The sequence below is a fragment of the Rhinopithecus roxellana genome, chromosome 5 (genome assembly GCF_007565055.1).
Source record: "Rhinopithecus roxellana isolate Shanxi Qingling chromosome 5, ASM756505v1, whole genome shotgun sequence".
NCBI classification, from domain to species: Eukaryota; Metazoa; Chordata; class Mammalia; order Primates; family Cercopithecidae; genus Rhinopithecus; species Rhinopithecus roxellana.
In genome coordinates this window covers 162,285,345-162,570,629 of record NC_044553.1, presented here as the reverse complement: position 1 = coordinate 162,570,629, position 285,285 = coordinate 162,285,345, and the positions used below count along the sequence as shown (strand labels likewise).

General features: G+C 48.5%; 4 protein-coding genes, 1 non-coding gene and 1 pseudogene across 20 annotated transcripts; 3 read left to right on the top strand and 3 right to left on the bottom strand.

Moving 5' to 3' along the window:
* Positions 1-44,494: 44,494 nt before the first annotated feature.
* Positions 44,495-169,498, top strand: PPP1R13B (protein phosphatase 1 regulatory subunit 13B). The gene is made up of 17 exons (XM_030929865.1): positions 44,495-44,809; positions 103,708-103,855; positions 115,810-115,929; positions 121,537-121,613; positions 144,294-144,395; positions 148,684-148,858; positions 149,734-149,930; positions 152,945-153,085; positions 156,694-156,874; positions 160,425-160,594; positions 160,958-161,459; positions 162,644-163,413; positions 164,211-164,348; positions 164,422-164,555; positions 165,372-165,538; positions 167,037-167,236; positions 168,050-169,498. Exons 1-17 carry the CDS (start codon positions 44,801-44,803, stop codon positions 168,089-168,091), a joined length of 3,273 nt encoding a protein of 1,090 aa, XP_030785725.1. The 5' UTR covers positions 44,495-44,800; the 3' UTR covers positions 168,092-169,498.
* LOC115898001 lies at positions 103,875-103,953 on the top strand. The gene has a single exon (XR_004057768.1). It is a non-coding gene; the product is annotated as a small nucleolar RNA SNORD51 (small nucleolar RNA).
* An 82-nt stretch (positions 169,499-169,580) lies between the features above and the next one.
* ZFYVE21 (zinc finger FYVE-type containing 21) lies at positions 169,581-189,001 on the bottom strand. 2 transcript variants are annotated; one of them, XM_030929866.1, is made up of 8 exons: positions 188,752-189,001; positions 176,347-176,397; positions 175,296-175,464; positions 174,251-174,326; positions 174,052-174,143; positions 173,390-173,443; positions 170,481-170,623; positions 169,581-170,261 (listed from the first exon to the last, which is right to left on the bottom strand). In XM_030929866.1, the coding sequence occupies exons 1-8, from the start codon at positions 188,887-188,889 to the stop codon at positions 170,226-170,228; spliced, it is 759 nt and encodes a 252-aa protein (XP_030785726.1). In that variant the 5' UTR covers positions 188,890-189,001; the 3' UTR covers positions 169,581-170,225. The 2 variants fall into 2 exon arrangements, with proteins under 2 accessions (XP_030785726.1, XP_030785727.1); XM_030929867.1 differs by lacking the exon at positions 173,390-173,443.
* A 1,449-nt stretch (positions 189,002-190,450) lies between these two features.
* LOC104654419 lies at positions 190,451-192,078 on the bottom strand (annotated as a pseudogene). Its single transcript, XR_746830.2, has one exon. The product of XR_746830.2 is annotated as an uncharacterized LOC104654419 (transcript).
* XRCC3 (X-ray repair cross complementing 3) lies at positions 191,764-205,124 on the top strand. The gene is made up of 8 exons (XM_010353594.2): positions 191,764-191,868; positions 192,089-192,308; positions 194,934-195,071; positions 196,396-196,608; positions 199,489-199,643; positions 203,219-203,431; positions 203,615-203,661; positions 203,780-205,124. Exons 2-8 carry the CDS (start codon positions 192,254-192,256, stop codon positions 203,997-203,999), a joined length of 1,041 nt encoding a protein of 346 aa, XP_010351896.1. The 5' UTR covers positions 191,764-191,868; positions 192,089-192,253; the 3' UTR covers positions 204,000-205,124.
* Positions 201,253-274,339, bottom strand: KLC1 (kinesin light chain 1). Of its 14 annotated transcripts, none has more exons than XM_010353585.1 (17): positions 274,018-274,339; positions 248,171-248,432; positions 245,203-245,433; positions 240,494-240,572; positions 239,744-239,969; positions 233,229-233,316; positions 232,543-232,644; positions 229,273-229,446; positions 229,038-229,137; positions 226,845-226,894; positions 226,690-226,757; positions 224,939-225,047; positions 222,897-223,058; positions 214,848-214,978; positions 209,999-210,065; positions 202,081-202,153; positions 201,260-201,609 (listed from the first exon to the last, which is right to left on the bottom strand). In XM_010353585.1, exons 2-16 carry the CDS (start codon positions 248,429-248,431, stop codon positions 202,082-202,084), a joined length of 1,920 nt encoding a protein of 639 aa, XP_010351887.1. In that variant the 5' UTR covers position 248,432; positions 274,018-274,339; the 3' UTR covers positions 201,260-201,609; position 202,081. The 14 variants fall into 14 exon arrangements, with proteins under 14 accessions (XP_010351891.1, XP_010351893.1, XP_010351887.1 ...); XM_010353587.1 differs by having other exon boundaries at positions 222,924-223,058; XM_010353589.1 differs by lacking the exon at positions 209,999-210,065 and having other exon boundaries at positions 201,253-201,609.
* Between the last annotated feature and the right edge of the window lie 10,946 nt (positions 274,340-285,285).

Here is a 285,285-nt window from a genome sequence, read left to right as displayed (position 1 = left end):
CCTCATCCCCACCCTGTGTGCCCTGTGTGCCTGGGGCACACCCAGGGCACCTTCTCGAGTGCTGACTATTCCCCAGCACCTGGGCTGCGCCACCTCACCCTCACAGCCACCCTTGAGGCAGGTGCCCTTATTCTTACCCCTGTCCACAGCTGAGAGAAGCCAGGCTCAGGGAACTGGGTCGCAGAGCAGCGGCAGGGGCTGTGTCAGGTCTGTCTGTGTCGCCTCGACAAGCGCAACGTCCCATCAGGGCAGCTTCTGAAGCATGCCTGCCCTGCCTGCTGGTCTCTGGAGACAAGCTCCCTGGGACCAGGCTGGAGCTAGTTGGTCTTGGTGGTGTCCAGGGACTATTTTGCATGTGTAAGGCAAGGTTAACCAGGTCCCTGCCAGGACTGCGGCTCACATGTGGCATCCCCACCCAGCCCACTGCCCTGCAGCAGTGGCTCCACTTGGCACTGAACTGGAGTAGGCTGTACAGTTCTGTCCCAGGCCAGGAGGGGAGTGCCTGAGGCCAGGCGCAGTTCCCCAGGGCTGGTCCTCACAGGTCCTCCCATGGTGTTAGCAGGGCCCCCACCCAGGCCCGAGGCCTCCTTGCTGTTCCATCCGGCCCCAGGGTGCAAGCGCTGCCATTTGGCACATACATAAAGCATTCAGCAGGCGATCAGCCTGGGCAGGGCGAGGGAGTGGGAGGCAGCTCCCTAACATCTGGAGAACATAACGTCCCTGTCCCACATGCTGGAGATAATACAACTTGTTTGTCTGGGGAGATGCACCTTCCTGGCTGTGCCCAGAGCCAGCGGGGCTTTTATGCAATCGAGTGTTTGCAGTGATGACCCTGGAGAGTCACCACACTTTGGGGGTGAACGCCCCGCCTTGGGAGGGCCCACACTCGAATATTTTCTATATTGGAAGTTATTTAATCCCTCTGGAGTGGATCTCTCTGAATGATGTGAACTAAACCAGCTTTCTCTCTTGACAGTTGTCCAAACCCTGTATACGGAATAGTCTACCCATTCCCCCACTGGTCTGCAGAGCCAGCTCTCTCTGGGTCAAGTTCTTTAAGATTTTAGGTTTGATCCTAAAAGCAGCAGAGACCAGTAAACCACTCTGATCCAGGGGACTGTGGCCTGAGGAGGGAACCACGGCAAGGCAAGCTGGGCGGTGGCTGCTCTCGGCCGGGGTGGGCTGAGGGGGACGAGGAGGCTGCAGGGAGGCAAAGGAAGGGCAGGCTTGGAAAGAACCTGGGGGGTCTGTTCCCAGTGAGAGCCTGGCTGTCTCCCCTGGGAGCACTTCTGCAGGCAGGGTCTGCTGTTGGGCAGCTGGGTCTGGCTTCCCTGGCAGGGCCAGGAACGGGGCCTGGAGCCCTGCAGCGAGGTAGATCTGACGGGGTGTCCTGCCTGAGAGTGCCTCATTTCCTGGATTCCAGGAAGGCTCCCAGAGGGGCAGTGGGCAAGCCCTCAGTAGGGGTGTGCACATCCTGCAGCTCCAGCCAGCCCTTCCGGTGGCCAACAAGAGGCCGGGTGGAGTTTCTGGGAGTGTGTCTGGCCATCCGGAGTCAGGGGCTGCCAGGCAGGGAGGCCCCAAGTTCACTAGGCCCCAAGCCTCCCAGAACAGCAGGGAGCCGAGGTCCAAGAACCAGCCTGCAGTCACAGAGCAGAGCCACCCAAGGAGAGCCCGGGGCTGCTGGGGGAAAACAGGTGGTGGTGGCCAGTGCCTGGGTGCTGGCTCTGGCCGTCTGTGTGGCCTGGGCCCTTCGGCCCTTCCCTGTCTGAAAGCTGCTGGCTGACCGGCTCCACGTTCCATGCACAACCACGTGCTGACCGTGAGGTTGTCCCTGAGCCCGAGTGTGCCGACCAGTTGCCCTGGGCACTGCCACAGCAGTGGAGGGCAACACAGATACAGGCTGCAGGCAACAGGCCTGCCCAAAGGGGAGTTGGCAGCGCACCAGAGGCGAAAGCAGATTCTGAGTGTGCAGCCTCATGTTCCTGGGGCTGGGGGCAGAGCTAGGGAGGCAGAAATGTGGGAGGGCAGGAAGATGGGGAGAAGCCAGAGGGTTCTGGATGCCTCCATAGGAAAGGCTGATGGGGTCCCCTTGTAACACTGGCCCTTGGGCGGTCAGCATTCAGGTGGGGCCATGGAGACAGGCTGCACCAAGACGGAGGCGACTGGCTGTAGGGTGGACTTGGGGATGAGCTAATAAGGCACAGAGAGGGAGGGCTGTGCCCAGGGAAGAACAACTGGGGACCCTAAGAATGAAGCCCAGTGAGGAGGGGGGTCCCGTGCGGGAGACGTGGAGTCCCATCACCATCCTCACCGTCTGTGCGGGAGACGTGGAGTCCCACCACCATCCTCGCCGTCCGTGCGGGAGACGTGGAGTCCCATCACCATCCTCACCAGTGGCCTCTCTAAATCACCCCTACCCTTCCTGCCAGCTGCCCCCGAAATGCTGGAGCAGCAGAAATAGCGCAGCTGCTGGCTCTTGCTGGGAGGCCCTGCTGCCGACAGAGCTGTCCTCGGGAGAGGTCAGGGGAATGAGGCTGGAGGGAGCATCCCGCCAGCTGTCTCAGAGGTTGGGGAAAGGAGAGAGAGGAGGCTTGGGCTGTGGGTACCCACTGGTGACTTCCAGCAAACAGCTCAGGATGAAAAGGGCTGACTGGAGCGCTAGCTCCTCCCATGATGAAGGGAGGTGGGCGTTGCTGCTGGGCGACCCCTGGCCCGGGCTAGGAGGATGAGGAGCCATTCATCCCAACAGCTTCTCATTCGGTGACCCTGAAACAAGGAGCAAAGCAGGCGTCAGCATTTCCCCAGCATTTTCTCTGGTGGATCTGCAGCACGTGGGCACGCTTCCAGGGCACTCTGCCAGTCCCCAAAACCACACGCAGGGTTGCCGCACAGAGGGGACTAAAACCATCCTGAGCGGCTTCAGTGCTGGACCACAATTGTAAGCACATTTTCTAGCAGCGATTTCACAGTCCTCAAAAGGCGAGTCCCTTGGGTCCCTCCCAAGGAGCCCCGGAGGCCGAGAGGCCAGTGCTGGTTAATGGACCCCACTTTATTCCAGCTTTATTAGCTAATGGCAGCGAAAAGTTACTTTACACAAAATAATGTGTCAGAGATCATTGTTCCTGGACACAGGTCCTAAATTCCAGCCCACAACCGAAGGCCAAACGTGCCCGTTAATGATTAAACCTCTGGAATCAGTTCTCAGGGACACAGGCAGGGAGCAGCCCAGCGAGGTACCGGGTGGGGGTGGGGCAGCAGCCAGGCCCCACCCAACGAGAACCAGTTCCTGCCCAAAGCGGGAGGGGTTAGGCTTTTCCACCAAGGGAAAACTAAATATTGTCTAATTCCAGCACCCAGGACGGCGCACAGGCTTCCCATTGTCTGCCGCACAGCAGGTCTCGGTCACGGCCCAGGTTGTACCCATGTGAGGTCAGGGAGGGTGGAGCATCCTAGGGAGGGGGCCTGTCCCCGCTGTATTCCTCTGCACCAAGGCACATTCCTGGGAAAGGTCTTACGTTGCCAAAAAGGTTTAACCACATGACATAAATGAGTGTAGGTGGGCACCAGTGAGGAAAACCCATCCTTGGCACCAGAAAGCCAGTGGAGGGTGATGCTTCAGACCACAAGAACCATATTCTCCAAGGTGGCCGAGAGCTTTTCAACTTGGTGAGCCTGGGCACCAATCCCAACTCTGCTACCTTTTCGTTGTCATATGATGTCTCAGTTTCCTCCTCTGTAAAATGAGAACGTGGTACCTGACCTCAGGGTCGCCATGAGGTCTACTGAGTGGCCCCTGTGAAACAGAGCCGGAGCCCTGGAACCTGTAAGCTCTCAATACCCGGCAATTATGTCTATTACAATTATGATCACAAGATTCTGTTCCTTTGCGAGATCCTTTCCAACCTCACTCTTATGTTGGTGTTTGTTTGCAGGTTGATGTTGGACCGTATTTACACTCAGTGTTAGGGGCTGACCGGGAAGAAATCTGAAAGTGGAAGAGAAGGGGAGGGCACCAGTAACCTCGTCTTCCCAAGAGGAGGTCAGAGGTGAGTGTGAAAGTAAACATATTCTTTTTTTTTTTGACACGGAGTCTCACTCTGTTGCCCAGGCTGGAGTGCAATGTCAACATCTCAGCTCACTGCAACCTCTGCCTCCTGGGTTCAAGCAAATCTCCTGCTTCAGCCTCCTGAGTAGCTGGGGACTGCAGGCACTTGCCACTACGCCCGGCTAATTCTTTTTTTTGAGACGGAATCTTGCTCTGTCACCCAGGCTGGAGTGCAGTGGCGCGATCTCGGCTCACTGCAAGTTCCGCCTCCCAGGTTCACACCATTCTCCTGCCTCAGCCTCCTGAGTAGCTGGGACTCCAGGAGCCCGCCACCACACCCGGCTAACTTTTTGTATTTTTACTAGAGATGGGGTTTCACATGTTAGCCAGGATGGTCTCGATCTCCTGACCTCGTGATCTGCCCGTCTCGGCCTCCCAGAGTGCTGGGATTACAGGCTTGAGCCACCGCGCCCGGCCTACGCCCAGCTAATTTTTTGTATGTTAGTAGAGGGAGTTTCATCGTGTTGCTCAGGATGGTCTCAAACTCCTGAGCTCAGGCAATCTGCCCACCTCAGCCTCCCAAAGTGCTAGGATTACAGGCGTGAGCCACTGCTCCAGGCCAACGTATTCTTTTTTTTTTTTTTTTTTTTTTTTTGAGATGGAGTCTTGCTCTGTCACCCAGGCTGGAGTGCAGTGGCATGATCTCAGCTCACTGCAACTTCCGCTCCCAGATTCAAGTGATTCTCCTGCCTCAGCCTCCCGAGTAACTGGGATTACAGGTGCACACCACCAGGCCCAGCTAGTTTTTGTATTTTTAGTAGAGACGGGGTTTTACCATGTTGGCCAGGCTGGTCTCAAACTTCTGACCTCATGATCCGCCCGCCTCGGCCTCCCAAGGTGCTGGGATTACAGGCATGAGCCACTGCGCCTGGCCCAACATATTCTTATATATAGCAACTTTAGTGATATCATTTACATATCGTAAAATGTACCCTCTTAATTTATTTATTTATTTATTTATTTATTTGTTTATTTATTTATTTATTTTGAGACAGAATTTTGCTCTTGTTGCCCAGGCTGGAGTGCAATGGTGCGATCTTGGCTCACTGCAACCTCCGCCTCCCAAGTGATTCTCCTGCCTCAGCCTCCCAAGTACCTGGGATTACAGGCTCGTGCCACCATGCCCAGCTAATTTTTTGTATTTTTAGTAGAGATGGGGTTTCACCATGTTGGCCAGGCTGGTCTTGAACTCCTGACACTCAGGTGATCTGCCCGCCTCAGCCTCCCAAAGTGCTGGGATTACAGGTGTGAGCCACCGTGCGGCCCAGTTTGTTTTGTTTTGTTTTGTTTTGTTTTGTTTTTTGTTTTTTGAGACGGAGCCTCACTCTGTCGCCCAGGCTGGAGTGCAGTGGCGTGATCTTGGCTCACAGCAAGCTCTGCCTCCTGAGTTCATGCCATTCTCCTGCCTCAGCCTCCCGAGTAGCTGGGACTACAGGCGCCCGCCACCTCGCCCGGCTAATTTTTTGTATTTTTAAAAGAGACGGGGTTTCACCGTGTTCGCCAGGATGGTCTCGATCTCCTGACCTCATAATCTGCCCTCCTCGGCCTCCCAAAGTGCTAGGATTACAGGCGTGAGCCACCGCGCCCGGCCCTTTTTTTTTTTTTCTCTATTATTTATTTATTTATTTATTTATTTTTTGAGACGGAGCCTCACTCTGTCGCCCAGGCTGGAGTGCAGTGGCCGGATCTCAGCTCACTGCAAGCTCCACCTCCCAGGTTTATGCCATTCTCCTGCCTCAGCCTCCTGAGTAGCTGGGACCACAGGTGCCCGCCACCGCGCCCAGCTAATTTTTTGTATTTTTAGTAGAGACAGGGTTTCACCGTGTTAGCCAGGATGGTCTCGATCTCCTGACCTTGTGATCCGCCTGCCTTGGCCTCCCAAAGTGCTGGGATTACAGGCGTGAGCCACTGTGCCCGCCCTTTTTTAAATTTTTATTTATGTATTTATTTATTTTGTAGAAACAGGGTCTTGAACTCCTGTCCTCAAGCGATCCTCCACCTCTGCCTCCCAAAGGGCTAGGATTACAGGCGTGAGCCACCTCGCCCAACTAAAACATACCCTTTTAAAATGCACAATTTGGCCAGGCATGGTGGCTCATGTCTGTAATCCCAGCACTTTCGGGGCTGAGGCAGGAGAATTGCTCGAGTCCAGGAGTTCAAGATCAGCCTGGGCCACATAGGGAGACCCTGTATCTACAAAAATAAATAAATAAATTAGCTGAGCGTGAAGTGGGAGGATCGCTTGAGCCTAGGAGGTAAAGGCTGCAGTGAGCCATGATCACGCCACTGCACTCTAGCCTGGCTGACAGAGCAAGACACTGTATCAAAAACAACAGTAACAACAAAAACCAGCTTGGACGACATGGTGAAACCCCATTTCTACCAAAAAAAAAAAAAATTATCTGAATGTGGTGCTGCGTACTTCTAGTCCCGGCTACTCAAGAGGCTGAGGTGGGAGAATCACCTGAGCCAGGGAGTTCAAGGCTGCAGTGAGCCATCATCATGCCACTGCACTCCAGCCTAGATGACAAAGTGAGATCCTATCTCAAAAAACGAAAAGTCCTGTAAAATAACTTTTACTGTGCCTAATCTATAAATTAAACCTTATCGTAGATATGTGTGTATGTATGTATAAGAAAAAGCACAGTCTGGCCGGGCGCGGTGGCCCAAGCCTGTAATCCCAGCACTTTGGAAGGACGAGACAGGCATATCACCAGGACAGGAGATCAAGACCGTCCTGGCTAACACAGTGAAACCTCGTCCCTACTAAAAATACAAAAAAAAAAATTAGCCGGGCGAGGTGGTGGGCGCCTGTAGTCCCAGCTACACGGGAGGCTGAGGCAGGAGAATGGCGTGAACCTGGGAGGTGGAGCTTGCAATGAGCCGTGATCACGCCACTGCACTCCAGCCTGGGCCACAGAGCGAGACTCCGTCTCCAAAAAAAAAAAAAAGAAAAAGCACAGTCTGTATAGGCTTTGGCACTATCTCTAGTGTCAGACATCTGCTGGGGTTCTTGGGATGTGTCCTCATGGATAGGGGGAGAAGTACTGAATACAAAATGTTTTTTTGTTTCTGACTTTTTTTTTTTTTTTTTTTTTTGAGACGGAGTCTCTCTCTGTCACCCAGGCTGGAGTGCAGTGGCCGGATCTCAGCTCACTGCAAGCTCCACCTCCCGGGTTCACGCCATTCTCCTGCCTCAGCCTCCCGAGTAGCTGGGACTACAGGTGCCCGCCACCTCGCCCGGCTAGTTTTTTGTATTTTTAGTACAGACGGGGTTTCACTGTGTTAGCCAGGATGGTCTCGATCTCCTGACCTCATGATCTGCCCGTCTCGGCCTCCCGAAGTGCTGGGATTACAGGCTTGAGCCACCGCGCCCGGCCTTTTTTTTTTTTTTTTTTGAGATGAAATCTCACTCTGTTGCCCAGGCTAGAGTACAGTGGCCTGATCTCAGCGCACTGTAACCTCTGCCTGCCGGGTTAAAGTGATTCTCCTGTCTCAGCCTCCTGAGTAGCTGGGATTACAGGCCCCTGCCACCACACCCGGCTAATTTTTGTATTTTTAGTAGAGATGGGGTTTCACCACGTTAGCGAAGCTGGTCTTGAACTCCTGACCTCTGGTGATCCACCTGCCTTGGCCTCCCACAGTGCTGGGATTACAGGTGTGAGCCAACGTGCTCGGCCTAAAAGCTCATTTATTGAAAGCCACTCAGTTACAGAGTGGGACAACCTCAGAAAGCAGAGGAAATGCACCAGCTTTAAGTTTCTCTTATACGGGGGTCTTATCTGTATAAAGACTAAACTAAGCTGTGCCTACGTGCGGGTGGGCTGACAGTATGACAATTTATCATTTGGTTGATTTAAATAAAACTATCCTTGACATTTTAGTATGCAAGTTCATAAAGCATAAGTATAATTATCTTGAAAGCATATATTATTGTGTCTTTCCATACATCTGGACTTTCCATAGTTGTAGGAGTGTGTCCTTGCAGGTATCTTTAAACTGTTTTCTCCTTTGTAAATATCTCAGTACGATGTGACTGGCAAGGAATGTCCCTTGCTAGTTTTAAGATGAAGTTGGTTTTAAGATGGTGTGATCCTGGCTCTCCTAGGCTCCTGTTTCCCTAATAGCAGAAAGAATATTACTTGAAGTTACTGAGGGCCGGGAGCAGTGGTTCATGCCTGTAATCCCAGCAATCTGGGAGGCTGAGGCAGCCAAATCACTTAAGCTCAGGAGTTCGAGACCAGCCTGAGCAACATGGTGAAACCCCATCTCTACAAAAATACAAAAAGTAGCTGACAGCGTGGTGTATGCCTGTAGTCCCGGTTACACAGGAGGCCTACGTGGGAGGAATGATTGGGCCCCAGAGTTTGAGGCTGCAGTGAGCTGTGTCCATACCACTGCACTCCATCTGGGGTGACAGAGCAAGACTCTGTCTTTAAAAATTAATTTAAAAAATACGCCAGGCGCAGTGGCTCAAGCCTGTAATCCCAGCACTTTGGGAGGCTGAGGTGGGTGATCACCTGAGGTCAGGAGTTCCAGACCAGCCTGGCCAACATGGTGAAACCCCATCTTTACTAAAAATACAAAAATTAGCTGGGTGTAGTGGTACGTGCCTGTAATCCTAGCTACTTGGGAGGCTGAGGCAGGAGAATCACTTGAACCTGGGAGGCAGAGATCGCACCAAGATCTCTTAACCAAGATCGCACCACTGCACTCCAGCATGGGCAACAGAGCGAAATTGTGTCTCAAAAACAAAAAAGTCTGGGCATGGCGGCTCACATCTGTAATCCCAGCACTTTGGGAGGCTGAGGTGGGTGGATCATCTGAGGTCAGGAGTTCAAGACCAGCCCGGCCAACATAGTGAAACCCCGTCTCTACTAAAAATACAAAAATTAGCTGGGCATAGTGGTGGCCACCTGTAATCCCAGCTACTTGGGAGGCTGAGGCAGGAGAATCGCTTGAACCTGGAAGGCAGAGGTTGCAGTGAGCCGAGATTGCGCCATTGGATTCCAGCCTGGGCAGTAAGAGTGAAACTCCATCTCAAAAAAAAAAAAAAAAAAAAGAATAAATAAATAAATAAAGTTACCAAAAAAGCAGTAGAAGAAATAAAAATAACTACATTAACAATGAAGTTTGTAGGGTAATGTGATGTAGTTAAATTCCCATCTTTCACATGGAGGAGTCAGTAGTGTCTAAAATGTGGTAAGTCAGAGAAAAGACATGCTGTGCATGGCGCAGAGCTGTCCAGGTCACTGTCAGCAGAACTACACACAGCAGGAGTCACAGGAAGCAGCTCTTGGGGAGACCCTGGGAAGATAAACTGGGGTGGGGAGGTTGGGGGCACAGTGTTACTTCCCATCGTAAACATCTCTGTGTCATTTGGGACTGTGAGTGTTTTGCTTTCATTCAAAAGACACTTTTGTTGGCCAGCTATGGTGGCTTGTGCCTGTAACTCCAGCATTTTGGGAGGCCAAGGCAGGAGGATTGCTTGGGCCCAGGAGTTTGAGACCAGCCTGGGCAACACAGTGAGACCCTATCTCCATCACAATAATGTAATTTTTAATTATGTTTAAGTATAAAATTGTTTTTTTAAAAAAAAGAGGCCGGGCGCGGTGGCTCAAGCCTGTAATCCCAGCACTTTGGCAGGCCGAGGCGGGCGGATCACGAGGTCAGGAGATCAAGACCATCCCGGCTAACATGGTGAAACCCCGTCTCTACTAAAAAAATACAAAAAACTAGCCAGGCGAGGTGGCGGGCGCCTGTAGTCCCAGCTACTCGGGAGGCTGAGGCAGGAGAATGGCGTAAACCCGGGAGACGGAGCTTGCAGTGAGCTGAGATCGCGCCACTGCACTCCAGCCTGGGCGACAGAGCGAGACTCCGTCTCAAAAAAAAAATAAATAAAAAAAAATAAAAAAAAAAGATACTTTGTTGATTTGTTTGTTCATTTACAGTCAGGGTTTCTTTCTGTTACCCAGGCTGGAATGTAGTGGCGAGATCACAGCTCACTGCAGCCTCAAACTCCGTGCCTCAAGCAATCCTCCTACCTCAGCCTCCGGAGTAGCTGAGACCATAGACGTGCACCACCACTTCTAGCTAATTTTTTAAACAACTTTTTGTAGAGCCAGAATCTCACCATGTTGCCCAAGCTGGTGTGGAACTCCTGGCCTCAAGTGATCCTCCCACCCTGACCTCCCAAAGCACTGGGATTTCAGGCCTAAGCCATCATACCCCAGCCAAGACACTTTGTTAATTATAAAAATGTTTGGAGTCATCACCAATTTCAGAACTAAAAATGTAAGTTTGCAAAAAAATCGGGTTCCATTTACCATTTGGCAGAAGTCCCAGAAGAGAAGGTATCTGAAACCAGCAGGCAGCTTGAGCCTCAAGAAACCATCTGCCTTCCTACTACTTCTGCCACTGGTTCTTGGTCCACCTGTGGAGCCATGAGGCTCAGGAGGGGTGTCCTTGCCTACTCCCAAGGGACAGCCCTCTAAATATTCAAAGGCAGCTCTCCTGCTCCCCTGAGCCTTGTCTTCTACAGGGTAAACTTTACCCACCTCTCCAGCTGTTTTATGGACAGCCTATATGATTCTTTCTGGCCAGAAACCCCAGCAACTCAGCATATACAGGGAGACAGGAGTGGTCCTCTGGCTGTTGCTGAGAACACACCATTCACCCACCCATTCACCTATCCATCCACCCACCCACCCACCTCCCCATCCACCCATCCACCCACTCATCCACCCATCCACCCATCCACCCATCCACCCACCCATCCATCCGCCCACCCATTCACCCATCCACCCACCCATCCATCCGCCCACCCATCCACCCATCCACCCACCCATCCACCCACCCACCTCCCCATCCACCCATCCCCCCACTCATCCACCCATCCACCTACCCACCCATCCACCCATCCACCCACCCATCCAGCCAACCACCAATCCACTCACTCATCCATCCACCCACCCATCCACCCATCCACCCACCCATCCATCCGCCCACCCATTCACCCATCCACCCACCCATCCATCCGCCCACCCATCCACCCATCCACCCACCCATCCGCCCACCCACCTCCCCATCCACCCATCCGCCCACTCATCCACCCATCCACCTACCCACCCATCCACCCATCCACCCACCCATCCAGCCAACCACCAATCCACTCACTCATCCATCCACCCACCCATCCACCCACCCATCCACGCACCCACCCATCCACGCACCCACCCACCCACCCATCCACCCACCCACCTCCCCATCCACCCATCCGCCCACTCATCCACCCATCCACCCACCCACCCATCCACCCATCCACCCACCCATCCAGCCAACCACCAATCCACTCACTCATCCATCCACCCACCCATCCACCCACCCATCCATGCACCCACCCACCCACCTCCCCATCTACCCATCCATCCATTCATCCACCCATCCACCCACCCACCCATCCATCCACCCACCCACCCATCCATCCACCCACCCACCTTTCTATCCACCCATCCACCCACCCACCCATCCACCCATCTATCTATCCATCCACCCACCCACCTTTCCAAATATTTATCCATCCATCCACCCATCTATTCATCTAGCTGTCCATCCATCCATCCACCCACATATCCATACACACACACATTTGCCCACTCATCCACCTGCTCATCCATTCATCTACCCATCCACCTACCCACCCTTCCATCTATCACTTCCTGATACCTTCTCAGAGCCAGCACCATGAGCTCTGCCCTTAGAGAACATCAAGTGCAAGGGCCAGATTGACCTGTAAGCCAGCAGTGACCACATGGGATGAGAAGTGTTAGGTGAGCCCCAGATGCAAGAGCATCAAAAAAGACTTCCTGTTTGGGGGAGACAGTGAGGAAGACACTTGAATAACCAGTCTCAGGTTAGGGCAGCAGAGAGCAGGAGAAGCAGGGAGTTCTCCACATGGCCAAGTCTGACCAACTCAGGGGTCAGGGCAGAGTAGAACAACAATGTCACCGGTAGTAGTGATTCTACAGCTGTCTCTAGCCTCCTTCTGCAGACACCCTCTCTGACTTCAGGAAAGGCTCTGCAGCAACAAACTCAGCTTTGGAGCCCCTCCTGCTTATGTCCTGGCCTGCTTCTCCCAGTGGGTGTTCAACTTTGAGCTCTGAATTCCCCTCCGGAGCCTCCAATCGCTACCTATATAAATGAGAAACAAGGCTGAGTATGGTGGCTCATGCCTGTAATCCCAGCACTTTGAGAGGCTGAGGTGGGTGGACTGCCTGAGCTCAGGAGTTTGAGACCATCCTGGGCAACATAGCAAAAACCTGTCTCTACTAAAAATACAAAAAATTAGCCAGGCATGGTGGTACGTGCCTGTGGTCCCAGCTACTCAGGAGGCTGAGGTGGGAGGATTGCTGGAGCTAGGGAGGCAGAGGTTGCAGTGAACCAAGATTGCGCCACTGCACTTGAAAAAAAAGGAAAAAAGAAAAGCACTGTGAAATGTTCTTGGGGGTTTGTGTGACAAGGGTTTACTGAGTACCTGGTATATGTCAGACACAGTTCTAGGTCCTGGGATAGCTGTGGGCCGAAGTCTTGCCCTCAAGGTCCTGTGAATTAGAGTGAGCACCAAAAGCATGCAGCACAGTAGGGCTCAAAACCAGCAACCTCAAGAAGTGTCGCGTTCTTTTTCTTTCTTTCTTTTTTGTTTTTTTGAGATAGGGTCTCACTGTCACACAGGCTGGAGTGCAGTGGCAGGAACATGGTTCACTGCAGCCTCTACCTCTCCAGGCTCAAGTGATCCTCCCACTTCATCTTCTTGAGTACTTGGGACTACAGGTGTGTGCCAAGCCCGGCTAATTTTTGTATTTTTTGTAGAAATGAGGGCTGGGCATGGTGGCTTACACCTGTAATTCCAGCACTTTGGGAGGCCAAGGTGGGCTGATCACTTGAGGTCAGGAGTCCAAGACCAACCTGGCCAACACGGTGAAACCCCATCTCTACTAAAAATACAAAAATTAGACAGGTGTGGTGTTGCACACCTGTAATCCCAGTTACTCGGGAGGCTGAGTGAGGAGAATCACTTGAGCCTGGGAAGCGGAGGTTGCGGTGAGCTGAGATCGTGCCACTGCACTCCAGTCTGGGTGACAGTGAAATCCTGTCTCAAAAAAAAGAAATGAGGTTTCACCAGGTTGCCTAGGCTGGTCTGGAACTCCTGGGCCCAAGCAATCTGGCAGTTTCAGCCTCCCAAAGTGTTGGGATTACAGGCATGAGCCACTTCGTGTGGCCAAATGTCATTTTCTTAGCAACAATACAGATGCAGGACTCCCCACTGCACACAGGGCACTGGGCCTGGCTCTGGAGGGGATGCCAGGAGCCCCTCTAGCCCCTTCTTCAGCTGTTGAGGAATGTGCGCCCACAGATTCTGTTGGTGGAGCCTTTCTGCTGAGCCGGCTGTGGTTCTGGAAACGTCCTTTCCCCCTTAAAAAACCTTCAAGGCCGGGAGGCTGAGGCAGGAGAATGGCGCAAACCCGGGAGGCGGAGCTTGCAGTGAGCTGAGATCCCGCCACTGCACTCCAGCCCGGGCGACAGAGCCAGACTCCGTCTCAAAAAAAAAAAAAAAAAAACCTTCAAGGCCTCCTAGGTATGGCCTGTGGAGGGGGGTAATAAACATGAAGATGTGGCCTTTCCTTCCCACAGGCCTCAACCTGCTCGTTCTGCTCAGCCTCCTCCAGCTCAGGGAGCAGGGCCCGCGGGCCACAGGTCGCATGGCTGCGGGAACAGTCCATCCTGCAATTGATAGGAAAAGATCCTGCGGCCGAACTTGGCCAAGCTGCTGATGGTCACTACGGAAGTGACCTCCGGAGACGGCACATCTGACTGGCCCCGGATGCCCACTCACAGCGATGGCACTGCCCAGACACGAGGCCTTCTTCCATAAGACCCGGAGGCCTGGCCTGGAGGGCCTGGATAAGCACGCGCGGCAGGCTGGGCGGGTGAGGCTGGGCGTGTGGTGGGGACCCACCCAGGGAGGGGCGGGGGAAGCTGGATGCTGCCGCAGGAAAGGCCCAGGCTCGCCTTCTTGTCAAGTTGTCATTGTCACCAAGTCCAGGACACAGCATCAGAGAAGAAGGTGGCTGCGGCAGGCAAGGCCAGGGCTGGGTGGGGGAGGGGCGCTGGGGGAAAAGAGCACCGACCGGGTCTGGGAGAACAGAAGCGCCCCAGCAGGAAGGAAACGTGGCCTGCAGGAGGTGCCCTCTGGGCTCAGGAAAGGGAAGAAGCGGCGCCGGCCACGCCCAGGCCACGCCCCCGATGCCACGCCCCCCCCCTCCTCCCCGCCATCAGTGGTGCGCCTCCAGAGACCCGGGCGCACCCTCAGCCAAAACCCTTGTCAAGCGTCCTGAAGCCGGCTGGCCGCCCGCCTGTTCCTGCCGCGTCCCCCGCCACTGGGAGGGCAGGAAGGCGCGCCCGGCTGCCTTTGCTTGGCTTCTCAACGTCCCCCAGCCGGTGCGCGCTCACCCCTACACCCGAGCCTTGGCAGGTTCAGGGCCGTGGGGGCGGCCGCCCTGGGACAGTCACAGGCCCCCGGGAAGGGTCTGCCGGGTTGGACAGTATCTGAGCCTGGGCCAGGGTCAGTAGAAGGTGTTCTACTACCTGGACAATAGAAGGTATTCGGGAATGGAGAGAGCCAGGGCCTGCCCACTTGCTCGCCCCAGGGAGCACCTTCTCCCCAGAAAGAGGCTCTGCCTGAGGGGCTGCTCAGGGCCTCTCATCTGAACCCTCCTGGGAACAGGAAGCCTGAACCCTAGACCTAGGGATGATCACAAACATAGGACAAGAACACCAGCCACAAGCCACCACAGTGGCTGCCACCATCGACCTGCACCCACCTGGGGACTGTCACTTTTTTTTTTTTTTTTTTTAACAGGAACTGATCTCTGCTTACTGCAGCCTCCACCTCCCTGGCTCAAGAGACCCTCCCACCTCAGCCTCCCCAGTATCTGGGACTACAGGCGCAGGCCACCATGCCTGGCTAGTTTTTTAATTTTTTGTAGAGATGGGGTCTCAATATGTTGTCCAGGATGGTTTTGAACTCCTGAGGTCAAGCGATCCTCCTTCCTGGGGCTCCAAAGTGTGGGAGTATAGGCTCCAGACACAGCGCCCAGCCCATTAGGGAAGCAGGAGTCCAGGAGAGCCAGAGCAATGCCTTTGTAAGTTCAGCTCCATCCTGAGACTAACAAGGCACATTCCTTGCCAGCCACGACTTGTGGTCACAAGATGCTCACAATTAAGGGAACAGCCTAAAGATACGTGCAAGGACACACTCCTACGAGAGAAAGTCCAGATGTCCCCATAGTCGTAACAACTTATGCTTTCAAAATAATTACAGCTATCCTTTGATGTACTGACACTAAAGTGTCAAGGATAGTTTTCTTTTTGTTTTGGATTTTGGGTTTTTGGGGGGTTTTTAGGTTTTTTTAGACAGGATATCTCTCTGTTGCCCAGGCTGCAGTGCAGTGGCACTATCATAGCTCAGTGCAGCCTCAGCCTCCTGGCTTCACGATCCTCCCACCTTGGCCTCCCAAAGTATTGGGATTAGCCACCTCACCTCGCCCGGCTTGTTACTCCATTAACAAGTGATTCCACCTGACCAGCCAGCATCCAGGGGGACTGCGCCCAAGAAGAATGGTACCAGGGCCCCTTACAGTAGTCAGAGCCAGGAATGGGCCTGGGATGGCCATACTCCAAGGTCCAGCTGACAGCCCCAGGCAGCAGGGAGGGCAGGCCTCAGGGCAGAAGGTGACCAGTGGCTGGGACCCAGACCAAGGCTGCAGCCCTGAGGTGCCAGACAGAGTCAGGCAGACAGGTACCAACAAGAATGCTGCGGCCGGGTGCGGTGGCTCAAGCCTGTAATCCCAGCACTTTGGGAGGCCGAGACGGGCGGATCACAAGGTCAGGAGATCGAGACCATCCTGGCTAACACGGTGAAACCCCGTCTCTACTAAAAAGTACAAAAACCTAGCCGGGCGAGGTGGCTGGCGCCTGTAGTCCCAGCTACTCGGGAGGCTGAGGCAGGAGAATGGTGTGAACCCGGGAGGCGGAGCTTGCAGTGAGCTGAGATCCCGCCACTGCACTCCAGCCTGGGCGACAGAGCGAGACTCTGTCTCAAAAAAAAAAAAGAATGCTGCAAAACAGAAGGGACCCATCCAGTTGGATGGGCTGTAAGAGGGTTCTGTGCAGAGCCACCTAGCAGGAACCAACCTGGTCAAACCTTCTGGCCTCAAATCTGGCTTGGCTCCTGGGGCTGAGCTGGAGCCCAGCAGGGGGATGGGGAGAGTAGGGCCAGTCATGTGGCTCTAGGGATCCTGTGGCAGAGAGTCAGGCCAGGCCTGAGACTCCCTCTGCAGGGGTCAGAGGCCCAGTTCTGGGCCCCACGTACCAGCCTGTGGCCAAGCTCTAGGCTCTTCTGACCAAGGCCAGACTTTTCCTGCAAGGTCGCCTGAGACCAACCCTGGGGGGAGTTGGACGGTGGAGCCTCAAGAGCCCACATCTTGACAGGGCCCCGCACTACCACCGCCTGTCTATGGAACACCCCATCCTTCCTCTTTTCAGGGCAGTTCAGACGTTGGAGGAAGAGACAAAGAGCCTTGAATATCACAAAAAGGAGGTTGGACTTTATCCTGCAGGCAATCAGAAGCCAGAAAGGTTTCAGGATGGATGAGGTGATCACATTTGAGTTTCAACAGGCCACTGTGTGAGCATGCGGAAACAGTGTGGCTGGGGACAGGAACCCCAGTGAATGGCACTGCTGTCCATGAAGAGGGGCAGCAGGGGCCTGGGCTGTGCAGGGACCAGAGGGTACAGCAAAGGGGCTGGTGTCCAGAGAAAGCCCAGGGATGCCCCGGGACAGTCGTACGACCATGGGTCTTTGGGCGCTGTCCCTCTCCTTGAAGATCCAGCAGAATGGGTGCTGCTTGATTTCCCAGAAGCCCTTTGGGGAGAGTAACTCACCCCATCCCCCACCCCGCCACACAGACTGCTACAGACACCCAGACACCTGAGCTCCAGCCGGGGCAGGCTGCAGGATGCCCAGCCGTGTCCCCAGGATGCCTCACACGCTGTCCTGAAAACTGACCTGTAACTGCAGCTCTTGGAGCTTTCCGGAACCCAGATCCCCACCTGAGATCAAACCAAAGACCTGGTTTAAGGTCCTTGGTTTGGCTTGTTGCCTCCCATTGCTGCCCTAGTTCGCTGTCTTTTTTTTTTTTTTCTTCTTTTTTTTTTTTTGAGATGGAGTCTTGCTCTGTCGCCTAGGCTGGAGCGCAGTGGCACAATCTCGGCTCACTGCAAGCTCCGCCTCCTGGTTCGTGCCATTCTCCTGCCTCAGCCTTCCGAGTAGCTGGGACTACAGGCGCCGCCACCACACCTGGCTAATTTTTTCGTATTTTTAGTAGAGACAGGGCTTCACCGTGTTAGCCAGGATGGTCTCGAACTTGACCTTGTGATCCGCCCGCCTCGGCCTCCCAGAGTGCTGGGATTACAGGTGTGAACCACCGCGCCCGGTTAACTTCGTTATGTCTTTAGGCCAGCCCTGACTGCCCTGAGCCTCAGCTTGCCCAGGCCCTTGCAGAGTGATGGGGTCACAGAGAGGTATAGACACACAGTAGAACAACAGACATGTACATGGGGGGTGGCACATGTGACCATGGGAACAGAGAAGAGGGAGAGGGAGGAGGTCAGGGTGGGGACATCAGAGTTGGTGCTTGAAGGTGGGATGAGGCAGAGCCAGGGGTTGCCGTCACCTCCCTCTCCCCCAGGCACCAGCACCCAGCACTGGCTCTTGCCCATGGCCAGGAATGATGAACAGATGTCATTAGCAGCAGCTCCCAGTAACTACCAATAGGTGTGAAGCCCGGTAAAGTTACAGAGGCCTGACATGCTGCAACCTGCACTTTGGCAGCACATACCTGGGCTTTGAAGTAAGTCTCATTATCTCCAATTCACAAATGAAGAGACTGAGGGCCAGGATGGTGTAAGTCACTATCAGTGAGTAGCCATCCTTGTGGGGTGGGAGTGTAGGCCCTGGGGGCCCAGAGTGGGCAGGGTGCTGAAGTCCCTTGCCTGTATCCCTGAGCAGCTAGGTGTGCCCTGCCAGAGCCTTACAGAATCTCCAGTCTTGGGACAGGAGATCCCTTAAAGTGAAGCCGAGGGTGAGCCCCCAGGAGAGGGGATCCGAGGGCCCAGCCCATCTCCTTCCCTCCATCCTGCCCTGAGTTTCTGAGTTGGGTGACGGGGGCCCAGGAGAGCAGGAATTGTGGGCGAGGCTGGCCTCCCTGAGCCTAGGTGGATCAGGGACAGTTTCTTGGAGGAGGATGTGCCTGAGCTGAACCTTGAAGGCCGTGTCCAATTTTCACTAGAGAGGATGGAAGCAGGGATGTGCTGGGATCAACCAACATCATGAGCAAGGATGGGGCCAGAGGGCAGGCAAGGGAGTGATGAGCGGCAGGTGAAGCCAGAGGAGCTGGAATGGAGGGCCGAGGGCAGCAGGAGCCAGGGCGGACCTCCTTCAGCATTTGGGGCCCCACAGATACCAGCAGGTCACTTCTGTGTAAAGCTCTGTAGCAGCACCAGGGAGGCCTGGGGAAGCACCTCCCAGAAACACACCCTACACTGTTTGCCTGCAAGATCAGCCCTCCTGGGGCAGCACCACTGCCCAGTTACAGTCGGGTCTGGTCAGTGCCAGAGACCAGGAGGGCACAGGGGCACGGAAGTCAGGGGATTGGAGACCAGCCGCCCTGCTCCAAGAGAGGCCTCAGAGGAGCCAGCTCCACTGAGCCCTCCCCATGGCCAGCCAGTGGCACGCGCCCCTCTGAGGAGGTAAGAAATCTGAGCCTGACAACAAGCCAGATGGATTGTTTCTCCTGGGATGGCAGGCCCCGAGCCAGTGCCTGCAGGCCCAGGCGTGACTGCCAGCCCCCAGCCCCGCCTCCCTCCTGGCACTGCCTGGCACTCCACTCAGCTGGGCCATGGGCAAGGCTGTTTTGATGGTGGAAATGCACAGTCACAGCTGCCCATAGGTTTGGGAGCACCTGGAGCTGAGCCTGAGGTTGCAGGGGCTCCAGGCCCCATCCTGCCTGTGTGATCTAATGGCTGGTTAATTCGCCTCTCTGGGCCTTGGTTTCCTCGTCTGTCAAATAGGAGTGACTTACTTCCTGGAGGCTGTTTGAGGATGAAAGGATAACGTGTGTGAAAAGCCCCGGGGAGCTACAGCTAGGGCGCAGGGGAGGAAGGATTAGGCAGCACCCACAAAGCAAAGTCAGAGCTACCTGACAAGTCCACACACCTGCAAGGAGGTCAGGAGGTGGCAGAATGTGCCCGGGAAGGCTTCCAGCAGGAAGGTTCTGGAACATCCGCCAATGCTTGAATCCCTTTCAGCATCCTTCCAGCAATGGAGCGCCTCGCTGCTCCTCCAGGCATAGCTGCAGGTCCTCCCCTCTTCTACGGAACATCCTGTGAGCCCCCTGCCCCTCCTCCCCACCAAACCCTGCAGTGTATCCCTGGGCTTTCAAGACTGGAATGGCCACCATGTGCGATGGCTCATGCCTGTAATCCCAGCATTTTGGGAGGCTGAGGCGGGCGGATCACCAGGTCAGGAGTTCGAGACCAACCTGACCAACATGGTGTAACCCCATCTCTACTTAAAATACAAAAATTGGCCGGGCATGGTGGTGGGTGTCTGTAGTCCCAGCTACTCAGGAGGCTGAGGCAGGAGAACTGCTTGAACCCAGGAGACAGAGGTTGCAATGAGCTGAGATTGTGCCATTGTACTCCAGCCTGGGTGACAGAGAGAGATTCTCTGTCTCAAAAGAAAGAAAAGGAAAAAAAACAAAGAAGAGGCCAGCTCCCTTGGCCGGGCGCGGTGGCTCAAGCCTGTAATCCCAGCGCTTTGGGAGGCCGAGACGGGCGGATCACGAGGTCAGAAGATAGAGACCATCCTGGCTAACATGGTGAAACCCCGTCTCTACTAAAAAATACAAAAAAAAAAAAAAAAAACTACCGGGTGAGGTGGCGGGCGCCTGTAGTCCCAGCTACTCGGGAGGCTGAGGCAGGAGAATGGCGTAAACCCGGGAGGCGGAGCTTGCAGTGAGCTGAGATCCGGCCACTGCACTCCAGCCCGGGTGACAGAGCGAGACTCCGTCTCAAAAAAAAAAAAAAAAAAAAAAAAAGAAGAGGCCAGCTCCCAGCACATTGGGAGGCCGAGGCTGGCGGATCACGAGGTCAGGAGATCGAGACCATCCTGGCTAACACAGTGAAACCCCGTCTCTACTAAAAATACAAAAAATTAGCTGGGCGTGGTGGCGGGCGCCTGTAGTCCCAGCTACTCGGGAGACTGAGGCAGGAGAATGGCGGGAACCCGGGAGGCGGAGCTTGCAGTGAGCTGAGATAGCGCCACTGCACTCCAGCCTGGGCGACAGAACAAGACTCGGTCTCAAAAAAAGAAAAAAAAAATGGAGTGGAATGACGAGACACAGGTCATTGTCCATCATCGTCAGGGGAGAAGGTGACCTGCACCATCGCTGTCCAGGGGCCCGGGCAACTTCCGGGATGCCCAGGGAGTCCCTCCGCAGTCCCCGCCCAGCTGGGAGTGCCGTGCTAAAGCTGTTCTTTCCTGGGACGAGGGAGGCAGGCATTGGCTCTGGAAGGCTCTAGTAAAGAGGAGCAAGTTCCAAGTTCCCATCAGCAGCCCCAAAACTACTTGGCAGGTAGCGGAGTCCCACCCCAGAGGCCTAATTCCACACATGGTGTGACATGGGCTCCCAGCACACGGGTCTTCAGTCAGTGGCCCAAGGTCACGTCTCTGCCTCACCACCTAGCCCCTGTGTGGCCTTGAGCAAGTTGCTCAACTCCTCTGACTGTTCACTCACCTAAAAAGTTGTGGGTGACAATTGTATGACCTTCCTCTAGGGAGAGCTGCGAACACTTATCAAGTTAAGTACCAAAAAGAAGTCAGAGGTAAAAAACTTTTTGTTTTGTTTTGCAGATGAAGTCTCCCTCTGTCACCCAGGTTGGAGTGCAGTGACACGGTCTCAGCTCAGGTTTTAAGCCCCGCATGCATTAGGTATTTGTCCTAATGCTCTCCCTCTCCTTGCCTCCCCAACCCCTGACAGGCCCCACTGTGTGATGTCCCTGGGTCCATGTGTTCTCATTGTTCAACTCCCACATATGAGTGAGAATATGCGGTGTTTGGTTTTCTGTTCCTGTGTTAGTTTGCTGAGAATGATGGTTTCCAGCTTTATCATCCATGTCCCTGCAAAGGACATGAACTCATTATTTTTTACGGCTGCATTAAAAAAAAAAATTTTGTAGAGAGGAGGTTTCACCATATTGCCCAGGCTGGGTCTTTGTATGAACATATGTTATCGTTTCTCGAGGGTAAATGACTAGAAGTGGGACTCTATATATACACACACGTTAAATTTTATAAGAAGGCCGGGTGCAGCAGCTCACACCTGTAATCCTAGCACTTTGGGAGGCCGAGGTGGGAGGATCACCTGAGGTCAGGAGTTCGAGACCAGCCTGGCCAACATGGTAAAACCCTGTCTCTACTAAAAATGCAAAAATTTGGCCGGGCACAGTGGCTCAAGTCTGTAATCCCAGCACTTTGGGAGGCTGAGGCGGGTGAATCACAAGGTCAGGAGTTCAAGACCGGCCTGGCCAATATGGTGAAACCCTGTTCTACTAAAAATACAAAAATTAGCCGTGAGTGGTGGTGGATGCCTGTAGTCCCAGCTACTCAGGAAGGTGAGGCAAGAGAATCGCTTTAACCTGGGAGGCGGAGGTTGTAGTGAGCTGAGATCGGGCCACTGTACTCCAGTCTAGGAGACAGAGCGAGACTCCGTCTCAAAAAAAAAAAAAAAAAAAAAATTTGCTGGACATGGTGGCATGCACTTGTAATCCCAGCACTTTGGGAGGCTGAGGCAGGAGAATCGCTGGAACCCAGGAGGGGGAGGTTGCAGTGAGCTGAGATCGCACCACTGCAATCCAGCCTAGGCAACCAAGCGAGACTCCGTCTCAAAAAAAAAAAAAAAAATTTGTATAAGAAAATTAAGAAAATGCCAAGCTGTTTTTCAAAGGGGCTGAGCCATTTGCAATCGCACCAGCAACATAAGAGAATTCCAGGTGCCCCACATCCTCAGCAAAACGATACCAGCAGGCATCTTCATTTTAGCCTCGACAGCAGGTCTGATGATGACTAATGATGATCCTTTCATGTGCTGATATGTCATGCATATCTCTGCTGAAGTGTCTGTTCAAATATTTTGCCCATTTTTTATTAGGTTGTTTGCCTTACTGAGTTATAAGAGTGTTTGTTTTGTTTTGTTTTGTTTTGTTTTTTTGAGAGACAGAGTCTTGCTCTGTTGCCCAGACTGGAGTGCAGTGGTGCGATCTTGGCTCACGGCAAGCTCTCCCTTCCGGGTTCACGCCATTCTCCTGCCTCAGCCTCCCAAGTAGCTTGGACTACAGGTGCCCGCCACTACGCCTGGCTAATTTTTTGTATTTTTAGTACAGACAGGATTTCACCAGGATGGTCTTGATCGCCTGACCTCGTGATTTCCCCGTCTCGGCCTCCCAAAGTTCTGGGATTACAGGTGTGAGCTACTGCGCCCAACCAAGAGTGTTTTTATATATTCTGGATACAGGTCCTTTATTAGGTTTGTGTTTTGCATCTTGCAGCTTTGGAACCAGAGCTCTAATAAAAACAAGGACACTAATACCAGTGCAGTCACTGCTCCTCTGGCGTCAGCACTTGAAGTCACAATGAGGCCTCCTGTGCAGCTGTAGCCCCGAGCCTTGTGCTTCCTCCATGGAAATGTAGATCCTTGAAGACATTTACCTCTAAAAGAGAGGTTTCATCCAAATTAAAAATACAATTTAGAGGTAGCTTTTCTTTCTTTCTTTCTTTCTTTCTTTCTTTCTTTCTTTCTTTCTTTCTTTCTTTCTTTCTTTCTTTCTTTCTTTCTTTCTTTCTTTCTTTCTTTCTTCTTTCTTTCTTTCTTTTTTTTTTCTGGGGCAGGGTTTCACTCCCGTCGCCCAGGCTAGAGTGCAGTGGTGTGATGATAACTCACTATAGCCTCAACTCTCTGGGAACAGATGATCCTCTCACCACAACCTCTTAAGAAGCTGGGTGGGATACAAGCGTGTGCCACCATGCCTGGCTAAGTTTTTGTATTTTTAGTAAAGATCGGGTTGCACCGTGGTGCCCAGGCTGGTCTGGAACTCCTGACCTCAGGTGATCTGTCCACCTAAACCTCCCAAAGTGCTGGGATTACAGGCATGAGCCACTGTGCCTGACCAAGGCAGTCTTCTTTATCTTTTTTTTTTTTTTTGAGACGGAGTCTCGCTCTGTCGCCCAGGCTGGAGCACAGTGGCCAGATCTCAGCTCACTGCAAGCTCCGCCTCCCGGGTTTACGCCATTCTCCTGCCTCAGCCTCCTGAGTAGCTGGGACTACAGGCGCCCGCCACCTCGCCCAGCTAGTTTTTTGTATTTTTTTTTTTTTTAGTAGAGACGGGGTTTCACTGTGTTAGCCAGGATGGTCTCGATCTCCTGACCTCGTGATCCACCCGTCTCGGCCTCCCAAAGTGCTGGGATTACAGGCTTGAGCCACCGCGCCCGGCCGGCAGTCTTCTTTATCAATGCAAAACCAAAATGATTGAGCCCAGGGGAACCTCTTTGCATCTTCTTCATCTGCACACTCAGCTTCCCCAGGTAGACTGAAGAGGAGAGGAGCCAAGTGGTTCTACACTACTCTGCCACTAATAGAAGGCTTTTCTGTAGGATTTTTTTAGCTTGCCTTTTATTTGTTTGTTTGTTTGAGACAGAGTCTCGCTCTGTCTCCCAGGTCGAAGTGCAGTGGCACAATCTTGGCTCACTGCAACCTCCGCCTCCCGGGTTCATGCAATTCTGTGCCTCAGCCTCCCCAGTAGCTGGGACTACAGGTGCCTGCCACCACACCTGGTTAATTTTTGTATTTTTAGTAGAGACGGGGTTTCACCATCTTGGCCAGGCTGGTCTTGAACTCCTGACCTCGTGATCCACCCGCCTCAGCTTCCTAAAGTGCTGGGATTACAGGCGTGAGCCACCATGACAGGCCTTATTTGTTTTGTTTTTTTAATACCCTGACTTGATCAGCTTACCTTTTCTTTGTTTGTTTGTTTTGTTTTGTTGTTTTTTTTTGTTTGTTTGTTTTGAGACAGAGTCTTGCTCTGTCGCCCAGGCTGGAGTGCAGTGGCCAGATCTCAGCTCACTGCAAGTTCTGCCTCCCGGGTTTACGCCATTCTCCTGCCTCAGCCTCCCGAGTAGCTGGGACTACAGGTGCCCGCCACCTCGCCTGGCTAGTTTTTTGTATTTTTTTAGTAGAGACGGGGTTTCACCGTGTTAGCCAGGATGGTCTCGATCTCCTGACCTCGTGATCCGCCCGTCTTGGCCTCCCAAAGTGCTGGGATTACAGGCTTGAGCCACCGCACCCGGCCTTTTTTTTTTTTGTAGAGACAGGGTCTCCCTCTATCACCCAGGCTGGAGTGCAGAGGTTGATGTGATTGAGGCTCACTGCAGCCTCAAACTCCTGGACTCAAGCAATCCTCTTGCCTCAGCCTCCCAAGTAGCTGGCACTACAGGTGCACTCCACCACAGCTAGCTAATTTTTTCATTTTTTCATTTTTTATTTTTTTATTTTTTTATTATTTTTGAGATGGAGTCTCGCTCTGTCACCCAAGCTGGAGTGCACTGGCCAGATCTCAGCTCACTGCAAGCTCCGCCTCCCGGGTTCATGCCATTCTCCTGCCTCAGCCTCCCGAGTAGCTGGGACTACAGGTGCCCGCCACCTCGCCCGGCTAGTTTTTTGTATTTTTTAGTAGAGACGGGGTTTCACCGTGTTAGCCAGGATGGTCTCGATCTCCTGACCTTGTGATCCGCCCGCCTCGGCCTCCCAAAGTGCTGGGATTACAGGCTTGAGCCACCGCACCCTGCCTAATTTTTTTTATTTTGTAGAAATAGGGTCTCACTGTGTTGTACAGATTGGTCTCGAATTCTTGGCCTCTGATGATCCTCTTGCCTCAGCCTCCCAAAGCTCTGGGATTACAGCTGTGAGCCACTGCACTTGGCCAGTGTGACTTTTTCATTTTCTGTGTGTGTTTTCTTTCTTTCTTTCTTTTTTTTTTTTTTTTTGAGACAGAGTCTCACTCTGTCACCCAGGCCGGAATGCAGTGGTACGATCTCGGCTCACTGCAAGCTTTGCCTTCCGGGTTCACGCCATTCTCCTGCCTCAGCCTCCTGAGTAGCTGGGACTACAGGTGCCCGCCACCATGCCCAGCTAATTTTTTTGTATTTTTTAGTAGAGACGGAGTTTTACCGTGTTAGCCAGGATGGTCTTGATCTCCTGACCTTGTGATCCGCTTGCCTCGGCCTCCCAAAGTACTGGGATTACAGGTGTGAGCCACCGCGCCCTGCGCTAAGGCCTTTTTAACTGTTGAGATGTTTGCCCCTGATGGCTCCATCATTTAATACGCTAGGGAAAATTCTGTAGGAACAGCTCAACTTCTGGGTCGTATGACATCATTCTGCTGTTTACAAATCACCTGTGAGCTAATTTGTACTAATAAAACACATAGCAAAATGATCTGTACACAATTTGGATCAGCCATGAACAATATTTACATGGGCACAATAATGGAATCCTTAATATTATTTTAACTAAAAATATGACATAACTGTGTTGTTAAAAAAAAGAAAATATGTGTTGGGAGAAGGCGAGGTTGCTAAATTCTCACTTGCCATAGAAAAGGAACCAGCCGGGCGAAGTGGCTCACGCCTGTAATCCCAGCACTTTGGGAGGCTGAGGCAGGCAGATCACCTGAGGTCAGGAGTTCGAGACCAGCCTGGCCAACATGGCGAAACCCCGTCTCTACTAAAAATATAAAAGTTAGCTGGGCATGGTGGTGCATACCTGTAATCCCAGCTACTGGGGAGGCTGAGGCAGGACAATCGCTTGAACCCAGGAGACAGAGGTTGCAGTGAGCCGAGATGGTGCCACTGCCCTCCAGCTTGGGCAACAAAGCAAGACTCCATCTCAAAAAAAAAAAAAAAAAAAAAGGAGGAGGGCCAGGTGTGGTGGCTTACACCTATAATCCCAGCACTTTGGGGGGCCGAGGCAGGTGGATCATGAGGTCAAGAGATCAAGACCATCCTGACTAACACAGTGAAACCCCGTGCCTACTAAAAACATACAAAAAATTAGTTGGGTGTGGTGGCGCATGCCTGTAGTCCCAGTTACTTGAGAGGCTGAGGCAGGAGAATGGTGTGAACCCGGGAGGCAGAACTTGCAGTGAGCCAAGCTCGTGCCACTGCACTCCAGCCTGGGCGACAGAGTGAGACTCTGTCTCAAAAAAAAAAAAAAAAAAAAAAAGAAATCTGTACACAGATGGCCATGGCAGCTTTGTTCATAATTGCCAAACTTGCAAGCAACCAAGATGTCCTTCAGTAGGTCAATGGATAAATAAACTGCGGTACATCCAGAGAATGAAATATTTTTCAGCACTAAAAATAAATGAGCTATCAAGCATAAAAAGACATGGCTGGGCACAGTGGCTCATGGCCTGCAATCCCAGTAATTTGGAAAGCTGAGGCAGAAGGATCACTTGAACCCAGGAGTTTGAGACCAGCCTGCGCAACATAGTAAGACCCCTATCTCTACAAAAAATAAACAAAATTAGCCAGTGTGATGGTGTGCACCTTGTAGTCCCAGTTGCTTGAGAGGCTGAGATGGGAGGATGGCCTGAGCCCGGGAGGTTGAGGCTATAGTGAGTTAAGATTGCACCACTGCCCTGCAGCCCAGGCGACACAGTGAGACCCTATTTGAAAAAACAAACAAACAAGACAAGACAAAAAATCGCCAAAAAACAAAACAAAACAAAAAACCCAAAATACAAAAAAATGAAAAGGCTACATACTGTTTGATTTCAGTACCGGACATTCTGTAACAAGGAAAACTAGGGAGACAGCATAAGGTCAGTGGTTGCCCTAAGTTGGGGAGGGAGGGATGAATAGTGGAGCACAGGGGATTTTTAGGACAGAGAAACTACTCTGTATGACACTAGAGTGGCTTATACCTATGGTTACGCATTTGTCCAAACCTATAGAATGTATAAGAGCAAGCGTGAGCCCTAATGTAAACTAGGGACTCTGGAGATCATTGATTGCAACAAATGTGCCACTGTGGGGGGAGATGTTGGCAGTGGAGGAGGCTGCATGGGGTGGAGGAATAGGGGTCAATGGGAGAGCTCTGTGTCTTCCACTCCATTTTGCTGTGAACCTAAAACTTCCCTAAAAAATAAAGCCTATTATAATATTTTTTAAAAATCAAGCCAAGAGAATATGGTTTGGAGGCAGGGAACCTAAGGCCATTTCACACCAACTTCCTAGAACTAAATTGAAAGGAAAACCCTAACTTTCCAAGCCTAAGTAACAAAAGGACCAGAGGCTACTCCTTTTGCAAACCTCCACTTTTCTTTTCTTTCTTTTTTTTTTTTTTTGGAGACAGGGTATCACTCTGTCACCCAGGCTGGAGTGTGGAGTGCAGTGGCATGATCTTGGTTCACTGCAACCTCTGCCTCCCAAGTCAAAGTGATTCTCCTGCCTCAGCCTCCCGAGTAGCTGGGACCAGAGGCACATGCCACCACCACGCCCAACTAATTTTTTTGTATTTTTGGTAGAGATGGGGTTTTGCCATTGTGGCCAGGCTGGTCCTGAACTTCTGACCTCAAGTGATCTGCTCTCCTCAGTTTCCCAATGTGCTGGGATTACAGGCGTGAGTCACTGCACCTGGCCCAAACCCACACCTTTTCTTTTTTTTTTTTTTTTTTTTTTTTTTTTTTTGAGACGGAGTCTCGCTCTGTCCCCAGGCTGGAGTGCAGTGGCCGGATCTCAGCTCACTGCAAGCTCCGCCTCCCGGGTTTACGCCATTCTCCTGCCTCAGCCTCCCGAGTAGCTGGGACTACAGGCGCCCGCCACCTCGCCCGGCTAGTTTTTTGTATTTTTTTAGTAGAGACGGGGTTTCACCATGTTAGCCAGGATGGTCTCGATCTCCTGACCTTGTGATCCACCCGTCTCGGCCTCCCAAAGTGCTGGGATTACAGGCGTGAGTCACTGCACCTGGCCCAAACCCACACCTTTTCTTCATGGCAGATGGGAAATTGGCTGTCGCAACCAATCAGACTGATTGCTGGCTGAGTCTTCATTTGCATAGGAGTATAACTTTATAACTTTAGCCTCTGATTGGTCACTTTCTACAGCCAATCAGATGTTTGCACAGGAGTGTGACCTTTGTAACTTCACTTCAGCCTCTGATTGACTGCTTTCCGCAACCACCTGTGGGCCACGACTTCATTTACATGAGGCGACTACCAAGTGGCCAATGGGAAACCTGTAGTGGGTATTTGAACCTGCAAAGATTCTGTATCCAGGCTCTGGAGCCCCCTGCTCCAGCTGCTTCCACACCGTGGAACGTACTTCCGTTTTCAGTAAATCTCTGCTTTTGTTCTTTCGTTGCTTTATTCTTTCTTTGCTTTGCTGGACATTTTGTCCAATTCTTTGTTCAAAACGCCAAGAACCTGGACAATTTGCAGTAAAGACCCTCTACTGGTGACAGAAGTGCATGGATGATGATGATGATTATTTGGAGACAGAGTCTCGTTCTGTTGCCCAGGCTGGAGTGCAGTGGCATGATCTAGGCTCACTTCAACCTCTACCTCCCGGGTTCAAGCAATTCTTGTGCCCCAGCCTCCCAAGTAGCTGGGATTACAGGTGTGTGCCACCACACCTGGCTAATTTTTCTATTTTTAGTAGGGATGGGGTTTCACCATGTTGGCCAGGCTGATCTCAAACTCCTGGCCTCAAGACATCCGCCGGTGTGTGTGTGTATGTGGGTGCGTGTGTGTGTAAATTCCCCCCTGGCCCCAGCCGGACCCATCTTTCAAGACCACCATCCTCCAGCAAAGTCCCCTCCTGGCCTCGCCTGTGCTCTTCAGACCTTGCTCAGCGGAGCGGCGCCCTGGCTCCAGGCAGGCTAAGGGGCGGGTAACTTCCTTTCAGCATCTCTGGGAGGTATGTACCATGTCCTTCTACTTCACTTCGGAGGTGTTTCCTGAACTTTTCAGAACCATCTCAGGCACCCCAGCACCAATTGCAGCAGTCAGCCGCCTTATCTCCAAATACTGCTGCCAGCTGCCTTCTCTAGTGTTGGCAAAAAGGACAGATCACCCTGTTCCCCTTTGTACTCATGTCTGTGTGGGGGAGGCTGGTGTGGGTGAGCCAGTGAGAGAAGATGCTGCTGTTTAGCTGGTGGGGGCATTTCAAGGTCAGGTCGGCAGCCTTCGCACTCAAGGCAGATGAGCAGATGAGCTCAATGGCCATGACATGGGGGCCCTCCCTAGCAGGCAGCACTGTCTCACTCAATTCAGGGAAACAGCAAATGCCTATGTGGTGTTCAGTAATGTGACGCACACATTGTTTCATGAAACTGACAAAAATCCTTGAGGGAGGCTGGGCGCTGTGGCTCATGCCTATAATCCCAGCACTTTGGGAGGCCAAGGCGGACAGATCACCTAAGGTCAGGTGTTCGAGACCAGCCTGGCCAACATGGTGAAACCTCGTCTCTACTAAAAATACAAAAATTAGCCGGGCATGGTGGTGCACGCTTGTAGTCCCAGCTACTCGGGAGGCTGAGGCAGGAGAATCACTTGAACCCAAGAGGTGGAGGTTGCAGTGAGCCGAGATCTCACCACTGTACTCCAGCCTAGGTGACAGAGCAAGACCCTGTCTCAATAATCCTCCTCCTCCTCCTCCTCGAGGGAGGCACTGTTACTATCCCCGTCTAAGGGTGAACAAACTAAGGCACAGAAACATTATGTAACTGGCCCAAAATTACACAGCTGAAACTAAGTGGCAGATGTTCTCTAGCTCCATAGTCCAAGCTCATAGGTACTCGTGTGAAAGAAAGCACATTTTGCTAACTTCTTGCTACAAAATATCCAAGTAGTTACTGCCAAATGGATCCTGAGCTCATAAAACAATGCAAAGTGTATACATTGTATAGCATGTAGGATTTAGAGTCAGAAGAGCTGGATTTGAATCTTGGTTCTCCCACTCAGTAGCTGAAAGACCCGAAAAACCTCCATATCCTCATCTGTAATGAAGGGGAAATGGTATTTTCTTCACAGGATTACAGTGACCAGCAAGTGAGATAAAATTCTTTGAAACACTTGGGAATGATGCAATGACAATTTTTTAAAATCAAGATTAAATTTCAACATACAAATAAATTAAGGAGCACTCAGAAGTGGCCTTGATTTGGCCCTCTAGAAAGACCACAGCAGGTGTAGGCCGGGCGCGATGGCTCACACCTGTAATCCCAGCACTTTGGGAGGCTGAGACGGGTGGATCACGAAGTCAGGAGATGGAGACCATCCTGACTAACACGGTGAAACCCCGTCTCTACTAAAAATACAAAAATGAGCCGGGCGCGGTGACGGGCACCTGTAGTCCCAGTTACATGGGAGGTTGAGGCAGGAGAATGGCGTGAACCCGGGAGGCGGAGCTTGCAGAGAGTGGAGATCGCGCCACTGCACTCCAATCTGGGCAACAGAGTGAGACTCCGTCTCACACAAAAAAAGAAAGACCACAGCAGGTGGACTAGGGGAGAAACCCCAGGCCAGGAAAGGCAGGGGCATCTGAGAAGCTTCAGGAAGGGGTTTTTGCACAAGACAGATGATGGAATCAGCGCTCCTGCTGGGAACAGTGAAGAGACATTGTCCTCAGGAGTGGGACCCAAGGTTGACCTGGAGGCAGCTGGCCGGCAGGAAGGACAGAACAGGGCTGGAGACCAGCGTGCCAGCTAAGTCCCTCCTCCCCAGGCTCAATTTCTTCACACCAGAGGCCCCTGTGACAGACAGCACAGACGGTCAGAGAGCTCCAGTTGGGCCAGGGAACAGGGAATTCAGACCGAGAGTTGGATGGAGGCAGGCCATTGGGTGCCCACCCAAGGGACTGCAGGGAGGTTGGTGCCGAGGGAGCACAGAGCCTAGAAACTGGCAAGGGAGCGAGCAGGGATGGCCTGACCTGGGAATGGTTTGCCAGCAGATTCACTGGGCAGAGCTGGCAACACTCTCCACCCCTTAGTTACCTGTGAGGGAGCCAAGGAGTCGTCCTCCAAGGAGGGGGTCAGCCAATTTCAGAGTCACCTCTTCTTCTCGGGCCTCCTTCCCTTTACCTCCCCACCCTCAACCTTCACTAAACACCTGCAGAGGTTATGGAGACCAGGTGCTGGGAAGGCCCCACATCTGTCCCCACCTGGCCAGTTCATGTGGTCCTTCCTTTCCTCCCCTCCCATCCCCTCCCTCCCTCCCTCATTTCCTTCCTTCCTTCCCCTTCCCTTCCTTCCCTCTCTCCCTTCCTCCCTTCCTTAGTGGTTACTTACTGAGTGTCAGGCACTGTTCTAAGTGCTTGGGGCACATATACAGATCCCTGCCTTCCTGGAACTTACACTTTACTAGGAGCAAGACAATAAACAACAAATATAATAAATATGTGAATAAAACGCTTTATTAGAAGGCAATATATGTTAAGGGAAAGAGAAAAAGTAGAACAGAGCGTCCTGGGCAGGGTGTACAGAGGGTAAGCCCAGAAACTGGGATTCCAGGGCCAGCTTTGGGTCTGGAAAGTGATCCTAGGAAACGAGATGAGGAGGGAAGGAGAGAGTACAGGGTGCATACCTGAACAGGGTACCCCTGTGCCCGCCTGGGCTCAGTGGCCTCTGGGCAGCTGTGTGGAATGTGCATCCAAGCCGAACTGACCTGTCACGGGAGGGAGCCAGGGACCCCACCAGTTCCACAGTCTTTGTGAGGACTGCTCCTGTGCAACAGCCAGGATGCTGGAGTGGCCTCCCACAGCCTCAGGGGCTACCAGATGGGTGGGGTGGTAACAGCCTGGGGCAGTGGTTCTCAAAGTGTGGTCCCTGGACCAGCAGCATCAGCATCACAGGGGAATTTGTTAGAAATGCGAATTCTTGGGTCCATCCCAGACCTACTGGATCAGACACCCTGGGGAGACCCAGCCTTCCCGGAGATTCTCACGTGCTAAAGGTGGAGAAGCATGGGTTTTAGGGATGTGGCTAGGCATGGCTAAGGTCTGCACAGGGTTTGGGGAATTGGGAGTGACTGGGGTAGTGTAGGGGTGGTGTCTTAGTTCCGGCTGCTATAACAAAGTATCAACAACAAAAATGTATTTCTCACTGTTCTGGAGACTGGAAAGTCTGAGGTCAGGGCAGCAGCAGGTGCAGGGTCTAAGGAGGGCCTGCTTTCTGCTTCATAGACAGTACCTTCTCTTCCTTTTTTTTTTTTTTTTTTGAGATTGAGTCTTGCTCTGTCGCTGGGCTGGAGTGCAGTGGCATGATCTTGGCTCACTGCAACCTTCACTTCCGGGTTCAAGTGATTCTCCTGCCTCAGCCTCCTGAGTAGCTGGTGCTCACCACGTCCGGCTAATTTTTGTGTTTGTAGTAGAGATGGGGTTTGTCACGTTAGTTAGGCTGGTCTTGAACTCCTGACCTCAGGTGATCCGCCCGCCTCAGCCTCCCAAAGTGCTGGGATTACAGGCATTAGCCATCACGCCCGGTCGACAGCACCTTTTGACAGTGTCCATACAGACCAGAAGGGGTGAGGGGTCTCTCTAAAGCCTCTTTTATAAGGGCGGTAATCCCATTCATGAGGCTCCACTTGTTATGGACTGAATGTGCTCTCTCCAAATTCATATGTTGAAATCCTAACCCTCAAGGTTGTGGTATTTGGAAATACATTTGCACTATCGGAGCAGGCCTTGAGGGATAGACCAAGGGTCAGCAGATCCACCTAGAATGGAAGAGAGGGACCTTGGAGAGCCACAGCCCAGACCACAGGGGCTGTGGAGAACATGGCAGTCTGGCTTGCTGGGAGCAGAGTTGGGGCACTGTAGGCAAGGCCACCAGGTGTGGCTGTTACATGACAGCCATTGATGGTGTTATGAAAGGACCTTCAGTGGGGTAGTGACATATGTATTTTGGGGTCCTGTTAAAATGCAGTTGTTCTTACAAACCAGGAAGGCTCGGCTGGGCACCGTGGCTCATGCCTGTAATTCCAGCAGTTTGGGAGGCCAAGGCGGGTGGATCACGGGGTCAGGAGATCGAGACCACCCTGGCTAACATGGTGAAACCCCGTCTCTACCAAAAATACAAAAAATTAGCTGGGCGTGGTGTCGGGCGCCTGTAGTCCCAGCTGCTGGGGGCGGTGCTGAGGCAGGAGAATGGCATGAACCCGGAAGGTGGAGCTTGCAGTGAGCCGAGATCACACCACTGCACTCCAGCCTGGGCGACAGAGCGAGACTCTGTCTCCGAAATAAAAAGACAAACCAGGAAGGCTCTGGCTCAGGAATTCACTTGATGTCTCATACTACAGAAACCCCCTACAAAGAAGAAAGGTGTTTGCATAGAAGTTTTCTGCACACCTGTACTGGGTGTCCGGCTTTCGTCCTCCCAGATCGATGTTCCATCCTTCACCCTGCTTTCACTTTTTGGGGGCCACCTCCATGGGCTGCAGCCACAGGTGGAGGTGCCCCTGTGGGAGGTCAGAGGCAGGAGAGGGAGCAATGTGGGAATGGATCCCTTCCCTCTTTGGGCCTGCCTCTGACCAATGCCACTGTCCTCCAGGCTGGCCTCCTCTGGACTTTCTTCTTTGCTGGAGACCTCCCCCTTTCTCTTCCTTCCAACCCTGAGGGTGGAAAGAGTCCCCCTGATGCTGGTCCCAGAGTCCTGCCCTCCCCCAGTAGTACCCCCCCGCTTCTGTAAGCATCCCGCTTTGTAAATCGCCCTCCTGGAATTTCCCTAATTTGCGGAAGCCATCTGTTTCCCCATAGGACCCTGACTGACGTGACAGTGTTGTGAGTAATGGCGGGAACTGAAGCAGCCAAGAGGCAGAAAGCTGGGGACAAGCAGAGGGTTAAGTGGAAGAATGTCAGGGAAAACCCGAGATAAAGGCAGGAGTGAGTGGGCGCTTAGGGTAGGTTGCTTGTTGAAGAAGAAAAGACATAGGATGCTTGGTGAAGAAAAAAAGAAGGAAGACTAAAGTGTGTGGCCTGACACGACCTCCAGAGGGAAAGCCCACTGTGTGCAGGGACCAAGACTCCTACCCTCCTTCGGGCCTAACACGGAGGACGCCAGAAAGGTCAGGAATGAATGAATGAATGAATGAATGAAGTGTCTTGGCCCAGCGCCCTTTTCTTCCTCACAGGGGCCCCAGACAGATTCCAGCAGGAGGGGAGAAAGAGGGGTTTAGACCCTAAAAGACCAGTACTGTTTGTGTAGGACATCCAGCAACCCTGCCAAGGCAGAGGGCGGGACTTGTGGAGCTGGGAGTTTTTGGAGGCAGCGGCCACCAGGCGGAGGCCATAGACTTGGCTCCGGGTTCCAGCCACAGGCTGGGTAGCTCTGTGGCCCTGGGCAAGTGGCAAAGCCTCCCTGGGCTTCAGAGAACATCTGCCCCTCTCTGAGTCCTTGCAGGAAGACGAGGCTGCAGTCGGCTGAACACTTGCTGAGTTCTGGGCATGGCAACCCCTACCCCCGGACAGTGACCCCGTGACAGAGGCCTGTCGCATGAATGAAAACAGGTGGGTTGGCTCCGGAGACCCCCTCCCCGAGTTCCAAGACTCCTGGGTGGGAACTCCTGGCAGGGACACTCTTTTCTGTGGCCTGGGTAGATGTCGCTGAGTTTCCAGCTGTATTTTTTTGCTGGAGGCAGCAGTGGAGTCTGCCCTCCATGCACATTTATGAGGCGTCTACTGTGTACTGGGCACTGGGGATCCAGTGCGGGACACAAGTGCAGCCTCACAGGCCACAGGGGCCACTCGCGGCCAAACAAAAGACGAAAAACAAGCAGATCGCTGGGTGTTTTCCCACCAACTTATTTTCTAACCTGGATAACAAAAAATATTACTTAATGCCCCAGAGGAGCGAATGGAACCACGACTGGTTCACAGCCAACACGTGCGAAAACAGGTTTCCCCAGGCAGCTGTGAGGGCGGGACAGGAGCTGCACGTCCCATTGTCCCAGAGTCCCCACCCCCACACTGGGGAGGCGCTGCCAGCGGGGCCTAGGGTGGGGTGGGAGTTGGCCTAGGGCGGGGGATGGTGAGGGCAGGAGGCTGGAGAGCCACAGACCCAAGCTCTCTGGGGTTTAACTACCCTTGACCATCAGGGCAGAGGGGAGGCCCGAGGGGTCCCAGTGGGGAGTGGTTGGGTTGGATCTCCCAGTGGGAGGGAGGCTAACTTGGAGTAGAGGTGAGGGCAGCTCAGGTTGGGGTGGGGCAGGAGAAGAAACAAGGTGTATGTGTTGTGGAAGGACCGACGGGGTGGGGGGCACGGGTCACACCTGGCATTTGGCTACAGTGCCAGATGGATCCTAGGGTGGGCGGTAGGCCCAGACTGGACAGAAAGGGGAGTCATGAAATGCGGCCTTCTTGGGGACAGTGTGGCCAAGCTGACGTCAGCACAGAGCCTACGGTGCCCTCTCGTAGGCCTGGATGAGGCATTGTGGGCACCAGGTCACAGGCCCCCGCACAGCAGCCCCAAAGCCTGGGGCCATCCTGAGTCTTTCCTTTCCTCCTCCCAACTTCCACCCTTCAAATCTTATCCCAGATAAAAGCCCTTCCCCACATCCACTTCCTCTACCTTCCTAATCCTAAGGGACCACCCTCCTCCACTTTTGCAGAAGGCCAGCCAGCTTCCACCGGAAGCTTAAGACTGTAAATCAACTGTCAGAAAGAGTTTCCCCTGGAAACACCAGAGGGAAGGCCCTCTGCCCTCAGGGCCAACAAAATCCAGACTCGCCACAGCCGGCAAACTGAAGCCTGACCCTACCTCCTTCCGCAACCTCCAGCACTTTCCCATACCTGCTCCTCCTCCTCCCTGCTCCCTGCAGCCCACAACTCAAATTCACCTTTTCCTAGCAGAGGCAGCTGTCTCTGTCACATTATCTAGCTTTATTATTATTGTTATTATTATTTTGAGACAGGGTCTCCCTCTTTTGCCCAGGCTGGAGTGTAGTGGTGCGATCTCAGCTCACTGCAGCCTCAGACTCCTGGGCTCAAGTGATCCTCCCACCTCAGCCTCCCAAGTAGCTGGGACCACAGGAGCACCACCACATCTGACTATGTTTTGTATTTTTGCTGTAGAGACAGGCTCTCCTTATGTTTCCCAGGCTGATCTTTAACTCCTGGCCTCAAGTGATTCTCCCGCTCCAGCTTCCCAAAGAGATGGGATTACAGACATGAGCCGCCGCGCCCGGCCTGGCCTTATTGTTAAAAATACACTTACCAGTGTTTGTGTTCTTGTCCATCATCTTCTCCCCTGGCTGGAATACAAACTCTGAGGACAGGGACCTCACTGTTTTGCTCAAGGCTGTATCACCAGGGCCTGGACCCAGGTGGGTACACGGAAGAAACCAGAGGACACCAGTTAGCGGAGCCTGCTGGCCCCTGGGGCGACAGGTACATAGACAGCTCTGAGGTGGCAGATTGTGACGGGTGACCCAGGTCTGGGCAGTCTGGAGGAATGTGGTGAGATGAGTCATCCCTGGGAGATCTGGGGAAACCCTGCAGAAGGCTTTGATTTTCAATAGGAACAGGCAGCACTTCTTTCCGAGGGACACGCAGAGTGCTTTCTTGTACACAGGGAGGTGGGTGGACAAAGGCCTGGAGGTAGGGTCTTCAGAGAGGTAATTAGGTGAAATGAAGTCCTATGGCTGGGCCCTAATGCAATGTGACTATGACCTACGAAAAGAGAGACACCAGGCAGGTGGACACACAGCAAAAGACCATATCAGGAGCCCACAAGAGGGTGGTCATCTGCCAGCCAAGGCAAAAGGTCTTGGAAGAGCCCAGCCCTGCAGCACCTACAGCTTGGACTTCCAGAAAAGTACCACGAAACTGTGAGAAAATAAATTTTTGTTTTTCTAAAGCCACCCAGTCTGTGGTATTTTGTTATGTCGGGCCTAGCAAACCAATACAGGTCTTAGCGGTGTTTTTTGTTGTTGTGGCTGCTGTTGTTTTATTTTGTTTTTGAGACAAGGTCTCACTCTGTAACCCAGGTGGGAATACAGTGGAGTTATCTGTATTCCCTGCAGCCTTGATCCCCCCGGGCTCAAGCAGATCCTCTCACCTCAGCCTCCTGAGAAGCTGGGACCACGGGTGACTACCACTATGCCCAGCTAACTTTTAAAAGTTTTGTAGAGGCCAGGCGATGGTGGCTCATGCCTGTAATCCCAGCACTTTGGAAGGCTGAGGTAGGTGGATCACCTGAGGTCCGGAGCTTCAGACCAGCCTGGCCAACATGGTGAAACCCATCTCTACTAAAAATACAAAAATTAGCTGGGTGTGGTGGCTCATGCCTATAATCTCAGCTACTCAGGAGTTTAAGGCAGCAGAATCACTTGAGCCCAAGAGGTGGAGGTTGCAGTGAGCCAAGATCGCGCCATGGCATTCCAGCCTGGGTGACAAGAGTGAAACTCTGTCTCAAAACAAAACAAAACAAACAAACAAACAAACACAATTTTTTTTTTTTTTTTTTTGAGACGGAGTCTCACTCTGTCGCCCAGGCTGGAGTGCAGTGGCCAGATCTCAGCTCACTGCAAGCTCCGCCTCCCGGGTTTACGCCATTCTCCTGCCTCAGCCTCCCGAGTAGCTGGGACTACAGGCGCCCGCCACCTCGCCCGGCTAGTTTTTTGTATTTTTTAGTAGAGACGGGGTTTCACCGGATTAGCCAGGATGGTCTCGATCTCCTGACCTTGTGATCCGCCCGTCTCGGGCCTCCCAAAGTGCTGGGATTACAGGCTTGAGCCACCGCGCCCGGCCAAAATTTTTTGTAGAGATGGGGTCTCACCAAGTTGCTGAAGTTGGTCTCAAACTTTCGGGCTCAAGTGGTCCTCCCACCTCAACCTCCCAAGTAGCTGGGACCACAGGCACACGCCACCACACCTGGCTGATTTTTGTATTTTTTGTAGAGATGGGATTTTGCCGTGTTGCCCAGACTGGTCTCCAACTCCTGAGCACGAGCAAGGCACCTGCCCTAGCCTCTGAAAGTACTTGGATTATAGGCATGAGGCACCACACCCAGTCAAGTTTTAAAAAATGTTACTGTAATTTAGTAATATTGTCACCTGATTCAAAAATCAAACATGAAATGCAACAGCAGCCGAGAGATGAAGGTCAGCGTCAATGGCACTGTCATGCTGATCATATGTGTCCTTGATACAATCGATGAAAATGGTCCCGTACCTCTGCAGTCTTCCTCCCCCAAACTCACAACCTCAGTGTAGTCGTGAGAAAAATATCACATACATTTCAACTGAAGGACAGTCTACAAAATAACTGACAAGCACTCAAAACTATCAAAGCTATAAAAAACAAGGAAAGCGGTGGCTCATGCCTATAATCCCAGCACTTTGGGAGGCCGAGGCAGGTGGATCACGAGGTCAGGAGTTTAAGACCAGCCTGGCTAAGATGGTGAAACCCTGTCTCTACTAAAAATACAAAAAAATTAGCTGGGCGTGGTGGCACGCGCCTATAATCCCAGCTACTCTGGAGGCTGAGGCAGAGAACTGCTTAAAAACCTGGAGGGGCGGAGGTTGCAGTGAGCAGAGATCGCGCCACTGCACTCCAACCTGGGTGACAGACCGAGACTCCGTCTCAAAAAAAAAAACAAAAAAACAAAAAAACAAGGAAAGCTGGCAGGGCGCAGTGGCTCACGCCTGTAATCCCAGCACTTTGGGAGGCCGAGGTGGGCGGATCACGTGAGGTTGGAAATTCGAGACCAGCTTGACCAACATGGAGAAACCCCGTCTCTACTAAAAATGTAAAAGTTAGCCAGGCATGGTGGTGCATGCCTGTAATCCCAGCTACTGGGGAGGCTGAGGCAGGAGAATCACTTGAACCCAGGAGTTCAAGGAGGCAGAGGTTGAGGTGAGCCGAGATCGCGCCATTGCACTCCAGTCTGGGCAGTGAGAGCAGGGCGGGGAAAAAATGAAGAAAAAACCAAGGAAAGCCGAGAAACCGTCACAGCCAAGAGAATTCTAAGGAGACACAATGACTACATGCCACGTGATGTCCTGAAACAAAGGACACCGGCTAAAAACTAAGGAAATCTGGGAAAAGTGTGGACCTGAGTTGATATTAATATATACATATTGGTTCATTTGTTGTAACAGATGTACTGTACTGATGTAAGATGTTAAAAAATGTGGAAAACTGGAAAGGGGTATCTGGGAACTCTGTATTTCAAACTCTTTGCAATTTTTCTATAAAACTGTTCTGTTTATTTTTCAAAAACTAATAGTGAAAAGCCTCCCTCTGATTTCTGCCCCTTATCTACCGAGTTTCCATTCCCATGTGCAGTCATCACTTTATTAGTGTTCCCTGGATTCTTCCAGAATTTATTTATGCCAATATGAATATATACTAATCTCCTCCCTAAAGGGACTTTTTATGTGTTTTAAGAGTATTTAATCATTTTTAAATTTTTTTTTTTTTTGAGATGGAATCTCGCTCTGTCGCCCTGGCTGGAGTGCAACTGCCGGATCTCCGCTCACTGCAAGCTCCGCCTCCCAGGTTTACACCATTCTCCTGCCCAGCCTCCCGAGTAGCTGGGACTACAGGCGCCCGCCACCTTGCCCGGCTAGGTTTTTTTGTATTTTTTAGTAGAGACGGGGTTTTACCGTGTTAGCCAGGATGGTCACGATCTCCTGACCTCGTGATCCGCCCGTCTCAGCCTCCCAAAGTGCTGGGATAGGCTTGAGCCACTGCACCCGGCCCATTTTTAAATTTTTAAAAAAATTGAAATGGAGACGGGGGTCTTGCTATGTTGTCCAGGTTGATCTCAAACTCCTGGGCTCAAGCAATCCTCCTATCTTGGCCTCCCAAAATGTTGGGATTACAGGCGTTAGCCACCATGCCCAGCCTTTATTTATTTTTTTTGAGATGGAATCTCACTCTGTCGCCCAGGCTGGCGTGCAGTGGTGTAATCTGGGCTCACTGCAAGCTCCGCCTCCCAGGTTCACGCCATTCTCCTGCCTCAGTCTCCCGAGTAGCTGGGACTACAGGCGCCTGCCACCTCGCCCGGCTAGTTTTTTGTATTTTTTTTAGTAGAGACGGGGTTTCACCGTGTTAGCCAGGATGGTCTCGATCTCCTGACCTCGTGATCTGCCCATCTCGGCTTCCCAAAGTGCTGGGATTACAGGCTTGAGCCACCGCGCCCAGCTATTTTTTTATTTTGAGACAGAGTCTTGCTGCCACCAAGGCTGGGATGCAGTGGGGCAAACTCAACTCACTGCAACCTCTGCCTCCAGGTTCAAGAGATTCTCCTGCCTCAGCTTCCCCAGAAGCTGGAATTACAGGCGCCTACCACCATGCTCAGCTAATTTTTTTTTCTTTTTTTTTTTTGAGACAGGTTCTCACTCCATTGCCCAGACTGGAGTGCAGTGGCACGATCTCAGCTCACTGAAACTTCTGCCTCCTGGGTTCAAGAAATTCTCCTGCCTCAGCCTCCCGAGTAGCTGGGATTATAGGCATATGCCACCATGCCTGGCTAATTTTGTATTTTAGTAGAGACTGGTTGGCCAGGTTGGTCTTGAACTCCTGACCTCAAGCAATCTGCCTGCCTCAGCTTCGGTGATTAGTGCTGGGATTACAGGTGTGAGCCACCACGCGTGGCCTAATTTTTATATTTTTAGTAGAGACAGGGTTTCAGCACATTGGCTAGGCTGATCTCAAACTCCTGACCTCAGGTGATCTGCCTGCCTTGGCCTCCCAAAGTGCTGGGATCACAGGCTTGAGCCACCGACAGGCTTGAGCCACTGTGTCCAGCCATGCCCAGCCTTTAATCTACAGCCTTTAATCTTTTTTTTTTTTCCTGAGGCAGGGTCTCTCTGTGTTGCCCAGGCTGGAGTGCAGTGGCGTGATCTTGGCTCACTGCAGCTTCCATCTCCCCAGCTCAAGTGAACCTGTTGCCTTAGCTTCCTGAGGAGCTGGGACTACAAGTGAGCACCACCATGCCTTGCTTATATTTATTTATTTATTTATTTATTTATTTATTGAGATGGAGTCTTGCTCTGTCTCTCAGGCTAGAGTGCAATGCCGCAATCTCGGCTCACTGCAACCTCCACCTCCCGGGTTAAGCGATTCTCCAGTCTCAGCCTCCCGAGTAGCTGGGATTACAGGCGCATGCCACCATGCCCAGTTAATTTTGTCTTTTAGTAGAGACGGGGTTTCACCGTGTTGGCCAGGTTGGTCTCGAACTCTTGACCTCAAGTGATCCACCTGCCTTGGCCTCCCAAAGTGCTGGGATTACAAGCATGAGCCACCATGCCCAGCCTCTTTAATCATTTTGTTTGTTTTTTGAGATGGAGTCTCGCTGTGTCGTTGGGCTGGAGTGCAGTGGCACAATCTCGGCTCACTGCAACCTCTGCCTGCAGGGTTCAAGTGATTCTCCTGCCTCAACCTCCCAAGTAGCTAGGACTACAGGCGCTTGCCACCAGGCCCGGCTAATTTTTGCACGTTTAGTAGAGACAGGGTTTCACCATGTTGGCCAGGATGGTCTTGATCTCTTGACCTCGTGATCCACTCGCCTCAGCCTCCCAAAGTGCTGGGATTACAGGTGTGAGCCACCGCACCCGGCCCCTTTAATCATTTTTAACATAAAATATTTCAAACATAGAGTATAAAATACAATGCAGCCCAACATACTCACCATCCGGGTTCAAACGTTATAAATAATTTGCCACGTATGTTTCAGCTGTTCCTAACTGCTTAGCTCTCTTTCCCCCGGCTGAGTTGTTTTTAAACGAACTGCAGACCCCTTACATATGCTAGGATGCATCTCTAAAAAATATGGACATCTTCTTCCATAACCCTAATGCCTATATCCCATCATTAGTGGTGATTCCTTTTTTTTTTTTTTAGAGATGGGGGAGCTCACTGTGTTGACCAGGCTGGTCTCGAACTCCTGGCCTCAAGCAATCCTCCCATCTTGGCCTCCCAAAGTGGTAGAATTATAGGCGTGAGCCACTGCACCCCACCATTAATGGCGATTCCTGATGGGCCTCTCATGAACTTTGTTCTGGGTAATGGGGAGACACAGAAAGGCTTTACAGGGTTGGGCCCTGTGTGCTCCAGGAAGATGGAGGGCAGGGACTTGTGGGGAATGGTGGGGGCGTGGAGACTAGAGCAGTGGGCTTATAACGAATGAGCTTGGTTCAAGTGGGAGGTGACGGGCCGATGCCTGGAGGTGGCAGGCTGGGTGGGGAGGAGGACAGGGACCAGCGGGATGGACTTGACGGGGAGCTGACCAGGCTGCCTCAAATGGACCCCTGCCTGGAGGATACAGGAGGCTTTGGTGTGAGGCAGGGTAGCTGCCACTGTTTGTGCCCACAGGTCCTGCAGGCAAGAGGGGGGGCCTTGTGCCAATGCTCCCCTTTCTGGGAGAGCAGGCTCATTTGGCTCACCTTACGCCGGGGGGCACCTCTCTGAAGTGCCTTGGCAAAACCTGTCCTTTGTTAGGTTTCGTGGGCCAGATGTACCCCTTCGTGACTCAGGGACATCAGCTGTCAAAGCTGGGGGAACCAACGCCCAGAGAAGGGGTGCAAGTTGCCTAAGGCTCCACAGGAGGTCAGAAGTAGAGCAGCTAGAATTAGAACTTAGATATGTCTGTGACTTTCAGCCTAGGATCACTCATTATCTAGAGCTTCCTCTTCTCTCCAAACCCTGTTCCCAGAAGAGGGGTGTCATTAGCCATTCATGCCCAGGTGTGGGTAAGTTTAAAAATCCCAGGGACGTCTGTACACTAAGCCTCCTTGCTAATCACGGCCCAACTACAGAACGCTATTTATGGAACAGCTACCACGTGCCACAAATTGTGCTGGGAGCTTTCCATCCCTCGCATCCAAAAAGCCCCCCCCCCCCCACACACGAGGCAGGCACTATTATCCCTACACTCTCTCATCACAGAGACAAGCACACTACGATGCAGAGAAGATGCGGTTTGTTTAGGATCCCAGGCGAGGGTGTGGTGGAGGCGGTGCTGAACCAAGTCTGTCTAACTGGAAAGTCCACACTCTCAAATACGAGCCCCCGTGGCCTCTGAGGGACGGGGTGGCTCCCCAGGAATGGACTGGTGGGAGCTCTCTGGCATCCTCCCTTGCTCTGCCCCGACTGTGAAGCAACTAGAAGCCTCTCCGAGCACCAGACAGGCTCCAGACTGACCCTGACCTCGCGGCGGCCTTCTCCACCGGGCAGGCGCTTCCCAGGGCGGCTTACGCCTTCTGTGTCTGGGGCCATCCGCAGACCTTGCCTTCTGATGCCCGTGGGAGTTCGGCGCTGCCGCGGGGAGCACCTCAGTTCCCCTGTCGGCTCTCCGCCGCGGTCCGGGCGAATGGCACCATGTGGGGGGCCCCGAGCGGGTGCCTGCCCCCCTGGCAGCCTTTGCTGAGGGTCTGCTCAGGGCCCTGCCCAGGGCTCTGTCACTACGGCGCTCAAGACCGAGGGGGCGGCGCCTCTGGATACGGGGCTGCAGGGAGAGACCTGGACCCTGGAGATGGGGACCGGACCCTGCCCGGGGACGCTGGAGCTGGACCTCGAGGGATGCTGGCGCAGGTGGGCACAGGTGGCACAGGCTTCTAGGCGGCGGCTCGCTCGGGCAAAGGCCAAGGCTCGGGAGCCAGTGCGGGGGGCGCGGCCGCGGAAGACGCTGGTGGGGGCGGGAAGCAGGTGCCGGCCAAGGGCGCCCGACCGGGGCTGGTTCCGAGCGCACGGCGTCGGGTCACGTGCCCGCTCCGGGCCCACCCCCCCGCGCCCCTCCCACCGGCCTCTGGGCCGCAGCCCAACGGGGCGCCGGGAGCCGGGGGTCAGGCCACGGTCAGAGTGCGGGCGCGCGCCGTCGCCGCAGGGACGCTCCCGCCCACAGTCGGCCGCGGGAGCCCGGGTTCGAGTCCCGGCCCTGCCGTGATCCGCTGCGGGACCCGGGCCGGCCATTCCCTGTCGGGCCTCCGTTCTCCCACCGTCCGCGGCCTCCCCTAGTTGGGGCTCACGCAGGCGCCGGGGCGGCCACCGGTGCCCACTGCGCGCCCGCCCCTCCCCCGCCGCCGGGAGCGCGGACGCGCACGCACCTGGCTGCCGCTGAGAGCGAGGGTGGCGGGCGGAGTCGGGAAGCCCCGCCCCTCTCTCCGCCCCCGCTTCCGCCGGACCAATCAGAGGGGGCGACGGGACCCGTGCGGGGCGCCGCGCTGGGGGCGGGGCCTGCGGGGGCTGAAGAGCGAGCCGGGCGGGCGGGAGGCGGTCGGGCTGGGGCTGAGGCTGAGGCGGCGGTGGCGGCCGGGTGCCCCGGACAGCGACGCAGCGCGCCGGCGGCCGCCACAGGGCCGGCGAGAGCCCCGCAGCCTGCCGCAGCCGCCGCCTCGCCGCGGCCGGGCCGGAGAGCACAGCGACGGGCGCGCGGCCTTAGAAGGCGGCCGGAGCGGCGGGCGCAGCTCAGCGCGGAGCGTCCTGTCAGGCGGCGGCCGAGGGTGCCGCGGACTCTCCCCGCGATGATGCCGGTGGGTGCTGGCGGGCGGGCGGGCGGGCGGCGGCGGCAGCGGCTTCCTTCGCGGGCCGCTGGCCAAGCCTCCTTCCTCCCGCGGCTCCCAGCCCCCGCGGGCCGGTGCGAGGCCGGGCGGGCGGGGAAGGAAGTGGCTGGGCGGGCGCGCCCGGCCACGGCGCCCCCCGGGCAGGCAGGTGGGGGCGGCGCCGGGCTGTCAGCGCGGGGCCGGGGCCGCCTGCGGGCCCTTCCTGCTCGGCCTCCCCGGCCGCGGGGCCGCGGGGACTGCCGTGGGGAGAAGCAGATGCATCTGGGGCTGGTCATCCCTTCGGTCCTCTCCGGCGCGCGGTCGGAAGCTGGGGCACAGGTCTCGTGGGTGGCGCAGCTGTGACCCGCCTGAAACGAACGTCCTGGGGTCGCACTGGGAGTCGACGGGGTGGGCACCCACGCCCGGAGTTCCCACACTCGGCACCCGCATTCCCGTAGCCTTCGCGGTTGTACTGAGGAAGGTGTCGAGTGCACGGATTTTGAGAGCCATCTTAGGAATTCCCTTTTCCCGTATCTGCAATATTGGTTCGTTTTGCTTTAACTGGTTTGTTCTCCGTGTTCTGAAGGCTGAACGAGGTTCGTTTGTAGTGGTGGGTGCCTTTGTCCTGCCCTTAAGGATGCTTTCGCCTGGAAAGACATTGGCCATTAGATTTGCCATCGTCCTACCGACCCTTCCCTTTACCTGTAATCTAAATAGGAGGGATGCTGAATTCTGATTTTTAAAAATTGGCTTTTTGGGAGGTAAGCATCATGACTTATGAAAAAATGTGGGACTGGTCGTTCCCAGTTGGAGAGGTATTGGTTTTCTGAGCGCCCATATAGTGAGTAAAATTCTCAAACACATTTATAGTAAAATAACACAGTCATTTTTTTAACCTACAATACTACATTGAAAATCACGTTTCACAGGAAAGTGCAGTTTCTCTGCATTCTCTACTGGAATTGAATATTGCCATTCTGCTGTGCTGCACCCAAGGACATTGAGATTAGATCCCCCCTCTCCCTCTTTGATTTCCTTTCTCTTGATAATCTCTTCTCCCCGTTTTAAAGGATTCCAGCATGTTTTGTAGCCGGCTTTCAGTGTTTTCCAAGTCTTAAGGTTTGATCTACTTGATCCTTAGGTCTTTCTTTAGCATCAGGCTTGTTGGTTTTCTAACCATTTGGTTTTAAATGAATAATTGTCTTGTAATGGAAAGAATTGGATGAGCATCAGACGATCTGGGGTGAAACACTGGTTCTTCCACTTTTTAGCTATGTGACCTTGAATAAGTCAAGGTCTTTGAGCCTGGAATTACCTCTAAAGTAGGGACAAAAATATACCAATATCTGAGCGCTGTCCTGAGGATCAAATAGGATGATGTTTCCAAAAGTGATTGTTGAACAGAATGTCATACAAATATTTGTTATTCTTAATATGGGTTTGAATTTTCAATTTCTAATTTTAATCTTGATAAGATAAGGCATTTGGAAAGTTCCCTCCCTAATTCTCACTGGCTAGATTTTGATGAAAGACATTATGGTGTTTCAGAATTTTGAAAGCAGTTTTAGTTAAATTCTGTAAGAGTTGATTGATGCGTTCATACTATGGTGGCATTGAAGGATATCTAGAAATATTTTGGCTGGCTTCATTATTATATAATGTTAAATTATAAATATCCTGCTAAGAAACTTGGCTTACATTTTCCATATGATTCATTCAGGCATTTTACCTCTATTCCATGTGATTAGAGTTTTCAGTTCCTACCTTAACAGGTTTCCTTTTTAAGACGTTTGTTTAGCTGCGAATTGGGACATTTCTTCAAATTTCTCAAAACAATAAAATACTGTTTTTTTAAGTAACGGTTCTATTATCTGTTTAAAACACTGCTTTTGTTTAAAAATGCCTTTTAGAAACAGATGATATTGCTCTTAGACTCTCTTTTATGGCTTTTACTTTTGTATTTCCTTCTTGATCCCTAAAAATACTACTTGTGGGACTGAGTCCTTCCTCTATTAACACAGTTGGAGTTGGTTGTAAATTTAGTAGGAGTTTTCAGAAATGCCATTCTTACTTGATAATATGTAAACTATGTATCCAAAAATGTAAATAAGATTTTTCTCGATTTATTGTATATTTGGTATTCATCATGATGATGATGAATCAAAGGAACGTTGGATCATATTTTGCAGTTTGTGTAGAGCAGCACTGTTCAATAAAAATGTAAAGCAAGCCACAAATGCAATTTTAAATTTTGTGGTAACTACATGAAACAAGTTGAAAAAGTATTAATTTTAACAGTATCCTTTTATTAACTCAGTATATCCAAAATGTTATTATTTTAACATGTAATCAATAGAAAAAATCACTAATGAGATATTTTACATTTTTTCTGCTACTGTTTGAAATCTGGTGTGAATCTGGTGACAGTTTGCATTTTACAGCACACCTTAGTTCAGACTAGCACATTTCCAGCGCTCAATTGCTACGTGTGGTTAGTGGCTACCATATTGGACAACATAGGCTTAGAGTATATTTTACTTTATTTGAAAATTGGCAATTAGTATATAATGTCTGTGGTAACTTTTTTTTTTCTTTTTTTGAGATGGAGTCTCACTCTGTCGCCCAGGCTGGAGTGCCGTGGCACAGTCTTGACTCACTGCAACCTCCACCTCCCAGGTTCAAGCAATTCTCCTGCCCCAGCGTCCTGAGTAGCTGGGACTACAGGTGGGCGCCACCACACCTGGCTAATTTTTGTAGGTACGGGGTTTTTACCATGTTGGCCACGCTGGTCTTGAACTCCTGACCTCAAGTGATCTGTCCACTTTGGCCTCCCAAAGTGCTGGGATTACAGGTGTGAGCCACTGAGCCTGGCCTGTGGTAACTTTTTTTTCTGAGAGAGAGTCTTGCTCTGTTGCCCAGGCTGGAGTGCAGTGGCCCAATCTTGGCTCACCGCAACCTCTGCCTCCCGGGTTCAAGCGATTCTCCTGCCTCAGCCTCCCGAGTAGCTGGGATTACAGGCACTCTCCATCCTGCCCAACTAATTTTTGTATTTTTGTAGAGATAGGGTTTCACCATGTTGGGCAGGCTGGCCTTGAACTCCTGACCTCAGGTGATCTGCCCGCCTCAGCCTCCCGAAGTGCTGGGATTACAGGTGTGAGCCCCCGTGCCTGGCCATGTGGTAACTTTCAATTAATCACATGGTATAGTACAGTGCCCAGTCTCTCAGCTGTTGGGAATAATTGAGAGTGTCTGGCCAAATTCTCATCTGACACAATCAGATGTCATTAGAAGTCTTCTATTTGCTGTTGTACAAGGTGCCGTGACTTTCCACCTTTTTTTTTTTTTTCCCCTCGATACAGGGTTTCACTCCTGTTACCCAGGCTGGAGTGCAATGGTGTGATCTCAGCTTACTGCAACCTCCGCCTCCTAGGCTCAAGTAATTCTCATGCCACAGCCTCCCGAGTAGCTGGGACCACAGACATGCCACAGCAAATGGCTAATTTTTTGTATTTTTAGTAGAGATGGGGTTTCACCATGTTGCCCAAGCGGGTCTCGAATTTCTGAGCTCGAGTGATCTGCCTGCCTCAGCCTCCCAAAGTGCTGGGATTACAGGTGTGACCCACCCCTCTGCCCCTGCACCTGCACCTGGACTTTCCACCTTTTTTTTTTTTTTTTTTTTTTGAGACGGAGTCTCACTCTGTCGCCACGCTGGAGCGCAGTGGCACGATCTTGGCTCACTGCAACCTCCGCCTCCTGTGTTCAAGTGATTCTTCTGCCTCAGCCTACCAAGTAGCTCGGACTACAGGTGCGCACCACCACGCTCAGCTAATTTTTGTATTTTTAGTAGAGATAGCGTTTCACCATGTTGGCCAGGATTGTCTTGATCTCTTGACCTTCTCATCCACACACCTTGGCCTCCCAAAGTGCTGGGATTACAGGTATGAGCCACTGCGCCCAGCTGGCCTTTCCCCTTTTTTTTTTTTGAGATGGAGTCTCACTCTGTCGCCCAGGCTGGAGTGCAGTGGCGGGATATCAGCTCTGTCCCCCCGGGTTCAAGTGATTCTTGTGCCCCAGCCTCCAGAGTAGCTGGGACTACATATACACACCACCATGCCTGGCTAATTTTTTGTAATTTTTGGTAGAGACAGGGTTTTGCCATGTTGGCCAGGCTGGTCTCGAACTCCTGGCCTCAAGTGATCTGCCCACCTCAGCTTCCCAAAATGCTGGGATTACAGGCGTGAGCCACCACACCCGGCTCAACATCATTCTTTTTGAAAGAGTGTGGACGTTTTGTAGCTAGTAAAACTTTTCATGCATAAGTGAGGTATATCTGGAGAATGTTGCTAAGGATACTTTTTTTTGTTTTCAGACGGGATCTCGCTGTGTTGCCCAGACTGGAGTGCAGTGACAAGATCTTGGCTCGCTGCAACCTCCGCCTCCCAGGTTGAAGCAGTTCTTCCACCACAGCCTCCCAAGGAGCTGGGATTACAGGGGTGTGCCACCACGCCTGGCTCATTTTAGCATGGTTAGTGAGATGGGATTTCCCCATGTTGGCCAGGCTGTCTTGAACTCCTGACCTCAGCTGATCTACCTGCCTCAGCCTCCCAGAGTGCTGGGATTACAGGTGTGAGCCCCCATGCCCGGCCAGGTTACTTTTTCTTTTCCAAGAGAGTATCGATGAGTCAAGAAGTGTTCTGTAGCTCTGAAGTGTTTTTTCTTCATAAAGAAGGCACTCTGGGCTGGGTGTGGTGGCTCACGCCTGTAATCCCAGCACTTTGGGAAGCTGAGGCGAGCACATCACCTGAGGTCAGGAGTTCAAGACCAGCCTGGTCAACACGGTGAAAGCCCATTTCTACGAAAAATACAAAAATTAGCTGGGCATGATGGCGGGCACCTGTAGTCCCAGCTACTCAAGAGGCTGAGGTGGAAGAGTCGCTTGAACCTGGGAGGTGGAGGTTGCAGTGAGCCGAGATAGTGCCACTGCACTCCAACCTGGGCGACGGTGCGAGACTCCATCTCAAAAAAAAAAAAAAAAAAAGAAGGCACTCTGGTGGTGGTGTTTGGTGATATTAGCAGTGGAGCCCCTAACTTCTATTAGACACTGTGAAGTGTGGCTTTGATTCTACTTGTTCTTGTCCTGGGAGCCCTTTCAGCATGTTTACTGCGGGTATGGATAATGTTAGTTTGTTTTTAATATTTAGCTTTCATTAAATATGTACTTATTCGAGGTATTCATTTTCTTCCCAACTACGTAGAAACATTTTGAGATACTAGAATAAGTTTTTCACTTTAAAGTAAACAACTGACATGTAATTGACAACAAAACCCTGAACTGGAAATAGGATTCTTGTTCCTACTGTTAGTGAAGACCTTTGGACTTAATCTCTTCGAGCCTGTTTCTCATCTGTAAAATGAGTTGGATGTGGTAATTTTCAGGCATTTATGGTTGATCCAGTAGCTGATTTATAGCAGATACTTGCAGGAAGTCCTCTAATATTCATATTGGCTTCAACAAAGGTTGAGGCAACTTGACACTTGTTTTGGCAGGCTTCTAGTAAACTCTTTCATTTCCAAAGCTTCTTTTATGACAGAGCAGATAGTAAGAGCTCAGTAAATGTTTGCTATTCATTTTTAATTAATAATTAAGTGACTTGATAAGCTTGATTTTACAGCTGATTTCAGTAAACAAACACCAAAGACAGGACAACATTTAAAAAAAAAAAAATTTCTCTTTTTTTCTTTTTGAGATGGAGTCTTGATCTGTAACCCAGGCTGGAGTGCAGTGGTGTGATCCTGGCTCACTGCAATCTCTGCCTACAGGGCTCAAGCGATTCTCCCACCTCAGCCTCCTGAGTAGCTGGGATTACAGGGACCTGTCACCACGCCTGGCTGGAGTTTCGCTCTTGTTGTCCAGGCTAGAGTGCAATGGCGCCATCTCGGCCCACTGCAGCCTCTATCTCCTGGGTTAAAGTGATTCTCCTGCCTCAGCCTCCTGAGTAGCTGGGATTACAGGCATGTACCACCACATCTGGCTAATTTTGTATTTTTAGTAGAGACAGGGTTTCTCCATGTTGGTCAGGTGGGTCTCGAACTCCCAACCTCAGGTGATATGCCCGCCTCAGCCTCCCAAAGTGTTGGGATTACAGGCGTGAGCCACTGTTCCTGGCAAAAAAAATTTTTTAATTGATATATTTGTATATGTTTCTGAGGTATATGTGATATTTTGTTACGTGCATAGCACGTGTAATGATCAAGTCAGGGTATTTGGAATATCCATTGCTTCTAGCACTTACCATTTCTACGTGTTGGGAAGATTTCAGTGGCTCTCTAGCTGTTTCAAAATATACAATACATTATGTTCTTTTTTTTTTTTTTTTTGAGAGGAAGTCTCCTTCTGTTGCCCAGCATGGGGTGCAGTGGTGCCCTCTCGGCTTACTGCAACCTCCACCTCCTGGGTTCAAGCAATTCTCCTGCCTCTGCCTCCCAAGCAGCTGGGTTTACAGGCGTGTGCTTCCACGCCCAGCTAATATTTTTGTATTTTTAGGAGAGACAGGGTTTCATCATGTTGGCCAAGCTGGTCTCAAACTCCTGACCTCAAATGATCTGCCCGCCTTGGCCTCCCAAAGTGCTGGAATTACAGGCGTGAGCCATCGCGCCCTGCCAAAAAGGGGTAGTTTTTTTCACCTGGAGTTTGGGGACAACTCAGTTTTAAATGTAAATGTGTTAAATGTATTTTCTTCATTCCTTTCTCAGCATCCTACTTTGAGCGGTTTTAGGATTAACAGTTTCTTAGGATTTTTAGCAAAATAGGAACTTAAAATATCACTGGGTTATTGTATTGAAGTTATATAACTGGTTGTCAACATGCATTTGTATGTGTTTGCACAGATGGAGAATACTTTCTCAGCAAAAGTATGGTGGGATTTTGGTGCCTTGAAATGCTGTTGTCATAGTTATTTCACAAACTGTGGTTCTAGGGCTAAACAGGAATGGTGGTAATCAGATTCGATTGTGACACTTTTTTGGCTTGATGGCTTTGCTTTATTTCACTGCAAAGATAGCTATATGACTGTTGTTCAGACTAATTGGTAAGCAAAAGCTGCTGTTACTGGATTTTGTAAAATGAAAATCTTTGGTGATATCATATAGAACAATATAAAACTGGAAAAATTAGGTAGTTTTTATTAAAATTAATGGCATTTGAAATATTAGTGTACAGTTCAGTACAAGATGTTGTTAGTGGCATTATTGATGTGTTTAGAGAAAATGTTAACTGAGGTTTTAGCAGAATCATGATTTATGCCACATGTTGTGATTGTAATTATCACAGCTCAGGAAAATGCAAAGGCCGTGTGGTAGGAGCATGCCCAGCATGCTGAAGAAACAAAGGTAGGCCTGTGTGGCTGGAGCAGAGTGAGTAAGAGGAAAGTGGAGGAGGTGAAGTCAGGTGATGGAGAGAGTAGTGTAGGATTGATCTTGTAGGGCCTTAGAGGCTATTGTAATGAAAGGAGATGGAAAGTTTTTTTTTTTTTTTTCTTTTTTGGCGGAGTTTTGCTCTTCTTACCCAGGTTGGAGTATAATGGCATGATCTCAGCTCATTACAACCTCCGCCTTCCAGGTTCAACGGGTTCTTCTGCCTCAGCCTCCCGGGTAGTTGGGATTATAGGCATGCGCCATCACGCCCGGCTAATTTTGTATTTTTAGTAGAGATGGGGTTTCTCCATGTTGGTCAGATTGGTCTCTAACTCCCAACCTCAGGTGATCTGCCCACCTCCACCTCCCAAAGTGCTGGGATTATAGACATGAGACACTGTGCTCGGCGAGACATTTATTTTATCAGAAATGAAACACAATGGGCCGGGTGCTGTGGCTCACGCCTGTAATCCCAGCACTTTGGGAGGCTGAGGTGGGTAGATCACAAGGTCAGGAGATCAAGACCATCCTGGCTAATATGGTGAAATCCCGTCTGTACTAAAAATACAAAAAATTAGCTGGGCGCGGTGGCACGCGCGTGTAATCATAGCTACTTGGGAGGCTGAGGCAGGAGAATCGCTTGAACCTGGGAGGCAGAGGTTGTGGTGAGCCGAGATTGCGCCATTGTACTCCAGCCTGGGTGACAAAGCGAGACTCCGTCTCAAAGAAAAAAAAAAAAAAACACAGTGGTCTGTTTATTGCATCATAAGTAGTTCTGAGTAATAGACATTGCCTGGGTGACTTTACATGTAGCAGGTAAGAGTGCAGACACTCACTTCATTCTGCTTAAATATGGATGCTGGCATTGCCATTTATGGGCTGTCTGACCTTAAAGTTCCTTGACCCCTCACTGACCTCTGAGTTGGTTAATAATAGTAACCTCACATTGTTGGTAGGAGGATCAGATGCATGAGTACAGTGAAAGTGGCCTGGCATATAGTAAATTCTTAGTAAATATGTTATTTGTAAACTCTGTTCTCTGGAAAGCTTTTACCATCTCTGCCTTGGCCAACCCTACCATCAGAGGTGCTCACCCTGCCGTGTCTTTTTCTGGGATGGGGGATATGGTATAATTCATGTGCTATAAAATTCATCTTTTGATGTGTACAGTTAATTGGTTTTCAGTGTATGCACAAGACAACTATTGCCACTGTCTAATTTCAGATTATTTTACTTGGAGTGTCTTTGCAGTACTTGTCTTAGTTATAATCTTAAACATTTGTTTGTGTGACTGGTTGATTTCTGTTTCTTGTCCTAGACTGTGAGCTTCATGAGAGCAGGAGCTCTATCTTTTTGCTTCTCATTATACCACTGCCACTTAGCCCAATGATTTACACATAGTTGGTGCTCAGTAAATATTTGTTGAATAAAGAAAGATACGATGTGGAAGGTCCTGTTGGACCCATTGTGAAGAGGTGTGTGTGTATGTGTGTGTGCGCGCCATAACGGACTTGATCCTGTAGAGATGGTCAGAAACCACCAAATGTTTTTATTGTTGTTACTTATTTTATTTTATTTTATTTTTTTGAGACAAAGTCTCACTCTGTCGCCCAGGCTGGAGTGCAGTGGTGCAATCTCTGCTCACTGCAACCTTAGCCTCCTAGGTTCAAGCGATTCTTCTGCCTCAGCCTCCTGAGTAGCTGGGACTACAGGCGTGAGCCACCACGCCCAGCTAATTTTTGTATTTTTAGTAGAGATGGGGTTTCACCATGTTGACCAGGCTGGTCTTGAATTCCTGACCTCAGGTGATCTATCTGCCTTGGCCTCCCAAAATGCTGGGATTATAGGTGTGAGCCACCGTGCCCGGCCAGAAACCACCAAATGTTTTTAAAAAGTGGAGTGATAGAGTCAGGTTTGTATGATAGAAAGATAATTCAACAGGAAGAGTAGTTAGGAAACAAATTGTTGTAGGCCTGACTTGAGGACCTGAAGAAGAGAAAGATCCAGTTGAAAGACAGTAAATAGATCGGATGGAGAGTGTGTGTATGTGTGCGTGTGAGTGTGTGCACGTGAGGGAGTGAGTGCTTGCGTGCATGCACACCTAAGTGTGTGTGTGTGTGAGAGAGGAAGGAAGGAGGGAGGGAGGGAGATGGCTGGAATTGAGGATAACAGGTTTATTGCTTCAGCAGCCAGGCTTGCCTTTCCTTTAAGATAAAAGATACTTCTTGAGAAGGAGTAAGTTTAAAGGGTTGCGAGAATAATAAGTTTCATTTTGGCTGTGTGGAGCTTGAGATAGATCCCTGCCGTGTCCAGAAAGATGTTACCCTTAAATCTTAAGGTAAAATAAATATATTAAATCAAAATTTTTTGCCTATGTTCAGTGGCTTTAATGTTGTGGGTTCTGGATTGCTACCTGGGCATCTGCAGCACCCACACACGTCCTCCCTGTGTTGCCAGTTTGCCTGATGAGCGTCACCCTGAGCCCACTGGACCAAGGTTCTCAGGGCAGGGACTGGACTCGCTTCGTCCATCTTTGTGCTCCAGGCACCTGGCAGAGTTTGTATGTACACTTTTTGTAGAGGTGTAATTTCTGTCTGTGTTGATTTCTTGTATTACACTTTTTACTCAGTTGCATGTTTGTATTTCTATCTAATGACATTCTTGAAAATAGTATCAGTAAATAATAGTCAACATCACAAATTACCAAAGTATAAACAGATTTTTGTAGAGCTGGTATTTGTGATGGGAAACACAGATGTGAAAGTGTAGAGCATAGTGGTTATCAGCAAGTCCAGACCCGAGACTGTATATTCTGGCTTTGCCTCTTACTAACTCTGTGACTTTGGACAATTTTTTTTTTTTTGAGACAGACTCTTGTTCTGTTGCCCAGGCTGGAGTGCAGTGGCGCTATCTTGGCTCACCGCAACCTCCGCCTCCCGGGTTCAAGTGATTCTCCTGCCTCAGCCTCCCGAGTAGCTGAGATTACAGGCGCGTGCCACCACGCCCAGCTAATTTTTTTATCTTTAGTAGAGACGAGGTTTCACCATGTTGGCTAGGCTGGTCTCAAACTCCTGACGTCATGATCCATCTGCCTCTCCCTCCCAAAGTGCTGGGATTACAAGCATGAGCCACAGTACCCAGCCGACTTTGGATAAATTATTTAACCTCTTTGTGCCTTATTTTCCTATTTGTAAAAACGGGTTTAATAACACTATATTTCACAATGCTTTTAGGATTGTCAGGTGCTTAGATTATTGTCTGTTACTATATGTAACAAGTAGTCAGGGTCTGGGCGTGGTGGTTTATGCCTGTAATCTCAGCACTTTGGGAGGCCAAGGCAGGCAGATCACTTGAGGTCAGGAGTTCGAGACCAGCCTCGCCAACATAGTGAAACCCCATTTCTACTAAAAATATAAAAATTAGCTGGGCGTGTTGGAGGGCGCCTGTAATCCCAGCTATTTGGGAGGATGAGGCAGGAGAATTGCTTGAGCCTGGGAGGCAGAAGTTGCCGTGAGCTGAGATTGCGCCGCTGCACTCCAGCCTGGGCAACAAAGTGAGACTGTCTTAAAAAAAAAAACAAGTCAGTAGGCCAGGTGCCATGGCCTACGTCTGCAATCCCAGCACTTCAGGAGGCCGGGGTGGAAGGATTGCTTGAGGCTAGGAGTTTGAGACTAGACAGGGCAACATAGTGAGACCCTGTCTATATTTAAAAAAAGTAAAAATTAGCAGGACATAGTGGCATGCCTTTGTAGACCCAGCAACTCAGGAGGCTAAGGCACCGGGATCGCGTGAACCCAGGAAGTTGAGACTGCAGTGAGCTATGATCACCTGCTGTACTTCAGCCTGGGCAACAGAGAGAGGCCTGGTCTCTTAAAAAAAAAAAAAAAAAAAATGCTGGGCACAGTGGCTCATGCCTGTAATCCCAGCATTTTGGGAGGCTGAGGTGGGAGGATTGCTTGAGCCCAGGAATTTAACACCAGCCTGGCCATCATGCCAAAACTCTATCTCTACCTAAATAATACAAAAATTAGCTGGGCGTGGTGGCTGACACCTGTGGTTCCAGCTACTCAGAAGGCCGGGGTAGGAGGATCCCTTGAGCCTGGGAGGTGGAGGTTGCAGTGAGCTGTTTTCATGCCATTGTACTTCTGCCTGGGTGACAGATCCTGTCTTTAAAAAAAAAGGGCAAATGTTTGCTGAGTACTTTAAAGTTTTCTCTAGCAACCATGAGGCTTCTTAGCAGACAAGATTCAGTCAGAAAAGGATCACAATTACCCTATTACTCTGAGGCAGAATGCTTGTGCCCTTCATGCTGAGAATAGCTAGGTGGTAATTGCAAAATCTATTAAGTTAATATGGACAGAGAGAGAATAGTTTGCTTTTCTTAGAAATTAAAGTTTAGCTGGTGCGGTGGCTCACGCCTATAATCCCAGCACTTTGGGAGACTGAGGCAGGTGGATCACCTGAGGTCAGGAGTTCGAGATCAGCCTGACCAACATGACGAAACCTCGTCTCCACTAAAAATACAAAGAAATTAGCCAGGCATGGTGGTACCTGTAATCTCTGCTACTCAGGAGGCTGAGGCAGGAGAATCACTTTAACCCGGAAGGCAGAGGTTGCAGTGAGTCGAGATTGTGCCATTGCACTCCTGCCTGGGCAACAAGAGCGAAACTTGGTTTCAAAAAAAAAAAAAAAAAGACATTAAAGTTGACCTTCCCTGTAGCAGTACTTTCTGTTTTCCAGACTTGACTCAGAACCAGAATAAGGTCCACTTCACGCAGTGTTCTGTCAGTCAGCTGAAAAGCCCTTCTTGTGGTCTCTACCTGGATGACACCTTCCATCTTGTATGAAATGCCCCTCCCCTTCCTGTGCTTTATTCCTCTTTGTAGTACTTACTGGTTTTTGAGACAGAGTCTCACTCTGTCACCCAGGCTGGAGTGCACTGGCGTGATCTTGGCTCACTGCAGCCTCCGCCTCCTGGGTTCAAGCGATTCTCGTGCCTCAGCCTCCCAAGCAGCTGGGACCACAGGCGTGTGCCACCATGCCCAGCTAGTTTTTTGTATTTTTAGTAGAGACGGGGTTTCGCCATGTTGGTCAGGCTGGTCTTGAATGTCTGGCCTCAAGTGATCCACCCTCCTTGGCCTCCCAAAGTACTGGGATTGCAGGTGTGAGCTACTGCGCCCGGCCAGTTCCTCTTTGTAGTACTTATATCGGCCTGGTGTTTATTTGTGGAAGCACCATGAAAGCAGTTTTGTTTTCTTTTCCCACCGCAGTATCCTTGGCACTTAGGACATTGTGGGTCTCTGGTAGGCATTTAATATGTACTTGCTTACTGAATGAACTCAGCACGCCTTTAGGATGCATCATTTATGTGCTGGGTCAGCCATTGCTTCTGGTGAGCTCACATTGTCGAGAACAATCATGTAACTAAAAAATGCCATTCCAAAAGATAAAAGTCAGGATACAAGGTGCAGCAGAGTACAGTGACAGAGAGATCTTCTCAACCTCAGGATGTTGGGAAGTTTCATAGAGGAGGCGACATTTGAGTGGGGTTTGGAAGATTGAGGAAGAGGGAGTGATGGTGATGGGGAAGGACTTTTAGGTAGAAGGATTTTATTTTATTTTATTGAGATGGAGTCTCGCTCTGTCACCCAGGCTGGAGTGCAGTAGTGCGAGCTTGTCTCACTATAACCTCCGCCTCCCGGATTCAATCGAGTCTCATGCCTCAGCCTCCCCAGGAGCTGGGATTATAGGTGTGCACAACCACACGCGGCTAATTTTTGTATTTTGGTAGAAACAGGGTTTCACCATTGTTGGCCAGGCTGGTCTCGAACTCCTGACCTCAGGTGGTCCACTCACCTCGGCCTCCCAAAGTGCTGGGATTACAGGCATGAGCCACTGTGCCTGGCCAAGTAGAAGGATTGACATTCAGAATGTTGAGGTCTGAATCAGCATGGCGTGTTAAGGGAAGTTGCCTAGGATATGAGGCCAAAGGAGGTAAGAGGAAGGGGACAAGGCTGGAAAAGTGGTAGAAGCCAGGTGTGAGGGAAGTGTATTAACCTGCATAAGAATTTGAACCTGGTCCTGAGAAAGACCAGGATTAGAGGATTAGTTTTGAGTTAAAATATGAGTTACCATTTTAGCAATTTTTAAGTTGACAGTTCTGTGGCATTAAGTACATATTGTTTAGCAACCATTATCAACATCTATCTCCAGAACGTTTTCATCTACATCTTCTCAAGCTGAAACTACTGTTGATAGATCTGTTTTTCCTTTTTCTTTTTGGAGACGTAATCTCACTCTGTCACCCAGGCTGGAGCGCAGTGGCATGGTCTCGGCTCACTGCAGCCGCCACCTCCCAGGTTCAAGCGATTCTCGTGCCTCATCCGCCCAAGTAGCTGGGACTACAGGTGCCCATCACCGTGCCCAGCTGATTTTTGTATTTTTAGTAGAGAGAGTTTCGCCGTGTTGGCCAGGCTGGTCTCGAACTCCTGACCTCAGGTGATCCACCCCCCCCCCCCAACCCACCTTGGCCTCCCAAAGTGCTGGGATGCTGGGATGCTGGGATTATAGGCATGGGCCACCATGCCCAGCTGATGGATCTTAAGCTGAGATGTAAAGTGCTCCAATTTAAGTTAAAATTGATACTTTTAAGTGTTTGGAGTTGAAGAGAGTAGTCCCTTACAATAATCAAGGCAGAAAAGGGTCTCTGAGGGATCAAAATAGTTGTCAAGGAACTTGGCGTTGAAACTGAATTCAGTTTGTAGACTTCCTCTATCCTTCACATAACCTTTATTCTTACATGTTACACAGTTCTAATTTACCAGGCTTCTAAGCCATTAGAAGCTGCATCTGAGGTTGCTAGAGGGGTAGTCGTTGGCAGACAGACTGGAGAGTGCGGTCTCAGGCTGGAAATCATACAGAGGTATAGCTTCAGGCACAGCCTGAGGTTGAGGTCTGAGGGTGGGCAGCCTGACCGTAGTCAACCCAACGATAGTCACAATTACAGATGAGAAATTACACACAGGGTAGTAGTTAAAGTTCCTCATGATGACTGAGTCATCAAGAAAAGAGTAAATAATATCAGTGATGTAGACAGAAACTAGATACATTTTAGATGAGCTGTGTGCAATAGAAACACAACTTGTTTTTTTTTTTTTTTAAGAAATAGAGTCTTGCTTTGCTGCCCAGGCTGGAATGCAGTGACAAACTTACTATAACTTTAAACTCCTGGGCTCAAAAAATCCTCCTGCCTTAACCTCCTGAGTAGCTGGGACTACAGGTGCACACCACCATCCCTGGCTAATTTTTGTTGTTGTTTTTTTGAGATGGATTCTTGCTCTGTCACCCAGGCTGGAGTACAGTGGCATGGTCTCGACTCACTGCAACCTCTGCCTCCCAGGTTCAAGCGATTCTCCTGCCTCAGCCTCCCAAGTAGCTGGGACTATAGCCATGTGTCACCACGCATGGCTAATTTTTGTACTTTTAGTAGAGATGGAGTTTCACCATGTTGGCCAGGTTGGTCTTGAACTCCTGTCCTCAAGTGATCCACCCGCCTCGGTCTCCCAAAGTGCTGGGATTACAGGCATGAGCCACCGTGCCCGGCCACAATTTAAAATTTTCTAGGAGCCACTTTAAAAAGGCAAAAGAGGCTGAGCGTGGTGGCTCATGCCTATAATCCCAGCACTTTGGGAGACCGAGGCGGGTGGATCACTTGAGGTCAGGAGTTAGAGACTAGCCTGGCCAACATGGGGAAACCCTGTCTGTACTAATAATACAAAAATTAGCCAAGTGTGGTGACAGATGCCTGTAATGCCAGCTACTGGGGAGGCTGAAGCATGAGAATTACTTGAACCTGGGAGGCAGAGAGTGCTGGGAGCTGAGATCGTACCATTGCACTCCAGCCTGGGTGACAGAGTGAGACTCTGCCTCAAAAAAAAAAAAAAAGAAAGAATGATGTTGAAATTATATTTAACTCCTGTAAAAAATATGACTTGAGGCTGGGCATAGTGTCTCATGCCTGTAATCCCAGCACTTTGGGAGGCTGAGGTGGGCAGATCATGAGGTCAGAGGATCGAGACCATCCTGGCTAACACAGTGAAACACCGTCTCTACTAAAAATACAAAACATGAGTCAGGCGTGGTGGCGGGCGCCTGTACTCCCAGCTACTTGGCAGGCTGAGGCAGGAGAATCACTTGAACTTGGGAGGCAGGGGTTGCAGTGAGCCAAGATCATGCCATTGCATTCCAGCCTGGGTGACAGATTGAGACTTCATCTCAATAAAAAAAGAAAAAAAAATTACTTGAGTATGTAGTTAATATTAAAACATCATTAGTGGGGTAGTTTACATTCTTTTTTTTTTTTTACTAAGTCTCTCAAATTTTAGAACATATTTTACATATATGTCACAACTCATTTCGGCTTAACCACACCCCAGGTTCTCAATAGCCTTGTATGCCAGTGGCCATCATATGCACAACACAATTTCAGATTTTGCCTGAGATGGAAGGGTTAACCCAACCATTCAGAGAATGCTGCCATTCATAAGAATTAATTCCTTAAGGATTATAGATGGCTGGGGTTTTATTATAGTAGTTTTCAGTTATGAATACTTGGTGTGTATGTTTGGAAAACTATTGGGAGGCAGTAAAGAGTATAGATTTTGGAACAGACTATCTGGGTTTGAATCTCAACACTGTCTTTTCCTAGCCATGTAATCTTGGGTGAGTTACTTAATTTCTCTGTGTCTCAGTTTCCTCATCTATAAAATGGAGGTCATAGTAGTACCTACCTCCTTAGGTTTTACGAGTTTTAAATGAGTTGTTACATAAAAAGAACCTATAAGAGGCTGAGCATGGTGGTTCATGCCTGTAATCCCAGAACTTTGGGAGGCTGAGGTTGGGACGTCACCTGAGGTCAAGAGTTCAAGGCCAGCCTGGCCAACTTGGTGAAACCCCATCTCTACTAAAAATATAAAAATTGGCTGGTCTGGTGGTGTGTGCCTGTAATCCCAGCTACTTGGGAGATTGAGGCAGGAGAATCACTTGAACTTGGGAGGCAGAGGTTGCAGTGAGCTGAGATTGCACCACAGCACTCCAGCCTGGGCGACAGAGTGAGACTTCATTTCAAAAAAATAAATAAATAAAATAAAAATAAAAATACGGGCCAGGGTGGTGGCTCACGCCTGTAATCCCAGCACTTTGGGAGGCCAAGGCGGGTGGATCACGAGGTCAGGAGATCAAGACCATCCTGGCTAACATGGTGAAACCCTGTCTCTACTAAAAATACAAAAAAATTAGCTGGCTGTGGTGGCAGGCACCTGTAGTCCCAGCTACTCGGAAGGCTGAGGCAGGAGAATGGCGTGAACCTGGGAGATGGAGCTTGCAGTGAGCCGAGATCGCGCCATTGCGCTCCAGCCTGGGCAACAGAGCGAGACTCCGTCTCAAAAAAAAAAAAAAAAAAAAAAAACCCAAAATTAGCCAGGTGTGGTGGCACACGTCCTGTAGTCCCAGCTACTCAGGAGGCTGAGGCAAGAGAATCACTTGAACCAGGGAGGCGGCAGTTGCAGTGAACTGAGATTGTACTATTGTACTCCAGCCTGGGCATAGAGAGTGAAACTCCCATCTCAAAAAAAAAAAACCAATAACAGGGCTAGGCACAGTGGCTCACGCCTGTAATCCTAGTACTCTGGAAGGCCAAGACAGGAGGATCACTTGAGGCTAGGAATTCCAGATCAGTCTAGGTAACATATTGAAACCCTATCTCTACGAAATATTTTTTAAAAAGGCCAGGTGCAGTGGTTCACACCTATAATCCCAGGACTTTGGGAGGCCGAGGCAGGCGGATCACCTGAGATCAGGAGTTTGAGCCAGCCTGACCAACATGGTGAAACTCCATCTCTACTAAAAATACAAAAAAATTAGCTGGGTGTGGTAGCGGGCATCTGTAGTCTGAGCTACTCGGGAGGCTGATGCAGGAGAATCACTTGAACCTGGAGGTGGAAGTTGCAGTGAGCCAAGATCGTGCCACTACACTCCAGCCTGGTGACAGAGGGAGACTCCGTTTAAAAAAAATAAAAATAAAATATTTAGCCAGGTGTGGCGGTGCTCACCTGTAGTCCCCAGCTACTTTAGAGGCTGAGGTGGGAGGAATGCCTGAGCCCAGGAGTTTGAGGCTGCATTGAGCTGTGATGGTATCACTGAACTGCAGCCTAGGTGGCTATGTGTGTTTTTATCCTCAAAATATTTATTATCTGTAAAAGTGTTAGGCTGGATATGGGTGGCTCACTCTTGTAATCCCATCATTTTGGGAGGCCAAGACAGGAGGGTTGCTTGAGGCCAGAAGTCTGCGACCAGCGTGGGCAACAACATAGACCTTGTCTGTATTAAAAAAATTTTTTTGGCTGGGCGTGGTGGCTCACGCCTGTAATCCCAGCACTTTGGGAGGCTGAGGCGGGCGGATCACGAGGTCAGGACATCAAGACCAGCCTGGCTAACACAGTGAGACCCCGTCTCTACTAAAAATATAAAAAATGAGCTGGGCGCGGTGGTGGGCACCTGTAGTCCAGGAGAATGGTGTGAACCCAGGAGGTGGAGCTTGCAGTGAGCCGAGATCGCGCCACTGCACTCCAACCTGGGGGACGGAGCGAGACTTCGTCTCAAAAAAAAAAAAAATTTTTTTATGTGATTAAATTATTTTGATTCAGTACAGTTCAAAGACAGTCTTGCTTTAGATATTGCTTCATTTCACATAGGCATTTAGCAAGTTTACACAAGTGAAGAAAAAAATGTTGAAGTGTCATTTTTGAGGATGCTTTCTAATTGATGTCTTTAGGTAACTAGTTTCCTTGTTTGCTGCAACATGAGTCTGCTTAACAACCACAGCAGTAGTGTAATTAATGATTAAGGGATTTAGATTTATAATTAAAATTAGAAAAAGTTTGAAAGGATGATTTTTATCAGCATTTAATTAATAATACTGTTACAGTTAAGCCACTCTTTCTTTCTGAAACACTAGAGTTCTATGTCTGAGGAGACTTCATAGATTTATCTTTTTTTTTGCAGTCAGTATATTTAACACACTGGATTATTTTGAGTTTCCACTTCTTTGTAAATAGAGTAGAAAAGAGTATCAAAAGTAAAATAAAAATATAAAAAGATTACTATTTAGTATCTGGAAATAGAGTAGAAAAGAGTATCAAAAGTAAAATAAAAATATAAAAAGATTACTATTTAGTATCTGGAAGACGGGTAAGAGGAGGACCTTTATCACCTTATAGAATGAAGACGCATGACTGTGAACAACCAAATCTTCATGTGGTCATTTGAATGTCAAGTTTTTGGCACAGAAGAAAGCAGCTCCTGATGGGGGATTCTTCAGTCCTGCTTTCGTCTGCTGTTGATCAGCAATCCAGCCCTGCTGTTTCCAGTCTATCCTGTCTTCTTGGGACATAATCTGCCTACCCTCTCATTCCATCTGCGGCTTACTCCTTTCTGTCTTAGCCTTCCTGTGGCGTCCTTTGGGAAGTCTTTCCTGTTGGAGCAGGCAGTCCTTCTGTGGGATCTCGTGGCACTCTGCAGTTCTGTACTGTAGTTTTCTGCTGTCTTTTCTCTGTGTCTGCTCCAAGTTTAGTGAGGGCAGAAGTTGGCTGAGAGCCTGGCCCAGTGCCAAGCTGGGCTGAGTAAAATTTTCCTAAATGAATGAATGAGTGATCCTGTAAATGTAACCAATTTATGTTACATAAAAGGTAACACTGCTTTACACTATGGGTTTTGGCTGCTTGAACTTTTTTTTTTTTTTTGGAGACAGAGTTTCACTCTTGTTGCCCAGGCTGGAGTGCAATGGCGTGATCTCCTGATCTTGGCTCAGTGCAACCTCTGCCTCCTGGGTTCAAGTGATTCTCCTGCCTCTGCCTCCCAAGTAGCTGGGATTACAGGCGCCTGCCACCACGTCCAGCTAATTTTTTTGGTATTTTTAATAGAGACGAGGTTTCACCTTGTTGGCCAGACTGGTCTAGAACTCCTGACCTTGGGTGATCCACCCGCCTTGGCCTCCTACAGTGCTGGGATTACAGGCGTGAGCCACTGCACCCGGCCATGCTTTTTATACTGCCATATGTCTTGCCATAAAACAAAAACCTGGCCGGGTGCGGTGGCTCAAGCCTGTAATCCCAGCACTTTGGGAGGCCGAGACGGGTGGATCACAAGGTCAGGAGATCGAGACCATCCTGGCTAACACGGTGAAACCCCGTCTCTACTAAAAAAATACAAAAAACTAGCTGGGCGAGGTGGTGGGCGCCTGTAGTCTCAGCTGCTTGGGAGCTGAGACAGGAGAATGACATAAACCCAGGAGGCGGAGCTTGCAGTGAGCTGAGATCCGGCCACTGCACTCCAACCTGGGTGACACAGCGAGACTCCGTCTCAAAAAAAAGAACCTTAGAACCCAATTTTAATCTCTTTATGTGGTTATTTGCCTCTGGAATTGAACAAATTCTTTAAAAATCACTCTTAATAGTACCTTATGGTCTAATTGGTTTCTTGTCCTTTTTGAGAGTTGCTATTAATTAGATACTAAGGCTTCTGTGGGGTGACTAGGAGAGGAAAATGCTGTTTTTATAATAGCAATACTAGCTGCTTATACTTTTGGTAATAAAGTCACAGTAGCTAAGTTCCATGATTAAATGTAATGGAAAAATGAATCTGTGTTTTGTCAGCTTTTCTTGTTAGGTGACAACCAATCATTATTGAAGTCTCTTAAGCCGAAGCTTTATGGTTAATGATATACTATATGAACCTGTTTCTAGCAGTTTATGATGTATTGGCTAATATTCAGAGAAGTCTGGAGTTAGGAATTACTGAAACCAAAATTTTACACTACATGAGATAAGAAATGGGTTTCTCAATGTTTTTGCAGGCTCTACTGCACATTTAGATTTTTGCAAAATCTCATTACCTTCACATTCCTCTCTCCACCCCAAAAAGTACCTAGTATAATTTTTTTTTTCCTTGAGATGGAGTCTCCCTCTGCCGCTTGGGTTGGAGTACAGTGGCGCGATTTCCGCTCACTGCAGCTCCACCTCCTGGGTTCACACCATTCTCCTGCCTCAGCCTCCTGAGTAGCTGGGACTACAGGCACATGCCACCATGCCTGGCTAATTTTTTGTATTTTTAGTAGAGATGGGGTTTCACCGTGTTAGCCAGGATGGTCTCGATCTCCTGACTTCGTGATCCACCTACCTCGGCCTCCCAAAGTGCTGGGATTACTGGTGTGAGACACTGCGCCCGGCCTTAATCTACCTTTTTTTGGCTTTTTTTTTGTTTGAGACAATTTCATTCTGTCGCCCAGGCTGGAGTGCAGTGGTGCGATCTCAGCTCACTACAAGCTCTGCCTCGCGGGTTCACACCATTCTGCCTTAGCCTCCCTGGTAGCTGGGACTACAGGCACCCGCCACCACGCCTGGCTAATTTTTTTTGTATTTGTAGTAGAGACGGAGTTTCACCTTGTTAGCCAGGATGGTGTTGATCTCCTGACCTCGTGATCTGCCCGCCTTGGCCTCCCAAAGTGCTGGGATTACAGGCGTGAGCCACTGCACTCAGCTTTTTTTTTTTTTTTTTTTTTTTTTTTTTGAGATGGAGTCTCGCTCTGTCACCCGGGCTGGAGTGCAGTGGCCGGATCTCAGCTCACTGCAAGCTCCGCCTCCCGGGTTTACGCCATTCTCCTGCCTCAGCCTCCCGAGTAGCTGGGACTACAGGCATCCGCCACCTTGCCTGGCTAGTTTTTTGTATTTTTTAGTAGAGACAGGGTTTCACCATGTTAGCCAGGATGGTCTCAATCTCCTGACCTCGTGATCTGCCTGTCTCGGCCTCCCAAAGTGCTGGGATTACAGGCTTGAGCCACTGCGCCTGGCCTTTTTTTCTTTAGTAGAGACGGGGTCTAGCCATGTTGCCCAGGCTGATTTCAACCTCCTGGCTTCCCCACTGTGCATGGCCTATACCTACCAAAATCTAAACTTAATTGTTTTATACTTTCGTTTCAAAATTTTCAATGTATTTCTTGTGGTTTGAAGCTTTATTAGTTTGTCATAAAACCATAATTTATGATTTCTCTTACTATAAAGTGAGGAGAAATGCATCTATAACTGCTAAGATCCCTTGTAGTGCTGACTTCTCGTGATAATAGCTGAGTAGACCTCTTTATGTGAAAACCCTCTTAGGGAAGCTCCTGGTGAAGCAGGTGGGTTTCAAGTTTGAATTGTGTGTGCATCCTGAGATCCAGAAAGGCCAAGTGGCCTGGGCTGAGCGGGACGCAGTTCTATCCTGGGTGTTAAATCTACAGAGGCTTACTTTGGAGATATTGCGAGTTTGGTTCCAGACTACTTTAATAAAGCAAATAATCACAATAAAGTGAGTCACACAAATTTTTTGGTTTCTCAGTGCATATAAAAGTTACGTTTGGCTAAGTGTGGCTCACACCTGTAATCCCAACACTTTGGGAGGCCGAGGCAGGTGGATCACCTGAGGTCAGGAGTTTGAGACCAGCCTGACCAACATGGTGAAATCTGTCTCTACTAAAAATACAAAAATAAAAATACAAAAATTAGCCAGGCCTGGTGTTGGGCACCTGTAATTTCAGCTACTCGGGAGGCTGAGGCATGAGAATCACTTGAACCCGAGAGGTGGAGGTCGCAGTGAGCCGAGATCGTGCCACTGAATGCCAGTCTGGTGACAGAGCGAGACTGCATCTCAAAAAAAAAAAAAAAGAAAAAATGAGGTAGAATGTTTTTCAGCTGACGAAATGTTTTGTTAGCTGGAAAACTAACATTCTACTTCATGTAGCCTCATTGTGAAAAAAGAAGAAAAGTGTTTTGTGGTGCAGAAAGGGTTTGAAAGGATATGTATGTACCTGCTATTTAAAGTGTGGGTCATTAGGGGGCTGTTTTTTATTTCCTCTATTGGTTGACTTTTTTCTTTTTTTAAAAGTATATGTATATTAATTTGTAAAAATACAAAAGATACTTTAAAAAACACAGGATTTCTGGCAGGCTTGAAAGTTGTTATACATGAAAAGTGATCAGCACAAAGTCTAGCATATAGTAAATGTCAGTAAGTGGGTACTATTACTGTTATTGTTGGAGGTGGCAGCCAAGGAGGAGGAAGACTGCTAGACTGAATAATTTTGATGGTTGAAATTTGGTTCTGGGGTTTAGAATTTCCAAGGTCAGTTGATTCCCCAGGTATAAGATCTTGGTGACAGGGTGGGGTCCAGAGCCCATGAGTTTTGCCTGGCCTTGTGTGAAGGAGGCAAAATGTAGACCAAAGCTAGGTCCAGTGTGCAAGTCGTGCATGAACACTGTCCTCCCTTGCTTTCCATTCCTCCCCTTCTCCTTCGAGAATAACACTGTTTAACTCACCTTGATGGAGGGAGAGCGGTGGCCTGCCAAATTGTCCCTGTTCTTTTTTTTTTTTTTTTGAGACAGGGTCTTGCTCTGTCACCCAGGCTGGAGTGCAGTGGCGTGATCTCAGCTCACTGCAACCTCCGCCTCCCAGGTTCAAGTGATTCTCTTCCCTCAGCCTCCCCAGTAGCTGGGATTACAGGTATGCGCCACCACGCCTGGCCAATTTTTTGTATTTTTAGTAGAGATGGAGTTTCACCATATTGGCCAGGCTGGTCTTGAACTCCTGACCTAGTGATCTGCCTGCCTCGGCCTCCCAAAGTGCTGGGATTACAGGTATGAGCCATTGGTGAAATAGGTAGTTAGGGTGAATTTTTATGAAGAAAGAAATGTATTCTGTGGGGTTTTGGTGTTTTATTTTTAGACTTGATTTTATAAAAGTTTGTGGCTTTGGCTGAGTGCGGTGGCTCACGCTTCTTCTAATCCCAGCACTTTGGGAGGCCAAGAAGGGCAGATCACCTGAGGTCAGGAGTTGGACACCAGCCTGGGCAACAGGGTGAAACCCCATGTCTACTAAAAATACAAAAATGAGTCGGGCATGGTGGTGGGTGCCTGTAATCCCAGCTACTTGGAAGGCTGAGGTAGGAGAATTGCTTGAATCCGGGAGGTGGAGGTTGCAGTGAGCTGAGACTATACCACTGCACTCCAGCCGAGACTGTGCCACTGCACTCCAGCCTGGGCGACAAGAGCAAAACTCCGTCTCCAAAAAAAAAAAAAAAGTTGTGGCTTTTTGATCCTCATCTCTTGGGATTGCCTTGTGGATGAAACAACGTAGTTTTTCGTAGGTATTATTTGTATTGGGTGACCATATATCCAGATGTACATGGGAAGGTCTTGGTTTTTACCTGTTGTCCTGGCAGTCTGTCCTGTTAGCTTATTTTTTTCACTCAAAAGTGGCATATTTAGTTCTTAATTTTATGATACTTCAATTGTATCCCAACTAAATGCCTTGGACTTACTTATTTTTAACTAATGTTGTCACTTAGCTTACATTTTCCAGGGTCTTGTTGGTATTTATGGAGCCCTCTTATGTTTTTAAATCATATTTTAGATCTATTTTTAAATCATATTTTAGATCTATTTTGTGGTCAGCCCCTCTTTATTTATTTTATTTATTTTTTTTGAGATGGAATTTTGCTCTTGTTGCCAAGGCTGGAGTGCAATGACTCAATCTCGGCTCACCGCAACCTCTGCCTCCCGGGTTCAAGCGATTCTCCTACCTCAGCCTCCCGAGTATCTGGGATTACAGGCAGGTGCCACCACACCCAGCTAATTTTGTATTTTTAGTAGAGATGGGGTTTCTCCATGTTGGTTAGGCTGGTCTTGAACCCCTGATCTCAGGTGATCTGCCCACCTCGGCCTCCCAAAGTGCTGGGATTACAGGCATGAGCCGCCATGCCTGGCGCTCCTTTGTATTTATAATTCACACTTGATATGTTCCTGTGTCAATTTTGGGTCTCTTTTGTGACTTAATTTCAGTTCATTTCTGCAATTTTAAAAGTTGCGGGGAGGCTTCCCAACTTTTTCAGTGCCCATTAATATCAGGTACTGAAATTGAAAAGAGAAAGAGGAAACTAGATATGAGAGAATATGGTGTGTCGTGCTTTGGCCAGACATTTTACAGACCTCTTTAATATTCAGTGAACAAGGTAACTGAATACTGAAAACGATATGGTATGCAAGGATGAGAATCAGCCTGGATTTTAGTCTTCCTTTTGTTGCCAAGATGATTTATTAACCTTGACAAATTATTTCTTTCTCTGGACTTCTGCTTCCTCATCTACAAAATGGGAAAAGAGTGTTGGATAGGTTAGGTTCTAGTCTGGCTCTAAGATTTTACAACTGATCTTTTTGATAGTTTAAATTTGAAATCTCAGCATATCCCTTTTAGCTGAATACTTTCAAAAGGACTAAGAAGCAATCACTTTCTTGCTTACTAACTCAAATTACAAGAAAAACAAAAAGTTATCCCTTTTCCTCCCCAACTTTAGTGACTACTGAAAAAAATTGAGGCAGCTATGTAGTGTCCTTTTAAGTTTGCAGCTTCTAATGTAAGCTTTTCTTCTTACAGGACTAGGGCTGGGTGCAGTGGCTCACACTTGTAATCCCAGCACTTTGGGAAGCTGAGGTGGGAGGATCACTTGGGACTAGGAGTTGGAGATTAGCCTGGGCATCATAGTGAGGCCACCCTGTCTCTACAAAAAAAAAAAAAAAAAAATTCCTGGGCGTGGTGGTATGTGTGTCAGTCCCAGCTACTTGTGAGGCTGAGGTGGGAGGATGGTTTGAGCCCAGGAAGTTGAGGGTGCAGTGAGCCGTAATTGCACCACTGCACTCCAGCTTGGGTAACAGAGTGAGACCCTGTCTATTAAAAAAAAAAAAAAAAAAAAAAGGACTAATGTGAATGTTTATTGAATGTTTATCTTTGTGTCAAAATATAGGTCCTTGTGAGAACATCCTGAATGCTAAGCCAGTAACGACACTATTTTTGAGAAGGAAGAGAAAATGATTTTGCAGCAGTGTAGAAAGATGATAAAACAAAAGGAAAGGTGATCTGCCAATTTGGCCCCATTTTCTTTCCTCTTCTGTAGCCAGAGCTTTCAACTTCGTGGAGCTGGGGCTTTCCCGTGTTTGCTGAACAGAGGAGCTGAGGCTCTTGACCTGGTGGGGTGGTGAGAAAGGAGGGGCGTTGTCCGTAATAGGATGATTCCTGCTTCTCATCAGTCCCTCCCTGGGGAAGTTGCTGGGACTGAAGCCTGATTGTTGCTGGCCTTTTTTCCCCTGCCCCCTCCCCCTTGTTTTTGTTTTAAGCTCTCTGTACCTGTTGGCAGGTAGAGGACTACTCAAGGCCTTGGAAGCAGTGTGCTTTAATGGAGTAAATGCAGGCTTAGGAGCCAGTCAGACTGGTGTTCATATCTGAACTCTACTACAAGTAGCTGTGGGTCTGGGATAAGTACTGAACCTTTTTTACACCTCAGGTTTCTCTTTGTAAAATGATGATAATTGTAGCAGTTAAGTTCCTTTTGGTCTCAAGTGGCAGAAACCAACTGTTGTTTTCTGACACTCAAAAGGGGGTTTATTGGAAGGACTCTGGAGGGATAGCCTAACAACCAGATCTTCAGATGGGGCAGAAACAGGGAAGCTCTGGGGACCTTGGCAGCAGGTGTAGTCGGCTTTCTGTGTCATGACCTCTTTCTCACAGTCCACATCCACTCCACCAGCAAATCCTGTCAGAGTTACCTTTACAGTATACCCAGGTTCTATTTTGCATTATATCTAGGGTTCTCACTCTCTCCTGGATTTTTATATTAGCCTCCTGAGGCTCCTTCCTATTTCGTTCCTTTTTTTTTTTTTTTTTTAAATATAGACAGATTCTCATTCTCTTGCCCAGGCTGGAGTACAGTAGCAGGATCATAGTTCACTGCAGGCTCAAACTCCCAGGCTCAAGGGATCCTACCACCTCAGCCTCCCAAGTAGCTAGGACTACAGGCCTGCACCACCATGTCTAGGTCTTCCTAATTCTGTGCTTGTTCCCCCTCAGTCTGTTCTCAACAAAGCAGCCACAGTGAACCTGTAAATCTTTATGGTAAAATATGCCACTTCTTACTTAAAACCCTCCAAGGCTTCTACTATCCTGTGAAAAAGCCTAATTAGTAGCTTATCTCTCATTTCCTACTCCTCTCCCCTTGATTTCCCTGCTTCAGTCAAGCTGGACTCCTTACTGATTCTCAGTCTCTTCAGGCATTCATTCTGCCTTAGGGCCTTTGCACTTGTTCCCTTTGCCTGAATGCTCTTCCTTCAAGCTATGTCCTGCCTTGTCCTTTCTCCTCCTCCAGTGAGGCTTTTATTTCCCGTCCAACTTAGAATTATGCTTCAGTAGTAAGGCTTTTTCTAACCACCTGTTGAAAACTAAAATTGCCCCGTTCCCAGTCTCCGTTGTCTGCTTGATTTTTCTCCATACTACGTAGTACCACCTACTGTACTATATGTTTTCCCTATTTAGTCTCTTTCCCCCAACTATATAGTAACAGTTCCACAAGAGCAGAACCCTGTCCATGTTGCCAGTGCTGAATCGCCAGTGCCTGGCACGTAGTAGGTGCTCAATAAATATTTGTGTAATGAAGAACATTTTTCATCAAGTGTTTTTCTCAGTTGAGTCAGCATGGCAAGAGGGATGGGCCATGTAAAGTAGGCACGACCCCTAGGAACTTGCCCAAATGTGAATCCCAGAGAAGAGGAGAAAGAATTGTCATCTGAAGGCCATCCCAGTTGATGTCTCTGAGGTTGCCATGAGGACGAAATCAACTGGTGTATGATTGTCTAGTAGCTGCCAAGAAAATATTTGTTCTTCTCCCTTTGTGAAAACAGGTAACTACCTGATAGTATAAACACTGAGAAATTCAATCATTCTCCGTAATATAGATTGTTGTTTGGAAGAGTAGAAATTACGGTCATAGAAATATGAAAACTCATATGCAGCCTAATGTTTGAATCAGTAGCATCCTCAAAAGGAATGATACTGAAATTCTACAGATGGTAGACAGGTTTTATAAGGGGTCTTCTGGTATCTGAGTAGACCCAAATCTTAGGACCCAAACCACATTCATAAAAGAATGGGAACTCATAGAGTGGGAAGGAAGGCATTGAAGTTTTCATTTTTAATTTCCTTTCTTTAGTAGGAATTGTTTTGCCTGGTGGCAGGCTAGGCTGTGAGTACATTCATCTTTGGATTTTATGATGAATATCTACTAATTCGTCCTTTTATGTCACACTTACAATGCTTTGTTTTTCAAAGGTATATGTATATTATCTGTTTGAAGTGAGTTCTTTCTTTATCAAAAAAAGTTTGATTTACCCATCTGATAATTTTTGGATAAAGATTATGTCCTGCAGTTTCATCAAGATGAAGAACTTGAATAGTTGGGTTTTTTTTTTTTTTTTTAATGTTCATAAACTTTACCACTGTTTTGTTCCTGAACTATCTGAGTAGAAACTTAAGCTTTGGAGTCAGACACACTTGGGTTAGATTGTCATATCTGAAGCGTCTCAGTCACATGGCCTTGGACACTCCAGTCTGTCTGCAGTGACAGGATCATCATCCTAGCACCTAGCATAGGCCTGTTGAGAGTTAAAAAAAAAGAAAAAAAGAGAGAGGGGCTTGTCCTTAAACATAGCAAGCAAAAATGATTAGCTATTTGTATTATTAATAAATGGTAAAAGTCCTTTAATGTTAAGTGTCTTATTATAAATTTCATTCTGATTTTAAGCATCTTAAATGTCAATACTAACAAAATTAAAAAAAATTTAGCTCTATATATACCCTACTTTGAACCGTTTTCAGAAGCATAAAACATGAACAAGGCATTTATTGTGAAAACATATTTTAAAACCTTTAGCTTTCACTTTTTAAAGTTGATAACCAAGCTTAGACAAGTCTCTTTTTTAAAAAAAAAAAACAAGTTTTATATGGAGATTAGTAAATTTGTGTTTAGTCTTCATTTTGATAGTGATTTCTAGATCTTGGTTGCAGTTGTTATTGAACAGTGCTACCACTGAATTTTTTCTTCACTGGAGCTCACCTAATTAGGTGAAACTTTACCCACCATGTCACTGTGCAGTAACAACGGCGGTCTGTCTTGTTTCATTAGGACATCTTATCATGGCTCATGTCATTAGTGCCCAAATTTAGATTCCACAAGGCCTGAGGGACATCTGTTTGAGTATTTTCCCTTTGTAGATGACATAGATCATCTCCAGGGACTTGCAATTTTGTTTTCCACACTTTGCTTTTGCTTAATTTTCTGAAGATGAGAAATATTTTAAGAACAGTAACTGAGCATTATAAGCAAATTCAAAGCAGCATCATGGTTTTCAAGAGCTGGCTCAAATCTGAAACAGAAAATGGATAGAGTCATTTATAAAAAGATAGGGGTGCTATTGGATTTACTTTTCTTTGTAAATTGTATTTATCAGGTGAATAGTATTTACTAAGCTGTATTGATATACATGATTATATAAAAGTGTTCTTCAGGAACATTATTTTTCTAATTATCTTTGTTGTTTTAAGCCCCAGTTGCTACTGGCAAATTGATTAATACTGAATTTTTAGTATTTGCAGACATTAAAAACTAAGATTTGTACAGCTATAAATGTTTATTGCCTGAGAAAAGGAAAAATATTTGCAAGGAAATAATTTGTTTTGTTTTGTTTTGTTTTGTTTTTTTGAGACAGAATTTTGCTCTTGTTGTCCAGGCTGGAGTGCAGTGGTGCAACCTCTGCCTCCCGGGTACAAGCAGTTCTCCTGCCTCAGCCTCCTGAGTACTGACTGGGATTATAGGCATGTGCCACCACCCCCGGCTAATTTTTATATTTTTAATGGAGACAGGGTTTCACGGTGTTGGCCAGGCTGGTTTTGAACTCCTGACCTCAGGTGATCCGCCCACGTTGGCCTCCCAAAGTGCTGGGATTACAGGCGTGAGCCAGAAACCTGGCCTGAGGTCTGGAGTTCAAGACCAGCCTGGTCAACATGGTGAAATGGTCAACATGGTGAAACCCCGTCTCTACTAAAAATACAAAAATTAGCCAGGGTTGGTGGCACGTGCCTGTAATCCCAGCTGCTTGGGAGGCGAAGGCAGGAGAATCACTTGAACCTGGGAGGCAGAGGTTGCAGTGAGCCAAGATCGTACCACTGCACTCCAGCCTGGGCAACAGAGTGAGACTCTGTCTCAAAAAAAAAAAAAAAAAAAAGTTGTTTTCATTGAGAAAAATATTTTACTGATTGTATAGGTTGAATAATTGGCATAGCAAGGTTTTGTTTTTTTTTTTTTTGAGACGGAGTCTCGCTCTGTTGCCCAGGCTAGAGTGCAGTGGCGCAATCTCGGCTCACTGCAAGCTCCACCTCCCGGGTTCACGCCATTCTCCTGCCTCAGCCTCCGAAGTAGCTGGGACTACAGGCGCCCGCCAGCACACCTGGCAAATTTTTCTGTATTTTTAGTAGAGATGGGGTTTCACCATGTTAGCTAGGATGGTCTCAATCACCTGACTCATGATCCCACCGCCTTGGCCTCCCAAAGTGCTGGGATTACTGGCGTGAGCCACTGTACCCGGTGTGTTTTTTTTTACTTTAAAATTATTTTATTTATTTATTTATTTTTTGAGATGGAGTTTCACTCTTGCTGCACACGCTAGAGTACAGTGGCGCGATCTTGGCTCACTGCAACCTCCATCTTGCAGTTTCAAGCGATTCTCCTGCTTCAGTCATCGGAATAGCTGGGGTTACAGGCGCCTGCCACCATGCCAGGCTAATTTTTGTATTTTTAGTAGAGATAGGGTTTCACCATGTTGACCGGGCTGGTCTTGAACTCCTGACCTCATGATCCGCCCGACTCAGCTTCCCAAAGTGCTGGAATTACAGGCGTGAGCCACTGTGCCTAGCCTGTGTTTGTGTTTTTTGAATAACAGCTTTATTGGTACATAATTCACATACAATAACATTCACCTTTTCAAAATGTACCATTCATTGGTTCTTAGTATATTCACAAGTTGTGCAACCATCGCTACTATCTAGTTATATATTTTCATCCCAAAAAGAAATCTTGTACCCATTTTTCAGTGACTCCCGCTCTCTCTTTCCTCCCAGCTCCTACCAACGACTAATCTACTTTATCTCTCTGTGGATTTGCCTGTTTTGGACATTTTATATAAACAGAATCATACAATATGTGATCTTTTGTATCTGGCTTCTTTTACTTGGCATAATGTTTCCAAGATTCATCCATGTTTAGCATTCATTTCATTGCTTTTTATGGTCAAATAATATTCCAGTGTATGGGTATGCCACATTTTGTTGAGGCATTCATCAGTTTGAATTGCTTTTGGGCTGTTATGAATAATACCATAAATATTTGCAAGTTTTTACATAAACGTATGTTTTTCTTTCCTTTTTTTTTTTTTTTTTTTTGAGAGGGAGTCTTCCTTTGTTGCCCAGGCTGGAGTGCAGTGGCGCGATCTCGGCTCACTGCAAGCTCTGCCTCCTGGGTTCACACCTTTCTCCTGCCTCAGCCTCCCAAGTAGCTGGGACTACAGGTGCCTGCCACCACGCCTGGCTAATTTTTTTGCATTTTTAGTAGAGACGGGGTTTCACCTTGTTAGCCAGGATGGTCTCAGTCTCCTGACCTTGTGATCCACCCGCCTCAGCCTCCCAAAGTGCTGGGATTACAGGCTTGAGCCACTGCGCCTGACCCATAAACATGTGTTTTTAATTCTTTTGGACATATAACTAGGATGGTGTATTAGTCCATTCTCACACTGCTATAAAGAACTACTTGAGACTGGGTAATTTATAAAGAAAAGCGGTTTAATCGATTCACAGTTCCATGGGCTGCACAGGAGGTATGGTTAGGGAGGCCTCAGGAAACTTACCATCATGGTGGAAGGGCGAAGGGAAAGCAAGCACATCTTCACATGGTGGCAGGAGAGAGTGAGCAAAACAACCAGATCTTTTAAACAACTAGATCTTGGCTGGGTGCAGTGGCTCACCCCTGTAATCCCAGCACTTTGGGAGGCCAAGGCAGGCGGATCATTTGAGGTTGGGAGTTCAAGACCAGCCTGACCAACATGGAGAAACCCCCATCTCTACTAAAAATACAAAAAAATTTAGCCGGGAGCTTGTAATCCCAGCTACTCAGGAGGCTGAGGCAGGCGAATCAATTGAATCCGGGAGGCGGAGGTTGCAGTAAGCGGAGATCGTGCCATTGCACTCCAGCCTGGCCAATAAGAGTGAAACTCCGTCTCAGAAAAAAAAACACACACACCCAAAAAACCAGATCTTGTGAGAACTCACTATCACGAAAACAGCAAGGGGGAAGGGGGAAATCCACCCCCATGATCCAGTCACCTCCCACCAGGTCTCTCCTCCACCACTGGGGATTACAGTTCAACCTGAGATTTGGGTGGGCACACGGCCAAACCATGTGAGATGGTTTTAAAAAACATGTACAGGAATATATTTTCTTAAATTGTATAAAGCAATATGTAGAAAGAGGAAGTCTTATGATGAGAATTGTTAGTACACCTAATTTAAATTTTTGAAAAGTCAAGAAAATTTGATTAGAACATTTGTATAGTTTGAGTCAAATAATCTTTACAGTGGATTAATTATAAAAAAAAAAAAAGCCATGATTCTCTTTTTCTGGTTCTCCTGTATAATAATTAGAAGAAAAAAATTCTCACTTTGCATTTGATAGTTTTATGAAGCATTTTTGTTTAACATTGGTAAATTGGGAAGTTATTAAATAATGGGGGGTATGTTATAATGGAGGAGATATTTGTTAAAACTTTTTTTTTAGACAGGTTCTCACTGTGTTGCACAGGCTGGATTGCAGTGGCATGATCCTATGTCACTGTAATCTTTAACTCCTGGACTCGGGATCCTCCTGCCTCAGCCTCCCAAGTAGCTTCCTGTGTTGGCCAGGCTGGTCTCAAATTCCTGGCCTGAAGCGGTCCTCCCACCTCAGCCTCCTCAAATGTTGGGATTACAGGCATAAGCCACCTCGCCTGGCCTTTTTTTTAAAAATAGTGATGTGGTCTCGTCAAGTTGCTTAGGCTCATCTCTTAACTCCTAGCCTTAAGTGATCCTTTTGCCTCAGCCTCCTAAAGTCTTGGGATTATAAGTGTGAGCCACTGGGCTCAGCCCATTAAAACTTTTACTGCCTTCTCTTTTTTATTTTGAAGCATTTTAGAGTAGTGGTTTAAAGCTTAAACTTTGGAGTCACACAGGCCAGGGTTAAATCCTGACTGGTATTTATTAGTTCAGCGGACTTGGCACAAATTATTATTATTTATTTATTTTTGAAACAGAGTCTTGCTCCATCACCCAGGCTGGAGTGCAGTGGCACTATCTCAGCTCACTGCAACCTCCACCTCCTAGGTTCAAGTGATTTTCCTGCCTCAGCCTCCCAGGTAACTGGGAATATAGGCGTGTGCCACTTTGCCTAAAATTATTTGTATTTTTAGTAGCGACGAGGTTTCACCATGTTGGCCAGGTTGGTCTCGAACTGCTGACCTCAGGTGATCCATCCGCCTTGGCCTCCCAAAGTGCTGGGATTACAGGTGTGAGCCACCACGCCCAGCTGGGACAAATTATTTAACTTCTCTGATCCTCTTTTTCCTAATCTGTTCCTAATCTGTACAGAGTAGTACCTATATCACAAAGATGGAATGACAATTGAGAATGTGTAAAGTCCATACTATAGTGCCTAATAATAAGCACCAATAAATGATAATGGAAATTTTTTTTTCCCTAGTGCAGTGACTTTTCGTTTAGTTTTATGGAAGTCCTGGTAGGTTTCATGAGGCCTCAGAGTAGTATCTTTCAAACTTTTCTGACCATGAACCCACACTAAGAAACACCTTTTACAAGGTGACTCAACATATATATTCTTACATATATACTCAGACATGTATCTATACATGTCAGAATGTCAGGAGAAAATGCCCTGTGTTGTTATTTTCTTACCCTGCTATAAAGAACTACCGGAGACTGGATAATTTATAAAGGAAAGAGGTTTAATTTACTCACAGTTCTGCGTGCCTGGTTGGCCTCAGGAAACTTACAATCATGGCGGAAGGCACCTCTTCACAGAGCAACAGAAGAGAGGATGAGTGCTAGCAGGGGAAATTCCAGATACTTATAAAACCATCAGATCTCGTGAGACTCATACATTATCACGAGAACAAAATGGGGGAAACCACCCCATGATCCAATTATGTCCACCTGGTCCTCCCCTTGACACATGGGGATTACAATTCAAGATGAGCTTTTGGGTGAGGCACAGCCAAACCATATCTTACCCTTTCCATGGGCAATGTACTGCCTTATTTTTTTTTTTTTTTGAGATGGAGTCTCGCTCTGTCGCCCAGGCTGGAGTGCAGTGGCCGGATCTCAGCTCACTGCAAGCTCTGCCTCCCGGGTTTATGCCATTCTCCTGCCTCAGCCTCCCGAGTAGCTGGGACTACAGGCGCCCGCCACCTCGCCTGGCTAGTTTTTTGTATTTTTTAGTAGAGACGGGGTTTCACCTTGTTAGCCAGGATGGTCTCGATCTCCTGACCTCGTGATCCACCCATCTCGGCCTCCCAAAGTGCTGGGATTACAGGCTTTAGCCACCGTGCCTGGCTGCCTTATTTTTTAGAGAAGTTTTAGATATAAGGAAAGATGGAGCAGAAAGTACAGGGTCCCATATACCTTTTACCACCACTGCCACCTGCCCCCTCCCCCCAGTTTTCCTATTATTAACATCATACATTAGTGTGGTGCTTTGTTATAACTGATGGACCAAGATTGATTGATTCGTTGATTGATTGATTGATTCATTCATTCCCAGGACCAGCTTTGACTTTAACTGATACATTTTGTTGACTAAAGTTTATAGTTTGCATGGGAGTTTACACTTTCTGTTGTACAGTTTTGTAGGTTTGGACAAATGTGTAATGACATGTTTCTTCTTTTTTTTTTTTTTTTTTTTGAGGTGGAGTTTCCCTCTTGTCGCCCAGGCTGGAGTGCAATGGCGCGATCTTGGTTCACTGCAATCTCCGCCTCCTGGGTTCAAGCGATTCTCCTGCCTCAGGCTCCCAAATATCTGGGATTACAGGCGCACACCACCACTCCTGGCTAGTGTTTGTACTTTTAGTAGAGATGGGATTTCACCGTGTTGGCCAGGCCGGTCTCGAACTCCTGACCTCAGGTGATCCATTCGCCTTGGCCTCCCAAAGTGCTGGGATTACAAGCGTGAGCCAATGACATACATCTTCTATCACAGTATCATATAGAATAGTTTCACTGCCCTAAAAATCCCCATGCTCCAATTATTCAAATCTCCCTCTTCCTGCCCTCTGGCAGCCACTGATCCTTTTACTGTCTCTATTGCTTTTCTCGTCCAGAATCTCTGTATACAGTATACATAGCATAGTCTACATACTGCACCTAGCATACAGTAGAGAGCTTTTTTATGCTGGTTTCTTTCACTGAGCAATGTGCATTTAATATGGTTCCCTCATGTCTTTGTGGCTTGATAGCTCATTTCTTTCATTTTTAACTCTTCTGGATTTGTGCATTTTTTTATATTGCTGAATAATATTCCAACAGTATTATGTACCACAGTTTGTTTATCCATTCATCTACTGAAGGACATCTTGGTTGCTTCCAAGTTTTGGCAGTTATGAACAAAGCTGCCATAAACATTCACGTGCAGGTTTTTGTCTGGACATATTTTCAATTCCTTTGGGTAAAGACCAAGCAGTAGGATTGCTGGATCACGTGGTAAAAGTATGCTTAGTTTTTTACGAAGCCACCAAACTGTCTTCCAACGTGGCTGTACCATTTTGTATTCCCAACACTAAGTTCCTTTTGCTCCACATCCTCACCAGTGTTAGGTGTTGTTGATGCTTTGGATTCGGGCCATTCTAGTAGGTGTGTAGTAGTATTTCATTGTTGTTGTATTAATAATTTGCAATTCCCTAATGACCTATGATAGTGAACATGTTTTTCATATATTTATTTTGCCATTTGTATGTCATCTTTGGTGAGGTGTCTGTTCAGATCATTTGCCCATTAAAAAATTAGGTTGTTTTGGCCAGGTGTGGTGGCTCACGCCTGTAATCCTAGCACCTTGGCTGAGGCGTGTGGATCATTTGAGGTCAGGAGTTTGAGACCAGCCTGGCCAACATGGTGAAACCCCATCTCTACTAATGATACATAAATTAGCTGGGCCTGATGGCAGGCACCCCTAATCCCAGCTACTTGGGAGGCTGAGTCATGAGAATCGCTCAAACCCAGGAGGCAGAGGTTGCAGTGAGCTGAGCTTGTGCCATGGCACTACAGACTGGGTGACAGAGTGAAACTGTGTCTCAGAAACACAAAAACAGCCGCATGCGGTGGCTTACACCTGTAATCCTGATACTTTGGGAGGCTGAGGTGGGAAGATCACAAGGTAAGGAGTTCGAGACCAGCCTGGCTGATATGGTGAAACCGCGTCTCTACTAAAAATACAAAAATTAGGTAGATGTGGTGGCGGGCACCTATAGTCCTAGCTACTCAGGAGGCTGAGGCAGGAGAATCGCTTGAACCCAGAAGGCAGAGGTCGCAGTGAGCTGAGATCACGCCACTGCATTCCAGCCTGGGTGGCAGAGTGAGACTCCGTCTAAAAACAAACACACACACACACACACACACACACACACACACACAGAGAGAGAGAAACAAAGCTTGTTTTATGATTATTGAATTTTTTTTTTTTTTTCTTTGAGGGGGAGTCTGGCTCTGTTGCCCAGGGTGGAGTGTAGTGGTGCGATCTCAGCTCACTGCAAGCTCCGCCTCCCAGGTTCACGCCATTCTCCCACCTCAGCCTCCTGAATAGCTGGGAGTACAGGCGCCCGCCACCACGCCCGGCTAATTTTGTTTTTGTATTTTTAGTAGAGACGGGGCTTCACCGTGTTAGCCAGGATGGTCTTGATCTCCTGACCTCATGATCTGCCAGCCTTGGCCTCCCAAAGTGCTGGGGTTACAGGTATGAACCACCACACCCGGCCTGGGTGACAGAGTGAGACTTCATCGCAAAAAAGAAAAAAGAGTTCTTTGTGCATTTAGGATACAAGTCCTTTATGTATTTATTTATTTAGAGACAGGGTCTCACTCTTGCACCCAGGCTGGAGTGCAGTGGCACAGTCATAGCTCACTGCAGCCTCAACCTTCTGGGCTCAAACAAGCCTCTTACCTCAGCCTCCCAAGAAGCTGGGACTACAGGCCTGCATTACCATGCCTGGCTACTTTTTGTATTTTTTGTAGAGATGGGGTTTCACTATGTTGTCCAGGCTGTTCTCAAACTCTTGGGTTCAAGTGATCCACCCACCATAGCCTCCCAAAATGCTGGGATTACAGACATCCAGAAGTGCTGGGATTATAGGTGTCAGAATTGATACTCTTTATTCTAAAATATTTTTTTAATTTTAATTTTTTATTATTATTTTTGAGATGGAGTCTCACTCTGTCACTTGGATCACTGCAGTCTCTGCCTCCTGGGTTCAAGCAATTCTCCTGCCTTAGCCTCCTGAGTAATTGGGATTAGAGGCATGTGCCACCATGTCAAGCTAATTTTTGTATCTTTAGTAGAGATAGGGTTTCACCATGTTGGCCAGGCTGGTTTCAAACTTCTGACCTCGTGATCCACCTGCCTTAGCCTCCCAAAGTGCTGGGATTACAGCCATGAGCGACCATGCCCGGCCTTTTTAAAAATTTGAGACAACCAGGTGCAGTGGCTCACGCTTGTAATCCCAGCACTTTGGGAGGCTGAGGCGGGTGGATCACAAGGTAAAGAGATTGAGACCATCTGGCCAACATGGTGAAACCCCGTCTCTACTAAAAATACAAAAAGTAGCCGGGCATGGTGGCGCATGCCTGTAGTCCCAGATACTAGGGAGGTTGAGGCAGGAGAATTGCTTGAACCTGGCAGAGGTTGCAGTGAGCCGAGATTGTGCCACTGCACTCCAGCCTGGGCAACAGAGCGAGACTCTGTCTCAAAAAAAAAAAAAAAAATTTGAGACAGAGTTTCACTTTGTCACCCAGGCTTGAGTGCAGTGGTTGGATCATAGCTCACTGCAGCCTTGACCTTCTGGGCTCAAGTGATCCTCCCTGCCTCAGCCCCCTATGTATCTGGGACTACTGGCATATGCTACCATGCCCGGCTAACTTTTTGTGGTTTTTGTAGAGATAGGGTTTCGCCATGTTGCCCTGGCTGATCTCGAACTTCTGAGCTCAAGCAGCCTGCCCACCTCCACCTCCCAAAGTGCTGGAATACAGGTGTGATCCACCACACCCAACCTATTCTAGAGTATTCTTTAAGTTTCAGTGGATAGAATAAATGTGGTCAGCTGTGTCACCTCTATATCCTGTAGTCATGACACATCTTGGTATTATGGAAAGCTGTATGAATTTTGCATTTCCACAAGGTTTAGGACAGGTTCCCTCAAAATGCGTTATGCTTTTAAATACTGAGGGGACTATATACTAACTAAATAATGTAAACAGAAGCTGAGGTGTCTATTTTGTATTCCCAAGAATACTGTATAATGTCATTTAAAAGGTGAAGTTATTAAGGGAAGTAAAACAGTGATTAGAATTAAACAGAATTGATAAGGTTATTGAGAATCTATTGCACTGGCTATTTTAACTTTGAGTAGATGCTACTCAGATATTTAAATATGTCTGGGCCAGGCATGGTGGCTCGTGCCTATAATCCCAGCACTTTGGGAGGCCAAGGCGGGAGGATAATTGAGCCCAGGAGTTAGAGACCAGCCTGGGCAACATAGCAAGACCCCATCTCTACAAAAAATAAAAAAATTAGCTGTGGTGCACTTTTACAGTCTCAGCTACTTGAGAGGCTGAGACAGGGGAGGATCACTTGAGCCTAGGAGTTCGAGGCTGCAGTGAGCTAGGATTGGTGCTGCTGTATTCAGCCTGGGCAGCAGAGCAAGATCCTGTCTCTAAAAAAAATAAAAATTTTTTTTAAAAGTGGGTATATATCTGTCTCTGCCTTCGTAAGAGGGTTAAAATATGTCCTTATACAGTCTTATCATTTATTTGGAAAAAATTTTTCATTGCTCTAAGGTCAATTTTATTTCTTTTCCAAAGTAATATAAGCTCTAATTATGGAAATTGGACTTAATATGATCTTACTAAACTGTACCTTTATTTTCCTTGGAGTTAATTCTTCATCCCCAAAATTTGCGTCAGGGGAAGGGGGTGGTGCTGAACTCACCCCCTGTTACCCTGCAGTGCCACCTTGTGGAAAGAAAGGCTTTAGCTCAAGCTTGTCCAACCCATGGCCCCGGGACCCCAGGAGTCCCAGGACAGCTTTGAATACAGCCCAACGCAAATTAGTAAACTTTCTTAAAACATTATGAGAGATACATACTTTTTTAACAATCTTTCTTTCTAGCTCATCGGCTATCATTAGTGTTAGTGTGTTTTATGTGTGTCCCAAGACAATTCTCCAGTGTGGCCCAGGGAAGCCCAAAGATGGGACACCCCTGCTTTAGAGCAAGGGACATCCATTGTATCTCTAGGTTTGAGTGAAATCTGCCAAATACCGCATACTTATGTTCAAGGCTCCTGACTTGCACTCTGATTTTTTTTTTTTTGAGATGGAGTCACTGTTGCCCAGGCTGGCGTGCAGTGGCATGATCTTGGCTCACTGCAACCTCTGCCTCCTGGGTTCAAGGGACTCCACTGTCTCCTCTGAGTAGCTGGGATTACAGGCTTGCGCCACCACGTCCAGCTAATTTGTTTTTGTATTTTTAGTAGAGATAGGGTTTCGCCATGTTGGCCAGGCTGGTCTCGAACTCCTGACCTCAAATGATCCATCCACCTTGGTCTCCCAAAGTGCTGGGATTTACAGGTATGAGCCACTGTGCCTGGCCTCACACTAATACTGTTTTTTTGTTTTTTGTTTTTTTGGTTTTTTTTTGAGATGGAGTCTCACTCTGTCACCCGGGCGCTGGAGTGCAGTGGCCGGATCTGAGCTCACTGCAAGCTCCGCCTCCTGGGTTTACGCCATTCTCCTGCCTCAGCCTCCCGAGTAGCTGGGACTACAGGCGCCCGCCACCTCGCCTGGCTAGCTTTTTGTATTTTTTAGTAGAGACGGGGTTTCACCGTGTTAGCCAGGATGGTCTCGATCTCCTGACCTTGTGATCCGCCTGTCTTGGCCTCCCAAAGTGCTGAGATTACAGGCTTGAGCCACTGAGCCCGGCACTAATATTGTTTTTAAGAATATTTTTATTCCCTTTGATGTGGACTAATTCAGTGATTAGAGAGGTAAAATACTGGCTGTTTTTCTACAGAGACCTTGAAGATGAGAAAACAGGCAAACCACCTACCTGTCATGATTCAAGAAACCTGCTATAAAAAGACATTTCATGGCTGGGTGTGGTGGCTCATGCCTGTAATCCCAGCACTTTGGGAGGCCAAGGCAAGTGAATCATGAGGTCAGGAGATCGAAACCATCCTGGCTAACATGGTGAAACCCTGTCTCTTCTAAAAATACAAAAAGTTAGCCAGGTGTCGTGGCAGGTGCCTGTAGTCCCAGCTACTCGGGAGGCTGAGGCAGGAGAATGGTGCGAACCCAGAAGGCGGAGCTTGCAGTGAGCTGAGATCGTGCCACTGCAGTCCAGCCTGAGCAACAGCACGAGACTCTGTCTGAAAAAAGACATTTCACGTATAATTGGGGGAGTTTATTGAGTGCCTCTTATGTGCCTGACACTGCTTCAGGCACTTCTGATACAGCAGTTAAGTAACTGAAACTCTGCTCTCAAGAAGCTTATGTGTTCTATTGACAGCAGACAGAGGATAAACAACTATATAACATAGATCAGGTGGTGGTTGAGTGCTAAGCAGAAAAACGTAAGCCAGGGTAGGAGGACAGAGTGATGTAGTAGTGCTATTTTAGATAGGTTGGTTAAGGAAAGCTTCCTTTCTAAGGTGCCGTTTGAGCAGAGGCCTGAAAGAAGAGGGTGATACAACGTCAGTAGCTGAGTGAAGTGGTCTAGGCAGAGAATAGCAAGTGCAAAGCCCCTGAGGCAGGAGTTGGCTTGCCCTGTTGGGGGAGGGAGAAGGATGAAGAGTGTGGGAAGCTGTGAGATCAGAGTGGTATGCATGTGTGTGTTGCAGGTCTTGCAGGCCCTCTTAGACAATAGTTAGGACTTTGAAATTTATTCTCAGAGAGGAAACCATGGGAAGGTTTTGAATAAAGTGATGTATCTGAAGGGCGAGAGTGGAAACAGATTAATGAGGTTGCTCTTGCAGACATCCTTTCTGAGAGGTGGTGGTGGCTCGGGCTTGGGTAGTAGCCAGGGAGACGAGTTGTCAGATTCTGGTACGAGGTTGACAGTCTTGCTAATGGATTGTTGGTGGAGTATGAGACAGAAGGAAGTTGAGCCAATCCTTTATTTTATTCTCCTTTCTCTGTGTGGATGGCAGTGACTCCCAGGTGTATGTGTTTCAGTCTTAGACTGATTCAGGAGAGTGGGATGAAGCATTTAAGGTGATGGCTTAGACTTAGTTTTCCTTACAGCTCTAATGTTTCTGAGATTTTAAATTGGTGAACTGAATTGCAGCTAGGGCCAGAAGGGACCTTAGCATCAATTCTCATATTGGGGTGCGTGACCCACTGGAAAGCTAAATGGGTCTTCCTGGTGTTCACCCACCCCCACCCCAACTGATCCTTTCTATGGCTTTTATGAGCTGTTTACTCATAACCTACCAAGTGAGTTATTGCAAGTTACTAACATTTAGTATGGCTTTTATCACCTTATTTCTCTTCAGTTATTTTTTGTTATCCCTGAGCTCCTTTTCCGCTAGAAAGAAGAAGTAGATGGTAAAGGTGAGCTGGGGGGTCTAATACTTTACCTGATTGGGTTGGGCTGGAAAAGCCTGAGAGCATTTTCCTGCAAATTATCTGCTGGTCTCGAACTCCTGACCTCAAATGATCCATCCACCTTGGTCTCCCAAAGTGCTGGGATTTACAGGTATGAGCCACTGTGCCTGGCCTCATACTAATATTGTTTTTAAGAATATTTTTCTTCTCTTTGATGTGGACTAATTCAGTGATTAGAGGGGTAAAATACTGGCTGTTTTTCTACGGAGATATTTTTGCAAATTATCCTGCAAAATATCTGTTTCATATTATCTGCCGAGTTCCTGCCAGGAAACCAAGACCCAGAGATAGACCAAGGAGTGGCTCCTGGCCGGTCGCAGCAGTCAGTGGCATAGCTAAGGACAGAACTTGAGTCGCAGCAGTCAGTGGCATAGCTAAGGACAGAACTTGAGTCGCAGCAGTCAGTGGCATAGCTAAGGACAGAACTTGAGTCGCAGCAGTCAGTGGCATAGCTAAGGACAGAACTTGAGTCGCAGCAGTCAGTGGCATAGCTAAGGACAGAACTTGAGTCGCAGCAGTCAGTGGCATAGCTAAGGACAGAACTTGAGTCGCAGCAGTCAGTGGCATAGCTAAGGACAGAACTTGAGTCGCAGCAGTCAGTGGCATAGCTAAGGACAGAACTTGAGTCGCAGCAGTCAGTGGCATAGCTAAGGACAGAACTTGAGTTTCTTGTTCCAGGGTTCTTTGTACCATGTAAGTCAAATTCCTTAATTCCTTTTCTAGGAGTTTTATATATCCTACTTTTTAAAAACAGCTGCATTGTGGTATAATTTATGTGCCATAAAGTTTACCTATTTTAAGTGAACATTCAGTAATCTTTAGTAAATTTACATATTTGTACAACCATCACCACAATCTAATTTTAGAACATTTCTGTCATCCCAAAACAAAGTTTGTGCCAATTTGCCATCACTCCTTATTCCCATCCCCAGTCCTAGGCAACCACCCATCTTTTTTTCTGTATGGATTTGACTGTTACGGGCATTTCACATAAATGGAATCATATAACGTGGTCTTTTGTGTGGCCTCTTTCACTTAGCTTAGTATTTTCAAAGTTCATCCATGTTGTAGCATGTGTCACTACTTTGTTACTTTTATTGCTGAATAATATTCCATTGTATGATATTCCATATTTATCTATTAATGGAGATTTTGGTTTTGTCTTGTCTTGTCCTTTTCTCTTTCCTTCCTTTTTTTTTTTTTTTTTTTTTTGAGACAGAGTCTCGCTCTGTCGCCCAAACTGGAGTGCAGTGGCCAGATCTCAGCTCACTGCAAGCTCCGCCTTTCGGGTTCCCGCCATTCTCATGCCTCAGCCTCCCGAGTAGCTGGGACTACAGGCGCCTGCCACCTCGCCCGGCTAGTTTTTCGTATTTTTTAGTAGAGGTGGGGTTTCACCAGGTTAGCCAGGATGGTCTCGATCTCCTGACCTTGTGATCCGCCCATCTCGGCCTCCCAAAGTGCTAGGATTACAGGCTTGAGCCACCGCGCCCGGCCTTTTTTTTTTTTTTTTAATTTGAAACAGCATCTTGCTCTGTCACTCAAGCTGGAGTGCAGTGGCATGATCACCGTTCACTGCAGCCTTGACCTCCTGAGCTCAAGCAATCCTCCCACCTAGGCGTCCTGAGTAACTGGGACTATAGGCGTGTGCTACCACGCCCAGCTACTTTTTAAATTTTTTGTAGAGTCGGGGTTTTGTCATGTTGCCCAGGCTGGTCTTGAACTCTTGAGCTCAAGCAATCTGCCACCCTTGGCCTCCCAGAGTGCTGGGATTACAGGCATGAGCCACTGTTCCTGGCCTTCTTCCTTCTTTTTGGCTACTATGAACAGTGCAGCTATGAATATTTGCATACAAGACTTCGCATGGACGTATATTTTTATTTCCCCTGGGTAGGTACCTAGGAGTGGAATTGCTGGGCCATGTGGTAAATCTGTGTTTAAAATTTTTTAAGCCGGGTGCGGTGGCTCAAGCCTGTAATCCCAGCACTTTGGGAGGCCGAGACGGGCGGGTCACGAGGTCAGGAGATCGAGACCATCCTGGCTAACACGGTGAAACCCTGTCTCTACTAAAAAATACAAAAAAAAACTAGCCGGGCGAGGTGGCGGGCACCTGTAGTCCCAGCTACTTGGGAGGCTGAGGCAGGAGAATGGCGTAAACCCGGGAGGCGGAGCTTGCAGTGAGCCGAGATCCGGCCACTGCACTCCAGCCTCGGGGACAGAGCGACACTCCGTCTCAAAAAAAAAAAAAAAAAAAAAAAAATTTTTTTTAGGCTGGGCATGATGGCTCATGCCTGTAATCCCAGCACTTTGGGGTGGGCAGATCACCTGAGTTTAGGAGTTCAAGACCAGCCTGGCCAACATGGTGAAATGCCATCTCTACTAAAAATACAAAAATTAGCCGGGTGTGGTGGCATGTGCCTATAATCCCAGCTACTTGCAGGAGAATCACTTGAACCTGGGAGGTGGAGGTTGCGGTGAGCTGAGATTGAGCCTCTGCACTCCGGCTGAACTGTTATGCAAAATAGCTGTACCATTTTACATTTTCACCACCAATATATAAAGGTTTCAGTTTCCCCACATCCTTGTCAATGCTTGTGATTGTCTGTCTCTGATTATAGGATAATTCCTGTTTAGATTTTTTTATTCCTTAGAGATCGGATCTCACTCTGTCACCCAGGCTGTACTATAGTGGTGTGATCATAGCTCACTGCAGCATTGAACTCCTGGGCTCATGTGATCCTCCACCTTAGTGTCCCGAGTAGGTGGGAATACAGACACATACCACCATGCACAGCTAGTTGTTTATTGATTTATTTAGTTTTTAATAGAGATGGGGTCTCACTATGTTGCCCATGCTGGTCTCAAATTCCTGGGCCTAAGCCATCCTGCTGCCTCAGCCTCCCACAGTGTTGAGATTACAGACTTGAGCCACCATGGCCAGCTAGTTCCTGTTTTTTTAATAGCTTATACATCCTTAATTTGTGTTTTACTTTGGTTTCCTTGGACTGCCAAGAAAATAGTTTAAATACCAAGTTTGTAAAAATGTTAAAATATCTGTGTGGATTACTTAAATTAGTGATTATTTGATTTCAGTTGATTTTCTCAGTTCAGATGTTCCAGAAAGCAAGGGTAAGATGACCTCTTGAGCTACTTAATATGGTTGTCAGTTTTCTGCCTGCCTCATCCTGCATTTCTTGAGCACCGCTGTGTGTCCAGGCACTGAGCTGGAGAACACAAGTATTGGCCTTATGGTCTAGTATGGTCTTTTCAACTTTTTTGAATAAAAAAAAAAATGGAGCAAGTTAAGATACACTTAGATGATTTCAAGAGCAAGTAATGAGTCACAGATACTGTTCCAGTAGAGGATATAGTCAAGAAAACTATTGATAATTTAATGTAAGAAAGTTGTACTGTAAATAGCCACAGTCTGTTACAGCAGGGGAAAAGAGGAGGCTCTATCTGAGGTTGGGTCAAGATGGGCAGACATTGGATCCGATCTTTCTCAGGTCAGGTCAGGATGGGTAGAGAGTATTGTCAGTGAGCAGAAAAGGGCAGGGTTTGTTGTGGGATTCATCAGGGCAGGGAAACAGTTTGAGGAAAGGCATAAGTAGGACATCTTGTCATTACATGCTATATTTGTTACAGCACACAATTAGAAATTTTTGTTTTCCTAACTGTAGCTAACCAGATCTTATAATTTATTTATTTATTTATTTTCTTTTTCTTCTTCTTTTTAATAACTTTTTTTTTTTTTTTTGAGAGGGAGTCTTGCTCTGCTGCCCAGGCTGGAGTGCAGTGGCCGGCTCTCAGCTCACTGCAAGCTCCGCCTCCCGGGTTCACGCCATTCTCCTGTCTCAGCCTCCCATGTAGCTGGGACTACAGGCGCCCGCCTCGTCGCCCGGCTAGTTTTTTGTATTTTTTAGTAGAGACGGGGTTTCACCGTATTAGCCAGGATGGTCTCGATCTCCTGACCTCGTGATCCGCTCGTCTCGGCCTCCCAAAGTGCTGGGATTACAGGCTTGAGCCACCGCGCCCGGCCTATTTATTTATTTTCGAGATGGAGTCTCGCTCTGTTGCCCAGGCTGGAGTGCAGTGGCGCTATCTCAGCTCACTGCAAGCTCCGCCTCCTGGGTTCACGCCTTGCCTCAGCCTCCCGAGTAGCTGGGACTGTAGGCGCCACCACCACGCCCAGCTAATTTTTTGTATTTTTTTTTTTTTTTTTTTTTTTTTTTTTTTTTTTTTTTTTTTTTTGAGGTGGAGTCTCGCTCTGTCGCCCGGGCTGGAGTGCAGTGGCTGGATCTCAGCTCACTGCAAGCTCCGCCTCCCGGGTTTACGCCATTCTCCTGCCTCAGCCTCCCGAGTAGCTGGGACTACAGGCGCCCGCCATCTCGCCCGGCTAGTTTTTTGTATTTTTTAGTAGAGACGGGTTTTCACCATGTTAGCCAGGATGGTCTCAATCTGCTGACCTCGTGATCCGCCCGTCTCGGCCTCCCAAAGTGCTGGGATTACAGGCTTGAGCCACAGCGCCCGGCCAATTTTTTGTATTTTTAGTAGAGACGGGGATTCACCGTGTTAGCCAGGATAGTCTTGATCTCCTCACCTGGTGATCTGCCCACCTCGGCCTCCCAAAGTGCTGGGATTACAGGCGTGAGCCACCACGCCCGACCCCAATCATTTATTTTTAACATATTAATCCTTTAGGAAGGATAAACATATTAACTTGTTTTCTTTTTTCCTTTAGTTTCCTTAATCCTACTGAATTTCATCTGTTTTGTATATACTATTAAAGAAAAAAATATGCTACCCATTAAATTGTGTCCTGCCATCAATTATGAGATGTACTGTGATTTCAAAGATGTTACTAAATATAAACAAGTGCATCTAGAATCAATACAATGTATTTGTGTTGGAGCTTCTTTAGTTATTTTTAAGCTAAAGAAATCTTACTAGAATAACATTAGCAGTCACATGGCTTTTCAGCTTCAATTTTCAGTGATGCTTTAGGGAAATGCGTACCATCCAGGTCAATACCAGCTTAATTTCTCTAGAAAGCTTTAAAATCTGCCATGATTGCAATGAAATTAGCTTTGAATAATAGAGATTAGGGAAAATGAATTTTGCTAAAATTAGGAAAGACAGGGTTACTGCGAGTGATAAAATGGAATGTAAGAAATTGAAATAATGTTTAGTGACTTTTGGATAAGTTATTTGGGTGTTCTTCGCTTTTAAAAATAAATGTTCAGATTTACAACCTGCCATCATGCCTCTCCCCCTCGCTCATGACATTGCACTTACCCATGAGCTGAAGAGTCTTGGTAATTCAGAAAGTACCCCAAAATACTGCCACACCATCCTTCATTCTGACAATGCATTCATAAAGAAGTCTACTTTTTTTAATTTTTTTTTTATTATACTTTAAGTTCTAGGGTACATGTGCATAACGTGCAGGTTTGTTACATATGTATACTTGCGCCATGTTGGTGTGCTGCACCCATCAACTCGTCAGCACCCGTCAATTCATCATTTATATCAGGTATAACTCCCAATGCAATCCCTCCCCCCTCCCCCCTCCCCATGATAGGCCCCGGTGTGTGATGTTCCCCTTCCCGAGTCCAAGTGATCTCATTGTTCAGTTCCCACCTATGAGTGAGAACATGCGGTGTTTGGTTTTCTGTTCTTGTGATAGTTTGCTAAGAATGATGGTTTCCAGCTGCATCCATGTCCCTACGAAGGATGCAAACTCATCCTTTTTTATGGCTGCATAGTATTCCATGGTGTATATGTGCCACATTTTCTTAATCCAGTCTGTCACAGATGGACATTTGGGTTGATTCCAAGTCTTGGCTATTGTGAATAGTGCCACAATAAACATACGTGTGCATGTGTCTTTATAGCAGCGTGATTTATAATCCTTTGGGTATATACCCAGTAGTGGGATGGCTGGGTCATATGGTACATCTAGTTCTAGATCCTTGAGGAATTGCCATACTGTTTTCCATAATGGTTGAACTAGTTTACATTCCCACCAATAGTGTAAAAGTGTTCCTATTTCTCCACATCCTCTCCAACACCTGTTGTTTCCTGACTTTTGAATGATTGCCATTCTAACTGGTGTGAGATGGTATCTCATTGTGGTTTCGATTTGCATTTCTCTGATGGCGAGTGATGATGAGCATTTTTTCATGTGTCTGTTGGCTGTATGAATGTCTTCTTTTGAGAAATGTCTGTTCATATCCTTTGCCCACTTTTTGATGGGGTTTTTTTTTCTTGTATATTTGTTTGAGTTCTTTGTAGATTCTGGATATTAGCCCTTTGTCAGATGAGTAGATTGCAAAAATTTTCTCCCATTCTGTAGGTTGCCTGTTCACTCTGATGGTAGTTTCTTTTGCTGTGCAGAAGCTCTTTAGTTTAATTAGATCCCATTTGTCAATTTTGGCTTTTGCTGCCGTTGCTTTTGGTGTTTTAGACATGAAGTCCTTGCCCATGCCTATGTCCTGAATGGTACTACCTAGGTTTTCTTCTAGGGTTTTTATGGTATTAGGTCTAACATTTAAGTCTCTAATCCATCTTGAATTAATCTTCATATAAGGAGTAAGGAAAGGATCCAGTTTCAGCTTTCTACTTATGGCTAGCCAATTTTCCCAGCACCATTGATTAAATAGGGAATCCTTTCCCCATTTCTTGTTTCTCTCAGGTTTGTCAAAGATCAGATGGCTGTAGATGTGTGGTATTATTTCTGAGGACTCTGTTCTGTTCCTTTGGTCTATATCTCTGTTTTGGTACCAGTACCATGCTGTTTTGGTTACTGTAGCCTTGTAGTATAGTTTGAAGTCAGGTAGCGTGACGCCTCCAGCTTTGTCCTTTTGACTTAGGATTGTCTTGGCAATGCGGGCTCTTTTTTGGTTCCATATGAACTTTAAAGCAGTTTTTTTCCAATTCTGTGAAGAAACTCATTGGTAGCTTGATGGGGATGGCACTGAATCTATAAATAACCTTGGGCAGTATGGCCATTTTCACGATATTGATTCTTCCTATCCATGAGCATGGTATATTCTTCCATTTGTTTGTGTCCTCTTTTATTTCACTGAGCAGTGGTTTGTAGTTCTCCTTGAAGAGGTCCTTTACATTCCTTGTAAGTTGGATTCCTAGGTATTTTATTCTCTTTAAAGCAATTGTGAATGGAAGTTCATTCATGATTTGGCTCTCTGTTTGTCTGTTACTGGTGTATAAGAATGCTTGTGATTTTTGCACATTAATTTTGTATCCTGAGACTTTGCTGAAGTTGCTTATCAGCTTAAGGAGATTTTGGGCTGAGACAATGGGGTTTTCTAAATATACAATCATGTCATCTGCAAACAGGGACAATTTGACTTCTTCTTTTCCTAAGTGAATACCCTTGATTTCTTTCTCTTGCCTGATTGCCCTAGCCAGAACTTCCAAGACTGTGTTGAATAGGAGTGGTGAGAGAGGGCATCCCTGTCTTGTGCCAGTTTTCAAAGGGAATTTTTCCAGGTTTTGCCCATTCAGTATGATATTAGCTGTGGGTTTGTCATAAATAGCTCTTATTATTTTGAGGTACGTTCCATCAATACCGAATTTATTGAGCGTTTTTAACATGAAGGGCTGTTGAATTTTGTCAAAAGCCTTTTCTGCATCTATTGAGATAATCATGTGGTTCTTGTCTTTGGTTTTGTTTATATGCTGGATTATGTTTATTGATTTGCGAATGTTGAACCAGCCTTGCATCCCAGGGATGAAGCCCACTTGATCATGGTGGATAAGCTTTTTGATGTGCTGCTGAATCCGGTTTGCCAGTATTTTATTGAGGATTTTTGCATCGATGTTCATCAGGAATATTGGTCTAAAATTCTCTTTTTTTGTTGTGTCTCTGCCAGGCTTTGGTATCAGGATGATGTTGGCCTCATAAAATGAGTAAGGGAGGATTCCCTCTTTTTCTATTGATTGAAATAGTTTCAGAAGGAATGGTACCAGCTCCTCCTTGTACCTCTGGTAGAATTCAGCTGTGAATCCATCTGGTCCTGGACTTTTTTTGGTTGATAGGCTATTAATTATTGCCTCAATTTCAGAGCCTGCTATTGGTCTATTCAGGGATTCAACTTCTTCCTGATTTAGTCTTGGAAGAGTGTAAGTGTCCAGGAAGTTATCCATTTCTTCTAGATTTTCTAGTTGATTTGCATACAGGTGTTTATAGTATTCTCTGATGGTAGTTTGTATTTCTGTGGGGTCAGTGGTGATATCCCCTTTATCATTTTTTATTGTGTCTATTTGATTCCTCTCTCTTTTCTTCTTTATTAGTCTTGCTAGCGGTCTGTCAATTTTGTCGATCTTTTCAAAAAACCAACTCCTGGATTCATTGATTTTTTTGGAGGGTTTTTTGTGTCTCTATCTCCTTCAGTTCTGCTCTGATCTTAGTTCTATTTCTTGCCTTCTGCTAGCTTTTGAATGTGTTTGCTCTTGCCTCTCTAGTTCTTTTAATTGTGATGTTAGAGTGTCAATTTTAGATCTTTCCTGCTTTCTCTTGTGGGCATTTAGTGCTATAAATTTCCCTCTACACACTGCTTTAAAAAAAAAAGTCCCAGAGATTCTGGTATGTTGTATCTTTGTTCTCATTGGTTTCAAAGAACATCTTTATTTCTGCCTTCATTTCGTTATGTACCCAGTAGTCATTCAGGAGCAGGTTGTTCAGTTTCCATGTAGTTGAGTGGTTTTGATTGAGTTTCTTAGTCCTGAGTTCTAGTTTGATTGCACTGTGGTCTGAGAGACAGTTTGTTATAATTTCTGTTCTTTTACATTTGCTGAGGAGTGCTTTACTTCCAATTATGTGGTCAATTTTGGAATAAGTGTGATGTGGTGCTGAGAAGAATGTATATTCTGTTGATTTGGGGTGGAGAGTTCTATAGATGTCTATTAGGTCCGCTTGGTGCAGAGATGAGTTCAATTCCTGGATATCCTTGTTAACTTTCTGTCTCGTTGATCTGTCTAATGTTGACAGTGGAGTGTTGAAGTCTCCCATTATTATTGTATGGGAGTCTGAGTCTCTTTGTAAGTCTCTAAGGACTTGCTTTATGAATCTGGGTGCTCCTGTATTGGGTGCATATATATTTAGGATAGTTAGCTCTTCCTGTTGAATTGATCCCTTTACCATTATGTAATGGCCTTCTTTGTCTCTTTTGATCTTTGATGGTTGAAAGTCTATTTTATCAGAGACTAGGATTGCAACCCCTGCTTTTTTTTGTTCTCCATTTGCTTGGTAGATCTTCCTCCATCCCTTTATTTTGAGCCTATGTATGTCTCTGCATGTGAGATGGGTCTCCTGAATACAGCAGACTGATGGGTCTTGACTCTTATCCAGTTTGCCAGTCTGTGTCTTTTAATTGGAGCATTTAGTCCATTAACATTTAAGGTTAATATTGTTATGTGTGAACTTGATCCTGCCATTATGATATTAACTGGTTATTTTGCTCGTTAGTTGATGCAGTTTCTTCCTAGCCTCGATGGTCTTTACATTTTGGCATATTTTTGCAATGGCTGGTACCGGTTGTTCCTTTCCATGTTTAGGGCTTCCTTCAGGGTCTCTTGTAAGGCAGGCCTGGTGGTGACAGAATCTCTAAGCATTTGCTTATCTGTAAAGGATTTTATTTCTCCTTCACTTATGAAACTTAGTTTGGCTGGATATGAAATTCTGGGTTTAAAATTCTTTTCTTTAAGAATGTTGAATATCGGTCCCTACTCTCTTCTGGCTTGTAGTTTCTGCCGAGAGATCTGCCGTTAGTCTGATGGGCTTCCCTTTGTGGGTAACGCGACCTTTCTCTCTGGCTGCCCTTAAGATTTTTTCCTTCATTTCAACTTTGGTGAATCTGGCAATTATGTGTCTTGGAGTTGCTCTTCTCGAGGAGTATCTTTGTGGCGTTCTCTATATTTCCTGAATTTGAATGTTTGCCTGCCCTACTAGGTTGGGGAAGTTCTCCTGGATGATATCCTGAAGAATGTTTTCCAACTTGGTTCCATTTTCCCCCTCACTTTCAGGCACCCCAATCAGACCAAAACTCACAGAGTAGATTTGGTCTTTTTACATAATCCCATACTTCTTGCAGGCTTTGTTCATTTCTTTTTCTTCTTTTTTCTTTTGGTTTCTCTTCTTGCTTCATTTCATTCATTTGATCCTCAATCGCTGATACTCTTTCTTCCAGTTGATCGAGTCGGTTACCGAAGCTTGTGCATTTGTCACGTATTTCTCGTGTCATGGTTTTCATCTCTGTCAGTTCGTTTATGACCTTCTCTACATTAATTAGTCTAGCTGTCAATTCTTCCACTCTTTTTTCTAGATTTTTAGTTTCTTTGCGCTGGGTACGTAATTCCTCCTTTAGCTCTGAGAAGTTTGATGGACTGAAGCCTTCTTCTCTCATCTCGTCAAAGTCATTCTCTGACCAGCTTTGATCCGTTGCTGGCGATGGGCTGCGCTCCTTTGCAGGGGGAGATGCGCTCTTATTTTTTGAATTTCCAGCTTTTCTGCCCTGCTTTTTCCCCATCTTTGTGGTTTTATCTGCCTCTGGTCTTTGATGATGGTGACGTACTGATGGGGTATTGGTATATGTGTCCTTCCTGTTTGATAGTTTTCCTTCTAACAGTCAGGACCCTCAGCTATAGGTCTGTTGGAGATTGCTTGAGGTCCACTCCAGACCCTGTTTGCCTGGGTATCAGCAGCAGAGGTTGCAGAAGAATAGAATATTGCTGAACAGCGAGTGTACCTGTCTGATTCTTACTTTGGAAGCTTCCTCTCAGGGGTGTACTCCACCCTGTGAGGTGTGGGGTGTCAGACTGTCCCTAGTGGGGGATGTCTCCCAGTTAGGCTACTCAGGGGTCAGGAACCCACTTGAGCAGGCAGTCTATCCGTTCTCAGATCTCAACCTCCGTGTTGGGAGATCCACTGCTCTCTTCAAAGCTGTCAGAGTCGTTTGCGTCTGCAGAGGTTCCTGCTGCTTTTTTTGTTGTTGTTGTTTAGCTGTACCCTGTCCCCAGAGGTGGAGTCTACAGAGACAGGCAGGTTTCCTTGAGCTGCTGTGAGCTCCACCCAGTTCGAGCTTCCCAGCGGCTTTGTTTACCTACTTAAGCCTCAGCAATGGCGGGCACCCCTCCCCCAGCCTCGCTGCTGCCTTGCGGTTAGATCGCTGCAGACTGCTGTGTTAGCAATGAGGGAGGCTCAGTGGGCATGAGACCCTCCTGGCCAGGTGTGGGATATATTCTCCTGGTGTGCCCGTTTGCTTAAAGCGCAGTATTGGGGTGGGAGTTACCCGATTTTCCAAGTGTTGTGTGTCTCAGTTCCCCTGGCTAGGAAAAGGGATTCCCTTCCCCCTTGCGCTTCCCAGGTGAGGCGATGCCTTGCCCTGCTTCAGCTCTCGCTGGTCGGGCTGCAGCAGCTGACCAGCACCGATTGTCCGGCACTCCAGATGACCCCAGTACCTCAGTTGAAAATGCAGAAATCGCCGGTCTTCTGTGTCGCTCGCGCTGGGAGTTGGAGCCTGGAGCTGTTCCTATTTGGCCATCTTGCTCCGCCCCCCTATAGTCAAGAAGTCTACTTTTCAGAGCAAGTAAGCACAAGCTGTGCCTCTGTGAGTGCCGAAGGCTACTGCTTTACGCATGCCTTACTCATGAGCTTCCGCCTTCTAGAGGCAAGGATTGTGCGAATGGTTTGCTAACTCAGAGCGTTGAGAGCAAACCGTGGGATGCCTTAGTGGGTAGAAGGGTAAGGGACGAGGAAGAAAAACCGATTCCGAAATACTGAGTGAAACAGGGCATTCTGCTTGTTGCTAGTGAACTGTAGGAATAACACTTAAGGGAAGGTAGTAAAAAAATTTTTTTTACTCATTTGAAACTTCAATTTATAAAGCATGATTTGGGAAAATATATTATTAGATCTTTAAGAGCATAGATTATGAAGTCACATTGGAAAATATTTACCATTACAACTGTGTAATAAATGTGTATAAGTAAGAATAAACTATATTCCAGTTGTTTCTGATGAAACTGTTAAAGCATTAGTCTTGGCCTTGTTTGAGCTGGATCCAGTAATTACCTATTTTATTCCAAATTCTATAGATTCCAGGCTACTTATTTCAGTATACAAAAACCCCTAGTTTTTATAAATTCTTACGGGTTAGTGAGCAGAGGTAACTGTTACTTCATTTTTTTTAAATTTATTGTAAAATAGAAATGTGTTCAGGGAAGAGGGATGATGCTTGTTTATTGAACAGACTGGATGTATCTTCGATTGTGTGTGTATATATATTTTCTCAACTTAGGGCATGGTAGGGGTTCTGTATTTTGTGTGTCATTCATGGAGTTGACCAGATTTTAGGGTGCCTCCCAGGCATCAGGTCCTGACTCAGCAATGGGAAATTAAAGACTCAAAAGTGAAGTGCTTGGAAGAGTGCAGAGTCTATGAGGGGAGGGAGTCATTGAGGTGATGCAATATCTGGGTGAAGAGCCACTGGATTGCAAAGGAAGGAGCATGTGGCCTCCCTGGTGAGCGGAGGTGGTAAGGAATGTTTTGCAAAGATGGTAGTTAAGAGCTGAGTTTTGAATTGTGAATAGGAATTTACAGGCAAACAGGAAGGGTACTTGGGCAGAGACATGGCTGCCAGAGAGAACTCCATTGATGCTGACGGAGGGAAGTTTAGTGCTTGGAGAGACTTAGAAGCTAGAAGGCTAGGAGCATGTAGTTTATCTTGTTTTCTCAGAGTATATTTTATAGAAATCCAAGCCTCATGAGATGCCCTGGAGGGAAAAAAGAAATATACATGATCATTACATTAGACTCTTAAGGAGTGCTCAGTTAAGAAACCTGTGTCCTGCTTGTATACCAGAGAAGGTGTTTTGGGAAGGGCTGGTGTTGGGTAGTGGGGAGCTCTTAAATATTTTAAGCAAGGGAATAACTTTATTTGACTTTTAGAAAATGAAATGGTAGGCCAGGCGTGGTGGCTCATGCCTGTAATCCCAGCACTTTGGGAGACTGAGGTGGGCAGATCACCTGAGGTCGGGAGTTCAAGACCAGCCTGATCAATATGGAGAAACACCGTCTCTACTAAAAATACCAAATTAGCTGGGTGTGGTGGCACATGCCTGTAATCCCAGTGCCTATAGTCCCAGCTACTCGGGAGGCTGAGGCAGGAGAATCGCTTGAACCTGGGAGGCAGAGGTTGCGGTGAGACGAGATCGTGCCATTGCATTCCAGCCTGCGCAACAAGAGTGAAACTCCGTCTCAAAAAAAAGAAATAAAATGAAATGGTAGTGGGTGAGGAGTTAGAGTTGGGGGAGATTGGTGGCAAGGAAACCAGTTTAAAACTGTTATCAATTTTGGTTACATAAAATCTGATCATATTTGTAAAGATGCTTAATTTCAGAATGTAGGAATTTAGAGCACCTGTAAGAAAAAAAAAATCTTTTTCTTTTTTTTTTTTTTTTGAGACAGAGTCTTGCTGTGTTGCCCAGGCTGGAGTGCAATGGTGAGATCTTGGCTCATTGCAACCTCTGCCCCCCTGGGGTTCAAGTGATTCTCATGCCTCAGCCTCCTGAGTAGCTGGGACTACAGGCGCGGGCCACCATGCCTGGCTAATTTTTTGTTTTTTGTTTTTTGTTTTTTGTTTTTGAGACAGAGTCTTGCTCTGTCGCCCAGGCTGGAGTGCAGTGGCTGGATCTCAGCTCACTGCAAGCCCTGCCTCCCAGGTTCACGCCATTCTCCTGCCTCAGCCTCTTGAGTAGCTGGGACTACAGCCGCCCGCCACCGCACCCGGCTAGTTTTTTGTTTTTTTTTGTTATTTTTTTTTTTGAGGCGGAGTCTCGCTCTGTCGCCCAGACTGGAGTGCAGTGGCCGGATCTCAGCTCACTGCAAGCTCCGCCTCCCAGGTTTACGCCATTCTCCTGCCTCAGCCTCCCGAGTAGCTGGGACTACAGGCGCCCGCCACCTCGCCCGGCTAGTTTTTGTATTTTTTAGTAGAGACAGGGTTTCACTGTGTTAGCCAGGACGGTCTCGATCTCCTGACCTCGTGATCCACCCGTCTTGGCCTCCCAAAGTGCTGGGATTACAGGCTTGAGCCACCGTGCCCGGCCGTTTTTTGTATTTTTTAGTAGAGACGGGGTTTCACCGTGTTAGCCAGGATGGTCTTGATCTCCTGATCTCGTGATCCACCCGTCTCGGCCTCCCAAAGTGCTGGGATTACAGGCTTGAGCCACCGCGCCCGGCCTTTTTTTGTATTTTTAGTAGAGACAGTGTTTTGCCATGTTGGCCAGGTTGGTCTCAAATTCCTGATCTTGCATGGTCCGCCCACCTTGGCCTCCCAGAGTGCTGGGATTACAGGCGTGAGCCACCGCACCTGGATGAAAAAAAAAATCTTAACTACAAACTGAAATTATATACTTACTCAAATTCAGAGATTTTACGGTCTGGCTCTGTTGCCCAGGCTAGAGTGCAGAGGCGCGATTATAAGCTGCGCTGCACCTTCAAATTCCTGGGATCAAGTGATCCTCCCACCTCAGCCTTCGTCTGAGACCACTGTCGTGAGCCACCGTTCCTGGCCTGTTTCTTTTTTTTTTTTTTTTTTTTTTTTTTTTTTGAGACGGAGTCTTGCTCTGTCGCCCAGGCTGGAGTGCAGTGGCCGGATCTCAGCTCACTGCAAGCTCCGCCTCCCAGGTTTACGCCATTCTCCTGCCTCAGCCTCCCGAGTTGCTGGGACTACAGGCGCCCGCCACCTCGCCCGGCTAGTTTTTTGTATTTTTTAGTAGAGACGGGGTTTCACCGTGTTAGCCAGGATGGTCTCGATCTCCTGACCTCGTGATCCGCCCGTCTCGGCCTCCCAAAGTGCTGGGATTACAGGCTTGAGCCACCGCGCCCGGCCTCCTGGCCTGTTTCTGACCTTTTATCGAAGATCAGACAGAAATGATTTTTAAAAATCTTTGGTTTAAATTTTACTTTATTCATTTATTTTTATTTATTATATTTTTTTGAGACGGAGTTTTGCTCTGTCACCTAGGCTGGAGTGCAGTGGTGCGATTTGGGCTCACTGCAACCCCATGCCTCCCAGGTTTCAGTGATCCTCCTGCCTCAGCCTCCCGAGCAGTTGTTCCGCTGTGCCTGGCTAATTTTTTTTTTTTTTTTTTTTTTTTTGAGATGGAGTCTCGCTCCGTCACCCAGGCTGGAGTATGGTGGCACAATCTTGGCTCACTGCATCCTCTGCCTCCTGGGTTCAAACGCGTCTCCTGCCTCAGCCTCCCGAGTACCTGGGATTATAGGCATGCACCACAATGCCTGGCTAATTTTATTTGTATTTTCTCCACGTTGGTCAGGCTGGTCTCGAACTCGCGACCTCAGGTGATCCATCTGCCTCGGCCTCCCAGAGTGCTGGGATTAGAGTGCTGGCGTGAGCCACCGCACCAGGCCTGCACCTGGCTAATTTTTATATTTCTTTTTTTTGATCAGAGTTGGGATTTCACCATGTTGGCCAGGCTGGTCTTAAACTCCTGATCTCAGGTGATCCACCCACCTTGGCCTCGCAAAGTGCTGGGATTACAGATGAGAGCCACGATGCCCGGCCTAATTTTTACTTTAGGTGTATTGTTTTTTTTTTTTTTGAGACGGAGTCTCGCTCTGTCGCCCAGGCTGGAGTGCAGTGGCGCGAAATAGGCTCACTGCAAGCTCCGCCTCCTGGGTTCATGCCATTCTCCTGCCTCAGCCACCTGAGTAGCTGGGACTACAGGTGCCCGCCACCACGCCCAGCTGATTTTCTTTTTTTTTTTTTTTGTATTTTGTTTAGTAGAGACGGGGTTTCACTGTGTTAGCCAGGATGGTGTTGATCTCCTGACCTCGTGATCCTCCCACCGTGGCCTCCCAAAGTCCTGGGATTACAGGCGTGAGGTACCGGGCCCGGCTAGATGTATTGTTTTTAAAGTATCTCTTTCATTGTTCCACTGAGGAAAGGAAAAAAGAGAAAACATTTTCCTTCCAATATGATGTCTTAAGATGCTAGATCAAAGTGTTAGTATTTTTTTGAAATTAAAAAAAAAAAAAAAAAAAGGCCAGGCACAGTGGCTCACGCCTGTAATCCAGCTCTTTGGGAGGCCAAGGCAGGCGGATTACTTGAGGTCAGGAGTTCGAGATCAGCCTGGTCAATATGGCGAAACCCTGTCTCTACTAAAAATACAAAGTAAAATCAACTGGGCATGGTGGTGTATGCGCCTGTAATCACAGCTACTCACAGAAGGCCGAGGCAGGAAAATTGCTTGAACCAGGGGGCAGAGGTTGCAGTGAGCCGAGATCGTGACATTGCACTCCAGCCTGGGCGACAGAGTGGGACTCTGTCTCAAGAAAAACAAAAAAAACAATAAAAACACCAGGTGTAGTGGCTCACATCTGTAATCCCAGCACTTAGGGAGACCAAGGCAGGAGGACTGCTTGAACTCAGGAGTTTGAGACCAGCGTGGGCAGCATGGCAATACCCTGTCTCTACAGAAAATACAAAAATTAGTTGGACGTGGTGGCACATGCCTGGAGTCTCAGCTTACTTGGGAGGCTGAGGCAGGAGGATCTCTGGAGTCTGGGAGGCAGAAGTTGCAGTGAGCCGAGATCACGCCACTGCACTCCAGCCTGGATGACGGAGTGAGATCCTGTCTCAAAAAAATAAAATGAGGCCAGATGGTTTTTATTTTTTTGAATACACTATAATGTATTTTTATTTTTCTTTTACTGTGATATATTAATACACTTCCCTGGCCAATTTCTTTTAAGGAATTGGATTTTTGGTCTTTTTGTTATCATTTTTTTAGGAGCGCTTTATGTATTGAGGGGGTTAGCTATTTATTTGTTATATGAGTTGCAAATATTTTCCCCTACCTTGTTTTTTTGGTTTATAAGAGATTCTTATATTTAATATACTTGAATATCAATCTTTTAAAAGATAGTGTCTGGTCTTTGAGTCATAGTTAGAAACAACATCTATACTCCAAGGCTATAAAAGGGAATTTACCCAAGTTTTATTCTGGACTTTTTATGATTTTAGGGTTTGTATCTAAATATTTGAACTATTAGGAAATTATGCTGGTGTACGATATATGGTATGAAACCATTTTTTTTCCAGATGGATATGTTTTGCTCAAACATCACTCATTGTATAGTCTTTTTCCCTCCTTGATTTTTGAGATACCTCCCTCATCATTTGCCATTTTTTCCATGGGTAATTGGGTCTGTTTCTGGGATATGACTTTGCCCCACTGATCTATATATGTGCTGGTGCCTTGTTGCTTTGAGGCTTTGTAATGATCCGGTAGTGCTCTATTACTCACCTCATTTGGAATTTTCCTGACTTGTCTTTTTCATCTTGTACATGAACTTTAGAATCAGCTTATCTTTTATTATTTCCAGAAAAGAATCCTGTTGGCATTTTGGGGGCAGGGGGTGGATAGAGGGATCACTTTAAATTTATAGATTAATCTCTTTGTGATAAGGAATCTTAAGTTATAGCGTTAATCTTTTCTCTTACAGATGATATTAACCGTTTTCTTGAGCAACAATGAACAGATTTTAACAGAAGTTCCTGTAACACCAGAAACAACCTGTCGAGATGTCGTAGAATTTTGCAAGGAACCTGGAGAGGGCAGCTGCCATTTAGCTGAAGTATGGAGGGGAAATGGTATGTATTAGGTCCTGTAAAGGTTGTTACATGAATAAAATCAGATCACCATCTTTTAGCTAGCTTGTGATGGATTTGCTTTTTTTCTGATAAACCTGGGGAAAAAAGGTAACTAAGTACATATAATTTAGTATTTATCAAATGGAAAATATTGCTTCTAGTTCTTAGTTATCTGTGGTAATAAAGAATTGAGTAATTAAAATAAATGTAATTATATTGCACGGGACTGAGTTTTACAAAATGCTTTTTTATATACTTTTTTTTTTTGAGACAGGATCTCACTCTTATCTCCCAGGCCAGAGTGATAGATGTTTGGGTTGTCTCTTTTTTTTTTTTTTTTTTTTGGGGGGCTGTTATGAATAACGCTCCTATGAACTTTCATATACAAATTGTTTTGTTTTTTGTTTTCTGACATGGAGTCTTTCTCTAGTCCGCAGGCTGGAGTGCAGTGGCATGCTCTTGGTTCACTGCAACCTCCACCTCCTGGGTTCAAACGATTCTTGTGCCTCAGCCTCCCAAGTAGCTGGGGCTACAGGTGCGCACTACCACGCCTGGCTAACTTTCTGTATTTTTAGTAGAGTTGGGGTTTTGCCATGTTGCCCAGGCTGGTCTTGAACTCCTGAGCTCAGGCAATCCACCCACCCTGGCCTCCCAAAGTGCTTGGATGACAGGCATGAGCCACCATGCCTGGCAATGTACAAGTTTTTGTGTGGACGTATATTTTCATATCTCTTAGGTATAAACCTAGGAATTTCTGGGTCATATGGTAATTCTGTGTTTAACCTTTTCAACAACCACCAGACTGTTTACTAATGCAGTTGTTTCATTTTACATTCCCTGCAGCAGTATATGATGTGGAGAATTTCTCCACATTCTCATCAACACTTGATACTGTCTGCTTGATTTTAGCCATCCTAGTAGTTGTGAAGATATGTCTTATTGTGATTTTGATTTGCGTTTCCCTAATGACTAATGATGGTGAAAATCTTTTCATGTGCATATTGGCCATTTATGTATCTTCTTTGGAGAAATGTCTAATTCAGTTCCTTTGCCCATTTTTTATTTTTTTATTTTTTTAAGACAATGTCTTTCTCTGTTGCCCAGGCTGGAGTACAGTGGCACAGTCCTGGCTCACTGCAACCTCCATCTTCTGGGCTCAAGCAGTGCTCCCACCTCAGCCTCCCATGTAGCTGGGACTACAGGCATGCACCACCATGCCCAACTAATTTTTGTAGAAACAGGGTTTTGCCGTTGTTGCCCAGGATGGTAACTTCTGGGCTCAAGTGATCCACTGCTTTGACCTCCCAAAGTGCTGGAATTACAGGTGTGAACCACCACACTGCACTCCATTGCCCATTTTAAAAATGTGTTGTCTTTGTAGTACTGAACTGTAGAAGTTCTTTATGTATTCTAGATACAAGTCCCTTATAGATATATAAATTACAATTTTTTTTTTTTTTGCAAAGTTTTGTGCTTTTAATGTTATACTTAGAATTCAGAGTAAAGAATTTTAAGGGTACATGGAGAAAAACTTGACTTTGATAAACATTGGACGATTATAAATTAGAAGTAAAAGGACAGGTCCTCAATTATTTGCCTAACGACAGCTACAGGAAGCAGGTAGTTAAGTAATTGTAATTAATGTGTTTTTTTTTTTTTTTGAAACGGAGTCTCACTCTGTCGCCCAGGCTGGAGTGCAGTGGCGCAATCTTGGCTCACTGCAACCTCTACCTCCTAGGTTCACGCCATTCTCCTGCCTTAGCCTTCCGAGTAGCTGGGACTACAGGCGCCCGCCACCACGCTCAGCTAATTATTTGTATTTTTAGTAGAGACGGGGTTTCACCGTGTTAGCAGGATGGTCATGATCTCCTGACCTCGTGATCTGCCTGCCTCGGCCTCCCAAAGTGCTGGGATTACAGGCGTGAGCCACCACACCCGGAATTAACGTTTTTTTTGTTTGTTTGTTTGTTTGTTTTTTGAGATGGAGTCTCACTCTGTCCACCAGGCTGGAGTGCAGTGGCGTGATCTCGGCTCCGCCACCTGGGTTCACACCATTCTCCTGTCTCAGCCTCCCTAGTAGCTGGGACTACAGGCGCCCGCCACCGCGCCTGGCTAATTTTTTGTATTTTTAGTAGAGACGGGGTTTCACTGTGGTCTTGATCTCCTGACCTTGTGATCCGCCCGCCTCGGCCTCCCAAAGTGCTGGGATTACAGGCGTGAGCCACCGCGCCCGGCCCGGAATTAACGTTTTTAAGGGGAGCAGTGTTAGAGCCTGATCATTAATTCCATTGTTTTTCTTCTCTAGCCTCTTAGCACTTTTGTTCTCTGTTACTTGTTATCACTTCTAATTCCTTATCTGCCTTCCCATTGTAAGGGAATAAAATTTTTACATAAGTATTATAGCTCTAAATGGTCTATGGCCTCCTGAGAATGCTTATCTCCCTCCTGAGTCACTCAGTTGGTGCCATCCTTATCTCCCGGCCCATCTCAAATCATAACTCTTAGTTTTACCTCCTCAAAGATGAGGACTAGCACCCTGGAGCACAGAGTCACAGCACAGTACATTTACCGTGGCTTCTGTACATGTCCCTTCATTGTCTAGAACAACCCATAAGAGCTTGGCTAACATCTGTTTATTCTTTGCCTCTCATCCCTTCAATGAATCTCAAAGGGTATTAGTGTCCCTGTGCTCTAATACTGTTGTAGTATTTATCAAAACATGATACAGGCCGGGCACGGTGGCTCATGCCTCTAATCCCAGCACTTTAGGAGGCCAAGGCGGGTGGATTACTTGAGGCCAGGAGTTGGAGACCAGCCTGGCCAGCATGGCAAAACCCCCTCTCTACTAAAAATATAAAAATTAGCCAGGCATGGTGGCACGTGCCTGGTAGTCCCAGCTTCTTAGGAGGCAGGAGAATCCCTTGAACCCTGGAGGTGGAGATTGCAATGAGCTGGGAGTGTGCCACTGCACTCCAGCCTGGCATAGCGAGACTCTGTCTCAAAAAATAAAAATAAAAAACACAATATAGTAGTAGTTTTCATCTCTATCCTGTTGGACTAAAATTCCTGAAGGCAGGAACTTGTCTGTTGTTCACCATTATATCCCCAGTGCCCAGCCTAGTATTCATAGAAGGCACTTAGTAAACACAGATTAGTAAGTAAAATGGCCAACAAAGCTGGGTCTAGGAAGAAGAGAAGGTAACTTCCAGTGGATGCTGTCAAAGGGAGAGGGAAAGCACTGTAACAGCCTTTCTCAATCCTTTTACCTAGAGGAACCCTTACAGAGATTTTTTTTTTTTTAAGGTTTCAGAGAACCCTCACGTAAAACTTAATTGCACCTGGCCGGGTGCTGTGGCTCTCTCCTGTAATCCCAACACTTTGGGAGGCCGAGGCGGTTGGATCACCTGAGGTCAGGAGTTTGAGACCAGCCTGGCCAACATGGTGAAACCCCGTCTCTACTAAAAATACAAAAAAATTAGCTGAGCGTGGTGGTAGGCACCTGTAATCCCTGCTACTCGAGAGGCTGAGGCAGGAGAATCGCTTGAGCCTGGGAGGCGGAGGTTGCAGTGAGCCGAAATCACACCATTGCACTCCAGCCTGGGCAACAAGAGTGAAACTTCGTCTCAAAAAAAAAAAAAAAAATTTCTGCACCTATAACTGCTGACATTAGTATGATCAGTATGTCATAGATAGAATCCTTCAATAGTAATTATCAGTGTTTTCTAGTAGAGCTAGTTCACTGTGGATCTGTGCATTATTTTGCTAAGGTTGCCATAACAAAGTGCCACAGACTGGGTGGCTTAAACAACAATAATTTATTTTCTCACAGTGATGGAGGCTAGAAGTCTGAGATGAAGGTGTCAGCAGGCTTGGTTTATTCTGAAGACTCTCCTTGACTTGTAGATGGTTGTCTTCTCTTGCCTGTGTCTTCCCTCCATGCCTGTCTGTGGACAAGCCTCTTCTTCTTGTAAGGACACTAGTCATATTGGATTAGGGGCCACTTTGATGACTTCATTTTTTAAAAATCCTGTCCCCAAATACAGTTACATTTCGAGGTACTTGAGGTCAGGACTACAAAAGATGAATTTCACGGGGACACAGTTCAGCCTGTAACAGTCTGTTAATTTGGCCAGGTCATGATGTATAGGGTGGTTAATCCATTTTCATACTGCTATAAAGAACTGCCAGAGACAGGGTAATTTATAAAGGAAAAAGGTTTAATTTGCTCACAGTTCTGCATGGCTGGAGAGGCCTCAGGAAACTTACAATCATGGCAGAAGGCAAAGGGGAAGCAGGGCACCTTCTTCACAAGGTGGCAGTAAGGAGAAATGTCAAGTGAGGGGAAGAGTCCCTTCTAAAACTATCAGTTTTCATGGGAACTCACGGTCATGAGGAGCCACCTCCGTGATTACAGTGACCTCCATCTGGTCTCTCCCTTGACATGTGGGGATTATGGGGATTATAATTCAAGATGAGATTTGGATGGGGACATAAAACCTAACCAGATCAGTAGTGTTTTTCCTTTTCTTTCCTTTCCTTCCCTTCCCTTCCCTTCCCCTCCCCTCCCCTCCCCTCCCCTCCCCTCCCCTCCTCTTCCCTTTTCTATGACAGAGTCTCACCCTGTCACCCAGGCTGGAGCGCAGTGGTGCTATCTCGGCTCACTGCAACCTCTGCCTCCCAGGTTCCAGTGATTCTCCTGCCTTAGCAATCATGGCTCACTGCAGCCTCAAGCTCCTGGACTCAAGCAATCCTCCTGCCTCAGCCTTTCTAGTAGCTGGGACTACGGATGTGTGCCACCACACCCTGCTAATTCAAAAAAAAAAAAGGCCAGACTCGGTGGCTCATCCCAGCCCTTTGGGAGGCTGAGGTGGGTGGATCATGAGGTCAGGAGATCGAGGCCATCCTGGCTAACACAGTGAAACCACGTCTCTACTAAAAATAAAATTAGGCGGGCATAGGTGGTGCACGCCTGTAGTCCCAGCTATTTGGAAGGCTGAGGCAGGAGAATGGCGTAAAACCCAGGAGGTGGAGCTTGCAGTGAGCCGAGGTCATGCCACTAACTCCAGCGGGCAACAGAGCGAGACTGTGTCTCAAAAAAAACGTAGCAATTAAGTCTCACTGTGTTTCTATGACAGGGCAAGACTGTCATAGAAAAGGGAAGAGGAGGGGAGGGGAGGGGAGGGGAAGGGAAGGGAAGGAAATAAAAGGAAAAACTCTACTGATCTGGTTAGGTTTTATGTCCCCATCCAAATCTCATCTTGAATTATAATCCCCATAATCCCCACATGTCAAGGGAGAGACCAGATGGAGGTCACTGTAATCACGGAGGTGGCTCCTCATGACCGTGAGTTCCCATGAAAACTGATAGTTTTAGAAGGGACTCTTCCCCTCACTTGACATTCCTCCTTACTGCCACTTTGTGAAGAAGGTGCCCTGCTTCCCCTTTACCTTCTGCCATGAAGGTCTTGAACTCCTAGGCTCAAGTGATACTCCTGCCTTCCCAAAGTGCTGGGATTCAGGTGTGAGCCACCAGGCCCAGTCCCTAGGGTTTTTTTTTTTTTAATATATGCCAACTTTTCAATGCTTCTTGATAGAGCACATGAGCTGATACTAACTTTTTTTTTTTTTTGAGACAGAGTCTCACTCTGTCACCCAGACTGGAGTGTATGGAGTGCAGTAGCACGATCTCAGCTCTTGGCAACCTCCACCTCCCGGGTTCAAGCAGTTCTCCTGCCTCAGCCTCCTGAGTAGCTGGGACCACAGGCATGCGCCACCACACCCGGCTAATTTTTGTATTTTTAGTAGAGATGGGGTTTCACCATGTTGTCCAGGCTGTTCTTGAACTCCTAACCTCAAGTGGTCCATCTGCCTTGGCCTCCCAAAGTGCTGGGATTACAGGCATGAACCACCACGCCCAGCCTGATATAAACATCTTGATTACATAAAAGATTAGTTTTGTAATCCCATCACTTTGGGCAGCCGAGGCAGGTGGATCACTTGAGTTCAGGAATTCAAGACTAGCCTGGCCAACATGGTGAACCCTGTCTCTACAAAAAATTCAAAAAATTAGCTGGTGTAGGCTGGGTGCGGTGGCTCACGCCTGTAATCCCAGCACTTTGAGAGGCCAAGGTGGGTGGATCACCTGAGGTCAGGAGTTCAAGACCAACCTGACCAACATGATGAAACCCCGTCTCGACTAAAAATACAAAAAATTAGCCAGGTGTGTTGGCTCATGCCTGTAATCCCAGCTACTCGGGAGGCTGAGGCAGGAGAATCACTTGAACTCAGGAGGCGGAGGTTGCAGTGAGCCGAGATTGCGCCATTGCACTCCAGCCTGGGCAACAAGAGTGAAAACTCTGTCTCCAAAAAAAAAAAAAAATTAGGTGTGCGTGGTGGTGCATGCCTGTGGTCTCAGCTACTCAGGAGGCTGAGGTGGGAGGATCGCTTGAGCCAGGGAGGTGGAGGTTGCAGTGAGCTGAGATCGTGCCATTGCACTCCAGCCTGGGCAACAGAGTGAGACTGTGTCTCAAAAAAAAAAAAAAAATTAATGGAATAATGTAGCTTGATAACCATTTGAGGGTTCAGGTCTGTGAAATAGAGGGGAATCATGAGAATCTTTTTTTTTTTTTTTTTTTTTTGAGACGGAGTCTGGCTCTGTCGCCCAGGCTGGAGCGCTGTGGCCGGATCTCAGCTCACTGCAAGCTCCGCCTCCCAGGTTTACGCCATTCTCCTGCCTCAGCCTCCCAAGTAGCTGGGACTACAGGCGCCCGCCACCTCACCCGGCTAGTTTTTTGTATTTTTTAGTAGAGACGGGGTTTCACCATATTAGCCAGGATGGTCTTGATCTCCTGACCTCGTGATCCGCCCGTCTCGGCCTCCCAAAGTGCTGGGATTACAGGCTTGAGCCACCGCGCCCGGCCGAGAATCTTTCTTGTTTAAATAACCAAAATAAACCAAAAAATTAGGACAATGGATGTACAAGATTCAAACCAACGTCAATAATTAAGACTGACCGAACGGGTGCATCAGGTTTGTGCTTTGGAGCACTCCTTCTGCTCAAATTCATAAGAAACTAAGTTTCAGAGAAAATATATAAAAACTAAAAAGACATTCTCACATTAAAAAATTAAATAGATGACAATGAAGATTAGCCTTTCTGTGGAGCAAAAGTGCAAGACAGTGAGCAGGACCAAAACTGTGGTTCTGCTGGCCTCCACTGGACATAGGCCACGGGGCTGGGAGTTGGACTCCTGTGGAGCCGCAGGGCTAAAGGTGTGTTCCACCTGAGTTAAGCCACCTGAGTTAACTCCACCTGAGTTAAGCCAAGGCCAGACTTCACCACTTGATGCTGGAGTTACTCCTGGTAAGAATGAATATTAAATAATACAGTGCCTGTAAAGTGCTTACAACTGTGCCTCAAGTGGACCGGAGTGGGAAAAGGGGAACACAGAGAACTCCATCAATCCAAGAGAAATCAGAAAAAGGGAAAGAAAAAGAAAGGACAAGAGACTGAAAACCTGAAATAAACCAGGAGAACTAAATATAAAAATATCCATAACCATGTTAACTGTAACAGATTAAATTTGCCTATTAAGACAGAGGTACAGATAGGGTAAAAAATAAAATCCAGCTGTATGCTGCTTACAAGAGACAGACATACAACCATAATATCATCAGAAATGTTGAAATGAAGAGAAAGGTAAAAAGAAAGCTTTTCTGGCAACATTAATATCAGGCAAAATAAAATTTAAAGTTAAACTATTAAGATAAAGATGGACATAATAAAAGGAGTGATGTATCAAGAAGTTAAACAGTCATGAGTAGATGCACATTTAACAACGTAAACTGAAAAATATAAAGTCAAAATTTATAAAATTAGGAGGAATTTTGCAAATCCACCATCAAAATGGGAGATCTGTAGGCATGTATCTATTAGAAATTAGTAGATCAAACAGTCAAAATAAGATTAGGGAAGAACTGAGCAACACTGTTAACAAGGTTTATTTATTAAGTACAGTTGAACCTTGAACAGCATGGAGACTGGGGACACCAAACCACTGCACAGTTGAAAAACAAGTGTAACTTTTGATTCCTCCAGAACTTAACTACTAGTAGCCTTTTGTTGACCAGAAGCTTTACTGATAACATAAATCGCCAATTAATACATTTTATATGTCATATGTGTTATATACTTTATTATAATAAAATAAGCTAGAGAAAAGAAAATGTTAAGAAAATCACAAGGAAAAGAAAATGTATTTACAGTTCATTCAGTACAAGTGGATCGTCATAAAGGTCTTCATCCTTCACGGTTTTTCGTTTTTTGTTGTTGTTGTTTTTTTGTTTTTTTGGTTTTTTTTTGTTTTTTGTTTTTTGTTTTTTTTTTTTGAGACAGAGTTGTGCTCTGTCACCCAGGCTGGAGTGCAGTGGTGCAATCTCAGTGCACTGTAACATCTGCCTCCCGGGTTCAAGTGATTCTCCTGTCTCAGCCTCCCAAGTAGCTGGGATTACAGGTGTGCACCATCATGCCCAGCTAATTTTTTGTATTTTTTAGTAGAGATGGGGTTTTGCCATGTTGGCCGGGCTGGTCTGGAATTCCTGGCCTCAAGTGATCTGCCCACCTTGGCCTCCCAAAGTGCTGGGATAACAGGCGTGAGCTGCCACACCTGGCCCTTATCTTCATGTGAATTAGGCTGAGGGAGGAGAAAGAGGAAGGGTCAGTCTTGCCATCTCAGGTGGCAGAGGTGGAAGAAAATTCACATGTGAATGGACCTCTGCAGTTCAGACCTGTGTTCAAGGATGAAGTGTGTACAGTATGCCATAGCTGTGTAAGATGTTTGTGTTAGGGGAAAGGGGATGAAGGGTATACAGGAACTCTTTGTACTATCTTGGTAACTTTTCTATAAATCTCAAATTATTCCAAAATAAAACAATTATGTTTAAATGATAATGTGCACATGTAAAACAGAAAATCAAGTTCAGAGGATAAATTAAGATGAGCAAGACTTCCATGGTGAGACGTTTTAAGACATCATTGAAGAACACAAGATGCATGAAAAAAATGGAGGCACACAGTCATATTCATGGCCCGGAAAACTTGGTATCACAAAGATATTAGGTCTCCCCATATTTATTTATACATCAATTAATATGGTTCCAGTCAAAATTCTACCTTTTTAAAAAAGATCTGGACAAAAAGGGATGAGAAATACTAAGACAATTTTGAAGCTAAGCCATGTGAGGGAAATTGATCTACCAGGTAGCAAGACTTGCTACAAAATGATAGTAATTAAGGTTGTGGTATTGTCGCAGTGATAGGTGGATAGCTGATGAAATAGAAGAGACAGCTCAGAAAGATCCCATGTACATACAACATCCTGCTGCATATTAGAGGTGACAATTTACTTGTCTGTGGGGAATGGATAGACTATTCAATAAATGAGGCTGGGACCATTGATTATTCAAGTAGGAAAAAATCAGATCTTTATGCCAAATGCAGAAATAAATTCCATAAAGTCAGTGAAAACCTGTACTTTAAAAATTTGTAGAAAGAACATAAGAGGGCCAGGCGCGGTGGCTCAAGCCTGTAATCCCAGCACTTTGGGAGGCCGAGACGGGCGGATCACGAGGTCAGGAGATCGAGACCATCCTGGCTAACACGGTGAAACCCCGTCTCTACTAAAAAATACAAAAATCTAGCCGGGTGAGGTGGCGGGTGCCTGTTGTCCCAGCTACTCGGGAGGCTGAGGCAGGAGAATGGCGTAAACCCGGGAGGCAGAGCTTGCAGTGAGCTGAGATCCGGCCACTGCACTCCCAGCCAGGGCGACAGAGCGAGACTCCGTCTCAAAAAAAAAAAAAAGAAAGAAAGAACATAAGAGAATATCTTTTTTACCTTGGAGTAGAATAGGATTTATTGTACCAAAAACTCATACTAAAATTGGAAAAGATTGATAACTGCTTACATTTAAATTTTTTAAACTTCTATACAAAAAATGATACCAACAAAATTAATAGGCAAGTTTATTTTCAGTATATGTAACCAACCTGAGAATTAGTATCCAGAGTATAAAGAACCCCTTTAAATCCCTAAGAAAGAACCCAGATCCCCCCATGCCCCAACACCCCCGAGATGGAGTCTTGCTCTGTCGCCCAGGCTGGAGTGCAGTGACTCGATTTGGGCTCACTGCAACCTACACCTCGGGTTCAAGCGATTCTTCTGCCTCAGCCTCCTGAGTAGCTAGGACTACAGGCGCCTGCCACCATGCCTGGCTAATTTTTGTATTTTTAGTAGAGACCGGGTTTCACCAAATTGGCCAGGCTGGTCTTGAACTCCTGGACCCCAGGCAATCTGCCCACCTTGTCCTCCCAAAGTGCTAGAATTATAGACGTGAGCCACCCCGCCCAGCCATAATCCAGATTTTTGTAAAATAGGCATAGTATCTGAGACAGTTCACAGAGAAGGAAAATGGAATGCAGTATAAATATAAAAGTAGTTCTTTTAAATTCAACAACTGGGTTAGTGCTCTTCTCAAGTAATTGGTTAGATATTGGCCAGGCACAGTGGCTCACACCTGTAATCCCAGCACTTTGGGAGGCTGAGGCAGGCAGATCGCTTGAGCCCAGCAATTGGAGACTAGCCCAGGCAACATGGCAAAACCCCATCCCTACAAAAAATATAAAAATTATCTAGGCGTGGTGGCGTGTGCCTATAGTTTCAGCTACTTGGGAGGCTGAGGTGGGAGGATCACATGATCCTGGGAGGTGGAGGTTGCGGTGAACCAAGATCATACCACTGCACTCCAGCCTAGGTGGCAGAGCGAAAACCCTGTCTCAAAAAAAAGAAAGAAGTGAGAGATTGTGAGTAAGCTCTGATTTTTAAAATACATTTAGTTCTTCTATAGGATTTAATTTTTATTTACTTGGTACTGACAAACATTCACAATAATGTTGCCTCAGTCGCCAGGAAGTGCCCTGTCCAGCCTTCGTACCTCTGATTGCCACGCCTGACATTTTAAGGAATAACATGGCCTGGTCAATTTATGTTTCTTTCAAGAATGGGAGGCCGAGCATGGTGGCTCACACCTGTAATCCCAGCACTTTGGGAGGCCAAGGCGGGTGGATCACCTGAGGCCAGGAGGCCAAGACCAGCCTGGCCAACATGGTAAAACCCCGTCTCTCCTAAAAAGACAAAAATTAGCCGGGCGTGGTGGCAGGCGCCAGTAATCCCAGCTACTCAGGAGGCTGAGGCAGGAGAATCTCTCAAACCCTGGAGGCAGAGGTTGTAGTGAGCCGAGATTGCACTTCAGCCTGAGTGATAAGAGCAAAACTGTCTCAAAAAAAAAAATAGGCTGGGTGCGGTGGCTCACGCCTATAATCCCAGCACTTTAGGAGGCCAAGGCAGGTGGATCACCTGGGGTCAGGAGTTTGAGACCAGCCTGACTAACATGGTGAAACCCTCTCTCTACTAAATACAAAAAATTAGCTGGGCGTGGTGGTGCATGCCTGTAATTTCAGCTATGTGGGAGGCTGAGACAGGAGACTCTCTTGAACCCAGAGGCGGAGGTTGCAGTGAGCCAAGATGGTGCCACTGCCCTCCAGCCTTGGCAGCAAGAGCAAAACCCCATCTCAAAACAAACGAACAAAAAAACAAATGGGAGACACAATGCTTTGTGATAAATAAATGTTGTAAAGGGCATGTTTCAGTGTTCCCTATTTAATGTTGCAAAATTGCTTTCATGGATACTTTTTGTGTTCATCTGTTGCCTAAATTATTTCCCATTCATATTCTTGCTTTTACTCATTAATGTTGAAATTCAGTGCTTGTAATATCTTTGAATTCTAACATGTAGACATGCATGCGTGCATATATACATTCATTTAAGTTTTTTAAAAAATTTACTTTTTGTTGGAGTCATTTTAATTCTGGAGTAAAAAAGATGTGGTCTTTTTCGTAGAACGTCCCATACCCTTCGATCATATGATGTACGAACATCTTCAGAAATGGGGTCCACGGAGGGAAGAAGTGAAATTTTTCCTTCGACACGAGGACTCTCCAACTGAGAACAGTGAACAAGGTAGATAAATGCTTTCTTCCTCATTTGTTAATTTTTGCTAGAAAAGTTAATTTAAGAAAAATAGGAATATTATTCACATACACCCACCCCTGCACTTGCAAGTAGCTAGAGGGAAAGTTGGTATCTCATGTTTCTTTGGCTTCTGGACTTTTTTTTTTTTTTTTTTGAGACAGAGTCTCACTCTGTTGCCCAGGCTGGAGTGCAGTGGTGCAATCTTGGCTCACTGCAACCTCCACGTCTGGGGTTTAAGGTATTCTCCTGCCTTAGCCTCCCAAGTAGCTAGGACTACAGTGCATGCCACCACACCCAGCTAAGTTTTGTATTTTTGATAGAGATGGGGTTTCACCATGTTGGCCAGGCTGGGCTCGAACTCTTGACCTCAAGTGATTTGCCACACCTCAGCCTCCCAAAGTGCTGGGATTACAGGTGTCAGCCACTGTACCCAGCCAATTACATCACACTTTTTAGGCATCAATGTTAATTAAACAACATACTCAGATATATAAAGGGACTTGGTGTTTTAAGGGATTGTTTTTGTTTTTTTTTTTTTTTTTTGGAGATGGAGTCTAACTCTGTCACGTAGGCTGGAGTGCAGTGTGCAATCTTGGCTCACTGCAACCTCCGCCTCCTGTGTTAAAGCAGTTCTCTTGCCTCAGCCTCCCGAGTAGTTGGGATTACAGGCACCCACCACCACGCTAAAGGGATTGTTTTTGGTAAATAACAGATTGGTCAAAACTCTAGATTTTTTTTTTTTTTTTTGTTTCAGACGGAGTCTCGCTCTGTCGCCCGGGCTGGAGTGCAGTGGCCGGATCTCAGCTCACTGCAAGCTCCGCCTCCCGGGTTTACGCCATTCTCCTGCCTCAGCCTCCTGAGTAGCTGGGACTACAGGCGCCCGCCAACTCGCCCGGCTAGTTTTTTTTTGTATTTTTTAGTAGAGACGGGGTTTCACCGTGTTAGCCAGGATGGTCTCGATCTCCTGACCTCGTGATCCGCCCGTCTCGGCCTCCCAAAGTGCTGGGATTACAGGCTTGAGCCACCGCGCCCGGCCAAACCTCTAGATTTTAAAAGTATATAAAACCATGAAAAGACTAGAAGAAAGCTCTGGGAGATCTTTTTATTTTTTTATTTTTTTATTTTTTTTTATTTTTTTTTTTGAGACGGAGTCTCGCTCTGTCGCCCAGGCTGGAGTGCTGTGGCCGGATCTCAGCTCACTGCAAGCTCCGCCTCCCGGGTTCACGCCATTCTCCTGCCTCAGCCTCCCAAGTAGCTGGGACTACAGGCACCCGCCACCTCGCCCAGCTAATTTTTTGTATTTTTTAGTAGAGACGGGGTTTCACCGTGTTAGCCAGGATGGTCTCGATCTCCTGACCTCGTGATCCGCCTGTCTCGGCCTCCCAAAGTGCTGGGATTACAGGCTTGAGCCACCGCGCCCGGCCGATCTTTTTATTTTTAAAGTGAACAAGGCCTTTGTAAGTGTAACACTAAACCATAAAAGACAAGACTGATAAATGAATTATTTAAAACAAAGTCTGGGTGCAGTGGCTCAGGTTTGTAATATCAGCACTTTGAAAGGCTGAGGCAGGCAGATCACTTGAGCCAAGTAGTTCGAGACCATCCGGTGAAGCATGGCAAAACCCCATCTCTACAGAAAAATTAAAAAATTAGCTGGTTATGGTGGTGGATGCCTGTAGTCTCAGCTACTTGGGAGGCTGAGGTGGGAGGATTGATTGAGCCCAGAGGTGAAGGCTGCAGTGAGCTGTGATTGTGCCACCGCACTCCAGCCAGCCAGGGCAACAGAGAGAGACCCTGTCTCAAAAAATAAAAATAGGCCAGGTATGGTGACTCACGCCTATAATCCTAGCACTTTGGGAGGCCAAGGCAGGCGGATCACTTGAGGTCAGGAGTTTGTGACCAGCCTGGCCAACATGGTGAAACCCCATCTCTAATAAAAATTAGCCTGGCGTGTTGGTGTGCGCCTATAATTCTAGCTACTCAGGAGGCTGAGGCAGAAGAATCGCTTGAACCCAGGAGGCAGAGGTTGTAGTGAGCCAAGATCATGCCGCTGCACTCCAGCCTGGGTGACAGAGCGAGACTCCCATCTCAGAAAATATATGTAAATAAAACAAAACCAAAAATAACTGCATGGCAATAACATCTAAAAAAAAGTCAAAAGATAAATTATAAACTGGGAAGTAGCATTTATAGCTCATATTGCAAAGGGCTAATTCCCTTTACACGTAAAGAGTTCCTAAAATTTGATAAGAAAAAAGCTTGGCCAGGTGCGGTGATTCACACCTATAATCCCAGCATTTTGGGAGGCAGAGTGGGGCGGATTACCTGATGTCGAGAGTTCGAGACCAGCCTGGCCAACAAGGTGAAACCCATCTCTACTAAAAATACAAAAATTAACCAGGCATGGTGGCATGCACCTGTAGTCCCAGCTACTCGGGAGGCTGAGACAGGAGAATCGCTTGAACCTGGGAGGCAGAGATTGCAGTGAGCCTGAGATCACACCATTGTACTCCAGCCTGGGCAACAAGAGCGAAACTCCATCTCAAAAAAATAAATAAATAAAACTTAGTAGAATAATAGGAAAAATATGTACACACACAGTTCACAGAAAAGGAAGTATACATGGCCCTAGGATATGTGAAAAGATATTCACCTTATTCCTAATAAAAGACATGCAGAGAAAACTATCTTGAAATACTGTATTTTACCTGTCACATTGGCAAAGATTAGAACAGTTAATATCACAGTGTTGACAAGGATGCTGAGAAACAGGCAGTCTTCTGCATTGCTGTGGGAGGCAGTTGGCACCTTCTCTAGAAGGAAATTTGGCAATAGCTGTTAAACTTAAAAAACATAAAACCTTTTACCCAGCAGTTTCATTTCTGAGAATTTATCCTAAAGCTGTGCCCTGGCACATACAAAATGATACATAAACAGGGTTATTCACTGAGCATTGCTGGTAGACACAACCTAAATGTCCACCAGGAGAGATGAGCTAACTAAGTTAGGGTCCATCCACACAGCGGAATGCTCTGCAGCTGTAAATAATGAAGAACCTCTGTGCCCTGACCCAGACCATCTCCTAAACATGTTAAATGAATTAGCAAAAAGAATGTGCACACTTAGCTGCCTTTTGTGGAAAGATGACCAAAGAGTAATGTACATATATATCTGTCTGTATGTGTATATGTATAAAGCAGTTTTGAAAAGATATCTACGCAACTGGGGATGTTGTTGGCCTGGGGGTAAGGGAAAAGTGGCTGTAGATCAGAGGAGGGAGGGTTGTTGATTGTATACCTTTTTGTTCTTTTTGATTTTTGAACCATGGGAATGTACTATATATTTTTGAATTAAAATTTAAAGAAAATAAGGAAATTTTTTCTGAACACATATACACTGTACAGTTAAAAGACCTTTGGCCGGGTGCAGTGGCTCATGCCTGTAATCCCAGCACTTTGGGAGGCCAAGACAGGTGGATCACGAGGTCAGAAGATCAAGACCATCATGGCTAACACGGTGAAATCTCGTCTCTACTGAAAATACGAAAAATTAGCCAGGCGTGGTGACAGGCGCCTGTAGTCCCAGCTACTCGGGAGGCTGAGGCAGGAGAATGGCGTGAACCCGGGAGGCGGAGCTTGCCGTGAGCTGAGATTGCTCCACTGCACTCCAGCCTGGGCGACAGAGCAAGACTCTGTCTCAAAAAAAAAAAAAAAAAAAAAAAAAAAGACCTTTAACTTGTTATTTAACAGTGATTATGGATTACTTCTGATATTTATCAAGCAAATAAAAGGATAATCCTTTATAAAAATATTATTTCTTTTTTGCAAGTTATCCCCCTTTATTTGTATTTTATAGTAAAGGAAAATTTGCCCTTGGATGAGCTACTATCTACTTTAAAATCGTCTTTCTGTAACTGTAAATATTGTTATAAGGCTGTCTTTTAGAATACCATTACTTCCGGAGCGAGGACACCAAGGCTCCGGGCTCAACTCTTCATCTACTTTTACCTTAGACCAGGGTCCCTCCTGTCTTGGGAACATCCACCTGAAGAGGAGGATTAGACTGGCTGACAGTTGAAATGCTGCTTAGTGCTAAGGATTTATTTTAACTCTCTACCTGAGCTCTGCAGATACCTATCCCCTCCCTCAACTAGCTATACTTAAATAAAAAGTCTTACCTTTTACTTATTAATATGTACCTCTTCATGTTCTGAGGAGAGGTTATTTTTTTCTCACCTTGTAAGTTTGGAAATCTGCCAGGCTTGGTGGCTCACGCCTGTAATCCCAGCACTTCGGGAGGCCGAGGCGGGAGGATCACGAAGTCAGGAGATCGAGACTATCCTGCAATCTCCCCCTCCTGGGTTCAAGCGATTCTTCTGCCTCAGCTTCCTAGGTAGCTGGGATTACAGGTGTGCGCCTCTATGCCTGGGTAATTTTTGTAATTTTACTAGAGACAGGGTTTTACCATGTTGGGCAGGCTGGTCTCAAAACTCCTGGCTTCAAGCAGCCTGCCCGCCTCAGTCTTCCAAAGTGCTGGGATTACAGGCATGAGCCACCATGCCTGGCTGTAAATGCCTTTTTGAAAAAATTTTTCTTTTTTCCCCTCTTGGTAATATGAATGCCAAATTTTTAGCTTTATTTTATTTTTGAGACAGGGTCTCACTGTCACCTGGACTGGAGTGCAGTGGTGTGATCATGGTTCACTGCAGTCTTTACCTCCTAGGCTTAAGCTGTTCTCCTCAGCCTCCTGAGTGGCTGGGACTACAGGCACATGTCACCATGCCTGGCTACTTTCTGTATTTTATTTTTGTAGAGACAGATTTTCACCATGTTGCCCAGGCTGGTCTTAAATTCCTGAGCCCAAGTGATCCTCCCACCTTGAGAGAATCCCAGCACCTCCCAAAGTGCTGGGAATACAGACATGATCCACCTTGCCCAGCCCCAAATTTTTATTTTTTAATAGTGATAAAATACCCATAAAATTTACCATCTTCTTCATTTTAAAGTGTTAAAAGCCTTTTGATAACAAGTCAATTTCAAGATTTTGAGATAGAATGTAAAAAGAAAAGATTTCATTTAAACAGCTTTATTTCATTTATTTTTAATTTTTTTTTTTTAAGATAGGGTCTTGCTTTGTTGCCCAGGCTAGAGTGCAACAGAGCAAGATTGTACAGTAGCCCAATCCTGGCTCACTGCAGCCTCGACCTCTCTTGCTCAAGTCCTTCTCCTGCCTTAGCCCCCCAAGTAGCTGAGACTACAGGGTGTACCACCATACCCGGCTAATTTAAAAAAAATTATTGTGGAGACAGATTCTCCCCATGTTGCTGGTCTAGAACTCATGGGCTCAAGCTATCTTCCTGCTTTGGCCTCCCAAAGTGCTGGGATTATGGGTGTGAGCCACTGAGCGCGGCCTAAACAACTTTATATATAAAAGATTAATTGCAAGACCATTTTTTCAACTGTACTAAAGTCTTGAATTTCTCAGCCTGGTATTTTACACTTGTGTTCAATAAATATTTGAATACATGAAGAAATGGGAGAATATTACTTTTTTCTAATATGCCTTTTGGTGAGTTTGGTTCTTTTATTTCTTTAGGTGGCCGTCAGACCCAAGAGCAACGAACTCAGAGAAATGTAACAAATGTACCTGGAGAAAAACGCACTGAAAATGGGGTAAGTGAGTGAATTAAATTGAATTTTAAAAATTGATGGCTAGGTGCAGTGGGTTACACTTGTCATCGCAGCACTTTGGGAGGCCAAGGTGGGAGGATCACATGAGGCCAGGAATTTGAGATCAGCCTGAGCAAGATGGTAAGACCCTTTCTCTATAGAAGGTTTTAAAAAATTAGTCAGATGAGGCCGGGTGCAGTGGCTCACACCTGTAATCCTAGCACTTTGGGAGGCCAAGGCATGTAGATCACGAAGTCAGGAGTCGAGATCAGCTTGGCCAATCTGGTGAAACCCCGTCTCTACAAAAAAATATAAAAATTAGCCGGCTGTGGTGGCGTGCGCCTGTAGTCCCAGCTACTCAGGAGGCTGAGGCAGGAGAATTGCTGGAACCTGGGAGGCAGAGGTTGCAGTGCACCAAGATCGTGCCACTGTACTCCAGCCTGGGCAACAGAGTGAGACTCCATGTCAAAAAAAAAAAAAAAAAAAAAAGTCAGATGTGGCCAGGCATGGTGTCTCATGCCTGTAATCCCAGTACTTTGCAAGGTCAAAGCGGGCGGATCCCCTGAGGTCAGGAGTTCAATACCAGGCTGGCCAACATGGTAAAACCCTGTTTCTACTAAAAATACAAAAAAAATTAGCTGGGCATGGTGGCGGGCACCTGTAATCCCAGTTACTCGGGAGGCTGAGGCAGGAGAATCGCTTGAACCCAGGAGGCAGGTTGGAGTGAGCCAAAATCGCACCGTTGCACTCCAGTCTGGGCAAAAAGAGTGAAATTCCATCTCAAAAAAAAAAAAAAATTAGATGTGGTGGCATCCGCCTGTACTCCCAGCTACTCAGGAGGCTGAGGTGGGATGATGACTTGAGCCCAGGAGTTTGAGGCTGCAGTGAGTCATGATTGTACCACTGCACTTCAGTGGTACAAGCACTTCAGCCTTGTAAGCCTAAGACCAACCGTGTTTTTTTTTTTTTTTTAAATTGCTTTTTACTGGTACTAATGAGTTTGGGTTATAACTTATTTTTAAATAATTATTTTTGGGGTAGATATTGTCATTTTTATTGAATATTTCAAAATATTATATGAAGTTATAAAGCAGCAGTCACTGAGACGTGTTGCCTATTCACATGATGCTCCATGAATCAGATCACGTCTCCTTTGGAGCAGCCTTCCACCTGCCCTTCACATGCTGCTGCCATGTCCTCTCCTGGAACAGGCAGTGGGTGCCCTCTGTGCACGTAACCACAGCATCTCTGTGGCGGCAGATGGGCTATGGGCGTAGCTCGTAGACTGAGTTGAGTAGGCTGACTTGCTTTGCATCTTCAGTGTTGGTTCTGGATCCTCTGTCAGGTTTTGACAGACACAATGGATGGTGGGCTGTAGTGCCTTCCTCCATCATTGTGGTATAGACTTGGAGAATAGATGGAATGCTGATCATAGGTGAGGGGAGCTGTAGAGGAGCTCTTTGTAAGAAATGTTGGTGTTGGCTGGGCATGGTGGCCCACACCTGTAATAATGGCACTTTGGGAGGCCAAGGTGGGTGGATCACCTGAGGTCAGGAGTTTGAGATCAGCCTGAGCAAGATGGTGAGACCCTCTTTCTATCAAAGGTTTTATAAAATTAGTCAGATGGGGCTGGGTGTGGTGGCTCACACCTGTAATCCTAGCACTTTGGGAGGTTGTGGTACACAGATCACAAGGTCAAGAGTTCGAGACCAGCTTGGCCAATCTGGTGAAACCCTGTCTCTACAAAAAAATACAAAAATTAGCCGGGCGTGGTGGTGTGCGCCTGTAGTCCCAGCTGCTCGGGAGGCTAAGACAGGAGAATCGCATGAACCCAGGAGGCAGAGATTGCAGTGAGCCAAGATCGTGCTACTGTATTCCAGCCTAGGCAAGAGAGTGAGACTCCATCTCAAAAAAAAAGAAATGTTAGTATGTGTTGAAAGAATGAACCAGTAGGGACATTTTTAATGTGATCTTTTCTGAAAATTTTAAAGATAACTTTAACAAGTAATTTTAAGATTAGAGATTGGGCCGGGCGCGGTGGCTCAAGCCTGTAATCCCAGCACTTTGGGAGGCCGAGACGGGCGGATCATGAGGTCAGGAGATCGAGACCATCCTGGCTAATACCGTGAAACCCCGTCTCTACTAAAAAATACAAAAAACTAGCCGGGCGACGAGGCGGGCGCCTGTAGTCCCAGCTACTCGGGAGGCTGAGACAGGAGAATGGCGTGAACCCGGGAGGCGGAGCTTGCAGTGAGCTGAGAGCCGGCCACTGCACTCCAGCCTGGGCAGCAGAGCAAGACTCCGTCTCAAAAAAAAAAAAAAAAAAAGATTAGAGATTGAGTTTCTTTTTGTGCTGTAACACAAACTAGGCATCTAAGCTTAGGGAAGTTCCTTCCTCACACAGGGCTGGGCATGATGAGACACTGGTAAAGTGCATGGAGTCTAGAGTATGACTGGCCCATGTTCAGCCCACTGGCCTCGGAGCTTTCTAATGAGCTGAATTTGAGCAAATTACTTCACCTCTCTACTTCCCAACTTCTTACTGAATTGCTAGTTCTTTTATTGGCTATATTTGTGACCCTACATCATGTACTTAAATCTCTGTTTTTTTTCACTATCAACTTTAAACAGTATCACTGGACCTTGCTCTTTATAAAATGAGAATATTAGGCCCCTGCCATCTTCCCTTCCTTCCTTTCAGCTCTTGCAGCTGTACCAGACTTTTATGTTGTAAAGGTTGACAATATTTGTATATCGTTATTTAACTATAAACCTTTTGTGCTTTGTCTGTAGATTGGTTATAAAGTTGAAAACCAATTTAGTAGTTTTATTATTTTAGATTTTGCAGGTATTATCAACTGCAGAGCCATGTGGTATACTAGATTATATTTTCTTCTCTTTGGTTCCAATATCATAATCCTTCTGCCACTCAGGGAGAAATATTCCTGTTGTTAAGATTGTAGATTCTCGCCGGGCGCGGTGGCTCAAGCCTGTAATCCCAGCACTTTGGGAGGCCGAGACGGGCGGATCACGAGGTCAGGAGATCGAGACCATCCTGGCGAACACGGTGAAACCCCGTCTCTACTAAAAAATACAAAAAACTAGCCGGGCGAGATGGCGGGCGCCTGTAGTCCCAGCTACACGGGAGGCTGAGGCAGGAGAATGGCGTAAACCCAGGAGGCGGAGCTTGCAGTGAGCTGAGATCCGGCCACTGCACTCCAGCCTGGGCGACAGAGTGAGACTCCATCTCAAAAAAAAAAAAAAAAAAGATTGTAGATTCTCCCTTCTTATACTCTAATTTATAAAAGTCATTTCACAAATCCTCTTCACATTCCTACCTTCTATCATTAGAGATTTGTCCACTGCAAATCCAGAGCCTCTACAGAGTTCTTCTGGGCAGATCTGCTTCAGGACGTCTTAAGAAATAGACGCACACACGCCACTGGTAGAAATTTTCATTCAGTAAATCTGGAATGGGGCCTAGAAAACTCCCCACATGACTATGTTGCCATGCCAAGCTTGGGAACATCCAGGTTACACTTTAGCAAGCATTTATAGCTTATTTGTCCAACAGAATGTTGAAGATCTTTTTGAGTTCTAAGATTTATCATGGGACGGGCGCAGTGGCTCGCTCCTGTAATCCCAGCACTTTGGGAGGCCAAGGCAGGCGGATCACCTGAGGTCAGGAGTTCTAGACCAACCTGGCCAACATGGTGAAACCCTCTCTCTACTAAAGATACAAAAATTAGCCGGGCATGATGGCAGTTGCCTGTAATCCTAGCTATTCAGGAGGCTGAGGCAGGAGAATTGCTTGAACCCAGGAGACGGAGGTTGCAGTGAGCTGAGATTGCACCACTGCATTCCAGCCTGGGTGACAGAGCAAGACTCTGTCTCCAAAAACAAAAAAATAAATGAATGAAAGGAAGGAAGGAAGGAGGGAGGGAGAGAGGGAGGGAGGGAGGGAGGGAGGAAGGAAGGAATTACCATGACCTGAACTTCAGGGAAGATTAAATAGATATATTGGGTAGGCTGTGTGTTGAAGAAGTGAGGTGTATTATATATGATATAATATGTGGAAGAGACTCAAAAGAAAAGCATTCCGAAGGTATGATAAATTGGATAGACCAGTTTTGATGTGATGAGACCTTTTCCTTGATGAAGTTGTTTCTTGTTAATATGGAGATAATGTGTGTATTTCAAGATCAACAAAATTGAAACCTGAAACCAAACGTGCTTTTATCCTTTATGTGGCTTGTAATTAGAGGAAAGTATTAGAGCTCCTCTAGAGAAATAACTTAGTATTGGAATCATCACATCAAAGATGTTACTATATTTTATGGCTTACACATCTACCTTTTAAGCTTAATAATACGTTACCTTGTGAAACACTTTATTGTCTGCAGAGCACTTTTACGTGCATTTTAAGATATGAAAAACGTCTTCCCCCAAAATGTTTCTGTGTATACCTTGGTTATAGAATAATGACGTGCTAAGTCTTCTAACTTCTGGGTTGAGACATCTAAGGACAGATTAAGGAGAACTCTGAGGAAAAGAGGGAGTGTGGGTTAGAAGAGAAGGGCAGGATGCTGAGCTGGTGTGATTGATGTCCATCAGCAGCTGCTGAACTAAGAAGCCAGGGAAGTTCTGCTCTCTGAAAATTGCAGGACAGCAAGTCAAGTTAGTACATGTGCTTGTTTGTCCTTATGCTATAAAGGCAAATTGATTTGTTCTCATTGTATATGCCTGTGTTGAAGCTTCCAAGATGTCCCCAGGTTCCGTGATTTGCTAGGACGACTCAGGACTAAGCATAGAGTTCTCTTGAGTTGCTACAATGAAAGGATTCAGAGCCAGATCAGCAAAGAGGAAAGACACATTCGACTTAGGTATCCTGGAAGCACTTTTTCCTGTCTTCTCAGCCAAACAGGTTTAAAATCTGAGTCAGTTTTTGCTTCATTCTAGGATATCCAGTAAGTTGCTAAGACTACCCTAAGACTACCTTCCTGTGTTTTCTTCTAAGAGCTTTATAGTTTTAGCTCTTAAACGTTTAGTTCTGTGATCAATTTTTGAGTTAATTTTTGTGTATAGTGCGAGTTACAGGATTCAAATTCATTCTTTTCCATATAAATATCCAGCTCTCCCAGCACCACCTGGTGAAAAGACTATTCTTTCTCCCACTGAATTGCCTGACACTTTTGTCAGATCAGCCGACCATAAATGTGATGTTTATTCCCAGAGGCATTGCTAGTGTAGTTACCCAGGCACCGTTTTCCATGTGGCGCCCAAGACTCAACTGTGCCCATCATCTCCTAGGCCAGATCACATTTCAACTGTCTAGAGAAAAACTCAGACTTCTGCCAGGAGAGAAGAGAGGCAGTCACCTAGGAGCATGGAGTTGGGGAGGAGATAGGGATTTAACTGCCTCTTAAATATCGTTCACTCAGTCTGCCTTATTTTCAGTCCCTACATTTTATTCCCCTTTCCAGCGGTACATGGTGTTGTCAGTTCCTGAAACTTTGAAGATTCTGTGCTGTAACTGGAGTGTTTATCCAGTTTTACTCCTTCTGGCTTGAGATTTGTCTCAGATGTACTAGGTCAGTTATTTCTCATCTCTTCTTTTGCCAACTTCCAAACATCTGTGTTGTGTGCACTCCTTTTAGTCCCGCTTTTGTGGCTTTACATTATTTGATGTCAAAAATCCCTTTACTGTCAATTAGTGGAGTTTTGGGATTTAATGAAATTTGGATTAATCCTCTCGTGAGCAGAGCCAGGTGTTAATTTATTTTAATTTCCCTATTGGGCTTTGTTGAATTTACTGATTCTGAGTATTGGCATCTGTCAGCAATTCTGGAACATTCTCTATTATCTTGACAGGTATTTTATCTTCTGCATTCTGTTTTCTTCTTTTGGAACTCTTATTAGGCATTCATCTTTCATTTTATTCTCCTTGTCTCTTAATTTCTTTTTTATATATTCTCTTTTTTGGCCTCTTCATACTGTATTCTGGATACTCCCCTAAGATACATCTTTCAGTTAGTGAATTCTGTCTTCAGCTGTGTCTATTTAATGCATATAAGGTGCATTTATTTTTTATTTATTTATTTATTTATTTATTTTTTGAGAAGGAGACTCGCTCTGTCGCCCAGGCTGGAGTGCAGTAGCGCGGCTCACTGCAAGCTCCGCCTCCCAGGTTCACGCCATTCTCTTACCTCAGCCTCCCGAGTAGCTGGGACTACAGGCGCCCGCCACCACGCCCAGCTAATTTTTTATACTTTTTTAGTAGAAGCGGGGTTTCACCGTGTTAGCCAGGATGGTCTTGATCTCCTGACCTCGTGATCTGCCCGTCTCGCCTCCCAAAGTGCTGGGATTACAGGCTTGAGCCACAGCGCTCGGCCAAGTGCTTTTAATATTATTATTTTGAAAAGTATGACATAGTCTGGGAAAAATACTAGCAAATCATGTTACCTGATAAAGGATTCAGATGTAGAATATATAAAGAAGTCCCAAAGCTTAATAATAAGAAAACAAACAAATCAATTCAAAAAAGAAATAGGCCGACCTCAGTGGCTCATGCCTGTAATCCCAGCACTTTGGGAGGCTGAGGCGGGCGGATCACTTGAGGTCAGGAGTTCGAGACCAGCCTGGCGAACATGACGAAACGCTGTCTCTACTAAAAATACAAAAATTAGCCCGTTGTGGTTGTGCATGCCTGTAATCCCAACTACTTGGGAGGCAGGAGAATCACTTGAACTCAGGAGGCGGAAGTTGCAGTGAGCTGAGATAGTGCGGCTGCACTCCAGCCTGGGCAACAGAGTGAGACTTTGTTTCAAAAAAAAAAAAAGAAAAAAAGAAACAGGTGAAAGATTGAACAGGTGCTTCCCCAAATAAAATATATGAATGTCAAGTAAGCACATGGAAAGGTATTCACCATCATTAGTCTTTAGGAAAATACAAATTAAAACCACCATGAAGTAGCATTACACACCTTTTAGAATGTCTGATGTTAGAAAGAGTGATCATAACAAGTGTTGGTGAGGAAAGGGAGAAATTGGAACTCTTATGTACTGCTGGTGGGAACGTAAAATGGTATAATCTGGAAAATAATTTGGTAGTTTGAAACTTAAACATAAATCTACTGTATGACCCAGCAACTCTACTCTTAAATATTTACCTCAGAGAAATGAAAGCAAATGTCTGTGCAGGCTTGTACATGGATGTCCATAGCAGTTTGATCTGGCTTGAAGCCAAAATCTGGAAACAACCCAAATGTTCATTAACAGGTAAATGCACAAATAGACTATGGTATATCCTCACAGTGGAATATTCCTGAACAATCAAAAGAAGTGGACTACTAATACATGCTACAACATGGATGAATCTCAAAATCATTGTGCTGAAAGAAGCCAGCCAAAGGAGTACATACTGAATACAGTATGATTTCATTCATATCCAATTCTAGAAAACATAAACTAATCTCTAGTAACAGGGAAGGTCAGTGTTTGCCTGTGGACCATGAGAGCCAGGAGTTGGGGGCAAAGAGATAAAAGGAAGGGATTACAAAAGGGCACGAGGAAATTTGGGGAGAGGATGGATTTATTTTCTTGCTTGTGATTATTTCATAGTTTATACATTTGTCAGAACATCAAATTATATACTTTAGATATGTGCAGTTTATTATATGTGAATTATACCTCAGTAAAGCTCTTGTAAAATTCATTAAAATTTTCAGTTCTAGAAGTTTTAGGCCAGGCGCAGTGGCTCACGCCTGTAATCCCAGTACTTTGGGAGACTGAGGTGGGTGGGTCACCTGAGGTCAGGAGCCCTAGACCATTCTGGCCAACATGGTGAAACCCCATCTCTACTAAAAATACAGAAATTAGCCTGGCATTGGTGGCAGGTGCCTGTAATGCCAACTACTTGAAGGATGAGGCAGGAGAATTGCTTGAACCCAGGAGGCGGAGGTTGCCGTGAGCTGAGATTGCGTCATCGCACTCCAGCCTGGGGGACAAGAGTGAGACTTCCTCTCCAAAAACAAAGGGAGGTTAGATCTTAAATCTTCTTAGTTGCTCTTTGCGTGTATTTTAAACACACTAAACGTATTTTATATTCAGCAACTAATAATTTCTCTATCTGAATGTTACTTCTGCTGACTGTTGAGTCATGGCTTCTTGATTGCTGTGTATTTTGATTTTTGACAATGAGCTGCTCGTTTTCCTTGAAACTTTACCTCTGGGCATTTTTTGAGGCCTGGATAAAGTCAGGATTTTCCTGAAAGGCTTGCATTTGCTTTGTCAGTAACTAGGCACAAGTTAGGCTCAATTTCTACTGTCCTTTGTGGATCATGAAGCTTGCATGAGAGCTGTCTAGTGGTTACAGATTGTTAGGGAGCTGTCTCTCCTTCCACTCAGTGATGGGGAAAGGCAGGTTTCCCTACGGCCCTCTTCTGTGTGGGGGGTTCATTTCATAGTTAGCCTTACATTGAGGTTGTAGGTCTTTGCATCCTGGACGTTTGTGGGCATCTCCTTGGACTCTCTCCACTGGAATGAGCCTAAGTATTTACCTCCTAATGCCAGACTCCACCAGCTGCCAGGAAGCAAGTATGCAGGTGGGCAAATACCTTCAGGACAAAAGCCAGCTGTGGTGTTCTTTTATTATTGCCCAAGGTTTCTGCTTTCTCTTTATTTTTGGTCACTGTAGTTTCCTTACTGTTGTGCCAACTCAGTGATGCTTTTAAAAACATGCTTTGGCCAGGCACGGTGCCTCACACTTGTAATCCCAGCACTTTGAGAGGCCGAGGCAGGCGGATCATGAGCTCAGGAGATCGAGACCATCCTGGCTAACATGTTGAAACCTTGTCTCTACTAAAAACACAAAAAAAGAATTAGCCGGGCGTGGTGGCGGGCACCTGTAGTCCCAGCTACTTGGGAGGCTGAGGCAGGAGAATGGCGTGAACCCGAGAGGTGGGGCTTGCAGTGAGCCGAGATTGCACCACTGCACTCCAGCCTGGGTGACAGAGCCAGACTCAAAAAAAAAAAAAAAAAAAAAAAAAAAAAAAAAAAAACCCACATGCTTTGTGATTTATCTTGCCTTTTAGGTGTTGTTACCAGGAGTGTGATGCAGGGTGTCCTGTCGGCCATGCGGTTGGAAGCAGAGCACTCCCAGGGTGTTCTTTTGTTTTCTTTTGTTGTTATCTGTGTACTTTGATAGCCCATTTTCCTGCCAATCTCTTTGTAGCCCTAATTATTCCTAGCATCTTGTCTTGGGTATAAATGTGTATTGAATTGAATTGATATGGATGATTTTTTTTTTTTTTTTTTTAAGATGGGGTCTCACTCTGTCGCTCAGGCTGGAGTGCAGTGGCACAATCTCGACTCACTGCACCCTCTGCCTCCCAGGTTCAAGCAATTCTCCTGCCTCAGCCTCCCATGTGACTGGGACTACAGGCATGCACCACCACGTGTGGCTAATTTTTGTATTTTTAATGGAGAATGGAGTTTCACCATGTTGGCCGGGCTGGTCTCGAACTCCTGAGCTCGAGTAATCCTCCTGCCTCAGCCTCCCAAAGTTCTGGTATTACAGGCAGGAGCTACCACCTGGGCCTTATGTGTATAAGTCTTATGAGTAAAATTTATTCATATTGGGCCAGGCGTGGTGGCTCACACCTGTAATCCCAGCACTTTGGGAGGCCAAGGTGGGTGGATCACTTGAGGTCAGGAGTTTGAGACCAGTCTGGATAACAGAGTAGACCTCATTTCTATTTTTTAAAAAAGTTTTATTCACATTTACAAACTAAAATAGCATGTTGTATTATTGCAGGGTAGGGAGCTAGTATGCATTGGAGATATCTAATTGGCTCTTATTAATTTGTAAGACTTAGTAATTGTTGGAATATGAGATATTCTGGCTTCAGAATATAATGAGATGTTAGAGAGGCTTGATTTTATTGAACATTTTATGTTTTTGCCACCTTCGTGACTGGGAATACTGAACATGTAATTTATGTGATAAAAATGAGCATCCATGTTTATAAGGTATCTTGATATCATCATCAACTATTTTTTGTTTGCTAAATGGGCAAGTAAAACCTACTCTTCAAACCTGAAGATGTATAACCTTGAATAGATAGGAATAAAGAGGAATGATTTCATATTAATGAATATTGCGGGGAAGTAGGTTTTATTCTGATTATTTTGCTATAGTTTTGCATTAAGGTTGGTTGTCATTTTTGTAATGACACTTTACTTGAGAAACCACTTATACTTTAAAAAAACTAGTTATACAGTGTGTGTTGTGGCTCACGCCTGTGATCCCAGCACTTTGAGAGGCCAAGGCAAGAGAATAACTTGAGACTAGGAGTTTGAGACCAGCCTGGGTAACATAGTGAGACACTGTCTCTACAAAAAAAATTTTTTAAAATACATCAGCGTGGCCGGGCGCGGTGGCTCAAGCCTGTAATCCCAGCACTTTGGGAGGCCGAGACGGGCGGATCACGAGGTCAGGAGATCAAGACCATCCTGGCTAACACTGTGAAACCCCGTCTCTACTAAAAAATACAAAAAACTAGCCGGGCGAGGTGGCGGGCGCCTGTAGTCCCAGCTACTCGGGAGGCTGAGGCAGGAGAATGGCGTAAACCCGGGAGGCGGAGCTTGCAGTGAGCTGAGATCCGGCCACTGCACTCCAGCCTGGGCAGCAGAGCAAGACTCCGTCTCAAAAAAAAAAAAAAAAAAAAAAAAAAAAAAAAAAAAAAACATCAGCGTAGACCAAGCACAATGGCCCACACCTGTAATCCCAGCACTTTGGGAGGCCGAAGTGGGCAGATCACTTGAGGTCAGGAGTTTGAGACCAACCTGGCCAACATGGTAAAGCCCCGTCTCTACTAAAAAAACATACAAATATTAGCCTGGCAAGGTGGCACTCACCTGTAATCCCAGCTACTCGGGAGGCTTAAGCAGAAGAATTGCTTGAACCTGGGAGGCACAGGTTGCGGTGAGCTGAGATCGCACCACTGCACTCCAGCCTGGGCAACAAGAGTGAGACTCCATCTCAAAAGAAGAAAGGAAAAAAAACCAGTGTAATGTGGGAAGTAAAACAAAGAGAAATAAAAAAAATTTTCTTTAAACTGCCAAAAATATTTAGTCTTTTTTAAATCTTGTGATGATTAAATTACAAGATAAGATACTAGACATTTGGTCTAATTTTTTTCTATTCTTTATTATGAAAAATATACACAGAAATATATGTACTTGTATAAAACATGTACAGTTTAAAGAGACACTCAGAGCTGGGTGGGATGGCTCACACCTGTAATCTCAGCACTTTGGGAAGCCAAGGCAGGTGGATCAGTGAGGTCAGGAGCTTGAGACCAGCCTGGCCCACATGGTGAAACCCCATCTCTACTAAAAATACAAAAATTAAGCTCGGTGCAGTAGCTCATGGCTGTAATCCCAGTACTTTGGGAGGCCGAGGCAGGCAGATCACAAGGTCAGGAGATCGAGACCATCCTGGCCAACATGGTGAAGCCCTGTCTCTACTAAAATACAAAATAATTAGCCGGGTGTGGTGGCGTGCGCCTGTAGTTCCAGCTACTCGGGAGGCTGAGGCACGGGAGTTGCTTGAACCCGAGAGGCAGAGGTTGCAGTGAGCCAAGATCACGCCACTTGCACTCCAGTCTGGCGACAGAGCAAGACTCCGTCTCAAAATAAATAAATAAATAAAAATACAAAAATTAGCTGGGCGTGGCAGTGCACGCCTGTAATCCCAGCTATCTGGGAGGCTGAGGCAGGAGAATCGCTTGAACCTCAGGGGGACGGAGGTTGTGGTGAGCCGAGATTGTGCCACTGCACTCCAGCCTGGGTGACAGAGTGAGACTCCATCTCAAAAAAAAAAGAAAAAGACACTCAGGTGACTACCACCCAGGCTGAGAATTTCTCTCTTTATTCTTTTTAAAACAATTATATCCAGCTTATTTTAATTGTAGACAGAATAAAGACACAGAAGCAAAATGGTTAGTGGAGGCCACTTGAAGTCTCCTTTCAGATTTCATAGAGAAAGAAAGGGTGTTTCTGGAGATAGATGTGTGAACAAATCATGCTAGTATGAAAAGTGTAGGAAAAGTGGAATAAGGCACCAAAATAAATGGGTATGATTGTCAAGATTGATATCGGGCAATACTTCCCAAAAGAAAGAGTCAAAGGATTCTACAAAGATACAGAGGAATAGACGTGAAACTCTATGGTGACAGAGTTATAAACGGGACTGTGCAGCATGAAGTGTAGGGACAGGCAAGGGGGAAGGGACACGGAGAGGGAGGAGAGCAAGAGGACCAGCCCGGGGAAGCCAGGTCTTCACCATGCTAAGATCTCAGATTAATCTTGTGGGATTTTAAGCAAGCTGTATTTTAGAAGTATCTCTGTGGTGCTGGCCTGTAAGAATTATATGTCAGCAGTGGGAGATGAGCAGGACGGGAATGAGACTGGAGATAAGAGCCTGGTGAGGTCATTGTTTCTGTGCTTTGCAATGGTGTCACAACTACTGGAATCTCAGAGACTTTCAAAGGAAGTATTTGAAAATACAATTTCAAGAGTATGATGATATAAGCAGAGGAGGCATCCAGTTATCTATAAATTACCATTTAGAAGAAATTTCACTTCTTATTTATTTATTTTAAAGAGACAGGGTTTCGTTCTGTTGCGTAGGCTGGAGTGCAGTGGTGAAATCATAGTTCACTGTAGCTTGGAACCCCGGGCTCAAGCAGTCCTCTCACCACAGCCTCCAAAGCAGCTGGGACTAGAGGTAGGCACCACCATGCCCAGCAATTTTTTAATTTTTTTGTAGAGATGATATCTCACATGTTACCCAGGCTGGCTTTGAACTTTTGGCCTCAAGTGATCCTTCCACTCCAAAGCCCTTCGGTGTCACTGGGCAGGTGACATTAAGTCTATCTGGTCACTTCTCATAATCTTCCAAAACTAAAGAGTTGCCTAGAGTTCTCATTATTGCATTTATCTTATTTTTTTATTTTTTTATTTTGAGACAGAGTCTCACTGTTTCGCCCAGGCTGGAGTGCAGTGGCACGATCTCGGTTCACTGTAAGCTCCGCCTCCTGGGTTCATGCCATTCTCCTGCCTCAGCCTCCCGAGTAGCTGGGACTACAGGCGTCTGCCATCACCCCTGGCTAATTATTTATATTTTTAGTAGAGACGGGGTTTCACCGTGTTAGCCAGGATGTTCTTGATCTTCTGACCTCGTGATCTGCCCGCCTCGGCCTCCCAAAGTGCTGGGATTACAGGCGTGAGCCACCATGCCCGGCCGCATTTATCTTATTTTTAAAATTATTTTATTCTTGAATCAGGTAACTTTTATGTTTTTCAAGAGGGAGAAATTAATCCTTTCCCATTAGTTCGAACTATGTGAAATTGTTGATGTTTGATCATTTTTTGACCTGGAGGATCATGAGGTCAAGAGATCGAGACCATCCTGGCCAACATGGTGAAACCCATCTTTACTAAAAATACAAAAATTAGCTGGGCGTGGTGGCACATGCCTGTAGTGCCAGCTACTCAGAAGGCTGAGGCAGGAGAATTGCTTGAACCCAGGAGGCAGAAGTTGCAGTGAACCGAGATAGCGCCACTGCACTCCAGCTGGTGACAGAGCGAGACTCTGTCTCAAAAGAACAAACAAACAAAAAAGCAACATTTTCATATGATTTAGATTATTAAGATTTCTTCATGATGTCTGGTAGAGTGTTTACACTTTGACGTAATAAATGGCTGTTGATTAGGAGCAACCATGTATGCCAAGCTGCAGCCAGGTAGTGAGGGCAGCACCTCCCATGTGATGGAAAGAGTGCCTGCTTGCTGTCAGGGGATGCAGCTAGGATACTGGCACTGCTACTGTAAGCTTGGGAAAGCCAGTCAAACAGCTGCCCAGGGCCTCAGCTTTCTCACCTGTAAAATAAGCTTAAGAATTTTCCTCTTAGGGGCCAGGCACAGTGGCTCACGCCTGTAATCCCAGCACCTTGGAAAGCCGACGTGGGCAGATCATGAGGTCAGGAGATCGAGATCATCCTGGCTAACACGGTGAAACCCCGTCTCTACTAAAAATACAGAAAATTAGCTGGGCATGGTGGTATGCACCTGTGGTGTCAGCTATTTGGGAGGCTGAGGCAGGAGAATCACTTGAACTGGGAGGTGGAGGTTGCAGTGAGCCGAGGTCTTGCCACTGCGCTCAAGCCTGGGCCACAGAGCGAGACTCCATCTCAAAAACTAATAATAATAAAAAAAAATTAGGCTGGGTGCGGTGGCTCACTCCTGTAATCCCAGCACTTTGGGAGGCCGAGGCGGGTGAGTTACGAGGTCAGGAGATCGAGACCATCCTGGCTAACATGGTGAAACCCCGTCTCTACTAAAATACAAAAAAAATTAGCCGGGCATGGTGGCAGGCCCCTGTAGTCCCAGCTACTTGGGAGGCTGAGGCAGGAGAATGGCCTGAGCCCGGGAGGCGGAGATTGCAGTGAGCCAAGATTGCACACTGCACTCCAGCCTGGGCGACTGAGCAAGACTCCGGCTCAAAAAATATATATAATAATAAATAAAATAAAATAATAAAAATTTCCTCCTAGGGTTTTTGTAAGCATCATCTAAGACAACTATAAACTTGGGTATATATAAATGTCTGCTATGCAGCAGGCATTCATTACATGTTAATTGTTGAATCTCTAGAATGAATTCAAGAATTCATTTTAGGCCGGGTGCGGTGGCTCACGCCTGTAATCCCAGCACTTTGGGAGGCCGAGACAGGCGGATCACGAGGTGAGGAGATTGAGACCATCCTGGCTAAAACGGTGAAACCCCGTCTCTACTAAAAATACAAAAACTAGCCGGGCGCAGTGGCGGATGCCTGTAGTCCCAGCTACATGGGAGGCTGAGGCAGGAGAATGGCATGAACCTGGGAGGCAGAGCTTGCAGTGAGTGGAGATCGCACCACTGCACTCCAGCCTGGGCCACAGAGCGAGACGCCGTCTCAAAAAAAAAGATTTCATTTTAAAAAGTACTGAGTTCTTCCCATCTCTGAAAGTGAATAAACATCCTGAATATCAAAACAATGGTATGAGAGAGTCCTTAGAGAATCAGAAGAACTTCAGGAAGCAGATGGCGTTGCCCCTAGGTGTTAAGTGATAGGCAGAGTTTAGGAAGCAGTAGGGGAAGGGCTCTGTGGGTAGCAGGAAGAGCATGAGTGAGATATGCTCACAGGAAAGTGTTTGTTCTAGAATGGAGTGGCAAGTACCAATGTGGGAGGTCATAAAGAGCACTTTTGAGCAGCAGCTTTTATTTAGGGCAAGGATGGCTCAATCAAAGATGTTGCTGCTGAGGCTTCTGGAAAAAGGCTAGAGCCATTCATAGAAATAGGGAATTTAGGGAGGAAGCCAGGCTTGGAAGGAGAGAGAGGAGTTTGGTGGAGAGAGAGGCCAGAGGTGGATGTTTAGGCAAGGTGTGTTCTCATATAAACTAAATGCAAAAAATAATGAGCATTAAGCTGTTGAACTATTTCATGTCATCTCACTGGAGCTTGAAAGTTTAGGGAATTTTTTATTCCACATAATATATGTTTTTTGATTCTAGGTTACAGTTTATTTCAAATAATCTGAATACAATGACCAGTATATAATTTTAAATGAGGTACACAAGGAAATAAGACATCATGAACAAAATGTGACAAACACCTCAGATACTGGTGTGACCTGGCACAGGCTATAAAACAGCTGTGTTTACTTAAGAAATGACAAGTTTTGATCATATGTTCAAGAGAATAGTAAAATATTTCAAAATGGCACTGCAGACTGAAAAAAGAACTAAACGGACTTTCACAAATGAAAAAAAAAACCCTGAAATTAAAAGCTCAAAAGAAAGGTTTAACACATATAGATAAATCTGAAAATTTACAATGAATAACAGAAATTGAGAAGGAGCATTTTGAAACTTTCATATCAACTTAGGGTAATCTTATGTCTACTCACTACAATAATAATAACATTGTGGATGTATTTTGTACTTCACTTCTATAATAATTTATTTTCATTGTGTTTTCTGATAAAATAAAGGACTCATGTCTGGGTTAACGTACTATTACAATTCAACAACAGGAAGACAACCAACTTAAAAATAGACATCTCATCAAAGAAGAGAGACAAATGGCTAACAGGCATATGAAAAGATGCTTAACATTTCCAGTCACTGGGGAAATGCAAATTGAAACCACAGTGAGACACCATTACACACCCACAAGAATTAAGCTATAAGCAAAAAGGCAATAATAATACTGGCAAGAATGTGGACACATCCTCATACATTGCTGGTGGGAATGTAAAATAGCGCAGCCACTTTGGAAAACAGTTTGGCAGTTTCTTAAAAAGCTAAACATAAACTTGCCATACAAGCCAGGAATTCCACTCCTAGGTATCTACTTAAGAGAAATGAAATATATGCTCACACAGGCCTCTATGCAAATGTTCACAGCAGCAGTTACTCATAGCAGCTAAGAAACAGCCCAAATGTCCATTAACTGGTGAATGGATAAACAAAACGTGGTATATTCATCTGACTGAATATGACGCAGCATCAAAAAGAAACTAACTACTCAACACAGAGGAACCTCAAAAACATGACAGCAGATGTAAAAGACTACCTATGGTATGATTTCGCTTATATGAAGTGTCCGGAAGAAAGTAAGTCTAGAGACAGAAAGCAGATCAGTGGGTGCCTGCATCTGGGGTTGGGCGTGGAAATTAATGGTGAATGGGCACGAGGTAACTTTTGGAGGAAGATGGAAACATTCTAAAATAGAACTGTGGTGATGGTTGCACAACTCTATGTATTTACTAAAATAACTAAATTTTCCAGTTACAATGGGTAAATTTTAGGATATGTAAATTATGCCTCAATTAACTCTAAAAAAGAAAAGCCTATGACTTGAAAAGTTAGGAAAAAAAAATCTAGGGATAGGGCTGAAAGTTCCACTCAGAGTGAATACATGGTTTTAAATTCTTTTATTCTTAAAAAGCAAACTAAAAATAAGTGAACTCTTTACTCAACTTAATAAATGACGAAAAGGTTAAAATAAAAGACACAGGATAATTAAAGATAAAAGTGCAGATGAATAATATTGAACACAAACAGAACAGTCAAAAGAAAAATGAACTTACAAGGAGACATAACCACCACAGATGGGGAAGAGATGAAAAGGGTCGTTAAACAATGACCATGTACTAGTGAACAGACCCTCCTTTCTAAATGAACCCACTATGGAAAGAAGCTACAGATGTTTCATAGAGGAAAGCAACAGGCCCACTGAGTTCCAAGTCAACCTTTCAACCCTATTTCATGGACACATTCCACATTGTATTGTTTCTGAAATCTGGGTCCATCTCATTATCCCTGTCATGAGGTGGCAGTGTGAGGGAGCTGCGGGAAAAGCTTCTGCAGGCCACCCCAGGAACCATCACGAAGTGCTGGTGACAACGCATCTTCTAAGGATGGTAGTTTTTGAAGTTCTCTTTTATTGCTTGTGCTAAACCTTGAAGAATTTTGCCGTTTGTCTTTCTATGGGCTAAGAGACTGGTACTTTAATTTTAACAGATACTGTAGATGGGACAGCAACAAGGCTGTTTTTCCTGATGGAAATTTGCTCTGATTCTACTGTGTCTTGTCCTTCTTTTGAACTTTTTCCACTCTTCCATGCTTTTACTTCCATGAAGTAATTTGGCTGATTATTAAAATCAGCATATCAAGATTAGGGACATCTGAAGTGACCCATTTGCCAGTAGATGTTTAACTGCTGACAAAATCCACTAGTCTTTTCTGTTAACTGATTACCAAGGAATGTGTGTTAGGCATTGAAGGAAAAAGCACCATTCATAGTTAGACCTCCATTGTTTACACTGTAGCTTAGCTCCTTTAAACATATGCATGTTCTCTCTCTTCTCTGGGTTATGATGATGCTGTTTGGGGAGATTGCACTGTGACTGAACTTACAATAAAAATAAAGTTACAGGACAGGAAAGCATTTTTAGGGTAACAAAAGCTAAACAAGAGGGCACTTCAGAGCAGGTAGAGCCAGCACATGTGCTCAACTGCCTCTGAGGCACTTGGCACATGTATGCCAAGCAAAAGCAGAATATTTTGGGTTTATCCAAGTATGACACAAAATTCAAATCTGTACCAGAGTCTGTTCTCTGACTAGGAACAGTTGGGTTGACTAAATTAGTATGTTTATTTGCCTGAAATTGTAATGTCAAAATACCATTCCTTACAGAGCATTACTTAGTGTTTCTTTTTTTTTTTTTTTTTTTTTTTGAGATGGAGTCTCGCTGTGTTGCCCAGGCTGGAGTGCAGTGGTGCAGTCTCAGCTCCCTGCAACCTCCACCTCCCAGGTTCAAGTGATTTTTCTGCCTCAGCCTCCCAAGTAGCTGGGATTACAGGCACCTGCCACCACTCCCAGCTAATTTTTTGTGTTTTTTGTAGAGACAGCATTTCACCATGTTGGCCAGGCTGATCTTGAACTCCTGACCTCATGATCCACCCTCCTCGGCCTCCCAAAGTGCTGGGATTACAGGCGTGAGTTACTGTGCCCGGCCTATTTAGTGTTTCTAGATGAAAGATTAATTATACAAAAAAAAAAAAGGCATAGTTTTTCAAGAACTGCAATAATGAGTCATTAACTGGACAGATATGGATGAGGTATGTAATATGATGAATTCCTCTGTTCATAGGTAAAATTGTAGTCTTTACTACTTTTTGGTACATAGCAATTTTTTTTTTCTTCTTCTTTTTTTTTTTTTTTTTTTTTTGATACAGGGTCTTGCTGTGTCCCCTAGGCTGGAGCGCAGTGGTACAGTCACAGCTCACTGCAGTCTCAACCTCCCTGGCTCAAGCGTTCCTTCCACCTCATCCTCCCGAGTAGCTGGGACTACAGGTGTCTGCCATCATGCCTGGCTAATTTTTGTGTATTTTGTAGAGATGGGGTTTCACCATTTGTCCAGGCTGGTCTGAAACTCATGAACTGGGATTACAGCTGTGAGCCATCATGCCTGGCCGCATATTAGCAAAATATATCAGTAGTACATTAAATAGAATGTAAGACTAGCCTTCTAACTACTACTTGGGGAGGCAAATATTTTGTTTATAAAAATTTTGTAAGCCAGCTAATAAAGTCTCTTATTTCCGCAAGTAGTTTTGTGGAAGTTTGGAGAAAGAAGGCAGTGATATGATCCGATAAGTGATCATAAAAACGTCTCTTTCCCTCTGCTCATGCTGGGGTTGGGGTAGGAGGCTAGCTAGACCTGAGGTGGGGTGGGCCGTGTTTATTGTGGAAAACAAGCGATGTGGTGTGAGGCGGAGAGTGAGCTGGGTTCATCAGGAGCAGAAACAGTGTTCCTGGAATCCAGAGTTCAGGTAGTGAACGTCGGCGTTAGAGGAGATCTGGATCCCTGGGGCCACAGGTGGTAGTCCCTGCCGAAGGGGTCGTTGGAGCAGGTTTAAGGCTGGTGGGGTGTTTCCTTTTTGGGAGTCCTGTATTCGTAGGCACCTGTCTGACTGTTGCTGAGAGAACTTTCCTGCTAATTTAACTTAGTTGTTGGAAGTGGCTTGTGCTCTGTGTGACCTGGAGCGGAACTCACCCGCCAACTCTACCGTAATTAGGGACCTTGAATTGCCTGAGGGGACAGAGTTTGATTTCTTCGTATTAGATGCAGTCAATGAAGAGAAATAGGGAAGAATTAGGTAATAGGTTTGTTTGAATAAATTAAGTTTGTATGAAAAATTTAAAATTGTAAATAGGGATTAGGTTGCATGTAATACAGTGCTAGGCCTATTATTAAAAAATCAAATTTTCATTGAAGGGTTTTCATTTTCTTTAAAATTTTCATTTTCTTTAAAATTGTGGAAAAAGTGCTTCTTTTTTCCCAAGTTTTCACATTTACATTGTAAGTTGTTACATATTTGTTGACTTACAGGTTTATGGTAGCTTATGTTTTTATAACCCATTTAAATGCAGTTAAAGCACACAGGCATGTTCACTTTGAAATAATTCATTCAGCTGTACATTAGGATTTATTACACTTTTCTATATGTAAGATCTTCAGTAAAATTTCATTACAATATAAGTTGATGTATAAGATACAATGACTGAATTACTTATGACAACATGGCATATCTTAATTTTGTACCTAGAAAAACACATGCAACATAAAGAATATAAATGTTTGTGTTGGCAAATAAAATACTTTTTGTTTTAGGTAAGTAAAATATTTTAATAAGCTCTATCTTATTCATAGATACAAACATCAGAACACCAGACAGTTAAATTTCTCTTCTATCCTTTTTCATTGTTTTGTGAAGCCTTTGGTAGGGGAGACCAAAAAGCTAGTTTTTGATTTTTTTTTTTTTCTTCAAGTTGTGAAATTATAAAATTAATGTTAATTGAAAGATTTGTTGAATAGACATAGTTTTCCTCTAGTCAAAAAGTGTTTAAGTCTGGGCACAGTGGCTTACACACCTGTACACCTGTAATCTCAGTGCTTTGGGAAACCCAGGTGGGAGGATCGTTTGAGCCCAGGAGTTTGAGGCCAGCACAGGCAACAGGTTGAGACCCCTGCCTCTACAAAAAAATTTTAAAAATCAGCCAGGCATGACGGTGTGTGCCTGTAGTGCTAGCTAGGCGAGAGGATAGCTTGAGGCTGCAGTGATTGCACCACTCTACCCCAGCTTGGGTGACAGAGCAAGATTCTGTCTCTAAATTAAAAAAAAAGAAAAAAGAAGAAAGCTTGTACCATATTGATTGCTCAGGATTTTTAGATAAACAGAATGGTGGTTCCAGTTAAGACTGTTAAATCCGGCCGGGCGCAGTGGCTCATGCCTGTAATCCCACTGTAATCCCAGCCCTTTGGGAGGCCAAGGCAGGCAGATCACAAGGTCAGGAGTTCGAGACCAAACCTCATCTCTACTAAAAAACACAAAAATTAGCTGGGTGTGGTGGCGGGCACCTGTAGTCCCAGCTACTTGGGAGGTTGAGGCAGGAGAGTTGCTTGAGCCTGGGAGGTGGAGGTTGCAGTAAGCCAAGATTGCGTCACTGCACTCCAGCCTGGGTGACAGAGCAAGACTCCCTCTCAAAAAAAAAAAAAAGACTGTTAAGTCCTGATCCCACATTTCAAGAGTCAAGAATGTGCTCAAACATCCATCAAAGAAGTTTGGGAAGACATGGAGCTGGAGGAACAGAAACTGTAATTGACTATTAAGAATTCTGCCAGGCGCGGTGGCTCAAGCCTGTAATCCCAGCACTGTGGGAGGCGGAGACGGGCGGATCACGAGGTCAGGAGATCGAGACCATCCTGGCTAACACTGTGAAACCCCGTCTCTACTAAAAAATACAAAAAACTAGCCGGGCGAGGTGGCGGGCGCCTGTAGTCCCAGCTACTCGGGAGGCTGAGGCAGGAGAATGGCGTGAACCCGGGAGGCGGAGCTTGCAGTGAGCTGAGATCCGGCCACTGCACTCCAGCCTGGGCGACAGAGCGAGACTCCCTCTCAGAAAAAAAAAAAAAAAAAAAGAATTCTAAGAGGTTTAAGGGTGGAGGAAGGTAAAGGTGTCCTAAGAGTATATATAAACCTAGAAGTAGAACATGGGGGCTTGAGGAGAATTGTGTGGCCTCCTTGCTCAGAACTGAAGGGTTTGGAAATGGGCTTGTGAGAATGGAGCTCTAGGGCTTTTATGAGCTGCATGCCTCGAGGCATGCTCCTTCCCTCACCCCCATGGCTCCTCACCCAAAGTGGGGCTCACATCACCCCTGCAGCCCCATGCAGATTTGTTTTGAAGAGCATATGGCACAATGCTCATAACATGTCTGTCACAGTACACAATGCGCGTGGTGTGGGCTTAGGAAGTAATGAACTGTGAGTAACAGTCAAGAACATAGACTCTGCATCTCTGCTCTGCCTCACAAGCTGACTGGCCTGTGCTTGTGTTCTTCTTATCTGTAAAATGGGGATGTAACAGTACCCGCCTGATTGGTCATTCTGAGGCTGAAATGGGTCCATATATGTAAAGTGTTTAGTTCAGGGCATCATTGACAGAATGGAGAATGGAGAAACAGCCAATTGCATTCTTCTAGATGTTACTTTGCATGTTGATTTCACGTATGTAATTCTCGGATGATGTGTTCATGTAAGTCACGCATATGGTGTTTTTAGTTATTCGTATATTAGAATCGATTACGTATTTTCGTTTCCTGAAGTCAGGTGATAGTGAGATGACATTTGTTCTTAGGTGTTACCTGCATATTTATTTTTTTGGTTTTGTATCCTTAAACATTTGACAGCCTCATTTGCTCAAATATACCTACTAAATTGTCATTCCAGAAGGCGGAATGTCACTTATAATACGTATTTGCAAATGTTTGCTTAAACTTGAGCCCTTACTAAATACAGTATCTGATGTTTATGCATTAGAAAAACAGTTATTTATATTTAATAAAAGCAGTCTACAATTAGGAAAAGTTCTTACAAGAAAATAAACTAGTTGGTACTTTCCTAATTTCTAGGGATCCTCTCTAAAGTCCTGATATGTGTGAGTTTTGACTCTAGAGAAAGACAATTATGCAGATAAATGTATGTTCCAAAATAAGTGCTTTTTGTTTAGGTTGGGAATCCACGTGTTGAACTTACCCTCTCAGAGCTCCAAGATATGGCAGCTAGGCAACAGCAGCAGATTGAAAATCAGCAGCAGATGTTGGTTGCCAAGGTAAGTTATAAAAAGAGGTATTGAAATATCGTTCAAAAAGTACCTTTTTTAACCATCATTTTAGACTGGGGTCAATATGTTCTTGGGTAACGCTTATAAAATAGGAGCATGCCATGGGAGTGCTAAGTGCAGTCTTTCTCTCTTTGTTATCACTTCCATCATAATATATGCATACTGTAGTTTCTGGAAGTTGGGAAGCTATCAGAACAAGAGTATCTCACCTTTGACACACACAATAGACACCCCAAACAGGAAACTGATGACCTTATTAAAATCATAGATAAAATTTGAAAATGGGCCAGGCACAGTGGCTCCTGCCTGTAATCCCAGCAGGCAGGAGGATTGCTTGAGCCCTGGAGTTCAGGACCAGCCTGGGAAATATAGTGAGACCCTGTCTCTACAAAAAAATTAAAAAATTAGCCGGGCATGGTGTCATGTGCCTGTGGTCCCAGCTATATGGGAGGTTGAGTCCAGGAGCTGGTTGCAGTGAGCCAAGATCATGCCACTGCACTCCAGCCTGGGTGACAAGAGTAAGTGAGACCTTATATTAAAATAAAAAAAAAGAGGGGCAGGCGCAGTGGCTCATGCCTGTAATCCCACCACTTTGGGAAGCCGAGGTGGGTAGCTCACAACATCAGGAGTTTGAGACCATCCTGGCTAACACGGTGAAGCCCCGTTTCTACTAAAAATATATATTAAAAAAATTAGCTGGGCGTGGTGGCAGGTGCCTGTAGTCCCAGCTACTCTGGAGGCTGAGGCAGGAGAATGGTGTGAACCCGGGAGGCGGAGCTTGCAGTGAGTGGAGATTGCGCCGCTGCACTGCAGCCTGGGCGACCAATGGAGACTCCATCTCAAACGAACAAACAAAACAAATCGGGAAGAAAGGGTGCTTTCGCCGGGCGCAGTGGCTCAAGCCTGTAATCCCAGCACTTTGGGAGGCCGAGGCGGGCGGATCACGAGGTCAGGAGATCGAGACCATCTTGGCTAACACGGTGAAACCCCGTCTCTACTAAAAAATGCAAGAAACTAGCCGGGCGAGGTGGCAGGCGCCTGTAGTCCCAGCTACTCGGGAGGCTGAGGCAGGAGAATGGCGTGAACCCAGGAGGCGGAGCTTGCAGTGAGCTGAGATCCGGCCACTGCACTCCAGCCTGGGCGACAGAGCGAGACTCCATCTCAAAAAAAAAAAAAAAAAAAAAAGGTGCTTTCATTATCTCCTTTTGCCTCTGGGTATGCTCTTGCCTATGTCATTGGTATTAGTGTTCAAGAAGAAAGCAGCAATCCATGATGAAAACACTGATCAGGGCCATGAAGACAATGACAGGTGGTTAACGGGGCTTCCCATTGTGCTACTCTAAGTTGGACTTGTTTGCTTTATGACAGTGTGGGGCATATATAATGCTCATTACATATACTGAGTTCTACACTGGTTATTGAAACTGGGATTTTTCTAAATAATGGTTTAGTCATATGTAATTGAAACATCAGATCTATCACACATGCCTGCTGGAAATGATTCATGTTGTAAATGATCTTAAAATGTTCCAAAACTGGCTGGGCGTGGTGGCTCACGCCTGTAATCCCAGCACTTTGGGAGGCCGAGGCAGGTGGATCATCTGAGGTCAGGAGTTCGAGATCAGCCTGACCAACATGGCGAAACCCTGTCTGTACTAAAAATACAAAAATTAGCCAGATGTAGTGGCTCACGCCTATAATCCCAGCCACTCAGGCTGAGCAGGAGAATCGCTTGAAGCCGGGAGGTGGAGGTTGCAGTGAGCTGAGATAACGCCATTATACTGCAGACTGGGCGACAGAGCGAGACTCTGTCTCAAAATGGAAAAAAAAAAAAATTCCAAACTGCTTTAAAGATAATGTTTTTAAACATTACCAACTAGGTTCTTAATTGCTTTCTTCTGTAGAAAGATTTTCTTTATGACTAAAATGTTCAATCTGAATTTTTTTTTTTTTTTTTGAGGCGGAGTCTCGCTCTGTCGCCCGGACTGGAGTGCAGTGGCCAGATCTCAGCTCACTGCAAGCTCCGCCTCCCGGGTTTACGCCATTCTCCTGCCTCAGCCTCCCGAGTAGCTGGGACTACAGGTGCCCGCCACCTCGCCCAGCTAGTTTTTGTATTTTTAGTAGAGATGGGGTTTCACCGTGTTAGCCAGGATGGTCTCGATCTCCTGACCTCGTGATTCGCCCGTCTCGGCCTCCCAAAGTGCTGGGATTACAGGCTTGAGCCACCGCGCCCGGCCTCAATCTGAATTTTTAAAAAATGTATTGAGTGACTATACTTCATTGTACTATCCACTTTTATGTAAATAATAATTTGGGTTGGACTTGTTTTAAAAAGTTGTCTCAACGTTTATTGGATTTATGAGAATAAACATGATTAAAAGTTCAATTGGAAAGTGTCCCATTAATAAGAGTTCTAAGATAAAATATACATAGTATTATGTCAGTGTAAAAATTTTCTAATTCTGCTTTTTATTTTTTTCCAAATACTGATCCAAGAGTATTGCTGTTAAAAATAGTTGTAGATATTTTCAGCAATGTAAATCACAAGTTAATGCTGCATCTTAAATATTTAAGCACATATTGCTTTACCTTAGAGTGTAGTATGTACTGCCTTCGTAATCACACCTCAAACTTCTCCTTATTTAGGTATATTTTATGCATAAATATGGGATCATGACTATTTAATGTTGACTCTTTAAGGTATGTTTTCACATTAATAGGGGAAACCCTATTGAAGAGTATTGCATATATTGTTTTTAGATTGTTCTGGTATTGTTTGACTCTAACATGTTTTATTATTGAAGAAATTAATCCTGGAGAAAGCAGACACTTCCTTGATTGTTCAGTATCGTAACAAATTGAAGATTTATCTCCTTACTGATCACCTTATCTCTTTTCAGTGTAAAATCCTCTGCTGGTCAATGTTCATTTCCTTTAGGAAATGAATTAGGCCGGGCGCGGTGGCTCAAGCCTGTAATCCCAGCACTTTGGGAGGCCAAGACGGGCGGATCATGAGGTCAGGAGATCGAGACCATCCTGGCTAATACAGTGAAACCCTGTCTCTACTTAAAAATACAAAAAACTAGCCGGACGACGAGGCGGTCGCCTGTAGTCCCAGCTACTCCGGAGGCTGAGGCAGGAGAATGGCGTAAACCCGGGAGGCGGAGCTTGCAGTGAGCTGAGATCCGGCCACTGCACTCCAGCCTGGGTGGCAGAGCAAGACTCCGTCTCAAAAAAAAAAAAAAAAAGGAAATGAATTAGATTCTTGTAAGCCACTTTGTAGCAGCATGAAATTTATTACTTGCAGCAGGAAAGTAAGGCTCACTGGGACTTCACAGATGTGATAGAGTGAAGAGGAGATTGCATTAGTTAGTGCATGTTCTGCTGCTGGGAGGTTTTCTGCAGAAGCGCTTATTTTAACTGGTATAGATCAGTGTGCATAAGAAAACCCTCTCTCACCGGGCGCGGTGGCTCACACCTGTAATCCCAGCACTTTGGGAAGCCGAGGCGGGCGGATCACAAGGTCAGGAGATCGAGACCATCCTGGCTGACACGGTGAAACCCCATCTCTACTAAAAAAATACAAAAAAATTATCCGGGTGTGGTGGTGGACGCCTGTAGTCCCAGCTACTTAGGAGGCTGAGGCAGGAGAATGGTGTGAACCTGGGAGGTGGAGCTTACAGTGAGCCGAGATTCTGCCACTACACTCCAGCCTGGGCAACAGAGCAAGACTACTTCTCAAAAAAACAGAAAAAACCCTCTCTCTTAAAAATCCCCCAGCTCTTACTATTTCATTCTTAGGTATGCCCAATAATTTTAGTTTTATATGGTCCGATATAAGATTCCTCTAGTGTTTTAGTATTCATTAAGATGAGTGATACTGTAGAATACTGTCACATTTTTCTTTTTGAGTGTATAAAAGTAATCATAAGTTTGTTTTCTTTTTTCTTTTTTTTTGAGACAGAGTTTCGCGCTGGCACCCAGGCTGGAGTGCAGTGGCACGATCTCAGCTGACTGCAACCTCCATCTCCCAGTTTCAAGTGATTCTCCTGCCTCAGCCTCCCAAGTAGCTGGGACTACAGGCGCCCACCACAACGCCCAGTTACTTTTTGCATTTTTAGTAGAGACAGGGTTTCACCATGCTGGCCAGGCTGGTCTCGAGCTCCTGACCTCAGGTGATCCACCCACCTCAGCCTCTCAAAGTGCTGGGATTACAGGTGTGAGCCACTGTGCCCGGCCTTCAATTTTCAAAGTTACATTTTTCTTTCTTTTTTAGGAACAGCGTTTACATTTTCTAAAGCAACAGGAGCGCCGTCAGCAGCAGTCTATTTCTGAAAATGAAAAGCTTCAGAAATTGAAAGAACGAGTTGAAGCCCAGGAGAACAAGCTGAAGAAAATTCGTGCCATGAGAGGACAAGTTGACTACAGCAAAATCATGAACGGCAATCTGTGTACGTGCCTGCAACACCCCCTCGCCACCACTCTCACCAGGCCCAGATCCAGTGAAACACAGTCTAACTGCCTGACAATTCAGTCACAAATTCACAGGACTAAATAGCAAGTGTGCTAAAGTTTTGCTCTGTTATTTGCATCTAAAAGGATGGGTTGGTTAGGTTAAGGGATCTTAGAATTGTGTAGTCCCAGCTACTTGAGAGGCTGAGGTGGGAGGATTGCTTGAACCTGGGAGGTCAAGGCTGCAGTAAGCCATGATCAGGCCAGTGCTCCCCAGCCTGAATGACAGTGAGACCCTGTCTCAAAAAAATAAAAAGGTACCTTGCGACCCTTAGATGCAGTAGAAAGACCCTCTCGTTACATTGGTACCAGTGGCCCTTCGGATTAGGGTGGGGCACTCCGAGACTTACTCATTCAGAGGGTCTGTTTTTCTTGAATAACTTAACTTGTATCCATGCATTAAGATAAGTTATGCTGATGCTCACTTTTTTTCTGCATGAACTCTTATTTTATTCATTGGTTCAATCTATGCCTACTTGTAAGTCACAGTGATGCACGAGACAGGCTTGGATGGCCCTGCCTTCACGAAACCTTTGGTCTCAGAGATTTCTAAGTCACTTGAACAAACTAGCTTATGGACTGATTACCCTAAAGAATAGTCAGGAATTAATGCAAATATAATTATTTGCTTTATGAGTAATCAGATACAGTTGTCCCAAAGGCTTTTTGAAATGTGTTTTGGATTCTGCATATCACAACTTTCTCTAAGGTCTGGCACTAAATGATACTAGAATTAAGTTCAGTGTATAGAAATGAAAAAAAAAAGGGATCAACTAAATGTTTTATTCTTTTTTGTGTGTGTGGGCAATTATAGCTGCTGAAATAGAAAGGTTCAGTGCCATGTTCCAGGAAAAGAAGCAGGAAGTGCAGACTGCAATTTTAAGAGTTGATCAGCTTAGTCAGCAGCTGGAAGATTTAAAGAAAGGAAAACTGAATGGGTTCCAGTCTTATAATGGCAAATTGACTGGACCAGCAGCGGTGGAGCTAAAAAGACTGTACCAAGAACTACAGGTAACTCCTGGGTCTGGCAATGGTTGTATTAAAACATTCTCATCTTTCTATCTTTCGTTAGCATGGGTTGGAAACCTTAGGAAGTGGAAACAAATTAGTAGATTCTAATTTAATAGTAGGCACAAGATATATTCAGTACAAAATAATTTTTAAAATGACTTGGGATAGGCTGGGTGTGGTGGCTCACACCTGTAATCCCAGCACTTTGGGAAGCCGAGGCAGGCAGATCACAAGGTCAGGAGTTCAAGACCAGCCTGGCCAATACGGTGAAACCCCATCTCCACTAAAAATACAAAAATTAGCTGGGTGTGGCGGCGTGTACCTGTAGTCCCAGCCTCCAGGCAGAAGAATCGCTTGAATCCAGAAGGCAGAGGCTGCAATGAGCCAAGATTGCACCACTGCACTCAAGCCTGGGTGACAGAGTGAGACTGTCTTAAAACAAACAAAAAAAAAGGGATATAATTCACACAGCATACAATTCATCCATTTCAAGGATACAATTCGGTGGCTGCAGTACCTTCACAGACTTATCAGTTATGTCCACCACCACAATTAATTTTAGAACATTTTTATCACCCAAAAAGAAGGCCCGTACCTCTTAGCCATCACCCCACAACCTCCATACCCTCCAGAGCCTGGCAGCCACAAATCTACTTTCTGTCTCTGTGGATTTGGCTATTCTGGACATTTCATATGAATAGAATCATGCAATACAGGTTGAGCATCCTTAATCCGATAATCTAAAATGCTTCAAATCTGAAACTTTCTGAGCTCCACTGTGGCATGCAAAGGAAATGCACGCTCATTGGAGCATTTTGGATTTTGGATTTCAGATTTCCAAATTAGGAAGGATGCTAAACAGGTAAATATAACGTAAATATTTAAAAATCTGAATCCAACGTCTGAAATGCTTCTGGGTCCCCAGCATTTTGGTTAAGGGATATTAACCAAAACACACGGTTATGCATCCTTTGTGACCGGCTTCTTTCACTTAGGATGTTTTCAGCACAAAATAATTTAATAATAATCCAGTAAATAATTAAACTTAGGTGATATTTTAAGGCCTTTGTGTAAACTCTTTTGATGAGCTAGGTGCCTATTGTTAAATCCTTGTCTTAGCTCAGACTGCTATAACAAAATATCATAGGCTGGATGGCTTAAACTATAGACATTTATTTTCCACCATTCTGGAGGCTGGAAGTCCAAGATCAAGGTGCCTGCAAATTCAGTTCCTGTTGAGTGTTCACTCCCTGGCTTGCAGAGAGCCTTCTTCTCACTGTGTCCCCACGTAGTGAAGAGAGAGTTTTAGTCTGTCTCCATTAACTTCATTATGGGGGGCCCTACCCTCATGACCTTGCCTAAACCTAATTACCTCCTAAAGAATCTACCTCCAGACACCATTACATTGGGGTTAGAGCTTCAACATAGAGATTTTGGGGGACATATTCAGTCCTTAACAATCCTCAATATTTTCATGTCTCAGAAGTTGTCATTCAGCAGGTGATTTTTCAAGCCAGAAATAGGTCTTGCTGCTTTATTAGCACTTGCTAGGAAAAGCATTATATCATTTTATGCAATGAGGGTACTTAACTATATAGAGTAAAATCACTTGTGGTTGCTGTTCTTTAACATACATGCATAGAAGTACTACAGTATTATAAGGTTTCATGACTTCTTTTACATTTTAAGCAAGGTTTTAAGGATTTTTTGATGAAATGTGATGAGTGTGATACAAGGATGTCATTTATTTCCAGCTTTTTGGACTGCAATCCAGTGTGTTTTTTGTTTGTTTGTTTGTTTGTTTTTGAGATGGAGTCCGAGGCTGGAGTGCAGTGCCACGATCTTGGCTCACTGCAACCTCTGCCTCCTGGGTTCAAGGGATTCTCCTGCCTCAGCCTCCGCAGTAGCTGGGATTACAGGCACCTACCACCACTCCTGGCTAATTTTTGTATTTTTATTAGAGACGGAGTTTCACCATGTTGGCCAGGCTGGTCTCAAACTCTTGAGCTCATGATCTGCCCACCTTGGCCTCCCAAAGTGCTGGGATTACAGGCGTGAGCCACCGCGCCCAGCCTGCAACCCAGTTTTTATTGTTGTGTTGTTTTGTTTTGTTTTAAGACAGAGTCTGGCTCTGTTGCCCAGGCTGTAGTGCAGTGGGGCAATCTCAGCTCACTGCAGCCACCACCTCCTGGTTTCAAGCAGTTCACTTGCCTCAGCCTCCTGAGTAGCTGGGATTATAGGCGCATGCCACCACACCTGGCTAATTTTTGTATTTTTAGGAGAGACGGGGTTTTACCATGTTGGCCAGGCTGATCTTGAACTCTTGACCTCAGGTGATCCACCTGCCTCGGCCTCCCAAAGTGCTGGGATTACAGGTGTGAGCCACCACACCCGGCCTGCAGTCCAGTTTTTAAAAGTACATTTTATGTCCTGTTGAGTATACACATGGAAGTGTGTATGCACTAGTGCTGTGGGCATCTGAAAGTTTAAGACAGCTCTTACTATGGGAAGTACACTCTGATATTTTCTGTTCTATCCTAGTTCATTTCTTAAAAACGCTGGTTGCAAGCCACTAAAATGACGTAAAGGTGCTTCACTTGGTGATTCAGGCCATCCTTTTTGGTCCTTTTTGAATTTCCTGCTGCCTCCACAGTAAGGTGCATCAAGTGGTGGGCTCAGGCCTGAAGCAGCTCCATGGAGTGCGGCAGATTTTCCTTTAGTTTCTGAGAGTCCCAAATACCGCACTCAGTCTCTTGTAATCATCATTGGCACTAGTCATTTCGTGTGCTTTGAAGAAGATGCATTACAGATGTTTGCTCTTTCTTTGTTCCATGAGAACTCTGTCCTGGCTTCGTCTCTGCTATACCTGTGAAATATTTCACACAAGATGGCAGTGCATGCATGTAAATATACATCAGAACTTAATGCTACTTTTTCTTTTTTAATCTCCCTGGCAATGAGAATTTGACTTTTAATTAACGCAAATCATAAAAGTTATATTTTGTGGTTTGTAGATTCGTAACCAGCTTAACCAGGAACAAAATTCAAAACTTCAGCAGCAGAAGGAACTCTTAAATAAGCGCAACATGGAGGTGGCCATGATGGACAAGCGGATCAGTGAACTGCGTGAACGTCTCTATGGGAAAAAAATTCAGGCATGTGAAAAAGTTTGTGTGAGATAAAATACTAAAGATAGTTTATCCAAGCATTGCTCATCTTCTGTAAGTAGCATTATGCTCCCCCTATCCGCTGTAGCTGATCAAACATAAATAGGCCATAAACCATCAAAAATGACAGAACAAAGTTCCTTCTCCCAACAACTCATTTGTTTCCTAGTGTGTGGAGGCAAAACCATCCCCAGCCGGCACCCTTGCTCTCCATGTCCTGGCCTTCCTTCCTCCCCATGTGCTTCTGCTGTCTCCTCTTCACTGGGGGCTGTTGTTGGCTCTGGAGTCACAGCATCTGTCATGGTCTGCACTCTGCCGTTTTAAGCTGTGCCAGTTTGAGCAAATTCCTTGACTTGCATAGCCTCATGTTCTTGCTGTAAAGTGATTTGTCCTACCTGCCCCATGAGTTGTTGTAAAGATTCTTATAAATAAGCCATGTGGAAGGATTTTGTAAACTCTTGACCAAAATGCTACATAAGGGGTTGTACTTCTAAAAAATCCTTATTTGATACTGAATTTCAAAGGTAGTAAATACTCATTGAAAAGGTAATACAATAAAATACCCATTGAATAAATACTCATTGAAAAAATAATACAATAAAATACTCATTGAATAAATGCTCATTGAAAAAATGAGTATTTATTAACCTTTGAAATTCAGTATCAAAGATTGTGGACTTGCCGGCGTCCACAATCACATGAGTCAAATCCTTAAGATAAATCTCTTAAGATAAACACAGAAATATTTAAGGGAAAATGTGAAAGTCCTTTCCACCTGTTCTCTAGAGGTGGTAGTTGCTAATGGTTCCAGTCTTTTCCTTAATAAAGACACAAAGGTGGCCAGGCGCAGTGGCTCAAGCCTGTTAATCCCAGCACTTTGGGAGGCCGAGGCAGGCAGATCACAAGGTCAGGAGATCGAGACCATCCTGGCTAACAGTGAAACCCTGTCTCTACTAAAACAAAATACAAAAAAATTAGCCAGGCGCGATGGCGGGCACCTATAGTCCCAGCTACTCGGGAGGCTGAGGCGGGAGAATGGTGTGAATCCGGGGGGTGGAGCTTGCAGTGAGCCAAGATCGCGCCAATGCACTCCAGCCTGGGCAACAGAGTGAGACTCCATCTCAAAAAAAAAAAAAAGACACAAAGGTACAGAACTTTAACTGAAAATGGGATTGCAGGAATTACACTAGTCTCACTGTCTCACCTAGTCTTTTTTTTAACTGCAACACGGGTGTCTTTCCAGGTCATTACCTCATTCTGGTTGTACCATCTGAAAGCTATAACCAGAGCCTGTAACCCCTTTACCACCTTCTGTAGTCAGGCAGGGAGTCCTGAGTCTTGCTGCCACTCACAGTGCATTGGTGAGCACATGTATCACTGAGCCACCTGCATGGAGGAGGGGCGCCTGCACTCTGTGTCTTTGGCCGGATGTGGCACTTGACTTTTCTCGCACCTGTGGCACTCAGTTATTAAGGGAGCAGTGCCTGAATGCAGAGCTGAGTACACTCTGCCCTCGTGGTAGGAGAATGGCACACTCACTCTCCTGACCCACCAGCAAGGACGTCCTTCCCACATCTCCCTTCTGCGTATAGTTTGGTGACAGAAGAGTGTCCTCTTGTTAGTCTCTGCTTCTCTGAAAGATGCTCTGAGGAGGCAGCATGGGCTTGAGGGACTTTGCCTAGGGGGAGTGGGTTTAGAGGGTAGTAGACAAAGAAGGGAGCTTCCAGTTCTGTGGGTGTCACAGTTTATTTACAAATCTGCCCTTCTTTTAAAAAAACAAAACAGTGAGTTTAAAGGTCAGTAATTTGTACAACTGTATGATTTCAGATGTTGGTTTTCCTTTTTCTCAAGATTAACAAGAAGAGGCCATGTGAGAGAGAGGCTGCAAGCACTTTTTCTCTGTGCTTACGTATGCTCTTCAGTAATGGCATAGTAGTCAGGGCTCCCCAGAGAAACAGAACCAGTAGCGTGTGTGTGTGTGTGTGTGTGTGTGTGTGTGTGTGTGTGTAGAGAAAGGAAGAGAGATTTATCTTAAGGAATTGGCTCATGTGATTGTGGATGTGTGTGTGTGTGATTTAAGGAATTGACTCACATGATTGTGGACATTGGCAAGTCCAAAATCTGTGAGGCTGGCCAGCAGCCTGGAGGCCCAGGAGAGATGTTGCAGCTGGAGTCCGAAGGCCGACTCTAGGCAGGATCGTGCTTTCTCAGGGCATCTCTCTGTTTCTCTTAAGGCATTCCACTGATTGGATGGGGCCCACCCACCTTCTAGAGGGTCATCTGCTTTACTCAAATCTACCAGTTTAAAAGTTAATCTCATCCAGATTGGAGACTATTATTCTAAGTGAAGTAACTCAGGAATGGAAAACCAAACATCGTATGTTCTCACTCATAAGTGGGAGCTAAGCTATGAGGATGCAAAGGCATAAGAATGACACAGTGGACTTTGGGGACTCAGGGGGAAAGGGTGGGAAGGGGGTGAGGGATAAAAGACTACAAATTGTGTGCAGTGTACCAGTGCTTGAGTGCACCAAATCTCACAAATCACCACTAAGTAACTTATGTAACCAAACACCACCTGTTTCCCAATAACCTATGGAAATTAAAAAAAAAAAAAAAAGAATCTCATCTAGAAAATACCTTTTCCATAACATGTAGTCTGGTGTTTGGCCAAATAACTGGTTACTAGCCAAGGTGATGTATCAAGTTAACCATCACAAACAGCTAGATTCATTCCACCTACACTTCAAGGGATCGCCTTGAAGCGGTCAGTATTTTTTATTTTTGCAGAGATGCGTCTCCACCCAGAGGTCCTAGGTACCTTTGAGCAGTTGTGAAAGCCACGACCCCTCACCCAAAGATGACCCATGAAATGATCTATGCTCACGCGTATAGAACCTTACAGACAATCAGATGGGTTATGCATCCCATTTAGAGCCTATATTGACATCTCGAGGAGTCAGTAGTTCTCTAGAATCCCGATTCCAGGCCCCTTTGTTCCTGAGCAGTGTTATGTGGACAGTGTCCTCTGTCTGCGGCTCTGTGTCCTGGCTGAGAAAGGCAGCGCTGCCTTCAGGGAACTGGGCTCATTGCTCGGGGTCAGAGTCTTCTCTGCTCACTGTGCCCCATGTGGCTTGGACAGTACCAACTACAGCCCTTATCCTGACTTTACAGGTGTGAGCACAGAGGCCAAGTCACCTGCCCAAAGCAGCACAGTGAGTAAGTGACAGAAGAGGGAATTTGAAGCCAGGCCCAGGCCCAGGATTTGACCGATGTCTCTGTGCCCACCTAAGGGAGGAAGAGTATCCTAAGAGGGAAGCTACATGTGGATCACGGGGAAGTTGCTCTGCCCTCGTGTCAGCTCCTCATGTGTATGGCGCTGGATAGGTGGGTGTTGTCAGAGAATTGCTCATAGGAAGCTACAGTTCCTTCTCCGCAGTCTCCCCTTCTAGATGCTGATCTTCCCAGATGACACGCTTCCTAAAAACAAACCACTGAGTGAGTGGTTTCTGTCCGAGCTGGCAGTCTCTTGCACTAGGCTTAGGATTTCTTTTAATTTAGGGGACTCTTGACTCTCATTTCTTCCCAATTTGTAGCTGAACCGTGTGAATGGCACGTCATCACCACAGTCACCTCTGAGCACATCCGGCAGGGTCGCTGCTGTGGGGCCTTATATCCAGGTTCCCAGTGCCGGAAGCTTTCCTGTCCTAGGGGACCCCGTAAAGCCCCAATCTCTGAGTATTGCCTCAAATGCTGCTCATGGAAGATCCAAATCCGGTGAGTGGTCCTGGCCCTCTTTGTAGGGGAGAGTTTGTGAGCAGGGAATGGGTCTTGCAGTAGAGGGGTAGGGGGCGTGGCAGACTCCTGAGGCTCTGACCCACACATCATCAGACTCCAGGCTCAGTCTCCCCGAGGCACGTGGGGAGCTGTGTTCCCCCGTGGTAACAACCCTAAAAAGAAAACAAGTTATTTTTACTGAACCAGAGGTCTCTGTTGTGTGGTTTTTCAAAACACAAATGATTAATTAAAACTCTGATCCATGGGCTGGGCACGGTGGCTCACATCTGTAATCCCAGCACTTTGGGAGGCTGAGGCAGGTGGATCACCTGAGGTCAGGAGGTCAAGACCAGTCTGGCCAACATGGTGAAACCCCGTCTCTACTAAAAATACAAAAATAGCCGGGTGTGGTGGCGTGCGCCTGTAATCCCAGCTACTTGGGAGGCTGAGAAAGGAGAATCACTTGAACCCAGGAGGCAGAGCTTTCAGTGAGCCAAGATCGTGCCACTGTGCTCCAGCCTGGGCAACAAGAGTGAAACGTCATCTCAAAAAAAAAAAAGCTGACCCACAAGTGTCCTCTGCTACTGCAGGTTTAGTTACCCTGAGGACACTGAGGGCTGGCATGGATGCCTCACCACAACTCAACTGCAGCCAGCCAGGTAGAGGGGCTGCCCCTACAAACAGAGTTCTGTCCTCATTGATCAAAATCCACACATCGTTGCTTTGGTCTTGACCTCACAATGGTGCTGTGTGATGGACTTGGGCCTCCAGCTGCGTGCTCCAGTGTAGTCCACGGGTGGCGTCCCTCCCAAGCAGAGGGCAAGCTGTTTGTGGAGAGTCTGTTTCTCAACCAATGCATTGAAAGTGTTGGGACTTCCTTGCAATAAGACTTTATGACTGGGGTTGACACATTTCCCTGTAACACACAGGAATCCCTGTCCTGATGTATTGAAACACGCCTTCATTTATGAAAACAGTACTGTTAACTCTCTGGCCATCAGGCCTGCGTTTCGAGCCCCCTTTTCAGCATTGGTGGTGGATTTGTGCTTATCTTTGTTTGCTTCATTTTCTCTTGCCTGGCCCCCAGGAGGGACAGCGACACATCTGTTGCCCCCACTGGGGAGCTTGGGGCTTGTTCTGAACTCCGAAAGAGAAGGCCATCACCAGCCCTTGTGAGCCACAAGCCCCCACTCAGATCCCTTATGGCCGTGTCTCAGCAGCCACATAAAGTATGGGGTTGGCATGAACCCCTAACTACAGCTTGCTCTGCTAAGCTGTTATTTATAGTTTGAACCACCCTGTGGTAGGAGTAGATATTTGTCTGTTTCCAGTGGGAGGTAATTAGCACAGCCAGCTACTTCTCTGCTGACTTCCTTTGAAAAACTCCCCAAGCTGAGAATGTCTGCTGTTCCCCATCCCTGTTGGTGTCTGCTGTGCTGCCTCAAGGGGTTGCAGGAAGGAGATGCCTTCACAAAGCCCTGGTCCTAGTCTCTACTGTGGTTTAAAGTCATGGACACAGGAAACCTGTGCTCGCCTTCAGAGTGGGGACAGAAGCTCAGCACAGAGGTGGAGCTGGGGTGTGAAACCTCCTGGCAGGGACTCTAATCCCTCGCTGTTGGCTGTCCTGGTTCTGTGTCACACAGATGGCCACAGTAAACCCAGAGTGACCAGCTCATGGACTGTGTCAGACCTCGACGTCGGGCCTAACTATGGCTCCTCACGGCCCTCTGCAAGCCCATTTGTAAACCGTATGTTGGCTGACAAGCTTAGTGGGAAGCTATGTCCTCTTTAATATGTACAAAATCAACTGTCACTTGTTTTTCCAAACTGACAAAGGTCTGCTCATCACATCTAGACTTGAAAAAGATGCCACACAAACACAATTTGTCCCTTTCTTCAACAGACAGGTACGGAGTTTGGGTGGGGCCACATGCACCCTCCCATCCTCAGAAAGAGTGTGACACCGAGGGACAGATGCTGGCATAGCATGGGTTTTGTTTTGGAGGGTTTTTTGTTTGTTTTTACAAAATTAAGATAATTTTCTGAGTTTATTATGAGGCTTTTAGTTTTATAATCATACTAAAAGATAATTGTTCCTCTACAATGAAAATAAGTGATTTTCCTTCTATACCTCTTGCCTTGTTTTGAAGAAAGGAGAAAATTGCTTTCTGGTCCCCACTATGACTGATTTCCATAAAACTTCCTGTTGCTGGGTGGTTTCTGAAGCAGCTGGACAGCCACATTCCCTGTGACCCTGAGAGCACAGGCCTGTTTTTGGGGAGCCTGCAGATTTCTGGCCACATGTCCTCCAGGCCACGCGGAGCAAGATGGCAGTTGGTCCAGGGGCCTTGGAATGCCTCGCCAGGACCCACGCGGGTTGACTAGAGCTGTCGCAGAAGCTGCTGCCTGGAGCCAGCAGTGATGTTTAGCAGCGTCATACTTTAGCAGCCCAGCAGTGTATGCAGCTGGGGTTGCAGTGCTGCTGCATCGGGTCGGTTTGGCTTAGGAGCCAGCCGTGAGAGGCTGCGGCTGGTGGGCCCCTGTGTTGCCCAGGCGCTCAGAGTGCAGTTGGGAAGCTTCCTTGTCATGTTCTGTGAGTCGAGAGTTCTGGCTCAAGCGTTGTTGTGAGGACCAATCATTTTCCTGCTGCTGCTTAGTTGCCTGTGCTGGCAGATGGGATAAGGGAAGGGGATGTGCTGTTCCTGCCAGGAGGGCCCAAAACAGTCCCTCTGATTTCTGTCTGTCCCATATTGCTGGTGGCGCTGGAAGTGTTGAACACTTTAGTTCAGTTCAGCTCCTGTTCCTGTGAAAGGAAACCCAGGAACCTGTGTTGTAATGGACTTTAGGCCACTGTGAGGGGTCCTGTGTTACCAGGGGACACTTCCGCACCCTTTTTCAGTTTGGAAAATACTCCATAAAGAACGTATCATTTCAGTGGCTTTCCTAAAAACTTGGGGTTGATGACTGGCTTTCTAATCACTGCAACAGAATGATAGCCTGCTCCTCCTGCTACGCACATCAGTGGGGACTTGCGTGGGACTCCTGTGATCATAAGTGACCTTAGAGGACAGAACTTTTTATCTCAGTAATGAAAGTGCTACAGGTCAAACCTGTTATGAAGTCAAAAGATCAATCTTTTCTATTGCTCTATGTAATTGTATTTATAAACAATGTTTCAAAAGTAAGGGCCAGTGCTTGTTTTATTTGGTGGTGCTAATGTAATGGATTTGACCTGTGTTGAAATAGGGCGCAGCCCCAGGCCCGCACCAGTGGAACCTTGGTTTGGCGTGAGTCTCTGGTAACACTTGAGGCGATTTGGGCATTGGCAGTTAGCGCCAGCAGAGCCCGTCCCTTGGTCTTGTGCGCGGGTCTGTGGGCGCTGGAGGAGATCAGCAGTTGTGCATGTGGCTGGTGGTCGACTACTCGGTTAATGGATCTGCATCAGAATGGGATACCCCAGTGCTGTTTTTGTTTCTGGCAGGGTGTTATTCTTAGGTTGGTTCAACTAACATCAAGAAAAGTTTTACTTAAGTTCTGTGTTCTTTTCAAGCTAATGATGGAAACTGGCCAACATTAAAACAGAATTCTAGCTCTTCAGTGAAACCAGTGCAGGTGGCTGGTGCAGACTGGAAGGATCCGAGCGTGGAGGGGTCTGTCAAGCAGGGCACCGTCTCCAGCCAGCCTGTGCCTTTCTCAGCACTGGGAGCTGCGGAGAAGCCGGTAGGCCTGTGTCTTTATCACAAAACACAAGCAAGCTCTTCAACAGGGCTCTCTTCTGCCTTAGTACTAATCTAAAGGGTATGACTTGTCAGGAGGCAAGTTAATCCTGTTATTGTCCAGACAACACCCGAAGTCCTGAGAGGGTTACTGGGCGCCAAGAGCCTGAGCAGCCCACGAGTACACACACCTTTCGGTCAGAACTTTTGCAGACAGGCAATGAGCCCAACAGTGTGCCCCATGCCCTGGTCCCAGCCAATTTGACGGATTACAAATCCTACTGTGTATTATTTCGGGAATGTGGGTGGAAATATGCTTAACTGCTCAAAGGGTGACTTTGTTTTTCTTCTTAACACCTAAACTTAGGGCACCGAGATGGGTAAAGTGCCACCTCCCATCCCGGGTGTAGGCAAGCAGCTGCCTCCAAGCTATGGGACATACCCAAGTCCCACACCTCTGGGTCCTGGGTCGACAAGCTCCCTGGAAAGGAGGAAGGAAGGCAGCCTGCCCAGGCCCAATGCAGGCCTGCCAAGTCGACAGAGGCCCACCCTGCTGCCCCCCACAGGCAGCGCCCCCCAGCCAGGCTCTTCACAGCAGATTCAGCAGAGGATTTCTGTACCGCCAAGTCCCACGTACCCGCCAGCGGGACCACCTGCATTTCCAGCTGGGGACAGCAAGCCTGAACTCCCACTGACAGTGGCCATTAGGCCCTTCCTGGCCGATAAAGGATCAAGGCCACAGTCTCCCAGGAAAGGACCCCAGACAGTGAATTCAAGTTCCATATACTCCATGTACCTCCAGCAAGCCACACCACCTAAGAATTACCAGCCGGCAGCACACAGCGCCTTAAATAAGTCAGTTAAAGCAGGTAGAGTGGGTTTATACTCTCCTTTTCTTGGGCTAGAAAATTATACTTTTAATTAAGAAAATACTAATGCCTATCTTTATATTTGGGCCACGTGCTATTTTGGGTTAAACTTAATTCTTACATAAAAGTACAGCGTTGGGTGTCAGTGTGAGAAGGGAATGGAAGCTGGAATGCATAGAGGAGGCCGTTTTGCAGATGGCTCACAGTTCTCTGACTTCCTGTCAGAGCAGCCACCTCCCTGTGCTACTTAGGAAATCCAGCTCCAGAAAGAGTGAGATGTTGAGAATTTCCTCTTTTCCTTCTGTTTCATGGCAACTTGTGCCAGGAGCTGTCCAGTGAGCAGAGGGTGGCCTTGACCACTGGCCCTCCTGGCAGTGGCTGAACCCAGCCCCTGGGCATGGGCAATTTAAGGAGGGCATCTGCTGCTTAGGAGCCTCCCCCATAGCCCAGAGGAGAGGAAAGCCTTGGTTTGGGTTATGGAGCTCGGATGTTCTAAGAAGGCAGCTGAGAGAAGGTAGCTTAGTTCCACACCTACCACAGAGGCTCTCATGGGAGGAAGCCGCAGGTCAGTTCTAGGTTAGGGCCTCCTTAGACATTCCTGGGCATTGGCTGCAGCTTCTAGACTCATAGTTGAGGGATTCCTGGACGTGTCTGGTCACTCCCTGCACAGGGACCTCCCAGGTGGTGGTGCAGTGTTCCCTTGTGGGGAGGGTTATGGCCATGGTGGGAAAGGCTTAGATTCTCAAGAGCTCCTGGACCTCCAGGTAAAACCTTCCTGCTCTGAGGAGGCGCGTGTTTCTCCGTCATCTGAGTTAGTCCGAGAATCAGATGCATGTTTAGTGGTTTTTGTCTTTTTCCTTGGCCAGAAAACAGGCAGGCTTGTCTGTGGCAGGGAAAGTTGGGTTAGCAACCTATTTTTTTCTCCTGAAACAGCTCCAGTTCTGGAAACCCAAATAGAAAAACCGACACATAAGAGAAGCACTGCACCTTTCCGAAGGAGTCAGTGCAGGCTCTAGGAGGAGGAGGAGGTTTCCTCAGAGATTTGAAATGAGAATTGAAGAACAGCAGCAGATGTATATGTGTCTCTTTGCAGGAGCCTGTCTCTGGTGTAATCATAGGTGTGTATGACTAGATCTCTGCAGTGCGCAGGTGGAAATTGCCTCTGCCCTTTGTATCTCCCGCAGTGTATGGTAAGCCTGTTTTACCTTCGGGTTCAACATCTCCATCGCCGCTGCCGTTTCTTCACGGGTCTCTGTCCACGGGCACACCACAGCCTCAGCCACCTTCAGAAAGTGCCGAGAAAGAGCCCGCGCAGGACGGCCCCGCCGCCCCCACAGATGGCAGCGCCGTGGAGAGCCTGCCACGGCCCCTCAGCCCCACCAAGCTCACGCCCATCGTGCATTCGCCACTGCGCTACCAGAGTGACGCGGACCTGGAGGCCCTCCGCAGGAAGCTGGCCAACGCGCCCCGGCCCCTGAAGAAACGCAGCTCCATCACAGAGCCCGAGGGCCCAGGCGGGCCCAACATCCAGAAGCTGCTGTACCAGCGCTTCAACACCCTGGCCGGCGGCATGGAGGGCGCCCCTTTCTACCAGCCCAGCCCCTCCCAGGACTTCATGGGCACCTTGGCCGATGTGGACAATGGAAACACCAATGCCAATGGAAACCTGGAAGAGCCCCCCCCTGCCCAGCCTACAGCCCCACTCCCCGCCGAGCTTGCCCCGTCGTCAGATGCCAATGATAATGAGTTACCTTCCCCCGAACCAGAGGAGCTCATCTGTCCGCAAACCACCCACCAAACTGCCGAGCCGGCGGAGGACAGTAACAACAATGTGGCCACGGTCCCCTCCACGGAGCAGATCCCAAGTCCTGTGGTCGAGGCCCCATCTCCGGGTGAAGAGCAGGTCCCTCTAGCACCTCTTCCCCCTGCCAGCCACCCTCCTGCCACCTCCACGGTGGGTGTCATTGCTAGACCAAAGCCTGGCCTTCCTGGTCATTCATGCAGCTAGGACCTCTGGGGTCCTTCCCTTGGTCAGGCTGTGCTGGGAGCAGTGAGAACCAGGGATGTCCCTGAGTTAGGTCTTGTGGGGAGGACAGACAGTCACACAGACAAATGGGGCATGAAAAGGCATGACAAATGGAGCTTGGCCACACTGTGCATGTGGCCAGGGAGCTCCAGACAGCTGGTCAGGGAGCTCCAGAGGCTTTCCTGAGGAAGGGGAGCTGTCGCTGGCACCTGAAGGTCCTGTAGAGAGACGAGGGAAGAAGCATCTAGACAAAGGCCCTGGGTGGGAGGTCAGTGTTGATGGAGCAGAGAGGGAGCCAGGCGCCATCTCAGGGAACCCGCGGTGGGGTTCTCTCCGCTAGGATCTGGTGCTGTAGCAGGAAGAACCCTATCGCACGTGGGCAGGAACGAGCTGCTGGCTCCCCTCAGCTACTTGGCGGTCACACGCCACCCTCCCTCCCACAGGGTCTTCCGAGGAGTGGCCAGAAGCCAAACACAGCCGTGTCCCTCTGTGAGTGAGCCACGGACTCAGGCCCCAGAGCAGTGCTCTCCCTTAGAGTGAGCATAGAGTGGCCCTGCCCCTTATTTGAGGTGGTCACCTGGATGCTGTTCCTGCTGCCACACCAGGGATGCTTCGCAGAGCCACTGTCTTTGGGCTTTAGCTCTCACCACTCCTTCACAGCAGGCGTGGGTTCTTAGACTTTAGTGGACTAGCTCTAACTGGAAAGCTTGCTTCCTTCCCAACAGAGCAAGAGGACCAACTTGAAGAAGCCCAACTCGGAGCGGACAGGGCACGGGCTGAGAGTCCGGTTTAACCCCCTGGCACTGCTTCTAGACGCATCTCTGGAAGGAGAGTTCGATCTGGTGCAGAGGATCATCTACGAGGTGAGCTGCAGCTGGGGACCAGTGCACGCTGCTGGGGGCGAGGGGGCGGGCACTCACAGGCCATGTGTCCTAGGTGGAAGATCCCAGCAAGCCCAACGATGAAGGGATCACCCCACTACACAACGCCGTCTGCGCTGGCCACCATCACATCGTGAAGTTCCTGTTGGACTTTGGCGTCAACGTGAATGCTGCTGATAGTGATGGATGGTGAGGCCCTGTGGGGGTGTGGGGTGGAGAGATTTACTTTCCCTACTTTACATAAGGAAAAAATGCATGTTCTAGACAAACAGGAAGCACGGAAGAGAATTAGAGCAAGAACACCCATCATTTCATCCTTAAAAGATAGCTGGTGCCAGGGTTTCCTTGCCTGTCTTTCCAGCCTTTTCTCTTGATGATTTTGTTGAAAACATGGCTGTGGTTATGCTCCTTCTGTGCCCATCATTAACATTGCAATCTAAGCATTCTGTGAATCATCCCATCTTGCCGTTTTCATGTGTTCCATGTGAACTCTCCACACTCTATGCTCCATGTGAAAAGCAGCCTTGGCATCCCCCGGGTCAGGCATGTAGGTTGTTGCATTGTTCATTTCCGTTTGCCTTCGGGAGCTCTGCTGCTGGGCGAGACACATTGGTCTCCTGTGGGGGTTATTTTGAACTTGTAGACAGCTGTCATTGTGTTGTATTTGAATCGTGGTAAAATACACATAACATAAAATTTCACATCTTAGCTATTTTTAAATGTGTGTTTCAGTGTATTATGTACATTCACATCACCATGCAGTGTGGCGTGAACATCTGTGGATTGGCCATTTCTTAACCCATTCCCTGTGCCCTCTTTTCAAAATGTATGTATGGTCTGAAACAACTGGCTCATGGAAATCATGCCTTTAAAGAAACAACACAGAGACTTGATGGCACAAAGGCGAACGCCTTCCATGAGATTCCTTCAAGGGAGATCTCTGAGGGCCGTGACCTACAGGACAGGCAGTGCCAGGCCTGCACCTTCTCCTGTGCTCTATTCCAGGACGCCGCTGCACTGCGCTGCCTCTTGTAACAGCGTTCACCTCTGCAAACAGCTGGTGGAGAGTGGTGCCGCCATTTTTGCCTCAACCATAAGTGACATTGAAACTGCTGCAGACAAGTGTGAGGAGATGGAGGAAGGCTACATCCAGTGCTCCCAGTTTCTATACGGTATGCAGGGGAGGCCTGGGCCACAGTGGTGCTGTCTGCCATGGTGCTGCCATGGCAATAGTCGGCAGGTGCCAGAGAAGCTTCAGCACAGCTGTCTGTTTTTTTAAGACAGGAGACAAGGCCTCACTCTGTCACCCAGGCTGGAGTGCAGTGTTGCGATCATGGCTCACTGCAGCCTCGACCTTCCAGGCTCCATTGATCCTCCCACCTTAGCCTCCCAAGTAGCTGGGAACTACGGCCTTGTCCCACCACAACCAGCTAGTTTTTTGTACTTTTTTATTTTTTGTAGAGACAGTTTTTCGCCATGTTGCCCAGGGTGGTCTCAAACTCCTGGGCTCAAGCGATCTGCCCACTTTCAGCCTTCTAAAGTGCTGGGATCACAGGTGTGAGCCACCATGCCCGGCAGCACAGCATTCTCAAGCTGTTCCACCTTCTTCAGGGGCAGCCAGGATGTCTCAGTCGAGTGAAGGTCACACTGCCCCTTGTTTTCATTCCTGAAAACATGTTTGAAAGTCCATGTTGTTAAAGATTCTGTGCCAGATTCCCAAGAAAACAGAATGACTTGGCTGTGCTCTGCATAGATGTTTTGCACCCTTGCTTCCGGAAGCAGGGCCAGCTCCATTCCTGGGGTGGCCTGGAGTCCTGGCCATTCCCCGGAAACATCTGATGAATGAGGCTCATGTCCTAATTACGCTGCTTTAGCCAGGGCCACATTTTCCAAGAGCTGGAACATCTTCTCTGTTCTGAGTATTAAACAGTCCCGAGTCACTTATTCCACACATTACTTGAGAACATACTGTGTGCCCTATACTGGACCCTAGGGTTGAAATTATCCATGAAAATAGCCAGGTGATGCCCTCCTTGGCCCAAGCTCCCGCAACAGAGCCAAGCAACAAATTCTCAGGCTGTGTGGTAGGGCTGGGGAGGCACAGCAGCCTCCAGGTGAGTCCAGCCAGTGTGAGGAGGAGGCTGCAGTCACAGTGGCACCACCAGAGGGAGGGGAAGCGCCCCACGGTCACCACAACTGGGCCTCGGAAGCAGTGTCCCCGCAGAAGGCCCTTTGTCAGGGACCCACAAGTAGCTGTTCGGTCAGGGCTCAGTTGTGTGTAGTTTGTTCATTGCCATCCAAGCGCAGTCACAGCTGCTCTAGTTAGTGACTTTAGAAATCTGTTCTCGCTCTGATTGCTAAGTGTCACCTTAGGAGCAGCACACCTTTGCCCTGGGACTCAGGAGCTCGTTTGTCCTGTCCGTCCTGCAGGACTTAGGGCCGGCAGCAGGAGCAACAGCAGCAGCAGCTGGGCCGGGCAGGGGAGGTGTCAGGAGGTATCAGGTGGGAGCACTAGTCTCCCTCCAATAGTCTCTCATCTCCCACGCTGGCCTCTGTGGGGCCTGCTGAGAGCAGCCTCGGCAGCAGCATGACCGGGTCCTATTCCTTGACCAGGGTCCCTCTCTGCAGGCCACCCTCTGCTGAGGCCTGACCATTGCTCTCTGGTTCCAGGGGTGCAGGAAAAGCTGGGTGTGATGAACAAAGGTGTGGTGTATGCTCTGTGGGACTACGAGGCCCAGAACAGTGATGAGCTGTCCTTCCATGAAGGGGACGCCCTCACCATCCTGAGGCGCAAGGACGAAAGCGAGACTGAGTGGTGGTGGGCTCGCCTTGGAGACCGGGAGGGCTATGTGCCCAAAAACCTGCTGGGGGTGAGCACTCAGGTTACTTATTGGGAAACTAGCTGTCCTTGTCCCTGTACAGCATGCGGTCCTATCATGCTGTGGGGCTGGGGAGGAAGGCTTCACTTTTTCTGAGCCTCAGCAGCCCCCTGTGTATAGGGGGAGGTGCCTACTTGGCAGTGCTGGCATGAGGCTCAGGCAGGGCCCCAGGAGGTTCCCCTGGCCATGCTCACACCATGGAGGCCCATGTGGAGGCCGAGTGCCCCAGTGAGGGGCAGCTCAATGAGCTCGGTTCAGGATGAACTTCAACAAGCGGCCCAGCTCACCCCACCCACACTTTCCCCAATCTAGAAATCTCTGCAGCCTAGAAATTTCTCCAACGGAGGAGAGAGGTGGGAATGTGCAGGCTGCTGGCTCTGTATTGGACTTGTGATTCCATCAGTCCTCTGGCAGAGGGAGCTGCCTCTGCTCTCTCTATGTGCCCTGCAGAGCTGCCAGGGGCTCCCTGTTGAGCCAAGGTTCCTGGCCAGGCAAACACAGCAGGGAGCCAGGCAGAGACCCTTGCCCAGGGGAGCTTATGACCTTGAGAGCCACAGGCAGTCACAAGTCTTTAGGTAGCATGAAGTGCTGTGAGAGAAATAGGATATTCTGGGGGTACGGGGCACATTTGAAAGGGGGCTGGGTGGGTCTCAGCATAGAGAGGTGCAGCTGAGCGTAGGCTTGAGGGAGAAGGGTGCTGCACGGCTGTTCAGGGTGGCTGAGGTGAGGAGCAGGGGTCGGGTCTGGCTGGCCCTACTCTGTATGTGTGGCTTCCTGTCCTGACGCGGCTCCGTTGCTTCCCAGCTGTATCCACGGATCAAACCCCGACAGCGAACGCTCGCCTGAACTTCCTTTTGGAGCACCGCGTGGTCTTGCCAGCTACCAGGAGCCGCTGAAGAGATTATTGTGCCGTTTTCCCAGGAAAGCTGAAGCTGGAAAATGGTCTTAATGGTGCTCACTTTAGCAGACAGCGTCCACAATGTGAAGCCTACAGTTTCCAGGTGAGGCCCTTTCTCCAGTTTGCCCGTAACTGGGAGAGGTACTTTCACCTCCAAGGACTGAATTTTGCCAATTACTATAAATCCAAATAAATACCCGCTTTCAAAATACCCACCCCTCTTGCCATTAAGAAGGTCCCATAACCCCTGGTTGGTTGCCAGTGAAGACAGAAGCTCTGACTGACTTGGCCCTGAGGCCATCACCCCCTCCAGCCGTGAACACTGTCCGTGGCTGTGAGGCCTGCTCCCCTGCGACAGCCCTGCCTCCTGTCACCGAACCGGACACTCATCCTTTCTCACACTCCCCACACACGATCCTTCTTCCTCCCTTCATCACCAAAGGAGCCTCTGTATGGAAACGTGTCCAGTGTTGCTGCCCGATGTGGATGCTTCCCAGCAGCCACTCTGCCTGGCCGCCTTGGGGGTTCTGCTTCCCGTTCCAGTTCACCTCAAGGCTAATTGTGCAGGCCCAGCACTGTGGCTGGACTGCCACGCCACGGGCACCAGGACCCCTAAAATCAAGTGACAATCGGAAGAGCCTCAGCGTATACTCTTCTCCTGTGATCTCACAGCCTCTCATGCTGCTCAGTGTGGTTCTCACCCCTGCAAGCTCAAATTCAGTTCTCTGAATGGAGTCAGGTGCTGGAGGCCGTGGCAGCAGAGGGTAATCAGGGTTGGGGCTGGGGGTGGACTGGTGTGAGGGCAGACCAGGGCCAGGTAGATGGGACTGTTTGGTGTCTGAAGGATGGCAGATGCCTGGCATCAGGAGGGGCCGCCCCAGAGGGGCAGCAGCTGGGGCAGAGGAGATGGGGTCAGGGGCCAGCCCGTCTGCTGATCTCCCTGCCTGGGCTGGCTGTGAGGACACCACCTTTGTCCCAGGCCCAGCCTCAAGGCGAGGAGGGCGCTTCACTGAGGTGTGAACTGTACGTACAGGCTTTTTATATACCAAAAGTATTTTTTGACTAGACCATTCAAAGCTACCCGAACTATGTTGGAATTTTTTTTTCTCATTAAAATACAGGCCCTTAGGCTCTATTTTTCATGTATGAGTCTTGTGTGTAATTTATGTATAAATGTGTGTATAGAGTCACTGATGCAGCACTGTAGCCCATCACCTTGGAACATTGACTGTACATAGTGTGGTGAAGAAAACTGAATGCCATTGTAGAGCAGCCCGGCCACAGGAGTGTGGCCACTGCCACCCGACGCTGCTGACGCTGTGTAAATGTGCACAATAAACCCGTCTCACCCCGGCGGCTGTGAGTCTTGTTTCTGGAGCCAGACTGTGCTGCGGCACGAGGGTTCAGGTGATCTGGACACAGGAAGGCGAGGCCTTGTCCATATGTTCAAAATAGGTTTTAATCATAAGCTTTATATACAAATTGCTGTACAGTCATCTTAATAAAGTGAAATCGTGAGTGAAAAGTACAAAACACAAAGGCCCCACGTTCCCCTTAGTGAAGTATCAAAGGATCGCTCACAGCCCAAAAGCCCAGAATTAGTGATAAGGTAAGTGGACAGTCTGTGAAACAGGCTAAGGCAAGTGCTGTAAACTGGCTATTAGAGGCGAGCAGGCTCTACTGCAGATCAGAAGCCTGAGTTCCTCCTACCCAAACTGGTTCTGTGGAAGAGTTACATGAAATGAGTATCGATGGGCCAGAACCTTCTAGTAAACCTGGGAACTCATAAAAACAGTATATATTATACTAAAAATAGTTCAGCAGTAGTGTAGCTCAGTCTCTCCCATCCCCAATTAAGTATTGACAATACACAAATTCTAAAACATGAAGCTGTTTAAAGCATTAATAAACTGTGAACATATTGCACTAGATAAGTGAACACTTCTGTTTCTCCAAATACATGAGTTGCATTTCCCAGCACAAGCAGGATTAATCCCTGTGGCGTGCAAGGAGCAGGCTCTGCTGTTCCAAGCGACTCAGTCCTGGTGACCACATGTACTCCAAGCTCAGACCCACGCAGAGTTACTGGTCCCGAGATTCGTAGAGGAGCTTTGCAGCCTGCAGATCAGACAAGATCAACACAGTGAGACCTGCTTGGTCCTGTGCCTGGTGGAGCCAAGCCTGTGTGCATTTGAGGGGAGATGGCGTGGGCACCCCAGCCGAGGGGGAACAGATTGTGGGGATGGGGGTCAAATGGCAGGACACAGCTTCCTCTGGGAGAGGCAAGCTTTTGCTCTAAGCCAAAGGGCCCAGCCTCCCTGGCCTGGGCTCAGGTACCTTGTGCATGGCCACTAGCCACGCCACCGCCTGCCTCCTGCCCACATTCGCGTCCTCCACCGCTGTCAGCTTCAGCTGGGTCACACCCTCCGTCTCCGGCACTGTATACTGCAGGAACATGCCTGTGGCCCGTGCGTTGCCTCCTGGAGGAGGAAGACGAGGTAAGACGGCCCAAAGGAGACCCTGAGTGCCCAGGTGGCCACCAGCCCCAAGGTGGTGGTGGCCAGGACACCTTCCTAACCTTGTGCTGCTCCCAAGAGTAGCCTGGCGGTGAGGAGTGGTGCTCAGGAGCACCCAGGGAACACCATCTCAGGCCTCTGAAGGGAGACCCCCAAGCTCACAGGGTAGGTGGGAGAGGGTCGAAGACACTCAGCCGGGTGCCCCAGGGCTGGGGACAAACCACCAGAGCCGCATCACCACGAGAGGCCTCCTTCTCCGCTAATTGAGGTGCTGCTGTGCCCTGGCCTGTGGGGGTTCCTGCCTTCAGAGAACCCCCAGACAAGACTGGCTCCTGCAGAGGTGCCCACCTGCACCCAGGGCTGGGGGAAAAGTGGGGGCCACCTCGAGAGTGCCCTGGCCACCAACAGGCCAAGCAGATGGTCAGGGTCACAGCTGGCCTCACACCCAGGAGTCGGAGGCCTCAGCCTCTGAGAAGCAGGGCCAGCACAGAGGGGAGTGTCAGTACAAAGGCCCAGTGCCAGGGAAATGCCACCCCAGCCTGGTCACGGGCCATCTCCCCAGACCTAGCACCCATGTTGGGGACTGGTCTCTGGGACCCAGGCTCCCCGTCTTTGGGCAGTGACCAGCTGATCCAGTGACAATGACTCAATTCCAGCACTTGCTCCAACAATGAACCGCTCGCTCAAGAGAGCGACTCTTCAGGCAGGGCTGGTGTTGAAAGAGACCCATGGGATGCAGCCTCCCGTGAGCTTAATGACTTGGGAGGGAAGCCCCATCGTGAGCAATCGCTGACCGTCTCGGGAGACCCCTCCATCAGACACACATCCCCCTATCATCAGCACCCAGGGCCGGCTCTTCTGCTGGTTGGTGGAGTGGGCGTCAAGGCTGCAGCTGGAGGCGCCGGAGGCCCCAGAACCACACTTTTCCTTTCTCCCCTCCCCCGCCCCCGCGACACAGTTTTTGTTCTTGTTGCCCCCAGGCTGGAGTGCAGTGGCAGGATCTTGGCTCACTGCACCCTCCGCCTCCCGGCTTCAAGCAATTCTCCTGCCTCAGCCTCCTGAGTAGCTGGGACTACAGGCGTGTGCCACCACGCCCAGCTTTTTTTTTTATTTTTTATTTTTTGTAGTTTTAGGAGAGAGAGGGTTTCTCCGTGTTGGTCAGGCTGGTCTTGAACTCCCGATCTCAGGTGCCCAGCTCGGCCTCCCAAAGTGCTAGGATTATAGGCGTGCACCACCGTGCCTGGCTTTTTATCTTTTTTTTTTTTTTTTTGGAGTCTCTGTCACCCAGGCTGGAGTGCAGTGGTGGGATCTTGGCTCACTGCAATCTCTGCCTCCTGGGTTCAAGCGATTCTCCTGCCTCAGCCTCCCAAGTAGCTAAGACTACAGGCGCCTGCCACCATGCCTGGCTAATTTTTATGTTTTTAGTAGAGAGAGGGTTTCACCATGTTGGCCAGGATGGTCTCGAACTCCTGACCTCAGGTGATCCGCCCGCCTCAGCCTCCCAAAGTGCTGGGGTTACAGGCCCCCACCATGCCGGGCCTCTGGAACCACATTTTCATAAGCCTGGTTCTATGGTTAGGGCACACCCACCCAGCCCCAACACTGGGGAACCTTGCCTATTATCAGTGTAACGTCCTGCCTGGGCTCTAGAGCAGGGTGATCATGGCTCTGTCCACCGCCTGCGTTTGCTTGATAAAGCACCACTGGACCATAGCCATGGCCATCTGTCACCCTGTCTTCTGCAGCTGCCTCCACCTTACCATAGCACATGTGGCTGGCAAAGGTTTACTATCTGGCCGTGAAAGAATGAGTGTGTGGCCTGCCCTACAGGGCCCAGGCTGGCAGGCGGCCCCTTGGCTGCCTTCAGGTCAGGAGACTGTTACTACTGTCCCCGCCCCCACTGGAAGACGGTGCTGGGGTCTGAAGGGCTCTACTGAGACTGCACAGAGTAGGGCTCACTGCACCCCCACAAGCCACCACAAAGGGGACACAGTGCTAGAAGCCCTGGGGAGGGTCTGCCCAGGAGAGCAGTCCTGGAGGCTCTATTCCCCCAGCCTCAGGAGTACTGGATGCCCCTAAGCACTGGCCTTCATCTGAGCCTCAGGCTCCCCAGGAGGAGGCAGGCAGAGAGGGGTGCTTGGGGTGACCCCCGCTTCTCCAGACCCTACCCTTTGCACCTGGGCGTCTATACCGTGCAGTCTGCTCAAGGCAACCAGCTTGACACCATCCCGGCTCCAAACACGTCCCTGAGCTCACGACAGAGGTGGCAAAACACTGGCCTGGGCATCTCACCTCATCATTCAGGAGGCTGACAGAAGTGCCAGGAGAGTTAGGGGTCCCAGGAGGCCACATTGAGCTGGGGAGCGCCAGGCCTCAGTGGGAAGGGCAAAGTTGGGAGAGGCTCCCGAGGGCAGGTGAGCCCCCGTGAGCACCCATGTCCCCTGGCCTCAGCCAGTTCAGGGCTGGCAGGTACTGACAGAGAGCTGTCAACTGCTGGGTAACCCTCCCCGCCAGACAGAACTGAGAAAGTACATCTGCTGCGGTATCTTCACTTATGCTTTATAAACCCACGTACCAGACCCAACATCTCTCTTAAGTCAACCAAAAGAAGTGAATTCAGGTTTCACAAAGAACCTTGGCACAGACCACCCCGTGGACAGAAGCCAGGTGGCGAGGGGAGGAACGGGCCCGCTGCATGCAGGGAGCCCCGGCGAGGAGGAAGAGGCTGACCTTCAGAGGCAGGCTGGCTCCCCAGGAGGCTGGTGTAAGCGTGAATGTCTTTTTCTATGGCAAGAAGGTGGGCAGGCAGTGGCGAGAAGGAGCACCCAAGAGCCGGTGAGAGAACGGAAGGAAAGCGACATGGGTTACGGCACGCGCATCTGTCAGCACAGTTTGCAGATAACAGGATGCGAGCTCCCCGTCAGCGGAGTTTAGTGGAGAGGCCCAGGCTGGGCCGAAGCTCACCAGGAAACGCACCAGGCGTTTGGTCTGCACAGACGCCTGCAGGAGGAGGGCTGAAGTGCTGGCTCCCGATGAGCCACCACTCAGACCTTTCTGGGGATCTCAGTTATCGCATTTGGGGCTTTAGCCTTGGTTTGAGTCCAACAATAAACGGAATGATACATTACAGCACTTAGAGCAGAGGAAATCATTACAACATGCTGAGGCGAATTTCCCTTTGTTGTCTTACGGTTTAAGTCTCCACTCACCTGGCGAGTTCTAAAGCCACTGAGTAAATACACGCCCCCAAAGAGGAAAGGCAGGCTATCCTGGAGACCCAGCAGACCCCGTTCCTCAGGGTGGCTGCCCGATCCCAAAAGTGGACGCTCCTCTTGTCACCCATGCATGGCACCAAACCCTCCTGGCTTAGGAAAGGACGTGCTGGCATTTACCTCCAGGAGGGAAGCCTTCTGTGAGGAGCTGCACGGTGGAAATGTGCACAATTTCGATTTCATAGTGGCTGTCTCCATCCAGAAACAAGTATCTACATCAAATAAAAGTGTCCAAATCGGGTCACTCTCAGGCTCAGTGCCACCGAGGCTCCCAGTCTGTGACAATGCTACCCCGTGCCAAGCAGGATCTGGCTCTTACCTCTGGTTATTGGAAAGACGACAAATCATAGTTTCGGGTTTCTCTGAGTTTCCAAATGTGACGAGGAAGGTGGCTCCTTGGGAACACAAAAGCAAACGTGAGAACAGGGCCTGCTTCTTTTCCACCTAACCCTTCCCACGAGTACCAGTAGGAGACGCATGCACAGAGGACAGGTGAAAATGTCAAGAAACAAACCACAGCTTTGTTCTAAGGAGCCTTCAGCTGAGCAAAAAGGCAGTCATGGATCAAGGGTTTAAGAGGTAAACGAAAAGGTGCTGCTCTAAACAGGTTCTGCTTGCTTACAAAGCTCCTAGAAATTTTTTTACATCCTTCAAAGGATGCAGGGAATCCATCACCACGATCCAGATCAAAGAACAATAAACCCCTCTGCTCGCGGGTCCTAAGAGCTGGCAGGACCAAGACAGCAGAAAGGAAGCACAACAAAGCCCACTGTCCAGCCAGAGACCATGCCCGTTTCACACAGAACGGAGCTGTGGGCAGGAAGGCAGGTGGTCCCAGACCCCATGGCGGGCAAGCTGGGGACAGGAGGCTGGGACGGCAGTGGCCAGAGGTGGGCGGGCAGTGGGGAGAAGGCGCTGCTCAGAAATTCCAGGAAGGCACAACACAAGCCCCCGGAGAACGCCCTTCTCCCACACCAGGTCCCCAGAGATGGCTCAAAACCGAGTCTGCAGGTGCTACCGGGCAAAGGTCTATGGACCCTCATCGAGGAGCCACGGTGGTCGCCAAGGCCCGAGCGCCGGCGCCCGGTTCCACCTGGGGGAAGGTGCTGCCTGGGCCCAGGGCCTCCCCTCCCACCTGATGGACGTGCCCAGCGGAGTCAGCACCAACATTTTAGGTGACATTCCGTCTCTGAAGAGAAGGGAAGGCTCTGTAACTGCTTCTAAACGAATTCAGAAGAAAACAGGGAAGGGAGGGAAGGCGAGAGAACGTCCAAGAGAAGCAGAGCGCCCTGTGCACAGCCCACAGCATCGCCAGACACGAGGAGCCGGCTGGCGGCGCGCACGACTGCAGGACCCGTCCTTACCGCTCAGCAGCACTTTGAGCTGCTTGTCGTAGAACTCCGCCTCCTTGAGGGACACCAGGGCGCACTCCGCGCACTGCCGCACCGGGTCCACAAAGCACATGCGCCGCAGCGGCACCTTCTGGCTGCAGCACCTGTCGCAGAAGCACTTCCCGCAGCGGCGACAGTGGTGCTGGGCAGATGCGGGAGGATTGGCAGTGAGGAGGGGCAGGGGACAAGCGGCCTCGGGTGCGGACCCTGCTGGCCTGGCACTGCCCGGGCCGCGCCTAAATGCGAGGCCCCCGTGCTGGCCGCTGCACACGCGCACCTCCTGACGCCAGCCCCTGGGCTCCCCACCACACAGCAGGGCTTCGCCTCACCTGGGAAATGAGGCCCTTTTTTCAAAATCGTGGATCAAAATGGCTGTTTTTCAGCTCTTTCTTTCAACTATGCAAGTCCCACTGCTTAGGACGCCCTCGGGCCTCGGGGCATGAGCTGGGCACACATTAGGGGCAAGACACTTCGCGAGGGCAAAGCAGGACAGGGCAGGGTAAGAGGTAGGTGCACAGGCCTGGCAAGCTGCATCCCCACCCCATGGCATCCAGCAGAATCAGCCCAGTCACTTTCCACGGAAACAGGGCATGGCTGACACTCAAAACGAGCCATAATGGCTGTGTGCGGTGGCTCACACCTGTAATCCCAGCACTTTGGGAGGCTGAGGTGGGAGGATCATCTGAGGTCAGGAGTTCTAGACCAGCCTGGCCAACATGGTGAAACCCCATCTCTACTAAAAATACAAAATTTAGCCCGGCGTGGTGGTGGGTGCCTGTAATCCCAACTACTCAGGAGGCTGAGGCAGGAGAATCCCTTGAACCCAAGAGGCAGAGGTTGCAGTGAGCCAAGATGGAGCCACTCACTGCACTCCAGCCTGGGCGACAAGAGCAAAACTCCGCCTCAGAAAACAAACAAACAGAAAACGAGCCACAAGATGACATCCGTCCCCGCCAGAAGGGGCAGCTGTCCTGTTGGGGCCCCCCCCTCTTCCCATCACCCGCACTCAGCAGCCTCAGCTCACCTTTCTGGTGAGGAAGTCAAACTTGGCGTCACACTGCATACATCTCCGACACTAGGAAAGAGACGACAAAGCGTTAAAACCCAGCTTGGTCACTCACCACATCGCTGGGGCAGGACCCCGGGCTGCTGAGAAAGCTGGGCCCTGCTACCTCCCCCCGCACCCAAGTGGCCTGAGGCAGGCAGGCTTGTGACGCAGGACGGTGGACTGGTCGCCTGTGCCCAGGCTCCAGAGCCGATGCAGTGGGGTGCAGGTTGCTCCGAGGCCTACAGGAGATGCACCCAGCGTACCCATGGGGTCTGGGCCTGAGGTGGGCTTGGGGTTTGACTGTCTCGCAGCAGAGTGTGCATCCCGGCATTTCAGGTCCCTCCATACTGGACCCAACAGCAGTTCACCTTAGCAACACCTTTTTGGCCCTGGTCCTGTTACTGGAACCGAAGAGCAACGCCATGAAGAGACGAGGAAATCCACAGCAGGAGCCAACCTAAACCCCTAAACTAGGGAAGGCTGTGCTAGCACCCACTTCACAAATGAGGCGGGCATGGGGACCTGCTGATTCCGGGGCTGCGCGCCGAGCCGGCAAAAGTCCAGTATCTGAGACATAAAGCTTATTATTCTGGTTCTTTACTTGGAGTCCTGGCGTGCGTGCCCTGACCCCCGCCTGTGAAGGAACCCCTGGAAGCAGCTGAAGCACACACAGGCTGGTGTGTGTCCCAGGGACGCACGTCAGACCTGGGGACGCCCTGAAGATGCTTCCTCAACTGGAGGATCCAGGCGCAGAGAAGTCCGAGACGCACAAGCCAGGGCTCACGAGGCTGGACTTTCTTGGCAAAGACAGTTCTATGCACACAGAATGTACAAACGCAGACAGAAACAGGAAGGTGACTGGGCTCAGGGCCCACCAGGAATTCTGACCACACGAGACCTGGGAACTGGGCAGGTGGCCATGGGGCTCACTTTCCCCAAGGGGTCACAGCAGGCCTGAAGCCCCATGGCAAGGTGGTGCTGTCCTGGCACTGGGGATGCCCTCTGGGAAGACGTCCTCCTCTGCCTCACCACAGCAGCCAGAAGGTAACCATCCTGAGGGCGGGGCTGTTTCTGCTGAGTTGGAATCACCTCTGAAGTTTCTTCAGCTGCCTCACTAGAGCCTCAGAATTACCCTTGAAATTATCTAACGGGCTTGGCGCAGTGGCTCATGTCTAATCCCAGCACCTTCAGAGGATGAGGTGGGCGGATCACCTGAGCCCAGGTGACCAGCCTGGGCAACATGGTGAGACCCCATCACTACCAAAAGAAAAAAACAAAATTAGCTGGTGTGGTGGTGCACACCTGCAGTCCCAGCCACTTGGGAGGCTGAGGTGGGAGGATCACTTGAGCCCAGGAGGCAGAGGTTGCAGTGAGCTGTAATCACGCCACTGAACTCCAGCCTGGGTTACAGAATGAGAGCCTGTTCCAGGAAAAAAAAAAATTGTCTAAGGGCTGTTCAGGGGGCCTCATTTCATGTTTAACACCCAGAGTCCCAGAGTGATGGCCGGGTGCCACTGAAATCCAGGGGACCGCAGACCCTGTGGCCATCTGCTGGGCATTGTTAGGTCACTGTGGCCACAAGAAAATAAAGAAGTATATTCTCTTCACGAAGCTGTGGCAATCACACCAAGAGCGGCTGTGCCCAGGAGGGAGAGAGAGGAGGCGCGGCGGCCCGGCCCAGCTGTGAGTATGGTGCCTGGTGCACACCGGCAGGGCGTGGCCAAGGCTAGTGGAGAAGACGCCTTCTTTATGAATTGTTTCAAACAAACGCGCACCGCCTGGGCCTATGGAGCATATAACCCCTGTTGGGGCAGAAGGGACTTGGGGCCCAGCTCCAGCCTGGCAGGGAAGCCTATGGGCCGTGGGGTGGCCAGAGCCTTTCATATGTGGGGAACAGGTTAAGTTTGACGCCTCAACACAGGAGAGCATCTGGAAGATGCCAGATGGCAAAGAAGCCCACTCTGCAGCCTGCGCACCTCAGATGCTTGGTTGGTCTAAGGGTGAAGGTGGAATTGAAATCAATCACTTAGAAATAAAACAGATTTAAGATGCTCCTTGAATTTCCACTGCTTCACTTGACTAGACAAAAAAATTGTCACCAAAGCGCAGGGTACGTTTACCAAGCACCCAGAGACACACATGTGGTGGTCTATGCTGAAGCCCCCAACTGACGCTGCGCTCTGAGCCCCTGCCAGGAGGCCCTCACTGAAGAGGCCACAGGCCCGAGGCCACGCCCCACTGTGGGCAGCCATGGCCACCCGGCCAACTCCTTAGAAGAACCAGCCAGGCCTCCAAGCTTCCATGAGGGCTGCAGAGACCTCAGGACTGGTCACAGCCCAGCTTCTTGCAGCAGCCCCAGATGGAGCGCGGCCCAGTGAGGTGCCTGCTCGTGCACGACCACCACAGAGCCTGCTTCTGAGGGGCCCAGGTCCCAGCTGTGCCTGCCGCCTCCACTTAGAACAGCAAGCCAGATGCATTTACCACTTGCAGGGAGTTCCTAGCTCGAACCTCCTCATGACCACGGGACGACGTCACCGTGAACACGCTCACCCTCAGCACCAAAGGTACGGAACTCCCAAACCTCAGCTGGGAAGGCTCCGTCCTGGCCTGGCTGCCTGCTGCTCACTCCAGATGGCAGGGGGGCCCTGACACAGCGTGAGGATGCCGCCATCACCGCCGGCTCCCCCGCTCTAACAGCAAGGACTCCAATCCAAGGGGAAGACATTCCAGACCTGGCTCTGAAGGAAATCTGTGCCACCGTGCATTCTTTTAACAGAGTAAAGGACACTTTTGCCATGAAAATGGTGGTCCGCGGATTTAGTGAGCCGGTACAGCCTTTTTCAAAGCTGGGCCTCGGTGCTGCCCACCCACTCCCCAACAGGCACTTCAGCAGCACATGGGGGCTGCGGGACCCAGGACGCCTCACCTCCCTCAGCTTCATGAGAACAAGACCCTCATGCTCTGGGGCCCTTGGTGAGGATGAAACAAGAAGGTCCCAGCGAGGCCGCCGCCTTGTGTGACAGGCGCACCCCACTCCGGTCCTCGCCGTCAGGCCGCCCAGTGTGACAGGCGCACCCCACTCCGGTCCTCGCCGTCAGGCCGCCCGGTGTGACAGGCGCACCCCACTCCGGTCCTCGCCGTCAGGCCGCCCGGTGTGACAGGCGCACCCCACTCCGGTCCTCGCCGTCAGGCCGCCCGGTGTGACAGGCGCACCCCACTTCGGTCCTCGCTGTCAGAGGCCTAGGTGGCGGGTGGTGAACCAGAAACAGGTGCGGGTTAAATGAAGCAGCGACCGAATGGTGTGACTCAAAGGGGTCCTCTTGGGAGAGATGGAGGGTCTTTTTGCTTCTGATGATTAAGGACTCGGATGAATACTGACCAAGACTCATCCACGTTCAAAGCACAATAATATGCCGGGCGCGGTGGCTCAAGCCTGTAATCCCAGCACTTTGGGAGGCCGAGACGGGCGGATCACGAGGTCAGGAGATCGAGACCATCCTGGCTAACACGGTGAAACCCCGTCTCTACTAAAAAATACAAAAAACTAGGCTGGGCGCGGTGGCTCAAGCCTGTAATCCCAGCACTTTGGGAGGCCGAGACGGGCGGATCACGAGGTCAGGAGATCGAGACCATCCTGGCTAACACGGTGAAACCCCGTCTCTACTAAAAATACAAAAAAAACTAGCCGGGCGTGGTGGCGGGCGCCTGTAGTCCCAGCTACTCGGGAGGCTGAGGCAGGAGAATGGCGGGAACCCGGGAGATGGAGCTTGCAGTGAGCCGAGATTGCGCCACTGCACTCCAGCCTGGGCAACAGAGCCAGACTCCGTCTCAAAAAAAAAAAAAAAAAAAAATACAAAAAACTAGCCGGGCGAGGTGGCGGCGCCTGTAGTCCCAGCTACTCCGGAGGCTGAGGCAGGAGAATGGCGTGAACCCGGGAGGCGGAGCTTGCAGTGAGCCGAGATTGCGCCACCGCACTCCAGCCTCGGGGACAGAGCGAGACTCCGCCTCAAAAAAAAAAAAAAAAAGCACAATAATACTCAAAAGAGATGTAAGAGAAGACCTTCGCTCCATGAAAAGTCCCCTTTTCCCTTCCGGGGGAAGGAGGGAGCCCCCAAACGAGACCAGGAATTACCTGGCGAGCATAAACTGAGGGCCTGAAGTCTCAAAAAGCAGGCAGGCTGGAGGCGGCCGCAGCACTACCAAGCCACACACGAGTTCAAACGTCTGATCTGACGTGAGAGCCGCCTCAGAGCTCCACCAAGGACAGACGGGCTGTGCTGGCACCGACAAGCAGCTGACAGGGCTCGGCCCCTCGGTAGGAAAGCTGTTGCCACACGCATGGCACTGTTCCAGCCCCAACTCCAGGCCAGCAAACACTGCTGCGGCCGATTCCACAACAAGGCAGGCAAGGCCTGTGGGGTCACCAGGGCCGAGCACCTTCTGAAACACAGGCCCCTGGGTCTGAGCCGCGGTGGGGACCTGGTGGCCGCCCAATCCTCCAGCACCTCTGACATGGCTGCACAGCCTCCTTGGGGTCTGGGGGCCCAGCCATGGATCCTCCACCACCCTGCCCTGATTCTCTCCCTCACAGGCATGGGGACTCTCCCCTGCCCCGCACCCCTCCTCTGGGAAGTCCAGCCCCTTCTCTGAGCCCCAAAAGATGTTGGTGCGGAGGAGTTGCTCCGATGTGGTGCCGTCACAGCCGCCACCCTCACCGTGTCCCCGCCACCCTGCGCTCTGCAAAGGCAGGGCCTCCCTCCAGCCTGCGGGACCCACACACGCAGCAGCAGAAGCCTGCAGCCCCTCCACAGGGGCTCAGAGACAGTCCACATCGGGTGCCAAGTGCCCACTGTGCTTAGTTGGCCAAACAGAGTCTGGTGGTCCTGGGACTCTGCAGATGCTTCTGGAAGGAGTCCTCTGGGGTCCACAGCCACATGTGTGGGAGCCTCACTGGGGGAGGACAGAGGTCCTGGTTGTGGCGCACATCAAGGGTCCTTCAGACGCCATTCTGCAGCAAGGACTGGCCCCTCGTGACCCACACGAGGGCCTCATCCCTGCCGAGTTCCATGTCGCCACCGCCCCAACTCAGGCAGGTCCTGAGCTTTAGGAGATTCCACGACCAGCCTTTTTCTGTTTCCCTTTGCTTTTAAGCTGCTTCCTGGACTTAGAAACCAGGTCTGGCCCGCCCCAGCCTTCTGGAAGCATCTACAAAGTCCAGCTTGCAGCTCTGCCAGGGGCTCCCTGCCCACAGGCTGTGGGCATAGTCTGACTGTTCCCCGCCTTGACTGCGCTGCAGCCCAGCCCTGCCATTGCCCTGGAATGGGCCTGTTGGTTTCAGAACGCTCTGCCCGCTGTGCAGTGGCACAGTCCCTGCCTCTGTGTGGTGGTCCCTTCCCTGACCCCAGACATCCACTAGCCACAGAATCCACTAGAATCTGCTAGAGAAAGCTTCACGGGGGTTTTAACTCTGAGCTTAAGCAAACACAAAGCCACGTTATCACCAGGTTCCAGTGAGAATAACTGTTGATGGTCTCTCCGTGGTGACCCTGGCTCACAGTGCCCAACAGGAGGGGGTGTCCTCTCAATATTCTCAGCAGAGGGTGCTGACAGAGGACTGCTTTTCACATTTACTGTGTCGTCTGTGTTTGGGCAAGTTCAAAGGCCAATTTCTAAATATAAGACCACACTGCTGGAGCAGTGGCTCACGCCTGTAATCCCAGCACTTTGGGAGTCTGAGGCAGGAGGATCGCTTGAGCCCAGGAGTTTAAGACTAGCCTGGGCAACACAGCAAGACCCTGTCTCTAGGAACTTTTTTTTTTTTTAAATGAGCCAGGCGTGGTGGTGCACACCTGTAGTCCCAGCTACTTGGGAGGCAGAGCTGGGAGGATGGTTTGAGCCCAGGAGGTCGAGGCTGCAGTGAGCCATGTTCATATCACTGCACTCCAGCCTGGGAAGCAGAGTGAGACTCTGTCTCAAAAAAAAAAAAAAAAAAGAGACAGACCACACCTAGGATGTGCTCCCTTAAAAATATAAGTGATCCAGAAGTTTATTACTCTAAATAACCAATGAGCTTAGATGTATAGATTTTTAAATAAGGTAATTTCCTACTGATTATATTAGTGAAAGAAATTTTAAAAATTATCACTAGAGCAATTGAATATGAAATAGAGCAATGGATGAAGACATAAGGTAAAACTACTGCCAAATGCCCACCCCGTCACAAGCACGCTCCGCAAAGGAAGCCCAGGCACAGCAAGCCGGGCACCAGACCAGGCTGCCAGCAGCGCCTCCTTTAATTGGACCCAGCAGCTCTGATGTTCAGTGAAACAGCTATTTTAGGAGCTAGGGAGAATACACCAAAGCCCAGAAACCAAGTGTGATTCATCCGTTTCCACCGTAGGTGGCCGGCGGTGTCTGGAATGCCAGCCTCTCAGTCTGTGTCACATCCCAGGTACACATGTGTCACCACCAGGGTGGGCTGGGGCAGACTTTCAAACCAGCACATTCGCTGGGGAAACCAAAACCTCCAAGAACAACCCAATAAAGCAGGCCTCAAGATGTTTAGTGAGGAAAATGAATAAATAAATAATAAAGGTGTTTAGTGAGGGCCACGAGGCCAGAGGTGCAGGCTGTGACAAACACACAGAGACGAAGAGGGAGAGTGAGGCAGGGTCAGCTCGGGCAGTGACCCTAAAAACACCCATCTGCTGCCCGACCCTCTTGCCCAAGCCAACCAGATAAGCCCGCTAAGGACAGACACTGCCCCTCGGGATGGACGGCGGGGCCCAAGTGCTCTCCAGGAGCCCTCTGTGCCCTGTGCAGTGGCATCACAGAGGCAGCCTCCGCCCAGGGCTCTCTGGGGCGGGCACTCACTTCCAAAGGAGGCCTCCACGGCCACCTTGCAGGGCCCAGCACAGGCTGGGTGGGTAGCTGAATGGACACAGCAGGAGCTGTCTCAAGGGAAGTGGGGCTAAGAGGGAGTGAGGACCAGAGCAGGTGCATGTAGACGGCTCCCAGTGAAATTTCGGAACACACTTCCCCTGGCTACCTACAGGAGTCAGAGCCCTCGGCGCTCGTCCACTCCTTGCTAGTCCAGTAAACCAACAACTGACTCACACCCACCCTGCCACATGACATGCTCGGAGGTGGTCAAGGCAGATACCATAAACTAAGCTTCCCAGTGGGTAAGCAAGATGGCCGCAAGCAACGAAAGAAGAAACCAGGCCGGGCGTGGTGGCCACACCTGTAATCTCAGCACTTCGGGAGGCCGAGGTGGGAGGACTGCTTGAGCTCAGGAGTTTCAGACCAGCCTGAGCAACATAGCACGACCCCGTCTCTACAAAATAAAACCTAAAACTTAGCTGGGCGTGGTGGCGGGTGCCTATGGTCCCAGCTACTCGGTAGGCTGAGGCAGGAGAATCGCTTGAATCCGGGAGGCGATGGTTGAAGTGAGCCGAGATCGCACCATTGCACTCCAGCCTGGGCGACAGTGAGACTCTGTCTCAAACAAAACAAAAAAGAAAAATCATGAAACCCATCGTTCCTCCGCGGTGGGAGCAGACACCAGCACAGAGCTCCTTAGAGAGCTGCAGCTCGAGACCTGCTCTCCCACTCTAATGCAACAGCAACAGTCCCTCGAAGGTCACAGGGCAGCTCCTCAGAACCGGCACCCGGCCCACCTGCAAAGAGTGGGGTTTGACAGCACACAAGAAACCAAACGCGCCTCCACCCTCAATGTCAGTATCATCTGTAAGTATAGTTTAGGGAGTTTAAATGGATGTTCAAAAAAAGTTACCATAAAAAGAACCAAATTTCAGGACATATGCCTGCCCTCCCTTTGAGGCTGGGGTGACAAAGGACAGTCAGGCCCCACCACGCACTGAGCTCCCACACTACAGTGAGAAGTGTCACCCACTGGCTGGTGGGGCTCCCACAGTCAAATAATTCTCAGCCCCCCAAGAACTCATCAATCAAAAAACAATTTAAATACATGTATCAATGCACCTTTAGTGAAAGACAATCATGTTTAAATGGTAGAGCATAACTCCTACAAACAGAAAAGGAACCCATGTCAAAGATTTAACTCATTAGTTAATGAGAGAACCAATAAGATAAAAAACCCAGTTCCAAGGAGGATCCAAAGAGCAGACATGGATACAGGCCATGAGGAAGGAAGACAGGAGTTGTAAACTGGCTCCTCTCACAGGGACCCTGCGGTGGGGGGAGACAGGATGTCCACTTCACCTCTGAGGGACAGAATCTACTTGCATCTCAGGGACTAGAAACATGTGCATTACTATCAGTTTTCTACAATTTTAAGCTGTCAGATAGTTTGAAGATGGTGACAGGTGCAGACACGGTGATGGCATCCTGGGAGGGCTACGCTAAAGGCGGCCTGGCCTCCCACAGGATGCCCGGGAATCCTTTTTCATGGCTTCGAAGTCTCAGTTTTACCTAACATCAGTAAAAGCTCTCCAGCCTGGGTAACACAGCAACACCCTGTCTCAAACAAGAAAAAGATCTTAGCCAGCCACAGGGACCCTTGAGAAGCTCGCCGGTGTCCCTGGCAGTATCTCACGAGGCTGCTGGTTCCCAAACACCTGAGGAGGCTCTGGCAGCCCCTGGCACCTCACAAGGGTGAGCCTTACCCAAGCGCTGAGATCCTGGAAAACAACTGTGAAACCCCCCACCCTGCAGTGTGCTGGGAAAGCCTTCCGCCGAGAAGCACCCTCCCCATACGAGCCAGAGGAGATCACAGATGTCCCCATGTCCCCTTGTTTACCTACAACAAGGTCCTCCAAATTCCCTTTCTCTGCCCCAGAAAACACTAGCCAGAAATTCCCCTCATGATCAACTGGAACACAATTCCCTTATCTGGACTTTTTTTTTTTTTTTTGAGACAGAGTCTTGCTCTGTCGCCCAGGCTGAAGTGCAGTGGCACTATCTTGGCTCACTGCAACCGCCTCTTCCCGGTTCAAGTGATTCTCCTGCCTCAGTCTCCCGAGTAGCTGAGATACAGGCACACACCACCACACCAGACTACTTTTTGTATTTTTATTTTTATTTATTTATTTTTTTTGAGACAGAGTCTCGCTTGGTCACCCAGGCTGGAGTGCAGTGGCACGATCTCAGCTTACTGCAACCTCTGCTTCCTGGGTTCAAGTGATTCTCCTGCTTCAGCTTCCCACGTAGCTGGAATTATAGGCACACACCATCACGCCCACCTCATTTTTATATTCCGGCCTCAGCTCTCTGACCTGCTGGAGGCCCGGAGCCTCCACTGGCCCATCCCACCTCCCCAGCTTGATTCTTTCTAGCCTTGACTACTCCTTCCTGCAAAAGAAAAGCCCTGTCCGGCCTGGCCTGTGAGACCCTCACAGAACTCAGGGTCCCCTGTTCTCCCTGCTGCACAGTCCCAGATGCCTCTAGCAACAGTCCTCACTTCAGATCTCTCCTCATCCGAGTCCAGGCTCGTGATCAGACACGCACGTGCTCTCTCCTCCCTGGTTCTGAATCTAGAGTATCCATCAAGGTGTCAACCCGCCAGCATGGAGCTGCGGGCCTTGCTTTTGCCAGCGCCACGGATGGGAGGTGGGAGGAGTGCACAGCGGCCACGATTTTAAGGATAAAACTCAGGATCTTAGCTGCTTATGACAAGCCCAGATGGCTGCACGCCCAGACCACCCACCCCCAAGCCCACTGCCTTGCGTCAGTGTCGGATATTTGATGGCAGAGTCAGACAAGCCCCAGAGATCATCTGAGGCTTCCTTCACACCCCCAAAGCACCTCTATCCAAACTGGTGTCGCACGAAGCTTTACACACCGCCTCTGCCTCCCCTGCCCCACAGGTTCTTGAGGAGGCACAGACTGGAGAATCGATTCTCAACTGGTTCTGCATCAGAGTTCCTTGAGAATCTGAGAGCTGCAGGCCACCTCTCTGAGAAAGACACACATTCCCCAGGGGGTTTGCAGCATTTTAAAGGGATAACCCTCATGGGCCCAAACTGATAAACCGGCCCAGGTCAGGCACCTGGTATTCCGGAGCTGTGCAATGGGCTGGACTCAGACTCCCCTGGCTAAGGACAGAGCCAGAATGAAAACAGATCAACGCGTTTACAGATATGACGATGATGCCAATCGGCACACGGCCACCAAGCCAAAGACAATGGGACCCACCTGCCAAGTTCTACCAAATTCTCCTCTCCCCATGATGAACCACCACAAGTAAACCTATTTCCCACAACGGGTTATCTGCACATTTGAGTCACCTCCCGACAATCAACCTCAGCAGCCCCAAGCACGCAGCCAGCACAGCGTGGCTCAGTGTCCCCTTCAGCACCACCACATACCTGCCAGGTGACTGTTACAGTACGTGTCCCCTCGAGCTATTGCAACTAAAGCTGGACTTCATTCCAAATCTTCCAGCCCTCACTGCCCCGTTCTAAGTTCCTCCAGAACACTGTCTTCGGTCACTTCTGGCCTGTAAGACCACGCTCCAATAGAATTCACAACACAAAACTCAAAGACAAAGTCCATCTTCACTAGAATGGTTTCTCTGTCCCCCAAGCCCGCCCAATGCTAGGACCTTCTTCAGCTGCTCAGATCCCAATTCATCATCCAAACATGGCGGGGGGCTCTGGAGAGGCATCCTGCCACCACGTCAACGTGGGAAGGAATCTTCTCTTCCACGAGGGGTACCACCTTGACTCAAGTGTTTCAACTCCACTCGGTGGGAAGTCACCGCGGGACTTCCACAGTGTCTCAGCAGAGGTCACAAAGAAAGGTAGGGGAAAATGCTAAACCAAAATGCTGATACCAAAAGGGCTCTGGAAGAGAGAATGAAGGAGGGGAACACAGTGGTTAACTAAAAAACAGAACTGTAAGATCAGTGCATGTGTACAGTAGGGAGAAAGAAATTGTGCTTTGCTGGAAACTTCTGCCTCGTCTCGGCCACACTTTCTCACGTGCTCCATATGGTTCAGACAGATGTGGAGTATTTCTGTGCTATTAAGAGTTCATTACGCCATAAATACATACAATTTTCACTTGTCAATTTAAAAGTAAAATTCAAAAAAGATGTCATAGGCAGATGATTAGGGGGAAAGTGTCTAAAAAGACTCCTTAGGGTGGCGATACTGGGGAGAGGTGAGCAGCACTGGTCTCAACTCTCCAGGACACGCTCGCATACACTGTAGATGCTGAGACACTTCCCGAGTCACTCGAATTCCGTCCTGTCCCCGAGGCTCTGTGGCCGCCCACCGCCCCCACCAGGCCTCCGACCAAGCTTCAATGAACGCAATTAGTGCTACTTTGACTTCTTGAACCTAGTTCCAACGTCTGCTTAGTTCTCTCACTGAGGGAATTAAACGAATCTGTAACAGGTGTTAAGCATGAAAGTCATATTACAAAAATTATCTTTCTCCCCCAATTTTTTTTTATCGTGGTAAAATCCACAGAACAGAAACTGGACACACCTGTTAACGCACAGCTAGTGGGATTAAATGCACTCAGGGCCTTCCTAGCTGGCCAACGGTCCGGTGTGAGGCAAAGACACCTCCGATCAGCTCACAGGGAACCCCGCGGGAGGCCCAGGGCACGGCCTGGCTCAGGAACCCCACCCCCCGCCCCAATTGCTGCAGGAGTGGCCTGGGCAACTCCCGCCGTGTCTGGGCCTAAGGGAAACGGGTGCAGATCTGCAGTCTCCTTCAAACTGTCCAGTGGGCGACTGCGATCTCGCTTCCGAGGTGGAGGGTGGTGTAGACGAAGGGGAAGTGGGGGCAGCCTGGCCAGCAGAGTGGGTCCTGGCCCTCCTCCCGGCCCGGCTTCTGAGCAGGAGATGGCTTCGGAACCCGCCACCCGCCCAAGGCACCGACGCCTCCCCCGATTCCCGGGCGGGACCCCTGCGGGGCCGCCGGCTCCAGCGCTTCGGCGGACAGCACGCCCCCTCCCCGCCGAGCCTGCGAGGAACACGCGCCGCCTTCCACTTTCTCGGGAGCGAGCCCCGGCTCTCCGGACGCCGTCCACACGAGCCAGCCCAGCACGAACCGGCCTCGGGCAGGGCCGCACCCACCCCCGGAGCCAGCCCGCGCCCCGCGCCCCGCACCCCGCCTCCCGGCGCCCGCCCTGGGCAGGTGCAGGGCCTCCTGCCCTCCCGGGACCCCCGCACCTGGACCCCGCGCGCCTCCCGCCCTCCCCGCGGGCGCAGGAGCCTGAGGCGGCGGCCCGGGGACGCGGCCAACCTGGGGGAGAGTGGGGCGGGGGCCGGCTGGGGAAGGGGTCGCCCGGAGGCGGAGGGGGCGCCGCAGGAGCCCAGAAGCCCGCGAGGCCGGGCCGGGGCGGCGGGGCGGGTCGGAGGCGCGGGCCAGGGCGACGGCCACCCACCTCCTTGTCCGGGACCCACTGCGGCTCCTCCAGGCCGAACGGGCTTCCGAAGGCGCGGTGCTCGGGCACCATGCGCAGGCCGCTAGGGGAGCGCACCAGCTTCTTGGCGTCGCGGCGCGCGGACACCTCGGAGGACATGACGCCGCCTCAGTCTCTCGGCCCGCGGCCCCGCACCCAGCCCCTAGCCCAGCCCAGGGCACCGCCCGCCCCGCCCCGGTCCACGCGCGGCTGACAGCACCGGCGTCCAATCGCCAAGCCCGCCACGGAACGCGGACTAATCGGAGCTCGAACTCCGCCCCATCGCTGCCCTCTCCAATCCGCGTAAGGGCACCGCCCCTGCCACCCTGCGGCCATTCACGAATCGGCGGCGAGGGCTGGCCCGGATGCGCTCCGCCCCTCTCAGAAAGATTGAGACTTTGGATTGGTTGATTCGTCAGTCACGTCAGCGTCGTTTCGCCTCTGATTGGTGTAGCACTATCGGGGCGCTAGGCGCCTATTGGAGGAGGCCGAGAGGGGCAGGACGGCGCGAAGAGGAGTGCGGAGCCAGCGGTAGGTGAGACCCGCGGAACCCGGCTGCGGTGCCAGGCGGCGGCGGGGTCGGAGGTCGTGGGCGGCCGCGGGCGTGAGGGGTGTGGCAGGGTCGAGGGGCGGGGGCGGCCGCAGGTCTCCAATGCCCGAGCCGGTGGGAGCAGACGGGCCTGGGGCTGCGGCTCTCACCCTGGGGGCCACGCCGCAGCTCGGGTGGCGTTCAGGCGCCTCCCCGGGGCAGGGCCGCGTGCGCTCAGAGCGGGGAAGGTGGGGAAGGCGGGCTCCGGGGCTCCCGGTGTACGCGGGGAGGCGTCTGCTCAGGGGAGGCCGAGGTGGGCCCGCGGTTGCGCCCCCGGCCTTCGATGCCTTCGTTCGTCCGCCTGGGACCGCGCTGGCCTGGCATCGATGTGGGAGAGGTCTGAACAGTTATTTTAATGCTTTGATTTGGAAAGAAAATCTTTAGGCCGGGCGTGGTGACTCACGCCTGTAATCCCACCACTTTGGGAGGCTGAGGCGGGCGGATCACGAGGTCAGGAGTTCAAGACCAGCCTGGCCAACATGGTGAAACCCCGTCTCTACTGAAAATACAAAAATTAGCTGGCCATGATGGCACGTACCTGTAATCCCAGCTGCTTGGGAGACTGAGACAGGAGAATTGCTTGAACAGGGACCCGGGAGGCGGAGGCTGCAGTGAGTCTAGACCACATTACTGCACTCCAGCCTGGTCTACAGAAAGAGACCCGGTCTCAAAAAAAAAAAAAAAGGAAGAAAATGTTTGTTCATCCTGCCTTTAATTCCTCATTACAAGGCGTGAATTTTTATTGTTTTTTTGGAACAGTCTCACTCTGTCGCCCGGGCTGGAGTGCAGTGGCGCCATCACGGCTCAGTGCAGCCTCCGCCTCCGGGGCTCTCAAGTAGCTGGAACTGCAAGCACCACCACGGCACCCTGCTGTTTTTCTTTTCCTTTCTCTCTTTTTTTTTTTTTTTTTTTTTTTTTGGTAGAGAATAGGTCTTACTGTGTTGCCCAGGCTGGTCTTGAACTCCCGGGCTCAAGTGACCCAGCGCGTTGAAGCCTGTGAGGTGGGGGTCCGTGCGGCTGGCTCTGCCCTCTCCTGTGGGCATTGGCGCTGCAGGGGTCCTTGTGTGTGGAGGAAATAAGGAGATGACCAAAGTATGATTCCACGAATCACACGGTTTATTGTCGAAGGGAATTTTTCTCGGGTTCACAGTGCTCAGGGGAGGAGAGGGGAGGAGGTGAAGACGCCTGGCAGGGAAGCAGGGCCTCCATGGATGGGGTGCATTCGCCGCAGGGAGGCGAGTGCCAGAGTGGCCAGAGTCCAGTTGCTCCGCCGGATGGAGCAGGCCCCTGGAAAGTGAGATCTGGTTAGCGTTCGGGGTGTGCCTTAATAGCAGTGGAGAGTGTGAGAGCGGGAGCTCTCTTCAGAGGCTGGGACCAAGGACCAGCTCCCAGACCAGCAGGGTATAGCTTGTCTCAAAGCATCTGCCCAACCTTCAAGTTGATTTGTATTTTTGCAGTCCAGGAATCAAGGTCAGTAGCTCACAGAGCCAGGCGAGGCCACATCTCCTTTGGCAGTGCAGTGCCTGCCCTGGAGGTGGCATTCCTTTTTGATTTGCCTTCTGTGCTGGGGAACTTCACTTCCTCACTCTGGCCAGCCAGCAGTTTGGAGCTGGTTTCAGTGCCCCACCGCCCTGCGTTGGCCTGCACCCGGCCCTCCAGGGCGGCTTCTCGCTGTGTCAGTTCCTGTCAGGCCTGCCTGGGCAACCAGGCCTGGGCACCTCCCTGTCCCTCGCTCAGAAAATCCACAGGCCGTGGAGCCCCAGGAGCCTGGTGCGTGGGCAGGAAACGCATCCTGGAGCAGCAGCTTCCCTGCCCTGCCCGCCTCACAGGGTGCCTGGGGGCGTGCCTCAGCCTGCGGCTCCTGCAGTCTGTTTTCCACGCCTGGCCCTGAGCAGGCTGAGCATGGGCATGGAGTGACGAGTGTAATCGCATCCAGGCCAGTGCCACATTCTGTGTGGTCCAAGGGAAAGCCTTCTCCAAGTCCGCGGCCTGCCCTCTCCTCTGCTGGGTTACTGCCGAGGGCGCCGGGCCTCACTGCAGGACATGGCCCTCGAGGCTGCTGTCTTCCGGTTTCCTGGTGCCCTGGACACTCTTGTTCTTGCCATTTGGGAGGCCGACAGGGGATGTAGAGTGGCCTGTTGGAAAGGCCTTATGTAATCCTGGGCTGAGTCCCTGAGCAGCCCGCTGAGGCCGGAGAGGAGAAGAGCTGAGCTGCTCCCTCTCTGGGCCGGGCTCGGGCTGTGGAAGGGCTGCCAGCTCCCTTCCTGGAAGAGGCTGGGTGGGGTCCACGGTGTCTTCCTCCTGGAAGCTGTCTTCTGCTGTTGGCTGCTGAGACAGCTGGAGGCCACCGATGTTCGGATTCCCTGAGCACTCTGCCAATCCCAGACTCACCTTCCCACTCTTTCCAGAGTCCCCAGGGAGACACTTAAAGGAAATTAAACTGCAGAGTGCAAGAGATGCCTCAGTCAAGTCAGCCAGAAACACGTGGGTCATCCCCGAGCCCCCGAGAGGTGAGTCGGGCGGGGCACTCACCTGCCGCAGGAGGATGGTCTTATTTCTAGCACTTTCCACAGGGGGTGAATGTGGTGGGTTTGGGGGATTTTTCAAATGCATCAGTGTCTGGAATGGGTTCTAAGCTGCTAAATAATTCTTAGAGGTAAATTACAGACATGTTGCCCTAGATAGAGCTGGACAGCTTTCCCTGTACAGTGAAATCTCTTCCACCCTCAGTGACAGAGCCCAGATGACACGGACACGGTGACTGCTGTCACTTCCCACAGGCCTGTGCTGTCACTCCCACAGGCTTTGAATTGAAGGCAAGTGCTTCAGAATTTGCATCTATTGTTCTGTCTTTCCTGGGAAGTTATTCATCCTGGTAGGCAGCCCACCGACAGAATGGATTTAGATCTACTGGACCTGAATCCCAGAATTATTGCTGCAATTAAGAAAGGTACATTTATTTCTGTTTACATAAGGGGTGTGGGTGGGTCTGTGCGCTTTACATAAGGCAGGTTAACAAAATGCTGGCGGGCTAAGCCTTCCTCCCTTTGCCTACCCTGATTATTACACCGAGGGTAGGATGTACTGTGGGGTTTTCAGGTGTGTGTGTGTGTGTTCTTAACTGCATGGATTTCTTTCAGTTACTTTTATTTTTATCAAAGTAATACGTGCATATTGTCTAAAAGGTAAAATGGAGCCACATAAAGTCTTTTAGTTTTTTGTTTTTTGTTTTGTTTTGTTTGAGACGGAGTCTCGCTCTGTCGCCCAGGCTGGAGTGCAGTGGCGCGATCTCGGCTCACTGCAAGCTCCACCTCCCAGGTTCACGCCATTCTCCTGCCTCAGCCTCCCGAGTAGCTGGGACTACAGGCGCCCACCACCACGCCCGGCTAATTTTTTGTATTTTTAATAGAGATGGGATTTCACCGTGTTAGCCAGGATGGTCGCTATCTCCTGACCTCGTGATACGTCCACCTCGGCCTCCCAGAGTGCTGGGATTACAGGCGTGAGCCACCGTGCCCAGCCGTCTTTTAGTTATTTTTTAAAAAAATATTTACATCTGGGCTCCTAAATGTGTTTATGTTGTAAAGTTTGATTTGTCAGTGTTATTGATTATCCATGGACTTCCTACTGGGGGCGGTGAGGACTGAGTGTGCCTACACCTGTGTACCCCAACTTCCTCTTCCCCCAGCTCCATGCCCATAGTTAGAACCTAGTTTGGGTGACATCAGCTGTCAGGGTTGTGACTGGTACATACCTGGTGTGGTTCAACAATGTGGGGTGTGGGGGATCGTTTTCTTTCTTACAGCATCTTTTTTCTGCCGAGTTAGCAAATGCTGAAAGCTCAGGCCCCACGTGCAGCCCCTGCCCCTGCTCTCCATGCCTGCAGCCCAGCTGTTGTCCGGGGACCCTCCTTCCATCTTCCATCCTCCCCCGTCTCCCAGGGCCTCAGCTACGTGAACCTCAGCACACTGTCTGTGGCGAGAAGCGGGAGTGCTCGTGCAGCTGCTGCAGCGACCTGGTGACTGGGCAGGGCCTCGCTGTCCTGCCCTTCCATCCTTGGCTGTTGGTTTTTATCCTCCTGTTGGTGGCCTTGTGATCACGGCTGCTGCCATAGCTGCAGACACAACGCTTGCAGACCGGGGACAGAGAAGGGGAATGGGCTCAGCCAGGGAGTTCCTTTCTCACCTGTGTCTCATTCAAAAACCAATGTTTCCAGAAGTCCCTGCAGACTTCGAAACTGTGAAAGGGGCTGGGGCCGTGAGACTTATCGGAGGAGCCGCCCCACCAGAGCCCCGATCCTGGCGAATGCTCAGGGCCCACAGAGCCCTCTGGAGCAGCCTGTCCACAGGAAGCCCTCTCCGCTGGATCTGGTGAAACCCAGGGGCGCTTTCTTCATCCCCACCTCTCCATCTCCTTGTGTTTTCTGTGTGGCTTTTCTGAAGATCCCACCAGTGGTTACTGTTTTCCAGCCTGACAATGGTTGTCTTCACTGCAGCGTTCAGCGCACCCGTGTTGAGGGGGGTGTAAGTCTCTGTGGCCGGGCGGGGCCCTTCGTCCACCGCTGCTCCCTCTCGTGTGCACTACCTCGCACTTCCCTGATGGGCTCATCAGTCTGCAGCATTTGTCGTCTTTCTCCGAGTTTGAAAGTAGAAAGCGATGCACTTGTCCGAGTCCAAAATGAACTTTGCCCTCCTCCCCACATGGCAGGTCCTGGCGCTCCGCACCTCTGTAACTGATGCCGCCGCCATTCTGATTCGCACATGCTCTGCCCCTGCCCTGACTGCCCTGCACAGCCAGTGTTTGGACTTGGGCTCTGCTTCCCTCCCAGCGCTCCACTCCCCAGGGCACGTGTCCTTGCCCGTGGCTCAGCCCGGCTCCGCGCCTGGCGGGTGGGTGCTGGAAAGCTCGGTGTTGCTTTTTTTTTTTTTTTTTTTTTTGAGACGGAGTCTGGCTCTGTCGCCCAGGCTGGAGTGCAGTGGCCGGATCTCAGCTCACTGCAAGCTCCGCCTCCCGGGTTTATGCCGTTCTCCTGCCTCAGCCTCCCGAGTAGCTGGGACTACAGGCGGCCGCCACCTCGCCCGGCTAGTTTTTTGTATTTTTTAGTAGAGACGGGTTTCACCGTGTTAGCCAGGATGGTCTCGATCTCCTGACCTCGTGATCCGCCCGTCTCGGCCTCCCAAAGTGCTGGGATTACAGGTTTGAGCCACCGCGCCCGGCCTCAGTGTTGCTTTTTTGCTGCCCCTTTCTGGAGCACTGTCTCCAGCTGGCATGGAACTGGGTGCCTGTCGTTTCTTCTTAGCACCTGGGACCTGCCCGACCCCGTCTTCTGGCTTCTGCTCCTCACGAGTGCCAAGACTCAGGGTGCAGTGCCCAGCGGCCCTTTCCCCTTGCCCGTGCGTCGGCCACACTCTGTCCAGGGTTTCCAGGGAGCAGGGGATCTGGTCCCTACCCACCTTGTCCCCAGAATCGGAAGCATGGTGGTGTCACAGCGCTCTTACAAAGCACCTTTTGTCGCTGTGTCACCCTGGATTATTACAGTCGGACAGTTTCCTGTAATTTATCTGTGTCATTTCAGCCAAACTGAAATCAGTAAAGGAGGTTTTACACTTTTCTGGATCGGACTTGAAGAGACTGACCAACCTCTCTAGCCCCGAGGTCTGGCAGTTGCTGAGAACGGCCTCCTTACACCTGCGGGGAAGCAGCATCCTTACAGGTAGGTGGGTCCTGGCACCTCCCACCGGGGGTGACATGTGGCTCCAGCATCATGATCCCTGTGGTGCAGGGCGTGGGGCTGTGCAGACTCCACCCAGGGACCAGCCTCAGGGCATGTGGCAGCTGCCCACGCCCCAGAGTTCCCATCTTGCTTGTCCTACAACCATGGGGCTATGGTCACAGCGTTGGGTCAGAAGATGTGTGAGGTGGACACAGAGGGGCTGTGAGGCCTCCTGGGGATCTTGCTCTGTGGGCCAGAGGAGGGGGGTGCAGGACGCAGGGGTGAAATTGGCAGTCAGCACCCAGAGCCCTTCAGGCTCTGGCAGGGTGGGAACGGTGTGAGATGCGGCCCTGGCCACGGTGCCACCACCACGTGTGGGAAACCAGGTCTTGGCAGCAGAGGGAGGTACCCAGGGAACCCCATGCGCCTGGACAGACAAGGTTTCCATCCTTGCATCTGATCAGGCCCCAGTGGGCAGCGGGGTCCGGGCATGAGCAGGGTCCTCCCTCCCCTGCAGGTGGCGCAGTGACCCGGGCCCCGAGGAGCATGCTGAACTTGGGCCTGCCATGGTGGGCAGGTGCCACGGCCACACACACAGTGCCGTGGGCAGGGCTCTGGGCAGTCCTCACAGTCGTGGTGGCCTGCTCCACCTGACCAGGATGCCCAAGGCAGTGTGCAGACTCGAGGGAAGGGCTGTTCCTCCCGGCCCGGGCCCCAGGCCAAGAGCGCAGCCTGCACTGCGTGTCCCACCTTGAGCCTCCCCCTGAGGGGCTTCGGTGTCATGGAGAAGACTGTGTCAAATGGCTCATCCAAGGCCCTTTAGCCAAGAGGCTGTGACCAGCATTGCTCTAGCATTGCTCTAGAAGGGTGTCCGTTGCAGAGCACTGACGGCATGGGGCGTGCACATGTGTGCGTGTGCGGGAGCCCATTAAAGCTGCCTCAGAAATGTTCAGCACCCCAGGGCATCCCAGCTGGATGGAGCTGTGCCTTTTTCTTCACACGGAGGCTGTTAGGGAGCACCTGGGGGCTCTCTGGAAGCTTTGGCTGAAGGCTTCTGGTGCTGCAGTCACCCCATAGGGGGATCCCTGGGGGCATGTGATGGTGGCCCTGGGGCTCCCCCGACTCTGCGTCTCAGGTGCACCCACCCTTTCTGGCCGGGCCACCCCTCCCTGCCCTCAGCACCTTGCTCACCCCTGGTGACCACGGGCACCATTGCTCCAGCCACACTGCGCCTGGCACAGGCAGGCTGGCCGTGCCTCCCACAGTCCCCAGCTCTGCCCGCAGGCCCAGGAGAGCCAGGCCTGACGCCATCCCTGCCCTGCAGCACTGCACCTGCACCAGCAGAAGGAGCGGTTCCCGGCCCAGCACCAGCGCCTGAGCCTCGGCTGCCCGGTGCTGGACTCGCTTCTCCGTGGTGGCCTGCCCCTGGACGGTATCACCGAGCTGGCCGGACGCAGCTCAGTGGGGAAGACCCAGCTGGCGCTGCAACTCTGCCTGGCTGTGCAGTTTCCACGGCAGCACGGAGGCCTGGAGGCTGGTGAGTGGCCATCCCTTCCATGGGGTCTGAGCGGGTGGGCGGCCCCTGCTCTGTGTGGGACAGCTTTCCGTTGAGGTGGGGCGGTGGCCGCCTCTTGCGCCGTTCCTTCCATTGCATCTCCCTCCTTCTTCTGGTCCTGATTGTCCTCACTCCTTCCAGAACAGGGAGGGGAAGTGAGGCTGGGCTCAGCTGACAGCAGGAGGGGTGGGAGGGTATGAACCCCACCACCAGGCAGCCTGCCCTGCAGCCTGCCCTCAGCAGAGCTAGGCCCCCAGGGATCGCTGGCTGAGCACAGCGATGCCGGCCCAGGTTCCACACAGCTGCCAAGCCCGGAGTCCACAGAGCCAGCGGCACAGGGAGGGCAGCACGGCCTTTCTCCTGGGTGCCCCGCCGCCAGGCCAGGTATGCTCCTGGCGCGTCCCCGTGAGCCTGTGTAGCTCTGTCTGTGAAACAAGGGTTGCCTACATTGCTGAAGCGTTCAGAGCGTGCCTGCTTGGGTCCTCAGGTGTTAAAAGCTCATGTCGTTTTAAACTGAGCTGTGAGTAGGAGAGATGTTTCCTAGAGATGTTACCTTTTAACCCAATTCCCTGGTGTCAACGTGCGATTCCCACACTGTCTTAAACTCCACGTGAACACAGAGTGGCAGCGTTTTTCATCAGTGGCGCCTTCGAGCGCACCTGCTAGGCTCACTTCCCACACAGGGCGGGACCCCAGGCCCTGGACCCACAGGCTGCGCCAGCCACCTCCTCACAGGCCTGACCTGCCAGCGGCAGTGTGGCTGGGAACCTCACCTCTGCCACCCTCAGGCCAGCGTCGTCCCCGGGACCAAGGCTGTGCTGTGCCTGCCTGAGCTTCCGTGCTGGGTGGAGGGCGAGGGGTCTCCTGAGAGCCCGGCTGGGGTCTGTTCGTGCCACAGGCGCTTTTGTCCCTGCAGTCCAGGGGAGGACATCCTCCTGTCAGGTGCCTGAGTCCCTGCAGCTGGTCTCAGGGGTGAGCCTGGAGACAGCCACAAGCCGGGAGGATAGGAATTGGCCTTGAAAATGGGAGTCTCCCCCTTACCCCATGAAAGAGCTGCTGTGAGGTGGAGGTGGGACTCAAGCGTGCTCAGGAACAGGACAGGAAACGCCCTCATTCTCCAGCATCCTCCGTGCCAGGCTTCATGCAAATCTGATTTGTGCAGTGATTCCCCCTGAGCTTCCACCCCGTTGGCCTTTTCAGTGAAGCCCACACTCCCTGCTACCCAGGGACATGGAAACCTTAGGACACCCTCCCTGAATCCCCCAGCTGTGCCCAGCCCAGGGACTGCTGTGGGAAGAAAGCACAGTCCAGCCTTGCAGGCCGGGGGCAGGGAGGAGGCCCCACAGCTGCCGTGACCATGTGCAAGGTTAGGGCTCAGATGTGCTTTTCTGGGGAAATGACTTCTTTTCCTAGATCCAATCTAAAGACCCTAATTTTTTTTTTTTTTTTTTTTTTTGAGATGGAGTCTTGCTCTGTCGCCCAGGCTGGAGTGCAGTGGCCAGATCTCAGCTCACTGCAAGCTCCGCCCCCCAGGTTCACGCCATTCTCCTATCTCAGCCTCCCGAGTAGTTGGGACTACAGGCGCCCGCCTCGTCGCCCGGCTAGTTTTTTGTATTTTTTTAGTAGAAACGGGGCTTCACCGTATTAGCCAGGATGGTCTCAATCTCCTGACCTCGTGATCCACCCGTCTCAGCCTCCCAAAGTGCTGGGATTACAGGCTTGAGCCACCGCGCCCGGCCTAAAGACCCTAATTTTGAAAAGAAAGTGGCAGGCAGGCTGTGGAGTGATTCTGAGTCCTGTGCTTAAGCTGCATGAGGCTCTCCCAGGCCTGCTGGGGCCCTGCCCACTGCTGGGCTGCCCACAGCGACCCTCCTGCCAGCTTCACAATGTCCCCATGGCTGTGCAGCCCCCAATACATCACCCCAACAAAAACAGGCTGTCTGACCGGTTCCACCTGCTTCCAAGCCTTCGAGCCCAGCCTCTCTCCAGCCAACAGGATGGAGGAACCCCGGGGCCCCGACCTTGCTGTGGCCTCCTGACTAGGGGCACAGCCACGGCTAGGGACACTGGTAGGGAAGGGAACCAGCCACAAGAGACGTGGCTTCCCAAGCAATATTTGTACGTCCCTGGCCCCAAGTGGGCCAGATGCCTCTCAGAAGCTTAGTTCTGACACAGAATGGGGCGAGGGTTCCTGGCTGTTTCTTCTCTTGGGCGTCTACCTGGGAGTGTGGCCGCCGGGCCATGTGATTTGTGTGTAACTCTCGAAGGAAGTGCCGGCTGTTTTCCGAGCTGCACCACTTTGCATTCCTAGCAGCAGCGCACAGGGGTCGGGTCCGCCTTCTCCACATCCTCGCCAACACGTGTCTTTTCAAGCCGGCTCTTTGAATTGCAGAAGCTTTGAAAGTGGAAGAGAGGAAACATTTGCTCAGTGGGGGCCTCGAGTGTGGCCATGTGTCGGGGCTCAGGGGCCATTTCCAGAAGGCGTTGCCGTGATGCTGCCACTTGCTTCCTGCCCCGCAGTGTGGGGACGGAGGGGCATGGGGAGAAGGAGGGGCGGGGTGGGGCAGGAGAGGCCTCCCATCTGTGGCCATTCCAGCCCAGGGCCCGGGACAGGGGAAGTCCTTGCCTGGGTGTCGGAAGTGGAGGCCCAGCCCGTATTCCTCCTGAGGGGTCACCTGGGCCTGAGGTGGCTGCCAGTGGGAGGGTGAGAACGAACACCAGCCTCTTCCCTTCCCGGGCCAGGGGCAAAGAACCTGTGAGGGGCAGAGTTGGAAATGGTGGGAGACATCTGCGCTTGATGTGTGTGGCAGTCACAGGCCCGTCTGGAGCCCTCTGGGCACATCAGGCACTCTTGCTTCCCAGGAGCCGTCTACATCTGCACGGAAGATGCCTTCCCACACAAGCGCCTGCAGCAGCTCATGGCCCAGCAGCCGCGGCTGCGCACTGACGTTCCTGGAGAGCTGCTTCAGAAGCTCCGATTTGGCAGCCAGATCTTCATCGAGCATGTGGCTGATGTGGTGAGTGTGGGAGAAGCCCCGTGACACCCCTAAGGCAAGCTGTTCAGGACCACTGGGGCAGGTAAGCACCATGGCAGTGAGGCCTCACAGCCGGGCGGGGAGAGATGGGGTTCAGCTCTGAACAGAGCATGGGTCACAGGGGTGTACGCCCGAGGAGCAGGTGGGGTCAGAGGATGGAGAGTGACTGAGAGGAACTGGCAGGGGAGGGGGTTCTGGCTGAAGCGTCTTGCCAGGACCCTTGCTGAAGGTGGGCCATGGGGATCAGACTGCCCCTGGGGACAGTGGAGGATGGACCAGTCAGCTACTGAGGGTGACTGGATGTGGAGGGCAGGAGTCCTGCTACCATCTCAGCAGGGATTGCCAAAACTGGGTTTCACGAGGACGTGCACAGATGGGCCTAGGAGGAGGCTCAGGAGCCTGACGGCAGTTTGGCCAAACAAAATCCTGGCCAGGAGTGGCTGTGGGCCAGGCAGGCAGGGCGGCAGGCTGCGACATCCAGTTATGTCTGAATCTTAGGCAGCTTTGAAGCGTGTTCTAGAATGAGGATGCCCATATTCAGATCAACTTTCTTCATGATCTGAAACTCAGATGTAACTGGGTGCCTGTACACCATCTGTCAACCCTGCCCATGAAGACGGAATGGGGAAGAGAAGCCCCAGGTGGGTGGCAAGGGCCTTCTCTGGGCTGTGGAGCCGTGACCAGCTGCCCTAGGAGACCACCGCCCTGAGAAGGGTGGGACCTGCTCTCCAGGCTGCTGCCCTGGTGAGAGAGCTGTGTTGGTTTCACCCTTGCCTCTGAGGGGAAGACGGCCCTCACTGGAGGCACAGGGGCTCCACCTGGCCAAGGCCTGCCGGGCCTCCAGCTCACACAGGCGACCTTAGATCCTTGACGACTGCCTGGCTGCTGGCTTCCCTGCAGACACTGGCTGGGCTTGGAGGAGGGACCCATAGCAGGGCCTTCCAGAGAGCAGGGGCCACTCATGGGGGGCCAGTGAAGTCCGTCCTGCAGCCAGGAAGCAGGCATGAGAGGCTGGGACGCATCCTTGCAGCTGGGGCAGCAGTGCTGTGAGCTGTCAGCACTTAGTTTACAGAGATCATCCCAGGAGGGAGAAGTGATGAAGTAGAAAAGATGCAGAAGAAAAGATGGGAAGTTTGGGAGTAAACCCCTGACCAAAGGCAAATAAGGAAATTCCACCCTGTGCAGGGGGAGCGGCTGCCATGTCCAGCCCACCCTAGACATGACTGTGGTCTGGCAGAGCCGGTGAGCCTTCCCCCACTTCTTTTTATTTTTATTTTTTTTTTTGAGATGGGAGTCTCGCTGTGTCGCCCAGGCGGGAGTGCAGTGGTGCGACCTTGGCTCACTTCAAGCTCTGCCTCCCGGGTTCATGCCATTCTCCTGCCTCAGCCTCCCAAGTAGCTGGGACTACAGGCGCCCGCCACCATGCCCGGCTCATTTTTTGTATCTTTAGTAGAGACGGGGTTTCACCGTGTTAGCCAGGATGGTCTCGATCTGACCTCGTGATCTGCCCATCTCAGCCTTCCAAAGTGCTGGGATTACAGGCGTGAGCCACCACGCCCGGCCAAGAGTTCTTATAGAAAAAGCTTTGAAGTAAAGCATAAGGCATATAAATGTTTAATTTAAAAAAATGTACAATAAAATACATTATCGCACACAACATGAGGAAGTTACACATGGGAAGGGAGCTGTGGGCCTAGCTCATGCCCCAAGTCTCCTGGGAGAGGCCACGCCGCACCAGGGCACCAGCCTAGGCCCAGCCTTAGCCCCAGTCCCAAGGTCACACCAGCCATGTGGTCATTAGTATCGTGCCCCATGCACACAGACGCAGGAGAAATGAGTGAGCACTGCGGCTCCCAGCCAGGGGCCCTCCCTGCTGCCCTGGCTGTCCCGGGCCAGCTCCGGGCCACACTCGGCAGTCCCATCCTGGAGCGGGGCCAGGTTGGGGTCACTGCAAGAGAAGACAGAAGGTCAGGGCTGGGCCGCCAAAACCTGATAGTGTTACTAAGTTCTGTTCTGAAAACAGGTCTCTGGGGAGCCCCCACCCCAAGTCTGTCTAGAGAAGAGGGTGTTGCTGGTTGTGAGCCTCCCTGGGGCCGACGGGTCATGGGGAACTGGTGCATCTTTGGTCTCTGCTCTCTGGAGCACCAAAGGCCTGCATCTGGCACAGGGAAGGCCAGGGGTGTGGACACAGCCTTCTCTTGCATAAGCAGAGCCTAGTGCCATTCCCACCCCACTACTCTGTGGGCCTTGGGCTTGCGTGAGGGTGGGGCTCTCTGAGCCAAGCCCCTCTTGGAGGCCCAGCCGGGCAGCTAGCAGCAGTCACCCCTTGCCCATCCCCAGTCCCCCCAGTCCCTGCACATGCAAAGTCCCTCCTTGGCCCAGCTGCCTGCTTCCTGGGGCTGCAGGCCGTGGAACTCACGTTAGCGGTGGCGTCTTCCAGGCCACTGCTGCTGCTGTCGTTTTCCACAAAAAGAGGCTCGGCCAGAGACGCCCTGGAGACGAAGCACAGACGAGTTTCACTCAGGGCGTGCAGGGCGTCTTCAGAGGTCCAGGCGTGACACCAGTGTGTGGCTGCAGACCTTGGATTTGAGGGGCAGCCTAGGGGCAGCTCTGGCCAGAGCTGCTGGCAAGGCCCATGGGACCTGAACTACCCTGCTTGGTGCCAGGAGTTGTGCCACCCTCCCCCATCACCACAGCTCACCAACCTCTGCAGTCAGAGGCCAGGCCAGCCATGCCAATGGCCGTGGTACCCACAGGCCACAGCGGCACCCAGAGGGAAGCCGAGGACACCTGCCTTCCCTGGGGAGCCCTCCCCTGGAAGCTCTCCTGGGAGCCGGTGGGCACAGGGCCGTTTCCACCCCTTGGCCAGGCCAAGTCAGAGCACAGGGCTAAGGCCTGGGTGCACGGGAGGCACTGGCCTTAAGGGTGTCTCCACCTACAGCCCCATCCTGACCCCCAGATGGTCTCCCAGAGTGCCCCACGCCTTGGCAGAGGCAGGCCAGGCCTGACTCGCCTGAGTAATGCCTGAAGGGCATTAGGCCCCTGCCTTGCTGAGCAGCCGAAGAGGGTGTGGCCCAGGTGATCATGGCCACCACGGACTAGATTTGGTGGCACTGTGGCCAGGTCCGGGTGGTCTGAGCACCTGGCATGGGGCCACCGAAGAAGAGGGCTGGTTGCTGCTGACCTGTGAGGGGGAGAGGGTGAAACCATGGCAGAAGGGAGAGCAGACCCCCACAAGGACTCAGGAGCCTGGGCAAAGGACGCCTCTGCAGAGGCCGGTGTTGGCATGGCCAAGGGGTGGCACCTGCCTGGGAGGGCCAGAGGAAGGACATGGAGTCCAGGGAGCCAGTGTGTGAGGCTGAAGCTTCTACAGTTGGAGACTTTTTGAGAAAAATACAGAATTGGGCTCAGAGTTTGGGGACTGTAGAGCCAGCACTGTCAGCCCCAGGTGGGGAGGAAGGTTTTGAGTCAGACGGTCGAGTGACACTCCAAACAGGGTCTGGTCACCTGGGGCGGGGGCCTGCTGGCCAGCATACACAATGGCCCTGTCCCCACAGGACGCCTTGCTGGAATGTGTGAATAAGAAGGTCCCCGTTCTGCTGTCTCGGGGCATGGCTCGCCTGGTGGTCATCGACTCGGTGGCAGCCCCATTCCGCTGTGAATTTGACAGCCAGGCCTCCGCCCCCAGGGCCAGGCGTCTGCAGTCCCTGGGGGCCGCGCTGCGTGAGCTGAGCAGTGCCTTCCAGAGCCCTGTGCTGTGCATCAACCAGGTGGGCACCAAGGCAGGGGTGCACCCGTGAGCTCGTACTTTTAGCCAAGATGCGAAAGCAGAGCCGGTCTGGAGGTGGGGCGGGTGGCAGTGCGGTGGCCCCGGCTCCTGCGGGTAGCAGCCTGTGTCTGCCCATCGGGAAGACCCACAGCCGTTGCAGCTGACCTGGACTGTGCTCTTCCAGGTGACAGAGGCCATGGAGGAGCCAGGCGCAGCACACGGGCCGCTGGGGTGAGTGCAGCCATGTGGTGCGTGCACCTCTGCGCAGGTGCCAGGGGCACAGCTGGGCCAAAGTGGGAGGGGCCACCAAGCCTTCTGAGCACCAGCTCGCCTGCTTCCTGTTTCTCAGGTTCTGGGATGAGCGTGTTTCCCCAGCCCTTGGCATAACCTGGGCTAACCAGCTCCTGGTGAGACTGCTGGCTGAGCGGCTCCGCGAGGAAGAGGCTGCCGTCGGCTGCCCAGCCCGGACCCTGCGGGTGCTCTTTGCCCCCCACCTGCCCCCCTCCTCCTGTTCCTACACGATCAGTGCAGAAGGGGTGCGAGGGACACCTGGGACGCAGTCCCACTGACACGGTGGCAGCTACAGAACAGCCTTGCCTGAGAAGCCCCGACACACGGGGCTTGCGCCTTTAAAACGCTGTCTGCCTTGGCCGTGGCACAGCTGGGAGCCTGGTTCAGACAGAGCTCTTCCAGGGCAGCGGTTCCACTTTCTCAGCCAAAGGTGGTGGCCACAGTCCCCCACCTGAGCTGGGGGAGCTGTTCCACCTCTGCCTGGGTCTGGGGACAGGCCCGGCTTGCTGGGCACCTGGTCCCCACCGCTGAGCTGGTCCTTGGGGACAGGTGATTCTCAGGGCTGGGGCCTGGGGGGGGTGTCCCTACAGTGACTCCCTGGGAGTCCCCTGCTTCTGCTGTCCACATGGAAGCCCACCTGGGGTCGCGTCTGAGGCCTCAGACCCCCTCAGCCTTGGGGCCCTGCCCACGAAGGTCTCCCCTCCTACACACAGGGCTGTCTTTACTCCCCTAACCACTCAGGTCACAGCGGGGCTGCAGGCAAGCAGCTCCTCCTCACCCACCTCTGGGTCCTTGGGTCCTGGGGGTCCCACCCCGGCACACATTGTGCCCCACAAAACTTCAGTGTGGTACAAGGTGTTTGAGAAAGCGTATCCCACCGACCTCCAGCTTCTTCAGGTCCAGGAGAGCCTGGGGTTGGGGGGCTGCCTTGACTCTAGTAGTGTGGCCTGTGCCAGCACCACAGCCAGACAGAGGAGAGCGGGCAGCGTGGGGCTGGCATGTGACAGGCTCGTCAGTCACCTGGGAACATAGTTCTGGTGAAAGAGGATCTGAGGTTGAGAGGAAGGAGGGTCCCAGCGTATCCTCGCCCCAGGGGTCTGGGCGTCCAGCTCAGCCCTGGTGTGGCTGGGCGGCACTCTGGTAGGGATATGGCAGGACTCCTGGCAGGGCCACCTGCAGACCCAGTCCCACACTGACCAGGCCTTACATCTGGCCAGAAAGAGCCTCTCGGGAACACAGCTGGCTGCAGATGCTGAAATATCCACCCAGCGGTCAGAGTGGCGTGGCCTCCCCATGGGCAGAGCGGTGACCCCCTTGATTCCCACCCACCCAGTGCCTCCACGCGCTGCCTGGCACCGACCAGGCCTTTGACAAATAAATGTTAAATGGATGCAGTTCCAGGACCTGCTTCTTGCTGTCTGCCAGGGACTGCTCTAATTTATGCACATTGAAGTACGTTCTCCTCACAACTCCTGGGGATAGATACTGTTACTACATCTCCACTTGCAGGTAGGGGAATTGAGGCCCAGAACTGTTAAGTGGCTTGACTCCTCCCACAACCCAGAGGCAGAAATTGTCACCCCCCACCCCATGTGCCCAGCCCCAGGGTGAGCCTATGGGTGCTCCTACAGTGGGGGGGGGGGGGGGCTGGCACTGGTTGGGGGGAAGGTAAAGGGTGGGGCCATACTGTGCAGAATTTTTCTGTTTGCCATTTTCTAGGGTGGGACAATCCGTTGAAAACCTTCATCACATTATCAAGGCTCTCTGACCCTAAAGTTAAGAATCACTGGCATGAACATAGGAAAAAATTATTTTGGGGTTGGATTTTTACAAAACAGCCTTTCTGCAAAAGTGCAGGGATTCTACAACAGCAAATAAAACATTTTATTTCTGTAATTGAACATAAGCAATTCCAAATGCTTTTCTAGGCAAGACATGCCGGCGACTAGAAAATGAGACAGCTTAAAGACAGAGGTACATTTACAGAGCAAACACGCCTGGAAGCTCCGGGCCGGCCCCGCCCATACTGGCTCAGTTCCTGCCCTGGAGGGAAGGGGCTGAGGGGCTCCCTGTCCCAGGGAACTCCCACCACAGCAGTCTGCAGAAGGGCTGGCTTGGCCAGCACCGACCCAGGAGCACTGACCATCCCCTTAGGGAGGCACCACGCCCTGGGGAGCACAGTCCCTCTTGTCCCGAAGACCCTTCCTCAGGGACCACGTGCCCTGACCCTCACTGCCTCACCACATCATACAACACTTGAAAACCACTTAAGTTCTTCCCCACAACGTTGGGGAACTAATTGTCAACAGAACACACGTCTACGTATCAGCCCTAAGACAGCTGGCCCCGCTGCACACGCAGCCGGCTGGCCCTAGCAAGACATGGTCAGAGCTGGTGAGTGCTCTACAGTATTCAGAAATCTGACCACAGTGTACACACAGCTCACAAGTCAGTGCAAACAGAAGCTAATGACATCCTCCAAGAAAATTCCATACAGTTATGACAATGGAACACCTGTTACAGATTGTAGCCGTAACATTTTTAGCAATGTTTAACACATCTTACTCGAAACACTGAATTTCTAATTACGTGATATTTCTAGCAGCTTAATCCAGAAAATAACAATGTGAATTCCTCCAGTACTGTAAACACAAGACCAAGTGCTGCCCATGAGAGGGCCCCTGTGCCACCCGCGGGCACCGCCAGCCTCCGAGGACCCCCGAGCCGCACCCTGCTGCTGCTTCAGGGAGGCAGTCATGTCACAGGACCTCCCCAGGGCCTGGTTTCTGCCACAGCTGCGCCGACGACCCAGAGATAGGCTGTCCGCCCGCAGATCCAGACGCTCCCATGCCATGGTGGCTGGGACTGGGCGCTGCACACACGGCTGCCGTGGGGGGTGCAGTGATTATTTTGACAGCAACTCTGAAGAAACAGGTGCTGACTCTCACGTGGGGGTCCCCTCACCAGAAAGACAACACAGGAGGCTGGGCCTACCATTTCTCTCCTCTGAAGGGAAAAATTCAGACCGCCAGATGGGAAATGGCTTAAATCACTGCACTTCTACTGGGTTGGGGGGGTTCAAACATCAGGGACTCAGATACTCAGATTCCCTTGCCGCTTCCCTCTCTGAAACATGAACCTTCCTTTACGAGCTGGCTTCAGGGAGGCCCTCTGGCTTCTCTTATCCCAACACACAATGCTCCCACAGCCACAGTGCTGCAGAGGCCACGTCGGCCCTAAGGTCCCATGGCTGGACGCCAGAGCAGGCTCCACAGAGGCCCCACACAACCTTGTGTGCACCCATCAGTCTGAAGAGGTTAAAATTTAACTCCATATTCAGCCCTGTGTTTATTTCTTCTAAATGCCCTTTCTCCTTTCCAGAGAACTGTCACTAAGGGAAACTGTCTGGGTTCCAAACTCTGCTCAGCATCCTCACAGGGAGAAGGCACCCCCCACCACAAGGGAAGCTCCAGAGCCCTCCTGCCTGTCGCCTGTGCACAGACATAGCCCACTACGGGGGCAGCCACGGCACCTGTCAAGGGAAGCTGCTCTACACCCCCCTTTCTTGAGGGGGTGGCTTCTCACAACCCATCAAATTTTATATATTTATGGCGGGTTTTTTTGGTAGACACAGGGACTCGCTGTGTTGCCCAAGCTGTTCTTGACCTCCTGGGCTCAAGTGATCTTCCCGCCTCAACCTCCCGAGTGCTAAGATTATAGGATTATAGGCATGAACCACCCCACCCAGCCATATATATGTAACATTTTTTCTTTTAATCCCATCCACTGTTACAGAACCTATCAAATTTCCTTTAACACTTCTATGTAGCATTTAGAAAGTAAGCTCCTGATCCATCAGAACCTGCAAGAATTGAGTCAGGAGCCTCAGAAAAGGAGCCACGGCCACAGGTGAGCAGCTGGGGACAACGCTGGCTCCACAGGGCAGCTCCTGTGCCAGGCACTCGCTGACGACTACATGGAGCTTGTCTTGTGGAAACAAATGCGTTTTCACAAACACAGCAGTCCTGCGACATGAGACAGGATGAAATGAAACTTTTAAAGGTATTTTAAAGCCTAGCCTTGTAACAAAACCCCAGGATGCTCTGTCCCCAGCCTTCGGCCCCGTGCCCCATGGGGAGCTTCCAGGGACTGAAGGTGACAAGTGTGAGCCTCTGCTGTGCCATCACCCGCCCTGTTACGTGACAGCGCCAAGCTGACCTCCCACGGGATGGCCAGTGTTTCAGACCGCCCCTCTGTTCCATAGCCTAGCTGGCTGGCATGGAGGTGGCGCTTCTGAGCGCCAGTCTTTGGAATCACTGCTCACCTCAGCATCTGTTTTGTAGGCTCTTTACCTATGGGCTAGTCTGTGGACAGCTAAGAAATACAGCCTCAGCACTGATTTGAAAAGGTTCCTGTCAAAGTCCACTGTGCGCCCTCATTCTATAAAGCGTACGCTTTTAAAAAGTGAAACACACGTCTCTATGGGCTTCGTGTGCAGGGGCCTCCAGGAGAGAGAACACTGCTCAAAAGGGGTGGGCATGGGGCCCCAGGCCCGGGGACCTCGGAAACAGAGACCCAGAAGATGCTCCTGCTGGGAGGGGATTCACTGCCCACTGACCAGGAGGTCCACTACACTTCAGGCTTTACTGCCGCAGATCACTAAATGCCTCTCGTTCTGAAAGGGGTACTTCATGTTTCCAGGTTCTTAATTTATAGCCTTATTACAACGTTATAATTTAAAGAGAGTTTGGGGTCCTGGCAAAAAGGTGGCAGGCAGGAAATGCAACAGCATCCGTAAGCAGGAGCCGCCCCCCAGCGTGCTGAGGCCACCTCGGCCTCTGTGGGCCAGCCTGGCCGGGTCGCGGTCGAGGCGGCTCCTGGCACTGAGACTGCAGGCCGGGTAACAGAATGCTGGGGCAAGGTCGCCCGGGTGTTTTGAAAAGGCACCTCCAAGGTTGGTGGACGTCACTATCTAGGAAAGGAAGCCAAGGAGTGCGGCTGGCGCCTCCGGGCAGGGCGGTGAGGGCGTGGCAGGGCAGGGCAGTCTCACACTCCCAAGGCAGGTTCCCTAGCCCTGCCGGCCCTCAGTGGGCCAGGTCAGTGTGGCTGGCACTCAGAGCTCGCGAGTCGGCCAGACAATTATTTCGTTCCTGCATGAAAAAACAAATAGAAAAATTATACTTAACCAGGGCTTCAAATGATGCCAGCTTCAAACGGCCTCAGGCCTCACAGTACCGGCTGCACAGCTACATCTAGGTTGGCACTCGAGAGGCCCAGAGGTCAATGTGCATGTGGAAGCTCCAAGAAACCAGAGGGCAAAACACTGGGTCAGCTACAGAACCCTTTAAAACGAAGAGACTTTCTTTCCTCTTGTCATTAGGGGTGCTTCAAGCAGGATGTCCGGCACCCTACAAGCCTCTTCGGCAGCCACCGAGAAGGGGGCTGGGGAAAAGCTTTCCCGAGGTGGCTGCCTCCCATGAGGGATGGGGGACAGGTCGGGGCGCTGACCTGTCTGTGAGGATCAGTGGATCTGGACAACTGGGGGGGCAGTGCCTGGCCACTGTCGCGAGCTCTCAGCACCAGCACAGGGGCGGGCGGGGACTGCCAAGTCCCAACAGCTCGAGCAGCCGGGCGGGCGGGCTCCAGGCACCTGGGAAACAGGCAGGTTCTAGAGCAGCCACAGGCACCCGGCCACCCACGGACAGCCACATTAAAGGGCGGAAGGGATGAAAACTCAAAACGGCCTCCGTGGTGGGGAAGGGAGCCGGTACTTCCAGATGTGAGCCTGATGTGTCTGTGAGGTCCGGACACCTTCACCAAGTGCTCAAGATTTTAGTGTCACGGTGACAACACGTCAGTCATCATGTTAATCAAGTTTTGAATACTTTTAAACTGAACAACAGCTTAAGTAGATAATTATTAATAGTTATAAACTTAGGAGAGGCTAAAATCAAACAAACTAATACAAACTAGTAATTAATTGGTCAAGCTTTGATAGTAATTTAACAATAAATTAATTAGGTTACACTATTTTTAAAGACCATTTGAGATCATTAATATTCTGAGAATGCTCACATGTGAACATGCCCAAAATGCACATAACCAGTGGTGAAGCAGAATATTAAACACGACTGTCACAACTGGCTGTCTAGGAACAAACGTGGCGGCAGCCCCAGCCCTCTGCAGGAGCAGGGGCGGAGTGGGGACCGGCGCGGATCTGCAGACCTGCCAGCGTGGTCTGGGCAGCCTAGGACACAACTCGGGGTAGGCTCCTTACTTGAAAGCGATCTTCAGCAGCCTTGCCACCCACGTTAAGGACATTCAGAGAGCTGGCACGCTTCATGCTGCAACCCGGACACGGACATGCAAGGACAAACGATCAGCACATTGGTCAACCAGCAACAGGAAGCACAAGCAAAGCCCCTCCAAGGCCTCTGTGACACGGGGGCTTCTCGGGACCTTGCCTTCATCTTGCTCGGGTAACGGGAGTGCTGGGTCTCACTCTATTTAGTGCCCAGGAGAAAAGACCACAGCTTCTCTGCATCTTTCACAGCAAAATGCTTCTTTTAAAGTACCATATGCAAACTCAAAGTGCCCTTAGACTTGCACTTTTAAAAAGTGGCTCATGGGGCCGGGCGCGGTGGCTCACACACCTGTAATCCCAGCACTTTGGGAGGCCGAGGCGGGCGGATCATGAGGTCAGGAGATCGAGACCATCCTGGCTAACACGGTGAAACCCCGCTTCTACTAAAAATACAAACAATTAGCTGGGCGTGGTGGCATGTGCCTGTAATTCCAGCTACTTGGGAGGCTGAGGCAGGAAAATCATCTGAACCCAGGAGGCAGAGATTGCAGTGAGCCAAGATCATGCCACTGCACTCCAGCCTGGGCAAGAGTAAGACTCCATCTACCAAAACAAACAAAAGAAAAGCCAGGCGCGGTGGCTCACACCTGTAATCCCAGCACTTGGGGAGACTGAGGCGGGTGGATCACTTGAGGCCCAGAGTTCACAACCAGCCTGGGCAACATGGTGAAACCCTGTCTCTACTAAAAATGCAAAAAATTAGCCAGGCATGGTGGCACACACTGTCATCCCAGCTACTCTGGAGGCTGAGGCACAAGATTCACTTGAACCCAGGAGGCAGAGGTTGCAGTGAGCCGAGATCACACCACTGTACTCCAGCCTGGCGACAGAGCAAGACTGTGTCTCAGAAAAAAAAAAAAGTGACCCATCTGGGAGCAGAGAAGCTCTGCCTTCAGTCTGATGGTTTTCAGGGAGGGCGCTCAAGGGCTCATGTCAGACTCATCACCATTAAGGGATCATGAAGAGACACTCAAAACTCACTGCTAAAAGAAGATGCATAAATATACTATTTTTTATCTTTCTATATTAAAAGCAGGGAAATCAACTTTATTGTTAGTAAAATAAACTCTGAAGCCAGTATTTCTCTACTTAGAAACCAAAATTAAAATAAAGTCATGGCTCTCCATTTAAAGAAATACAGGAATTTATACATATATTTACTTTTCCTCCCATCTGATGTATTTAAAATGCTTGATGAAATAGCCTGTAAATTATCTATATCCCGGTCATAAAATGACTATCTGTTCACCACCACGATGGCTTTGAACATAAACTCACCTGAAGTTTTAAAGCTAAAGCAACCGATACTGAGGGTTACTTAAATTCTGAACGTGAACTGCATGCAACATGGACAGTGAACATGCGCACAGCAGTTCCTGGGCAAGCCAAGGATGGTGGCTGTGAGGCTGAGGCACAGACTTGAAGGGTGGGTGACAGGGACAGCCTCACACAGGACACTGGGATGGGGCTGAAAGCCCAGGGCACCCGCCCATGTGTCAGCAGTGCTGTGAGCACAGCGCCTGGCACATGGTAGATACTTAGCCAGCCCCTGCTGAACAACTGCATCAAAAAACCTGAATTTCCTTATCCCCAAGCAAAACTCACCCCCAAAATGTCCCAACCAGGACAAAACAAAAACATCCCAATGAAGCCCGCAACAGACATTGCTGGAGTCCTAAACAGGCTTTTCTCTACCTAGAACCATTCAAGAACCAAGTATAAAATCAAACCAAATCACAAGTAAATTATGATCTGACATAATTATTCTTGCTATAAAGTGGCCATTAACTTTTTTTTTGAGACGAAGTTTCACTCCATCGCCCCGGCTGAAATGCAGTGGTATGTGATCTCGGCTCACTGCAACCTCTGCCCCACTGGGTTCAAGCGATTCTCCTGCCTCAGCCTCCTGAGTAGCAGGGACCACAGGCATGCGCCACCCGGCCCGGCTAATTTTTCTATTTTTAGTAGAGATGCGGTTTCGCCATGTTGGCCAGGGCTGGTCTCAAACTTCTGATCTCAAGTGATCCGCCCACCTTGGTCTCCCAAAGTGCTGGGATAACAGGCATGAGCCACTGCACCCAGCTGCCATTAACTCTTTTTAAAAGAGCTACACAACCTTCCCTCAAACCCTTTTACAAAACGAAAGAACTCAAATCCTCAACGTCTCTTCCTACCACTCTTGCAAACTGCCTTGTTTGAAAACGTGGCATTCAAAACCTTTCAGTACAATAACTGTTAGGAGTCAGCCAAACAGCAAGCTGCAAACACCCTGGTCCTGCTACATCCAGCTCAGCGATTCTCAAAAAGCGGCCCCAGGTCAGCAGCCCCAGCACCATGGGAACTTGTGTGAAACACAAATTCTGAGAATCAGGGACTCAGGAATTAGAAACTCAGGGGTGGGGCCTCGCAGTCTCCGTCTGAACAAACCCTCCAAAAGATGTCTGAGACTACTGTCTAGTTAATAAAAACAGTCACTCTTACTTGGAAAGATTACTCAGTTGTATGCATTTTACAGGATGCAATTTCCAAAGTCATGTAGAAAACGTTAGTCCGTGCAAGCGTGCGTCTATGTCACATGGTTCAGGCTGGCAGAGCTGTAGCCCTGTGAACACTGACCACAGTTCTAACCCTGGGGGCTGGTCACACACTGTTATATTTTTATCATGGCAAAGACAGAAAACACGAAAAAACAGAACAACTCTGAGAGCTGTCATGTGGGAGTGTGGTCCAAGTTACAACACTCAGCACCAGAACTGGACTCTGCACTTAAAAGGCTTCAAAACGTAAGAACCTCAAACAATGAGTGTGTTCCCTTCCAGGAATTAAATAATGTCCAGAATGCTCTCTCCGGGGCATCATGTAATTCCTGGAGGGGACCTGACAGCCACTGCGTGACTCATCAGATCATTCCAAGGAGGGGACACCAAGCAGCCGCGCAGCCTGCTCAGACCCTCTCAATGCTGTAAGAAGAAACGTGTCATCTCAAAATTCATCGAGAGGCAGGTAGTACCCTGTCATTTTGGTTCTGGAAATCTGTAAACATTTTAACATAAGATCACTATTCCAAAGGCAATTTAGAATCTATTCCACCCAAATAAGAGTTCGTTTGTTTCGTCGTAAGCAATTTGCTACTAAATCCCCATAAACTTCCAGAAGTCCCGTCTTCAAATCCTGGCATCTTCCAGGGAGTTTTCAGAATGAACACCTGTGGGGCTCCGAAAACTCCCTCTCCAGAAATGGGCTGGAAAACAGTTGTGAGAAGCTCCTTACAAAAGTCACGTCATTCCTCTTGCCTCAGGCCTGCACCTCTCACAGCCATGAAGAGAAGTCTCCATCCACAACAGAGACTCCCACAGGGACACCAAGCAGACAAGAGGCGAGCCCTACCACCAAGGGGCTGGGCCATCTCTGGCCAATCTGCACCCTGGCCGTGTGTGGCAGCAGGTCTAAGGGCTTAGGTCATCAGGGATACTGAGAGGGATGAAAAAGTGGACATACTTTTTAAAAAATAGCTTTTAAAAGACAAAATAGGCCAGATGTGGTGGCTTACGCCTGTAATCCCAGCAATTTGGGAGGGTGATGTGGGAGGATCACCTGAGGTCAGGGGTTTGAGACCAGCCTGGCTAACATGGTGAAACCCCGTTTCTACTAAAAATACAAAAAATTAGCTGGGTGTAGTGGCGCATGCCTGTAATCCTAGCTACTCAGGAGGCTGAGGCAGGAGAATTGCTTGAACCCAGGAGGTGGAGGTTGCAGTGAGCCAAGATTGCGCCATTGCACTCCAGCGTGGGGAACAAGAACAAAACTCCGTCTCAAAAAAAAAAAAAAGCAAAGTAACAAAACAACTGATCAGGTACATAACTTTAATATTTGCAATATGTTCTCCAGAAAAACTCGGTTTCACCATCCTGAGGTGATCAGACTTCTTACTCACAGAACTTAAAGTGGGATCACTTGTAAAATAGTTTTACTAGGAATCAATCACTAAAAAGTCGGTACCATTTAGGAAGTCAGAGTTACACAGAATGGCTGGCAAAAGCCTGCCTCATGAGAAATATGCCCAAGCCAGGAGCAGCTGCCCAGAGTGACGCTGGACAGTGCAGCAGGGGTAATCTGTCAACTCTGTGCACCATGTTAAAAACAAAGGATATCTTAAGAACCAAATTCCTTTGACAACTTAAATGTTATTTTTCTAAAGACTCTAAGACTCATGACTCAAACCTTTTTTTAAACATATGAAAAGCCTAAGGTTTTGAAAATCTCCTTATAATAAAGTCTTAAAAGTTCTGATCCTATTTGAAACCATTTTTCTCCCTATTATAATACTGTATGAGATTTAATATAGTCATAGCTAACATCTGATTTATTTAAAAGATTAAAAATTTTAAAGAATTTAAACTAATGCTAATTTAAAAAACAATGCGTATCTGAAGTAAACAAGTTCAAAATGCTCAATGTTTTAATATAAATTCCCACATTTCATTGCTAAGGCTTTCTTAGAACATGTGACAGAATTTTAAAATTCCATAAATTTCTTTTAAAGGTATTAGCACTTTAGCCACTAACAGGAAGTTACCCAATTATTTCTCAACCTGTCCTGGGAAAAACCTAGGTGGCAACTATGAAGCCCTTCCATTGTGAGAATAGGGGAACCAACTGGAGTGTCTTCCTGAAGTCTGTGGGGGAGGAAGGCTGCGCTAGGAAGAGAAGCGGCCCAGTGGCCGGCGTGCAGGGGAGTCGCAGAGCTGGAAGAGATAGTTACCCGGGGTTCTTTGGCTCACTCTCTCGTGAACTTCCTCCCTTCAGCTTCCTAACCAGCTTCTCACTGCTGCGTCTAATGGAAGCCCGGAGTTTGCTAAAGGAACCACTGCGTTTTAAAGATCCAGTGCCATCCTGAAAAAAACGTGAACAAAGGTGAAGCTGCAGGTGGTTCTCCCTCCCTCCCACAAGAGCCACACTGGGTGCAAATAAGAGCTCCACCAAGGTCACCCTGCTCGCCAGCAGCTCACTGCTGACAAAGTCTTGCAGAAACCACCAATTACCATGTACGTAAATATACTTTTAACTAAACATTATCCACTTTTAATTTCATTAAAGATAATCCAATGATCATGAAAACCTTTGGACATAAGGAAGCTCATTCAAACAAAAGTGATCGCATCCCAAAAGCAGTATGAATCCTACTGCTATTTTGAGACAAAAGCCGACACACAGTCTCAAGAAAATTAAAGCAGCTTCTAGGAATATTATCAAAATCGACTTCCACATTTAACAGATATGTAAACATCTGGTCCAAGTAACACAGTACAGGACCCAAACCATTGGGATCTGACAGAGGCTCTTCCTTTTAACAGTTTCGTCTAAATGCAATAGTTGGAGGTGCTGTTTCCTTCAGTAAATTTTACAGAACAGTTTCCTTAAATGTTAACTATAAAGGTAGTTGGAAAATTAAATAAAATGCTCATTCTATACAAATAACTAAAAATCCTCAGACAACCTTGTAGGGAGGAGAGTGCCCAGCTCTCATCTTAATTGATTCAGGTATTAATAAGTGAAATACTTGGCAATATCTGAACATGAAAATAAAAAACACAGTGAAGAAAATGTGCAGACAGCAGCATTTCTTCTTGGAAAGAACTCCTTGGTGAGATGAACTGTAACCCCAAGACCCCTATCAGCTCTGCCATGTGGCGTTTCATGGATAAAGAGTGAGAGAAGTTCTACCAAGCAGACAGACACCAAGACACAAGTCAGTCGGAGTGAGTTTATTAGAAGTTAGAAAGACACAAATACACAAATCACTGAGCACTTCAAGATTAGTAGAGAAAAGCAGAATGCCCAAATTCCACACACAGACTACACAGCAAATGCTACTGGGGCGTATCCTAGGGAGACCCGGAGTCCGAGCAGGAACCCCAGGGCTCTAAGTACCATGGAGCACGTGCGGCACATGCCTTGCTCTAAGGCTTAGTTACGTCAACAGGTCACCGTCATGCCATTGCAACAACACCTTGTGTGACACTTAACTACCTGTTATCAGAGTGAACAGCTAATCGCTCTTAATTTTTAAACTCGTGTATTACACAGTAAATGAATTTTATTAATACAATTTATATTACTAAGTACATATCTGGCAAAGCTACATGTATACAGAAACCAGGAACCCCCCAAAAAGGACAGCAGCACCGAAAGGAATAGCCAGTTCACAGAGAGGTGCAGCTCTGACAAGATCCTAGGGGGCTGCTAGACACAGCGGGCAGCACTGGAGAGAGAAGGGAAGCTGCGGGAGACGCCACCCGTCATGCAGGAGACAGTGTGAGAGTCACGGGCGGCTAGGCCTGTCAGACAGAAAGGAGAGAGAAAACCCACGTGAAACCGCGGCGAGGAAAGGCAACAGGCTCTGCGTAAAAGCCTGGCTTCCAGTATTTCTAGGTCACAAGTCTCAACAGCCTTCTGAGTGGCTTTAGGACTGGGATGACCTTCTGCCTGCTTCTACCAGCCCAGCATAAAGCAGGTGCTGGGCCTCGTGGTGCATTTCATAGAATTCAGACTGGTCCATTTCCAATGGTCATCAAAGTAAATTTCAACACTTTAAGAGTAAATCGATTGGCAATGTATTAGAAATCTCCTTGACACTTAGTGTAAAAGGCTTTACAAGTAACTGTACATAAGGAGATTATGCAATGAAAAACATAGGGACCAAAATAAAGGCTACAGGTATGACTTTCATTCTCTTAAAAACACATTTTAGACATTTCAGAAACTTTAGGAAACCACGGACTTTAAAAGTCTACAAGCCCATTTTAAACATGCAGTTGATAATCCAAAAGAAAATTAATTTCCACAGGCAGCAATGCGTCCTGGGTCCTGCCAGATTGGAAAGCCGACGTCTCGACAGAAGCACCAGACGGCAGGGCCTGCGCCCCGCCCGCTCGGACTCACCATGGGACGCTGAGCAAGTCATTTAACCAGCCCGAGCTTCATTTTTCTCATCTTTAAAATGGAAAAATAACACTTGTTACCAACACCTCAAAAATGTCGGGAGGACAAGAAAACATAAGTTTTTGCTGCTCTTTAGAAAAAGGATGCTAAAATGCTAACACAGCGTCATCAACAGTACAGCCCTTGCTGTTCATTTCAAAACTCAGTGCTACACTACAGTAGTGTTATTATAATACACCTGAACTAAATACTTGGCAGAACACAGAAGATTCATTTCACTCAGATTCAAAAGTATTTCATGTGACACACACACACACACTCACTCATGCTCTCTCTCTCCCTGCCCCCACTCTGCAGCTGCTGGAGTAGCAAGCTGACAACAGACAGCTGGGCAATGGGCCCAGGAGTCCCAGAATTGGGGGTCCGGCCCAGCTGCCTCCTCCTCCCTGAGCCTCTGCAGACCCAGACCAGCACCTGGAGTTGGCAATGGAGCGGGTCTGCCCCACTCTGGGTCAGTCGCCCAGGCTGGAGTGCTGTGGCCTGATCTTGGCTCACTGCAAGTTCTGCCTCCTGGGTTCACGGCACCTGAGGACCTTGGCTGTGAGAACCAGGGGGAAGGCCGGCGGCTGCCCTGGCCCAAGCAGATTTCCATTCAACTGGACTTCAGGGCCTGGGAGGATTCACTGCATTCTAACAGCTTAAGAAACTGTCTACCTCTTTATATTGCTGGGAAAGAATATTCACTTACAAAAGTGGGTTATCTGAGCAGGATTAAGTGGATAATGTGTTCACAGTTTAAAAATATGCAGTCATCATTATTATCTATATACAGTGGGATTTCAGATAATTTGGTGCTTTTTACATTTATTTATTTTTGGCATATTCTAGTTGTCTTACTAATGTAATCTGAGACAGAGTCTGGCTCTGTTGCCCAGGCTGGAGTGCAGTGGCATGATCTTGGCTCAATGCAGCCTCCACCTACTGGGTTCAAGCAATTTCCTGCCTCAGCCTCCTGAGTAGCTGGGATTACAGGCATGTGCGACCATGCCTGACTGATTTTTGTTTTTTTCGTACAGACGAGTTTTTACCATGTTGGCCAGGCTGGTCTCGAGCTCCTGACCTCAAGTGATCCACCTGCCTCAGCCTCCCAAAGCCCTGAGATTATAGGCATGAACCACCGTGCCCAGCCCTTAGTGTAATTTTTTAAAAATAAAAATTCATCTATTTCTAACCATATATTCCATTCCCCAATAATCCTAGATAAGAATTTAGTGTATTTGAAACGTGTAGAAATCTTAACATGGGAGCAGTGTGAAAAGAATGGCAAGACGGAGACAGGCTGCTTCAAAAGGCCCCAGCAGAGCTGGTGACCTGCAGACAGACAAAGGTGGTGCAGCTGGGAGGCGGACCTCAGGCTCCACCTGGGTGGCTCTGTGTGTCTCATGGGACCACTGTAAAGACAACTGGGTAATGATGAAACAGCCCAAGGGACTCCCACATTCCAACAGGGACCTGGTGCTGGTAGCTGACACATGCACATCACACCATGAACATGAAGCCACACGCGGCCGGGCGTGGTGGCTCAAGCCCGTAATCCCAGCACTTTGGGAGGCCGAGTCGGGCGGATCACGAGGTCAGGAGATCGAGACCATCCTGGCTAACACGGTGAAACCCCATCTCTACTAAAAAAAACAAAAAATTAGCCGGGCGAGGTGGCAGGAGCCTGTAGTCCCAACTACTCGGGAGGCTGAGGCAGGAGAATGGCGTGAACCCAGGAGGCGGAGCTTGTAGTGAACTGAGATCCAGCCACTGCACTCCAGCCTGGGCGACAGAGCGAGACTCCATCTCAAAAAAAAAAAAAAAAAAAAAGCCACACGGACAGCAGTTATAAGAGGACCAGTTTTATCCAGAAAAGGATTTGTGTGCACAAAGCAGCTGCACTTTCAGAGAGACAAGACCATGAGAGAGAGCCAACTGAGGCTCACGGTGACAGCGGCTTCCAGATCTCCATGTGTCACACGAAACGAGGTCACAGAAGTGCCGCTGTCAAGTAGTTTAATCACAGTCCCTACAGTGTGTACCTAAAGGAGAGAACTGTCCTTCCCTGGACAAACCAGCCACCAAGTTGAGACTTCGATCCAGACACTCCCTGCACATTACCAGTATCTGTCACCACCTGCTTTCCTTCTCAGTTCTGTGTGACACCAACGCCCAGGGCCCACAGGGGACGATTATCATTAATCAGTTTGTCCTTTCTTTGACCACATAACTCTGTTTTAAATGTTACTTATGAATATTGAGAAAAACGGAGCCCAATACCTAGTGTATGCAGTTATTATAACTTAATCAAAAGCTGTCACATTCATTCTTGGCAGTCACTTCTGCTGAAGCTATGACTTCCCAATAGGGAGCACAATGTTTTTCCCTACGGTAGTAGTTTTTAACCTTTTAAAAAGCATTAAAATGCATTTTAGGCTGATGCAGGAGAATCGCCAGAACCCGGAAAGCGAAGGTTGCAGTGAGCGGAGATTGCGTCACCTAACTCCAGCCTGGGTGACCTCCGTCTCAAATATATATGTATATATATACACACATACATATAAATAAAATTGAAATCATATTTTCTCATTATAAATATATAACAAGTTATTCTAATAAATGAAACAAGAACAATAAAGCTACCTTTATAAAACCCAAAAACTTGAAATCTGAAGTTATAGGTAACAGGGATAGTTGTTTTCTTTTTTTGAGACAGTCTTGCTCTGTCACCCAGGCTGGAGTGTGGTGGCGCGATCTCGGTTCACTGCAACGTCTGCCTCCAGGGTTCAATTCCCCTGCCTCAGCCTCCCAAGTAGCTGGGATTACAGGCTCCTGCTACCACGCCTGGCTAATTTTTGCATTTTTAGTAGAGACAGAGTCTTCTCATGTTGACCAGGCTGGTCTCAAACTACTGACCTCAAGCGATCCACCAGCCCTGGCCTCCCAAAGTGGTGGGATTACAGGCATGAGCCATGGCACCCGGCCACAGGTATAGTCTTTTTTTTTTTTTTTTTTTTGAGACGGAGTCTTGCTCTGTCACCCAGGCTGGAGTGCAGTGGCGCGATCTCAGCTCACTGTAAGCTCCACCTCCCGGGTTCACGCCATTCTTCTGCTTCAGCCTCCCGAGTAGTTGGGACTACAGGCGCCCGCCACCACGCCTGGCTAATTTTTTGTATTTTTAGTAGAGACGGAGTTTCACCTTGTTAGCCAGGATGGTCTCGATCTCCTGACCAACCACCTCGGCCTCCTGAAGTGCTGGGATTACAGGCTTGAGCCACGCGCCCGGCCAGGTATAGCCTTAACATTTACCACAACACCTGATGTATTTGTCTATTTAACTTAATTGCATAATACTGAAAAAAATCTTGATGCATACAAATAAGTGACTACAGTGGTAACAGTTTGCTTTGCAATCTCAGGGAAATCTTCACTTAAACAGAAACAGCATGATAAATTTTGTTCTAACATCCGTATAAAGACAAACTAATGTGCTGACCTGCACTGTGTTAATATCTAAATCAAACATTTAAAATGGGCCCCTTTTATTGTCTCTAATTATCCCTCAATAAAGGTGACTAAAAATTAACACCTGTGTGCATACTGCCCTCACTACCTTTTAAAAAATAAGTCAGTGGTTTATGCCTATAATCCTAGCACTTTGAGAGGCCGAGGAAGGCAGATCACGAGGTCAGCAGTTAAGAGACCAGCCTGGCTAACATGGTGAAACCCCGTCTCTACTAAAAATAAAGCAATTAGCCAGGCATGGTGGTGCACGCCTGTAATTCGAGCTACTCAGGAGGCTGAGGCAAGAGAACTGCTTGAACCAGGAGGCAGAGGTTGCAGTGAGCCAAGACAGCGCCACTGCACTCCAGCCTGGGCAACAGAGCGAGACTGTCTGGGGGGGAAGAAAAGAAAATCACAAGCTGGTCGAGTTCAGCATTCTGCCTTCTCAGAACCTTAAGAGTTGTGGGGAGATCGGGTTGGGGGCCAAGGTCTTCCTGTGAAGACTCTGAGGCAGCCTCAGCCGGCCCGCCCAGTGAATTCACTCACTTTATCTAAGACTCCATCTGAAGATGGGCTGCCTCCATGCGCAAAGTGAGTTTAGGAACCACTGCACTGGACAATTTAAAACTCAGATTGTTTTGGTAGATCACCCATGGCCAACGCATCCTGGGATGAATTCCATCAAAGCTGCAGAGCTACCAAGTATATTGCTCACGAAAGGGACACACCAGAAACACAGCCTGTGCATGGCCTATGTAATCAGGTGTCCAGAGTGAGAAAGGAAGCATGGAAGGAGGAAATCAGCAGGCACGCAGAGGGGCAGCTGCTTCATCCACAGCAGCGACACTTCCAGCCCGCGGGCCTGAGGGGGACACCCGTACTTGAACCTGCTGCAGTGTACATGAGCAGTTCTCCTTCCTCTCCGGGTCCATCTTTAAGATGGTAACAGAGCTCTGAATTGTCACAATTTTATCATCAGATGATTTCATGTCAACATGGACCTAGAAATACTGTCTCAAGAGAAACCTCCTCCAGAACTTCATTCAAGAGTATCACAATCTGCACCCTGGCTCCTAGAGCCTAAAGGACTTCCCTTCCATACGAAGCATGCAGGTACAACAGCAACCAAGAGAAGAGTACAGTACACAGTTCTGACAGAATGCGGGCGACAGGGAGGCCTGCGGGCCAGGATTTCAGTTTTAGGCTAACGCCCCACTGGGGCTGAGTGGGCAAAGCTGATGCTGATTGGTTGTCTTGGCACAGAAAAAAAACCAAAGCAAGAAAGCTGCCAGATAAAGACAGTCAAAGAGAATGTTCTCCCTCAAATTTTGCTACTAAAATTTTTTATAAAATATTTATTTAGAATGCTAGCTCCTACCAAATTGCTATAGCTATAGAAAATCCTTAAAGAATAAAAGAATTTACATTATAAGAAAGCCCAAAACTACAATTTGGCAGAACATGTGTAGAATTATAACTAATCAAACTGCACTATGGCAACTTCAAAAAACCAACTGTGCCCCCAGATGAGTCAAATGCCGCCTTCAACTCTCCCTGACAAAAGCAAAATACCAAAGACACCAGCTTGTGTATTTAAAAAAAAATCCATGTGCTAAAAAATTCACTGGAGAAAAAACGTCCAGAAGGCCACACGGTCTTTGGCAACCACTGGATAAACAGCAGTGGTGAGGAATTTCCAGGGGCAAACCAGTACAACCTGGAGGGGCCCTGTGCAGCCTCTCAGGCACATGGGGGCTGGCAACCATGAAGAGCCCCAAAGATGTGGACACCCTCTCAGGTGAAATGCAGGACGCTCAGGACTGAGCAGGACATCAAGAGAGCAGCCACTTAAGCTCTTGGTTCTGACCCGTTTTCTAAAAACAAATTCTACTTAAACAGCATCTTCCTTTAAAGCATTTCAACTCATTCTAACAAAATCTAGAGCAGCCTGGTCAGTGAAGTTAGAAGCACTGGAGTTAGCAATGAAATGGGTGAGTGAAAGAAGCGAGTTAGTTACCTGCCACACTGATCCTGATATTAAAATGAAACCAGATAGGGATCATGCTTTAAATAGCCAGGACACTCAATCAGCATTTAAGTGCTCAAAGTTAAGCCAAACAGCTTTCATGGATTCCTGAGAAGAAAATTACCACTTTAAACAAATAACAGACTGAAGTATTAGCAGAAGTAAAGAACTTACAGAAAGCTTAATTGGCACTTAATTTGAGAAAAGCAGAAGGTCTAGCACATGAGACAGGAGGAAGGCCTGGCAAGCGCCACGTGGGGGCGCCTCCCGGAGCACGTGCCCGCTGTGTACTGTACTTACCCCGTTCCACTCTACGCTCATACTCACTTCCTCCCCTCCGTCAGGGCCACTCTCGTACTTGACCACGTCCACGTTGAGGCTCTCACGGCTCCTGCGCTTCTCCATGTTCTCAGGGTCATTGAGCACTTCGGCCACCCTCTGTTTGTGAACATTGTCAAGACCCTGTGAACCAGGCAAGGGAAAATGGTTGGACCCATTAGCACTTCAGATTTTCTTAAGTATTTCTGAGATACTTGGCTAGAAAAAAAAATACCAGTTCTTAATCACTGGAGGGAAAAAAACTGGAACAGTGGTTCCTTGCAGCGGGTGAGGGTGGAGGCGAGAAACTGGAGAGAAACACAACGGACCCTCAGTGGAACAGTGACGGGGCTTGGGTTGCACAGGGTGTGTGTCCATGTTCAATTATTCTGGGTCTATATCTAGGACTGGAACGGCTGGGTCGTGTGGTTTTCTAAGTTAAACTTTTAGATAAGCCATCAAACTTCTCCAGTGCCTGCACCATTTTACATTCCCACCAGCAAGAAGACATGAGGGTTCCAGCCTCTCCACATCCTCACCAACACCTGTTATTTTCCATTTGTTCTCTTTTTTATTATAGCCAGTCTAGTGGGGATGAGGTAGTATCTCACTGTGATTTCAGTTACTATTTCTATAATGACTAAAGATGTTGAGTATCTTTTCATGTGATTGTTGGCCATCTGTCTATCATCTTCAGTAAAATGTCTATTCAGGTCCGTTGCTCATTTTTTAACTGGGTTGCCTTTTTGTCTGGATACCAAAACCTTATGAGATACATCATTTGCAAATATCTTCCCCCATTGCATGGGTGTCCTTTCACTTTTTCTTTTTCTTTTTTTCCTTGGAGACAGGGTCTCTCTCTGTTGCCCAGACTGGAGTGCAGTGGTATCATCTAAGCTCACTGTAACCTCCACCTCCCAGGTTCAAGCGATCCTCCCACCTCAGACTACCAAATAGCTGGGACCACAAGCATAGGCCAACACACTTGGCTAATTTTTTAAAAAAATTTTTTGTAGAGACAAAGTATCACTATGTTGCCCAGGCTGGTTTCAAACTCCTGAGCTCAAGGGATACCCCCGCCTCAGCCCCCCAAAGTGCAGGAATTACAGGTGCTCACCACCATGCCCAGCCCCTTTCACTTTCTTGAGGATGTCCTTAGATGCACAAGAGTTTTTAACTTTGGTGAATCCAACAGATCTAGTTACCTAGTTTTTATTTTGCTGTTCATGCTTTTGGGGTCATATTCACATTATTTTATTTTATTTTATTTTAATTTACTTTTTGAGATGGAGTCTCAGTCTGTTGCCCAGGCTGGAGTACAGTGGCGCGATCTTGGCTCACTGCAACATCTGCCTCCTGAGTTCAAGCAACTCTCCTGCCTCAGCCGCCCGAGTAGCTGGGACTACATGCTTGTGCCACTGCACTGTATTTTTAGTAGAGATAGGGTTTTGCCATGCTAGCCAGGCTGGTCTCAAACTCCTGACCTCAGGCAATCCACCCACCTTGGCCTCCCAAAGTGCTGGGATTCAGGTGTGAGCCACTGCGCCCAGTCTCACGCCTTTTTTTTTTTTCAATTGAGACAGAGTCTCGTTCTGTCACCCAGGCGGCTGGAGTGCAGTGGCGTGATCTCGGCTCACTGCAGCCTCCACCTCCCAGGTTCAAGCAATTCTGCTGTCTCAGCCTCCCAAGTAGCTGGGATTACAGGATTACAGGCATGTGCCACACCACGCCCAGCTAATTTTTATATTTTTAGTAGATACGGGGTTTCACCATGTTGGCCAGGCTGGTCTCGAACTCCTGACCTAAGGTGATCTGCCCACGTTGGCCTCCTAAAGTGCTGGGATTACAGGTGTGAACCACTGTGCCCGGCTTCATGCTCTTTTAAACAATATAACTTTATTTGTTCAAACTAAAATAATCAACATTTTTTATTTCTAAATCAAGCTTTCAACAAAAGTCATATAAAAGAGAACCATTAAATTCAAAGTTCCCATGGGCCGGTTAAGGACAGAAGTATGACTGACCTGTTTACGAGACCTCATGGCAGCTTCTTCTAATGTTTCTGCAGCTTCAAATTTGCCTTGACGTCTGTAAAGTGCCCCAAGGTTTTTTAGAGTGGTTGTAACAGTTGGACTGTAAGAAAGCACATGACATACAGAACTGTGACATATAAGCTGTGAACAACCACTATCAACAGCACATAATCTAAAGGACTGACAGACTTATGTTTCGGCTTGACTATATTTTAACTTTCTCTTGTACTTTTTTGAAACTGTAAAATTATGAAGAGTTCTTCCTTCTCAAGTAGCTCTGCCTCCTATGACCCTGGCCCTTCCTGTAGACAGCCCCCGCAGGCCAGGCTAACACCACACTCCATCCAGGCTGAGGCGGCTCTCACAGACCACTGGCCACTCTGTCAACAGAAACTTCTGGGCCAGGTCTGTGTGGTGATCCGCATGCTTTCCCTGGAGACACCTTGGTCTGCACTGGCAATAATGACAAACAGTGCCCTGCATGGTGCTGCTCACGTGCTCCTGTCTCCCTCAAGTACAGGGGAGAAGAGAGCAAAGCAGAACCTCCCTATCAGTGGGGTGTGAGGGCAGAGGATAAATGCTTCATGTACCAGGGAAGCAATAAGCAGATGGCCGAGAGGACAGCTGTGTTTCTGCGTTCTTTTTTATTTTTCAAACTGTATCATTAGGCTTGATGTTTCTGCATTCTTGATAGAGCAGACTTACTAAAAAAAATTATAAATAAACCTAGATTCATTTTAGCATAGATAAGTACTTCAAGAGATTTCTGTTCACTTTCTTACAATAGGCATTTTGGGTACAGAAATAAAGAAGCTATTTTCTATGTCTCTGAAACAAGTGATCTATGGTAAGTGTTACGGGAGCCCTGGAGAGGGTTCAGAGAGTTTTCTGAAAATAGATGAATGGTAGGCTGAGTCTTAAAGGATGAGGAAAATTAAGAGTGGAAAGACACGGTGGCTCACACCTATAATCCCAGCACTCTGGGAGGCCAAGGTGGGTGGATCACCTGAGGTCAGGAGTTCAAAACCACCCTGGTCAACATGGTGAAACTCCGTCTCTACTAAAAATACAAAAATCAGCCGGGCACGGTGGCGGGTGCCTATAGTCCCAGCTACTCGGGAAGCTGAGGCAGGAGAATTGCTTGAACCTGGGAGGTGGAGGTTGCAGTAAGCCAACATCACGCCATTGCACTCCAGCCTGGGTGACAAGAACGAAACTCCGTCTCAAAAAAAAAAAGAGTGGAAAGGCAGTAAAACAGGTGGGCCACCTGGACCCAGGGACGGCAGCCATCACAGATGGCAGTCGGCACAGGCTCAGGCCCAAGAGGCAAGGCTCTCGGGCTGGCCACGGAGGAGCCTACACTTCCCTCTGCAGAAGACAAGGCCCCATGGGTCATGAGGAAAAGAAGCGTGTGTGGATCTGTGTCTCCAGTGCTGTGTGTGAGGGGCTGGCCTTCCCAGGCCCGCTGGCACGCTTGTCATGAATTTACTGTATGGTTTCTACCATTAAACGTAAAAGGCAGGCAATTACCTTTGCACCAGCCTAACATGATGGTGGGTTTACACATGTAAATGATCTCATTTACAAAGTTAGTGGGGTTTTTAAAATTGGAATTGGGGGAAAACATGGGACTGTGCACTTAAGAAACACTACACATCGGTCACTTATAAGCTGCCCTGTAGAACACAATTACCTCCCCCCTGCTTTTCAGTTTTTCCACCCAAACACGATTCCAGACATACCTATCAACTTTGCAGGCTTTGTACCAGCCGCCATACTCTCCAAAAGACGTTCCATCTTTTTGCTTTCCCTAAATTACAACAAATAATTTCAAATGAATAATTATCCTGAATGCAGGATATACAATTTAGAAAATCTCAAAATAATACATTCTTACTTTGCATTCTTCTCTTTCTTCAGCATGCATCCAGATGGGTTTATTTTCATCTAGGGAAGAAAACACAGCATACAGGTTGAGCATCCCTAACCCAAAACTCCAAAATCTGAACTGCTCTAAGGGGAATTTCCTTTGAGTGTCAAGTCAGCACTCGAAAAGTTTCAAATTTTGGAGCACTCTGGATAATGGATACTTAACTTGTACTATAAATGAAGGATAACAGAGCCTGCTAAGTAAAACAGATGTCATTAAGCCTCAGTGGCTGTTTTTTTCTTTTTTTTTTTTTAGATGGAGTCTCACTCTGTTGCCTAGGCTGGAGTGCAGTGGTGTGCTCTTGCCTCACTGCAACCTCCACCTCCTGGGTTCAAGCGACTCTCCTGCCTCAGCCTCTGAAGTAGCTGGGATTATAGGCACCCGCCACCATGCCCAGCTAATCTTTTTGTATTTTTAGTAGAGATGGGGTTTCGCCATGTTGGCCAGGCTGGTCTCAAACTCCTGACTTCAAGTAATCCACCTGCCTCAGCCTCCCAAAGTGTTAGGAATACAGGTGTGAGCCACCACGCCCAGCCTGTTTTTTCTTTTATATGATCCTTGTTAGATACTACTACTTTCAGCATGGACAGATTAAGTTCACACTGCAGGAAAAAGTCTATGGAAGACAGAGCTGGACACCAAGCAACAGGGTAAGACACAGGGTGCAGAATCAATGTCCTGAGACAGCTGATCAACTGCCAAGACACCCCAACAAATGCTAGGACCCTGTAATGTAACCGCTAAAATGTTAGCTGCTCAAGGGAGTATTCAGAATGTGAGCACTAAACAAAAGCATTAAACAACAGTCTAAGAAAAAGTAGTAAGATGTTGGTAGCGAAAGTAGAAAAGATACAAATCAAGGCTGGGTGCAGTGGCTCACACCTGTAATCCCAGCACTTTGGGGGACTGAGGCAGGAGGATCACCTGAGGTCAAGAGTTCGAGACCAGCCTAACATGGTGAAACTTGTCTCTACTAAAAATACAAAAATTAGCCGGGTGTGGTGATGTGCGCCTGTAATCCCAGCTACTCGGGAGGCTGAGGCAGGAGAATCACTTGAATCCAGGAGGAGGAGGTTGCGGTCAGCCGAGATCATGCCATTGTACTCCAGCCTGGGCAACAAGAGCGAAATTCCGCCTCAAAAGAAAGAAAGAAAGAAAGAAAGCATACAAATCAATAATCATTTTAAGTCATCTTCTCGGAACACTCACCCGTTTCTAGACAACCAACAGACCCATGCCATGGAGGAAAAAGCCATCTTAAAAATAATGTTTATGAAAATATTTTTATGACTGAAAGGTACTCACACTAAAAATGTAAAGAAAATAAGCAGTATACATGATGATATGGACGGTATGGTTTGAAATCTGTAAACCAAAGGCACAGAAGGAAGGAAAGACATTAAAAATGTGAAAAGATGGATTTGGGTGATTCTCCTCCTTCCATTTCTACGTGAATTGGGTAGGTCTCTGCCACGAGGACGTGAAGATGGATGTGGGTGATGCTCCTGTCTCCATTTCTGCGTGAACTGTGTAGGTCTCTGCAATGAGGACATGTTATGGGCTCTGGGCACTGCAATCCCAGTCTAACTGCTTCTCAGTTACAGGGCCTCATGCAAGTCACTTAGTCTGTGGTGTCCTTCCTGCTGCTGCTGTTTTTTTTTTTTTTTGAGACGGAGTCTCGCTCTGTTGCCCAGGTTGGAGTGTAGTGGTGCGATCTTGGCTCACTGCAAGCTCCGCCTCCCAGGTTCATGCCATTCTCCTGCCTCAGCCTCCTGAGTAGCTGGGACTACAGTACAGGCACCCACCACCACGCCCGGCTAAGTTTTTGTATTTTTAGTAGAGACGGGGTTTCGCCATGTTGGCCAGGATGGTCTCAATCTCCTGACCACATGATCCGCCTGCCTCGGCCTCCCAAAGTGCTGGGATTACAGGCATGAGCCACCGCACCTGGCCTGTGGTATCTTTGCTTTTAAAATGGGGTAATGTTTGACCCGCTGCACAGGACTGCTGTGAAAGTCAACTGAAATCACACATTTAAACTACTTAGCTTAATAATGTACACAGTTAAGTGCTTAATAAACAGTAACTAATACTATTAGTATATTATTAGTCAAGTCATTATACAATGAAATTCATTTGAGACGGGAGTATATGTCTTACCATCTACAGAACCAAACTCCCTTTCATGTGCACGAGTGAGAATCTCTTTGTACAGTGTTTCTGCTTGCTTGAACTTTCCTTGTTTCAGATAGCAGGATGCCTTAAAATAAAATAAAATATTTCATATCTTTCAGATGTAAATAAAGCATAATTTTAATCTACAGTTAAAGAAGTATTTGGGCTTGGGAAGAAAGCACTCCTGGCCACCTCCCTAATGCTATGCCAGTCAACACACCAGGTTATTTTTTGTCTTAGCCACGTTGGGGTCATCAGGTCCCAGTTTTGTCTGGTAGATCTCGAGGGCTCTTTGATAATAATATTCTACTTCTTCATACTTGCCCTGGTTCTGGCACAGTAAGGCCAAGTTATTTAACTGCTTGGCAACATCGGGGTGATCCTTCCCCAAAACCTGGGAATAAAAAACAGTGTATTAGAGACACTTGTTCTGCTCCCATCCAATCCATTCTCCACCCTACTGTCACATTATGATCTTCCTCGACATAAGCACGACTGTGCTACACTTTCAGATTTAAATCCTTAACTGGCTCCCCACACCATGTAATAACAAAATAACTAGAATTTATCAAATTCTTATTTATGAGGGGAGGGAGGGAACTGTGCTCATTTTCTTTAGCTGCATTAATTATTGCAGTAATCCTTCATGGTAGGTACATTTTATGTATGTTTATTGTACTATGTACAAATGTACATAGTAGGCATATTTTGAACATAAGGAAAATGGGCTTTTGTAAGGGCTATGTGAGTTTTACTGCCAGGTTCTGGAGGAGCCCACAGCTGTCCCAGTTGCCCAGGACGCTCTTCTCCTAGCCCTGACCACTAGCAACGACTTATCCTTCAGGGTTCTCCTCAGTTCCCCTCAAAGGGGACTTCCCTATGCCAAATTAAGGGAGCCCTCACCCCACTTCACCTAGTGAACTCGCAGGCATATCACCTGGTTGTTCTTTCTTCGTAAGAGTCACTACTCTGAACTACCTTGAATATTCTTTATTACAAAGTAAGCCCCAAGAGTGCAAATTCTTTGTCTCTTTTCTTCACCAGTGTAATCCCTACATCTAAAAAGGGGCCTGGCACGCAGATGGATGAATGAATACTAACCTCCTCCTTCAGTACCTTGAACAAGGGATGAGTTCTCTCTGCTTTGTGCCTTTACACATGTGGTCCGCAGGGAGGTAAGCTGCCTCTCTACTCCTTTCTGCATTGCCTACCTCTCCCTGCCTAGGACATTTTTAACTCAATTATTCAAGATGCAGTTCCAACACCCACCTTCCCTAAGAAAACATCCCCAACACCCCCCGGCTCTGGCCCGCAGGAACCCGCACCCCATGTCTTCCCAGAGCTCTCTATTCTAGACGCTGCTGTGCCCTCTGCGGTCCTCAGTCTGTCCAGTGGACTGTGTCCTAGTGGGAGGGACCACATCTCTGATCTGTAAATCACCAACTCTAAGCAGGGGGCTCGAAATGAATGAAAGGGTAAATACATGAATGAATTTGGCAGGTCATCTTATATGGTTCCTAATTCTTAATTTGATACTTTTGTGCTGTCCCTGACTTTAACTCCGGCCCACCCCAAATTCGACCATTCTATTTCAGAAACGTGCAGATTGACGGCGTGATACAATGCTACCTATATAATCTGATAAGGAGCCCTTTTTCATTCTTTCTCCCCCAATTCCTTGCCATGTGGCTCAAAATTAACTGATAAGAATCACTGATGGCCGGGCGCGGTGGCTCAAGCCTGTAATCCCAGCACTTTGGGAGGCCGAGACGGGCGGATCACGAGGTCAGGAGATCGAGACCATCCTGGCTAACACCGTGAAACCCCGTCTCTACTAAAAAATACAAAAAACTAGCCGGGCGAGGTGGCGGGCGCCTGTAGTCCCAGCTACTCGGGAGGCTGAGGCAGGAGAATGGCGTAAACTCGGGAGGCGGAGCTTGCAGTGAGCTGAGATCCGGCCACTGCACTCCAGCCTGGGTGACAGAGCAAGACTCCGTCTCAAAAAAAAAAAAAAAAAAAAAAAAAAAAAAAGAATCACTGATAAATAATCACTAAAAATACCAAGTTAAAATACCATTTGTGCAGCTGGGCGCAGTGGCTCATAATCCCAGCACTGTGGGAGGCTGAGACAGATGGATCACCTGAGGTCAGGAGTTCGATATCAGCCTGGCCAACATGGTGAAACCCCATCTCTACTAAAAAATACAAAAATTAGCCGGGTGTGGTGGCACATGCCTGTAATCCCAGCTACCCAGGAGGCTGAGGCAGGAGAATCCCTGGAATCCGGGAGGCGGAGGCTGCAGTGAGCCAAGATCGTGCCCCTACACTCCAGCCTGGGCGACAGAGCAAGACTTTGTCTCAGAGAAAAAAAAAAACACAATCTGTGGTTACTCATCAGACAGACCTGATACCTCAATCTCTGTAACATCTGAAGAGACTGCCATACAGAGCACTGCTGAAATGAACAAGTTACGCTATATTTTTTCAATACCTAATTACCATAAACTGTAGCAGCTGGTATTAAATATACATGACACTGACTCAATCTATAGCTCTGAGTTAATCTTTAGTTATAATAATAATTATTTCATTTCTCAGCTTCATAAAGCATATTTAGTAAATTTATCTTTAAACTATCATGTTTTTCTTATTGACAAGCACATGTTCCACTGTCAAATGCAATGCTCCCAGGCTTTCCATCTCTAGTCCTCAGACATGTCTTCTTCAATCAGAGTCACTTCTAGGCCACCTTGGACGGCACCAGACTCAGGACTGCACCTTTCTAAATGTACACGTTTCATAACTGGACCTTCTTTTCTTTCTTTTTTTTTTACTTTAGAGACGAGGTCTCACTATGTTACCCAAGCTGATCTTGAACTTCCTAGGCTCAAGTGATCCTCCCACCTTGGCCTCCCAAAGTGCTGGGATTACAGGCATGAGCCACTGCGCCCAGCTTGTAATTGAGTCTTAAACGCTGATTTGTATGGGCCAATCTGGCTTTGTTTTGTGGGTTATTCGCTAATTAAATGAGTTGTTTCCAGCTAATAGTCAGTTAAAAACACATCACAGTGGTTATTTCTCAAAACCTAAAACTGAAAAATTTTTAAAAACACAAAAAACAGGGCTGGGCATGGTGGCTCACGCCTGTAATCCTAGCACTTTGGGAGGCCAAGACGGGCAGATCAGGAGGTCAAGAGATCGAGAACATCCTGGCCAACATGGTGAAACCCTATCTCTACTACAAATACAAAAATTAGCTGGGCGTGGTGCTGCATGCCTGTAGTCCCAGCTACTTGGAAGACTGAGGCAGGAGAACCACTTGAACCATGGAGGTGGAGGTTGCAGTGAGCCAAGATCGCACCACCACACTCCAGCCCGGTGACAGAACGAGACTCATCTCAAAAAATAAATAAATAAATAAAACACACACACACACACACACACACAAAACAAAAATCTCTAAGATGACGACTGTCCCCTTCTTTTGTACCTTTTCTCGGATTTCCAGAGCTCTTTTGCACAACGGCTCTGCTTCTTTGTACTTTCCTCTTTTACCATAAAGGACTGCAAGGTTATTCAAAGTCGCCGCGACCTGTCAACACAGAGAGAACCACTAAGAATGGTAAAAGATAACCAAATACAGTACATTATACACCACATATTCATTTATACTCAATCTATACAGTAAAGCATTCTTAGTCGCTGAACAATATGACTTCAGTTAAAAGGAAAAGCGCAATTCACTAGAGTATAGATTATACAAAGTAATACTGCAGAATACTAAAATTAAACACATCAACATCAAAAACATAATACCAACTTTTAAAAAATTTCCCTGGAAGCCACAAAGCCAACCAAAACAGATTCATATGCAAATCTGACCAGATTTTAATGAAGACAATGTAATTATTCAGAAAAAAATTTCTAGAAGGACATGCAATTTGATTTACAATCAAAAAATAGTTGGTGATCCATGTGAGGAGGGGTCATAAACAAATTAGATGTGCTCTGGCCTATCACTAGCACTGAGTAAATGAGGACCTCCTACCTGCACCATCTAGCGAAAAGGCAGTGCTTAAACTTTCCCTGTTGAGTTTAATGGTAAAATGAGTTGGATAAAAGAAATATATGGCAAAAATAAAATATAAAAAGAATGAAAGAACTTGATATACAAACCGCAGGATGGTCTTTGCCCAAAGTTTTCTCACGAATAGCCAAGGCATCATTCAGCAGGTTAGCTGCATCTTTGTATTTATTCTGATCCCTAAATGGAAAACACACATTAAGTGTTTTAGATAAGTGTTTCAGATGTAGATCACTACAGCTTTTTTTTTTTTCCTCCTGAGATGGAGTCTCACTCTGTTGCACAGGCTGGAGTGCAGTGGCATCATCTTGGCTCACTGCAATCTCCGCCTCCCGGGTTCAAGCAATTCTCTGCCTCAGCCTCCTGAGTAGCTAGGATTACAGGCATCTGCCACCACGCCTGGCTAATTTTTGTATTTTTAGTAGAGACGAGGTTTCACCATGTTGGCCAGGCTGGTTTCAAACTCCTGACTTCATGATCCACTCGCCTCGGCCTCCCAAAGTGCTGGGATTACAGGTGTGAGTCACCGCGCCCGGCCTCATTACAGCTTTTTTAAATATAATCTTCAACTATAGAAAAAAAAGTTAAGCTTAAACTATTTAAGAGGCCAGGCGCAGTGGCTCACGCCTGTAATCTCAACACTTTGGGAGGCTGAGGCGGGTGGATCACGAGGTCAGGAGATTGAGACCATCCTGGCTAACACGGTGAAACCCCGTCTCTACTAAAAAATACAAAAAACTAGCCGGGCATGGTGGTGGGCGCCTGTAGTCCCAGCTGCTCGGGAGGCTGAGGCAGGAGAATGGCGTGAACCCGGGAGGCGGAGCTTGCAGTGAGCTGAGATCCGGCCACTGCACTCCAGCCTGGGCGACAGAGCGAGACTCCGTCTCAAAAAAAAAAAAAAAAAAAAAAAACACTGGAAGGAAATCCATCAATAAACGGACTGGCAAGGTGAACTCTGGAATCAGACCCAACTAGCTTCCGAACTTGACCTTCCCATCTAGGCCACTGGGAAGATAATGTCCCCACACTACAGTGTTGTCATGCTTATGCCAGTTGGCCAGCACAGAGTAAGTGCAACAATCTAGAATAATGGACCAAGCTTGCATTTGGTATCAGACAGAATTAATTCCAGCGTCTGAGCTTGGGCTCTGCCAGTTAATGGCTACACAGCTTTGGGTGCATTAAGTGACCTCACGCAGTCCCAGCCTTCCCATCTACAAAGCAAGTATGTGATCTATTGCACAGTCTTGCTGTAAGATGATATGCTACATGTACACTGAAAAAGCCTTTTAAAAAACAGCAAACAAAAGTAAATATATTGTTGTGTCTGAATTTGGTACCCAATCTGCCTCCATTTTATTCAGTATGGAGGAATGAAGAATCTTTCTTGATTGGAGTAAAACAGCAACACCCCAGAACCAGGAACTCTCAGTTTAAGCATGCTGCTCACTACTGATGTGACTGAAAACAAGTACTCGCTTTTGAGACTTAGTACACATCCTTCTCAATTGAGTAGCAGTAACTGCCTGGCAAGGCTCTGCCCTGCAGAACATGAGAAAGACTAATAAGACTTCTAGAACCTCTGAAGCACACTAATTCTGGCCAAGTATTAATGTACTATTGTTTCTTTTTTCGTCCTATTACATGCTATTGTAGGCTGCCTCAAACTTTTTGTGAAAGTCGACAAGTACAAAATAGAGTTCCAAAAAGTAGTGGCCAGGTGCAGTGGCTCACGCCTGCAATCCTAGCACTTTGGGAGGCTGAGGCGGGCAGACTGCCTGAGCTCAGGAGTTCGAAACAAGCCTGGGCAACACAGTGAAATCCCATCTCTACTAAAATACAAAACATTAGCCAGGCGTGGTGGCATGCACCTGTAGTCCCAGCTACTCGGGAAGCTGAGGCAGGAGAATTGTAGCAAATGCAATTTAAAAATAAGCTACCAAGGCTGGGCGCGGTGGCGCACACCTATAATCCTAGCACTTTGGGAGGCCGAGGCGGGTGGATCACCTGAGGTCAGGAGTTCAAGATCAGCCTGACCAACATGGCGAGACCCTGTCTCTACTAAAAATACAAAAATTAGCTGGGCATGGGGCAGGCGCCTGTAATCCCAGCTACTCGGGAGGCTGAGACAGGAGAATCGCTTGAACCCAGGAGGCAGAGGTTGCAGTGAGCTGAGGTCGTGCCATCGCACTCCAGCCTGGGCAACAAGAGCAAAACTCCATCTAAAAAAAATAAAAATAAATAAAATAAGCTACCTAAAGTGTTATGAGAATTTATGAGGCTGGACAGTGGCTCACCCCTGTAATTCCAACACTTTGAGAGGCCAAGGCAGGTGGGTCACCTGAGGTCAGGAGTTTGAGACCAGCCTGACCAAGATGATAAAACCCTGTCTCTACTAAAAATAAAAAAAACTAGCTGGGCGTGGTGGCTGGCGCCTGTAATCCCAGCTACTCGGGAGGCCAAGGCAGGAGAATCACTTGAACCTAGGAGGAGGGGTTGCAATGAGCCAAGATGGTGCCATTGCACTCCAGCCTGGGTGACAGAGCAAGACTCTGTCTCAAAAAAAAAAAAAAAAAAAAAAATCCGGGCACGGTGGTTCACACCTGTAATCCTAGCACTTTGGGAGGCCGAGGTGGGTGGATCACTTTGGGAGACTGAGGTCAGGAGTTTGAGAACAGCCTGGCCAACATGGCGAAACTCTGTCTCTAGTAAAAATAGAAAAAATTAGCCGGGCGTGGTGGCAGTCGCCTGTAATCCCAGCTACTTGGGAGGCTGAGGCAGGAGAATTGCTTGAACCTGGGAGGCAGAGGTTGCAGTGAGCCGAGATTGCGCCACTGCACTCCAGTCAGGGGGATAAGAGCGAGACCTCATTTCAAAAAAAAAAAAAACAAAGAATTAAATGAGATGAGGTATACTAAGCACTTCTGTAAACGATGACATATTATAAAATGTCTGGGACTATTAATTAGCAGTGGTTCTCAGGTGTGGTCCCAAACCAACAGCAGTCAGCCTCAACTGGAACTTACTAGAAACCCAGAACTACCCCAGCCCTGCTGATCCAAGAACTCTGGGAGTGGAACCAGCACACTGCGATTTGTTAAATCAAGTGGGCTTAAGAAGCCCACCAAGAACTCAAATTCAAAAGAAAACAAAAATAGAATCCTAAAGCATTAAAATCCTAACAGAGCTGGGCGCGGTGGCTCAAGACTGCAATCCCAGCACTTTGGGAGGCTGAGACGGGCGGATCACGAGGTCAGGAGATCGAGACCATCCTGGCTAACACGGTGAAACCCCGTCTCTACTAAAAATACAAAAAACTAGCCGGGCGTGGTGGCAGGCGCCTGTAGTCCCAGCTACTCAGGAGGCTGAGGCAGGAGAATGGCGTGAACCCAGGAGGCGGAGTTTGCACTGAGCTGAGATCCAGCCACTGCACTCCAGTCCGGACGACAGAGCAAGACTCCGTCTCAAAAATAAATAAATAAATAAAATCCTAACAGAAAAATGTGCAAGGTAACAGGAAATTCACAGAAGGATGCAAATGACTATGTAAATGATTATGTCGGCACCCCAGGATGCAAATGACTATGCAAATGATTATGTAAAAATACATAATCAGAGAAATACAAATTAAAACACAATGCATACTCTATCTCCACCAACAGAACAGAGCCCCCCCCCCACCTCCAGGGTGGCACCCGTGCAGCAGGAGCATGGGTAGGCACAGCCTTTCTGAGTGGCAGTTTGGCAGCAGGTACCAAGGACTATAAAATGTTTATACTCTAACCTGTCTTAGGAATTTATCCTAAAAAAAGAAATACATGGCTGGGCACAGTGGCTCATACCTGTAATCCTAGCACTTTGGAAGGCCGAGGAGGATAGATCACCTGAGGTCAGGAGTTTTGAGACCAGCCTGGCCAACACGACAAAACACCGTCTCTACTAAAAAATACAAAAAATTAGCGGGGCCTAGTGGCAGGCGCCTGTAGTCCCAGCTACTCGGGAGGCTGAGGCAGGAGAACTGCTTGAACTCAAGAGGCTGAGGTTGTAGGGAGCTGAGATCACTCCATTGCACTACAGCCTGGGCGACAAGAGCAAAACTCCATCTCAAAAAAAAAAAAGAAAGAAAGAAAGAAATCCAGGCCAGGTGTGGTAACTCGTAGCTCACACCTATAATCCCAGCACTATGGGAAGCCATGGCAGGGGATCCTTTGGAGCCCACGAGTTTGAGACCAGCCTGGGCAACATGGTGGGGCGCCATCTCTACAATAAATAAATACATAAAAATAAATAAATAAATAAATCCAAACTCTTGAACAAAACTTATAAAGATCAGTAAAATATGAAAGGAAAAAAAAAAGCCGGGCGCGTTGGCTCAAGCCTGTAATCCCAGCACTTTGGGAGGCCGAGACGGGCGGATCACGAGGTCAGGAGTTCGAGACCATCCTGGTGAACACGGTGAAACCCCGTCTCTACTAAAAAATACAAAAACTAGCCGGGCGAGGTGGCGGTGCCTGTAGTCCCAGCTACTTGGGAGGCTGAGGCAGGAGAATGGCGTGAACCCGGGAGGCGGAGCTTGCAGTGAGCTGAGATCCGGCCACTGCACTCCAACCTGGGCGACAGAGCAAGACTCCGTCTCAAAAAAAAAAAAAAAAAAAAAAAATATGAAAGGAAAAAAAAAAAGCTTAAAATTATGTGTCCTTAACACAAGAATGATGGAATAACAAGCTAAACAGTAGAACACTGAATATGAACACAGATGCAGCTACTGTTTTTCCCAAACATCTACGCACACAGGTTGGCTCTCACACTATAATGCCAGGGAGCCACGAGACTGACAGAGGCCACGGCACCCCAGCACCCAGCAGTGATGTGTGTGCCCATGCACGCTGTACACAACAAAAACATAGTTATGCTTACTTAACTCATTTATATTAATAACATCCAGTACTGTCCAGAAACTTCCATATGTTTTAATAGGCATATAAGTTTTTTTAAAAAACAAACAACACAAAAACGCTGGCCAAGTGCAGTGGTTCCCAACCTGTAACCCTAGCACTATGGGGGTACCAAGCTGATCAGATCACTTAAGCCCAGGAGCTTGAGACCAGCCTGGGCAACATGGCAAAATGCCGTCTCTACAAAATATATACAATTTAGCTGGGCGTAGTGGTGCATGCCTGCGGTCCCAGCTACTCAGGAGGTTGAGGCAGGAGGATTGCTTGAGGCCAGGAGTCGGAGGTGGCAATGACCCATGATCGCATCACTTTTTTGACCCTATCTCAAAACACAAATTTTGTTGGAATGAACTGTCTCAATCTATTCAGAGCTAAATGCAAATATCTCTGACTAAGAAATACCTACAGTGAAATATGCAAACAATTGGCCAGGCACAGTGGCTCACGCCTGTAATCCCAGCACTTTGGGAGGCCGAGGCAGGAGGATCAGTTGAGGTCAGGAGTTTGAGATCAACCTGGCCAACATGGTGAAACCCTGTCTCTACTAAAAATACAAAAGTTAGCCAGCCATGGTGGCACGCGCCTGTAATCCCAGCTACGTAGGAGGCTGAAGCAGGAGAATCACTTGAACTCAGGAAGCACAGGTTGTAGTGAGCTGAGATCGCATCACTGCACTCCAGCCTGGGTGACAGAGCCAGACTCTGTCTCAAAAAAAAAAAAAAAAAGAAAAAGAAAATATGCAAACAATCTCAACATTCACCAACAGGAAAACAGTCAAAAAATGTCTAGAATGTCCACGAAACCCTAATGCATAGTCACGGGACAGACCAAGCTGCTGACAAACTACAGAGCCAAAGGGCACGGACTCGTTTTAAATAGTGTTGTTATAACAGGGGGCTTACTTTCTTATTTGTGTGTTTTTCTTTATTTTACCAACTTTCAAAACTTATTTTTAAAGAAATTACTTATGCGTGTAAGTAGCTGTATCACCCAATTTCTCTTCAAGCGTCATTATGCCCTGCACTCTCCTCTCCCTCCACACGTCCTCCTTCTTCCTCAGGGTCCCCTCGTCCCACCCCCACAACCTCAATCCTGCCCCAAGAGGACACCCTGCCTCCAGCTCCAGCCCCCAGCTGGATCCTAGGCACTGAGCCAAAGGAACTCTCCTACCACACAACTCAGAGCCCACCACTCCCCTGGGGCATCCTTCAGCAGGGGTGAAAGAGTTAGAGGAGCACACAAGAGGCAAAGGGCAAGTTGAATCCTGGATTCCAAAAGGAGGTATAGCGTTCCAGGCCTCGGAAGGCAGGAATGACACTGCCAGGCCAAGTGGGAAGGCCATTTAGACGAAAGAAGCTGCCAGCACAGGGTCTTGTGGAAAAGGTCAAAAGAGCGTTTGGCCGGTGTGAGGGGTACATCGTGGGCTATTCTAAACAAGCTGAACTGAGTGGTCACGGGCAGCGTCTTGTTCTGATTTGGTGACACTCTTCCACAGAACTTACTAAATATTTTTAATTTAACCCCTATTTAAAGAGAAGTGGATATGGTTGAAAAGTAGTTTATATAGATACATAAAAATATATTTTAAGGGGCAAAATGGTTAAAAACAATGTCTCTAGGTAAAATTCAGTAGGGAAACAAAAGTGACTAGCCTGTACACCAAGGCCAGGATGTTGAGCATGGTGGCCACGTCCGGGTGGTCATGTCCCGAAGTCTTCTCCAGGTCCTCCAGGGCCTGCTTGCAGAGGGGCACAGCTACCTCGTAGCGTCCCTGCGAGGCGTACTGGATCACCAGGTTGTGGAGTGTCCGCAGCCGTGCGGGGATCTCGTAGCCGCCCTGCTGGGCAGCCGCGGCTGCACTGCTGTGCTGCTGCTGGACTGCACGGAGAAAGTTCACTTCAGGTGAGTTTTTAAAGACAATTATCCAGATGAGTCAGTTTCTTTAAAATTGTCTTTACTAGCTTTGGTTCAAGTTAGTACTTGGCCCCTAGTGCTATTTAAATCTTTTCCTAGTACTGTCTGGGCAGCCAGGATTAAGAGTAGTGACTATAGGGTCAGGGATGGCACCACGGCCCCTCAGTGCCATGAGACTCTTCTTGGCACCATGAAACAAGCAGAATAAGTAATTCTGACCTATCTACCCCATAAGAACCTGCAGATCACACTTGAACTGCTCATGCCTGCTGCTGTATCCTAGGGTCTACTCTAACATATTCCTGTATTCCAACATACAGCACAAATTATTTTGGAAAACCAAAGGCAACCCTGCTCTGCTGGTGCTTCCTCCAGGCAGGCCGCATGCACTAAGGCTGCCACTGAGTGTTGATTGCTATGACCGTGTTCTAGGGGGAAAACACCTCTCTCCTGCACTCGGTAACATTCCCGCATCACCCGTCACTCACTTCCTTGCCCTGGGTCGTCTTCATCATTGGGGAAAAGGTCATCCAGAGGCTCTTTGGTAGAATCAGTGTCTTTGTCCTCCTATAAAACAGATCCAGGACAACGCTTCATCTTACAAGTACTATACATATCCTGTCCTGAAAATCTTTAATATTAAATACATTTTAACTAAGAATTTTAGAAAAGATTATCAGTTTTTATCATCAAATGTAGGATCGCCCACAATCTGGCATCCATCAGTTGAACAGGAGTAATGAAAAGCTAGATATAGACTAGAACACAAATACTTAAGTGCAGATCAGAGTTTGATGAAATGGGCCATGGCTGCATTTCCATGCCTCAGATCCTTCTCCTGTGCTCTGAGGGAGGTCTGGGAGAGCAGGGAAAACCCTGACTCAAAATAAAATCTTATTTGGGAACCAAATATGTAGCAACAGATGAAAATGGTGCATCTCTGATCCCCAGAGAAGTGGGGGGGCTGGATTCCTCACCACCACAATCGGCTCCAGGGCAGGATCACTGGGAGCAGTTTGAAACCTCCCAGCTTTAAAGGTCGGTGACCCATGTTTCCCCACATATTGCTGATTTAGTCAAAGAAATAAAATCAGAAACTACATAATGGCAAAGACAGGTAACAGCCTGACCAGTAAGAAATTAGCTTCATTGGGCCGGGCGCGGTGGCTCACGCCTGTAATCCCAGCACTTTGGGAGGCTGAGGTGGGCGGATCACAAGGTCAGGAGATAGAGACCATCCTGGCTAACACGGTTAAACTCCGTCTCCACTAAATAACACAAAAAATTAGCCGGGCGCGGTGGCAGGCGCCTGTAGTCCCAGCTACTCGGGAGGCTAAGGCAGGAGAGTGGCGTGAACCCGGGAGGCGGAGTTTGCAGTGATCCGAGATCGCACCACTGCACTCCAGCCTGGGGGACAGAGCAAGACTCCGTCTCAAAAAAAAAAAATTAGCTTCGTCATGGGGCAGATGAACACTATTTGGCTCCGGAAGGGAAAATGTGATAAAGACACATTGCTTTTAGAATATTCCTGTCTGGGATGCATCAAGTATTAGATGAACCCCAACTGAGGAATGATGGCCGAAGTAACTGGCCTGCATTCTTCAAAAACATCAATGTCATGAAAGACAACCACAGACGGAGGTCCCATTCCATGTGAAAGGCTACTCAAGAGATGTGACAGTCTCATGAAGGATGTGCCCCTGAACTGGGACACAGTGAAACAATGCCATGAAGGATGCTGTTGGCAGCTAACAAAAGGGGAGTATGAGCTTCAGAGGAGAGGATATGCTGGGTCTGTGTGCAACGTCCTGAGTGCCCCGGCCCTGGACTGCCACAGGAGAACCCCTCACCCTAGGGAAAGACGCCCAGCAGCAGTAAGCAGCCGTGGCACATGCTATGCCCCTCTGTGAACAGGGTTCAGAAGAAACAAGCACTCATAAGTACTCCAGAAAGGGTAAGGAGAGTCAGCTCACTGGATGTTTTCTCCAAGTGTAACACGTTTTCAAAATAATAAATTTTAAAAGTCACCGATCCTACGAAACTAGCTTTCTCCTTCTCAACATCCTCCAGTGTCCCAGGTCAATCACGGCTGGCATCGACGTCTGCAAGTACTTGCGTTTCCATAGCACTCTAGAGCAAGCACATCTTTATTTATTTATTTATTTATTGCCTGTTTGTTTGTTTTTTGAGATAGGGTCTCCCTCTGCCACCCAGGCTGGAGTACAGTGGCATCATCTTGGCACACTGCAACCTCCGCCTCCCAGGTTCAAATGATTCTCATGCCTCAGCCTCCCAAGTAGTGGGACCACAAGTGCGCACCACCACATCTGGCTGATTTTTTTGTATTTTTTAATAGAGATGAGGTTATGAGGTTTTACCATGTTGGCCAGGTTGGTCTTGAACTCCTGGCCTCAGGTGATCCGCCCGCTTTGGCCTCCCCAAATGTTGGGATTACACGCATGAGCTACCGCATCTGGCCTTATTTTTTTTTTTTTTTTTTGAGACAGAGGTTTACTCTGTCGTCTAGACTGGAGTGCAGTGGCGCAGATCTTGGCTCACTGCAACCTCCATCTCCTGGGTTCAAGCAATTCTCCTACCTCAACCTCCTGAGTAGCTGGAGTTACAGGTTATGTGCCACCATGCCTGGCTAATTTTTGTATTTTTAGTAGAGACAGGGTTTCACAATATTGGCCAGGCTGTCCTCCAACTCCTGACCTCAGGTGATCTGCCTGCCTCGGCCTCCCTAAGGGCTGCCATGAGCCACCGCACCCAGCCACATCTTTTAAATCAAAACGTTTAGTTGGCCCCTAACCTAGAGGAGACGTGAGGGAGGAATACAGTAAGCCTCTTGAAATACCATGCTGTCAACTAAACTGCATCCTCCCCAGATTCCTATGTTAAAGCCCTAACCCCCAGTGTAATGGTATTTAGAGATGAAACCTTTGGGAGGTGATTAGGACAAGATGAGCTCGAAAGGGTGGGGCCTCACGATGGGATTAGTGCCCTTATAACAAGAGACACCACAGAGCTTACTCCCTCTCTCTCTCTGTACCACATGAGAACACAAAGAGATGGTAGCAGTCTGCAAGCCAGAAAGAAGGCCCTCACCAGAACCAGACCCTGCTGGTACCCTGATCTTGGATTTCCAGAGCTATGAGAAAATAAATGTTAAGCCACCCAGCCTGTGGTATCTGTTACAGAAGCCCAAGCAGATGAAGACACAGGAGAAATGTAGGTTTGCTGGTGCTACACATAAGACTGTTTCAGTAGTCTTAGAATGGGGATTCGAACCAGAGACACAAATGTGCACCTCTCTAATATTCTGATTATGTATGTGAACATGCCTGGCACCATATAGGTATTTAAAAAATGTTAGTTCCGGCAGGGTGCGGTGGCTCAAGCCTGTAATCCCAGCACTTTGGGAGGCCGAGACAGGGGGATCACGAGGTCAGGAGATCGAGACCATCCTGGCCTACACAGTGAAACCCCGTCTCTACTAAAAAATACAAAAAACTAGCCGGGCGAGGTGGCGGGCGCCTGTAGTCCCAGCTACTCAGGAAGCTGAGGCAAGAGAATTCCGTGAACCCGGGAGGCGGAGCTTGCAGTGAGCTGAGATCCAGCCACTGTACTCCAGCCTGGGTGACAGAGCGAGACTCCGTCTCAAAAAAAAAAAAAAAAAAAAAAAGTTAGTTCCAAATGCAACGTGCAACACTGGACTAGGTCCTAGCACAGAAAAGAGATACTAGCGGAAGGCCTGGTGACATCCAAACCAAGCTTGTGTTTCAGTTAACAGTAAAGTATTGATGTTAATATCTTAGTTCTGACCACTGATCTATGATTATGTAAGATTAGGGGAAACTGGGTTATGGTTCTTCTCAAACTTTCCAACTTTTCGATCAATTTAAAATTATTCCATTGGAAACTTGAAAGAAGGGTAAAATTTTTAAAAATTAAAAATAAGTAAAATAAAATAATTCCAAAATTTAGAAATTTTCTTTAAAAAGAAGTTAACTGAGGCTGGGCATGGTGGCTCACGCCTGTAATCCCAGCACTTTGGGAGGCGGAGGCAGGCGGATCACAAGATCAGGAGATCGAGACCATCCTGGCTAACACGGTGAAACCCCGTCTCTACTAAAAATACAAAAAATTAACCAGGTGTGGTAGCACACGCCTATAGTCCCAGCTACTTGGGAGGCTGAGGCAGGAGAATCGCTTGAACCCAGGAGGCGGAGGTTGCAATAAGCCAAGATCATGCCACTGCACTCCAGCCTGGGCGATAGAGCAAGACTCCACCTAAAAAAAAAAAAAAAAAGAAAAAAAAGAAGTTAACTGAATCAGAAATAAATGTTGAATGAAAAATAACTGAGACCAGGATAAACATCCAAATATAGCCAACAGAGAAAGAAAAAGGCTGGGCACGGTGGCTCCCACCTAGAATCCCACCACTTTGGGAGGCTGAGGTGGGAAGATCACTTGAAGCCAGGAGTTCAAGACCAGCCTGGCCAAAATAGTGAAACCCCATCTCTACTAAAAAAAAAAAAAAAAAAAAAAAAAAATACAAACACTTAGCTGGGCATAGTGTCACACACCTGTAATCCCAGCTACTCCGGAGGCTGAGGCAGGAGAATTGCATGAACCCGGGAGGCGGAGGTTGCAGTGAGTCAAGATTGTGCCACTGCACTCCAGCCTGAGTGACAGAGTGAGACTTTGTCTAAATAAAAGAAAAAAAAGAAAACTAAGATCCTTTCTTCCACTGTAGATATAGGAAGATAAGCCAGCAAGGGAAGCCAAGGGGAGGATGAGAGAGGTGGCAAGAGAGCCAGATGGTGTCTGGGGGACCAGGGTAGTTTCAAAGAGAATGGCAATGTCAAGAACCCACCATAAGAGGCAGAGAGCTTGCCCAGAGTCCAGATTCAGACGGCTGGATTGGACCACTGCTAGACCAGCAGCTGATGGCACGGAAGCCAACCTACAGAGGGGCAAGGAAGCTCTGGAGCCTAAGCTGGGGCAGAGCTCGGGGCAGACCTCGCTGAAGGTAAGGGTGTCTCTCTGGATTGTGGCTTATATTTACAAAACATTTTTGCATGTTCTGGTCAACGTTCTAATATGAAAAGAATACGGCGAACAGAACTTCTATGACTTGCCCAGGGACTCCATTTTAAACCATCAGCACCACATTTGCTACAGAGCTACTCACGGATGGGGAAATGTCGTCATCATATTTTTTTAGCTGATTCATAAACTCCAGATGCTTCTTCTCCTCCTCCAGTTGAGCCACAGACTGCTCGCTCTTCTGCAGTTTCTGCTGCGTGTTGGCCAATTCATCCCGTAGCCACTGATTCTCCTGGCACAGACGACGAACCTGCGCACGTAGTTTCTGCTTCTCGGACTCCACAGCATTCAGGTGATTTGACAAAGCCATCATAACCTGAGCAGACAGAAACGTGTGCAGCACTGTAGCACATTGCCCAGCAAGTGTCCCTCCCACCTGTGCGAACATTCTGTGGCTGGGGCTGTAGCTTACACTCGCAGATGTTCTCTCCAAAGTACAAATAAGTACCATCTGCCATTTATTTCTCTTTTCCCCTTCAGCCACAGACTACATAACAGGGTACGAAAAAGAAAATCTCATGCTCAGAATGCCTACAAAAAACTATTTTTTTTTTGAAGAGCATGTCAAATGAACTAGCAATGAAAACACAGCTACCCTTCGGATGAAACTGTATTATTTTACTTTCTATCAAGATGGCCCCAACATAATTTTTATAGACCCTTTCCCATGTGTGAGGCCTTGTGTACACACATGCATGTCTGCATACAGAGTGCAGGTTGGTGAAGGGCTGGAGGTGGAAGTCAGAGAACAGGGCACATACAAATCTTCCTCGATGTTCCAAGGTGAGAGAAGACATCTCTGTAGCTACCACGAAGAGTAAGAATGCAATGGTGTACTCATAAGCTTACGTTTATGTCACAAAATCCAGGGAACACTCCAGGGCTCTGCCTACAGAGTGCTCACTAGGTTTCTGGAACAGAACAGCATGAAGCCGTGGCAACTTCCTAGGAGCATAAGAGCAGAAAGATCTAGGAGGAGCTGACTGGCTACAATCTGTTCTCTCTTTAGAACATGTATCTGCCCTTCCCTCTCATACATAATAACCAGGTTATTATCTTCCTAGGTTTAAAACCTGAAACTCCAGAAGGTGGGACCTTTTCTTCCTTCTTTTTGTAAAACTCTTATCTGCGACACCAAAAAAGCAAGTTTAAATTCATGTCACCTGTTCTCAAGATAACAGAACTTGAGAAATAATAGGCTCACAATATCCAAACAAAGCTACAGTTCTGCAACTCAAGTCTGTAAATGAAGACACTAAAATCAGGGTGTAGGCGTTCACTTCCCCTATGAAAGCAGAAACCACTGGCCAGCAGCCCTTCTTCTGCTCTATTCACTCACTCAACTAGAGAAAGCTAAGAAGTCAAGCTTTAGTATATTTAATTTTACCTAAGATATGCTGGCAGAGCCAGAAGTTATCAGGAGAGAGAATTTAAAAACCTAGATGTTTCCAGTGTTTTCATCTCTATGTCAAGCATGATATTACAGAAACAAAGGTTAGTCAAAGATATGATGCAATTTGCTCCTGGGATTGCAGAGACCATCACCTACTGGCCAGTGTCCATTCTCCTTTCCTTCCTTAGGCTTGAGAACCTGCCACTGCAAGTGGGAAGACAACATTCCCCAGTCTCCCACTCACCCAGGTACAGCCATGAGGTCTGGCCTATGAAATGTAAGCACTGCTGTACACAACATCAAAGAAGCAGCCTTCAAGGAAGGAGGCATGTCCTTCCTTTCCCTTCCCCTATGCTAGAACAGGGCCACATGGCTGCCACTGGAGCTCACTCTCAGTCCCCAAGACAGGCTGCCAAGGTGTAGTGTGGCAGATGTTAGCAGCCTGAGTACTCCCGATGACTGTGCAGCTACAGAACCCGTCCAGGATAGTGTACCTCAGTACTTGTTTGACAAACGTCTTGTGGTTTAAGCCACTGTTTTTGTTTTTTTGATACTGGCAGCCAAATAAAATCCTAAATGATACACAGCAGTATCCACTATTTTGGCTCTGCTTTTTAAAATTCGGAGAGGCCCTGAGGTCAGGAGTTCAAGACAAGCCTGGCCAACATGGTGAAACCCTGTTTCTACTAAAAAAACAAAAAATTAGCCAGGAATGGTGGTACGTGCCTATAATCCCAGCTACTTGGGAGGTTGAGGCAGGACAATCACTTGAACCCGGCGGGTGGAGGCTGCAGTGAGCCGAGACTGAGCCATTGCACTCCAGCCTGGGCAACAAGAGCAAACACCGTCTCAAAAAAATAAAAAATAAAAATAAAATTCAGAGTCCGGGCATGGCGGCTCACGCCTGTAATCCCAGCACTTTGCTGAGGCAGGCAGATCACGTGAGGTTGGGAGTTTAAGACCAGCCTAACCAACACGGAGAAACCCTGTCTCTACTAAAAATACAAATTAGCCAGGTGTGGTGGCGCATAATCCCAGCTACTTGGGAGGCTGAGGCAGGAGAATCACTTGAGCCCGGGAGGCAGAGGTTGCAGTGAGCCGAGATCGCACCATTGCACTCCAGCGTGGGCAGCAAGAGCAAAACTCCATCTCAATCAATCAATAAAATTCTTATGGGCCCAAATCAATAGTAATTAATTAACATACAGAACACACATGTAAGTGGATCTGTTTTTTTTGTTTTTTTTTTTTCTTTGAGACAAAGTCTCGCTCTGTCACCCAGGCTGGAGTGCAGTGGCGCAATTTTGGCTCCCTGCAACCTCTGCCTCCCAGGTTCAAGTGATTCTTCTGCCTCAAGCCTGCCTAGTAGCTGGGATTACACACGCCAGCCACCAGGCCTGGCTAATTTTTGTATTTTTAGTACAGTCCGCGTTTCACCATGTTGGCCAGGCTGGTCTCAAATTCCTGACCTCAAGTGATCCACCTGCCTCGGCCTCCCAAAGCACTTGATTACAGGCGTGAGCCACCGCACTCGGCCTGGATCTGTTATTTTATAACCATCTTTCCTCTTCTTCAGTGAAACTGCTTATTTCAAACAAAGTCTCCATTTTACCAAACCATGAAAAGTACTTGATGATATCTGAGTCATTCTCACTCATACCTGTGCCTCACTCAGGCCGAGCTCCAACATCTCCAGTGACTTCCGGATCATGTTTGATTTCTCCTCCACCAGGTTACTTTCATCATCTTTCTTCAAACACTTCAGGGTCTCCAGCAAACTTTGTAAAATGGAATTGTGCTCATTCTTCAAAGCTTCCAGCCCCTGAATTACTTGCTTTGTTTTAGAAATAATTTCATCCTGCGTAAGCTTCTCCAACTTGTCTTCCTTTATGTACACCATTGTGGACATGTTGTCATACATTCTGGAATGAAAAAAGAAAAAGAAATTAGACCCCTCATTACAGGTTTCATTTCTGTTACATCAAGTAAACATGAAAAAATTTTAATTAACATTTTATAGGGGAATAATAAATATGCACATTAGTAATTTATGATCTTGAAGTACCACATTCTGCACTGTTTCTGTTTTTCCTTTGCAGACACATTTAATTACTTTTCTGGTTGCTGTTTCAATTCTTTTTTATGACAGCAACTGAAATTAATGCCAAAGATTAAAAGCAGCAAAACATCTAAATGGCATTTCCAAAACACATAGCCTCAGTGAACAACATTTTTTCTCAAAATGTTTGCAAGCCTTTTTCTCTTCCTAATGAAATGCAAAAAGAACACTACATTCTTGGTAACATGTTTAACTGGACAAAGGCTTGAAAAGGAGTCATGCAGCTGGAAGAAGAAAGAAAAACCAGCCACAGAACACGGAACAGGAAGAGCAGCAGGGGAGAAGCAGACCTGGAAGACACAGGGCACCAAGGACAGGAGCAGGATGGTCACCGGGCAGGCTCACAGATGAGGAGGGCACAGTGAAGCACCACCGGGGCCAGGCCCAGGGTGACGTGATGCAGTGTCTAGAATGGGCTTTCAAACACCCAAGTGAGAAAGAAAAGGGGGAGGAAAGGGGCATACAAAACAGCATCATTTGTGCTGGTGTGTCTGACAGCCACTGGCACTGAGCAATGGATTCCTCTGCTAGCCTCTCTCCTTTTTACTAAGTCTTAAAACTACATAGTTAAGTTTAAAAAACAGAAAGATAATGAGCAGTGATCTTTTCGGCAGAGTGACAGGGATGGAGGTGAGATTACACGTCAGAGTTATTTCCTTCATAACACTGCCACTGTCTGAAATCTCACATTTCATGAAGTGTCTAATATCACTTTGAATATAAGCTCTTATTTAAAAAAAGGCAGGACAGCCAGGCGTGGTGGCTCATTCCTGTAATCCCAGCACTTTGGGAGGCCAAGGCAGGTTGATCACTTGATGCCAGGAGTTCAAAACCAGCCTGGCCAACATGGCAAAACCCTGTCTCTACTCAAAATACAAAAATTAGCTGGGTGTGGTGGCACGCACCGGTGGTCCCAGCTACTCAGGAGGCTGAGGCACGAGAATCACTTGAGCACGGAAGGCAGAGGTTGCAGTAAGCCAGTATCGCGCCACTGCACTCCAGCCTGGGCAACAGAGCAAGAATCTGCCTAAATAAATAAATAAATAAAAATAAACAAAATACAATTAGCTGGGTGTGGTGGTATGTGCATGTATTCCCTGCTACCCAGGAGGGTGAGGCACAAGGATCACTCGAGCCCAGGGGTGTGAGGTGACTGTCAGCTATGATGGTACCACTGCACTCCAGTCTGGGTGATGGAGCAAGACCCTGTCTCGTAAAAAAATTCAAAAAAACAAAAAAACAAAAAAAAAAACAGGCTCCACAGCATCTAGGCGCAGCTCCTGCCAGACCATGTGATGAATGGATGGACTGACAGACACTGGATGAAAGGAAGAAAGACTGAATCAGCAGACAGACTACATATTCCAGGATTTGGGGGTGAAGCTATGAGTGCTTGAGAATAGGGTCATGTTAGCCTCTGCATCACCAATTTCACACTGGAAAAATCATTTTTTTTTTCATAAATATGAAGACTAAATTCCTTTTAAAATTTGGAAGTTGTCCTACAGACTATTCAGAAATCCACCTCCACTCCACTAACAAAGAGCCCAGAAAACAACAAAAGAACAAACGCCGGCCAGGCACGGTGGCTCATGCCTGTAATCCCAGCACTCTGGGAGGCCGAGGTGGGCAAATCACGAGGTCAAGAGTTCAAGACCAGCCTAGCCAATACGGTGAAACCCTCGTCTCTACTAAAAATACAAAAATTAGCCGGGCCTGGTGATGCTCGCCTGAAGTCCCAGCTACTCAGGAGGCTGAGGCAAGAGAATCACTTGAAACCAGGAGGCAGGGGTTGCAGTGAGCCAAGATTTCACCACTGCACTCCAGCCTGGGCAACAAAGGAAGACTTTGTCCAAAAAAAAAAAAAAAGAACAAAGGCCACTCCTCTACCTGACAGTATGTTAACTGCTAGTATTTATTTAACACATGGCTCTCCAGCTTCACTGTAGCAAATCCATGCTATGTGCCAGGCTGGGAATATATTGCTGAATAATACTGCTGTACTCCATGAGGGACCTTGTCCATACTGTTCCATGATATATCCCCAGCCCGGCACTCAATACGCATTCGTAAAATGAGTGAAAGAAAACACTTAAGGACCAGTTTTCAACAAACAAGAGTAAAATGTACTAGGTTAACATGTTGATCTGAACATCTTTGAGGTTCCTATGAGTGAAGGGAAGGGTCTTCAGAAGGAGGAAAATAAAACTTAAGGCCTGTTTTTCCTCCCTGACAGCAAAGCATTTATGTATTATATCCAAATGATGCAACATATATTCTCTTATGTTTCCCAAACTAGCAGATGCAAGTGCTTTTCTGAAACTTACTCTGAGTTAAGTAAGCCCTGGAATGTGCAGATTAATAAGGGCCTCACCCTCGGGGACATGCGAGCTAGTAGAAGACACCCTACACAAGCAGGTGCACAAAGACCTGAAGGCCCAGGGACGGTGGCTGCGCAGCGGAACACAGTGATGGGGGGCAGTGGAGTTGCCAACTGAGAGATGAAGGCCAGACAGAAGAAACCATTACCAAGGGATGTTATCAAGTAGCACCTCTCAAGGCTAATAAGGGCACTGCCAGCCCAGGGCAAAAGGGGAGCTGAGGCAGAGGTGTGACGGCACCCACTGCTGGCGAGCAGCTGCTCATCACTGCAGAGCCAGACCCAGTACCAGGGCTAGAGGAGCAGTGCAGAGTGACAGCATAAGAAACCTGCCCCCCAAGTGACCATGATATAGATGTTAAGTACACACGACACTTCTTCAGAGGGAAACAGACAGTGGCATATATATTCAGACTCGATGCCTCTTGCCATTTCTAGGCTAAGCCATTATAACCAAAGGCAGCTTATATTAATAAACAGTGACAAGGCAACTGGCTATTTCAGAAAATTAAAGTTAAACTCCTATACTCACTATATACTAACATAAATTTCAGATTAATGATTCAATTTAAAAAAAAGAAACTAGAAGGAAATACAGGCAAAGGCCTACATGCACATAGGTCAAACTAAAGAACATTCTATGAATAAAAGTAATGGCAAGCTGGGCACGGTAGCTCACGCCTGTAATCCCAGCACTTTGGGAGGCCAAGGCGGTCAGATCACAAGGTCAGGAGATCGAGACCATCCTGACTAACACGGTGAAACCTCGTCTCTACTAAAAATACTAAAAACTAGCCAGGTGTGGTGGTGGGTGCCAGTAGTCCCAGCTAATTGGGAGGCTGAGGCAGGTGAATGGCGTGAACCCGAGAGGCAGAGCTTGCGGTGAGCCAAGGTCAAGCCACTGCACTCCAGCCTGTGCAACAGAGCAAGACTCCGTCTCAAAAAAAAAAAAAAAAAAAAAAAAAAAAGGGCTTCAAGAACAGCCTGGCCACCATGGTGAAACCCCATCTCTACTAAAAATATAAAAAATTAGCCAGGTATGGTGGCGCATACCTGTAATCCCAGCTACTCTGGAGGTTAAGGCAGGAGAATCGCTTGAACCCAGGAGGCGGAGGTTGCGGTGAGCAGAGATCCCACCACTGCGCTCCAGCCTGGGTGACAGAGCAAGACTCCATCAAGAAGAGGAGAGGGGAGAGGAGAGAGGTGAGAGGGGAGAGGGGAGAGGAGGAAGGCAGACAGAGCGAGAGAGAGAGAAAGAAAGGTATAAAACTGTAAAAGACTGACAAGTCTACTTAAGACATTTTTCAAGTTTGATGCAGAAACAAATAAAATATGTTTTTGAGGGAACACTGTTTTGCAGCTCATCAAGATGAAGAATTCAAAAGTATACAGACAGCCGGGCGCGGTGCTCACGCCTGTAATCCTAGTGCTTTGGGAGGCCCAGGCAAGTGGATCACTTAGGTCAGGAGTTCCAGACAAGCCTGGCCAACATGGTGAAACCCCGTCTCTACTAAAAATACAAAAAATGAGCCGGGCGTGGTGGCAGGTGCCTGTAATCCCAACTACTCAGGAGGCTGAGGCAGGAGAATTGCTTGAACCCGGCAGGCAGAGGTTGCAGTGAACTGAGATCATACCACTGCACTCCAGCCTGGGCAACAGAGTGAGACTCTGGCTCAAAAAAAAAAAAAAAAAAAGTATACAGGCTACCAGCTCAAAGGGCTAAGTTACAGGTTACACTGATTTCTGAAAGGTAAACATTACTCAGAATCTAAGTTGACTCAAACATTTTGCCAGCCTATAAATCACATCATCGCTGGACCATCTTCCAACTCTCATGCTGTGTATGCCTGGAGACGATTCAATGGAACAAGGAATCAGCCAAAACAATGCCTGGCACCCCACGGGCATGCAACAAAGATGTGTGCAATGAATGAATGAAACAGCCCTGGAGCTACTGCATCTTCTTCTCACCTACCCTGGGGCGTGTTGGAGGCTCAATCTCCCTGTAAGTCAAGTGAAATTGATACCCACCTGACCTGGAACATAGTACAGGCTCAAAAATACTCCCTTCCCTCTTTCCCTTTGACTGACACACAAGCTATCTGGCCCCAGGTTATTCTAACTAAGAATTTTTTATTATGCTTTTATTCCTTTAAAAAAAAAAAAAAGTCCTATTTAAGGTTCCATTATTTACTTTGTGAGACCAAAAGAACTCAATGCAAAATCTCCAGTGTAAAACCTGATAAATCTAACATCTGAATTAAGCTCGCAAAACACAAGAAGCCCTTCTTAGGGTCAAACCTCTTTAAGGCTATTGTTCAACAGGCAAAGCTATTACAGCCTACTGAATTTAAAGTCTCAGCATTCAAGTAAACCTAACAAATTCTTTTTTTTTTTTTGAGATGGGGTCTCACCATGTTGCCCAGGCTGGTCTCAAACTCTTGGGCTCCAGTGATCCTCCCACCTAGGCCTCCCAAAGTGCTGGAGATACGGGTATGAGCTATCACACCAGGCCCCTAACAAATTATGTACTGTGTCTACAGGCTGTAAGTCACTACCTAACATAATGAAGACCAAGAAAACCCTATGTTATTTTTATTTAATTTTAGAACTTACTTTGTTTCCATTATTTTAGATAGCGACTCAACTTTTGCAATTACATTGTATTGTGGTTATCGTATGTTTTTCTTTTTCGTTTAGAGATGGGGTCTTGCTTGTTGCCCAGGCTGAACTTGCACTCCTAGACTCAAGCAATCCTCCACCTTCAATCTCCCAAGGAGCTAGGAGTATAAGAACTTGCCACTGTACTCCATTTTTCCTTTTTTTTGTTTTTACACAGAATCTTACTCTATCGCCCAGGGTGGAGTGCAATGGCACTATTTTGGCTCACTGCAACTTCCGCATCCCGGACTCAAGCAATCCTCCCACCTCAGCCTCCCAAGTAGCTGGGAACCACACGCATGCACCACCAAGCCCAGTTAACTTTTGTACTTTTAGTAGAGACAACGTTTCGCCATGTTGCCCCGGCTGGTCTCAAACTCCTGAGCTCAGGTGATCTGCCTGCCTCGGCCTCCCAAAGTACTGGGATTACAGGCATGAGGCACACACCCGGCCCACTGTGCCGTTTTGACATGTATTTTTAACATATATGATTCTCCTTTTTTTTCTGAGACAGGGTCTCACTCTGTCACCCAGGCTGAAGTACAGTGGCATGATCTTGGCTCACTGCAACCTCCACCTCCTGGGCTCAAGTGATCCTCCCACCTCAGCCTCCCATGTAGCTTGGACTACAGGTGCGCGCCACCAAGCCTGGCTAATTTTTCTCTTTTTTTCTTTTTCTTTTTTTTTGGTAGAGACGGTCTTGCCATGTTGCCCAGGCTGGTCTTCAACTCCTAGGCTCAACGGACCTGTCCACCTTAGCCTCCCAAAGTGCTGAGATTACAGGCATGAGCCACCATGCCTGGCCACAAGTCTCATGTCCAAAGATTTACTTCAATCATTCTTTCACACTACAACATTGTGAGGACATAAACTGAGAATATTAAGAACCTATCCTGCCAGGCTCCCAGTTGGGACCTCTGATTAAATATCTGTATCGCAACTTGCCAGGAGTAAAAAATAAATTTTAAAATCCTGTCTGTAGCATTCTGTAACCTAGAAATAAAACAATTTTACCTCTTTTTAAATGTCATTTGAAAAACAATACAAATAGACGTGGTTTATTTGTATCATGCATCACCTATTGGGACAGAAATGAGGAAATGCTATCTTTCTTTTTTTTTTTTTTTTTTTTTGAGATGGAGTCCTGCTCTGTTGCCAGGCTGGAGTGCAGTGGCGCGATCTAAGCTCACTGCAACCTCCACCTCCCAGGTTCAAGTGATTCTCCTGCCTCAGCCTCCCAAGTAGCTAGAACTACAGGCGTGCACCACCACGCCCACCTAATTTTTGTAGTTTTAGTAGAGACAGGGTTTCACCATGTTGGCCAGGACGGTCTTGATCTCCTGACCTCGTGGTCTTGGCCTCGCCCACCGCGGCTTCCCAAAGTGTTGGATTGCAGGCGGGGCCCGCCATGCTCGGTCCCGCTATTCTTTCAAAGGCTCACCTGCCCTTGGAAACACAAGAAATAGTAACAAACAAACTGCTGGGCCAGGCGCGGTGGCGCTCCCCGTAATCCTGGCACTTCGGGAGGCCCAGGCAGGCAGACTACCTGAAGTCAGAAGTTCAAGACCAGTCTGGTCAATATGGCAAAACCCCATCTCTAGTAAAAAAAAAAAAAAAAAAAAAAATACAAAAATTAGCAGGGTGTGGTGACACACGCCCGTAGTCCTAGCTACTCAGGAGGCTGAGGCAGGAAAATCACTTGAACCTGGAAAGCGGAGATCCCGCCACTGCAGTGAGCAGAGATCCCGCCACTGCACCACTGCACTCCAGCCTGAGCAACAGAGCAAGACTCTGTCTCAAAAAAAAAAAAAGTTTCTGGATAAAGTAATTAAAAACCCCATGCTCAAACTTGAAATAAGGCTTAACAGTTTGGATAGACAAGGTAACTGCAGCATGTTTGTATTATTCAACATCCTACTTGACAGGTAAGGATTTGTACCTGTGTAACTGAAAAGAGATGGCACACATTAATACCTAATATACAGACTACAATCAAGTTCCATCACTCAGCTCTGACCAAAAACACCAGACATAAATATTAATTTGAATATTCAGTTGCTTTACCTCTGCTCTAAAGTAATCCAAGCAGAGGTAATATACAAAATAGAAACAGTTCTTATGCTGAACACTGTGGCTGATGTAATCCCAGCACTTTGGGAGGACGAGGTGGGAGGATCCCTTGAACCCAGGAATTCCAGACCAGCCTAGGCAAGACAGCAAGACCTCATCTCCACACACACACACACACAAATTAGGCATGGTGACACATGCTTGTAGTCCCAGCTACTTGGGAGGCTGAAGCAGAAAGATTGTTTGAGCCCATGAGTTCAAGACCAGCCTGGGCAACACAGAGGAGTCCCATCTCTTCAAAAAAAAAAAAGAAAGAAAAAAAATTAGCTAGGCATGAAAATGCATGTCTGCAGTTCGCAGGTGCAGTGAGCCATGACTGTGCCACTGCACTTCAGCCTGGGTGACAGAGTAAGACCTTGTCTGAAATATGTATATATACACATATATATGCAACATACATATTTTAATTAAAAAATTAAAAATTGGCCAGGCGCGGTGGCTCAAGCCTGTAATCCCAGCACTTTGGGAGGCCGAGACGGGTGGATCGCGAGGTCAGGAGATCGAGACCAACCTAGCTAACACGGCGAAACCCCGTCTCTACTAAAAAATACAAAAAACTAACCGGGCGAGTTGGCGGGCGCCTGTAGTCCCAGCTACTTGGGAGGCTGGGGCAGGAGAATGGCGTAAACCCGGGAGGCGGAGCTTGCAGTGAGCTGAGATCCGGCCACTGCACTCCAGCCTGGGCGACAGAGCGAGACTCCGTCTCAAAAAAAAAATAAAAATTAAAAATAAAAATTAAAAATTAGATGGGCATGGTAGTATGTGCTACTTGGGGAGGCTAAAGTGGGAGGATGGCTTGAGCCCAGGAGTTCAAGGCTGCATGAGCCATGATCATGCCACTGCACTCCAGCCTGGGTGACAGAGCAAGCAAGACTGTCTCAGAAAATAGTTCTTATTACACATTAAAACTGTCCTTTTAATTTGTCCTTTATGACGGGAGTGATATTTTACTCACTCTACACTAATGACCAAAAGAGAAGGCCTTGGGAATTTTAACTAACTCCCTGACAGATACGATGGAAACTAACACATTTAGAATACAGAATTCGTACAATACAGACAACACAGTCATGTGCAGTATAATGACATTCTGGTCAAGGAGGGACCTCATATTTGACAATGGTCCCATAAGATTATAACACCAGGCTGGGCGCGGTGGCTCACGCCCATAATCCCAGCACTTTGGGAGGCCGAGGTGGGTGGATCACAAGGTCAGGAAATCAAGACCATCCTGGCTAACACAGTGGAACCCCACCTCTGCTAAAAATACAAAAAAATTATCTGGGTGTGGTGGCGAGTGCCTGTAGTCCCAGCTGCTCGGGAGGCTGAGGCAGGAGAATGGCATGAACCTGTGAGGCGGAGCTTGCAGTGAGCCGAGATCACGCTCCACTGCACTCCAGTCTGGGCGACACAGCCAGACTCCGTCTCAAAAAAAAAAAAATTGTAACACCTATTTGGACTACATCTTTTCTATGTTTAGACATGTTTAGTTGCACAAACGTTTACCAGTGTTACAGTTGCCTACTACAGCTACATTTGTACAGGTTTTTAGCCTAGGAGCAATGGGCTACACTGTACCGCCTAGGTGTGCAGTAGGCTATACTTTCTAGGTTTGTGTAAATGTACTCCCTGATACCCCCACAACGAAATCACTTAATGATGCATTCCTCAAAACACATCCCCAACGTTCAGCATAACACACACACGATGCTGCACTGGGTGGATGCTTTAAAACCGAGAAGTGCAACTGCGATGTCCACTACAAGCACGGCAGGGAACTGCAGAAGAAATGAGCTAGGCAGCACCAGAGGGAACCTGGGAGATGCCCAACTCTCATTCACCACTTGGTTTGTAGACCTGGTAGGGCAGCTAGGTCTTTGCCTCCAAAAAAAAGACAAGCAAATTTTCCTGAGAAATCTGGCCAGCCCCAGGCCAGGCGCAGTGGTTCATGCCCATAATCCCAGCACTTTGGGAGGCTGAGGCGGGCGGATCACCTGAGGTCGGGAGTTGGAGACCAGCCTGGCAAACATGGAGAAACCCTGACTCCACTAAAAATACAAAATTAGTCAGGTATGGTGGCACATACCTGTAATCCCAGCTACTTGAGAGGCTGAGGCAGGAGAATCGCTTGAACCCAGGAGGCAGAGGTTGCAGTGAGCTGAGATTGTCCCATTGCACTCCGGCCTGGGCAACAAGAGTGAAACTCAAAGAAAAAGAAAGAGAGAGAGAAAGAGAAAGAGAAAGAGAGAGAGAGAGAGAGAGAAAGAGAGAGAGAGAGAGAGAGAGAGAGAGAGAGGGAGGGAGGGAGGGAGGGAGGGAGGGAGGAAGGAAGGAAGGAAGGAAGGAGAAAAGAAAAGAGAGAAAGAAAGAAAAAGAAAGAAAAGAAAGAAAAAGGAAGGAAGGAAGGAAGGAAGGAAAAGAATGAAAGAAAGAAAAGAACGAAAGAAAGAAAAGAACGAAAGAAAGAAAAGAACGAAAGAAAGAAATCTGGCCAGCCCCAAAAGAATAACATCCATCCATTCCTCAAGGAAATGTTTACTGAGCCTCTACTTTATGCAAGGCACTGTTCTAAAGGTAGGAATTGACCCGGAAAAAAAAAACTGTCCTAAGAAAATTAAAATATTGTGGTGACAAGAGAATATTATTTTTCTTTTCTTTTTTTTTAATAGAGACAGGGTCTCACTATGTTGCCCAGAATGGTCTCAAAGTCCTGGGCTCAAGTGATCCTCCTACCTCGGCCTCCCAAAGTACTGGGATTATAAGCGTGAGCTACCACACCCAGTCCCAAAGAATATTCTCTATACTTTCAGAGAGGGAGGCAAAAAACAGGTCATGTAGACCAGGCGCGGTGGCTCACGGCTATAATCCCAGCACTTTGGGAGCCTAGGTGGGTGGATCAGGAGGTCAGGAGTTCAAGACCAGTCTGGCCAACATGATGAAAACCCTTCTCTACTAAAAACACAAAAAAATTAGCCGGGCGTGGTGGTGGGTGCCTGTAATCCCAGCCACTCAGTAGGGTGAGACAGAGAATTGCTTGAACCCGCGAGGCAGAGGTTGCAGTGAGCCTAGATCACACCACTGCACTCTAGCCTGGGCGACAGAGCGAGACTCCGTCTCAAAAAAAAAAAAAAAAAAAGAAGAAGTCATGTAGAAAGAATCAGGAATAACTTTAGGCTTCTTTTTTTTTTTTTTTGAGAGATGGAGTCTAGCTCTGCTGCCCAGGCTGGAGTGCAATGGTGTGATCACGGTTCACTGCAAGCTCTGCCTCCCAGGTTCAGGCCATTCGCCTGCTTCAGTCTCCCAAGTAGCTGGGACCACAGGCGCCTGCCACCACGCCCAGCTAATTTTTTGTATTTTCAGTAGAGACAGGGTTTCACTGTATCAGCCAGGATGGTCTCGATCTCCTGACCTTGTGATCTGCCCACCTCGGCCTCTCTAAGTGCTGGGATTACATGCGTGAGCCACCATGCCTGGCCAACCTTAGGCTTCTTAACAGCCACACTAGAAGCAAAAGGCAATTAAACAAATGCCTTCAGGTCGGGTACGGTGGCTTATGCCTGTAATCCCAGCACTTTGGGAGGCTGAAGCAGGCGGATCACAAGGTCAGGAGATCGAGACCACCCTGGCTAACACGGTGAAACCCCATCTCTACTAGAAATACAAAAATCAGCCGGGCATTGTGGTGGGCGCCTGTAATCCCAGCTACTCAGGAGGCTGAGGCAGGAGAATGGTGTGAAGCGGGAGGCGGAGCTTGCAGTAAGCCGAGATCGTGCCACTGCACTCCACAACAGAGCGAAACTGTCTCTAAAATAAAATGAAGAATTCACACCATGACTCAGTGGTTCACACCTATAATCCCAGCACTTTGGGAGGCCAAGGCAGGTGGATCTCTTGAGCTCAGGATTTCGAAGCCAGACGGGGAAACATGGCAAAATCCCGTCCTAAAAAAAAATACCAAAATTAGCTGGGCACGGTCACATGCACCTGTGGTCCCAGCTACTCAGGAGGCTGAGGTGTGAGTATCGCTGGAGTCCAGGAAGTCAAGGCTGCAGTGAGCCGTGATTGCACTACTGCGCTCCAGCCTGGGTGACAGAGTGAGACCCTGTCTCAAAAATAATAAAATAAAAATAAAGAATTCACATATGGGCCGGGTGTGGTGGCTCATACCAGTAATCCCAGCACTCTGGGAGGCCAAGACAGGCGCACTGCTTGAGCCCAGGAGTTCAAGATCAGCCTGGGGAATACAGTGAGACCCTGTCTCTACAAAATTTAAAATTAGCTGGGTATGGTGGCACGTACCTAAGGTCCCAGCTAAGGAGGGAGGATTGTTTGAGCCTGGGAGGTCAAGGCTACAGAAGCCTTGGTGGTACCACTACACTCCAGCCTAGCCCCGTCTCAAAAAACTAAATAAGTAAAAGACAAGAAAGAGCCAGGCGTGATGGCTCACGCCTGAAATCCCAACACTTTGGGAGGCTGAGGCGGGTGGATCACTTGAGGTCAGGAATTCAAGAACTGCCTGGCCAACATGGTGAAATCCCATCTCTACTAAAAATACAAAAATTAGCCAGGCGTGGTGGCACATGCCTGTAGTCCCAGCTACTTGGGAGGTTAACGCTGGAGAATCACTTAAAATCAGGAGGTGGAGGTTGCAATGAGCCAAGATCATGCCACTGCACTCCAGCCTAGACGACAGAGCAAGACTCCACCTCAAAAAAAAAAAAAGGGAAAGAAGAATTCACATCTATCCAATGTTTTAGTTTTGGGAGTATTTTCAAATGTATATTTTACTGAAATAACAACAAAAAAATCTGCAGGTAGTTTGATGACCTATCATTATAATTTCCATTTACAGCTGAGGAAACTGGGATACATGAAGTGACTTTAGCTTATTCTACTGATAAGAGGAACAGAATCCAAGGTCTCTTTGCTCCAAGTGTCCCTCTGCTTCAGGAACCCCTACCATGCTGCACGCACACACACACATCCACACACACACCCCTCTGCTCACACACATACACCCTATGTTCATACATACACACCACCATGCTCACACACACCCCCACTGCGTTCACACTTACACACTGTGCTCACACACACCCCCCATGTTCATACATACACACCACTGTGCTCACACACACACACCCCCACTGTGTTCATACATACACACCACTATGTTCACACACACCCACACACCCCACTGTGTTCATATATATACAACCAGACTCCAGCCTGAGTGACAGAGCAAGACTCTGTCTCAAAAAAAAAAAAAAAAAAAATTAATGAAATGAAAGCAAAGGCCAGAGAAGCAAAGGGCATCATCTTTGGTCACTTTACCTCCCCTGGTTTTATCATGTGAAATTCAGCCCGGTGGGGAAAGCTCACAGTGATGAAGTTAAAAAAAAAAAAAAAAAACACCACCAAGCACTCAAAAGGAAAAAGGAATGTGTGGAATTAGATAGTAGATTGTAGTCGCACAAAACAGAGAATACATTAAAAATCACTGCACTGCACTTTAAAATGGAGCATTTGATGTGATGTGACTTACATTTCAATTTTCTTTCTTTTTTTTTTTTTTTGAGACGGAGTCTCGCTCTGTCGCCCGGGCTGGAGTGCAGTGGCCGGATCTCAGCTCACTGCAAGCTCTGCCTCCCGGGTTCACGCTATTCTCCTGCCTCAGCCTCCGGAGTAGCTGGGACTACAGGCGCCCGCCACCTCGCCCGGCTAGTTTTTTTGTATTTTTTAGTCGAGACGGGGTTTCTACTAAACCTGTGTTAGCCAGGATGGTCTCGATCTCCTGACCTCATGATCCTCCCGTCTCGGCCTCCCAAAGTGCTGGGATTACAGGCTTGAGCCACCGCGCCCAGGCCATTTCAATTTTCTAAAAGAGAAAAAGAACGTGGTAGAAAAATCAACAGGTCGGCTGGGCGCGGTGGCTCAAGCCTGTAATCCCAGCACTTTGGGAGGCCGAGACGGGTGGATCACGAGGTCAGGAGATCGAGACCATCCTGGCTAACACGGTGAAACCCCGTCTCTACTAAAAATACAAAAACTAGCTGGGCGAGGTGGCGGGCGCCTGTAGTCCCAGCTACTCGGGAGGCTGAGGCAGGAGAATGGCGTAAACCCGGGAGGCGGAGCTTGCAGTGAGCTGAGATCTGGCCACCGCACTCCAGTCCGGGTGACAGAGCGAGACTCCGCCTCAAAAAAAAAAAAAAAAAAATCAACAGGTCTGGGTACACAGAATGAAGAACAGCCAAGAAAGAAATGTGAATTACTCTCACAGTTCTCAAATGTTAAATAAAGTTCCTATAAATACAGAGGGTAGCATATTAAGGAAAACTGGGATGGAGGGAAGAAAACAGAGGTTTTTGCCTTGCAAAAATTTGTTTATAAGGGATGTTTTACCAAGAGATGTGCATCTGAGTTGAGCCAACAGGAAACCCTGGCAGTGCTGGCCAGATCAGAGAGGTCATGTCCCATCCCCATACACAGGCACAGAAGCCCCAAAGAATACCAGCAAAGAGGGTCATAAGGTGAAGGGACTAGCCTACAGAACAGTCCAAGTCATATTCAGGGAAATAAATAGTATCGTGATGGCCCCGCATAGTGGCTCACGCCTGTAATCCCAGCACTTTGGGAGGCCAAGGGGAGCGATCACTTGAGCCCAGAAATGAGAGACCAGACAGGGCGATGCCGTGAAACCCTGTCTCTACAAAATATTAGCCGGTCATGGTGGTGTGCACCTGTAGTCCCACCTACTTCAGGGGCAGAGGTGGGACGATCACTTGAACACGGAGGCTGCACTGAGCCAAGATTGTGACACTGCACTCCAACCTAGGCAAAACAGCAAGACCCTGTCTCAAAAATTAAATAAATACATAAATATTTTTTAAAAGGAAAACATTAACTACCAGACAAAACAAATGCATCTATTTGGCCTTTGGGTGACTTATTTGTAGATGTGCTTTCAGAACTAAGGAAAGGAGGTCAGACAGAACCCCTCTGGATACTTTTCCCCCACAGCCTGCTTAGGAAATCCACTGGGATTGTTTTGAAACCAGCTACCTCTATGGACACAGACCCTCTAACTTCAATAACCTAACCACACCACCGTTTCCAGGTATACACGTAGCTCTGGAAAAAGTGACGGAGCTCTTTTAGAAATCTAAAAAGGCCTATTAATAACCATGGCTGTGGCTGAGCATGGTGACTCACGTCTATAATCCCGGCACTGAGGAGGCCGAAGCGGGCAGATCACCTGAGGTCGGGAGTTCGAGGCCAGCCTGACCAACATGGAGAAACTCCGTCTCTACTAGAAATACAAAATTAGCCGGGCATGGTGGCACATGTCTGTAATCCCAGATACTCAGGAGGCTGCAGCAGGAAAATCGCTTCAAACTGGGAGGCAGATGTTGCAGTGAGCCGAGATCGTACCATTGCACTCCAGCAACAAGAGTGAAACTCCGTCTCAAAAATAAATAAATAAATAAATAAATAAATAAATAAATAACCATGGCTAACACCTGAAGAGATTTCTACAAGCAGGCGATTTCCCCAGCCAGCTGTCAGGTGCTTACCCCTAGGCGGGTCAGACAGCCTCCTGGTCATGACTAGAAAGCGAGCTGGTTCACTTAATTTGCCATAGGACCACAGGCCCATCCTTCAGATGTAAATTGTAAGCACAAGACACTAGAAGAAAGGGTACTACATGAAAATACAGGATAACATGCTTTTTCTGAAAACAAGAATGAGTAAGTCCTAACGATGCAAATATCTCTATTCAAGTTCTTGGTTGATCAAATAGAAAGGAAAAAACAGCTTCGTCTGACTGTGTGACTAAGAGAATACGTTACAGAGTACTGCGGGAGTATGGGGCAAAATATACAAATACAGATATTAATTCTGTGGTTACAAAAAGCACCTTTAATCAAATACTAAAAATGTCAGCAGACAAACATACCATAAGACTAAGTTTATGTATTTAAATGCTAATCAATGGAATAATGTTCTTTCCTAAATGAAGAAAAGCAATTAAAGAAAACATTTTTTTTTTCTTGAGACGGAGTCTCGCTCTGTCGCCAGGCTGGAGTGCAATGGCGCCATCTTGGCTCACTTCATTCTCCGACTCCCTGGTTCGAGTGATTCTGCTGCCTCAGCCTCCCAAGTAGCTGGGACTACAGGCACGCGCCACCACGCCTGGCTAATTTTTGTTTTTTCAGTAGAGACAGGGTTTCAACATGTTGGCTAGGATGGCTTCAATCTCCTGACCTCATGATCCACTCACCTTGGCTTCCCAAAGTGCTGGGATTACAGGCGTGAGCCACCACACCTGGCCAAAGAAAACATTTTTTAAAAATGAATTATCTCAGGCCAGGCACGGTGGCTCGCACCTATAATCCCAGCACTTTGGGAGGGTGAGGTAGATCACATGAGGTCAGGAGTTTGAGACCAGTCTCGCCAACATGGTGAAACCCCATCTCTACTAAGAATACAAAAATTAGCTGGGTGTGGTGGCGCGTGCTTGTAATCCCAACTACTTGGGAGGCTGAGGCAGGACAATGACTTGGATCTGGGAGGCAGAGCTGCAGTGAGCCGAGCTTGAGTCACTGCACTCCAGCCTGGGCAACAGTGCAAGACTCTGTCTCAAGGGGAAAAAAAAAGGAAAAGAAAACATTTTAAAAAAGTAAATTCTCTCAGGCTGGGCACGGTGGCTCACGCTTGTAATTCCAGCACTTTGGAAGGCCAAGGTGGGTGCATCACCTGAGGTTAGGAGTTCAAGACCAGCCTGGCCAAAACAGTGAAACCTTGTCTCTAATAAAAATACAAAAAAAGGCCGGGCGCAGTGGCTCAAGCCTGTAATCCCAGCACTTTGGGAGGCTGAGGTGGGCGGATCACGAGGTCAGGAGATCGAGACCATCCTGGCTAACACGGTGAAACCCCGTCTCTACTAAAAAATACAAAAAACTAGCCAGGCGAGGTGGCAGGTGCCTGTAGTCCCAGCTACTTGGGAGGCTGAGGCAGGAGAATGGCATAAACCCGGGAGGCGGAGCTTGCAGTGAGATGAGATCTGGCCACTGCACTCCAGCCTGGGCGGCAGAGTGAGACTCTGTCTCAAAAAAAAAAAAAAAAAAACACACACACAAAAATTAGCGGGGTGTGGTAGCGTGTGTCTGTAATCCCAGCTACTCGAGAGGCTGAGGCAGGAGAATCGCTTGAACCTGGGAAGTGGAAGTTGCAGTGAGTCGAGGTTGCACCACGGCATTCCAGCCTGGGCAACAGAGCAAGACTCTGTTTCAAAAAACATATAAATAAATAAAAATAAATTCCCTCCAGCTGAGTGAGGTGGCATGTACCGCTGGTCCCAGTAACTCAGGAGGCTGGGGCACAAGGATCACTTGAGCCTAAGAGTCAGAGGTTGCAGTGAGCCATGATAGCACCACTGTACTTCGGCCTAGGTGACAGAGGGAGACCCTGTCTCAAAAAACAAAACAGTGTCTCAGGACAAAGGAAATGGGACACCTTTCACTGACATCTCTGCATGGCTATTGATACCTGTGTGTCTTCAACTTCCCAAAACAGTGTATTTCTTAATGATTTAAAAACATAAGCCGGGCAGAGTGGCTCATGCCTGGAATCCTAGCACTTTGGAAGGCAAAGGTGGGAGGATTGCTTGAGCCCAGGAATTTAAGACTAGCCTGGGCAACATTATGAGACCCCATCTCTATGAAAAATAATAATAATAAATAGATAAGAAAGCAGGAGCCACAAAAGAATGAACTGAAAAACTGGACTTCATCGAAATTTTCAAGTACTACCTTTCTCACTCCCTGGTCATTTGGCAGCTGTTCTTCGTTGGGGGCTGTCCTGCACATGAGGCAGGAAAGAAGATGAAAGAATTTGTAACTTCTAGGCTCCAACTTGTTACGAAAAGTGGAAAGTGGCTGGGTGCAGTGGCTCACGCCTCTAATCCCAGCGCTGTGGGAGGCCGAGGTGGGCAGATCCCTGAGGTCAGGAGTTCGAGACTAGCCTGGCCAACATGGTGAAACCCCGTCTCTACTAAAAATACCAAAATTATCCAGGCGTGGTGATGTGTGCCCGTAATCCCAGCTACCCAGGAGGCTGAGGCAGCAGAATCACTGGAACCCAGAGGCAGAGGCTGCAGTGAGCCGAGATCACATCACTGCACTCCAGACTGGGCAACAGATCAAGACTCCATTTCAAAAAAAAAGTGCAAAGTACGTGCCAGGGTACAAGCAGACTCAGAAGATGATCAGACTAAGAAAAGCGAAATTGGTCATCCTCGTCAGCAATTGCCCAGCTTTGAGGAAATCTGAAATAAAGTACTGTGCAATCTTGGCCAAAATTGGTGTCCATCACTACAGTGGCAACAATATTGAACTGAGCAGAGCATGTGGATATTACTATAGAGTATGCACACTGGCTAGCACTGATTCAGGTGATTCTGATATCATTAGAAGGATGACAGAACTGACTGGTAAAAAGTAAACCTTGTGGCTGGCACAGTGGCTCACGCCTATAATCCCAGCACTGTAGGAGGCCAAGGTGGGCAGATCACCTGAGGTCAAGAGTCCGAGACCAGCCTGGCCAACACGGTGAAACCCCATCTCTACAAAAAAGTAGCCAAGCGTAGTGGTACACGCCTGTAATCCCAGCTACTCAGGAGGCTGAGCCAGGAGAATGGCTTGAACCTGAGAGGCAGAGGTTGCAATGAGTTGATACTATACCATTGCACTCCAGCTTAGGCAACAAGAGTGAAACTTCATCTCAAAAAAAAAAAAGATAAAAATAAATCTTGCAAAAATTTATTTAATAAAAATTGCCAGATCTTGGTTAAAAAAACTGAAAGTATTGCTTTATTAAAAGGCACTACCAAAAAACAAAGTTAAGCCACAGATTAGTAAAAAATATTTGCAACACATATATATCTGGCAAATGACTTCTATAAAAAATATGTAAGGAACTGCCAGGCACAGTGGCTCATGCCTGGAATACCAGCACTTTGGGAGGTCAAGACGGGTGGATCATGAGGTCAGGAGATCGAGACCATCCTGGCTTACATCGTGAAACCCATATCTACTAAAAATAAAATAAAAATAAAAATAAAAATAAAAATAAATTAGCCGGGCGTGGTGGTGGGCACCTGTAGTCCCAGCTACTCCGGAGGCTGCAGCAGGGGAATGGCCTGAACCTGGGAGGCGGAGCCTGCAGTGAGCCGAGATTACGCCACTGCACTCCAGCCTGGGCAACAAAGTGAGACTCTGTCTCCAAAACAAAAAAAACAGGCCAGGTGTGGTGGCTCACACCTGTAATCCCAGCACTTTGGGAGGCTGAGGTGGGCGGATCACGAGGTCAGGAGATTGAGACCATCCTGGCTAACATGGTGAAACCCCGTCTCTACTAAAAATACAAAAAATTAGCCAGGCGTGGTGGCGGGCACCTACAGTCCCAGCTACTCGGGAGGCTGAGGCAGGAGAAAGCCGTGAACCCGGAAGGCGGAGCTTGCAGTGAGCCGAGATCGTGCCACTGCACTCTAGCCTGGGTGACAGAGTGAGACTCCATCTCAAAAAAAAAAAAAAAAATGTGAGGAACTTAACAATCCAATTTTTTAAATGGGCAAAAGTCTTGAACAGACACTTTACAAGTCCAGGTATACAAAAGACCGACAAGCACGTAAGTGCTCACCATTATGAGTCATCAGGGAAATGCACATTAAAACTAACAAGTTGCCACTATACATGCACTAGAATGGCTCAGACGAAAAAGACAGGTAAGGCCAGGCACAGTGGCTCGCGCCTATGATCCCAGCACTTTGGGAGGCCGACGGGGGGCGATCACCTGAGGTCAGGAGTTCGAGACCAGCCTGGCCAGCATGGAGAAACCCATCTCTACTAAAAATACAAAATGAGCCCAGCGTGGTGGCGCATGCCTGTAATCCCAGCTACTCGGGAGGTTGAAGCAGGAGAATCGCTTGAACCCAGGAGGCAGAGGTTGCAGCAAGCCAAGATTGTGCCATTGCACTCCAGCCTGGGCAATAAGAGCTAAACTCCATCTCAAAAAAAATAAAAAATAAAGTATTGAAAGTAGTCAAAATCATAGAAACAAAGTAGAAAAGATGATTACCGGTGGACGGTGAGGGAGGAGGAGACATCAGTATTTAGGGGCTACAGTCTCAGTGCTGCCAGATCAAAGAGTTCAAGATATGTGGAACAACAATGTGCATATCCTTAACACTACTGAATTCTGAATTGTGAACTTATAAATCGCTAAAATGGTACATCTTTGAAAAAAATTGAAGTGGTGCAAGGTTTTCCCAAGAAAAAGTAATGATAGGATTAAACAGCATTATGATTCACTTGAAGCTGCAGCTTTAAGTACTACAAGATGATTCGAAGCTTGTACTGCAGAAGCAAAAAACCTGAGTCAGAATCCTGACTTCACAGCTGTGTAACTTTGATTTCAGAAACTTCCCCTCTCTCACCCTCAAATTCCTCAACAGTAGAATCTCAGTAACAGCACCTATTTTACTTTTTTTTTTTTTTTTTGAGATGGGAGTCTCACTCTGTCTCCCAGGCTAGAGTCCAGTGGCACGATCTGGCTCACTGTAACCTCTGCCTCCCAGGTTCAAGTGATTCTCCTGCCTCAGCCTCCCAAGTAGCTGGGACTACAGGAGCGTGCCACCACACACGGCTAATTTTGGATTTTTAGTAGAGACAAGTTTTCACCATGTTGGCCAGGCTGGTCTCAAACTCCTGACCTCAGGTGATCCACCTGCCTCGGCCTCCCAAAGTGTTTTTGGATTTAACATACCCAAAAACAAACTCGCAATCTCCTCCTTCTCCCATTTTCCCTCCTTGGGTTTAAGTGTCACCAGCCAGTGAGTCACCCAAGTTAGAGATGAGGAAGTCATTCTAGATGCATTTCTTCAACAAACATTTACTAAGTTCCTATTACGTGCCAAGCACTGACACTGAATACAAGAGACAAAATTCCACACCCTTGTAGAGATGATGAACATAAGTGGAGATAAATAATAAAAGTAAAAAAATGATTAAAATAACACAGTATCAGCAGGGTACAGTGGCTCAGGCCTATAATCCCAGCACTTTGGGAGGCTGAGGCGGGCAGATCACTTGAGGTCAGGAGTTCGAGACCAGCCTGGCTAACATGGTGAAATCCCATCTCCACTAAAAATAAAAAAATTAGCTGGGTGTGGTAGCACATGCCTGTAGTCCCAACTACTTGGGAGGCTGAGGCAGGAGAAAGGCTTGAACCCAGGAGGGGGAGGATGCTGTGAGCTGAGATCATGCCACTGTACTCCAGCCTGGGTGACACAGCGAGACTCTGTCTCAAAAAATAATAAAATAATAATAATAATAATGATACAGCATTTTAGATAGTGAGGTGTGCTAAGGAGAAAAATCAGGGTACAGGCTAAGGAGTATATGGGGAAGTAAGGAAATGCTAATCACTAGAAGAGTGGGTTTGGTTCAGAACTCCAGACGTGTCTGGAAGTGCTTGAGTAGGGCCAGAGCAGGAAGATGAAAAGAGACAGGGTGGGGTACTCAGAGGACATTGACAAAAGCTTTAACAGAGGAGTGACTCAGGTTTTCGCAGGATCATTCTGGGGAGTCCTACCTGCACCTCCTCATTTACCCCAATCCAATCAGCCCCAAATCAGGTTGACTATAACTCTTACGGCCTAGCCCCTGCCCCCCATCTAGCTTCTCTGTTCCTTCTGTCACTGCCCTAATCCTGAGGCTTGCTCAGTTGGGGTTAACGGCTTCCTAATTAATCTCATCCCAGTTCACAGCACTTGCCCCACCATTGCCTATGCTTTTTTTTTTTTTTTTTTTTTTTTTTTTTTTTTGAGACAGAGTCTCACTCTGTCGTCCAAGCTGGAGTGCAGTGGCACCAGCCCAGCCAGCCTCCCTATGCTCTTTTTAAAGTGTCACCTGGCTCCTTAGAATCTTCCAACCCTCCGGCCAGGCGCAGTGGCTCACCTGTAATCCCAACACTTTGGGAGGCCAAGGCGGGCAGATCACGAGGTCAGGAGATGCAGACCATCCTGGCTAACATGGTGAAACCCTGTCTCTACTAAAAATACAAAAAGTTAGCCAGGCGTGGTGGCACACACCTGTAGTCCCAGCTACTCGGGAGGCTGAGGTAGGAGAATCGCTTGAACCCGGGAGGCGGAGGCTGAAGTGAGCAGAGATCGTGTCATTGCACTTCAGCCTGGGTGACAGAGCGAGACTCCATCTCGGGAAAAAAAAAAAAAAATCTTCCAACCCTCACTTGTAAACCTCAAAATGAAAGCAGACTTCTAAGAAGTCATTCAGGGCCTTTCTTAACTTCATCTTTCCACTCTCACTCCCATGCTCCCTTACCAACACACCCCTTTACAGCAGCACAACCTCAGGATTTACTTCCTCCAAACAGGAACCCCAATCCCAATCCCTGACCCCCTGACACTGGCTGATTTGTACTTTTCTTTTGTGAAGAATCACCTCCTAAGTGCACTCATCACAGCCTTTAACCTGGTCCATGGTACCTGTCCATGCCAGCCTGTGAGCTCCTAGAGGACAGAGGTTTTTTGTTTTTCGGTTTTATTTATTTTTTTTTGAGACGGAGTTTTGCTCCTGTTGCCCAGGCTGGAGTGCAAAGACGTGATCTCAGCTCACTGCAACTTCCACCTGCTGGGTTCAAGCGATTCTCCAGCCTCAGTCTTCCAAGTAGATGGGATTAGAGGCACCTGCCACCACACCCAGTTTTTTGCTTTTTGGGGTTTTTTTTTTATATTTTTAGTAGTGACAGGGTTTCACCACGTTGGCCAAGCAGGTCTCAAACTCCTGACCTCAGGTGATCGGTCCACCTTGGCCTCCTAAAGTGCTGGGATTACAGGTGTGAGCCATCGCACGACTGACAGCTGCTCTTTTTTTTTAGTTTGTTTTGAGATGGAGTCTCGCTCCAGTCGTGCAGGCTGGAGTGCAGTGACGTGATCTCGGCTCACTACAACCTCCACTTCCCGGTTCAAGTGATTCTCATTCCTCAGTCTCGCGAGTAGCTGGGATTACAGGTGTGCACTACCACACCTGGCTAATTTTTGTATTTTTAGTAGAGATGGGGATTTACCATGTTGGCCAGGCTGGTCTTGAACTCCTGACCTCAGGTGGACCCGCCTTGTCCTCCCAAAGTACCAGGATTACAGGCGTGAGCCACCACACCCGGCCAACAGTAGCTCTTTTAGCAACGTATCGCTGAATACTCAGCACAGTGCCTGCCATTCAGCTGATTCCCAACAGACATTTAAGACCAGTATTTGCATCTTAATTTGCTTGTCATTTTTATTATATGCCCTGAAATTTGACACTTAAATCTTCCCAAATACTCCTGTTTGAATATATTACTGATCATTTCTTTGCTACATAAAATACTGGTTTCGGCCCAGGCACAATGGCTCACACCTGTAATCCTAGCACTTTGGGAGGCTGAGGCGGGTGGATCACCTGAGGTTAGGAGTTCGAGACCAGCCTGGCCAACGTGGTGAAACCCCCTCTCTACTAAAAATACAAAAAATTAGCCTGGTGTAGTAGTGGGCGCCTGTAATCCCAGCTACTAGGGAGGCTGAGGCAGGAGAACCTCTTGAACCTGGGAAGCGAAGGTTGCAGGGAGCCGAGATCCTACCACTGAACTCCAGGCTAAGCGACAGAGCAAGACTCATCTCTAAACAAATACATAAATAAAAATAAAATACTGGTTTCTAACATTCCACTTATCTACGAAGAACATTTTCAGGCAATACTAATCCTACATTTCACTCAACTTTTGATTTTAGGTTTTATTCTAGGTTTCTTTTTATACAAGTATGTTTTAAAATAGTTTATGGCCCTATACAGAGTGACACATTGACTTTTTTCCAACATTGAGAAACATGCTTAAGTATGTATAAATTGGCCGGGCGCGGTGGCTCAAGCCTGTAATCCCAGCACTTTGGGAGGCCGAGACGGGCAGATCACGAGGTCAGGAGATCGAGACCATCCTGGCTAACACGGTGAAACCCCGTCTCTACTAAAAAATACAAAAAACTAGCCGGGCGAAGTGGCGGGCACCTGTAATCCCAGCTACTCGGGAGGCTGAGGCAGGAGAATGGCGTAAACCCGGGACACAGAGCTTGCAGTGAGCTGAGATCCGGCCACTGCACTCCAGCCTGAGAGACAGAGCGAGACTCCGTCTCAAAAAAAAAAAAAAAAAAAAAGAATGTATAAATTTTAAAAATGTATAAATTTGGGCCAGGCGCGGTGGCTCACGCCTGTTAATCCCAGCACTTTGGGAGGTCAAGGTGGGCAGATCATGAAGTCAGGAGATCAAGACCATCCTGGCTAACACGGTGAAACACCGTCTCTACTAAAAACAAAAAATTAGCTGGGCGTGGTGGCAGGCGCCTGTAGTCCCAGCTGCTGGGGAGGCTGAGGCAGGAGAATGGCGTGAACCCGGGAGGTGGAGCTTGCAGTGAACAGAGATGGCACCACTGCACTCCAGCCTGGGCGACAGAGTGAGACTCCGTCTCCAAAAAAAAAGGAAAGAAAGTATAAAATTTAAACGAGTGCAGTTATTTGTTATGAAATATTTAAGATACTGTGTGCCTCTCCCCAGTGTCATTCCCTCCCCCATTGCTGGAGATAAACGCTGTCCAGTGCACAGACTCCTGTGCACGTCTGGATGCTTTTCCAAGACAATGCTAGGCAAGGTGAGGTGCGCAAGGCTGCAGCAGGGTTAGAGGTTACCACCTGGGTCCTCCACAGCACTCAGTGCCAGACAGGGCTGCCAGGCTCAACCGCAACATGATGTTGCATTCTTTGATGACTTGGAGAGACACTGACTCTTTAGAGTGCCTCCCTTCCCACACAGAATTCCATACAAGTTGAAATATACTTCATACTTGGTATCGTTGTATTCCTACAAATATTTAGGAAACAGAGCAATAGGTCAAATTTCTCACCGTAATAGGCTTGTTGACAATACCTGAAAGAAGCAAGGCCATGGCTGTAATATAACTTAAGGAGGTCGTTCCAGTTTCCTAATGCGTTTTTCACTAAATTAGTGCAATGTATTCAGAGCTGATTCTGATCAATGCCTTAGTCATGCCATACCAAAAAAAAGGCCTTGGAATTTAACTAATGCAAAGAATCAAAGCTCTAACTGCCCTTTTACAGAACACCTGAAATAGTACATCTCAAATTTTTTGTTCTCACATTTTTTTAAAGCATCATTTTTGTAAATATTCCTTTACGAATGCTTAACATGTAAATTCTTAATGCATTTAAATAATAAAAAGTAACAGGCAGCAACAATTCCAATACAAATATACCTAGAAACGACCTACAAACGTTAAGTATAAAACCATCCACTTCATCACGCATTAATTTCACTTTTTTAACGCTTTATTTTAATTTTCTTAAGGAAAAGGGTGCACCCAATTTTACATCGAAAAAGCATTCCAGGACGAGGGCTGCTTCAACTTTAGTTGGAGCAACGCCAGCTTAGGTGAACAGGGTCGCCTGAAACGTTTCACATCTGGTTACTGAAAAAAAGGGGTCGCCAAAGAGGCGAAGCGGAGTCGGCTCTCGGGAGGGACCCGGCCCCCCGCCGCCTGCGAGGATGACAGGCGCGTCCGCTCAGGGCGGTGCCGGGAGAGGCGGGGGTGGAAGGAAGAGGAGGAATCGGACAAAGCCAGCCCCGCAGGGCCTCCGGCCTCCCCGCCCGCCGCGATCCCGGGGGCGGCCACCTCCCCTGTCGCGGGCTCCCGGGGTCCACAGCTGTCCCCGGGAAAGGCCGCCGCCGCCCGCAGCTGGGCCGAGCAGCGGATGCGGGGCCAGGGCGGGGCCCTGGGCAGGGTCGAGGACCGGAACCTGCAATGGGACGCGGATGGGGAGGACGCACGGCGCCGGGAGCCGGGGCTGGGAAAGGGGCCGGGGAGAGGAACCCGACCTGAACCTGCAAGGGGTGGCGGACCCGCCGGGGAGGGTGAACTGGGGCGGGTACCGGGGTGGGAACCGACAGGGGCTGGGACCCAAACCGGGACAGGGACCTGGATGGAGACGGAGTTGCGCCCGGGGCGGGTCCGAAAAGGAGCGAGACAGGGACGGGGCGGAGGATGAGGAGGGGGCCGGGCCGCGGTCCGGGGCGCACGCCGGGGACTCACCGTCCTGCTCCTGAGGGCCGCGCTCTCTCGCGCTGTCAGCACCTGGAGCGCCGCCGGGCGCGCGCGCGCGGAGCAGCAACCGCGCGCCGAGCCCGCCTCGGCTGTGTGAGGCGCGGCGCAGCAGTCACGAGCGAGGGGCGCCGCCGCCCCGTAGCATCCTCAGCCGCCCGCGCGCTGTCCCCTCGGCCGCCGAGCCCAGCCCCGCGGCTCCTCCTCGCAGCGGCAGCGGAGCCGACCCAGCCAGTCCCGCTCGGCTGCCTGCGCCTCTCCCGCCGCCGAAAATGGCGTCTCAGTGTTGCTCCCGCGGCGCCCCGCCTCGCCCCGCCCCACAATGCCGCGCGCCGGCATGACGTCATCGCCCCTCGCGCCGCCCGGGGCTGGGGAAACTGAGGCTGGGTGGCTCTCAGCAAGCGCTCGGCGAGCTGGGGACTGGAGGGGCGAGGAAGTTGTTTGGGTATCAGGTGGGCGGTCACAGGGAACAGGGTGACGGTGCAGGACGCCGCGGGCCTCCCGGCTGGAACACGGACGGGGGCGGGGCGCTTGGGGCAGGGCGCGGCTCGCGGGGTGGGCGACCAGGCCCTGGCCTCTCCGACCTCGCAGCCGCGACGATCGAGCGCTTCGGCACCTTCCCCTCCATTCGGGCTGTGGGCACTACCGGAATGCGGCCGGGGAAGGTGCAGGCCTGGCCGCAGCCGCCACCACTGGGCTCCCGCCCCGCCCCACTCGGAGGCCCGCTAGCTTCGTGCGCTCATTTCGGTCCCCCCAAAACCCCGCTAGGAAGCCTTCGGGAGCCTCTGGAATCACAGGATCCCGGCCAGGCCTTTCTCCCTTCTCCAGGAAAACCGACAGCCTTTGGTCGAGACCCTGACCCCTAACCCTGCGCCCTCCTTCTCCTCAGACCCTCGTATCTGTACGAGGAGACTTTCCAGGCGCTCCCCCTCGACACAAACTGCGCCTCAGACGGGCAAAGGGGAAGGGCCGGGGTGTAGGCTGTGAGGGTGGGAGACATCCACTCTCTGGCCCCACGCAGCCACCGGCGCATCTCTCTGGCTGCAGGGCCTCGACCTCCAGCCCGGCCTGAAGGGCAGCGGAGCGGGCCTGGGTCAAGTCCTGCGGCTTCGCCGGCTCCGCAGGCCTGACTCAGCAGCCAGCCGGGAGGGCATGCTGATTCAGTGGGCGAGGCTCCACTCGCTGCTGCCAGCGGCTTGGGAAAAGCCCTCCCAGTGCCTGCAGACGTCCCAAGTGCGGGGCCCGGAGGCATCGTTTAACCTGGAGGGGTTCCTGGACCAGTCCCCCATCCCCATCTTGTGAACTGCCCTTCCTTTCCAATGTTATCACCGAGCACCAGCAGCCCTGTGTGAACCCTGCAGTTATGCCCCGCAGTCACCAGAGAAGCAACTGCATCCCGGTTTTCCCAGGGAGGTCTGGTTACTTTTATCTCATGTGTAAAGACAAAGGTGGGCTACAAAGGGGGACCTCCTAGGTAACACGTTAGGGTTGGCCCGGGGAGAGGCACCGAGTCAGGATCAAACAAACCTTCTCCATACCACTTGCAGGTTAGTGATTTCAGCCAGACTGCAGCTTGGATGTCACTAAGCTCAGCCACTGGCTGGGCACCACCAAGCATGGAGTGCTCACTCTTTCTGTGCCGCTGAGCTCAGTAACTGTCCCCTCTGCTTACCCACAACCCTAGCCAGAAACCTGGGATGCCTGCACTGCTCCCTTATGCCCTACTGCAACAGGTGAAAAATATTCTCCTTCCTCAGTATTTCTTTGTTTGTTTGAGTTAGGGTATCTTTGTCACCCTGACTGGAAGGCAGTGGCAATCATAGTTCACTGTAACCTCGAACTCCTGGGCTCAAGAGATCCTCTTGCCTCAGCCTCCCAAGTAGCTAGGGACTGTAGGTGTGCACCACCACTCCCAGCTAATGTTTTTTAAATTTTTTGCAGAGAGGAGATCTTGCTATGTTGCCCAGACTGATCTCGAACTCCTGGCCACAAGCAGTCCTCCCAGCTGGCCTCCCAAAGTGCTGAGATGACAGGTGTGAGCCACCATGCCCGGCCTCTCAGTGTTTCTTTAATCCATCTCCACTGCCACCACTTTGTTCTGGCTTTATTACCTTGTTCTTTTATTTCCTCAACAAATATTTGTTGCTCTCCCATGATCCTCATGATAAGAGCCAAGGATGCATAGGTGAACAAGATAGATAAGATCTCTGCTCTCTAAGAGTTTACATTCCAGTGAGGAGAAGTAGGCCATACACACATAAGGAAATACTGGATCTTGCACAGATGGAACAGGCAGAGGTGGAACAAAGATGATGGAACAGGCAGAGGCTAGGTGGTCAGGGGGTGAACTCAGAGGCAGGCAGTGAGCTGAGACCCAAATGAGAGGAAGGAGACAGGCGTTCAAAGCCCCAGGAGAGGCCAAGCAAGGCGGCTCACGCCTGTGATCCCAACACTTCGGGAGGCCGAGGCAGGTGGATTGCCTGAGCTCAAGAGTTCAAGACCAGCCTGGGCAACACAGTGAAACCACATCTCTACTAAAATACCACAAATTAGCCGGGCGTGGTGACGCATGCCTGTAGTCCCAGCTACTCTGGAGGCTGAGGCAGGAGAGTCGCTTGAACCTGGGAGGCTCATTTGCAGTGAGCCAAAATCACTGCACTCAAGCCAAAATCACTGCACTCAAGCCTGGGCAATAGAGCCAGATTCTGTCTTAAAAAAAAAAAAAAATCCCCAGGAGAGCTCTGCGGGCAGGAGTCCTCGGGCAGGAATGAGTCTGGAGTGTTGGGGAAAAGGAGAAAAGGCCAATTCATCCACCAGAGCTGCCACACATCGCTCTCTGCAGCAACTTCAAACTCCTTGGCTTGGTTGACAAGGCCCCCAGGGCCTGGTGCTGCCAACCTCCTGGTCTCCTGTCCCCTGAACACCCTTAGCTGTTCCTGAGTTCACCCTGGTCTCTCACGCCCCTGTACATTGTATTCATTCTGCCTAGAATGTTCTCCCTCCCCCATTCCTGGGGGAAGCCTTTTCTGACAGCACCTGCCTGGGTTAAGGCCTCCTCTGACCACCCGCCTGTCCCTTCCCCAGTGTGTACTGTGTGGTCAGTTTACACAGCTGCCTTCTCCTCAGCCTGTGAGCAGAGAACAGGAGGGGCTGGTGTCCTCATCCCCACAGCCTGCTCAGCACCTGACGCAGCTGCAAAGGCACTCCTGAAGCAAGCATGAGAGGAGGGCTGGGCTGCTTCTTCTCCAGGCTTCCTTTGCACAGAGATCGGGTCCCCTTAAGTCCCTGACTTCTGCCATGATCCTCAGGAGATCCTGCAGTCCTTGGAGCCGTTAGCAGCTCCTAGGTTGGACTCCTAAAGTGCTACCTGGGATTAAAAGATATGGACAGCCTGGGCAACATAGTAAGACACTGACTCTACAAAAAAATTTAAAAATCAGCCAGGCATGGTGATGCACCCTTATGGTCTCAGCTACTTAGAAGGCTGAACTAAGGTGGAAGGATCACTTGAACCCAGGAGGTCAAGGCTGCAGTGAGCTATGACTGTGCCACTGCACTCCAGCCGGGGCAACAGAGTGAGACCCTGTCTCAAAAAAAAAAAAAAAGGCAGGGGGGACTACTCACCTACTGCCATTTGCCAGGTCCCTGGGACATCACAGACAAGAATAGAGCCTACCATTTTTCATATTCATGCCATTCTCAGTATTTGTTGAGGACCAGGTGCCCTGGACAAGTGAGCTGACAGAACCAGGTGCCCTGGACAAGTGAGCTGACAGCCGGCAGGAACTGAGATGAGAGGCCTGAAGAAGTGCAGAGGGGAGCCGTCCCTCAGGGATCCAGGAGATGAGGGAGAGGGACACTCACGTGGCAGGTGGGAAGGCTGCAGCAGGTGGAGGAGCCACAGGAAGGAAGTGCAGTGCCCACATGGAGGAAACCACGCAGTCCCATTTGTCTCAAGTGGAAAGTGGAACAAGAAGTTATTTTTTACACTATTCATCTTTTTACTGTAGATGTTTGTGGATGTCTGTCTTTGCGAGTGGCTTTTTGGAAGAGACAAGCAGGCAGGGATTTCCCTTTGGTTCTTGAGGGTCTGCAATCTGGTGGGCAGCCCTGTCTGTGAATGCCTGAAGAATGGAGGGAGGAAGGGGGTGGGGAGGAAAGAGGGAGAGAAGAAGGGCAGGGTGGAGGCAGCCCGAAGCCTGTCTCTGGTTGGGCAGCTGTACTCTGGTTGGGTGCCTGTTCTCTAGCTGGGAGGGGTGACCTGGCCAGAGGGACAGGGGCGGGGGAAACACAGGCCATGGGAAGAGCAGGCTGGTTGGCTCCACACAGCCCTGACCCCTCCCAGTAGCCCGCTCACCCTCCTTGTCAGCGCAAGGCTTAGGGACGAGTCACGGAGTCACCGGACGGGCGTGCTGGGCCAGGGAGGAGCTGCCTGGCATCCGGACCTGGCTAATCTGGGATCTGGCCTGCCTTGCTCTCAGCCGCAGGTCACACCCTCTCTGGTCTCAGGCTTCAATTCTAAAAATGGAATTCCTCTGATTTCCAGGGTGTTTTTTCCTTTCTTCTTCCTCTTCTTTTTTTCTTTTTTTTTTTGAAATGGAGTCTCTGTCGCCCAGGCTGGAGTGCAGTGGTACAATCTCAGCTCACTGCAAGCTCCGCCCCCCAGGGTTCAAGCGATTCTCCTGCCTAGCCTTCCCAGTAGCTGGGATCACAGGCGCCTGCCTAGCCTCCCCAGTAGCTGGGATCACAGGTGCCTGCCACCATGCCTTGCTAATTTTTGTATTTTTAATAGAGACAGTTTTTCACCATCTTGGCCAGGCTGGTCTTGAACTCCTGACGTCGTGATCCACCCACCTTGGCCTCCCAAAGTGCTGGGATTAGAGGCATGAGCCACCGCACCCGGCCAGGGTGTTTCTTCTTTAAAGAGAGCTGGGGCCGCTCAGCACAGAGCTCCAGGGACCACTTCCTTCAGAACTGCCGGGAAAGGCGTGCTCAAGATGGGAAAGAGGTGGGGTGGGCACCCTGCCAGGGAGCCACCCCTCAGTGTGTCTCTCTGTCCTTCACACACACTCCACTCCTGCAGGACAGCCCAGGGGCCCCTGAGAGAACACAGCCCAGGGTTCTCCCAGGGCCAGCAGGCCACCATGACCACTCAGCAACACTGTCCCCCACGCCTGAGATCCTGTCTCAGCAAGCCTTGATTGTGGTAACTGTTTTCCTCACATGGCCTGGTGACCCAGACCCCCAGCATTTGTGTCCTGTTTCCTGGTACAGCTGGAGGGAGGCTGCGCCAGTGCCAGCCTACGCTTTAAGACAGCTGGAAGCGCCAGGCAGTGAGGGAAGCCATCTGGGCGGTCCCCTGGGACCAGGATTTCTGCAGATGAGGACTGAGGTTCAAATGGCAGCAGGGAGGAAAACATCACCAGCCAAGCTCAGCCTGGCTGGGTGCACTGGGTTCATCCTATGCCAGCTGAGCCCCACCTATGTCTCTGGACTTGAGCCAGGTGCCAGGGCGACAGTATTCCAAGTGACCAGGAGAATATTTACCCCACTTCACTTCCTCTCAAAGAATCATGAGATATCTTGAGGAAAGTGCTGGACTTCCCACAATATGTGGCATGGAGACTGGACATGTTTTATGTGGTTATCCAAAAGGTTATGCCAGAAATTGGGAGAAGGGAAGACATCTGTATCATCCAAATAATTTCAAAATGGTTTGAAGAACACTGATAGAGGGAAACAGTAGGACTGTGGTACCTGCGATTAGGGATTTGCCATGGAAGACAGATTCCATATTGGAGATTTTCTCCCAACATTTTATTATGAAAATACATTTACAGAAGAGTGAAAAACCTCTACAGTGAAGACTGGGTGCAGTGGCTTACACCTGTAATCCCAGTACTTTGGGAGGCCAAGGGAAGAGGATTGCTTGAGGCCAGGTGTTCGAGACCAACCTGGGCAACATAGTGAGACACCAACTGTACACAAAATTTAGAGAAAACAATTAACCAGGCCTTGTGGTGTATGCCTGTAGTCCCAGCTACTCTGGAGGCTGAGATGGGAGGCTCCCTTGAGCCCAGAAGTTTGAGGTTACAGTGAACTATGATCATGCCACTGCATTCCTGTCTGGGCCACAGAGCAAGACCCTGTGTCTCAAAAAAAAACCAATAACAAACTGTACAGTGAACACTCACATACCCACCACCAGGATTCTATCATTAATATTTTGCCTGGGCTGGGCACAGTGGCTCATGCCTGTAATCCCAGCACTTTGAGAGGCCAAAGTGGGTGGATCACTTGAGGCCAGGAATTCAAGACCAGCCTGGCCAACATGGTGAAACCCCATCTCTACTAAAAATACAAATAATTAGCTGGGCGTGGTGGCACACACCTGTAGTCCCAGCTACTCGGGAGGCTGAGGCAGGAGAATTGCTTGAACTTGAGAGACAGAGGTTACAGTGAGCCGAGATCACGCCACTGTACTCCAGCCTGGGCAACAGAACAAGACCCTGTCTCAAATATATATATATATATATATATATATATTTGAGAATCTCCTATATATATATATTTACTAACATCCTGCACTAGTGTGGTACATTCGTTATAAATGATGGACCGATATTCAGGTATTAACTAAGTCTAGAGTTTACATGAGGGCTCACTCTCTGTATTGTACACAGTATTGGATATTCTATGGGTTATGACACATGTAAATATAATGATATATATATATATATATATATAGCCTTATTTCCTTTATCACATCTCTCCTCCCCATTCTTCTATCTATCAATACATTTTTTTTTTTTTTTTTGAGACAGAGTCTCGCTCTCTCGCCCAGGCTGGAGTGCAGTGGCCGGATCTCAGCTCACTGCAAGCTCCGCCTCCCGGGTTTACGCCATTCTCTTGCCTCAGCCTCCCAAGTAGCTGGGACTACAGGCGCCCGCCATCTCGCCCGGCTAATTTTTTGTATTTTTTTAGTAGAGACGGAGTTTCACCATGTTAGCCAGGATGGTCTCGATCTCCTGACCTCGTGATCCGCCCGTCTCGGCCTCCCAAAGTGCTGGGATTACAGGCTTGAGCCACCGCGCCCGGCCTATCAATACATTTTTAATGCATTTCAAAGTAAATTGCAAAGATCAGTACATACCACCCCTAAACGCTTCAGTATGCATAGCATTAATGGAATCCAATATTCATTGGCTTGTTTGTTTTAGGAAATATTTACACGTGGTAAAATGCATAAATCTTAAGGACAGCATTTGAAGAGTTTTGTTGTACATGATATTGACCTTTATTTCAGGGACTAAACAGTGGTTCTGTTTTGTTTTCAGACAGGTTCTCACTCTGTGGTCCAGACTGGAGTGCAGTGGCACAATCTCAGCCACTGCAACCTCCACCTCCCAGGCTCAAGCAATTCTCGTGCCTCAGCCTTCCAAGTAACTGGGATTACAGGGACCGGGTGCGGTGGCTCACGCCTGTAATCCCAGCACTTTGGGAGGCCGAGGTGGGCGGATCACGAGGTCAGGAGATTGACACCATCCTGGCTAACAAGGCGAAACCCCGTCTCTACTAAAAATACAAAAAAATTAGCTGGGCATGGTGGCAGGCACCTGTAGTCCCAGCTACTCAGGAGGCTGAGGCAGGAGAACGGCGTGAACCCGGGAGGCGGAGGTTGCAGTGAGCCAAGATCGTGCCACTGCACTCCAGCCTGGGCGACAGAGCGAGACTCTGCCTCAAAAAAAAAAAAAAAAAAAAAAAAAAAAACCTGGGATTACAGGTGGCACCACTACCGCCCAGCTAATTTTTGTATTTTTGGGGTTTCACCATGTTGGCCAGGCTGGTCTCGAACTCCTGTCCTCAAATGATCCACCTGCCTTGGCCTCCCAAAGTGCTGAGATTACAGGTATGAGCCACTGTGCCCAGCTGGTTTTGTTTTGTTTTTGTTTTTGTTTTTGAGACGGAGTCTTGTTCTGTTGCCCAGGCTGGAGTGCAGTGGCGCAATCTCAGCTCACTGCAAGCTCCGACTCACGGGTTCACGCCATTCTCCTGCCTCAGCCTCCCAAGTAGCTGGGACTACAGGCGCCTGCCACCACGCCTGGCTAATTTTTTGTATTTTTAGTAGAGATAGGGTTTCACCATGTTAGTCAGGATGGTCTTGATCTCCTGACCTCGTGATCTGCCCACCTCGGCCTCCCAAAGTGCTAGGATTACAGGCGTGAGCCACTGCGCCTGGCCTGTTTTGTTTTTAATCGTGTTTTGTTAAAGCAGTTTTAGGTTCACAGAAAATTTGAGCACAAAGTACAGAGTTGCCATGTATGTCCTGTACCCAGTTCCCCTACCACTAACATCCTGCACTAGTGTGGTACATTCGTTACAACTGATGGACCAATATTCATATATTAACTAAGTCTAGAGTTTACATGAGGACTCACTCTCTGTATTGTACACAGTATTGGATATTCCATGGGTTTTGACACATGTAAATACAATGATATGATGACTTGTGAGAAACCTTTCACCTGTGTAACTGAAGTCCCCACCAGGAAATGGAGTTTTCCATCACATTGCAGGGTTGCCTCATGCCCCTTTCCCATCTGACCCCAGGCAACCACTGTTGGGTTTTTTGTTTATTTATTTTTTATTTATTTGGTAGCGAGGAGGTCTATATACTATGTTGCCCAGGCTGGTCTTAAACTCCTGGCCTCAAGCAATCCTACTGCCTCAGCCTCTCAAAGTGCTGGGATTACAGACGTGAGCTACCATGCCTGGGCTGTTTTTTGCTGTTGTTGTTTTTTGTTTTGTTTTGTTTTGTTTTGTTTTTTGAGACGGAGTCTCGCTCCGTCACGCAGGCTAGAGTACAACTGGTGTGATCTCAGTTCACTGCAACCTCCACCTCCCGGGTTCAAGCAATTCTCTGGCTTTAGCCTCCCAAGCAGCTGGGATTACAGGCACACACTATCACGCCCTGCTAATTTTTGTAGTTTTAGTAGAGATGGGGTTTCATTAGCCACGTTGATCTCGAACTCCTGACCTCAGGTGATCCGCCCACCTCCCAAAGTGCTGGGATTACAGGCATGAGCCACTGTGCCTGGCCCAGTTTTTATTTATTTATTTATTTATTTTAATTTTTTTAATTTTTTTTTTTTGAGACAGAGTCTCGCTCTGTCACCCAGGTTGGAGTGCAGTGGTGTGATCTCCGCTCACTGCAAGCTCCGCCGCCTCCCGGGTTCACACCATTCTCCTGCCTCAGCCCCCCTAGAAGCTGGGACTACAGGCGCCCACCACCACACCCGGCTAATTTTTTTGTATTTTTAGTAGAGACGGGGTTTCGCCGTGTTCGCCAGGATGGTCTCGATCTCCTGACCTCGTGATCCGCCCGCCTCAGCCTCCCAAAGTGCTAGGATTACAGGCGTGAGCCACGGCGCCTGGCCCTGGTTTTTATTTTTCAAATGTAGGCCTGTTTTGCCTGTTCTAGCATTTTATATGAAGTCACATAACATCTACTTTTGTGTCTAGCGTCTTTCACTCACCTCCTGTTTTTGGCATTCATCCACATTGTCACACATTTCTTTGCCATTCTCCTGCTGATAAAAGCTGGGCTGCTTCCATTTTGGTTGATATGAGTAAAGCTAATCTCAGCTTTCTTATACAAGCCTGTTGGTGAACATGTATTTTCATTTCTCTTAGGTAAATACCTAGGAAGGCCATGTGCAGTGCCTCACGCCTGTAATCCCAGCACTCTGGGAGGCCAAGGAGGGCAGATCATTTGAGACCAGCCTGGACAACATGTCAAAACCCTGTCCCTACTAAAACTACAAAAAAAATTAACTGGACGTGGTGGCGCATGCCTGTCAACCCAGCTACTCAAGAGGCTAAGGCACGAGAATCGTTTGAACCCAGAAGGTGGAGGTTGCAGTGAGTCGAGATGGCATTACTGCATTTCAGCCTAGGAAACAGAGCAAGACTCTATTTCAGAAGATAAAAAACAAGAACAACAACAAAAAAAACCTAGGAATGAAATTGCTAGGTGATCAGGTAGGCGTATGTTTGTTTTCTTGTTTTTTTTTTTTTTTTGGACAGAGTCTCCCTCTGTTGCCCAGGCTGGAGTGCAGTGGCGCAATCTCGGCTCACTGCAACTTCCACCTCCCAGGTTCAAGTGATTCTCCTGCCTCAGCCTCCTGAGTAGCTGGGACTACAGGTGCGCGCAACCACGCCCAGGTAATTTTTTGTATTTTTAGTGGAGACAGGGGTTTCACTGTGTTAGCCAGGACAATCTCAATCTCCTGCCTTCATGATCTGCCTGCCTCAGCCTCCCCAAGTGCTGGGATTACAGGCGTGAGCCATTGTGCCCAGCCAGGCATATGTTTAGTTCTATAAGAAACTTCTGGACTGGATGCGGTGGCTCACGCCTGTAATCCCAGCACTTTGGGAGGCCGAGGCCGGCGGATCATCTGAGGTCGGGAGTTAGAGACCAGCCTGATCAACATGGAGAAACCCCTTCACTACTAAAAATACAAAATTAGGTGGGCGTGCTCGCACATACCTGTAATCCCAGCTACTCGAGAGGCTGAAGCAGGATAATCGCTTGAACCTGGGAGGCGGAGGTTACAGTGAGCTGAGATCACACCATTGCGCTCCAGCCTGGGCAACATGGCAAATCCCCGTCTCTCCTAAAAATATAACAATTAGCTGAGTGTGATGGCATGCACCTGTAGTCTCAGCTACTCTGGAAGCTGAGGTGGGAGGATCGCTTGAGCCTGGAAGGTGGAGACTGCACTGAGCCAAGATCATGCCACCACACTCCAGCCTGGGGAAGAGAAACTCTATTTCCAAAAAAAAGAGAAAGAAAGAAACTTCCAGGTCTTTCTCCTAGGTGACTGCCCATCTAACCCTCCCATCAGTGAGCTATGAGCATTCCAGTTGTTCCACATCTTCCCCAATGTCTGGTGGTATCAGTCTTTTAAATCTGAGCCATTCTGGAGAATTGTAGTTCTCTCTGTGAGTGGTTTTTTTTTTTTTTTTGAGACAGAGTCTCACTCTGTCACCCAGGCTGAAGTGCAGTGGCACTATCTTGGCTCATTGCAACCTCTGCCTCCTGGGTTCAAGCAATTCTCCCATCTTAGCCTCCTGAGTAGCTGGGAGTACAGGTGCACACCACTGTGCCCGGCTAGTTTTTTTTTTTTTTTTTTTTTGAGACGGAGTCTTGCTCTGTTGCCCAGACTGGAGTGTAGTGATGTGACCTTGACTCATGTA

What these genes read in the sequence shown, in the direction of transcription:
- KLC1 (XM_010353585.1), bottom strand. Translation starts at nt 248,431, where the DNA reads ATGTATGACAACATGTCCACAATGGTGTACATAAAGGAAGACAAGTTG. An exon ending in CTAAGACAAAAAATAACCTG is followed by an intron (nt 229,138 to 229,272) that starts GTGTGTTGACTG and finishes TTTTATTTTAAG; the next exon opens with GCATCCTGCTATCTGAAACA. An exon ending in GGAGTTTGGTTCTGTAGATG is followed by an intron (nt 226,895 to 229,037) that starts GTAAGACATATA and finishes TTTCTTCCCTAG; the next exon opens with ATGAAAATAAACCCATCTGG.
- XRCC3 (XM_010353594.2), top strand. Translation starts at nt 192,254, where the DNA reads ATGGATTTAGATCTACTGGACCTGAATCCCAGAATTATTGCTGCAATT. An exon ending in TATTGCTGCAATTAAGAAAG is followed by an intron (nt 192,309 to 194,933) that starts GTACATTTATTT and finishes GTGTCATTTCAG; the next exon opens with CCAAACTGAAATCAGTAAAG. An exon ending in CTGTGCTGTGCATCAACCAG is followed by an intron (nt 203,432 to 203,614) that starts GTGGGCACCAAG and finishes GTGCTCTTCCAG; the next exon opens with GTGACAGAGGCCATGGAGGA.
- PPP1R13B (XM_030929865.1), top strand. An exon ending in TCTATGGGAAAAAAATTCAG is followed by an intron (nt 153,086 to 156,693) that starts GCATGTGAAAAA and finishes CCCAATTTGTAG; the next exon opens with CTGAACCGTGTGAATGGCAC. An exon ending in TCATGGAAGATCCAAATCCG is followed by an intron (nt 156,875 to 160,424) that starts GTGAGTGGTCCT and finishes GTTCTTTTCAAG; the next exon opens with CTAATGATGGAAACTGGCCA.
- ZFYVE21 (XM_030929866.1), bottom strand. Translation starts at nt 188,889, where the DNA reads ATGTCCTCCGAGGTGTCCGCGCGCCGCGACGCCAAGAAGCTGGTGCGC. An exon ending in GCTCAAAGTGCTGCTGAGCG is followed by an intron (nt 174,327 to 175,295) that starts GTAAGGACGGGT and finishes TGTGTTCCCAAG; the next exon opens with GAGCCACCTTCCTCGTCACA. An exon ending in CGTCTTTCCAATAACCAGAG is followed by an intron (nt 174,144 to 174,250) that starts GTAAGAGCCAGA and finishes TATTTGATGTAG; the next exon opens with ATACTTGTTTCTGGATGGAG.